The 278,520-nt window shown below is 44.2% G+C and overlaps 5 protein-coding genes and 1 long non-coding RNA gene across 7 annotated transcripts; 5 read left to right on the forward strand and 1 right to left on the reverse strand.

The window, feature by feature from the left end:
* Nucleotides 1-99,123: 99,123 nt before the first annotated feature.
* On the forward strand, nt 99,124-148,355 carry MCM3AP (minichromosome maintenance complex component 3 associated protein). Its single transcript, XM_053362492.1, has 29 exons — nt 99,124-99,422; nt 100,557-101,815; nt 102,234-102,457; nt 103,859-103,937; nt 105,854-106,001; nt 106,984-107,180; nt 109,531-109,670; nt 110,919-111,116; nt 112,644-112,912; nt 115,426-115,588; nt 116,713-116,873; nt 118,094-118,335; nt 118,792-118,970; nt 120,068-120,168; nt 122,593-122,724; nt 123,816-123,929; nt 125,068-125,220; nt 126,205-126,402; nt 127,593-127,661; nt 129,786-129,920; nt 132,311-132,464; nt 133,404-133,662; nt 133,815-133,912; nt 134,671-135,061; nt 135,857-136,114; nt 139,156-139,285; nt 142,565-142,768; nt 145,078-145,228; nt 146,371-148,355. Exons 2-29 carry the CDS (start codon nt 100,639-100,641, stop codon nt 146,515-146,517), a joined length of 5,871 nt encoding a protein of 1,956 aa, XP_053218467.1. The 5' UTR covers nt 99,124-99,422; nt 100,557-100,638; the 3' UTR covers nt 146,518-148,355.
* Nucleotides 148,356-151,645: 3,290 nt separating this feature from the next.
* On the forward strand, nt 151,646-175,937 carry LSS (lanosterol synthase). Its single transcript, XM_053362462.1, has 22 exons — nt 151,646-151,761; nt 152,434-152,605; nt 153,937-154,075; nt 154,916-155,024; nt 155,859-155,980; nt 156,522-156,618; nt 157,680-157,815; nt 158,803-158,911; nt 160,459-160,577; nt 161,337-161,434; nt 161,941-161,968; nt 165,932-165,988; nt 166,865-166,936; nt 167,628-167,678; nt 168,928-169,077; nt 169,738-169,834; nt 170,959-171,064; nt 171,298-171,363; nt 172,886-172,966; nt 173,659-173,829; nt 174,454-174,532; nt 175,276-175,937. The coding sequence occupies exons 1-22, from the start codon at nt 151,751-151,753 to the stop codon at nt 175,489-175,491; spliced, it is 2,286 nt and encodes a 761-aa protein (XP_053218437.1). The 5' UTR covers nt 151,646-151,750; the 3' UTR covers nt 175,492-175,937.
* A 4,263-nt stretch (nt 175,938-180,200) lies between these two features.
* Nucleotides 180,201-189,207, forward strand: SPATC1L (spermatogenesis and centriole associated 1 like). The gene is made up of 5 exons (XM_053362483.1): nt 180,201-180,710; nt 183,702-184,001; nt 184,927-185,259; nt 186,391-186,542; nt 188,783-189,207. Exons 1-5 carry the CDS (start codon nt 180,515-180,517, stop codon nt 189,107-189,109), a joined length of 1,308 nt encoding a protein of 435 aa, XP_053218458.1. The 5' UTR covers nt 180,201-180,514; the 3' UTR covers nt 189,110-189,207.
* A 1,946-nt stretch (nt 189,208-191,153) lies between these two features.
* FTCD (formimidoyltransferase cyclodeaminase) lies at nt 191,154-213,926 on the forward strand. Its single transcript, XM_053362473.1, has 14 exons — nt 191,154-191,343; nt 194,117-194,300; nt 197,365-197,493; nt 198,866-198,954; nt 200,213-200,392; nt 201,240-201,377; nt 202,247-202,378; nt 203,919-203,980; nt 204,696-204,825; nt 206,394-206,555; nt 208,212-208,255; nt 210,221-210,359; nt 211,454-211,549; nt 213,376-213,926. Exons 1-14 carry the CDS (start codon nt 191,266-191,268, stop codon nt 213,460-213,462), a joined length of 1,650 nt encoding a protein of 549 aa, XP_053218448.1. The 5' UTR covers nt 191,154-191,265; the 3' UTR covers nt 213,463-213,926.
* Nucleotides 213,927-218,697: 4,771 nt separating this feature from the next.
* LOC128400348 (uncharacterized) lies at nt 218,698-223,953 on the forward strand. Its single transcript, XR_008327326.1, has 3 exons — nt 218,698-218,818; nt 222,994-223,033; nt 223,904-223,953. It is a non-coding gene; the product is annotated as an uncharacterized LOC128400348 (long non-coding RNA).
* A 2,531-nt stretch (nt 223,954-226,484) lies between these two features.
* COL6A2 (collagen type VI alpha 2 chain) lies at nt 226,485-269,307 on the reverse strand. Of its 2 annotated transcripts, none has more exons than XM_053362524.1 (28): nt 269,186-269,307; nt 266,011-266,142; nt 264,544-265,163; nt 261,988-262,008; nt 261,112-261,177; nt 258,808-258,861; nt 258,314-258,358; nt 257,398-257,424; nt 256,246-256,272; nt 256,112-256,156; nt 255,181-255,234; nt 254,413-254,475; nt 252,084-252,146; nt 250,596-250,685; nt 249,267-249,329; nt 247,300-247,362; nt 246,840-246,902; nt 245,824-245,886; nt 245,371-245,421; nt 244,086-244,121; nt 242,975-243,037; nt 240,963-241,025; nt 239,868-239,903; nt 239,460-239,505; nt 238,167-238,319; nt 236,850-237,302; nt 235,863-235,901; nt 226,485-227,282 (listed from the first exon to the last, which is right to left on the reverse strand). In XM_053362524.1, exons 2-28 carry the CDS (start codon nt 266,111-266,113, stop codon nt 226,675-226,677), a joined length of 3,078 nt encoding a protein of 1,025 aa, XP_053218499.1. In that variant the 5' UTR covers nt 266,114-266,142; nt 269,186-269,307; the 3' UTR covers nt 226,485-226,674. The 2 variants fall into 2 exon arrangements, with proteins under 2 accessions (XP_053218499.1, XP_053218509.1); XM_053362534.1 differs by lacking the exon at nt 226,485-227,282 and adding an exon at nt 231,051-233,483.
* Nucleotides 269,308-278,520: the final 9,213 nt, after the last annotated feature.

Consider the following 278,520-nt stretch of genomic DNA (forward strand, 5'->3'; position numbering starts at 1 on the left):
CGATTGAAACAGAAGGCTTTTTTTCACAGGACTAGAAATCAGACCTCGACAACTTAATGGGTGGAAAAATATTTTTTTGAAAAAAATCCCTAAGCCCCGGGGTCACAATTTCAGAAAAAATGTAACTTTCGGCAATTCACTCAAAAATGGTGCCCTATGGTTCCAAATGCTCCCCTGAAAGGTTTGGCGATTGAAACAGAAGGCTTTTTTTCACAGGACTAGAAATCAGACCTCGACAACTTAACGGGTGGAAAAATATTTTTTTGAAAAAATCCCTGAGCCCCGGGGTCACAATTTCAGAAAAAAATGTGACTTTCGGCAATTCTCTCAAAAATGGTGCCCAGCGGTTACAAATGCTCCCCTGAAATGTTTGGCGGTAGAAACAGAAGGCTTTTTTTCACAAGACTAGAAATCAGACCTCGACAACTTAACCAGTGGAAAAATATTTTTTTGAAAAAATCCCTGAGCCCCGGGGTCACAATTTCAGAAAAAATGTGACTTTCGGCAATTCACTCAAAAATGGTGCCCAGCGGTTACAAATGCTCCCCTGAAAGGTTTGGCGGTCGAAAAAAAGGCTTTTTTTCACAAGACTAGAAATCAGACCTTGACAACTTAACCGGCGGAAGAAGATTTTTTTGAAAAAATCCCTAAGCCCCGGGGTCACAATTTCAGAAAAAATCTGACTTTCGGCAATTCACTCAAAAATGGTGCCCAACGGTTCCAAATGCTCCCCTGAAAGCTTTGGCGATTGAATCAGAAGGGTTTTTATCACAGGACAAGAAATCAGACCTCGAGAACTTCACCGGCAGAAATATAGTTTTTTGAAAAAATCCCTAAGCCCCGGGGTCACAATTTCAGAAAAAATCTGACTTTTGGCAATTCACTCAAAAATGGTGCCCAACGGTTGAAAATGCTCCCCTGAAAGGTTTGGCGGTCGAAACAGAAGGCTTTTTTTCACAGGACAAGAAATCAGACCTCGACAACTTAACCGGTGGAAAAATATTTTTTTCAAAATATCCCTAAGCCCCGGGGTCACAATTTCAGAAAAAATCTGACTTTCGGCAATTCACTCAAACATGGTGCCCAACGGTGGCAAATGCTCCCCTGAAAGGTTTGGCGGTCGAAACAGCAGGCTTTTTATCACAGGACAAGAAATCAGACCTCGAGAACTTAACCGGCAGAAAAATAGTTTTTTGAAAAAATCTCTAAGCCCCGGGGTCACAATTTCAGAAAAAATGTGAGTTTCAGCAATTCACTCAAAAATGGTGCCCAACGGTGGCAAATGCTCCCCTGAAAGGTTTGGCGGTCAAAACAGAAGGCTTTTTTTCACAGGACAAGAAATCAGACCTCGAGAACTTAACCGGCAGAAAAATAGTTTTTTGAAAATATCTCTAAGCCCCGGGGTCACAATTTCAGAAAAAATGTGACTTTTGGCAATTCACTCAAAAATGGTGCCCAGCGGTTACAAATGCTCCCCTGAAAGGTTTGGCGGTCAAAACAGAAGGCTTTTTTTCACAAGACTAGAAATCAGACCTCGACAACTTAACCGGTGGAAAAATATTTTTTTCAAAAAATCTCTAAGCCCCGGGGTCACAATTTCAGAAAAAATCTGACTTTCGGCAATTCACTCAAACATGGTGCCCAACGGTGGCAAATGCTCCCCTGAAAGGTTTGGCGATCGAAACAGCAGGCTTTTTATCACAGGACAAGAAATCAGACCTCGAGAACTTAACCGGCAGAAAAATAGTTTTTTGAAAAAATCTCTAAGCCCCGGGGTCACAATTTCAGAAAAAATGTGAGTTTCAGCAATTCACTCAAAAATGGTGCCCAACGGTGGCAAATGCTCCCCTGAAAGGTTTGGCGGTCAAAACAGAAGGCTTTTTTTCACAGGACAAGAAATCAGACCTCGAGAACTTAACCGGCAGAAAAATAGTTTTTTGAAAAAATCTCTAAGCCCCAGGGTCACAATTTCGGAAACAATCTGACTTTTGGCAATTCACTCAAAAATGGTGCCCAGCGGTTACAAATGCTCCCCTGAAAGGTTTGGCGGTCAAAACAGAAGGCTTTTTTTCACAAGACTAGAAATCAGACCTCGACAACTTAACCGGTGGAAAAATATTTTTTTCAAAAAATCTCTAAGCCCCGGGGTCACAATTTCAGAAAAAATCTGACTTTCGGCAATTCACTCAAACATGGTGCCCAACGGTGGCAAATGCTCCCCTGAAAGGTTTGGCGGTCGAAACAGCAGGCTTTTTATCACAGGACAAGAAATCAGACCTCGAGAACTTAACCGGCAGAAAAATAGTTTTTTGAAAAAATCTCTAAGCCCCGGGGTCACAATTTCAGAAAAAATGTGAGTTTCAGCAATTCACTCAAAAATGGTGCCCAACGGTGGCAAATGCTCCCCTGAAAGGTTTGGCGATTGAATAAGAAGGCTTTTTACCACAGGACAAGAAATCAGACCTCGACAACTTAACGGGTGGAAAAATATTTTTTTGAAAAAATCCCTAAGCCCCGGGGGCACAATTTGAGAAAAAATCCGACTTTCGGCAATTCACTCAAAAATGGTGCCCAGAGGTAGCAAATGCTCTCCTGAAAGGTTTGGTGGTCGAAACAGAAGGCTTTTTTTCACAGGACTAGAAATCAGACCTCGACAACTTAACGGGCGGAAAAATATTTTTTTGAAAAAATCTCTAAGCCCCGGGGTCACAATTTCAGAAAAAATGTGACTTTCGGCAATTCACTCAAAAATGGTGCCCTATGGTTCCAAATGCTCCCCTGAAAGGTTTGGTGGAAGAAACAGAAGGCTTTTTACCACAGGAGAAGAAATCAGACCTCGACAACTTAACCGGCGGAAGAAGACTTTTTTGAAAAAATCCCTAAGCCCCGGGGTCACAATTTCAGAAAAAATCTGACTTTCGGCAATTCACTCAAAAATGGTGCCCAGAGGTTGCAAATGCTCCCCTGAAAGGTTTGGCGGTCAAAACAGAAGGCTTTTTTTCACAAGACTAGAAATCAGACCTCGACAACTTAACCGGTGGAAAAATATTTTTTTCAAAAAATCTCTAAGCCCCGGGGTCACAATTTCAGAAAAAATGTGACTTTCGGCAATTCGCTCAAAAATGGTGCCCAACGGTTGAAAATGCTCCCCTGAAATGTTTGGCGGTCGAAACAGCAGGCTTTTTTTCGCAGGACAAGAAATCAGACCTCGACAACTTAACGGGTGGAAAAATATTTTTTTGAAAAAATCCCTAAGCCCCGGGGTCACAATTTCAGAAAAAATCTGACTTTCGGCAATTCACTCAAAAATGGTGCCCAACGGTGGCAAATGCTCCCCTGAATGGTTTGGCGATTGAATAAGAAGGCTTTTTACCACAGGACAAGAAATCAGACTTAACCAGCGGAAGAAGATTTTTTTGAAAAAATCCCTAAGCCCCGGGGTCACAATTTCAGAAAAAATCTGACTTTCGGCAATTCACTCAAAAATGGTGCCCAAAGGTTGAAAATGCTCCCCTGAAAGGTTTGGCGATTGAATCAGAAGGCTTTTTATCACAGGACAAGAAATCAGACCTCGAGAACTTAACCGGCAGAAAAATAGTTTTTTGAAAAAATCCCTTAGCCCCGGGGTCACAATTTCAGAAAAAATCTGACTTTCGGCAATTCACTCAAAAATGGTGCCCTATGGTTCCAAATGCTCCCCTGAAAGGTTTGGCGGTCGAAACAGAAGGCTTTTTACCACAGGACAAGAAATCAGACCTCGACAACTTAACCGGCGGAAGAAGATTTTTTTGAAAAAATTCCTAAGCCCCAGGGTCACAATTTCGGAAAAAATCTGACTTTCGGCAATTCACTCAAAAATGGTGCCCAACGGTGGCAAATGCTCACCTGAAAGGTTTGGCGATTGAAACAGAAGGCTTTTTATCACAGGACAAGAAATCAGACCTCGAGACCTTACAAGCAAAAAAATAGTTTTTTGAAAAAATCTCTATGCCCCGGGGTCACAATTTCAGAAAAAATGTGACTTTCGGCAATTCACTCAAAAATGGTGCCCAGCGGTTACAAATGCTCCCCTGAAAGGTTTGGCGGTCGAAACAGAAGGATTTTTTTCACAGGACAAGAAATCAGACCTCGACAACTTAACCGGTGGAAAAATATTTTTTTCAAAAAATACCTAATCCCCGGGGTCACAATTTCAGAAAAAATCTGACTTTCAGCAATTCACTCAAAAATGGTGCCCAACGGTTGAAAATGCTCCCCTGAAAGGTTTGGCGGTCGAAACAGAAGGCTTTTTATCACAGGACAAGAAATCAGACCTCGAGAACTTAACCGGTGGAAAAATATTTTTTTCAAAAAATCCCTAAGCCCCGGGGTCACAATTTCAGAAAAAATCTGACTTTCGGCAATTCACTCAAAAATGGTGCCCAACGGTGGCAAATGCTCTCCTGAAAGGTTTGGCGGTCGAAACAGAAGGCTTTTTATCACAGGACAATAAATCAGACCTCGAGAATTTAACCGGTAGAAAAATATTTTTTTGAAAAAATCCCTAAGCCCCGGGGTCACAATTTCAGAAAAAATGTGACTTTCGGCAATTCACTCAAAAATGGTGCCCAACGGTGGCAAATGCTCCCCTGAAAGGTTTGGCGATTGAAACAGAAGGCTTTTTATCACAGGACAATAAATCAGACCTCGAGAATTTAACCGGCGGAAGAAGATTTTTTTGAAAAAATCCCTAAGCCCCGGGGTCACAATTTCAGTAAACATCTGACTTTCGGCAATTCACTCAAAAATGGTGCCCTATGGTTCCAAATGCTCGACAACTTAACCGGCGGAAGAAGATTTTTTTGAAAAAATTCCTAAGACCCAGGGTCACAATTTCAGAAAAAATCTGACTTTCGGCAAATCACTCAAAAATGGTGCCCAACGGTGGCAAATGCTCCCCTGAAAGGTTTGGCGGTCGAAACAGAAGGATTTTTATCACAGGACAAGAAATCAGACCTCGACAAGTTAACCGGTGGAAAAATATTCTTTTGAAAAAATCCCTAAGCCCCGGTGTCACAATTTCAGAAAAAAATGTGACTTTCGGCAATTCACTCAAAGATGGTGCCCAGCGGTTACAAATGCTCCCCTGAAAGGTTTGGCGGTCGAAACAGAAGGCTTTTTACCACAGGACAAGAAATCAGACCTCGACAACTTAACCAGCGGAAGAAGATTTTTTTGAAAAAATCCCTAAGCCCCGGGGTCCCATTTTCAGAAAAAATCTGACTTTCGGCAATTCACTCAAAAATGGTGCCCTATCTTTCCAAATGCTCCCCTGAAAGGTTTGGCGTTCGAAACAGAAGGCTTTTTTTCACAGGACTAGAAATCAGACCTCGACAACTTAACGGGTGCAAAAATATTTTTTTGAAAAAATACCTAAGCCCCGGGGTCACAATTTCAGAAAAAATGTGACTTTCGGCAATTCGCTCAAAAATGGTGCCCAACGGTTGAAAATGCTCCCCTGAAATGTTTGGCGGTCGAAACAGCAGGCTTTTTTTCACAGGACAAGAAATCAGACCTCGACAACTTAACGGGTGGAAAAATATTTTTTTGAAAAAATCCCTAAGCCCCGGGGTCACAATTTCAGAAAAAATCTGACTTTCGGCAATTCACTCAAAAATGGTGCCCAACGGTGGCAAATGCTCCCCTGAATGGTTTGGCGATTGAATAAGAAGGCTTTTTACCACAGGACAAGAAATCAGACTTAACCAGCGGAAGAAGATTTTTTTGAAAAAATCCCTAAGCCCCGGGGTCACAATTTCAGAAAAAATCTGACTTTCGGCAATTCACTCAAAAATGGTGCCCAAAGGTTGAAAATGCTCCCCTGAAAGGTTTGGCGATTGAATCAGAAGGCTTTTTATCACAGGACAAGAAATCAGACCTCGAGAACTTAACCGGCAGAAAAATAGTTTTTTGAAAAAATCCCTAAGCCCCGGGGTCACAATTTCAGAAAAAATCTGACTTTCGGCAATTCACTCAAAAATGGTGCCCTATGGTTCCAAATGCTCCCCTGAAAGGTTTGGCGGTCGAAACAGAAGGCTTTTTACCACAGGACAAGAAATCAGACCTCGACAACTTAACCGGCGGAAGAAGATTTTTTTGAAAAAATTCCTAAGCCCCAGGGTCACAATTTCGGAAAAAATCTGACTTTCGGCAATTCACTCAAAAATGGTGCCCAACGGTGGCAAATGCTCCCCTGAAAGGTTTGGCGATTGAAACAGAAGGCTTTTTATCACAGGACAAGAAATCAGACCTCGAGACCTTACAAGCAAAAAAATAGTTTTTTGAAAAAATCTCTATGCCCCGGGGTCACAATTTCAGAAAAAATGTGACTTTCGGCAATTCACTCAAAAATGGTGCCCAGCGGTTACAAATGCTCCCCTGAAAGGTTTGGCGGTCGAAACAGAAGGATTTTTTTCACAGGACAAGAAATCAGACCTCGACAACTTAACCGGTGGAAAAATATTTTTTTCAAAAAATACCTAATCCCCGGGGTCACAATTTCAGAAAAAATCTGACTTTCAGCAATTCACTCAAAAATGGTGCCCAACGGTTGAAAATGCTCCCCTGAAAGGTTTGGCGGTCGAAACAGAAGGCTTTTTATCACAGGACAAGAAATCAGACCTCGAGAACTTAACCGGTGGAAAAATATTTTTTTCAAAAAATCCCTAAGCCCCGGGGTCACAATTTCAGAAAAAATCTGACTTTCGGCAATTCACTCAAAAATGGTGCCCAACGGTGGCAAATGCTCTCCTGAAAGGTTTGGCGGTCGAAACAGAAGGCTTTTTATCACAGGACAATAAATCAGACCTCGAGAATTTAACCGGTAGAAAAATATTTTTTTGAAAAAATCCCTAAGCCCCGGGGTCACAATTTCAGAAAAAATGTGACTTTCGGCAATTCACTCAAAAATGGTGCCCAACGGTGGCAAATGCTCCCCTGAAAGGTTTGGCGATTGAAACAGAAGGCTTTTTATCACAGGACAATAAATCAGACCTCGAGAATTTAACCGGCGGAAGAAGATTTTTTTGAAAAAATCCCTAAGCCCCGGGGTCACAATTTCAGTAAACATCTGACTTTCGGCAATTCACTCAAAAATGGTGCCCTATGGTTCCAAATGCTCGACAACTTAACCGGCGGAAGAAGATTTTTTTGAAAAAATTCCTAAGACCCAGGGTCACAATTTCAGAAAAAATCTGACTTTCGGCAATTCACTCAAAAATGGTGCCCAACGGTGGCAAATGCTCCCCTGAAAGGTTTGGCGGTCGAAACAGAAGGATTTTTATCACAGGACAAGAAATCAGACCTCGACAAGTTAACCGGTGGAAAAATATTCTTTTGAAAAAATCCCTAAGCCCCGGTGTCACAATTTCAGAAAAAAATGTGACTTTCGGCAATTCACTCAAAGATGGTGCCCAGCGGTTACAAATGCTCCCCTGAAAGGTTTGGCGGTCGAAACAGAAGGCTTTTTACCACAGGACAAGAAATCAGACCTCGACAACTTAACCAGCGGAAGAAGATTTTTTTGAAAAAATCCCTAAGCCCCGGGGTCCCATTTTCAGAAAAAATCTGACTTTCGGCAATTCACTCAAAAATGGTGCCCTATCTTTCCAAATGCTCCCCTGAAAGGTTTGGCGTTCGAAACAGAAGGCTTTTTTTCACAGGACTAGAAATCAGACCTCGACAACTTAACGGGTGCAAAAATATTTTTTTGAAAAAATACCTAAGCCCCGGGGTCACAATTTCAGAAAAAATGTTACTTTCGGCAATTCACTCAAAAATGGTGCCCAACGGTTGCAAATGCTCCCCTGAAAGGTTTGGCAGTCGAAACAGGAGGCTTTTTACCACAGGACAAGAAATCAGACCTCGACTACTTCACCGGCGGAAGAAGATTTTTTTGAAAAAATTACTGAGCCCCAGGGTCACAATTTCGGAAAAAATCTGATTTTCGGCAATTCACTCAAAAATGGTGCCCTATGGTTCCAAATGCTCTCCTGAAAGGTTTGGCGGTCGAAACAGAAGGCTTTTTATCACAGGACAATAAATCAGACCTCGAGAATTTAACCGGTAGAAAAATATTTTTTTGAAAAAATCCCTAAGCCCCGGGGTCACAATTTCAGAAAAAATGTGACTTTCGGCAATTCACTCAAAAATGGTGCCCAACGGTGGCAAATGCTCCCCTGAAAGGTTTGGCGATTGAAACAGAAGGCTTTTTATCACAGGACAATAAATCAGACCTCGAGAATTTAACCGGCGGAAGAAGATTTTTTTGAAAAAATCCCTAAGCCCCGGGGTCACAATTTCAGTAAACATCTGACTTTCGGCAATTCACTCAAAAATGGTGCCCTATGGTTCCAAATGCTCGACAACTTAACCGGCGGAAGAAGATTTTTTTGAAAAAATTCCTAAGACCCAGGGTCACAATTTCAGAAAAAATCTGACTTTCGGCAATTCACTCAAAAATGGTGCCCAACGGTGGCAAATGCTCCCCTGAAAGGTTTGGCGGTCGAAACAGAAGGATTTTTATCACAGGACAAGAAATCAGACCTCGACAAGTTAACCGGTGGAAAAATATTCTTTTGAAAAAATCCCTAAGCCCCGGTGTCACAATTTCAGAAAAAAATGTGACTTTCGGCAATTCACTCAAAGATGGTGCCCAGCGGTTACAAATGCTCCCCTGAAAGGTTTGGCGGTCGAAACAGAAGGCTTTTTACCACAGGACAAGAAATCAGACCTCGACAACTTAACCGGCGGAAGAAGATTTTTTTGAAAAAATCCCTAAGCCCCGGGGTCCCATTTTCAGAAAAAATCTGACTTTCGGCAATTCACTCAAAAATGGTGCCCTATCTTTCCAAATGCTCCCCTGAAAGGTTTGGCGGTCGAAACAGAAGGATTTTTATCACAGGACAAGAAATCAGACCTCGACAACTTAACCGGTGGAAAAATATTTTTTTGAAAAAATCCCTAAGCCCCGGTGTCACAATTTCAGAAAAAAATGTGACTTTCGGCAATTCACTCAAAAATGGTGCCCAGCGGTTACAAATGCTCCCCTGAAGGGTTTGGCGGTAGAAACAGAGGGCTTTTTTTCACAAGACTAGAAATCAGACCTCGACAACTAAACCAGTGGAAAAATATTTTTTTGAAAAAATCCCTGAGCCCCGGTGTCACAATTTCAGAAAAAATGTGATTTTCGGCAACTCACTCAAAAATGGTGCCCTATGGTTCCAAATGCTCCCCTGAAAGGTTTGGCGGTCGAAACAGAAGGCTTTTTACCACAGGACAAGAAATCAGACCTCGACAACTTAACCAGCGGAAGAAGATTTTTTTGAAAAAATCCCTAAGCCCCGGGGTCCCATTTTCAGAAAAAATCTGACTTTCGGCAATTCACTCAAAAATGGTGCCCTATCTTTCCAAATGCTCCCCTGAAAGGTTTGGCGGTCGAAACAGAAGGCTTTTTTTCACAGGACTAGAAATCAGACCTCGACAACTTAACGGGTGCAAAAATATTTTTTTGAAAAAATACCTAAGCCCCGGCGTCACAATTTCAGAAAAAATGTGACTTTCGGCAATTCACTCAAAAATGGTGCCCAACGGTTGCAAATACTCCCCTGAAAGGTTTGGCAGTCGAAACAGCAGGCTTTTTTTCACAGGACTAGAAATCAGACCTCGACAACTTAACGGGTGCAAAAATATTTTTTTGAAAAAATACCTAAGCCCCGGGGTCACAATTTCAGAAAAAATGTGACTTTCGGCAATTCGCTCAAAAATGGTGCCCAACGGTTGAAAATGCTCCCCTGAAATGTTTGGCGGTCGAAACAGCAGGCTTTTTTTCACAGGACAAGAAATCAGACCTCGACAACTTAACGGGTGGAAAAATATTTTTTTGAAAAAATCCCTAAGCCCCGGGGTCACAATTTCAGAAAAAATCTGACTTTCGGCAATTCACTCAAAAATGGTGCCCAACGGTGGCAAATGCTCCCCTGAATGGTTTGGCGATTGAATAAGAAGGCTTTTTACCACAGGACAAGAAATCAGACTTAACCAGCGGAAGAAGATTTTTTTGAAAAAATCCCTAAGCCCCGGGGTCACAATTTCAGAAAAAATCTGACTTTCGGCAATTCACTCAAAAATGGTGCCCAAAGGTTGAAAATGCTCCCCTGAAAGGTTTGGCGATTGAATCAGAAGGCTTTTTATCACAGGACAAGAAATCAGACCTCGAGAACTTAACCGGCAGAAAAATAGTTTTTTGAAAAAATCCCTAAGCCCCGGGGTCACAATTTCAGAAAAAATCTGACTTTCGGCAATTCACTCAAAAATGGTGCCCTATGGTTCCAAATGCTCCCCTGAAAGGTTTGGCGGTCGAAACAGAAGGCTTTTTACCACAGGACAAGAAATCAGACCTCGACAACTTAACCGGCGGAAGAAGATTTTTTTGAAAAAATTCCTAAGCCCCAGGGTCACAATTTCGGAAAAAATCTGACTTTCGGCAATTCACTCAAAAATGGTGCCCAACGGTGGCAAATGCTCCCCTGAAAGGTTTGGCGATTGAAACAGAAGGCTTTTTATCACAGGACAAGAAATCAGACCTCGAGACCTTACAAGCAAAAAAATAGTTTTTTGAAAAAATCTCTATGCCCCGGGGTCACAATTTCAGAAAAAATGTGACTTTCGGCAATTCACTCAAAAATGGTGCCCAGCGGTTACAAATGCTCCCCTGAAAGGTTTGGCGGTCGAAACAGAAGGATTTTTTTCACAGGACAAGAAATCAGACCTCGACAACTTAACCGGTGGAAAAATATTTTTTTCAAAAAATACCTAATCCCCGGGGTCACAATTTCAGAAAAAATCTGACTTTCAGCAATTCACTCAAAAATGGTGCCCAACGGTTGAAAATGCTCCCCTGAAAGGTTTGGCGGTCGAAACAGAAGGCTTTTTATCACAGGACAAGAAATCAGACCTCGAGAACTTAACCGGTGGAAAAATATTTTTTTCAAAAAATCCCTAAGCCCCGGGGTCACAATTTCAGAAAAAATCTGACTTTCGGCAATTCACTCAAAAATGGTGCCCAACGGTGGCAAATGCTCTCCTGAAAGGTTTGGCGGTCGAAACAGAAGGCTTTTTATCACAGGACAATAAATCAGACCTCGAGAATTTAACCGGTAGAAAAATATTTTTTTGAAAAAATCCCTAAGCCCCGGGGTCACAATTTCAGAAAAAATGTGACTTTCGGCAATTCACTCAAAAATGGTGCCCAACGGTGGCAAATGCTCCCCTGAAAGGTTTGGCGATTGAAACAGAAGGCTTTTTATCACAGGACAATAAATCAGACCTCGAGAATTTAACCGGCGGAAGAAGATTTTTTTGAAAAAATCCCTAAGCCCCGGGGTCACAATTTCAGTAAACATCTGACTTTCGGCAATTCACTCAAAAATGGTGCCCTATGGTTCCAAATGCTCGACAACTTAACCGGCGGAAGAAGATTTTTTTGAAAAAATTCCTAAGACCCAGGGTCACAATTTCAGAAAAAATCTGACTTTCGGCAATTCACTCAAAAATGGTGCCCAACGGTGGCAAATGCTCCCCTGAAAGGTTTGGCGGTCGAAACAGAAGGATTTTTATCACAGGACAAGAAATCAGACCTCGACAAGTTAACCGGTGGAAAAATATTCTTTTGAAAAAATCCCTAAGCCCCGGTGTCACAATTTCAGAAAAAAATGTGACTTTCGGCAATTCACTCAAAGATGGTGCCCAGCGGTTACAAATGCTCCCCTGAAAGGTTTGGCGGTCGAAACAGAAGGCTTTTTACCACAGGACAAGAAATCAGACCTCGACAACTTAACCAGCGGAAGAAGATTTTTTTGAAAAAATCCCTAAGCCCCGGGGTCCCATTTTCAGAAAAAATCTGACTTTCGGCAATTCACTCAAAAATGGTGCCCTATCTTTCCAAATGCTCCCCTGAAAGGTTTGGCGTTCGAAACAGAAGGCTTTTTTTCACAGGACTAGAAATCAGACCTCGACAACTTAACGGGTGCAAAAATATTTTTTTGAAAAAATACCTAAGCCCCGGGGTCACAATTTCAGAAAAAATGTTACTTTCGGCAATTCACTCAAAAATGGTGCCCAACGGTTGCAAATGCTCCCCTGAAAGGTTTGGCAGTCGAAACAGGAGGCTTTTTACCACAGGACAAGAAATCAGACCTCGACTACTTCACCGGCGGAAGAAGATTTTTTTGAAAAAATTACTAAGCCCCAGGGTCACAATTTCGGAAAAAATCTGATTTTCGGCAATTCACTCAAAAATGGTGCCCTATGGTTCCAAATGCTCTCCTGAAAGGTTTGGCGGTCGAAACAGAAGGCTTTTTATCACAGGACAATAAATCAGACCTCGAGAATTTAACCGGTAGAAAAATATTTTTTTGAAAAAATCCCTAAGCCCCGGGGTCACAATTTCAGAAAAAATGTGACTTTCGGCAATTCACTCAAAAATGGTGCCCAACGGTGGCAAATGCTCCCCTGAAAGGTTTGGCGATTGAAACAGAAGGCTTTTTATCACAGGACAATAAATCAGACCTCGAGAATTTAACCGGCGGAAGAAGATTTTTTTGAAAAAATCCCTAAGCCCCGGGGTCACAATTTCAGTAAAAATCTGACTTTCGGCAATTCACTCAAAAATGGTGCCCTATGGTTCCAAATGCTCGACAACTTAACCGGCGGAAGAAGATTTTTTTGAAAAAATTCCTAAGACCCAGGGTCACAATTTCAGAAAAAATCTGACTTTCGGCAATTCACTCAAAAATGGTGCCCAACGGTGGCAAATGCTCCCCTGAAAGGTTTGGCGGTCGAAACAGAAGGATTTTTATCACAGGACAAGAAATCAGACCTCGACAAGTTAACCGGTGGAAAAATATTCTTTTGAAAAAATCCCTAAGCCCCGGTGTCACAATTTCAGAAAAAAATGTGACTTTCGGCAATTCACTCAAAGATGGTGCCCAGCGGTTACAAATGCTCCCCTGAAAGGTTTGGCGGTCGAAACAGAAGGCTTTTTACCACAGGACAAGAAATCAGACCTCGACAACTTAACCGGCGGAAGAAGATTTTTTTGAAAAAATCCCTAAGCCCCGGGGTCCCATTTTCAGAAAAAATCTGACTTTCGGCAATTCACTCAAAAATGGTGCCCTATCTTTCCAAATGCTCCCCTGAAAGGTTTGGCGGTCGAAACAGAAGGATTTTTATCACAGGACAAGAAATCAGACCTCGACAACTTAACCGGTGGAAAAATATTTTTTTGAAAAAATCCCTAAGCCCCGGTGTCACAATTTCAGAAAAAAATGTGACTTTCGGCAATTCACTCAAAAATGGTGCCCAGCGGTTACAAATGCTCCCCTGAAGGGTTTGGCGGTAGAAACAGAGGGCTTTTTTTCACAAGACTAGAAATCAGACCTCGACAACTAAACCAGTGGAAAAATATTTTTTTGAAAAAATCCCTGAGCCCCGGTGTCACAATTTCAGAAAAAATGTGATTTTCGGCAACTCACTCAAAAATGGTGCCCTATGGTTCCAAATGCTCCCCTGAAAGGTTTGGCGGTCGAAACAGAAGGCTTTTTACCACAGGACAAGAAATCAGACCTCGACAACTTAACCAGCGGAAGAAGATTTTTTTGAAAAAATCCCTAAGCCCCGGGGTCCCATTTTCAGAAAAAATCTGACTTTCGGCAATTCACTCAAAAATGGTGCCCTATCTTTCCAAATGCTCCCCTGAAAGGTTTGGCGGTCGAAACAGAAGGCTTTTTTTCACAGGACTAGAAATCAGACCTCGACAACTTAACGGGTGCAAAAATATTTTTTTGAAAAAATACCTAAGCCCCGGCGTCACAATTTCAGAAAAAATGTGACTTTCGGCAATTCACTCAAAAATGGTGCCCAACGGTTGCAAATACTCCCCTGAAAGGTTTGGCAGTCGAAACAGAAGGCTTTTTACCACAGGACAAGAAATCAGACCTCGACAACTTAACCGGCGGAAGAAGATTTTTTTGAAAAAATTCCTAAGACCCAGGGTCACAATTTCTGAAAAAATCTGACTTTCGGCAATTCACTCAAAAATGGTGCCCAACGGTGGCAAATGCTCCCCTGAAAGGTATGGCGATCGAAACAGAAGGATTTTTATCACAGGACAAGAAATCAGACCTCGACAACTTAACCGGTGGAAAAATATTTTTTTGAAAAATCCCTAAGCCCCGGTGTCACAATTTCAGAAAAAAATGTGACTTTCGGCAATTCACTCAAAAATGGTGCCCAACGGTAGCAAATGCTCCCCTGAAAGGTTAGGCGATTGAAACAGAAGGCTTTTTATCACAGGACAAGAAATCAGACCTCGAGAACTTAACCGGTGGAAAAATAGTTTTTTGAAAAAACCTGACTTTCGGCAATTCACTCCTAAATGGTGCCCAGCGGTTACAAATGCTCCCCTGAAACGTTTGGCGGTCGAAACAGAAGGCTTTTTTTCACAAGACTAGAAATCAGACCTCGACAACTTAACCGGTGGAAAAATATTTTTTTCAAAAAATCCCTAATCCCCGGGGTCACAATTTCAGAAAAAATCTGACTTTCGGCAATTCACTCAAAAATGGTGCCCAACGGTTGAAAATGCTCCCCTGAAAGGTTTGGCGGTCGAAACAGAAGGCTTTTTTTCACAGGAGAAGAAATCAGACCTCGACAACTTAACCGGTGGAAAAATATTTTTTTCAAAAAATCCCTAAGCCCCGGGGTCACAATTTCAGAAAAAATCTGACTTTCGGCAATTCACTCAAAAATGGTGCCCAACGGTTGAAAATGCTCCCCTGAAAGGTTTGGCGGTCGAAACAGAAGGCTTTTTTTCACAGGAGAAGAAATCAGACCTCGACAACTTAACCGGTGGAAAAATATTTTTTTGAAAAAATACCTAAGCCCCGGGGTCACAATTTCAGAAAAAATGTGACTTTCGGCAATTCACTCAAAAATGGTGCCCAACGGTTGAAAATGCTCCCCTGAAAGGTTTGGCGGTCGAAACAGAAGCCTTTTTTTCACAGCACAAGAAATCAGACCTCGACAACTTAACCGGTGGAAAAATATTTTTTTGAAAAAATCCCTAAGCCCCGGTGTCACAATTTCAGAAAAAAATGTGACTTTCGGCAATTCACTCAAAAATTGTGCCCAGCTGTTACAAATGCTCCCCTGAAAGGTTTGGCGGTCGAAACAGAAGGCTTTTTATCACAGCACAAGAAATCAGACCTCGACAACTTAACCGGTGGAAAAATATTTTTTTGAAAAAATCCCTAAGCCCCGGGGTCACAATTTCAGAAAAAAATGTGACTTTCGGCGATGTAAAGAGCTGATATAATACAATCTGCAGATAAGCTATGAGTTTACTTTGCCTAAACTGAGATGGAAGGAAGTCAATTGATTGATGTTATTTTGGTTTGTTTGTTTTATGTTTATAGGCGTTGTTGTTGTTGTTGTTTGTTTGTTTGTTTGCTTTTCTTCTTTTCAGTCTTTTTCTTTTGTATTGTTTGATGTCGTTTCCAAAATATCAATAAAAAGATTAGTAAAAAAAAAAAAGAGAGAGAACTTAAACGGCAGAAAAATAGTTTTTTGAAAAAATCCCTAAGCCCCGGGGTCACAATTTCGGAAAAAATGTGACTTTCGGCAATTCACTCAAAAATGGTGCCCAACGGTGGCAAATGCTCCCCTGAAAGGTTTGGCGGTCGAAACAGAAGGCTTTTTTTCACAAGACTAGAAATCAGACCTCGACAACTTAACCAGTGGAAAAATATTTTTTTGAAAAAATCCCTGAGCCCCGGGGTCACAATTTCAGAAAAAATGTGACTTTCGGCAACTCACTCAAAAATGGTGCCCAGCGGTTACAAATGCTCCCCTGAAAGGTTTGGCAGTCGAAACAGGAGGCTTTTTACCACAGGACAAGAAATCAGACCTCGACAACTTAACCGGCGGAAGATGATTTTTTTGAAAAAATTACTAAGCCCCAGGGTCACAATTTCGGAAAAAATCTGACTTTCGGCAATTCACTCAAAAATGGTGCCCAACGGTAGCAAATGCTCCCCTGAAAGGTTAGGCGATTGAAACAGAAGGATTTTTATCACAGGACAAGAAATCAGACCTCAAGAACTTAACCGGTGGAAAAATAGTTTTTTGAAAAAACCTGACTTTCGGCAATTCACTCAAAAATGGTGCCCAGCGGTTACAAATGCTCCCCTGAAACGTTTGGCGGTCGAAACAGAAGGCTTTTTTTCACAAGACTAGAAATCAGACCTCGACAACTTAACCGGTGGAAAAAAATTATTTTGAAAAAATCCCTAAGCCCCGGGGTCACAACTTCAGAAAAAATCTGATTTTCGGCAATTCACTCAAAAATGGTGCCCTATGGTTCCAAATGCTCCCCTGAAAGGTTTGGCGGTCGAAACAGACGGCTTTTTACCACAGGACAAGAAATCAGACCTCGACAACTTAACCGGCGGAAGAAGATTTTTTTGAAAAAATCCCTAAGCCCCGGGGTCACAATTTCAGAAAAAAATGTGACTTTCGGCGATGTAAAGAGCTGATATAATACAATCTGCAGATAAGCTATGAGTTTATTTTGCCTAAACTGAGATGGAAGGAAGTCAATTGATTGATGTTATTTTGGTTTGTTTGTTTTATGTTTATAGGCGTTGTTGTTGTTGTTGTTTGTTTGTTTGTTTGCTTTTCTTCTTTTCAGTCTTTTTCTTTTGTATTGTTTGATGTCGTTTCCAAAATATCAATAAAAAGATTAGTAAAAAAAAAAAAGAGAGAGAACTTAAACGGCAGAAAAATAGTTTTTTGAAAAAATCCCTAAGCCCCGGGGTCACAATTTCAGAAAAAAATCTGACTTTCGGCAATTCACTCAAAAATGGTGCCCAACGGTAGCAAATGCTCCCCTGAAAGGTTAGGCGATTGAAACAGAAGGCTTTTTTTCACAAGACAAGAAATCAGACCTCGAGAACTTAACCAGTGGAAAAATATTTTTTTGAAAAAATCCCTGAGCCCCGGGGTCACAATTTCAGAAAAAATGTGACTTTCGGCAACTCACTCAAAAATGGTGCCCAGCGGTTACAAATGCTCCCCTGAAAGGTTTGGCAGTCGAAACAGGAGGCTTTTTACCACAGGACAAGAAATCAGACCTCGACAACTTAACGGGCGGAAGAAGATTTTTTTGAAAAAATTACTAAGCCCCAGGGTCACAATTTCGGAAAAAATCTGACTTTCGGCAATTCACTCAAAAATGGTGCCCAACGGTAGCAAATGCTCCCCTGAAACGTTTGGCGGTCGAAACAGAAGGCTTTTTTCCACAAGACTGAAAATCAGACCTCGACAACTTAACCGGTGGAAAAATATTTTTTTGAAAAAATCCCTAAGCCCCGGGGTCACAACTTCAGAAAAAATCTGATTTTCGGCAATTCACTCAAAAATGGTGCCCTATAGTTCCAAATGCTCCCCTGAAAGGTTTGGCGGTCGAAACAGACGGCTTTTTACCACAGGACAAGAAATCAGACCTCGACAACTTAACCGGCGGAAGAAGATTTTTTTGAAAAAATCCCTGAGCCCCGGGGTCACAATTTCAGAAAAAATCTGACTTTCGGCAATTCACTCAAAAATGGTGCCCAACGGTAGCAAATGCTCCCCTGAAAGGTTAGGCGATTGAAACAGAAGGCTTTTTATCACAGGACAAGAAATCAGACCTCGAGAACTTAACCGGTGGAAAAATAGTTTTTTGAAAAAACCTGACTTTCGGCAATTCACTCAAAAATGGTGCCCAGCGGTTACAAATGCTCCCCTGAAAGGTTTGGCGGTCGAAACAGAAGGCTTTTTACCACAGGACAAGAAATCAGACCTCGACAACTTAACCAGCGGAAGAAGATTTTTTTGAAAAAATCCCTAAGCCCCGGGGTCCCATTTTCAGAAAAAATCTGACTTTCGGCAATTCACTCAAAAATGGTGCCCTATCTTTCCAAATGCTCCCCTGAAAGGTTTGGCGTTCGAAACAGAAGGCTTTTTTTCACAGGACTAGAAATCAGACCTCGACAACTTAACGGGTGCAAAAATATTTTTTTGAAAAAATACCTAAGCCCCGGGGTCACAATTTCAGAAAAAATGTTACTTTCGGCAATTCACTCAAAAATGGTGCCCAACGGTTGCAAATGCTCCCCTGAAAGGTTTGGCAGTCGAAACAGGAGGCTTTTTACCACAGGACAAGAAATCAGACCTCGACTACTTCACCGGCGGAAGAAGATTTTTTTGAAAAAATTACTAAGCCCCAGGGTCACAATTTCGGAAAAAATCTGATTTTCGGCAATTCACTCAAAAATGGTGCCCTATGGTTCCAAATGCTCTCCTGAAAGGTTTGGCGGTCGAAACAGAAGGCTTTTTATCACAGGACAATAAATCAGACCTCGAGAATTTAACCGGTAGAAAAATATTTTTTTGAAAAAATCCCTAAGCCCCGGGGTCACAATTTCAGAAAAAATGTGACTTTCGGCAATTCACTCAAAAATGGTGCCCAACGGTGGCAAATGCTCCCCTGAAAGGTTTGGCGATTGAAACAGAAGGCTTTTTATCACAGGACAATAAATCAGACCTCGAGAATTTAACCGGCGGAAGAAGATTTTTTTGAAAAAATCCCTAAGCCCCGGGGTCACAATTTCAGTAAACATCTGACTTTCGGCAATTCACTCAAAAATGGTGCCCTATGGTTCCAAATGCTCGACAACTTAACCGGCGGAAGAAGATTTTTTTGAAAAAATTCCTAAGACCCAGGGTCACAATTTCAGAAAAAATCTGACTTTCGGCAATTCACTCAAAAATGGTGCCCAACGGTGGCAAATGCTCCCCTGAAAGGTTTGGCGGTCGAAACAGAAGGATTTTTATCACAGGACAAGAAATCAGACCTCGACAAGTTAACCGGTGGAAAAATATTCTTTTGAAAAAATCCCTAAGCCCCGGTGTCACAATTTCAGAAAAAAATGTGACTTTCGGCAATTCACTCAAAGATGGTGCCCAGCGGTTACAAATGCTCCCCTGAAAGGTTTGGCGGTCGAAACAGAAGGCTTTTTACCACAGGACAAGAAATCAGACCTCGACAACTTAACCGGCGGAAGAAGATTTTTTTGAAAAAATCCCTAAGCCCCGGGGTCCCATTTTCAGAAAAAATCTGACTTTCGGCAATTCACTCAAAAATGGTGCCCTATCTTTCCAAATGCTCCCCTGAAAGGTTTGGCGTTCGAAACAGAAGGCTTTTTTTCACAGGACTAGAAATCAGACCTCGACAACTTAACGGGTGCAAAAATATTTTTTTGAAAAAATACCTAAGCCCCGGGGTCACAATTTCAGAAAAAATGTTACTTTCGGCAATTCACTCAAAAATGGTGCCCAACGGTTGCAAATGCTCCCCTGAAAGGTTTGGCAGTCGAAACAGGAGGCTTTTTACCACAGGACAAGAAATCAGACCTCGACTACTTCACCGGCGGAAGAAGATTTTTTTGAAAAAATTACTAAGCCCCAGGGTCACAATTTCGGAAAAAATCTGATTTTCGGCAATTCACTCAAAAATGGTGCCCTATGGTTCCAAATGCTCTCCTGAAAGGTTTGGCGGTCGAAACAGAAGGCTTTTTATCACAGGACAATAAATCAGACCTCGAGAATTTAACCGGTAGAAAAATATTTTTTTGAAAAAATCTCTAAGCCCCGGGGTCACAATTTCAGAAAAAATGTGACTTTCGGCAATTCACTCAAAAATGGTGCCCAACGGTGGCAAATGCTCCCCTGAAAGGTTTGGCGATTGAAACAGAAGGCTTTTTATCACAGGACAATAAATCAGACCTCGAGAATTTAACCGGCGGAAGAAGATTTTTTTGAAAAAATCCCTAAGCCCCGGGGTCACAATTTCAGTAAACATCTGACTTTCGGCAATTCACTCAAAAATGGTGCCCTATGGTTCCAAATGCTCGACAACTTAACCGGCGGAAGAAGATTTTTTTAAAAAAATTCCTAAGACCCAGGGTCACAATTTCAGAAAAAATCTGACTCTCGGCAATTCACTCAAAAATGGTGCCCAACGGTGGCAAATGCTCCCCTGAAAGGTTTGGCGGTCGAAACAGAAGGATTTTTATCACAGGACAAGAAATCAGACCTCGACAACTTAACCGGTGGAAAAATATTTTTTTGAAAAAATCCCTAAGCCCCGGTGTCACAATTTCAGAAAAAAATGTGACTTTCGGCAATTCACTCAAAAATGGTGCCCAGCGGTTACAAATGCTCCCCTGAAGGGTTTGGCGGTAGAAACAGAGGGCTTTTTTTCACAAGACTAGAAATCAGACCTCGACAACTAAACCAGTGGAAAAATATTTTTTTGAAAAAATCCCTGAGCCCCGGTGTCACAATTTCAGAAAAAATGTGATTTTCGGCAACTCACTCAAAAATGGTGCCCTATGGTTCCAAATGCTCCCCTGAAAGGTTTGGCGGTCGAAACAGAAGGCTTTTTACCACAGGACAAGAAATCAGACCTCGACAACTTAACCAGCGGAAGAAGATTTTTTTGAAAAAATCCCTAAGCCCCGGGGTCCCATTTTCAGAAAAAATCTGACTTTCGGCAATTCACTCAAAAATGGTGCCCTATCTTTCCAAATGCTCCCCTGAAAGGTTTGGCGGTCGAAACAGAAGGCTTTTTTTCACAGGACTAGAAATCAGACCTCGACAACTTAACGGGTGCAAAAATATTTTTTTGAAAAAATACCTAAGCCCCGGCGTCACAATTTCAGAAAAAATGTGACTTTCGGCAATTCACTCAAAAATGGTGCCCAACGGTTGCAAATACTCCCCTGAAAGGTTTGGCAGTCGAAACAGAAGGCTTTTTACCACAGGACAAGAAATCAGACCTCGACAACTTAACCGGCGGAAGAAGATTTTTTTGAAAAAATTCCTAAGACCCAGGGTCACAATTTCTGAAAAAATCTGACTTTCGGCAATTCACTCAAAAATGGTGCCCAACGGTGGCAAATGCTCCCCTGAAAGGTATGGCGATCGAAACAGAAGGATTTTTATCACAGGACAAGAAATCAGACCTCGACAACTTAACCGGTGGAAAAATATTTTTTTGAAAAATCCCTAAGCCCCGGTGTCACAATTTCAGAAAAAAATGTGACTTTCGGCAATTCACTCAAAAATGGTGCCCAACGGTAGCAAATGCTCCCCTGAAAGGTTAGGCGATTGAAACAGAAGGCTTTTTATCACAGGACAAGAAATCAGACCTCGAGAACTTAACCGGTGGAAAAATAGTTTTTTGAAAAAACCTGACTTTCGGCAATTCACTCCTAAATGGTGCCCAGCGGTTACAAATGCTCCCCTGAAACGTTTGGCGGTCGAAACAGAAGGCTTTTTTTCACAAGACTAGAAATCAGACCTCGACAACTTAACCGGTGGAAAAATATTTTTTTCAAAAAATCCCTAATCCCCGGGGTCACAATTTCAGAAAAAATCTGACTTTCGGCAATTCACTCAAAAATGGTGCCCAACGGTTGAAAATGCTCCCCTGAAAGGTTTGGCGGTCGAAACAGAAGGCTTTTTTTCACAGGAGAAGAAATCAGACCTCGACAACTTAACCGGTGGAAAAATATTTTTTTCAAAAAATCCCTAAGCCCCGGGGTCACAATTTCAGAAAAAATCTGACTTTCGGCAATTCACTCAAAAATGGTGCCCAACGGTTGAAAATGCTCCCCTGAAAGGTTTGGCGGTCGAAACAGAAGGCTTTTTTTCACAGGAGAAGAAATCAGACCTCGACAACTTAACCGGTGGAAAAATATTTTTTTGAAAAAATACCTAAGCCCCGGGGTCACAATTTCAGAAAAAATGTGACTTTCGGCAATTCACTCAAAAATGGTGCCCAACGGTTGAAAATGCTCCCCTGAAAGGTTTGGCGGTCGAAACAGAAGCCTTTTTTTCACAGCACAAGAAATCAGACCTCGACAACTTAACCGGTGGAAAAATATTTTTTTGAAAAAATCCCTAAGCCCCGGTGTCACAATTTCAGAAAAAAATGTGACTTTCGGCAATTCACTCAAAAATTGTGCCCAGCTGTTACAAATGCTCCCCTGAAAGGTTTGGCGGTCGAAACAGAAGGCTTTTTATCACAGCACAAGAAATCAGACCTCGACAACTTAACCGGTGGAAAAATATTTTTTTGAAAAAATCCCTAAGCCCCGGTGTCACAATTTCAGAAAAAAATGTGACTTTCGGCGATGTAAAGAGCTGATATAATACAATCTGCAGATAAGCTATGAGTTTACTTTGCCTAAACTGAGATGGAAGGAAGTCAATTGATTGATGTTATTTTGGTTTGTTTGTTTTATGTTTATAGGCGTTGTTGTTGTTGTTGTTTGTTTGTTTGTTTGCTTTTCTTCTTTTCAGTCTTTTTCTTTTGTATTGTTTGATGTCGTTTCCAAAATATCAATAAAAAGATTAGTAAAAAAAAAAAAGAGAGAGAACTTAAACGGCAGAAAAATAGTTTTTTGAAAAAATCCCTAAGCCCCGGGGTCACAATTTCGGAAAAAATGTGACTTTCGGCAATTCACTCAAAAATGGTGCCCAACGGTGGCAAATGCTCCCCTGAAAGGTTTGGCGGTCGAAACAGAAGGCTTTTTTTCACAAGACTAGAAATCAGACCTCGACAACTTAACCAGTGGAAAAATATTTTTTTGAAAAAATCCCTGAGCCCCGGGGTCACAATTTCAGAAAAAATGTGACTTTCGGCAACTCACTCAAAAATGGTGCCCAGCGGTTACAAATGCTCCCCTGAAAGGTTTGGCAGTCGAAACAGGAGGCTTTTTACCACAGGACAAGAAATCAGACCTCGACAACTTAACCGGCGGAAGATGATTTTTTTGAAAAAATTACTAAGCCCCAGGGTCACAATTTCGGAAAAAATCTGACTTTCGGCAATTCACTCAAAAATGGTGCCCAACGGTAGCAAATGCTCCCCTGAAAGGTTAGGCGATTGAAACAGAAGGATTTTTATCACAGGACAAGAAATCAGACCTCAAGAACTTAACCGGTGGAAAAATAGTTTTTTGAAAAAACCTGACTTTCGGCAATTCACTCAAAAATGGTGCCCAGCGGTTACAAATGCTCCCCTGAAACGTTTGGCGGTCGAAACAGAAGGCTTTTTTTCACAAGACTAGAAATCAGACCTCGACAACTTAACCGGTGGAAAAAAATTATTTTGAAAAAATCCCTAAGCCCCGGGGTCACAACTTCAGAAAAAATCTGATTTTCGGCAATTCACTCAAAAATGGTGCCCTATGGTTCCAAATGCTCCCCTGAAAGGTTTGGCGGTCGAAACAGACGGCTTTTTACCACAGGACAAGAAATCAGACCTCGACAACTTAACCGGCGGAAGAAGATTTTTTTGAAAAAATCCCTAAGCCCCGGGGTCAAAATTTCAGAAAAAAATGTGACTTTCGGCGATGTAAAGAGCTGATATAATACAATCTGCAGATAAGCTATGAGTTTATTTTGCCTAAACTGAGATGGAAGGAAGTCAATTGATTGATGTTATTTTGGTTTGTTTGTTTTATGTTTATAGGCGTTGTTGTTGTTGTTGTTTGTTTGTTTGTTTGCTTTTCTTCTTTTCAGTCTTTTTCTTTTGTATTGTTTGATGTCGTTTCCAAAATATCAATAAAAAGATTAGTAAAAAAAAAAAAGAGAGAGAACTTAAACGGCAGAAAAATAGTTTTTTGAAAAAATCCCTAAGCCCCGGGGTCACAATTTCAGAAAAAAATCTGACTTTCGGCAATTCACTCAAAAATGGTGCCCAACGGTAGCAAATGCTCCCCTGAAAGGTTAGGCGATTGAAACAGAAGGCTTTTTTTCACAAGACAAGAAATCAGACCTCGAGAACTTAACCAGTGGAAAAATATTTTTTTGAAAAAATCCCTGAGCCCCGGGGTCACAATTTCAGAAAAAATGTGACTTTCGGCAACTCACTCAAAAATGGTGCCCAGCGGTTACAAATGCTCCCCTGAAAGGTTTGGCAGTCGAAACAGGAGGCTTTTTACCACAGGACAAGAAATCAGACCTCGACAACTTAACGGGCGGAAGAAGATTTTTTTGAAAAAATTACTAAGCCCCAGGGTCACAATTTCGGAAAAAATCTGACTTTCGGCAATTCACTCAAAAATGGTGCCCAACGGTAGCAAATGCTCCCCTGAAACGTTTGGCGGTCGAAACAGAAGGCTTTTTTCCACAAGACTGAAAATCAGACCTCGACAACTTAACCGGTGGAAAAATATTTTTTTGAAAAAATCCCTAAGCCCCGGGGTCACAACTTCAGAAAAAATCTGATTTTCGGCAATTCACTCAAAAATGGTGCCCTATAGTTCCAAATGCTCCCCTGAAAGGTTTGGCGGTCGAAACAGACGGCTTTTTACCACAGGACAAGAAATCAGACCTCGACAACTTAACCGGCGGAAGAAGATTTTTTTGAAAAAATCCCTGAGCCCCGGGGTCACAATTTCAGAAAAAATCTGACTTTCGGCAATTCACTCAAAAATGGTGCCCAACGGTAGCAAATGCTCCCCTGAAAGGTTAGGCGATTGAAACAGAAGGCTTTTTATCACAGGACAAGAAATCAGACCTCGAGAACTTAACCGGTGGAAAAATAGTTTTTTGAAAAAACCTGACTTTCGGCAATTCACTCAAAAATGGTGCCCAGCGGTTACAAATGCTCCCCTGAAACGTTTGGCGGTCGAAACAGAAGGCTTTTTTTCACAAGACTAGAAATCAGACCTCGACAACTTAACGGGTGGAAAAATATTTTTTTCAAAAAATACCTAAGGCCCGGGGTCACAATTTCAGAAAAAATGTGACTTTCGGCAATTCACTCAAAAATGGTGCCCAACGGTGGCAAATGCTCCCCTGAAAGGTTTGGCGGTCGAAACAGAAGGATTTTTATCACAGCACAAGAAATCAGACCTCGACAACTTAACCGACGGAGGAAGATTTTTTTGAAAAAATCCCTGAGCCCCGGTGTCACAATTTCAGAAAAAATTCTACTTTCGGCAATTCACTCAAAAATGGTGCCCAGCGGTTACAAATGATCCCCTGAAAGGTTTGGCGATTGAATCAGAAGGCTTTTTATCACAGGACAAGAAATCAGACCTCGAGAACTTAACCAGTGGAAAAATATTTTTTTGAAAAAATTCCTAAGCCCCAGGGTCACAATTTCGAAAAAAATGTGACTTTCGGCAATTCACTCAAAAATGGTGCCCAACGGTTGAAAATGCTCCCCTGAAAGGTTTGGCGGTCGAAACAGAAGGCTTTTTACCACAGGACAAGAAATCAGACCTCGACAACTTAACCGGTGGAAAAATATTTTTTTCAAAAAATCCCTAAGCCCCGGGGTCACAATTTCAGAAAAAATGTGACTTTCGGCAATTCACTCAAAAATGGTGCCCAACGGTGGCAAATGCTCCCCTGAAAGGTTTGGCGGTCGAAACAGAAGGCTTTTTTTCACAGGACAAGAAATCACACCTCGACAACTTAACCCTTGGAAAAATATTTTTTTCAAAAAATTCCTAAGCCCCGGGGTCACAATTTCAGAAAAAAATGTGACTTTCGGCAATTCACTCAAAAATGGTGCCCAGCGGTTACAAATGCTCCCCTGAAAGGTTTGGCGGTAGAAACAGAAGGCTTTTTTTCACAAGACTAGAAATCAGACCTCGACAACTTAACCAGTGGAAAAATAGTTTTTTGAAAAAACCTGACTTTCGGCAATTCACTCAAAAATGGTGCCCAGCGGTTACAAATGCTCCCCTGAAACGTTTGGCGGTCGAAACAGAAGGCTTTTTTTCACAAGACTAGAAATCAGACCTCGACAACTTAACGGGTGGAAAAATATTTTTTTCAAAAAATACCTAAGGCCCGGGGTCACAATTTCAGAAAAAATGTGACTTTCGGCAATTCACTCAAAAATGGTGCCCAACGGTGGCAAATGCTCCCCTGAAAGGTTTGGCGGTCGAAACAGAAGGATTTTTATCACAGCACAAGAAATCAGACCTCGACAACTTAACCGACGGAGGAAGATTTTTTTGAAAAAATCCCTGAGCCCCGGTGTCACAATTTCAGAAAAAATTCTACTTTCGGCAATTCACTCAAAAATGGTGCCCAGCGGTTACAAATGATCCCCTGAAAGGTTTGGCGATTGAATCAGAAGGCTTTTTATCACAGGACAAGAAATCAGACCTCGAGAACTTAACCAGTGGAAAAATATTTTTTTGAAAAAATTCCTAAGCCCCAGGGTCACAATTTCGAAAAAAATGTGACTTTCGGCAATTCACTCAAAAATGGTGCCCAACGGTTGAAAATGCTCCCCTGAAAGGTTTGGCGGTCGAAACAGAAGGCTTTTTACCACAGGACAAGAAATCAGACCTCGACAACTTAACCGGTGGAAAAATATTTTTTTCAAAAAATCCCTAAGCCCCGGGGTCACAATTTCAGAAAAAATGTGACTTTCGGCAATTCACTCAAAAATGGTGCCCAACGGTGGCAAATGCTCCCCTGAAAGGTTTGGCGGTCGAAACAGAAGGCTTTTTTTCACAGGACAAGAAATCACACCTCGACAACTTAACCCTTGGAAAAATATTTTTTTCAAAAAATCCCTGAGCCCCGGGGTCACAATTTCAGAAAAAATGTGACTTTCGGCAACTCACTCAAAAATAGTGCGCAGCGGTTACAAATGCTCCCCTGAAAGGTTTGGCGGTCGAAACAGAAGGCTTTTTACCACAGGACAAGAAATCAGACCTCGACAACTTAACCGGCGGAAGAAGATTTTTTTGAAAAAATCCCTAAGCCCCGGGGTCCCATTTTCAGAAAAAATCTGACTTTTGGCAATTCACTCAAAAATGGTGCCCTATCTTTCCAAATGCTCCCCTGAAAGGTTTGGCGGTCGAAACAGAAGGCTTTTTTTCACAGGACTAGAAATCAGACCTCGACAACTTAACGGGTGCAAAAATATTTTTTTGAAAAAATACCTAAGCCCCGGGGTCACAATTTCAGAAAAAATGTGACTTTCGGCAATTCACTCAAAAATGGTGCCCAACGGTTGCAAATGCTCCCCTGAAAGGTTTGGCAGTCGAAACAGAAGGCTTTTTACCACAGGACAAGAAATCAGTCCTCGACAACTTAACCGGCGGAAGAAGATTTTTTTGAAAAAATTCCTAAGACCCAGGGTCACAATTTCAGAAAAAATCTGACTTTCGGCAATTCACTCAAAAATGGTGCCCAACGGTGGCAAATGCTCCCCTGAAAGGTATGGCGATCGAAACAGAAGGATTTTTATCACAGGACAAGAAATCAGACCTCGACAACTTAACCGGTGGAAAAATATTTTTTTGAAAAAATCCCTAAGCCCCGGTGTCACAATTTCAGAAAAAAATGTGACTTTCGGCAATTCACTCAAAAATGGTGCCCAGCGGTTACAAATGCTCCCCTGAAAGGTTTGGCGGTAGAAACAGAAGGCTTTTTTTCACAAGACTAGAAATCAGACCTCGACAACTTAACAGGTGGAAAAATATTTTTTTGAAAAAATCCCTGAGCCCCGGGGTCACAATTTCAGAAAAAATGTGACTTTCGGCAACTCACTCAAAAATGGTGCCCAGTGGTTACAAATGCTCCCCTGAAAGGTTTGGCAGTTGAAACAGGAGGCTTTTTACCACAGGACAAGAAATCAGACCTCGACAACTTAACCGGCGGAAGATGATTTTTTTGAAAAAATTCCTAAGCCCCAGGGTCACAATTTCGGAAAAAATCTGACTTTCGGCAATTCACTCAAAAATGGTGCCCAACGGTAGCAAATGCTCCCCTGAAAGGTTAGGCGATTGAAACAGAAGGATTTTTATCACAGGACAAGAAATCAGACCTCAAGAACTTAACCGGTGGAAAAATAGTTTTTTGAAAAAACCTGACTTTCGGCAATTCACTCAAAAATGGTGCCCAGCGGTTACAAATGCTCCCCTGAAACGTTTGGCGGTCGAAACAGAAGGCTTTTTTTCACAAGACTAGAAATCAGACCTCGACAACTTAACCGGTGGAAAAAAATTATTTTGAAAAAATCCCTAAGCCCCGGGGTCACAACTTCAGAAAAAATCTGATTTTCGGCAATTCACTCAAAAATGGTGCCCTATGGTTCCAAATGCTCCCCTGAAAGGTTTGGCGGTCGAAACAGACGGCTTTTTACCACAGGACAAGAAATCAGACCTCGACAACTTAACCGGCGGAAGAAGATTTTTTTGAAAAAATCCCTAAGCCCCGGGGTCACAATTTCAGAAAAAAATGTGACTTTCGGCGATGTAAAGAGCTGATATAATACAATCTGCAGATAAGCTATGAGTTTATTTTGCCTAAACTGAGATGGAAGGAAGTCAATTGATTGATGTTATTTTGGTTTGTTTGTTTTATGTTTATAGGCGTTGTTGTTGTTGTTGTTTGTTTGTTTGTTTGCTTTTCTTCTTTTCAGTCTTTTTCTTTTGTATTGTTTGATGTCGTTTCCAAAATATCAATAAAAAGATTAGTAAAAAAAAAAAAGAGAGAGAACTTAAACGGCAGAAAAATAGTTTTTTGAAAAAATCCCTAAGCCCCGGGGTCACAATTTCAGAAAAAAATCTGACTTTCGGCAATTCACTCAAAAATGGTGCCCAACGGTAGCAAATGCTCCCCTGAAAGGTTAGGCGATTGAAACAGAAGGCTTTTTTTCACAAGACAAGAAATCAGACCTCGAGAACTTAACCAGTGGAAAAATATTTTTTTGAAAAAATCCCTGAGCCCCGGGGTCACAATTTCAGAAAAAATGTGACTTTCGGCAACTCACTCAAAAATGGTGCCCAGCGGTTACAAATGCTCCCCTGAAAGGTTTGGCAGTCGAAACAGGAGGCTTTTTACCACAGGACAAGAAATCAGACCTCGACAACTTAACGGGCGGAAGAAGATTTTTTTGAAAAAATTACTAAGCCCCAGGGTCACAATTTCGGAAAAAATCTGACTTTCGGCAATTCACTCAAAAATGGTGCCCAACGGTAGCAAATGCTCCCCTGAAACGTTTGGCGGTCGAAACAGAAGGCTTTTTTCCACAAGACTGAAAATCAGACCTCGACAACTTAACCGGTGGAAAAATATTTTTTTGAAAAAATCCCTAAGCCCCGGGGTCACAACTTCAGAAAAAATCTGATTTTCGGCAATTCACTCAAAAATGGTGCCCTATAGTTCCAAATGCTCCCCTGAAAGGTTTGGCGGTCGAAACAGACGGCTTTTTACCACAGGACAAGAAATCAGACCTCGACAACTTAACCGGCGGAAGAAGATTTTTTTGAAAAAATCCCTGAGCCCCGGGGTCACAATTTCAGAAAAAATCTGACTTTCGGCAATTCACTCAAAAATGGTGCCCAACGGTAGCAAATGCTCCCCTGAAAGGTTAGGCGATTGAAACAGAAGGCTTTTTATCACAGGACAAGAAATCAGACCTCGAGAACTTAACCGGTGGAAAAATAGTTTTTTGAAAAAACCTGACTTTCGGCAATTCACTCAAAAATGGTGCCCAGCGGTTACAAATGCTCCCCTGAAACGTTTGGCGGTCGAAACAGAAGGCTTTTTTTCACAAGACTAGAAATCAGACCTCGACAACTTAACGGGTGGAAAAATATTTTTTTCAAAAAATACCTAAGGCCCGGGGTCACAATTTCAGAAAAAATGTGACTTTCGGCAATTCACTCAAAAATGGTGCCCAACGGTGGCAAATGCTCCCCTGAAAGGTTTGGCGGTCGAAACAGAAGGATTTTTATCACAGCACAAGAAATCAGACCTCGACAACTTAACCGACGGAGGAAGATTTTTTTGAAAAAATCCCTGAGCCCCGGTGTCACAATTTCAGAAAAAATTCTACTTTCGGCAATTCACTCAAAAATGGTGCCCAGCGGTTACAAATGATCCCCTGAAAGGTTTGGCGATTGAATCAGAAGGCTTTTTATCACAGGACAAGAAATCAGACCTCGAGAACTTAACCAGTGGAAAAATATTTTTTTGAAAAAATTCCTAAGCCCCAGGGTCAAAATTTCGAAAAAAATGTGACTTTCGGCAATTCACTCAAAAATGGTGCCCAACGGTTGAAAATGCTCCCCTGAAAGGTTTGGCGGTCGAAACAGAAGGCTTTTTACCACAGGACAAGAAATCAGACCTCGACAACTTAACCGGTGGAAAAATATTTTTTTCAAAAAATCCCTAAGCCCCGGGGTCACAATTTCAGAAAAAATGTGACTTTCGGCAATTCACTCAAAAATGGTGCCCAACGGTTGAAAATGCTCCCCTGAAAGGTTTGGCGGTCGAAACAGAAGGCTTTTTTTCACAGGACAAGAAATCACACCTCGACAACTTAACCCTTGGAAAAATATTTTTTTCAAAAAATTCCTAAGCCCCGGGGTCACAATTTCAGAAAAAAATGTGACTTTCGGCAATTCACTCAAAAATGGTGCCCAGCGGTTACAAATGCTCCCCTGAAAGGTTTGGCGGTAGAAACAGAAGGCTTTTTTTCACAAGACTAGAAATCAGACCTCGACAACTTAACCAGTGGAAAAATATTTTTTTGAAAAAATCCCTGAGCCCCGGGGTCACAATTTCAGAAAAAATGTGACTTTCGGCAACTCACTCAAAAATAGTGCGCAGCGGTTACAAATGCTCCCCTGAAAGGTTTGGCGGTCGAAACAGAAGGCTTTTTACCACAGGACAAGAAATCAGACCTCGACAACTTAACCGGCGGAAGAAGATTTTTTTGAAAAAATCCCTAAGCCCCGGGGTCCCATTTTCAGAAAAAATCTGACTTTTGGCAATTCACTCAAAAATGGTGCCCTATCTTTCCAAATGCTCCCCTGAAAGGTTTGGCGGTCGAAACAGAAGGCTTTTTTTCACAGGACTAGAAATCAGACCTCGACAACTTAACGGGTGCAAAAATATTTTTTTGAAAAAATACCTAAGCCCCGGGGTCACAATTTCAGAAAAAATGTGACTTTCGGCAATTCACTCAAAAATGGTGCCCAACGGTTGCAAATGCTCCCCTGAAAGGTTTGGCAGTCGAAACAGAAGGCTTTTTACCACAGGACAAGAAATCAGTCCTCGACAACTTAACCGGCGGAAGAAGATTTTTTTGAAAAAATTCCTAAGACCCAGGGTCACAATTTCAGAAAAAATCTGACTTTCGGCAATTCACTCAAAAATGGTGCCCAACGGTGGCAAATGCTCCCCTGAAAGGTATGGCGATCGAAACAGAAGGATTTTTATCACAGGACAAGAAATCAGACCTCGACAACTTAACCGGTGGAAAAATATTTTTTTGAAAAAATCCCTAAGCCCCGGTGTCACAATTTCAGAAAAAAATGTGACTTTCGGCAATTCACTCAAAAATGGTGCCCAGCGGTTACAAATGCTCCCCTGAAAGGTTTGGCGGTAGAAACAGAAGGCTTTTTTTCACAAGACTAGAAATCAGACCTCGACAACTTAACAGGTGGAAAAATATTTTTTTGAAAAAATCCCTGAGCCCCGGGGTCACAATTTCAGAAAAAATGTGACTTTCGGCAACTCACTCAAAAATGGTGCCCAGTGGTTACAAATGCTCCCCTGAAAGGTTTGGCAGTTGAAACAGGAGGCTTTTTACCACAGGACAAGAAATCAGACCTCGACAACTTAACCGACGGAGGAAGATTTTTTTGAAAAAATTCCTAAGCCCCAGGGTCACAATTTCGGAAAAAATCTGACATTCGGCAATTCACTCAAAAATGGTGCCCAACGGTAGCAAATGCTCCCCTGAAAGGTTAGGCGATTGAAACAGAAGGCTTTTTATCACAGGACAAGAAATCAGACCTCGAGAACTTAACCGGTGGAAAAATAGTTTTTTGAAAAAACCTGACTTTCGGCAATTCACTCAAAAATGGTGCCCAGCGGTTACAAATGCTCCCCTGAAACGTTTGGCAGTCGAAACAGAAGGCTTTTTTTCACAAGACTAGAAATCAGACCTCGACAACTTAACCGGTGGAAAAATATTTTTTTCAAAAAATCCCTAAGCCCCGGGGTCACAATTTCAGAAAAAATCTGACTTTCGGCAATTCACTCAAAAATGGTGCCCAACGGTTGAAAATGCTCCCCTGAAAGGTTTGGCGGTCGAAACAGAAGGCTTTTTTTCACAGGACTAGAAATCAGACCTCGACAACTTAACTGGCGGAAGAAGATTTTTTTGAAAAAATTCCTAAGCCCCAGGGTCACAATTTCGAAAAAAAATCTGACTTTCGGCAATTCACTCAAAAATGGTGCCCAACGGTAGCAAATGCTCCCCTGAAAGGTTGGGCGGTCGAAACAGAAGGATTTTTATCACAGGACAAGAAATCAAACCTCGACAACTTAACCGGTGGGAAAATATTTTTTTGAAAAAATCCCTAAGCCCCGGGGTCACAATTTCATCAAAAATCTGACTTTTGGAAATTCACTCAAAAATGGTGCCAAACGGTTGCAAATGCTCCCATGAAAGCTTTGGCGGTTGAAACAGAAGGCTTTTTATCACAGGAAAAGAAATCAGACCTCGAGAACTTAACCGGCAGAAAAATAGTTTTTTGAAAAAATCCCTAAGCCCCGGGGGTCACAATTTCAGAAAAAATCTGACTATCGGCAATTCACTCAAAAATGGTGCCCAGAGGTGGCAAATGCTCTCCTGAAAGGTTTGGCGGTCGAAACAGAAGGCTTTTTACCACAGGACAAGAAATCAGACCTCGACAACTTAACCGGCAGAAGAAGATTTTTTTGAAAAAATTCCTTAGCCCCAGGGTCACAATTTCAGAAAAAATATGACTTTCGGCAATTCACTCAAAAATGGTGCCCAACGGTGGCAAATGCTCCCCTGAAAGGTTTGGCGGTCGAAACAGAAGGATTTTTATCACAGCACAAGAAATCAGACCTCGACAACTTAACCGGTGGAAAAATATTTTTTTGAAAAAATCCCTAAGCCCCGGTGTCACAGTTTCAGAAAAAAATCTGACTTTCGGCAATTCACTCAAAAATTGTGCCCAGCTGTTAGAAATGCTCCCCTGAAAGGTTTGGCGGTAGAAACAGAAGGCTTTTTCTCACAAGACTAGAAATCAGACCTCGACAACTTAACCAGTGGAAAAATATTTTTTTGAAAAAATCCCTGAGCCCCGGGGTCACAATTTCAGAAAAAATTCTACTTTCGGCAATTCACTCAAAAATGGTGCCCAGCGGTTACAAATGATCCCCTGAAATGTTTGGCGGTCGAAACAGAAGGCTTTTTACCACAGGACAAGAAATCAGACCTCGACAACTTAACCGGTGGAAAAATATTTTTTTCAAAAAATCCCTAAGCCCCGGGGTCACAATTTCAGAAAAAATGTGACTTTCGGCAATTCACTCAAAAATGGTGCCCAGCGGTGGCAAATGCCCCCCTGAAAGGTTTGGCGGTCGAAACAGAAGGCTTTTTATCACAGCACAAGAAATCACACCTCGACAACTTAACCGGTGGAAAAATATTTTTTTGAAAAAATCCCTAAGCCCCGGGTTCACAATTTCAGAAAAAATCTGACTTTCGGCAATTCACTCAAAAACGGTGCCCAGCGGTTACAAATGCTCCCCTGAAAGGTTTGGCGGTAGAAACAGAAGGCTTTCTTTCACAAGACTAGAAATCAGACCTCGACAACTTAACCAGTGGAAAAATATTTTTTTGAAAAAATCCCTGAGCCCCGGGGTCACAATTTCAGAAAAAATTCTACTTTCGGCAATTCACTCAAAAATGGTGCCCAGCGGTTACAAATGATCCCCTGAAAGGTTTGGCGATTGAATCAGAAGGCTTTTTTTCACAGGACAAGAAATCAGACCTCGAGAACTTAACCGGCGGAAGAAGATTTTTTTGAAAAAATTCCTAAGCCCCAGGGTCACAATTTCGGAAAAAATCTGACTTTCGGCAATTCACTCAAAAATGGTGCCCAACGGTTACAAATGCTCCCCTGAAAGGTTTGGCGGTCGAAACAGAAGGCTTTTTTTCACAGGACAAGAAATCACACCTTGACAACTTAACCCGTGGAAAAATATTTTTTTCAAAAAATTCCTAAGCCCCGGGGTCACAATTTCAGAAAAAATCTGACTTTCGGCAATTCACTCAAAAATGGTGCCCTATCTTTCCAAATGCTCCCCTGAAAGGTTTGGCGATCGAATCAGAAGGCTTTTTATCAGAGGACAAGAAATCAGGCCTCGAGAACTTAACAGCCAGAAAAATAGTTTTTTAAAAAAATCCCTAAGCCCCGGAGTCACAATTTCAGAAAAAATCTGACTTTCGGCAATTCACTCAAAAATGGTGCCCAACGGTTGCAAATGCTCCCCTGAAAGGTTTGGCAGTCGAAACAGAAGGCTTTTTACCACAGGAGAAGAAATCAGACCTCGACAACTTAACCGGCGGAAGAAGATTTTTTTGAAAAAATTCCTAAGACCCAGGGTCACAATTTCAGAAAAAATCTGACTTTCGGCGATTCACTCAAAAATGGTGCCCAACGGTGGCAAATGCTCCCCTGAAAGGTTTGGCGGTCGAAACAGAAGGATTTTTATCACAGGACAAGAAATCAGACCTCGACAACTTAACCGGTGGAAAAATATTTTTTTGAAAAAATCCCTAAGCCCCGGTGTCACAATTTCAGAAAAAAATGTGACTTTCGGCAATTCACTCAAAAATGGTGCCCAGCGGTTACAAATGCTCCCCTGAAAGGTTTGGCGGTAGAAACAGAAGGCTTTTTTTCACAAGACTAGAAATCAGACCTCGACAACTTAACCAGTGGAAAAATATTTTTTTGAAAAAATCCCTGAGCCCCGGGGTCACAATTTCAGAAAAAATGTGACTTTCGGCAACTCACTCAAAAATGGTGCCCAGTGGTTACAAATGCTCCCCTGAAAGGTTTGGCAGTTGAAACAGGAGGCTTTTTACCACAGGACAAGAAATCAGACCTCGACAACTTAACCGGCGGAGGAAGATTTTTTTGAAAAAATTCCTAAGCCCCAGGGTCACAATTTCGGAAAAAATCTGACTTTCGGCAATTCACTCAAAAATGGTGCCCAACGGTAGCAAATGCTCCCCTGAAAGGTTAGGCGATTGAAACAGAAGGCTTTTTATCACAGGACAAGAAATCAGACCTCGAGAACTTAACCGGTGGAAAAATAGTTTTTTGAAAAAACCTGACTTTCGGCAATTCACTCAAAAATGGTGCCCAGCGGTTACAAATGCTCCCCTGAAACGTTTGGCAGTCGAAACAGAAGGCTTTTTTTTCACAAGACTAGAAATCAGACCTCGACAACTTAACCGGTGGAAAAATATTTTTTTCAAAAAATCCCTAAGCCCCGGGGTCACAATTTCAGAAAAAATCTGACTTTCGGCAATTCACTCAAAAATGGTGCCCAACGGTTGAAAATGCTCCCCTGAAAGGTTTGGCGGTCGAAACAGAAGGCTTTTTTTCACAGGACTAGAAATCAGCCCTCGACAACTTAATGGGTGGAAAAATATTTTTTTAAAAAAAATACCTAAGCCCCGGGGTCACAATTTCATCAAAAATCTGACTTTTGGAAATTCACTCAAAAATGGTGCCAAACGGTTGCAAATGCTCCCCTGAAAGGTTTGGCAGTCGAAACAGAAGGCTTTTTACCACAGGACAAGAAATCAGACCTCGACAACTTAACTGGCGGAAGAAGTTTTTTTTGAAAAAATTCCTAAGCCCCAGGGTCACAATTTCGAAAAAAAATCTGACGTTCGGCAATTCACTCAAAAATGGTGCCCAACGGTAGCAAATGCTCCCCTGAAAGGTTGGGCGGTCGAAACAGAAGGATTTTTATCACAGGACAAGAAATCAGACCTCGACAACTTAACCGGTGGGAAAATATTTTTTTCAAAAAATCCCTAAGCCCCGGGGTCACAATTTCATCAAAAATCTGACTTTTGGAAATTCACTCAAAAATGGTGCCAAACGGTTGCAAATGCTCCCATGAAAGCTTTGGCGGTTGAAACAGAAGGCTTTTTATCACAGGAAAACAAATCAGACCTCGAGAACTTAACCGGCAGAAAAATAGTTTTTTGAAAAAATCCCAAAGCCCCGGGGTCACAATTTCAGAAAAAATCTGATTTTCGGCAATTCACTCAAAAATGGTGCCCTATGGTTCCAAATGCTCCCCTGAAAGGTTTGGCGGTCGAAACAGAAGGCTTTTTACCACAGGACAAGAAATCAGACCTCGACAACTTAACCGGCGGAAGAAGATTTTTTTGAAAAAATCGCTAAGCCCCGGGGTCACAATTTCAGAAAAAATCTGCCTTTCGGCAATTCACTCAAAAATGGTGCCCAGAGGTGGCAAATGCTCTCCTGAAAGGTTTGGCGGTCGAAACAGAAGGCTTTTTTTCACAAGACTAGAAATCAGGCCTTGACAACTTAACGGGTGGAAAAATATTTTTTTGAAAAAATACCTAAGGCCCGGGGTCACACTTTCAGAAAAAATGTGACTTTCGGCAATTCACTCAAAAATGGTGCCCAACGGTTGCAAATGCTCCCCTGAAAGGTTTGGCAGTCGAAACAGAAGGCTTTTTACCACAGGACAAGAAATCAGACCTCGACAACTTAACCGGCAGAAGAAGATTTTTTTGAAAAAATTCCTGAGCCCCAGGGTCACAATTTCGGAAAAAATCTGACTTTCGGCAATTCACTCAAAAATGGTGCCCAACGGTGGCAAATGCTCCCCTGAAAGGTTTGGCGGTCGAAACAGAAGGATTTTTATCACAGCACAAGAAATCAGACCTCGACAACTTAACCGGTGGAAAAATATTTTTTTGAAAAAATCCCTAAGCCCCGGTGTCACAATTTCAGAAAAAAATCTGACTTTCGGCAATTCACTCAAAAATTGTGCCCAGCTGTTACAAATGCTCCCCTGAAAGGTTTGGCGGTAGAAACAGAAGGCTTTTTTTCACAAGACTAGAAATCAGACCTCGACAACTTAACCGGTGGAAAAATATTTTTTTGAAAAAATCCCTGAGCCCCGGGGTCACAATTTCAGAAAAAATTCTACTTTCGGCAATTCACTCAAAAATGGTGCCCAGCGGTTACAAATGATCCCCTCAAAGGTTTGGCGATTGAATCAGAAGGCTTTTTATCACAGGACAAGAAATCAGACCTCGAGAACTTAACCGGCGGAAGAAGATTTTTTTGAAAAAATTCCTAAGCCCCAGGGTCACAATTTCGGAAAAAATCTGACTTTCGGCAATTCACTCAAAAATGGTGCCCAACGGTTACAAATGCTACCCTAAAAGGTTTGGCGGTCGAAACAGAAGGCTTTTTACCACAGGACAAGAAATCAGACCTCGAGAACTTAACCGGTGGAAAAATATTTTTTTCAAAAAATCCCTAAGCCCCGGGGTCACAATTTCAGAAAAAATGTGACTTTCGGCAATTCACTCAAAAATGGTGCCCAACGGTTGAAAATGCTCCCCTGAAAGGTTTGGCGGTCGAAACAGAAGGCTTTTTTTCACAGGACAAGAAATCACACCTCGACAACTTAACCGGTGGAAAAATATTTTTTTCAAAAAATCCCTAAGCCCCGGTGTCACAATTTCAGAAAAAAATGTGACTTTTGGCAATTCACTCAAAAATGGTGCCCAGCGGTTACAAATGCTCCCCTGAAAGGTTTGGCGGTAGAAACAGAAGGCTTTTTTTCACAAGACTAGAAATCAGACCTCGACAACTTAACCAGTGGAAAAATATTTTTTTGAAAAAATCCCTGAGCCCCGGGGTCACAATTTCAGAAAAAATGTGACTTTCGGCAACTCACTCAAAAATGGTGCCCAGTGGTTACAAATGCTCCCCTGAAAGGTTTGGCAGTCGAAACAGACGGCTTTTTACCACAGGACAAGAAATCAGACCTCGACAACTTAACCGGCGGAGGAAGATTTTTTTGAAAAAATTCCTAAGCCCCAGGGTCACAATTTCGGAAAAAATCTGACTTTCGGCAATTCACTCAAAAATGGTGCCCAACGGAAGCAAATGCTCCCCTGAAAGGTTAGGCGATTGAAACAGAAGGCTTTTTATCACAGGACAAGAAATCAGACCTCAAGAACTTAAACGGTGGAGAAATAGTTTTTTTAAAAAACCTGACTTTCGGCAATTCACTCAAAAATGGTGCCCAGCGGTTACAAATGCTCCCCTGAAACGTTTGGCAGTCGAAACAGAAGGCTTTTTTTTCACAAGACTAGAAATCAGACCTCGACAACTTAACCGGTGGAAAAATATTTTTTTCAAAAAATCCCTAAGCCCCGGGGTCACAATTTCAGAAAAAATCTGACTTTCGGCAATTCACTCAAAAATGGTGCCCAACGGTTGAAAATGCTCCCCTGAAAGGTTTGGCGGTCGAAACAGAAGGCTTTTTTTCACAGGACTAGAAATCAGACCTCGACAACTTAATGGGTGGAAAAATATTTTTTTTAAAAAAATACCTAAGCCCCGGGGTCACAATTTCATCAAAAATCTGACTTTTGGAAATTCACTCAAAAATGGTGCCAAACGGTTGCAAATGCTCCCCTGAAAGGTTTGGCAGTCGAAACAGAAGGCTTTTTACCACAGGACAAGAAATCAGACCTCGACAACTTAACTGGCGGAAGAAGTTTTTTTTGAAAAAATTCCTAAGCCCCAGGGTCACAATTTCGAAAAAAAATCTGACGTTCGGCAATTCACTCAAAAATGGTGCCCAACGGTAGCAAATGCTCCCCTGAAAGGTTGGGCGGTCGAAACAGAAGGATTTTTATCACAGGACAAGAAATCAGACCTCGACAACTTAACCGGTGGGAAAATATTTTTTTCAAAAAATCCCTAAGCCCCGGGGTCACAATTTCATCAAAAATCTGACTTTTGGAAATTCACTCAAAAATGGTGCCAAACGGTTGCAAATGCTCCCATGAAAGCTTTGGCGGTTGAAACAGAAGGCTTTTTATCACAGGAAAAGAAATCAGACCTCGAGAACTTAACCGGCAGAAAAATAGTTTTTTGAAAAAAATCCCAAAGCCCCGGGGTCACAATTTCAGAAAAAATCTGATTTTCGGCAATTCACTCAAAAATGGTGCCCTATGGTTCCAAATGCTCCCCTGAAAGGTTTGGCGGTCGAAACAGAAGGCTTTTTACCACAGGACAAGAAATCAGACCTCGACAACTTAACCGGCGGAAGAAGATTTTTTTGAAAAAATCGCTAAGCCCCGGGGTCACAATTTCAGAAAAAATCTGCCTTTCGGCAATTCACTCAAAAATGGTGCCCAGAGGTGGCAAATGCTCTCCTGAAAGGTTTGGCGGTCGAAACAGAAGGCTTTTTTTCACAAGACTAGAAATCAGGCCTTGACAACTTAACGGGTGGAAAAATATTTTTTTGAAAAAATACCTAAGGCCCGGGGTCACACTTTCAGAAAAAATGTGACTTTCGGCAATTCACTCAAAAATGGTGCCCAACGGTTGCAAATGCTCCCCTGAAAGGTTTGGCGGTCGAAACAGAAGGCTTTTTACCACAGGACAAGAAATCAGACCTCGACAACTTAACCGGCAGAAGAAGATTTTTTTGAAAAAATTCCTGAGCCCCAGGGTCACAATTTCGGAAAAAATCTGACTTTCGGCAATTCACTCAAAAATGGTGCCCAACGGTGGCAAATGCTCCCCTGAAAGGTTTGGCGGTCGAAACAGAAGGATTTTTATCACAGCACAAGAAATCAGACCTCGACAACTTAACCGGTGGAAAAATATTTTTTTGAAAAAATCCCTAAGCCCCGGTGTCACAATTTCAGAAAAAAATCTGACTTTCGGCAATTCACTCAAAAATTGTGCCCAGCTGTTACAAATGCTCCCCTGAAAGGTTTGGCGGTAGAAACAGAAGGCTTTTTTTCACAAGACTAGAAATCAGACCTCGACAACTTAACCGGTGGAAAAATATTTTTTTCAAAAAATCCCTAAGCCCCGGGGTCACAATTTCAGAAAAAATGTGACTTTCGGCAATTCACTCAAAATTGGTGCCCAACGGTTGAAAATGCTCCCCTGAAAGGTTTGGCGGTCGAAACAGAAGGCTTTTTTTCACAGGACAAGAAATCACACCTCGACAACTTAACCCGTGGAAAAATATTTTTTTCAAAAAATTCCTAAGCCCCGGGGTCACAATTTCAGAAAAAATCTGACTTTCGGCAATTCACTCAAAAATGGTGCCCAACGGTGGCAAATGCTCCCCTGAAAGGTTTGGCGATCGAATCAGAAGGCTTTTTATCACAGGACAAGAAATCAGGCCTCGAGAACTTAACAGGCAGAAAAATAGTTTTTTGAAAAAATCCCTAAGCCCCGGGGTCACAATTTCAGAAAAAATCTGACTTTCGGCAATTCACTCAAAAATGGTGCCCAGCGGTGGCAAATGCCCCCCTGAAAGGTTTGGCGGTCAAAACAGAAGGCTTTTTTTCACAAGACTAGAAATCAGACCTCGACAACTTAACCGGTGGAAAAATATTTTTTTCAAAAAATCCCTAAGCCCCGGGGTCACAATTTCAGAAAAAATATGACTTTCGGCAATTCACTCAAAAATGGTGCCCAACGGTTGAAAATGCTCCCCTGAAAGGTTTGGCGGTCGAAACAGAAGGCTTTTTTTCACAGGACAAGAAATCAGACCTCGACAACTTAACCGGTGGAAAAATATTTTTTTGAAAAAATCCCTGAGCCCCGAGGTCACAATTTCAGAAAAAATTCTACTTTCGGCAATTCACTCAAAAATGGTGCCCAGCGGTTACAAATGATCCCCTGAAAGGTTTGGCGATTGAATCAGAAGGCTTTTTATCACAGGACAAGAAATCACACCTCGACAACTTAACCCGTGGAAAAATATTTTTTTCAAAAAATTCCTAAGCCCCGGGGTCACAATTTCAGAAAAAATCTGACTTTCGGCAATTCACTCAAAAATGGTGCCCAGCGGTTACAAATGATCCCCTGAAAGGTTTGGCGATTGAATCAGAAGGCTTTTTATCACAGGACAAGAAATCAGACCTCGAGAACTTAACCGGCGGAAAAATAGTTTTTTGAAAAAACCTGACTTTCGGCAATTCACTCAAAAATGGTGCCCAGCGGTTACAAATGCTCCCCTGAAAGGTTTGGCGATCGAAACAGAAGGCTTTTTACCACAGGACAAGAAATCAGACCTCGACAACTTAACCGGCAGAAGAAGATTTTTTTGAAAAAATTCCTAAGCCCCAGGGTCACAATTTCGGAAAAAATCTGACTTTCGGCAATTCACTCAAAAATGGTGCCCAACGGTGGCAAATGCTCCCCTGAAAGGTTTGGCGATCGAATCAGAAGGCTTTTTATCACAGGACAAGAAATCAGGCCTCGAGAACTTAACAGGCAGAAAAATAGTTTTTTGAAAAAATCCCTAAGCCCCGGGGTCACAATTTCAGAAAAAATCTGACTTTCGGCAATTCACTCAAAAATGGTGCCCAGCGGTGGCAAATGCTCCCCTGAAAGGTTTGGCGGTCGAAACAGAAGGCTTTTTTTCACAAGACTAGAAATCAGACCTCGACAACTTAACCGGTGGAAAAATATTTTTTTCAAAAAATCCCTAAGCCCCGGGGTCACAATTTCAGAAAAAATATGACTTTCGGCAATTCACTCAAAAATGGTGCCCAACGGTTGAAAATGCTCCCCTGAAAGGTTTGGCGGTCGAAACAGAAGGCTTTTTTTCACAGGACAAGAAATCAGACCTCGACAACTTAACCGGTGGAAAAATATTTTTTTGAAAAAATCCCTGAGCCCCGAGGTCACAATTTCAGAAAAAATTCTACTTTCGGCAATTCACTCAAAAATGGTGCCCAGCGGTTACAAATGATCCCCTCAAAGGTTTGGCGATTGAATCAGAAGGCTTTTTATCACAGGACAAGAAATCAGACCTCGAGAACTTAACCGGCGGAAGAAGATTTTTTTGAAAAAATTCCTAAGCCCCAGGGTCACAATTTCGGAAAAAATCTGACTTTCGGCAATTCACTCAAAAATGGTGCCCAACGGTTACAAATGCTACCCTAAAAGGTTTGGCGGTCGAAACAGAAGGCTTTTTACCACAGGACAAGAAATCAGACCTCGACAACTTAACCGGTGGAAAAATATTTTTTTCAAAAAATCCCTAAGCCCCGGGGTCACAATTTCAGAAAAAATGTGACTTTCGGCAATTCACTCAAAAATGGTGCCCAACGGTTGAAAATGCTCCCCTGAAAGGTTTGGCGGTCGAAACAGAAGGCATTTTTCACAGGACAAGAAATCACACCTCGACAACTTAACCCGTGGAAAAATATTTTTTTCAAAAAATCCCTAAGCCCCGGGGTCACAATTTCAGAAAAAATCTGACTTTCGGCAATTCACTCAAAAATGGTGCCCAACGGTGGCAAATGCTCCCCTGAAAGGTTTGGCGATCGAATTAGAAGGCTTTTTATCACAGGACAAGAAATCAGACCTCGAGAACTTAACCGGCAGAAAAAGAGTTTTTTGAAAAAATCCCTAAGCCCCGGGGTCACAATTTCAGAAAAAATCTGACTTTCGGCAATTCACTCAAAAATGGTGCCCAACGGTTGAAAATGCTCCCCTGAAAGGTTTGGCGGTCGAAACAGAAGGCTTTTTTTCACCGGACAAGAAATCAGACCTCGACAACTTAACCGGTGGAAAAATATTTTTTTCAAAAAATCCCTAAGCCCCGGGGTCAGAATTTCAGAAAAAATCTGACTTTCGGCAATCCACTCAAAAATGGTGCCCAGAGGTTGCAAATGCTCTCCTGAAAGGTTTGGCGGTCGAAACAGAAGGCTTTTTTTCACAGGACTAGAAATCAGACCTCGACAACTTAATGGGTGGAAAAATATTTTTTTGAAAAAATACCTAAGCCCCGGGGTCACAATTTCAGAAAAAATCTGACTTTCGGCAATTCACTCAAAAATGGTGCCCAACGGTTGCAAATGCTCCCCTGAAAGGTTTGGCAGTCGAAACAGAAGGCTTTTTACCACAGGACAAGAAATCAGACCTCGACAACTTAACTGGCGGAAGAAGATTTTTTTGAAAAAATTCCTAAGCCCCAGGGTCACAATTTCGGAAAAAATCTGACTTTCGGCAATTCACTCAAAAATGGTGCCCAACGGTAGCAAATGCTCCCCTGAAAGGTTGGGCGGTCAAAACAGAAGGATTTTTATCACAGGACAAGAAATCAGACCTCGACAACTTAACCGGTGGGAAAATATTTTTTTGAAAAAATCCCTAAGCCCCGGTGTCACAATTACAGAAAAAAATTTGACTTTCGGCAATTCACTCAAAAATGGTGCCCAGCGGTTACAAATGCTCCCCTGAAAGGTTTGGCGAATGAAACAGAAGGCTTTTTATCACAGGACAAGAAATCAGACCTCGACAAGTTAACTGCTAGAAAAAATTTTTTTAAAAAAATCGCTAAGCCCCGGGTTCACAATTTCATCAAAAATCTGACTTTTGGCAATTCACTCAAAAATGGTGCCAAACGGTTGCAAATGCTCACATGAAAGCTTTGGCGGTTGAAACAGAAGGCTTTTTATCACAGGAAAAGAAATCAGCCCTCGACAACGCAAACGGGATAATTTTTTTTTGTTTTTGTAAAATCGCTAAGCCCCGGGGTAACAATTTCATCAAAAATCTGACTTTCGGCAATTCACTCAAAAATAGTGCCAAACGGTTGCAAATGCTCCCCTGAGAGGTTTGGCGGTCGAAACAGAAGGCTTTTTATCACAGGAAAAGAAATCAGCCCTCGACAACGCAAACGGGATAATTTTTTTTTGTTTTTGTAAAATCGCTAAGCCCCGGGGTCACAATTTCAGAAAAAATGTGACTTTCGGCAATTCACTCAAAAATGGTGCCCAACGGTTGCAAATGCTCCCCTGAAAGGTTTGGCAGTCGAAACAGAAGGCTTTTTACCACAGGACAAGAAATCAGACCTCGACAACTTAACTGGCGGAAGAAGATTTTTTTGAAAAAATTCCTAAGCCCCAGGGTCACAATTTCAGAAAAAATCTGACTTTCGGCAATTCACTCGAAAATGGTGCCCAACGGTAGCAAATGCTCCCCTGAAAGGTTGGGCGGTCGAAACAGAAGGATTTTTATCACAGGACAAGAAATCAGACCTCGACAACTTAACCGGTGGGAAAATATTTTTTTGAAAAAATCCCTAAGCCCCGGTGTCAAAATTACAGAAAAAAATTTGACTTTCGGCAATTCACTCAAAAATGGTGCCCAGCGGTTACAAATGCTCCCCTGAAAGGTTTGGCGAATGAAACAGAAGGCTTTTTATCACAGGACAAGAAATCAGACCTCGACAAGTTAACTGCTAGAAAATTTTTTTTAAAAAAAATCGCTAAGCCCCGGGGTCACAATTTCATCAAAAATCTGACTTTTGGCAATTCACTCAAAAATGGTGCCAAACGGTTGCAAATGCTCCCATGAAAGCTTTGGCGGTTGAAACAGAAGGCTTTTTATCACAGGAAAAGAAATCAGCCCTCGACAACGCAAACGGGATAATTTTTTTTTGTTTTTGTAAAATCGCTAAGCCCCGGGGTAACAATTTCATCAAAAATCTGACTTTCGGCAATTCACTCAAAAATGGTGCCCAGAGGTGGCAAATGCTCACCTGAGAGGTTTGGCGGGGAAAACAGAAGCCTTTTTTTCGCAAGACAGGAAATCAGCCCTCGACAACTTCATCCGTAGAAAAAGATTTCATCAAAAATCTGACTTTCGGCAATTCACTCAAAAATGGTGCCAAACGGTTGCAAATGGTCCTCTGAGAGGTTTGGCGGTCGAAACAGAAGGCTTTTTATCACAGGACAGGAAATCAGCCCTCAACAACTTAACCGGGAGAAAAAGATTTTTTTGAAAAAATCGCTAATGCTCCCCTGAGAGGTTGTCCACCGCCTGTGCACCGTCCCTCAGACCATGTGGTGTAAGAAAAAAATGAACAAATTCCTATGCCCCACAAGTAACCCAGAGATGCATTTTAAATAAATGCACACATAAAGTAGGAGTAAAGTAGGAGTAAAGTAGGTGTAAACTAGGAGTAAACTAGGAGTAAAGTAGGTGTAAACTAGGAGTAAAGTAGGTGTAAACTAGGAGTAAACTAGGTGTAAAGGAGTAGTAAACTAGGAGTAAACTAGGAGTAAAGTAGGTGTAAACTAGGAGTAAACTAGGAGTAAAGTAGGTGTAAACTAAGAGTAAACTAGGAGTAAACTAGGTGTAAACTAGGAGTAAACTAGGTGTACAGTAGGAGTAGACTAGATGTAAAGTAGGTGTAAACTATGAGTAAACTAGGTGTAAAGTAGGTGTAAACTAGGAGTAAGCTAGGTGTAAAGGAGGAGTAAACTAGGTGTAAACTAGGAGTAAGGCAGGAGTAAATTAGCCAATCACATGCAGCCCATTGTGTAAATAATGTATATAAAGCAGATACTTTGAGGGAACATCCATTCGTCCTCACCACTATGAGCTGAATAAAGAGCATGAAATCCACTCTCGACTCTGAGTATATTTCATTCTCAAACCCTCCAACACTTCTCTGATGAAAAAAGGGATGTCCTATTCAATAATAAATAAATAATCATAATAGTTTTATTATTTATACCCCACCCATCTGACTGGGTCGTGCCAGCCACGCTCAGCAGCTTGCAGGATAAAATAATATACAATAAAACATGAAACTTTTTTTTAACTATATGCCTACTATATGGAAGTTAACAACTGGACAACAGAAATGGATTGTACACACTCTATTTTTTTATATTAAATATTTATTGGTATTTTCAAAAAACATGTAACAAATAAAAACAAAGAAAAATAAACAAAATAAAAACAACACAAAAATACATAAAATTCAAAACTTAACAGAAAAATAGAAAAACACATAAAGTTTCAAATACTTATTTTCCTTAACCCTATTTCTCAGACCTCCTCACACCTCCCCTTCTTGTATTCCAATTTAAATTGTCAATTCAGCAAGTCCTTAACTTATTTCTTCACCTTAGCTTAAACATTTGTTCTAACATACTATTATTTTACTTTACTTCTTTTTTCCATTTCCTCAATTTATTTTTAACAGCCTTATTTTCAATTAATTTAAAAAGAAAAAACCAATTTTACCTTATTAAAATTACACATCAATACATATACCTCATTAATTATTCTTAAACCTTTTTCCTAAAGTCGACCAAAATTTCCCTTCCACGATTTACCCAATTTCCTTACCACTAACAAAATATAAAAAGCAAATTATCCTTATGTACCCTTTGGATTCCCAACCTCCACCCACCCTTTTCCCGGTTCCAGTCCCCAACCAATGTCCATCAGTCTTTATGTTATTTATTTAGCCTGGAGATCTCACGTCCGAGGCCCTTATATCTCTCTCAGTTCCTTTCTGCCGGTCTCTTTGATAGTCCTTGATGTTAAGCCCCAAGTCTCGGAGGGGCTCCGGCCCAACAGAATCCATGTTGCTTCCAGCCAGTCCTCCATACTTAAAAGCAAAGCCTATGGGGTGCTCCAACTCTTGTTTCAAATTTCTTTCAGATCCAGATGTCCCCAAAGCTCCAGCTTTCACCTTCAACAAATTTGTAATCCTCAGGTCTTCAGATCTCCTCCAAAGGGGATCTCTCCATTTTCCAGACTCCCATTCAGACCAGGCTTTCCGCATCCAATTTTTATTGTCCTTTTTTATCATCATGTCAGGCCTCATATTGTGACTCTCCTTTGACTCCTGCAAACCTCCAGCTCCTCCTTCATTTTCTTCAAAAACAACATATTGCTCCATCGTATCTACACTTTCAGTTTCATTTATTTGTTCAGTTGAATAGGCTTCCTGTTTCAAGTCCTTATCAGGCTCAAAACTGTTGTTTACTGTCCAGTGTAGTAGTGATACCTCTGTAGACAAAGCATTATATTCATCTTGCAAGTTTCCCAAGAGAACAAGTGCTCTGTCCAATTCTGCTTGGATTTTACATACTCCAGCCATTTTTGTGATGTAGTGTCCCTATTACCCCTCTAGGGGGATTTTAGTTCCTTAATGTTCCTTTCAGCTCAAAACCAAAAGTCCAGTTATCTTGTATCAGCCCTCCTTATTTTCAACGAGTTATACCGAATAAACCAGCAAAAACAGCAGAAACAATGTTCTCTTTTTCCAGCTGACAACTAGCTGACTAACAGCTCACTTGACAGCTGTCAAAATCTTCAATGCAGCAGGCTTTCTCATAGGACGTTCCCGGGTCTAGGGGGGGGGGTGAAATTTCAGCTCCCAAAATTCTTTTTATCCTCCAGTAAATCTTCTTATAATGTCAAAACCGTGAAGTCAGGGTCTTTTATTAAAAAGCAAGAAACGGATTCTCTCGACCTTAGCTACCCAGTCCTTTGCTTTAAATTGTTTACAAAGAGGGGGGGGTGGACTTCCTTTTTAGCCCCTTCCCGCTCGTTCCAAATCCAAAATTAAAAATTTTTTAAGGTTCCAATCTCCGTATTACTCACGGGTTGATGTTTTAGAGTCCGATCGATCTTGGAAGAAGTTGGCGCTCTCTGTCAATGGCTTGCGGCTTCACTCCGTAGGCGAGGGAGTACTCTCAGCACCACGCCTCACCCTGCCTCCGTTCCGAAGCCTTTAAAAAGGCTCCGTCGCGGATTGGGGGGGCGCAAATGGTGCCCGCCGAGTCTCTGTGTTCACAGGCATCCGCGCCTGTGATTTTAAGGGTCTCCGCTTCGCCGCAGCGGCCAGACCCAGACGCTACGGAGCCAATTCCCTCCGGAGCTCGGAGGGAATCCGCCATTAAACAATGGCGCCAACCCGGAAGTCCGGATTGTACACACTCTAATGGTAGCTGAGAGGCTGATATTGATAAACTGGAAGAGTAAAGAGATGATCTCCTTTAATCGGTGGATTGATAATATGGTAACACTTGCAACCTGTGAACGGACTGCTTACAAACATAGACTGCTTGGATAAATACGACAGTATTTCGAATGAATTTATACAAAATGTAGTTGACTAATTTATATTAGGGCGCGGTCACAATTTCATCAAAAATCTGACTTTTGGCAATTCACTCAAAAATGGTGCCCAGCTCTTGCAAATGTTTGCCTGAGAGGTTTTTCAGTCAAAACAGAAGGCTTTTTATCACAGGACAAGAAATCAGACCTCCACAACGTAGTCTGTAGAAAAAGTTTTTTTAAAAACAATCCCTAAGCCGCGCGGTCACAATTTCATCAGAAATGCAAATGCTCACCTGAAAGGTTTGGCGGTCGAAACAGAAGGCTTTTTATCGCAAGACAGGAAATCAGCCCTCGACAACTTCATCCGTAGAAAAAGATTTCATCAAAAATCTGACTTTTGGCAATTCACTCAAAAATGGTGCCAAACGGTTGCAAATGGTCCCCTGAGAGGTTTGGCGGTCGAAACAGAAGGCTTTTTATCAATGGACAGGAAATCAGCCCTCGACAACATCATCCGTAGAAAAAGATTTCATCAAAAATCTGACTTTTTGCAATTCACTCAAAAATGGTGCCCAACGGTTGCAAATGCTCCCCTGAAAGGTTTGGCGGTCGAAACAGAAGGCTTTTTTTCACAGGACTAGAAATCAGACCTTGACACCTAACCGGCGGAAAAAGATTTTTTTCAAGAAATCCCTAAGACCCGGGGTCACAATTTCAGAAAAAAATCTGACTTTTTGCAATTCACTCAAAAATGGTGCCCAACGGTTGCAAATGGTCCCCTGAGAGGTTTGGCGGTCGAAACAGAAGGCTTTTTATCGCAGGACAGGAAAGCAGCCCTCGACAACTTCATCCGTAGAAAGTGATTTCATCAAAAATCTGACTTTCGGCAATTCACTCAAAAATGGTGCCAAACGGTTGCAAATGGTCCCCTGACAGGTTTGGTGGTCGAAACAGAAGACTTTTTATCACAGGACAGGAAATCAGCCCTCGACAACTTAACCGGGAGAAAAAGATTTTTTTGAAAAAATCGCTAATGCTCCCCTGAGATGTTGTCCCCTGAGATGTCCCTCAGACCATGTGGTGTAAGAAAAAAATGAACAAATTCCTATGCCCCACAAGTAACCCAGAGATGCATTTTAAATAAATGCACACATAAAGTAGGAGTAAAGTAGGAGTAAAGTAGGTGTAAACTAGGAGTAAAGTAGGTGTAAAGTAGGTGTAAACTAGGAGTAAAGTAGGTGTAAAGTAGGTGTAAACTAGGAGTAAACTAGGAGTAAACTACAGAAGGGTTTTAAGTAGGTGTAAACTAGGTGTAAACTAGGTGTAAACTAGGAGTAAGGCAGGAGTAAATTAGCCAATCACATGCAGCCCATTGTGTAAATAATGTATATAAAGCAGATACTTTGAGGGAACATCCATTCCTCCTCACCACTATGAGCTGAATAAAGAGCATGAAATCCACTCTCGACTCTGAGTATATTTCATTCTCAAACCCTCCAACACTTCTCTGATGAAAAAAGGGATGTCCTATTCAATAATAAATAAATAATAATAATAGTTTTATTATTTATACCCCACCCATCTGACTTTTTTGAAAAAATCGCTAATGCTCCCCTGAGAGGTTGTCCACTGCCTGTGCCCCGTCCCTCAGACCATGTGGTGTAAGAAAAAAATGAACAAATTCCTATGCCCCAGAGTACCCCAGAGATGCATTTTAAAAAAATGCACACATAAAGTAGGAGTAAAGTAGGTGTAAACTAGGAGTAAACTAGGAGTAAACTAGGAGTAAACTAGGTATAACCTATGAGTAAACTAGGAGTAAAGTAGGTGTAAACTAGGAGTAAACTAGGAGTAAAGTAGGTGTAAAGTAGGAGTAAAGTAGGTGTAAACTAGGAGTAAACTAGGAGTAAAGTAGGTGTAAACTAGGAGTAAACTAGGTGTAAAGTAGGTATAAACTATGAGTAAACTAGGTGTAAAGTAGGTGTAAACTAGGAGAAAGCTAGGTGTAAAGGAGGAGTAAACTAGGTGTAAACTAGGAGTAAGGCAGGAGTAAATTAGCCAATCACATGCAGCCCATTGTGTAAATAATTTATATTTAACGCAGGATTTATTTCCCCAAAGGTTATGGAAGTTCTGCGTTTCCTGACAAGTGTGAGAAGGGAGAAGGCTGCCAGCGTTGAGTTGCAAACTTGTGAGTACGCTGAAGCCCTGGGGGGAGGAAGATGGCTGCTGCACAGCAGGGCCATGAGAGCTTCAATATCCCCTTCGAAAGACTGAATGGGGCCAATTGGGAGGACTGGAGTAAGCACATGTTTTATTGGCTGGAGGGAAAGCAGCTGTGGGAATGCACGCAGGCCGATCCAGTCCAGGCCCAGCCCAATGCAACACCCGCAGAGGCGGAGAGGGCCTCAGCGGCGGCAAAGAAAGACAAGAAAGCAATGTCCCATGTGGTGATGGCGATCGAAGCGTCACAACTCCCTCATATTGATGGCTTACGTACCTGTCATCAGATTTGGTCCGCTCTGACTAGAGTACATCAGAGGACCACAGCTGGGGCAAAGATCCATGTGATACGTTCTCTGTTTGAGAAGAGGCTGTCCCCAGGGGAACCGATAAGGGATCACATTGCTCAGGTGCTGACTATCTTCAGTAAGCTGCGTCAGCTCAATGTGCCCTTCCCAGACGAACTTAAGGCTTACACGCTTTTAAGCTCTTTGGACAGGAGTTATGAGAACTTGGTTCTCACGATGGAAACGATGCCACCGCAGGATCTTACGATCGAATATATTAGCAGACGCTTGATTGACGAAGAATCAAAGCGGCAGAGGGCTGTGAAAGAGGGCACAGGCTGCACCCCAAGAAGGAGTGGGGGGCAGCAGCCAGGAGTGGCGAGGACTGTGTAAGAGCCTTTGTTTCCAAGAGCTGCTATCGGTGTGGTAGCAACACACATCTGGTCCGCAATCACCCGCTAGAGGCCCAGGCTGCCAAGGACACCGGCTGGCGTGGAATGTCAACAAAGCAGGTTCCCGAGGCCAGTTCCCAGGAAAGACGTGGGAAAGCAGCAGGCCAGGAGGAAAACAAAGACAAGGCGTCTTATCACCTCACAGCTGCGATGGTGTCTCTGAGAAAAGGCAAAAGCCTCAGTCGGGGGGAGGCTGTGGCCATGGCAACCGATGGGAGTGCGAGCAACGCCATGGCATCTTTGGAAAACAGCCAGAGACACTCTTTATCTCTTATTATCGACTCAGGCGCATCTCATTGCCTCGTGAAATCTCGGGAGCTCCTGAGGAACTGCAAGACAGTTGAAACTGAACGTTATGTTACCTTAGCAGATGGGTCTCAAAGACCACTGACTGAATCTGGGTTTCTTTATTGTTCTTTTATAGATCATTGGGTGCAAGCTTATGTGGTCCCCGAGCTTGCCCACTCTCTTTTAAGTGTGCCAGCTCTCATGGCTGCTGGGTTCGATGTTCTGTTCTCTAACAATTTGTGTTCCTTCTACAGGGATGGGAAGAAGATCTACAGTGTCGAGAGAAAAGACAGGCTCTTTCTGGTGGAGATGCTCATTGAAAATGGGACTGGTGGGAAAATGGGGCTGGTGGAAAATGGGGCTAGTGGAGAGTCCATTGAAGACGCCCAAGGGCAGTGTGCTAATGTCCCACCACACCATGATTGTATACACTTATGGCACAGGATATTTGGGCATGTTGGGTGGTCATATGTGAGGAAAGCCACAGGCAACACAATTGGATGTAGGTTCAAGGCATGTGACAGTTACCTAGATTGTCAAGCCTGTAAGCAATCGAAGGTCACAACATGCACATACCCCAGGTCAGAGAGGAGAACCAGTAAACCCTTTGAACTTGTGCATGCAGATTTGTCAGGCCCCATGCCGACACCTTCTTTAGCTGGGTCTAAATGGTTCTAGTTCTGATTGACGATTTTTCGAAACATTCTTGGGTTTTCTCGCTTAGACAGAAATCAGAGGCAGCTGCACTGATCAGGGATTGGATCACAGCGGTAGAGCTACGGTTCTCTACCAGGGTGATTTCCTTTCAATCTGATGGGGGGGGGAGTTTACCGACTTAAACCCACAGAAGCAGGAGAACCACAGTATAAAGCGAGGTTAGTGGCCCGAGGATTCACACAGAGGAAGGGTGTCCACTTCACAGAGGTATATTCGCCGACCTCGAGAGCGGAGACTTTGAGAACACTTTTGGCGATAGCAGCACAGAGAGGTTGGAAGGTGAACCATTTTGATGTAGATGTCGCCTACCTGAACTCAGATCTCCAGGAGGAGTTGTACATGCTTCCTCCTCCAGGGTTTGAAGTCAGTGAGCCAGGCGTCGTGTGGCGATTGCACAAATCCATCTATGGATTACGCCAATCTGCCAGGAATTGGAATATGTGCCTACATGAAGCCTTAGAAGAGCTAGGTTTTAAGAGATCTCTTGCAGACACTTGTCTTTACATTAGAGATTCAGGCTTGCAACAGCAAGTTGTTCAGGTGTTTGTTGATGATATCTTGATCATGGCACAGACAGGTGAACAGGTGGAGAAGTTTGCTAAGGAGCTTGGAAAGCGGTTCAAGCTGAAGCAGCTTGGAGATGTCAAATCCTATTTGGGCGTGGAGGTCCCAAGAGCAAGTGATGGAAGCTTTTTGCTTCACCAAAAAGGTAAGATTTAACAGTTGCTTGAGAAGTTCAGGATGTCTGATTGTGCAGGTGCCAGATCACCCATGGAGGCTGGATACGTGAAGGAGTGTCAGCAAGTAGAACGCGTGGTGTTTGAAAATACTGAACTCTCAGTCAGCTCTGGGTAGTCTGTTGTATCTGTCACAGTGGAGCAGACCAGACATAGCGTTTGCTGTCAATCTGCTCAGTAGAGAGGCTTCAAGTCCTAGTGTGCAGGCCTGGAATGGTATTAAACGGGTGCTACGTTACCTGCAAGATACCAAAGACTTTTGCCTCAAGATGTCAGCTGAGGGCGGTGTCAAGCTGACCGCCTGGGTGGATTCGGATTGGGCTAACCTTGAGGACCGCAAATCAGTGTCAGGCCTAGTGGTGAAGTTTGGGGACTCAGTAGTTGGGTGGAGGTCCCGGAAGCAAAGTCTCATAGCGCTTTCATCTACTGAAGCTGAGTTCAGTGCGCTATCAGAGGTTTGCAGAGGGCTGGAGCTCTACGTGTGTTTGGTCGAGGAAATCTGTGGAGAGAATTGTCTGCCCGTTGTGGTGCATGAAGACAATCAACCATGCCTCAAATTGGCTGAGACGGGGCAATTCAAGGCGAGAACCAAACATTTGGACATACGTTTCCGGAATGTATGTCAGAGCGTTCGTGAGGGGCTAGTTGCTCTGAAATACTGTCCCTCAACCAAGAACCTCGCTGATGGTTTCAGAAAACCATTAACCTTCCAGAAGCACGAGGAGTTCTGTGAGGGTCTGTGTATGGGGAAAGCATTGTTGGCTATTGTCCCCAGATGCAGGACAAGAGGGGTTGTGGAGTTTGGAACTGACAGGGTTAAAACTCCGTGGTGTCCTGTATCTGGGAGGAGCTTGACGCAGAGAAGTGCGTCACAGTGTGTGTCTGCATTCAGACTTGCTTTCGCTTCTGACTGAGACACAGCTCAAGCCTCAGAGGCTGCGTGTGTGCTTTTGGAGAAAGCAGGGAGAGATGTCGGAAAGTTCTGATGGTTTTATTGCTTTGTAAATAAACGCTTCTAGAGATAAGAACCGAACTGTCTCTGGACCTCATTTATCCCTCATCTCCCACGGACGCAGGACCGCTGCTACTCTGCTCTCCTGCCAGGTCAGCTCCCAAGCAGAGCCACGCAGGGAAGCCTGACTGGACGCAGGATTTATTTCCCCAAAATTTATACAAAATGTAGTTGAGTAATTTATATTAGGGCGCAGTCACAATTTCATCAAAAATCTGACTTTTGGCAATTCACTCAAAAATGGTGCCAAACGGTTCCAAATTCCTATGCCCCACAAGTAACCCAGAGATGCATTTTAAATAAATGCACACATAAAGTAGGAGTAAAGTAGGAGTAAAGTAGGTGTAAACTAGGAGTAAACTAGGTGTAAACTAGGTGTAAACTAGGAGTAAACTACAGAAGGGTTTTAAGTAGGTGTAAACTAGGTGTAAACTAGGAGTAAGGCAGGAGTAAATTAGCCAATCACATGCAGCCCATTGTGTAAATAATGTATATAAAGCAGATACTTTGAGGGAACATCCATTCCTCCTCACCACTATGAGCTGAATAAAGAGCATGAAATCCACTCTCGACTCTGAGTATATTTCATTCTCAAACCCTCCAACCCTTCTCTGATGAAAAAAGGGATGTCCTATTCAATAATAAATAAATAATAATAATAGTTTTATTATTTATACGCCACCCATCTGACTGGGTCGTGCCAGCCACGCTCAGCAGCTTGCAGGATAAAATAATATACAATAAAACATGAAACTTTTTTTTAACTATATGCCTACTATATGGAAGTTAACAACTGGACAACAGAAATGGATTGTACACACTCTAATGGTAGCTGAGAGGCTGATATTGATAAACTGGAAGAGTAAAGAGATGATCTCCTTTAATCGGTGGATTGATAATATGGTAACACTTGCAACCTGTGAACGGACTGCTTACAAACATAGACTGCTTGGATAAATACGACAGTATTTCGAATGAATTTATACAAAATGTAGTTGACTAATTTATATTAGGGCGCAGTCACAATTTCAGCAAAAATCTGACTTTTGGCAATTCACTCAAAAATGGTGCCAAACGGTTGCAAATGCTCCCCTGAAAGGTTTGGCGGTCGAAACAGAAGGCTTTTTATCACAGGACAAGAAATCAGCCCTCGACAAGTTAACCGCTAAAAAAAAATTTTTAAAAAAAATCGCTAAGCCCCGGGGTCACAATTTCATCAAAAATCTGACTTTTGGCAATTCACTCAAAAATGGTGCCACACGGTTGCAAATGGTCCTCTGAGAGGTTTGGCGGTCGAAACAGAAGGCTTTTTATCACAGGACAGGAAATCAGCCCTCGACAACTTCATCCGTAGAAAAAGATTTCATCAAAAATCTGACTTTTTGCAATTCACTCAAAAATGGTGCCAAACGCTTGCAAATGCTCCCCTGAGAGGTTTGGCGGTCGAAACAGAAGGCTTTTTATCACAGGACAGGAAATCAGCCCTCGACAACTTCATCCGTAGAAAAAGATGTCATCAAAAATCTGACTTTTTGCCATTCACTCAAAAATGGTGCCCAACGGTTGCAAATGCTCCCCTGAAAGGTTTGGCGGTCGAAACAGAAGGCTTTTTATCACAGAACAAGAAATCAGCCCTCGAAAGCTTAATCGGCGGAAGAAGATTTTTTTCAAGAAATCCCTAAACCCCGGGGTCACAATTTCAGAAAAAATCTGACTTTCGGCAATTCACTCAAAAATGGTACCCAACGGTTGCAAATTCTCTCCCCTGAAAGCTTTGGCGGTCGAAACAGAAGGCTTTTTATCACAGGACTAGAAATCAGCCCTCGAAAGCTTAATCGGCGGAAGAAGATTTTTTTCAAGAAATCCCTAAGACCCAGGGTCACAATTTCAGAAAAAAATCTGACTTTTTGCAATTCACTCAAAAATGGTGCCCAACGGTTGCAAATGGTCCCCTGAGAGGTTTGGCGGTCGAAACAGAAGGGTTTTTATTGCAGGACAGGAAAGCAGCCCTCGACAACTTCATCCGTAGAAAAAGATTTCATCAAAAATCTGACTTTCGGCAATTCACTCAAAAATGGTGCCAAACGGTTGCAAATGGTCCCCTGAGAGGTTTGGTGGTCGAAACAGAAGACTTTTTATCAAAGGACAGGGAATCAGCCCTCGACAACTTAACCGGGAGAAAAAGATTTTTTTGAAAAAATCGCTAATGCTCCCCTGAGATGTTGTCCACCGCCTGTGCACCGTCCCTCAGACCATGTGGTGTAAGAAAAAAATGAACAAATTCCTATGCCCCACAAGTAACCCAGAGATGCATTTTAAATAAATGCACACATAAAGTAGGAGTAAAGTAGGAGTAAAGTAGGTGTAAACTAGGAGTAAAGTAGGTGTAAACTAGGAGTAAACTAGGTGTAAAGTAGGTGTAAATTAGGAGTAAACTAGGTGTAAACTAGGAGTAAAGTAGGTGTAAACTAGGAGTAAACTAGGTGTAAAGTAGGTGTAAACTAGGAGTAAACTAGGAGTAAAGTAGGTGTAAACTAGGAGTAAAGTAGGTGTAAACTAGGAGTAAACTAGGTGTAAAGTAGGTGTAAACTAGGAGTAAACTAGGTGTAAAGTAGGTGTAAACTAGGAGTAAACTAGGTGTAAACTAGGAGTAAAGTAGGTGTAAACTAGGAGTAAACTAGGTGTAAAGTAGGTGTAAACTAGGAGTAAACCAGGTGTAAACTAGGAGTAAACTAGGAGTAAAGTAGGTGTAAACTAGGAGTAAACTAGAATTAAAGTAGGTGTAAACTAGGAGTAAACTAGGTGTAAACTAGGAGTAAACTAGGAGTAAAGTAGGTGTAAACTAGGAGTAAACTAGGTGTAAAGTAGGTGTAAACTAGGAGTAAACCAGGTGTAAACTAGGAGTAAACTAGGAGTAAAGTAGGTGTAAACTAGGAGTAAACTAGGTGTAAAGGAGTAGTAAACTAGGTGTACAGTAGGAGTAGACTAGGTGTAAAGTAGGTGTAAACTATAAGTAAACTAGGTGTAAAGTTGGTGTAAACTAGGAGTAAGCTAGGTGTAAAGGAGTAGTAAACTAGGTGTAAACTAGGAGTAAGGCAGGAGTAAATTAGCCAATCACATGCAGCCCATTGTGTAAATAATGTATATAAAGCAGATACTTTGAGGGAACATCCATTCGTCCTCACCACTATGAGCTGAATAAAGAGCATGAAATCCACTCTCGACTCTGAGTATATTTCATTCTCAAACCCTCCAACACTTCTCTGATGAAAAAAGGGATGTCCTATTCAATAATAAATAAATAATAATAATAGTTTTATTATTTATACCCCACCCATCTGACTGGCTTGTGCCAGCCATGCTCAGCAGCTTGCAGGATAAAATAATATACAATAAAACATGAAACTTTTTTTTAACTATATGCCTACTATATGGAAGTTAACAACTGGACAACAGAAATGGATTGTACACACTCTAATGGTAGCTGAGAGGCTGATATTGATAAACTGGAAGAGTAAAGAGATGATCTCCTTTAATCGGTGGATTGATAATATGGTAACACTTGCAACCTGTGAACGGACTGCTTACAAACATAGACTGCTTGGATAAATACGACAGTAATTCGAATGAATTTATACAAAATGTAGTTGACTAATTTATATTAGGGCGCGGTCACAATTTCAGCAAAAATCTGACTTTTGGCAATTCAATCAAAAATTGTGCCCAGCTGTTGCAAATGTTCGCCTGAGAGGTTTTTCACTCAAAACAGAAGGCTTTTTATCACAGGACAAGAAATCAGACCTCCACAACGTAGTCTGTAGAAAAAGTTTTTTAAAAAAAAATCCCTAAGCTGAGCGGTCACAATTTCATCAGAAATGCAAATGCTCCCCTGAAAGGTTTGGCGGTCGAAACAGAAGGGTTTTTATCACAGGACAGGAAATCAGCCCTCGACAACTTCATCCGTAGAAAAAGATTTCATCAAAAATCTGACTTTTGGCAATTCACTTAAAAATGGTGCCAAACGGTTGCAAATGGTCCCCTGAGAGGTTTGGCGGTCGAAACAGAAGGCTTTTTATCACAGGACAGGAAATCAGCCCTCGACAACTTCATCCGTAGAAAAAGATTTCATCAAAAATCTGACTTTTGGCAATTCACTCAAAAATGGTACCCAACGCTTGCAAATGGTCCCCTGAGAGGTTTGGCGGTCGAAACAGAAGGGTTTTTATCGCAGGACAGGAAAGCAGCCCTCGAAAGCTTAATCGGCGGAAGAAGATTTTTTTCAAGAAATCCTTAAACCCCGGGGTCACAATTTCAGAAAAAATCTGACTTTCGGCAATTCACTCAAAAATGGTATCCAACGGTTGCAAATTCTCTCCCCTGAAAGCTTTGGCGGTCGAAACAGAAGGCTTTTTATCACAGGACTAGAAATCAGCCCTCGAAAGCTTAATCGGCGGAAGAAGATTTTTTTCAAGAAATCCCTAAGACCCAGGGTCACAATTTCAGAAAAAAATCTGACTTTTTGCAATTCACTCAAAAATGGTGCCCAACGGTTGCAAATGGTCCCCTGAGAGGTTTGGCGGTCGAAACAGAAGGGTTTTTATTGCAGGACAGGAAAGCAGCCCTCGACAACTTCATCCGTAGAAAAAGATTTCATCAAAAATCTGACTTTCGGCAATTCACTCAAAAATGGTGCCAAACGGTTGCAAATGGTCCCCTGAGAGGTTTGGTGGTCGAAACAGAAGACTTTTTATCACAGGACAGGAAATCAGCCCTCGACAACTTAACCAGGAGAAAAAGATTTTTTTGAAAAAATCGCTAATGCTCCCCTGAGATGTTGTCCACCGCCTGTGCACCGTCCCTCAGACCATGTGGTGTAAGAAAAAAATGAACAAATTCCTATGCCCCACAAGTAACCCAGAGATGCATTTTAAATAAATGCACACATAAAGTAGGAGTAAAGTAGGAGTAAAGTAGGTGTAAACTAGGAGTAAACTAGGAGTAAAGTAGGTGTAAACTAGGTGTAAAGTAGGTGTAAACTAGGAGTAAACCAGGTGTAAACTAGGAGTAAACTAGGAGTAAAGTAGGTGTAAACTAGGAGTAAACTAGGTGTAAAGTAGGTGCAAACTAGGAGTAAACTAGGAGTAAAGTAGGTGTAAACTAGGAGTAAACTAGAATTAAAGTAGGTGTAAACTAGGAGTAAACTAGGTGTAAACTAGGAGTAAACTAGGAGTAAAGTAGGTGTAAACTAGGAGTAAACTAGGTGTAAAGTAGGTGTAAACTAGGAGTAAACCAGGTGTAAAGTAGGTGTAAACTATGAGTAAACTATGAGTAAACTAGGTGTAAAGTAGGTGTAAACTAGGAGTAAACCAGGTGTAAACTAGGAGTAAACTAGGAGTAAAGTAGGTGTAAACTAGGAGTAAACTAGGTGTAAAGGAGTAGTAAACTAGGTGTACAGTAGGAGTAGACTAGGTGTAAAGTAGGTGTAAACTATAAGTAAACTAGGTGTAAAGTTGGTGTAAACTAGGAGTAAGCTAGGTGTAAAGGAGTAGTAAACTAGGTGTAAACTAGGAGTAAGGCAGGAGTAAATTAGCCAATCACATGCAGCCCATTGTGTAAATAATGTATATAAAGCAGATACTTTGAGGGAACATCCATTCCTCCTCACCACTATGAGCTGAATAAAGAGCATGAAATCCACTCTCGACTCTGAGTATATTTCATTCTCAAACCCTCCAACACTTCTCTGATGAAAAAAGGGATGTCCTATTCAATAATAAATAAATAATAATAATAGTTTTATTATTTATACCCCACCCATCTGACTGGGTCGTGCCAGCCACGCTCAGCAGCTTGCAGGATAAAATAATATACCATAAAACATGAAACTTTTTTTTAACTATATGCCTACTATATGGAAGTTAACAACTGGACAACAGAAATGGATTGTACACACTCTAATGGTAGCTGAGAGGCTGATATTGATAAACTGGAAGAGTAAAGAGATGATCTCCTTTAATCGGTGGATTGATAATAGGGTAACACTTGCAACCTGTGAACGGACTGCTTACAAACATAGACTGCTTGGATAAATACGACAGTATTTCGAATGAATTTATACAAAATGTAGTTGACTAATTTATATTAGGGCGCGGTCACAATTTCATCAAAAATCTGACTTTTGGCAATTCACTCAAAAATGGTGCCAAACGGTTGCAAATGCTCCCCTGAAAGGTTTGGCGGTCGAAACAGAAGGCTTTTTATCACAGGACAAGAAATCAGCCCTCGACAAGTTAACCGCTAGAAAATTTTTTTTTAAAAAAGTCGCTAAGCCCCGGGGTCACAATTTCATCAAAAATCTGACTTTTGGCAATTCACTCAAAAATGGTGCCAAACGGTTGCAAATGCTCACCTGAGAGGTTTGGCGGTTGAAACAGAAGGCTTTTTATCACAGAAAAAGAAATCAGCCCTCGATAACTCAACCGGGATAATTTTTTTTTGTTTTTGAAAAATCGCTAAGCCCCAGGGTCACAATTTCATCAAAAATCTGACTTTCGGCAATTCACTCAAAAATAGTGCCAAACGGTTGCAAATGCTCACCTGAGAGCTTTGGCGGGGGAAACAGAAGCCTTTTTATTGCAGGACAGGAAATCAGCCCTCGACAACTTCATCTGTAGAAAAAGATTTCATCAAAAATCTGATTTTCGGCAATTCACTCAAAAATGGTGCCAAACGGTTGCAAATGGTCCTCTGAGAGGTTTGGCGGTCGAAACAGAAGGCTTTTTATCACAGGACAGGAAATCAGCCCTTGACAACTTAACCGGGATAAAAAGATTTTTTTGAAAAAATCGCTAATGCTTCCCTGAGAGGTTGTCCACCGCCTGTGCACCGTCCCTCAGACCATGTGGTGTAAGAAAAAAATGAACAAATTCCTATGCCCCACAAGTAACCCAGAGATGCATTTTAAATAAATGCACACATAAAGTAGGAGTAAAGTAGGAGTAAAGTAGGTGTAAACTAGGAGTAAAGTAGGTGTAAAGTAGGTGTAAATTAGGAGTAAACTAGGTGTAAACTAGGAGTAAAGTAGGTGTAAAGTAGGTGTAAACTAGGAGTAAACCAGGTGTAAAGGAGTAGTAAACTAGGTGTACAGTAGGAGTAGACTAGGTGTAAAGTAGGTGTAAACTATAAGTAAACTAGGTGTAAAGTTGGTGTAAACTAGGAGTAAGCTAGGTGTAAAGGAGTAGTAAACTAGGTGTAAACTAGGAGTAAGGCAGGAGTAAATTAGCCAATCACATGCAGCCCATTGTGTAAATAATGTATATAAAGCAGATACTTTGAGGGAACATCCATTCGTCCTCACCACTATGAGCTGAATAAAGAGCATGAAATCCACTCTCGACTCTGAGTATATTTCATTCTCAAACCCTCCAACACTTCTCTGATGAAAAAAGGGATGTCCTATTCAATAATAAATAAATAATAATAATAATAGTTTTATTATTTTTACCCCACCCATCTGACTGGGTCGTGCCAGCCACGCTCAGCAGCTTGCAGGATAAAATAATATACAATAAAACATGAAACTTTTTTTAACTATATGCCTACTATATGGAAGTTAACAACTGGACAACAGAAATGGATTGTACACACTCTAATGGTAGCTGAGAGGCTGATATTGATAAACTGGAAGAGTAAAGAGATGATCTCCTTTAATCGGTGGATTGATAATAGGGTAACACTTGCAACCTGTGAACGGACTGCTTACAAACATAGACGGCTTGGATAAATGCGACAGTATTTCGAATGAATTTATACAAAATGTAGTTGACTAATTTATATTAGGGCGCGGTCACAATTTCATCAAAAATCTGACTTTTGGCAATTCACTCAAAAATGGTGCCAAACGGTTGCAAATGTTCGCCTGAGAGGTTTTTCAGTCAAAACAGAAGGCTTTTTATCACAGGACAAGAAATCAGACCTCCACAACGTAGTCTGTAGAAAAAGTTTTTTTTAAAAAAAATCCCTAAGCCGAGCGGTCACAATTTCATCAGAAATGCAAATGCTCCCCTGAAAGGTTTGGCGGTCGAAACAGAAGGCTTTTTATCACAGGACAGGAAATCAGCCCTCGACAACTTCATCCGTAGAAAAAGATGTCATCAAAAATCTGACTTTTTGCAATTCACTCAAAAATGGTGCCAAACGCTTGCAAATGGTCCCCTGAGAGGTTTGGCGGTCAAAACGGAAGGCTTTTTATCACAGGACAGGAAATCAGCCCTCGACAACTTCATCCGTAGAAAAAGATTTCATCAAAAATCTGACTTTTTGCAATTCACTCAAAAATGGTGCCAATCGCTTGCAAATGGTCCCCTGAGAGGTTTGGCGGTCGAAACAGAAGGCTTTTTATCACAGGACAGGAAATCAGCCCTCGACAACTTCATCCGTAGAAAAAGATTTCATCAAAAATCTGACTTTTTGCAATTCACTCAAAAATGGTGCCAAACGCTTGCAAATGGTCCCCTGAGAGGTTTGGCGGTCGAAACAGAAGGCTTTTTATCACAGGACAGGAAATCAGCCCTCGACAACTTCATCCGTAGAAAAAGATTTCATCAAAAATCTGACTTTTTGCAATTCACTCAAAAATGGTGCCCAACGGTTGCAAATGCTCCCCTGAAAGGTTTGGCGGTCGAAACAGAAGGCTTTTTATCACAGAACAAGAAATCAGCCCTCGAAAGCTTAATCGGCGGAAGAAGATTTTTTTCAAGAAATCCCTAAACCCCGGGGTCACAATTTCAGAAAAAATCTGACTTTCGGCAATTCACTCAAAAATGGTACCCAACGGTTGCAAATTCTCTCCCCTGAAAGCTTTGGCGGTCGAAACAGAAGGCTTTTTATCACAGGACTAGAAATCAGACCTTGACACCTAACCAGCGGAAGAAGATTTTTTTCAAGAAATCCCTAAGACCCAGGGTCACAATTTCAGAAAAAAATCTAACTTTTTGCAATTCACTCAAAAATGGTGCCCAACGGTTGCAAATGGTCCCCTGCGAGGTTTGGCGGTCGAAACAGAAGGCTTTTTATTGCAGGACAGGAAAGCAGCCCTCGACAACTTCATCCGTAGAAAAAGATTTCATCAAAAATCTGACTTTCGGCAATTCACTCAAAAATGGTGCCAAACGGTTGCAAATGGTCCCCTGAGAGGTTTGGTGGTCGAAACAGAAGACTTTTTATCACAGGACAGGAAATCAGCCCTCAACAACTTAACCAGGAGAAAAAGATTTTTTTGAAAAAATCGCTAATGCTCCCCTGAGATGTTGTCCACCGCCTGTGCACCGTCCCTCAGACCATGTGGTGTAAGAAAAAAATGAACAAATTCCTATGCCCCACAAGTAACCCAGAGATGCATTTTAAATAAATGCACACATAAAGTAGGAGTAAAGTAGGAGTAAAGTAGGTGTAAACTAGGAGTAAACTAGGAGTAAAGTAGGTGTAAACTAGGAGTAAACTAGAAGTAAAGTAGGTGTAAACTAGGAGTAAACTAAGTGTAAACTAGGAGTAAAGTAGGTGTAAACTAGGAGTAAACTAGGTGTAAAGTAGGTGTAAACTAGGAGTAAACTAGGAGTAAACTAGGAGTAAAGTAGGTGTAAACTAGGAGTAAACTAGGTGTAAAGTAGGTGCAAACTAGGAGTAAACTAGGAGTAAAGTAGGTGTAAACTAGGAGTAAACTAGAATTAAAGTAGGTGTAAACTAGGAGTAAACTAGGTGTAAACTAGGAGTAAACCAGGAGTAAAGTAGGTGTAAACTAGGAGTAAACTAGGTGTAAAGTAGGTGTAAACTAGGAGTAAACCAGGTGTAAAGTAGGTGTAAACTATGAGTAAACTAGGTGTAAAGTAGGTGTAAACTAGGAGTAAACCAGGTGTAAACTAGGAGTAAACTAGGAGTAAAGTAGGTGTAAACTAGGAGTAAACTAGGTGTAAAGGAGTAGTAAACTAGGTGTACAGTAGGAGTAGACTAGGTGTAAAGTAGGTGTAAACTATAAGTAAACTAGGTGTAAAGTTGGTGTAAACTAGGAGTAAGCTAGGTGTAAAGGAGTAGTAAACTAGGTGTAAACTAGGAGTAAGGCAGGAGTAAATTAGCCAATCACATGCAGCCCATTGTGTAAATAATGTATATAAAGCAGATACTTTGAGGGAACATCCATTCCTCCTCACCACTATGAGCTGAATAAAGAGCATGAAATCCACTCTCGACTCTGAGTATATTTCATTCTCAAACCCTCCAACACTTCTCTGATGAAAAAAGGGATGTCCTATTCAATAATAAATAAATAATAATAATAGTTTTATTATTTATACCCCACCCATCTGACTGGGTCGTGCCAGCCACGCTCAGCAGCTTGCAGGATAAAATAATATACCATAAAACATGAAACTTTTTTTTAACTATATGCCTACTATATGGAAGTTAACAACTGGACAACAGAAATGGATTGTACACACTCTAATGGTAGCTGAGAGGCTGATATTGATAAACTGGAAGAGTAAAGAGATGATCTCCTTTAATCGGTGGATTGATAATAGGGTAACACTTGCAACCTGTGAACGGACTGCTTACAAACATAGACGGCTTGGATAAATACGACAGTATTTCGAATGAATTTATACAAAATGTAGTTGACTAATTTATATTAGGGCGCGGTCACAATTTCATCAAAAATCTGACTTTTGGCAATTCACTCAAAAATGGTGCCAAACGGTTGCAAATGCTCCCCTGAAAGGTTTGGCGGTCGAAACAGAAGGCTTTTTATCACAGGACAAGAAATCAGCCCTCGACAAGTTAACCGCTAGAAATTTTTTTTTTAAAAAAATCGCTAAGCCCCGGGGTCACAATTTCATCAAAAATCTGACTTTTGGCAATTCACTCAAAAATGGTGCCAAACGGTTGCAAATGCTCACCTGAGAGGTTTGGCGGTTGAAACAGAAGGCTTTTTATCACAGAAAAAGAAATCAGCCCTCGACAACTCAACCGGGATAATTTTTTTTTGTTTTTGAAAAATCGCTAAGCCCCAGGGTCACAATTTCATCAAAAATCTGACTTTCGGCAATTCACTCAAAAATAGTGCCAAACGGTTGCAAATGCTCACCTGAGAGCTTTGGCGGGGGAAACAGAAGCCTTTTTATCGCAGGACAGGAAATCAGCCCTCGACAACTTCATCTGTAGAAAAAGATTTCATCAAAAATCTGACTTTCGGCAATTCACTCAAAAATGGTGCCAAACAGTTGCAAATGGTCCTCTGAGAGGTTTGGCGGTCGAAACAGAAGGCTTTTTATCAAAGGACAGGAAATCAGCCCTCGACAACTTAACCGGGAGAAAAAGATTTTTTTGAAAAAATCGCTAATGCTCCCCTGAGATGTTGTCCACCGCCTGTGCACCGTCCCTCAGACCATGTGGTGTAAGAAAAAAATGAACAAATTCCTATGCCCCACAAGTAACCCAGAGATGCATTTTAAATAAATGCACACATAAAGTAGGAGTAAAGTAGGAGTAAAGTAGGTGTAAACTAGGAGTAAAGTAGGTGTAAACTAGGAGTAAACTAGGTGTAAAGTAGGTGTAAACTAGGAGTAAACCAGGTGTAAACTAGGAGTAAAGTAGGTGTAAACTAGGAGTAAAGTAGGTGTAAAGTAGGTGTAAACTAGGAGTAAACTAGGTGTAAAGGAGTAGTAAACTAGGTGTACAGTAGGAGTAGACTAGGTGTAAAGTAGGTGTAAACTATAAGTAAACTAGGTGTAAAGTTGGTGTAAACTAGGAGTAAGCTAGGTGTAAAGGAGTAGTAAACTAGGTGTAAACTAGGAGTAAGGCAGGAGTAAATTAGCCAATCACATGCAGCCCATTGTGTAAATAATGTATATAAAGCAGATACTTTGAGGGAACATCCATTCGTCCTCACCACTATGAGCTGAATAAAGAGCATGAAATCCACTCTCGACTCTGAGTATATTTCATTCTCAAACCCTCCAACACTTCTCTGATGAAAAAAGGGATGTCCTATTCAATAATAAATAAATAATAATAATAATAGTTTTATTATTTTTACCCCACCCATCTGACTGGGTCGTGCCAGCCACGCTCAGCAGCTTGCAGGATAAAATAATATACAATAAAACATGAAACTTTTTTTTAACTATATGCCTACTATATGGAAGTTAACAACTGGACAACAGAAATGGATTGTACACACTCTAATGGTAGCTGAGAGGCTGATATTGATAAACTGGAAGAGTAAAGAGATGATCTCCTTTAATCGGTGGATTGATAATAGGGTAACACTTGCAACCTGTGAACGGACTGCTTACAAACATAGACGGCTTGGATAAATGCGACAGTATTTCGAATGAATTTATACAAAATGTAGTTGACTAATTTATATTAGGGCGCGGTCACAATTTCATCAAAAATCTGACTTTTGGCAATTCACTCAAAAATGGTGCCAAACGGTTGCAAATGTTCGCCTGAGAGGTTTTTCAGTCAAAACAGAAGGCTTTTTATCACAGGACAAGAAATCAGACCTCCACAACGTAGTCTGTAGAAAAAGTTTTTTTTAAAAAAATCCCTAAGCCGAGCGGTCACAATTTCATCAGAAATGCAAATGCTCCCCTGAAAGGTTTGGCGGTCGAAACAGAAGGCTTTTTATCACAGGACAGGAAATCAGCCCTCGACAACTTCATCCGTAGAAAAAGATTTCATCAAAAATCTGACTTTTGGCAATTCACTCAAAAATGGTGCCAAACGCTTGCAAATGGTCCCCTGAGAGGTTTGGCGGTCGAAACAGAAGGCTTTTTATTACAGGACAGGAAATCAGCCCTCGACAACTTCATCCGTAGAAAAAGATTTCATCAAAAATCTGACTTTTTGCAATTCACTCAAAAATGGTGCCAAACGCTTGCAAATGGTCCCCTGAGAGGTTTGGCGGTCGAAACAGAAGGCTTTTTATCACAGGACAGGAAATCAGCCCTCGACAACTTCATCCGTAGAAAAAGATTTCATCAAAAATCTGACTTTTTGCAATTCACTCAAAAATGGTGCCCAACGGTTGCAAATGCTCCCCTGAAAGGTTTGGCGGTCGAAACAGAAGGCTTTTTATCACAGAACAAGAAATCAGACCTCGACAACTTTACCGTCGGAAGAAGATTTTTTTCAAGAAATCCCTAAACCCCGGGGTCACAATTTCAGAAAAAAATCTGACTTTTGGCAATTCACTCAAAAATGGTGCCAAACGGTTGCAAATGCTCCCCTGAAAGGTTTGGCAGTCGAAACAGAAGGCTTTTTATCACAGAAAAAGAAATCAGCCCTCGACAACTGAACCGGGATAATTTTTTTTTTTTTTTGAAAAATTGCTAAGCCCCGGGGTCACAATTTCAGAAAAAATCTGACTTTCGGCAATTCACTCAAAAATAGTGCCAAACGGTTGCAAATGCTCACCTGAGAGGTTTGGCGGGGGAAACAGAAGCCTTTTTTTCGCAGGACAGGAAATCAGCCCTCGACAACTTCATCCGTAGAAAAAGATTTCATCAAAAATCTGACTTTCGGCAATTCACTCAAAAATGGTGCCAAACGGTTGCAAATGGTCATCTGAGAGGTTTGGCGGTCGAAACAGAAGGCTTTTTATCACAGGACAGGAAATCAGCCCTTGACAACTTAACCGGAAGAAAAAGATTTTTTTGAAAAAATCGCTAATGCTCCCCTGAGAGGTTGTCCCCCGCCTGTGCACCGTCCCTCAGACCATGTGGTGTAAGAAAAAAATGAACAAATTCCTATGCCCCAGAGTACCCCAGAGATGCATTTTAAATAAATGCACACATAAAGTAGGAGTAAAGTAGGAGTAAAGTAGGTGTAAACTAGGAGCAAAGTAGGAGTAAAGTAGGTGTAAACTAGGAGTAAACTAGGAGTAAACTAGGTGTAAACTAGGAGTAAACTAGGTGTAAACTAGGAGTAAAGTAGGTGTAAACTATGAGTAAACTAGGTGTAAAGTAGGTATAAACTATGAGTAAACTAGGTGTAAAGTAGGTGTAAACTAGGAGTAAGCTAGGTGTAAAGGAGGAGTAAACTAGGTGTAAACTAGGTGTAAACTAGGAGTAAGGCAGGAGTAAATTAGCCAATCACATGCAGCCCATTGTGTAAATAATGTATATTTAACGCAGGATTTATTTCCGCAAAGGTTATGGAAGTTCTGCATTTCCTGACAAGTGTGAGAAGGGAGAAGGCTGCCAGCGTTGAGTTGCTGTGATCTCCTGCCAGGAAGGGCAGTGGGAGATGCTGGAGAGCGGTGCCAAAGGCCAAGAAGGGCAGCTGCTTCAGAGGTCCAGCTTGTTGGCAAACTTGTGAGTACGCTGAAGCCCTGGGAGGAGGAAGATGGCTGCTGCACAGCAGGGCCATGAGAGCTTCAATATCCCCTTCGAAAGACTGAATGGGGCCAATTGGGAGGACTGGAGTAAGCGCATGTTTTATTGGCTGGAGGGAAAGCAGCTGTGGGAATGCACGCAGGCCGATCCAGTCCAGGCCCAGCCCAATGCAACACCCGCAGAGGCGGAGAGGGCCTCAGCGGCGGCAAAGAAAGACAAGAAAGCAATGTCCCATGTGGTGATGGCGATCGAAGCGTCACAGCTCCCTCATATTGATGGCTTACGTACCTGTCATCAGATTTGGTCTGCTCTGACTAGAGTACATCAGAGGACCACAGCTGGGGCAAAGATCCATGTGATACGTTCTCTGTTTGAGAAGAGGCTGTCCCCAGGGGAACCGATAAGGGATCACATTGCTCAGGTGCTGACTATCTTCAGTAAGCTGCGTCAGCTCAATGTGCCCTTCCCAGACGAACTTAAGGCTTACACGCTTTTAAGCTCTTTGGACAGGAGTTATGAGAACTTGGTTCTCACGATGGAAACGATGCCACCGCAGGATCTTACGATCGAATATATTAGCGGACGCTTGATTGACGAAGAATCAAAGCGGCAGAGGGCTGTGAAAGAGGGCACAGGCTGCACCCCAAGAAGGAGTGGGGGGCAGCAGCCAGGAGTGGCGAGGACTGTGTAAGAGCCTTTGTTTCCAAGAGCTGCTATCGGTGTGGTAGCAACACACATCTGGTCCGCAATCACCCGCTAGAGGCCCAGGCTGCCAAGGACACCGGCTGGCGTGGAATGTCAACAAAGCAGGTTCCCGAGGCCAGTTCCCAGGAAAGACGTGGGAAAGCAGCAGGCCAGGAGGAAAACAAAGACAAGGCGTCTTATCACCTCACAGCTGCGATGGTGTCTCTGAGAAAAGGCAAAAGCCTCAGTCGGGGGGAGGCTGTGGCCATGGCAACCGATGGGAGTGCGAGCAACGCCATGGCATCTTTGGAAAACAGCCAGAGACACTCTTTATCTCTTATTATCGACTCAGGTGCATCTCATTGCCTCGTGAAATTTCAAGACAGTTGAAACTGAACGTTATGTTACCTTAGCAGATGGGTCTCAAAGACCACTGACTGAATCTGGGTTTCTTTATTGTTCTTTTATAGATCATTGGGTGCAAGCTTATGTGGTCCCCGAGCTTGCCCACTCTCTTTTAAGTGTGCCAGCTCTCATGGCTGCTAGGTTCGATGTTCTGTTCTCTAACAATTTGTGTTCCTTCTACAGGGATGGGAAGATCTACAGTGTCGAGAGAAAAGACAGGCTCTTTCTGGTGGAGATGCTCATTGAAAATGGGACTGGTGGGAAAATGGGGCTGGTGGAAAATGGGGCTAGTGGAGAGTCCATTGAAGACGCCCAAGGGCAGTGTGCTAATGTCCCACCACACCATGATTGTATACACTTATGGCACAGGATATTTGGGCATGTTGGGTGGTCATATGTGAGGAAAGCCACAGGCAACACAATTGGATGTAGGTTCAAGGCATGTGACAGATACCTAGATTGTCAAGCCTGTAAGCAATCGAAGGTCACAACATGCACATACCCCAGGTCAGAGAGGAGAACCAGTAAACCCTTTGAACTTGTGCATGCAGATTTGTCAGGCCCCATGCCGACACCTTCTTTAGCTGGGTCTAAATGGGTTCTAGTTCTGATTGACGATTTTTCGAAACATTCTTGGGTTTTCTTGCTTAGACAGAAATCAGAGGCAGCTGCACTGATCAGGGATTGGATCACAGCGGTAGAGCTACGGTTCTCTACCAGGGTGATTTCCTTTCAATCTGATGGGGGGGGGAGTTCACAGGTTCTGTGCTGCAATCGTTTTTCAGGCAGAAGGGTATCAGTCACCGACTGACGGCCCCCCACTCTCCGCAACAGAATGGGGTTGCAGAGAGAAAATTTCTCACACTACAGGAATCAGCGAATGCTATGTTGGCAGACTCGGGTTTGCCACAGCGCTTTTGGGCTGAGAGTTATAAGACAGCATGTTTTCTGCAGAACAGGGTGTTCAATTCAAGTGTGGGAGACACACCGTACTTTCTGCTTCATGGGAAGCAACCGAAAGTGCATTTTCTGCGCACTTTTGGGTCTGAGGCTTGGGTTCTCATTCCAAAGGCCATGCGCAGAAAGGGTGAGCCAAGGTCTAGGAAGATGATCTTTGTAGGCTATGAGCCGGGTTCAAAGGCGTGGCGTTTCGTATACCCTACTGGCAACCAGTCCAAGCTGCTTATTAGCGGCAGTGCTGAGTTTTGCGAGCAGAGTGGGTGGAAGCGTCTTCACGGGAATCCGGATGTTCTGTTAGACTCAGAGGAGGAAGAGGAGGAGGACGAGGCTGAACCTGTTGCTGAGGTGCACAGTCCACAGCCACAGAGTCCAGAGCAGGGATCTCCAAGGAAGAGGCTCCGTATCTCTCCAAAAGGGAGTCCCAGGACCCCTCCACAGGTCTCTGTCAAGTCTGAGCTAAGGAGTGAACCATCCTCGCCAGCAGAACCAGCTGTTCGCCCTAAACGGCGCAGCAGGTCAGAGGGGGATGTTTCTGCCACAGGGGATAGTAGGGTTGATCCAGGTGAATCGAACCAAGTTCCAGAATTCACGCTGAGGAGGTCAGCAAGATCAACCAAAGGGAAGCCACCTGAAAGGTATGAAGCCACGAGTGTCTGGGTTGGTGTGGCTAGATGTGAACCTGAATCCTTTGAGGATGTTCAGAAGTTGCCTCGGGAAGAAGCCAGCAAATGGCATGAGGCGATGCAGAAGGAGATGAACTCAATGGAGTCTCTTGGTGTGTTCTCACTCACACAGCTGCCAGCTAACAAGCAAGCTGTTACGTACGTTTCCGGAATGTATGTCAGAGCGTTCGTGAGGGGCTAGTTGCTCTGAAATACTGTCCCTCAACCAAGAACCTCACTGATGGTTTCACAAAACCATTAACCTTCCAGAAGCACGAGGAGTTCTGTGAGGGTCTGTGTATGGGGAAAGCGTTGTTGGCTATTGTCCCCAGATGCAGGACAAGAGGGGGTGTGGAGTTTGGAACTGACAGGGTTAAAACTCCGTGGTGTCCTGTATCTGGGAGGAGCTTGACGCAGAGAAGTGCGTCACAGTGTGTGTCTGCATTCAGACTTGCTTTCGCTTCTGACTGAGACACAGCTCAAGCCTCAGAGGCTGCGTGTGTGCTTTTGGAGAAAGCAGGGAGAGATGTCGGAAAGTTCTGATGGTTTTATTGCTTTGTAAATAAACGCTTCTAGAGATAAGAACCGAACTGTCTCTGGACCTCAATTATCCCTCATCTCACACGGACGCAGGACCGCTGCTACTCTGCTCTCCTGCCAGGTCAGCTCCCAAGCAGAGCCACGCAGGGAAGCCTGATTGGACGCAGGATTTATTTCCCCAAAATTTATACAAAATGTAGTTGACTAATTTATATTAGGGCGCAGTCACAATTTCATCAAAAATCTGACTTTTGGCAATTCACTCAAAAATGGTGCCAAACGGTTGCAAATGCTCCCATGAAAGGTTTGGCGGTTGAAACAGAAGGCTTTTTATCACAGAAAAAGAAATCAGCCCTCGACAACTCAACCGGGATAATTTTTTTTTGTTTTTGAAAAATCGCTAAGCCCCGGGGTCACAATTTCATCAAAAATCTGACTTTTGGCAATTCACTCAAAAATGGTGCCAAACGGTTGCAAATGCTCCCCTGAAAGGTTTGGCGGTCGAAACAGAAGGCTTTTTATCACAGGACAAGAAATCAGCCCTCGACAAGTTAACCGCTAGAAATTTTTTTTAAAAAAAAATCGCTAAGCCCCGGGGTCACAATTTCATCAAAAATCTGACTTTTGGCAATTCACTCAAAAATGGTGCCAAACGGTTGCAAATGCTCACCTGAGAGGTTTGGCGGTTGAAACAGAAGGCTTTTTATCACAGAAAAAGAAATCAGCCCTCGACAACTCAACCGGGATAATTTTTTTTTGTTTTTGAAAAATCGCTAAGCCCCAGGGTCACAATTTCATCAAAAATCTGACTTTCGGCAATTCACTCAAAAATAGTGCCAAACGGTTGCAAATGCTCACCTGAGAGCTTTGGCGGGGGAAACAGAAGCCTTTTTATTGCAGGACAGGAAATCAGCCCTCGACAACTTCATCTGTAGAAAAAGATTTCATCAAAAATCTGACTTTCGGCAATTCACTCAAAAATGGTGCCAAACGGTTGCAAATGGTCCTCTGAGAGGTTTGGCGGTCGAAACAGAAGGCTTTTTATCAAAGGACAGGAAATCAGCCCTCGACAACTTAACCGGGAGAAAAAGATTTTTTTGAAAAAATCGCTAATGCTCCCCTGAGATGTTGTCCACCGCCTGTGCACCGTCCCTCAGACCATGTGGTGTAAGAAAAAAATGAACAAATTCCTATGCCCCACAAGTAACCCAGAGATGCATTTTAAATAAATGCACACATAAAGTAGGAGTAAAGTAGGAGTAAAGTAGGTGTAAACTAGGAGTAAAGTAGGTGTAAACTAGGAGTAAACTAGGTGTAAAGTAGGTGTAAATTAGGAGTAAACTAGGTGTAAACTAGGAGTAAACTAGGTGTAAAGTAGGTGTAAACTAGGAGTAAACCAGGTGTAAACTAGGAGTAAAGTAGGTGTAAACTAGGAGTAAAGTAGGTGTAAAGTAGGTGTAAACTAGGAGTAAACTAGGTGTAAAGGAGTAGTAAACTAGGTGTACAGTAGGAGTAGACTAGGTGTAAAGTAGGTGTAAACTATAAGTAAACTAGGTGTAAAGTTGGTGTAAACTAGGAGTAAGCTAGGTGTAAAGGAGTAGTAAACTAGGTGTAAACTAGGAGTAAGGCAGGAGTAAATTAGCCAATCACATGCAGCCCATTGTGTAAATAATGTATATAAAGCAGATACTTTGAGGGAACATCCATTCGTCCTCACCACTATGAGCTGAATAAAGAGCATGAAATCCACTCTCGACTCTGAGTATATTTCATTCTCAAACCCTCCAACACTTCTCTGATGAAAAAAGGGATGTCCTATTCAATAATAAATAAATAATAATAATAATAGTTTTATTATTTTTACCCCACCCATCTGACTGGGTCGTGCCAGCCACGCTCAGCAGCTTGCAGGATAAAATAATATACAATAAAACATGAAACTTTTTTTTAACTATATGCCTACTATATGGAAGTTAACAACTGGACAACAGAAATGGATTGTACACACTCTAATGGTAGCTGAGAGGCTGATATTGATAAACTGGAAGAGTAAAGAGATGATCTCCTTTAATCGGTGGATTGATAATAGGGTAACACTTGCAACCTGTGAACGGACTGCTTACAAACATAGACGGCTTGGATAAATGCGACAGTATTTCGAATGAATTTATACAAAATGTAGTTGACTAATTTATATTAGGGCGCGGTCACAATTTCATCAAAAATCTGACTTTTGGCAATTCACTCAAAAATGGTGCCAAACGGTTGCAAATGTTCGCCTGAGAGGTTTTTCAGTCAAAACAGAAGGCTTTTTATCACAGGACAAGAAATCAGACCTCCACAACGTAGTCTGTAGAAAAAGTTTTTTTTAAAAAAATCCCTAAGCCGAGCGGTCACAATTTCATCAGAAATGCAAATGCTCCCCTGAAAGGTTTGGCGGTCGAAACAGAAGGCTTTTTATCACAGGACAGGAAATCAGCCCTCGACAACTTCATCCGTAGAAAAAGATTTCATCAAAAATCTGACTTTTTGCAATTCACTCAAAAATGGTGCCAAACGCTTGCAAATGGTCCCCTGAGAGGTTTGGCGGTCGAAACAGAAGGCTTTTTATTACAGGACAGGAAATCAGCCCTCGACAACTTCATCCGTAGAAAAAGATTTCATCAAAAATCTGACTTTTTGCAATTCACTCAAAAATGGTGCCAAACGCTTGCAAATGGTCCCCTGAGAGGTTTGGCGGTCGAAACAGAAGGCTTTTTATCACAGGACAGGAAATCAGCCCTCGACAACTTCATCCGTAGAAAAAGATTTCATCAAAAATCTGACTTTTTGCAATTCACTCAAAAATGGTGCCCAACGGTTGCAAATGCTCCCCTGAAAGGTTTGGCGGTCGAAACAGAAGGCTTTTTATCACAGAACAAGAAATCAGACCTCGACAACTTTACCGTCGGAAGAAGATTTTTTTCAAGAAATCCCTAAACCCCGGGGTCACAATTTCAGAAAAAAATCTGACTTTTGGCAATTCACTCAAAAATGGTGCCAAACGGTTGCAAATGCTCCCCTGAAAGGTTTGGCAGTCGAAACAGAAGGCTTTTTATCACAGAAAAAGAAATCAGCCCTCGACAACTGAACCGGGATAATTTTTTTTTTTTTTTGAAAAATTGCTAAGCCCCGGGGTCACAATTTCAGAAAAAATCTGACTTTCGGCAATTCACTCAAAAATAGTGCCAAACGGTTGCAAATGCTCACCTGAGAGGTTTGGCGGGGGAAACAGAAGCCTTTTTTTCGCAGGACAGGAAATCAGCCCTCGACAACTTCATCCGTAGAAAAAGATTTCATCAAAAATCTGACTTTCGGCAATTCACTCAAAAATGGTGCCAAACGGTTGCAAATGGTCATCTGAGAGGTTTGGCGGTCGAAACAGAAGGCTTTTTATCACAGGACAGGAAATCAGCCCTTGACAACTTAACCGGAAGAAAAAGATTTTTTTGAAAAAATCGCTAATGCTCCCCTGAGAGGTTGTCCCCCGCCTGTGCACCGTCCCTCAGACCATGTGGTGTAAGAAAAAAATGAACAAATTCCTATGCCCCAGAGTACCCCAGAGATGCATTTTAAATAAATGCACACATAAAGTAGGAGTAAAGTAGGAGTAAAGTAGGTGTAAACTAGGAGCAAAGTAGGAGTAAAGTAGGTGTAAACTAGGAGTAAACTAGGAGTAAACTAGGTGTAAACTAGGAGTAAACTAGGTGTAAACTAGGAGTAAAGTAGGTGTAAACTATGAGTAAACTAGGTGTAAAGTAGGTATAAACTATGAGTAAACTAGGTGTAAAGTAGGTGTAAACTAGGAGTAAGCTAGGTGTAAAGGAGGAGTAAACTAGGTGTAAACTAGGTGTAAACTAGGAGTAAGGCAGGAGTAAATTAGCCAATCACATGCAGCCCATTGTGTAAATAATGTATATTTAACGCAGGATTTATTTCCGCAAAGGTTATGGAAGTTCTGCATTTCCTGACAAGTGTGAGAAGGGAGAAGGCTGCCAGCGTTGAGTTGCTGTGATCTCCTGCCAGGAAGGGCAGTGGGAGATGCTGGAGAGCGGTGCCAAAGGCCAAGAAGGGCAGCTGCTTCAGAGGTCCAGCTTGTTGGCAAACTTGTGAGTACGCTGAAGCCCTGGGAGGAGGAAGATGGCTGCTGCACAGCAGGGCCATGAGAGCTTCAATATCCCCTTCGAAAGACTGAATGGGGCCAATTGGGAGGACTGGAGTAAGCGCATGTTTTATTGGCTGGAGGGAAAGCAGCTGTGGGAATGCACGCAGGCCGATCCAGTCCAGGCCCAGCCCAATGCAACACCCGCAGAGGCGGAGAGGGCCTCAGCGGCGGCAAAGAAAGACAAGAAAGCAATGTCCCATGTGGTGATGGCGATCGAAGCGTCACAGCTCCCTCATATTGATGGCTTACGTACCTGTCATCAGATTTGGTCTGCTCTGACTAGAGTACATCAGAGGACCACAGCTGGGGCAAAGATCCATGTGATACGTTCTCTGTTTGAGAAGAGGCTGTCCCCAGGGGAACCGATAAGGGATCACATTGCTCAGGTGCTGACTATCTTCAGTAAGCTGCGTCAGCTCAATGTGCCCTTCCCAGACGAACTTAAGGCTTACACGCTTTTAAGCTCTTTGGACAGGAGTTATGAGAACTTGGTTCTCACGATGGAAACGATGCCACCGCAGGATCTTACGATCGAATATATTAGCGGACGCTTGATTGACGAAGAATCAAAGCGGCAGAGGGCTGTGAAAGAGGGCACAGGCTGCACCCCAAGAAGGAGTGGGGGGCAGCAGCCAGGAGTGGCGAGGACTGTGTAAGAGCCTTTGTTTCCAAGAGCTGCTATCGGTGTGGTAGCAACACACATCTGGTCCGCAATCACCCGCTAGAGGCCCAGGCTGCCAAGGACACCGGCTGGCGTGGAATGTCAACAAAGCAGGTTCCCGAGGCCAGTTCCCAGGAAAGACGTGGGAAAGCAGCAGGCCAGGAGGAAAACAAAGACAAGGCGTCTTATCACCTCACAGCTGCGATGGTGTCTCTGAGAAAAGGCAAAAGCCTCAGTCGGGGGGAGGCTGTGGCCATGGCAACCGATGGGAGTGCGAGCAACGCCATGGCATCTTTGGAAAACAGCCAGAGACACTCTTTATCTCTTATTATCGACTCAGGTGCATCTCATTGCCTCGTGAAATTTCAAGACAGTTGAAACTGAACGTTATGTTACCTTAGCAGATGGGTCTCAAAGACCACTGACTGAATCTGGGTTTCTTTATTGTTCTTTTATAGATCATTGGGTGCAAGCTTATGTGGTCCCCGAGCTTGCCCACTCTCTTTTAAGTGTGCCAGCTCTCATGGCTGCTAGGTTCGATGTTCTGTTCTCTAACAATTTGTGTTCCTTCTACAGGGATGGGAAGAAGATCTACAGTGTCGAGAGAAAAGACAGGCTCTTTCTGGTGGAGATGCTCATTGAAAATGGGACTGGTGGGAAAATGGGGCTGGTGGAAAATGGGGCTAGTGGAGAGTCCATTGAAGACGCCCAAGGGCAGTGTGCTAATGTCCCACCACACCATGATTGTATACACTTATGGCACAGGATATTTGGGCATGTTGGGTGGTCATATGTGAGGAAAGCCACAGGCAACACAATTGGATGTAGGTTCAAGGCATGTGACAGATACCTAGATTGTCAAGCCTGTAAGCAATCGAAGGTCACAACATGCACATACCCCAGGTCAGAGAGGAGAACCAGTAAACCCTTTGAACTTGTGCATGCAGATTTGTCAGGCCCCATGCCGACACCTTCTTTAGCTGGGTCTAAATGGGTTCTAGTTCTGATTGACGATTTTTCGAAACATTCTTGGGTTTTCTTGCTTAGACAGAAATCAGAGGCAGCTGCACTGATCAGGGATTGGATCACAGCGGTAGAGCTACGGTTCTCTACCAGGGTGATTTCCTTTCAATCTGATGGGGGGGGGAGTTCACAGGTTCTGTGCTGCAATCGTTTTTCAGGCAGAAGGGTATCAGTCACCGACTGACGGCCCCCCACTCTCCGCAACAGAATGGGGTTGCAGAGAGAAAATTTCTCACACTACAGGAATCAGCGAATGCTATGTTGGCAGACTCGGGTTTGCCACAGCGCTTTTGGGCTGAGAGTTATAAGACAGCATGTTTTCTGCAGAACAGGGTGTTCAATTCAAGTGTGGGAGACACACCGTACTTTCTGCTTCATGGGAAGCAACCGAAAGTGCATTTTCTGCGCACTTTTGGGTCTGAGGCTTGGGTTCTCATTCCAAAGGCCATGCGCAGAAAGGGTGAGCCAAGGTCTAGGAAGATGATCTTTGTAGGCTATGAGCCGGGTTCAAAGGCGTGGCGTTTCGTATACCCTACTGGCAACCAGTCCAAGCTGCTTATTAGCGGCAGTGCTGAGTTTTGCGAGCAGAGTGGGTGGAAGCGTCTTCACGGGAATCCGGATGTTCTGTTAGACTCAGAGGAGGAAGAGGAGGAGGACGAGGCTGAACCTGTTGCTGAGGTGCACAGTCCACAGCCACAGAGTCCAGAGCAGGGATCTCCAAGGAAGAGGCTCCGTATCTCTCCAAAAGGGAGTCCCAGGACCCCTCCACAGGTCTCTGTCAAGTCTGAGCTAAGGAGTGAACCATCCTCGCCAGCAGAACCAGCTGTTCGCCCTAAACGGCGCAGCAGGTCAGAGGGGGATGTTTCTGCCACAGGGGATAGTAGGGTTGATCCAGGTGAATCGAACCAAGTTCCAGAATTCACGCTGAGGAGGTCAGCAAGATCAACCAAAGGGAAGCCACCTGAAAGGTATGAAGCCACGAGTGTCTGGGTTGGTGTGGCTAGATGTGAACCTGAATCCTTTGAGGATGTTCAGAAGTTGCCTCGGGAAGAAGCCAGCAAATGGCATGAGGCGATGCAGAAGGAGATGAACTCAATGGAGTCTCTTGGTGTGTTCTCACTCACACAGCTGCCAGCTAACAAGCAAGCTGTTACGTACGTTTCCGGAATGTATGTCAGAGCGTTCGTGAGGGGCTAGTTGCTCTGAAATACTGTCCCTCAACCAAGAACCTCACTGATGGTTTCACAAAACCATTAACCTTCCAGAAGCACGAGGAGTTCTGTGAGGGTCTGTGTATGGGGAAAGCGTTGTTGGCTATTGTCCCCAGATGCAGGACAAGAGGGGGTGTGGAGTTTGGAACTGACAGGGTTAAAACTCCGTGGTGTCCTGTATCTGGGAGGAGCTTGACGCAGAGAAGTGCGTCACAGTGTGTGTCTGCATTCAGACTTGCTTTCGCTTCTGACTGAGACACAGCTCAAGCCTCAGAGGCTGCGTGTGTGCTTTTGGAGAAAGCACGGAGAGATGTCGGAAAGTTCTGATGGTTTTATTGCTTTGTAAATAAACGCTTCTAGAGATAAGAACCGAACTGTCTCTGGACCTCAATTATCCCTCATCTCACACGGACGCAGGACCGCTGCTACTCTGCTCTCCTGCCAGGTCAGCTCCCAAGCAGAGCCACGCAGGGAAGCCTGATTGGACGCAGGATTTATTTCCCCAAAATTTATACAAAATGTAGTTGACTAATTTATATTAGGGCGCAGTCACAATTTCATCAAAAATCTGACTTTTGGCAATTCACTCAAAAATGGTGCCAAACGGTTGCAAATGCTCCCATGAAAGGTTTGGCGGTTGAAACAGAAGGCTTTTTATCACAGAAAAAGAAATCAGCCCTCGACAACTCAACCGGGATAATTTTTTTTTGTTTTTGAAAAATCGCTAAGCCCCGGGGTCACAATTTCATCAAAAATCTGACTTTCGGCAATTCACTCAAAAATAGTGCCAAACGGTTGCAAATGCTCCCCTGAAAGGTTTGGCGGTCGAAACAGAAGGCTTTTTATCGCAGGACAAGAAATCAGACCTCGACAACTTAACTGGCGGAAGAAGATTTTTTTGAAAAAATCCCTAAGCCCCGGGGTCACAATTTCAGAAAAAATGTGACTTTCGGCAATTCACTCAAAAATGGTGCCCAGGGGTTACAAATGCTCCCCTGAGCCATGCTGTTTTATACCTGCTGCTGGGATTGACAAAGCTGCCTGCGATTGGTTGCAAGGCTGCTGGGATTGACAAAGATGCCTGGGATTGGTTGCAAGGCTGCTGGGATTGACAAAGATGCCTGGGATTGGTTGACAAGGCATTCATTGATTGACAAGGCACCTGACCCTCCCCTTCATCTCATAGCTCACCAATTAACCAATTAACCAACGCATAGCCAAACCAATCAACCCACTTGAAGGATTACTGTTAATCTCTTTTCCTTAGGGTGTCCCTATTTTCAATGGAGAAATGTTGAGGGGTATGGAGTTCTCCGACTCCCGAATCGTCTGAAGGCAATCCTGTACAGTGAAGGTTTTTTTTAAAACGTCGAGTGTTTTATTATGTTGTTATACATGTTGGATGCCGCCCAGAGTGGCTGGGGCAACCCAGTCAGTTGTGTGGGGTAGAAAGAATAAAATTACCATTATCGAATGGGGCGTCCCTCTTTTCATCAGAGAAATGTTGGGGGGCATGCTTGGTATATTTCAAAAAGGAAAGGGTATGAAAAGCTCTGGATTGGGAGAAGGTAAATGCTTCTATATGGTAAATGCTTCAAAGTAGGGACTTCATCTGTGGTATGTCACAAATGGGACCTGCAACCAAATGTTGCAGTGCGTTCTGCTGCTTCTGTTTAGAGTTCCAGCCAGCTCTTCCCTCCAAGTGCATTACACACAAACAAAGTGCATTACACACACAAAGACACACACACACAAAACACAAGTTCTCCCAAGCATAGTAATACTTCTCAGTACCCTCCTTGCTATGTGGATAGGGAAAAACGGAAAAAGGCGGATCTACACGGATCCTCGTGAATTCATATGATTTTTTCATTCAAATTAAATAAAACCACCATGATACTGTAGACCATGTCTTACTCTGTAGAAAGCATCAAAAAAATCACGCATCCACTGTTTCGGGGGGGGCGCAGGGGCGCAAAAACATGGTTAAAAAACACGGATCCTCATGGATCTGTTAGGAGAGGCTCAGAACTTACAGGGTTAAGAGTTCTGAGTGATGACGCCTCACATTCTGAGGGCGGGCTTAGAACACTGAAGGGAGTGGTTTACTGTCTTCTTTCAGTGTGCGTGTTAGCTCCGTGGAGAAAGGAGCAACATGGGCGAACTATCGCCAGGAGATTTATAGCTGTTGTGTTTTGCTAAGGAATAAAGACTTTAAAACAAGGAGACTGCTGCGTTTCAGCCTGAGTTATTACCACACGACAGAACGTTCCTGCTTCTGCTTCCGCTGTGTTTTACGCTCTGCTGAGTCAAAGGTCCCAGGGGGGAAGACCAGAGCTGCGCAAGAGAAGTGTGCCGGACCCCTGGACGAGATTGACCCCCAACAGGTTATGGTGGTCAGCAATAAAGATAAGCAACGTTCGTGCGTGTGAGAGGACTGCAGCCAGAGGCCAGCCGATGAGACGCTGGGAAGTGAAACTGCAGGCAAAGAGGCTGAGGAGCAGACAAAGGCCAGCTAAGGAGTAGCTGGTGCCAGCCAGGAGTTCGCTGGGAAGGATCTGCCGGACCGGGAGGTGCTACTGTATCGTGAGTAGGCCGGGCCCCGGGGGAGAGATGGCAGACAGCCAGAAGTCGTCAATCCCTGTTGATAAGGTGGACGGGAGCAAGCCCTGGGCCGGGAGAAGGCAGGCACTGAAGAAAGCAGTGGGAGCCAGGCCAGAGGGGGCTGAGAATTGCTCTGAGGAGGCCCCAAGGAGCCCAGAGGGGGCTGGAGGCCCAGAGGGGGCTGGGACTGTGTTGGAGGGCTGCCGGAATGCCCCTACACGTGAGCTGCATGCCAGAGAACAGCTGAGAGAAGAGAAGAGCTTTGCACCAGAGAGTGGGGTCGCAGGCCATTCCAAGAGTCTTGAGAATGCCCAGGCTGTTTGGCAGGAGCTGGAGGGGGTTTGCAGAGAAACCACAGCAGAAGCCAAAAGCCATTTTCCCAACGGCAGAAAAGCCTCGAGGAGGAGTGCTGCTGGAAAGGTTGGGGGGGCAGAGAAGACCAAAGGCAAGTTTGCAAAGTTTTCCACTAGGCGATGCTTTGTTTGTAACTCCCCGGACCACTTGTGTCGCAGCTGCCCACAGAGAGCAAGGGAGCCAGGGCAGGACGTTTCCAAGGTCGCTTCCCATGGGAACCAGCCGGGTTTCCATGGCAACAGAGGGAGCAGGCGTGGGAAGGCTTATCAGCTGACTGCGTCGATGGCTATTTTGGAGAACACCACCTGCAGCGAGAGCCCCAAGGTCGGGGGCAGCAGGAAGTCAGTTGCTAAGGCAACAAAGAAGGACAACTCCGGAGGGAGGAGAGTCCTACGTTGGGTTGTGGACTCGGCTGCGAATGCCCATTTGGTAACAGCGCCACCTGATGGACAAATGTGGAACTGCAAGGCTGTTTCAACTGAGAAAACAGTCAAATTTGCTACAGGTTCACAGGGACGTGTAACCCATGTTTCTAACATGTTTGTCTCTTTCTTACAGGCTGAATTGAAGGTTTATGTTCTCCCTGAGATAAAACATTGCCTGCTATCTGTACCGTGCCTTTTACAGGAGGGATATTCTGTGAGTTTTGAAAAAGATGTTTGTACAATTTCCAGAGATGGGAAGGAGCTCGTAAGTGTTGGAAAGGATCAAAACAACCTCTTTGTTTTGGAAACACCACTGGAGGGTGAGGGGAATATTGGGAAAGCCACTGATCACACTCATGTGTCGTGTGCTTGCGTGTGGCACAAGAGGATGTCACATGGGTCCTGTGAGGACGTCCAGATGTTATCAGAGTGCACCAAAGGTTGCAAGGTAAAAGAATGTGGTCAACCTTTGAATTGCAAGGCTTGCAGGAAAGCCAGAAACAAGGGATTTAATAATCCCAGGGTGGAGAGAGTAACCACAAAGCCTTTTGAGCTTGTGCATGCAGACCTTTTTGGTATGCCACAGCCAAGTCTGGGCAAGGCCAAGTGGCTGATGGTGCTGACAGATGATTATACGCAGAACGCATGGGCGTTCACGCTGAAAACAAAGGAGGAGGCAACACAACTGATCAAAGATTGGGTTGCAGAGGTGGAACAGAGGTTCTCCACCAAGGTGCAAGGTTTCCAGTTTGACCGTGGTTCAGAGGTCACTGGGTCTGCTCTAAAGGGTTTCTTTCGCCAGAGGGGGATATGTCACAAGGTGACTTCTCCTCAGGAGAATGGCGTGGCAGAGCTTAGGAGTAAAGCTCTGGTTCGAGCATCCGAGATTCTACTGGATGACTCTGGTTTGCCTCAAAGTTTTTGGGGGGAGGCGGTAAAAACGGCCAATTTCACGATGAACAGGTGCTACAATGCAGTGGTGGGTGACACCCCGTATTTCCTGCTTCATCAGCAGAAGCCGCTTGTGCATTTCTTTCGCACTTTTGGTAGCAGAGCCATGGTGCCTGTACCAAAGTTTCTGCAGCAGGAGGGTGGCCCAAGGTACCAGGAAATTATCTTCTGTGGATATGAGCCTGCGACAAAAGGGTGGAGATTCGCATACCCAGAAGGTGATCAGACCAAGCTTCTGGTCAGTAAACAGGCTGAGTTCTTTGAGCAGGATGGTTGGGCAAGGCGCAAAGCGCGCTCTAATGTTCACTCAGATTGTCTGTCTGACTCTGAGGAGGAAGGAGAGCCAGAGCCTGAACCTGCTGGTGGAGACCAGGTCCCTGGACAGAGTAGGGCGTCTCCACAGGTTGTTAAGGGAGTGTCCAAGAGTGAGCCCTCATCTCCTGTGCGCATAATGGAGAAAGCTCACAGACGTGTCAAGTCAGAGGGGGAGTCCTCTGATGAGGAAGACGCACATGCTGGCCCCAGTGGGTCAAAAGGAGCACCCCAGTTTGTGCCCAGGCGGTCATCGCGGGCTACAAAGGGAATTCCACCTGAGAGGTTTCAGGTCACAAATGCGTGGGTTGGTTTCGCACAGTGCGAACCTAAGGTTTGTGAGGTTCAACAGGTGCCTAACAACGATGCCAGGAAAGGGCGGAAGGCAATGGGGAAGGTGTTGAACACTCAGAGGTCCTCTCAGAACGTGATTCGAGAGGGGGTGTTAGGAGAGGCTCAGAACTTACAGGGTTAAGAGTTCTGAGTGATGACGCCTCACATTCTGAGGGCGGGCTTAGAACACTGAAGGGAGTGGTTTACTGTCTTCTTTCAGTGTGCGTGTTAGCTCCGTGGAGAAAGGAGCAACATGGGCGAACTATCGCCAGGAGATTTATAGCTGTTGTGTTTTGCTAAGGAATAAAGACTTTAAAACAAGGAGACTGCTGCGTTTCAGCCTGAGTTATTACCACACGACAGAACGTTCCTGCTTCTGCTTCCGCTGTGTTTTACGCTCTGCTGAGTCAAAGGTCCCAGGGGGGAAGACCAGAGCTGCGCAAGAGAAGTGTGCCGGACCCCTGGACGAGATTGACCCCCAACAGGATCCTCATGATTTTTCCACTAGATCAGCCCAAACTCACCATCAGATCAAAGATCATGGCCATGGGTACAGCATCCACCACAAAAATCACGGATCCACGGCTTCCTGGCCACTCCATGGCCCAAAAACGTGGTTTTCAAGCACGGATCCTCATGGATCCACACGCTTTTTGCATTGGGACAACCCAAACTGACTGTCAAATCACACATCATGGCCAGGGGCACAGCTTACACCACAAAAAACTCAGATCCACGGCTTCCTGGACACTCCATGGCCCAAAAACGTGGTTTTCAAGCACGGATCCTCATGGATCCTCACGCTTTTTGCATTGGGACAACCCAAACTCACTGTCAAATCACACATCATGGCCAGGGGCACAGCATCCACCACAAAAAACTCAGATCCACGGCTTCCTGGCCACTCCATGGCCCAAAAACGTGGTTTTCAAGCACGGATCCTCATGGATCCTCACACTTTTTGCATTGGGACAACCCAAACTCACTGTCAAATCACATATCATGGCCAGGGGCACAGCCTGCACCACAAAAATCACGGATCCACGGCTTCCTGGCCACTCCATGGCCAAAAACGTGGTTTTCAAGCACGGATCCTCATGGATCCTCACGCTTTTTACACTAGATCAGCCCAAAGTCACCGTCAAATCACACATGATTTGCAGGGGCACAGCATCCACCACAAAAATCACGGATCCACGGCTTCCTGGCCACTCCATGGCCCAAAAACGTGGTTTTCAAGCACGGATCCTCATGGATCCTCACGCTTTTTGCACTATATCAGCCCAAAGTCACCGTCAAATCACACATGATTTGCAGGGGCACAGCTTGCACCACAAAAATCACGGATCCACGGCTTCCTGGCCACTCCATGGCCCAAAAACGTGGTTTTCAAGCACGGATCCTCATGAATCCTCACGCTTTTTGCACTATATCAGCCCAAAGTCACCGTCAAATCACACATGATTAGCAGGGGCACAGCATCCACCACAAAAATCACGGATCCACGGCTTCCTGGCCACTCCATGGCTCAAAAACATGGTTTTGAAGCACGGATCCTCATGGATCCTCACGCTTTTTGCATTGGGCCACCCCAAATTCACTGTCAAATAACACATCATGTCCAGGGGCACAGCATCCACCACAAAAAACTGAGATCCACGGTTATCTGGCAGTGGCATGGCCCAAAAACGTGGTTTTGAAGGACGGATCCTCATGGATCCTCACGCTTTTTGCACTAGATCAGCCCAAATTCACCGTCAAATCACACATCATGGCCAGGGGCACAGCCCGGACCACAACAACTGAGATCCACGGCTTCCTGGCCACTCCGTGGCCCAAAAACATGGTTTTCAAGCACGGATCCTCATGGATCCTCACACTTTTTGCATTGGGCCAACCAAAACTCACTGTCAAATCACACATCATGTCCAGGGGCACAGCCTGCACCACAAAAAACTCGGATCCACGGCTTCCTGGCAACTCCATAGCCCAAAAACATGGTTTTGAAGCACGCATCCTCATGGATCCTCATGCTTTTGGAGCATCTCCATGCCCATTGTTCTGCCCAGACACTGATGTCCAGCACCAAGGGCCTTTTGGTGGTTCCCTCACTGTGAGAAGCAAAGCGACAAGGAACCAGGCAGATGGCCTTCTTGGTAGTGGCGCCTGCCCTGTGGAATGTCCTCCCATTAGATGTCAAAGAGATAAACAACTACCTGACATTTAGAAGACATTTGACGGCAGCCCTGTTTAGGGACGTTTTTAATGTGTGACTTTTTAATGTATTTTTATTTCATTTTTGGGGGGGAAGCCACCCAGAGTGGCTGGGGAAACCCAGCCAGATGGGCAGGGTACAAATATATTAGTAGTAGTAGTACTTTGTAGGATTTGATAATCTTTATAGGTCTTTTAAATTTCTAATCTATCTATATATCTATCCCCTCCCCCTTTTCCCTTTCTGTACTTCCCTATCCTTATAAAATTGAATATATATATATATTTTTAAAATTTACGGCTCCACAGTTTTCTTGGTCGCCCCATATTCATTACCCGACCACCTATGCTGCTCATGGCCAGATCGCTTTGGGGCACTGCCATGCTGTAAAAAGATTCTCATGAAGCACAGATCCCCATGGATCCTTAGGTTTTTTATGTTTGGTCACCCTGAAATCACTATCAAATCACACATGATGTATATGACCACAGAATGAACCACAAAAACCACAGAGCACAGCCAAGGAACAAACACTATATTAAATACTTTAATCCTCATGGATTGGCATGATTGTTAAATGGACTCCACCAAATTATATTGTAAGATCACACCAATGTCCATGGAATGACCGAAATACAAACACTATCTGAAATGGTTCTGCATTAGCAAGAACATTGAATTAAAATGACATTCATATTCATAGCTTCCACTGTGAAGAACAGCACCTGGAAATTTTTGACGCTGCTAAACCTCAAGAATATCCAAGGCAGAGATTGTGATGATCTTACCTGTGAATGTAAATTATCAAACCAACTAGATGGAGACCACCAAAGTAACCATGAAAAACAATCACCTGTCTTGCGTCAATTCAGCTACAAATGGTTCTGGGACAAAAGTTGGTTGCTTTGCGGGGGTGGTAATTATAAATGGAGGTTTAACTGCAAGTTTTCTTGCCAACAGATTTTGTCAGTGCAAACTTTGAAATAGGGGGTTTCCAACGTGGTGCCCATGGGCATCATGGTGCCTGCTGACAGCTTTCCTGGAGTCCACCACGAGTTTTTAGAAAAAGAACAGGATTAGTGGTGAATTGTGCCCAGCATGACTTCAGATTGTTCATAGTACATTTGATTGACTGCAGGGACTTATGAAGGGGCAGCGGGGTGATGGTGCCCCGGGGTGCCATGCTGGGGGGAGAGTGACAGTACAGTCGCTGTACCGGCTGCCACTTGTGCGGCGTCCATGTGGGCTGCCGCTCTTGCGGCAACTGTACAGGCAGCCCCTCTCGCAGCGACCGTATGGGCCATATGGGCAGCTGCTCTCGCGGTGACTGTACAGGCTGCTGCTCGCGTAGCGTCCATACAGGCAGCCCCTCTCACGGCGGTCGTACAGGCTGTATGGGCAGCCGCTCTCCTGGCGACCATACGGGCTGCCACACGCACAGCGGCCATACGGGCTGCCATGCATGCACAGTCCGTACAGGACATTGTGTGCGCACCCATCAGCCAGGACTTGTTACCATATTATAGCTGCCACAAAATCTATCAGCATGCCACCAGAACCAGGGAAGCCTTGCCAGTTGCAGCTCACACAGTTGAAGTGAAATAAAAGACAGAAGAGTAGATCGGGAAGAAAGTTCCCCAGGCTGCAGGGAAAGATAACAGTAGCTCCAGCAGCTGACTCAGTGCAGGCTGCTGAGGGGTTTGACTCCTTAAGATCACCAACTGACTATGAGACACCTGGAAAGCACTCATCCTCAGATGACCTCCACTCCAAAAAGTGGGAAAGAGGATTTAACAGTGACCAATATTGATTCTTTTGATAGCAGCCCCATATTCTCAACACAAAGTGAGAAGTGTTTGGACAAATCACTGATTTGTACATCAGTTCCCCCATGGCACAACTGTACCTTCCCCACACTCAGTCTACAAACCATGGGACTTGTGGGTTCAGTTGGCAACATCTGTGTGTATGACTATGACATAAACACACTGAAAGGATCAAACTGGATAAATGATCGCATAATAGATGCCTTTCTTGCCTCCAGGGTGATCATGGCCAAAGAGCTAGGTCATGATGGAACAATTTTCCCACTTACCATACTTGCCACTTCATGCAGATATGTCAAAGATTGCCAGTGTAAGCTCTGAAGAACTGTTTGAGATTTGGAGTGCTAAAGAAAGATGTTTTGATTATTCCAGTAAATGACAGAGAAGTCCACTGGATACTGATAGTAATCATTTTTAAAAGGAAGACCATGTTCTATCTAGATTCCAAACATGGATTGAACCACTCTGTGATTGATGCAATAACATCCAATTACAGTTCATACAAAAGGATATGGCTGCCATTAGACCCTGGATTGCAAAAGAAATAATACAGTACTGTGGGGAAACCTTTTTTTTAAAAAAGTAATATTTATTAATAATTTCAAAATTACAAAAAAAAAAAAGAAAATAGAGAACAACTACAGTACATGAAAAGAGAAAAAAAAAAGAGAGAAAAATGCAAAAACATAAAAACCAATACAACAATACGGCAAAAAAGGAAATAAAACAAAAAACACAAATCCCGGGTTACATATCTCCAACTTCCATTTGCTTGTTTCATTGACCTCCTCACACCTCCCTTTTTGTATTCTAGTTTAGTTAATTATTTCAGCAAATTCTTTCCATCTTTCTCAATTTTTGTTAAATAATTTATCTTATCAATTTAACCTATTATTTAACTCAACAGATCCTTTCCATCTTTCCCCATATTCTGTTATTCAAATTACCTTAATTTATTTAACCTTGTCTTACCATAAAACGCCTTAAGGCTTAAAACTTAATGCTCAGTTATCCATAACTCCTGATATATTCTGCTAGAGTCATATAGTTTCCTTCTAACATTTTCCCTAATATTCATTCATTTTAGGCTAATTCCCCCAATAAAAAGTTTTCTTTATAAATTTTCTTCCAATCTTCATCCAGCGTCTCTTCTTCCTGGTCCCGGGTCGTGTCAGTCCTTACTGTCCATTCCATCTAGTCCATCAACCTGGAAGTCTTATGTCCGAGGCTCTTAAGTCTCTTCTATGCCCCTTCTGCAAATCTTCTTCTTTTTGTTTATACTTGCCCTTTTCCTTGTCGATTGTTGGTCTCTTTCTTAATTTCTTCCCTTTCTCATTGGGGAGCAGATCTCTGGGGGATTCAAATCCAAAATTGTCTCCATCTCCCTTCATCAAAGCCGCCCATTCCCCACAGTTCCACTCTCCACAGTCATCAGTGTACTCCAAAAGATATTTAAAAGCATATTTCAAAGTCTCTCCAAAGTTAAGAACCTCCTCAGCTCCAGACTCCCCCTGGCCCACTCCAACTTCAGTCTTCAATGACAGCGGTTTATGCTCCTGTAGGGCCTCGGGTCTCTCCATTTGTAATGTTTGAGATGCGGCCACATCCTCCTCCATTATCTTCTGCACTTGCCCAGTCAATACAGGTTCATAGGTTGGTCCTTGAATGGTTTCTGTCTCAATATTCCCTGCTTGTCCACAGTTATTAACCACAACAGTCACCAAGTCCATTTTCTCATTCATCAAATCCATCTTTTCATGCATCTGTTCCAGCAAGGCATTTGTCTTGCATAAAGCAAGCACCCAAACTTCCTTCCTGCTCATACTTTATCAAGGTCAAACAAGTCTGGTCCCACGATCTTAATCTGACAGTTGTTGAGTCCTCAAGTAGACTGTAGCAACAATTTAACAGGCTCCCTCTAGAGGAAGCAATTTCTATTTGTATCCATTTCTTTAAGGCAAGTCCAGCAAAGGAAAATTACTTTCATTTTTCAGATATTTTGTTTCATTAGAATGCAAAAGGCAACATTGGAATCAGTTTATTTCTCTTCTTTAGTTATCTGTCAAAATATTCCATTCACAGTCAATGAACCTCTCCCATTATTTCTGTCTCTGACACCCCGTTCCTGTGGGAAAACCTATTTCGAAAGACAAGACAAATATTTTCAAGTGGAAATTGATGCTGTTCCTCCCAAAGAGACAAATCTTGAACGAGAGTTACATTACTGTGTCTCGATCATGCCCAGAGGGATGGAAGGATACACTAACCTATTGCTCAGATATTTTACCTTCCTTGTTCGAAGGCTGCTGGTCACTATGTTTCTTGAAGGAAGGGTGCAGGAGGCCCAGTGGTGACCTAACTATGGTTTACTGTGAAGGAAACTGCAAGGACTGGTACCACTGCTTTCGCATAGCCATTGATTCAAAAGATCTTCCAGAGGTTTTCGTGTGTCCAGACTGTCAATCCACTGTGGCCAAATAGATTTTGAAACTGCGAACTGTCATATTCCACAGGTTGGTATAATACAGCAAAATCCAAGCATATAGTTTTCATCATCATGGCAGGGATGGTCCTTTTCCATAGAATTCTTATTTATGGAGTTAGTTTTTATATCCTGCTTTTCTCTACTTGAAGAAGTCTCAAAGTGGCTAAAAATCTCCTTTCCCTTCCACCCGCACAACAGACACCTTGTGAGGTAGGTGGGGCTGAGAGAGTTCAGAGAGAAGTGTGACTGGCCCAAGGTCACCCAGCAGCTGTATGTGGAGGAGCAGGGAAGCGAACCCAGCTCACCAGATTAGAGTCCACCCCTCTTAACCACTACACCACAGAAACGTATCTCTTAAAACTCTGGAGCAAGCTGTTCAGTTCAGCCTCGTAGTGATACTGATTTGTGGAGGGAAGGTTGGTGATGAGCAAGATCTGTTCCCATTTCCCAACACAGAGACCATAGAGCAGTTTCTTTTGGGGGCTGATCCTGCAGAGTGTTTCTGTTCAGAATTTCTGTGGCAGAAATTGGCTAAGTGCCTTTATAAACATTCAGCTTCTCAAATCGAACCCCATCATGAATCTTTCAGGTGTAGCTGTTGGAGGTGGAGGGCAGAGAAGGTGCTAGTCCTTACCTCCCTCCTCCCAGCCCCATGATCCGTTGCCCAATGGGCTGAATTTCAGGGCTTTTGCATGTAAAGGGCAAGCTTGTTCTTTACTTGTTTAGATCTTTAAACTTGGGAACAGATATTTGGCTCCATGACCACAATGACCAAAAGGGTCAGTTTCTAGAGGACTGTAAAGATCATGATTGTACTTCCCCTACCCTCAGCCCTAACTCCGTTGAGTATTTTTTGTTATGAGACTGAGTGTTTGGGGCTGATGCCGTAGCATTCTTGTCTGGGGGCTTGATGGAAAAACAGAAAAGTGACCCTCACCTAACTCTCCAATGCCCTTCAACAAGAATGCTGTAGGAAATATTGCTAAGCCCAAAGGGAGGCAATAATTTGCTTCAACTCACCTTGTTAATGGCAGAGCAAAAGCTATGAGTGTGTCATTCTCAATCAGTCTACTTTCAGGACTGATTTTAGAACCCTCTTATATCAGGCCACATGGTCACTGGAGGTGGCCCCATCATGCAAACATGACTATCCACACAGGGACCATCTATTTTTGTTTTTTTCTGATACTGGATTTTAAGTTACAGATACATCTTTTAAAACAGCTGTCAGTATATCACACTGTATTCCACTTGCCTTCCAAAGGAACATGTGGCTCTCCCCACATAGCGGGTTAGGTTGAGACTGCTGATCCAAAGTGATCAGTAATTTTTACGGTAATTACAATCCTGCTTTCCCTTGTACCAGCTTACCTTGACTTTGGTAAGGCCTTTGAAAAGGTCCCCCATGATATTATTGCAAAACAACCAGTAAAATGTGGGCCAGACAAAGCTACTGTTAGGTGGATTTGTAATTGGTTGACGGGCTGAACCCAAAGATTGCTCATCAGTGGCTCACCTTCATCCTAGAAAAAAATGACTATTGGGGTTCCACAAGGTTCTGTCCTGGGCCTGGTGCTATTCAATATTTTTATAAATGATTTGGATGATGGAATAGAGGGCGTGCTAATCAAATTTGCAAATGACTGCAAACTGGGAGGAGTTGCTAATACACCAGAGGACAGGGTCAGAATTCAAAATGACCTGAATAGCCTAGAGAGCTGGGCCAAAACCAACAATATGGAGTTCAATAGGGAGAAATGTAAGGTACTACACCTGGATAGAAAAAATGAAATGCACAGGTGGGGGACACTTGGCTTGACAACAGTACCAGTGAAAGGGATCTGGGAGTCTTAGTCCACCACAAGCTGAATATGAGTCAACAGTGTGATGTGGCAGCTAAGAACGCCAATGCAATTCTGGGCTGCATCAATAGGAGTATAGTGTCTAGATCAAGTGAAGGAATGCTACCACACTATTCTGGTTGGTCAGACCACACCTGAAATACTGTGTCCAGTTGAAGAAGGATATTGTCAAGCTGGAACATGTCCAGAGGAGGGTGACCAAAATGTAAAAGGTCTGGAATCCAAGCCCTATGAGGAGAGAATTAGGGAGCTGGATTTGTTTAATCTAGAGAAGAGAAGATTAAGGAGTGACATGATAGCCATGTTTAAATATTTGAAGGGATGTCATGGTGAAGAGGGAGCAAGATTGTTTTCTGCTGTTCTAGAGACTAGGATGCAGAATAATGGATTCAAACTATGGGAAAAGAGATTCCACCTGGGCGCGGTAATCCAGTCAGGGAAAAAGGGAGGCACACTATGTTTAGGGCACTGTTTCCAGCTCCTTCCCATTTTCGGGGTGAGCATAGTGGATCCTAAAAGGGGCTGCTCAGTCATGGATACAGCTGCTGAGCTGCTCAACTGCCTCATTCCTTGAGTCAGAACGACTGAACGCCCATGTGTCGGTTCATGACTAGGGGCTTCACATTCCTGCCCCCGTAGCCATTTAGTGATCGCCATGGGGGGAGGGTTTGGGGGGGTTGGGTTGGGTTTTTGGAAGATGCCTGTGCATGAATTTGTTTTATGTGTGTAGATCAGTGCACACTGACCAACGCACAGTCTTCGCAGTAGGGCTCTGTTCTGATGGCATGAGTAGTCACGACGAACTGGTGGATCCTATCTGCTGCAGCCTTCATCTGCCTTCACAGCCGTTGTAACACACTGCTTGTTATCACCCGTCTGTTCTGCCGTTGAGGACTTCTTGGATCATTCTTTGTCTAGCTCCTTCCCTGTTATGTACTAAGCTTGGATCCTAGAACAATAGGCAAGTAGGATCCTAGAATGCAAGAACTGACTGGCTTGCAGGAAAAGACCAATCAGGCTCCAGGAGGGAAGCAGAATCAGCCAGTCAGACGGGACTCATTGTGTAAATAATGTATATAAAAGCCTGAGGTTTGGGGGAAAATTCAGTCACTGTTTTACAAGCTGCAATAAAGAGCATGAAATCACTACAGGACTCTGAGCATATTTAATTTTCTTTGACCTTACCACCTTGGGTGACCCTGCTGGGAGTACGAGATTCCCAACGGCTTCGCTCACAAGGGTCATAGGAATGTGCAAGCCCACTCACCATGACAAGTGAGAGAACTGAGATAGATTGCACTGAGCCCTGGTCTCATTAGACAAAGTGTTCCACCAAAAAGGCTCTGGCTCTGGTTGAGGACAGCTGGATATGTTTTGGGCCAGGGACCACCAGTAGGTTGTTGTTAGATGAGCATCACACTCATGGGGGTGTATTGGAAGATAATTCCCACAGATAAGAAAGGTCACAGACTGTTTAGGGCTTTAAAGATTAGCACCAAAACATTGAACCTGATTTGATACTCCACCTGGAGCCAATCCAGCTGATGAACAACCAACTGAATGTGGGCTCTCCACAAAGTCCAAGTAAGAACTCATGCATCTGCATTTTAGACCATTTGGAGTTTCTGGAGCAGTCTCAAGGGTAGCCCTGCATCTCTCTCTCTCTCTCTCTCTCTCTATCACATTTATACCCTGCACTCCCCGGCTCAGGTGTACAGCAAGTTAAAGTAGTCTAGTAGAGTGGTGCCTCGCAAGATGAAATTAATTTGTTCCGCGAGTTTTGTCGTCTTGCGATTTTTTTCGTCTTGCGAAGCACGGTGTCGGAAAAGTTTTGGAAAAGCTTCAAAAATCACCAAAGTCTTCAAAAACCTCAAAAAAGGCTACCACACCGCGTGCTACGAGTTGCTCCTCGAAGTCAAGTCGCAACTGTATTAACGGTGTTAAGAAAAAGGAAACAAACTTGCAAGACGTTTCCGTCTTGCGAAGCAAGCCCATAGGGAAAATTGTCTTGCGAAGCAGCTCAAAAAACCAAAAACCCTTTCGTCTTCCGAGTTTTCCGTCTTGCGAGGCATTCGTCTTGCAAGGTACCACTGTATGCAGGTGACTACTGCATGGATCACCATGGCTAGGTTGGAAAGGGACAGGTACGGTACCGATTGCCTAACCTGACATAGATTCGAAAATTCCAGTTTGGCTACATTTGTGACCAATGCCTCCATAGAGACAGAAGCATCCAGGATCACACAGGGACTCCTGATGGCAGCTACAGGTGACTATTGCGCCCCATGAAGAGCTGGGAGCTGGCAAACCAAACTGAAATTATTCTGGCCCAGCCATTGGACGCCCATCTTTAAAGGATAGAGATTCAGCCGACTCCGTTTCCTCCATCCCAGCACACCCACCTAAAAATTGGCCAATATATCCAGGGTAGCATCTGGCCAGGGCCATGAAGCAGTAGATCCATGATGTTTGTGGTCACATCTGTGGTTATGTACAAGATATGTGAATAAAGGGTGAATTTGGGGTTCCCCAATGCAAAAAGTGCGATGATCCATGAGGATCCGTGCTTCAAAACCATGTTTTTGAGCCATGGAGTGGCCAGGAAGCCATGGATCCATGATTTTTGTGGTGCAGGCTGTGCCCCTGGCCATGATGTGTGATTTGACAGTGAGTTTGGGTTGTCCCAATGCAAAAAGCGTGAGGATCCATGAGGATCCGTGCTTGAAAACCACGTTTTTGGGCCATGGAGTGGCCAGGAAGCCGTGGATCTGAGTTTTTTGTGGTGTAAGCTGTGCCCCTGGCCATGATGTGTGATTTGACAGTGAGTTTGGGTTGTCCCAATGCAAAAAGCGTGAGGATCCATGAGGATCCGTGCTTGAAAACCACGTTTTTGGGCCATGGAGTGGCCAGGAAGCCGTGGATCTGAGTTTTTTGTGGTGGATGCTGTGCCCCTGGCCATGGTGTGTGATTTGACAGTGAGTTTGGGTTGTCCCAATGCAAAAAGCGTGAGGATCCATGAGGATCCGTGCTTGAAAACCACGTTTTTGGGCCATGCCACTCTCAGATAACCGTGGATCTCAGTTTTTTGTGGTGGATGCTGTGCCCCTGGACATGATGTGTGATTTGACGGTGAGTTTGGGTTGGCCCAATGCAAAAAGCGTGAGGATCCATGAGGATCCGTGCTTGAAAACCACGTTTTTGAGCCATGGAGTGGCCAGGAAGCCGTGGATCCGTGATTTTTGTGGTGCAAGCTGTGCCCCTGCAAATCATGTGTGATTTGACGGTGACTTTGGGCTGATCTAGTGCAAAAAGCGTGAGGATCCATGAGGATCCGTGCTTGAAAACCACGTTTTTGGCCATGGAGTGGCCAGGAAGCCATGGATCCGTGATTTTTGTGGTGCAGGCTGTGCCCCTGGGAATGATGTGTGATTTGACGGTGAGTTTGGGTTGGCCCAATGCAAAAAGCGTGAGGATCCATGGGGATCCGTGCTTGAAAACCACGTTTTTGGGCCATGGAGTGGCCAGGAAGCCGTGGATCCGTGATTTTTGTGGTGGATGCTGTGCCCCTGCAAATCATGTGTGATTTGACGGTGACTTTGGGCTGATATAGTGCAAAAAGCGTGAGGATCCATGAGGATCCGTGCTTGAAAACCACGTTTTTGGGCCATGGAGTGGCCAGGAAGCCATGGATCCGTGATTTTTGTGGTGCAGGCTGTGCCCCTGGAAATCATGTGTGATTTGACGGTGAGTTTGGGGTAGCCCAATGCAAAAAGCGTGAGGATCCATGAGGATCCATGCTTGAAAACCACGTTTTTGGGCCATGGAGTGGCCAGGAAGCCGTGGATCCGTGATTTTTGTGGTGCAGGCTGTGCCCCTGGCCATGATATGTGATTTGACAGTGAGTTTGGGTTGTCCCAATGCAAAAAGTGTGAGGATCCATGAGGATCCGTGCTTGAAAACCACGTTTTTGGGCCATGGAGTGTCCAGGAAGCCGTGGCTCCGAGTTTTTTGTGGTGGATGCTGTGCCCCTGGCCATGATGTGTGATTTGACAGTGAGTTTGGGTTGTCCCAATGCAAAAAGCGTGAGGATCCATGAGGATCCGTGCTTGAAAACCACGTTTTTGGGCCATGGAGTGTCCAGGAAGCCGTGGATCTGAGTTTTTTGTGGTGTAAGCTGTGCCCCTGGCCATGATGTGTGATTTGACAGTGAGTTTGGGTTGTCCCAATGCAAAAAGCGTGAGGATCCATGAGGATCCGTGCTTGAAAACCACGTTTTTGGGCCATGGAGTGTCCAGGAAGCCGTGGATCTGAGTTTTTTGTGGTGTAAGCTGTGCCCCTGGCCATGATGTGTGATTTGACAGTGAGTTTGGGTTGTCCCAATGCAAAAAGCGTGAGGATCCATGAGGATCCGTGCTTGAAAACCACGTTTTTGAGCCATGGAGTGGCCAGGAAGCCGTGGATCCGTGATTTTTGTGGTGCAGGCTGTGCCCCTGGACATGATGTGTGATTTGACAGTGAGTTTGGGTTGTCCCAATGCAAAAAGTGTGAGGATCCATGAGGATCCGTGCTTGAAAACCACGTTTTTGGGCCATGGAGTGGCCAGGAAGCCGTGGATCCGAGTTTTTTTGTGGTGTAAGCTGTGCCCCTGGAAATCATGTGTGATTTGACAGTGACTTTGCGCTGATCTAGTGCAAAAAGCGTGAGGATCCATGAGGATCCATGCTTGAAAACCACGTTTTTGGGCCATGGAGTGGCCAGGAAGCCGTGGATCCGAGTTTTTTGTGTTGCATGCTGTGCTCCTGGCCATGATGTTTGATCTGATGGTGACTTTGGGCTGATATAGTGCAAAAATCATGAGGATCCATTAGGATCTGTGCTTCGGAACCACGTTTTTGGGCCACAGTATGGCCAGGCAGGAGTGGATCCGAGTTTTCTGTGGTGTAGGCTGTGCCCCTGGCTATGATGTGTGATTTGACAGTGACTTTGGGTTGTCCCAATGCAAAAAGTGTGAGGATCCATGAGGATCTGTTCTTGAAAACCACGTTTTTGGGCCACGGTATGGCCAGGAAGCCATGGACCTGTGATTTCTGTGGTGGATGCTGTGCCCCTGGCCATGATGTGTAATTTGACAGTGAGTTTGGGCTGATCTAGTACAAAAATCATTAGGATTCATGAGGATCCGTGTTTTTTAACCATGTTTTTGCGCCATTGCGGCACCACGAAACAGTGGATGCGTGATTTCTTTGGTTCCTCCTACAGATTAAGATGTGGTCTACAGTAGCATGGTGTTTTCATTTTGTTTCAATATAAAAATCATATGAATTCATGAGGATTCGTGCCTCGGATCCATGTTTTTGTGGTGCTGCAGCGCGGCAAAGTGTTGGATCCACGTTTTTTATAGTCCAGTTTGTAGGCGTGCCTTCTAGGTGTGATTTGACACTGCATTTGTTGGAATTATTTTTTAAAAAGTGGAGGATCCATGAGGATCCGTGTAGATCCGCCTTTTATGGAGACCCTAATAATAATAATAATAATAATAATAATAATAATAATAATAATAATTTATTATTTATACGCCGCCCATCTGGCTGAGTTTCCCCAGCCACTCTGGGCGACTTCCAATCAAGTGTTAAAAACAATACAGCTTAAAAATATGGAACGCTTCATCATGCCTGAACAAGGAGGTCTTCGGCAGGCGCCCAAAGGACACAGCGATGGGGTTGCCAGCCAGGCGGGGCTGGGGGAGAGCGGGGCGCTCGGGCAAGCGGCCCAGGCGCACCGGAGGGAGCTCTGCCCCGAGGAGACTGCTCCCACGCCGCCCGGCAATCCGTAGGCAGGGAGTTCCAGCGGGTCTCCAGGAGCAGCGCCACGTGGGCCGGTCTCGGTGCAGGACCCTGGTGCCCAGGGCTCCTTCAGGGGTCTTCGAGGGCGGCAGCACCCTCCTCGCGCCCCCGGGGGAAGGAGCAGCCCAGCGGCTTCCCGCCTACCGGAGGTCGAGGGGCATCGCGGGCGCTGTGGAACTCCCTGCCTCTGGAGATGCCTTTGCGGTGCTCTTTTCGACAAACTCTGAATCCAGGTGAACGTCGCCCAGGCTCACTATTTTAACTCTAAAAAATTTTTTCCTTCCAGTAGCACCTTAAAGACCAACTAAGTTAGTTCTTGGTATGAGCTTTCGTGTGCATGCACACTTCTTCAGATACACTGAAACAGAAGTTGCCAGATCCTTCTATCTGAAGAAGTGTGCATGCACACGAAAGCTCATACCAAGAACTAACTTAGTTGGTCTTTAAGGTGCTACTGGAAGGAAAAATTTTTTTTGTTTTGACTATGGCAGACCAACACGGCTACCTATCTGTATTTTATCTCTGCCATATTTTACCAGGAGGGTCGTGATTCTTTTCGTCGATCTTCCTGTTTCATCTTTTTGCAAACCGCCCCGATGTCTCCTTGCAATTAAGCGCCGCCTAATTTGTTACGAAATAAACAGGCAAGCCAATAATATGCTCGGCCTGCGAATCCCAGCAGCTGGACGGGCTTCCACGGCCCCTGAGACGCTGCAGAGGTATTGCACGTTTTGCATTGCTGTATGAAATTCGTACACCGCTCAGTTGTATCCATGATGATAATAAAAACACCGCCTCGAAAGCGTTCCCTACTGCGCATGCGCCTCGGGCGGGGGAGGCTTCGCGAACCCGTCTAGACGAGGAGGCGGGGCCCGGTTGCCGGGAGCGAAACGTCACTTCCGTCTCCTGCCCTGAAGAGGCGGAAGCTGATGCCTGAGGGAGCCCGTCGTGTTGGGAGCGTCGCCGGAGCCTCTCTCGTGACGCGACGCTCGTGGGCGCCCAGCGGGGCAGAGGCGCTCCCGGGGCCCCGAGGCGGCTCTCCGCGGCGGCGGCGGCGGGTGAGGAGAAGTGGCTCTGCCCCCGGCGCCCTTCCTGCCCGCTTCCCGCGACAGTTCGAGGCCGGGGCGGGGGGTGGGGCTGTGATGGCGGGCGGCCTAATCCGGATGTGCTCGTTTGCAGCCCGCCTTTCCTCTTGACAGGGACCCAAGGCGGCTTACGGATAGGAAAAAGGGCAGCTTAAAAACATGGGGGGGGGGGACAAAAACAACACGATCATTGGGTGGGGGGGGGGAGGACAGAGTTGGAACTGCATAAAAAACGTGCCCAAAAGTTCCTAAGTGTATTGTACTGACCAAAGGCCATGACAGACTTGTAGCAATAGCATTCATAAGATAAAGCAGAGGATATGAGCCAACATCCATGATGAAAGAGAAGGAAGATAACAGACACAAGCAAGATTAAACCTAGCTTGATTTCAAATTAAACCCCCAAATCACCAAAGTAATGTACAAGCTATTTTATCTAACAGCTTTTTCCTGATTCGTTTTGCAGCCAATGCATTGGGGTCTGCTGTCTGTGTTACAAAGGTATTTACTGTTACATACGCAAATAAAGGGTCAGAAAGCAATCTCCTTCGTCTCTATGTAAGGGGTAGGCTAACCGATAAGGAGTGATGCCTGAGGTTGACCACAAATGCAAAGTCTACCTGCCTATGGGATCTTTTTCTAGCTGCCATCCAAGACTGCAGTGGGCTAAAAACGTGGATAATTACAACAAAAACAGCATGGTATCAGCCCTTCCATTTTTTATTTATTTGACTCAATATTTCTATTCCACTTTTCCAGCAACAACTGGAGGCTCAAAGCAGCTCACAGTAATTACAGTATTATTGGAGCTGGTGGGAGAAACCATTGTAAACACTATTAGCAGCGTATAAATAAAGCAAACAACAAGTTTCCTGGTGTGCACTGTAATCCAAAATGTTTGGAGGGCACCAGATTGGGGAAGGCTGGCTTGCACCCTTGTCGCTTCAGACAGCAGTGTCGCATATGACTACCGTAGATTCCGGCGTATTAGGCGACTGGGCGTATTAGATGACACCCCCAAACTGGCAGCTGCAATTTGGGGGTTCGTCTTATAAGCCCAGTCGCCTAATACGCTGGGCAGCTCCGCGCCGGGAGGAAGCCGCCCGGCGCTGAGCTGAGCCTGCCACTTGCTGCTGCTGCTGCTTCTGAAGCAGCGGGGGGGGTGGCAGGCTCCAGACTGGGCAGCTTTCTCCTGGCGGAGCCCGCAGCAGCAGCGGCCGGCTGCGCTTCATGCAGGGAGAAAGCTTTCGCTGTTAGTAATAAAACAGGACCTTCAGTAAATCTACAAATTATTTAGGCTAAGGTGTTTAAATATGTGTAATTTATTATTTATAATTGATGTCATGCTCAAACTGGTCTTGATGATGAGAGAGCTGGTACTGACATTTTCAATGGGATCTCTTGATCAAGAGCTTATGAAGAAAAGCTGTTTTAATGAAAAGGCTATTAATAGAATAGGTTCTCATATTGTGATTAAATGTATTTATGATAGGTCCTTAATAATATGATTCAGCACTAGATGTAGCTAATGTGTTGCTAGAGCATATGTGAAATGTTTACATTTTCCTGAAACAATTTCTTAATTAAAAGAATTGTATTGATATTACAATATGTCCTACTTATTTTGTTTTGCAGATTATGAGAAGAATGGGTTAGGAGTTGAAAGCTACCACATTCTAGGAGGGAGAATCTATTGCGCAGATGGCTGGTTGTGAAGATGAATCCCAATACACCATTTAGTGGACAGCCACCTGGAGTTTTCCAGACTCCACCTGGCACTTCAGCAGGAATATTTCCAGTTCAGCCACCATTCCAGTTCAGTCAGCTTCCTGTCTTTGGGCAGAACACTGGTGGACTATTAAAGAATCCAGGGTTTGCACCCCACTCTGACTTCACCATAACTTCAGGACTGCAACCTTCAGGGCAAGGTTTAGGATTTGGGCAACCCCCAGGATTTACCCAGCCTTTTTCCCTTGGACAAACGACTTCCTTTGTGACTTCTCTGCCAACTAGCTCTTCCATTGCTGGCAAGCAAGGATTCAATTTTAATCCACCTACGAATCTTGGGGGTTCTCAGAATACTTCTAGCTTTGGAGCTACGTCTGGAGAAACTTCTGGCAGTAGTTTTGGGAGGCCACATTTCAGCTTCAAACCCCCCGAGAATGCTTTGTTTCAGCCTATCTTTGGCACTGGTTCAGAACAAGAGAAACTGCCAAATCAGATAATGCCAACTCCATTCACATTTTCCTTACCAGGTAGTAGTGGATCTGGAAGCGTAGCCCCCTTTGGTATTTCTCAAGAGAGCAGCAGTTCAAGTGTAAATACAAGCATCAGCTTTTCAAAACCAGCAAGCAGCAATACTTTAGTGCCTTCATTCAGTAGTCCTTTACCAAGCAAGATCGCAGAGGATGATAAAAAAAGGCCAATAAGTCACTTTGGAAACCCTGGTAGTTTTACCTCTTTTTCTAACTCATCTGTTGGCTCTTTGGGTCAAATTAATAAAATAAGCAAACCAGAACATGAAGAATTGCTACCTTCAGGTGAGTCACTTCCGATCCTTAGGAAGGGAAAAAAGAGGAAAGAAGAGCAGGAGCCTTCTCCAAGAAGACATGATTATGATGCTGTGGATGAGCCAGAGCTGCTGGCAAGGAGCGAACATTCTTCCGTTAAGCCGCCAGTCAAGCTGAATCGGCCCCGTGGAGGTGGCCTCTTTAACAGAACATTGCAAGATATGCTGAAAAGCAATAAGAAGGAGTCCAAAATGGAAAGAGTTTCTCTAGAATCTGGAGAAATTGAGCAGACGAGTATGGCAGGGGGAACTCAGTCTGGTTTTGCAATGGTTAGGTCATCAGCAACAAAGAAAAAGGAAGAAAATAAGGCAGCACTGAAGGAAGGTAAGCATCAACCCCACCCCCAGCAAGACTTAGTATAATGAGAACATGGCAGTCACTTTTGATTTAAAACACATGCCACATGCTTTTGCCCAGCTGGGATGTGTCTTTGGACTAAGTTGATGTCTTTTGCTTTCCTCCATGGAAGACAGAGAGGTTGTGTGCGTACATATGTCCTCCCTCCCTCCCTCCGACTTTCACATGGTTGGACAGTAGCCTGGTTTACCATGGTCTGTCTTTTCCTCTTTCTCTGGCTCTGCTCCTCACTGGCAAGTGGGCAGACCCTGGAAGGTTGCCCATTTTTTCTCTGTTTTGTTCGTTGTTTTACATTCATTATTCTGTGGTGTCTACTTAATAATAAATGCTTTTTAAAAAATTACGTTAATGTTTGATATAATGAAAGGCTGTTTCTCCCCTTAAGAGTCTACCATCTCCAACCCTTTGAGGCGAAATCAGAACAGGGGGAGCACAGATAGCCTTGGAGGCTTGTCATCAAGTGACCTTACAGTCATCCAGTACAAAAATATTCCGGACCATCTAAATAACAGAAACGTTCTTGAGAATCACTTGAAGAAATTTATTCGATTCCAACGGATCCGTACCAATGTAAACAAAAAGCTGGCTATTGTACACTGTTTTGATCATGTGAGTTCTTAAATATTAATAGAAAATCAGAAGTGTTAAGCTTTTACATGCATAGTTTTTGTACAGATATGTGCTAATGTGGTGAAGCATGGGAAACAAATATAATAAATGATGATGATGATGATGATAATAATTTAGAATTATTCCCACTACAGCCTCTCGTTCTGTAAATTCATGGGTTGACAGATAGACCTTTATAATATGGGAAATGTTGGTAGTAGGGTAATGTTAGCTGCACTCTAACTTAGGGCACAAGTCTTGTTGAAAGCAGTAGGATTTCAGGGTCTGTGACGAGGAGATGCAAATATTGTGGGAATGACCAGCTCAAATGTTTCCTGCAGTTGTTTACTGGCAAGTATTGCCTGTTGCTCTATATTATATATTCATAGTAAAAATTGCAGCCTTCTCAATAAAAAAGTCCTGGGGAACAGTAACAGTAATTTTCAACAAATTAAGACAGGAAAGCCTTGACAATACTAGTGTTTCAGAATGAATGTAGTTATTTCTGCAGATGCAGCACCTTAGAGACAAGAAATTGCACACCTTGCATAGAATGCAGAGGATTTATATTGGATGCATTCCTGAGTTTTGGCACTTGACTATCCCATCAGTTAAGGGTGGCAAGTAGGTTCACAATGGGACACTGGATTCAGGGATGCATTGGGATCACTTACCAGATGCAGTGGGAACTGGTTCAAAAAGGTAACACTGCACACTTAATGAGGGGGAAGCATGCTTTCCTAATGCCTTCCTAAAGAATATTTGGTAAATTGGCAACGTGAACCTCGGTTTATACAAGGTGGACACATTTTGTGTCATTGAAGTGGCATTTGGACAGATGGTTCTTATAGAATTGTAGAGTTGGAAGGGACCCTGAGGAATAGCCCGGACACATAATATTGTTCTAAAAGGCCCATTGCAATACGCAGCTTTTTAACATTCTTCTTCAAAATGTTCTCTGAAGGTTCCTTTTGTGAATGTTCCTCCTGTTCATTGTGAGGACATTTGTTCCACGCAGTCGTGTTTGGGTCTACTGCTTCTAACAGGAGGTGGTTTCTTGCATATTTGCAGTTCACCTTTACAGATTTTTGGCTATGTTTTATTCCTTGTGCGCTATTCTAATTGCTTTTCTGCTTAGTTGGCCCCTCCACTGGGTGCAGTGCTTTCTCTTAAGTGGGCATGTCAGCTATAGTTTATCTCACACTGAGAGTGGGTGTGAAGCTCTGTATAAGCCCTGCCTCCAAAGCCTATATGGGGGAATGGTCTTCACAAAGTTGTTATCCTGTCTCCAAAGAGAAGGGACACACACGGTCGGTGCAGTGTTTTGTTGACAAAAGTTATCAGGTATGTGATATACCATTCTAACCCCAACTGGCCCTTCTACTGAATACTGTTTTTCAGGCATCTGCAGTTTTGGCTAAGAAGAAGGCAAAGGAGTTACATAAAGAAATAGTGGCCTTTTGGCACAAGAAGAAAGCAAGTAGGTTACCTAATTGTATACTTGTAAAATGCCTGCTAGTGGGTTGGGTTTATGTTTCAGAGGAAGGGTCCTCTGCAGTCATCCATTGTACTGCTCTGAAGCGCAGCAGAGGCCACCATGGAGAGGGGCTGCTCCGGGGTGGCACCCTCCTTTTGGGGTGCTCTCTGCCTCTTGCTTCAAGTGCCTTTTTGTTTCCCCAAACTTTCTGTCCTTTTTCACTTTGGTTGATGAGTTTTGCTTGGATCCTGCTTTCTCAGGGTCCCCCCCCCCGTATTAGACGAAAATCCAAGCCTTCCCTCTGGCCACAGCAGTACTTTATGGAGCCACAGGGCCAGGCCACATCCATGGCTAGGGTACCAAGTGTGTCATGGGGATGGGGGTGGCCACAGCAAGATCACTCCAGCTGCTTGGTTGAAATGAACCTTCCACTGATAATTTATTCCATGGAAAGTCATTTTTAAAACTGTAAGTTTCATAAAAAGGGACAAAGGGGGAATCCAGAAATAAAGTGAAAATCTGATAGAAGGAGTGCCCCATATTTGGCTTAGATATGACTGGGTAGATGCCAGTAAAGTGATCAGTAAAATGCTTCAGAAGCAAAGTGGTACAATGCACTTCAGTGCCATTAAAATCAATAGGGCTGTGTTAGCGGCTTTTGATACCATCTACCATAACATCCTTCTGGACCGTCTAGAGGAGTTGGGACCTGGAGGCACTGTCATACAGTGGTTCCGCTCCTTCCTCCTGGTCCGTGTTCAGAAAGTGGTGTTGGGGGATGAGTGTTCAGACCCCTGGGCTCTCACTTGTGGGGTGCCTCAGGGTTCCGTCCTCTCCCCCATGATTTTCAACATCTACATGAAGCCACTGAGAGGGATCATCGGGGTTTGGGCTGGGTGTCCATCAGTATGTGGATGATACCCAGCTCTACCTCTCTTTCAAATCAGAACCAGTGAAGGTGATGAAGGTCCTGGGTGAGTGTCTGTCTGGAGGTGGTTGGAGGATGGATGGCGGCTAACAGATTGAGGCTGAATCCTGACAAGACAGAATTACTGTTTTGTGGGGACAGGAGGTGGGCAGGTGTAGAGGACTCCCTGGTCCTGAATGGGGTAACTGTGCTCTTGAATGACCAGGTGCGCAGCCTGGGAGTCATTTTGGACTCACAGCTGTCCATGAAGGTGCAGGTTAATTCTGTGTCCAGGGCAGCTGTTTACCAGCTCCATCTGGTAGGCAGGCTGAGACCCTATCTGCTCACAGACTGTCTTGCCAGAGTGGTGCATGCTCTAGTTATCTCCTGCTTGAACTACTGCAATGTGCTGTACGTGGGGCTACCTTTGAAGGTGACCCGGAAACTACAACTAATCCAGAATGCGGCAGCTAGACTAGTGACTGGGAGCGGCCGCCGAGACCACATAACACCGGTCTTGAAAGATCTACATTGGCTTCCAGTACATTTCCGAGCACAATTCAAAGTGTTGGTGCTGACCTTTAAAGCCCTAAACGGCCTTGGCCCAGTATACCTGAAGGAGCTTCTCCACCCCCCGAGGGCCTTCTGGCGGTTCCTTCACTGCGAGAAGCAAAGTTACAGGGAACCAGGCAGAGGGCCTTCTCAGTAGTGGCGCCCACCCTGTGGAATGCCTCCCACCAGATGTCAAAGGATAAAACAACTACCATACTTTTAGAAGACATCTGAAGGCAGCCCTGTTTAGGGAAGCTTTTAATATCTGAAGGACTATTGTATTTTAATATTTTGTTGGAAGCCGCCCAGAGTGGCTGGGGAAACCCAGCCAGAGGGGCGGGGTATTAGTATTAGTAGTATTTCTAGTAAGAGTTGGTTCATTGGTTGCGTATGAATAAAAGGTCCCATGTTTGATCACTTGGTTTAATCTCTAGTCTTCTATGTCATTCAATTTGCAAAGGTCCTAATAAGAAAGACTATTCCTCTAAGGAGCAGAAGGCAGACGAAAGTGAAGGGAGGCAAGCCAGTGAACAACTGAGTCATCAGCATTCTCCACATAGCAAGTCCTTAATCCGTTCCACTGGTAGTGGAAACTTGTCAAACAAAAGGTATGTGCCCATCAGTAGAGTCTTGGTATAAAAATTAATGTACTGTAATGTATCTGTCGTAAGTGCTGTTATTGTTAGATCAGAAATAGGGAATCTGTGGCCCTTCAGAGGTTGTTGGAGTACAACTCCCATCAGCCCCAGCCGAAATGACCAGTGTTCTGGGATAATGGGAGTTGGGAGTCCCGCAGCATTGGGAGGGCCACAGGTTCTTCATCTCTGTTTTAGAGAGAGAGAGAGAGGTTTCAAACAGGAAAATCTAGTTCTGTTATGTAGCGGCAGTTTGAATATAAGGGCAATTCATGTAGAGTAGATTTTAGAATGGTGTCATTGAAGTCATGGCACTTGATGTGTTCCACTGCAGGCAGAAGGATCAGCAAAGGACATAAGAAAACAAAGGATGTGACAGTCAACACGGGTTCCAGGTTGACCCATGAGGCCGTTCCCCACAAACCACGTCCACCTGCCACACACCTGACCTGTTCCTTTGCAAGTGGAGTCCCCTGTCAGCACTGAGCTTGCCTGTTCCATTTGGGAAAGGCTTGCATTCAAATCACCTCATTTTCAGAGTTGTTGGAAACAGCAAGCCTCTTGGAAGACATGGTCCAGGCACCAGTCAACTGACTGGTGCTGGGAGCACACCTTCAAAGGAGGTTGCTGTAACTGTTGCTTACAGCAAATCCCCTTTGAACTTTGGCAGTTGTCAAGTGCCTGATGTCATCATAATGTCAAGCGACGGGTGGGTGGTGTTGCCCCCCCATCAAAGGTGGCCTGTGAAAGGATTAGGATCTGAAGATCTGGTCTGCCAGCCAGATCCAGTTCCATGCCCCATACCCTTGTGTTCCGTGCAATTTACATGCTCAACATGTCAGGCTGTTATGGGGAACTGGAGACTTCTGTGCGTCCTGAGTCCTGCCTAGCTCCTTCCTTTCCACTCAGTTGAGGAATGTGAACTTGTTTTAAAATGTCCGTCTCTTGGTTATAGTTCTCCAGCTAAGAAGCAAGGCCTTAAAAAGTCTCTGCAGTTTGAAGCCTATGCCTTTGACTCGGGTTCTGAAGGCCATGGTCCAGAGATTTTTGAAGCCTCAGCATCCTCTCTTAGCAGCCTTGTGGGCCTGGTGGCTGAGACCTCTGAGGACAAATATCGTGTTCTAGACCAGAGAGATAAAATCATGCGACAAGGTAAGAGTTTATGAATTTGGATTGCAAAAATGTCTGGGATACATACAGGGCTGTCCAGGTGATTCACATCCACAATGTGAGTGGGTGTGAATGCATCACACAGCTGTGTAAATATCAGCACAAAGCAGTCATGGGGGAGTACGGGAAAACATTGAATTGATTCCTCCTGCACATAATCTAAATCTCCTGGGATCATATTTAGCATTTAATTGACAAATCAGTTAGTTGACTAATATAATTTAACTGACTAATTAGTTAACAAAACTAAAGAAGTACAGTGGTACCTCGGGTTAAGTACTTAATTCGTTCTGGAGGTCCGTACTTAACCTGAAACTGTTCTTAACCTGAAGCACCACTTTAGCTAATGGGGCCTCCTGCTGCAGCCGCGCCGCCGGAGCACGATTTCTGTTCTCATCCTGAAGCAAAGTTCTTAACCTGAAGCACTATTTCTGGGTTAGCGGAGTCTGTAACCTGAAACGTATGTAACCTGAAGCATATGTAACCCGAGGTACCACTGTACTCCATGTTAGTCTTACATGCTGCATAAATATCAATTTTTCCGGAAGACCGAAGGTATGGAACTAAAATATTTCCTTTGGGGTGGGGTGGGGAGCAAAAAAAAAAAAGGTACAGTGGTGCCTCGCAAGACGAAATTAATTCGTTCCGCAAGTTTTTTCTTCTTGCGAGTTTTTCGTCTTGCGAAGCACGGTTTCCAATAGGAATGCATTGAAAATCAATCAATGCGTTCCTATGGAAACCACCTTCAGACCAGGTCCGGGGACAGTCTGTCCCCCGACCTCTTCTGAAGGCTGGGGGGGGGGGGGACAAGGGCTTTTCTTCCCACCGCCAGCCTTCAGAAGGCTGTTCTGAAGGCTGGCGGTGGGAAGAAAAGCCCTTCTCCCCACCTCCCACCCCGCAAGCTCCGGGGACAGGAGGGCTTTCCTCCCGACTGCCAGCATTTTAAAAGCCCCCAGGACAGCGGAGACTTCTCCGCTGTCCCGGGGAGATTTTAAAATGCTGGCGGGCGGCAGCGAAGCCGCCCGCCAGCATTTTCAGATCGCCCCGGGACAGCGGAGAAGTCTCCACTGTCCCGGGAAGGCAGGCGGGGGGAGCAAAGACTTTTGCCCCCCGCCGGCCTTCAGAAGAGGTCCAGGACCTCTTCTGAAGGCCGGCGGAGATTTCCCTATGGGCTTTCTTCTTGCGAAGCAAGCCCATAGGGAAATTCGTCTTGCGGAACGACTCAAAAACGGAAAACTCTTTCGTCTTGCGAGTTTTTCGTTTTGTGAGGCGTTCGTCTTGCGAGGCACCACTGTACTGAAAACTGTTAACATAGTAACAACACAATCCTAACCATGCGTACTCCGAAACATGCCCTATTGAATATAATGGGACTTGCTCCCATGTAAATGGGGTTAGGATTGCAGCCTAAATTAGAATGCCCAAAGATACTTAGCAGCTTCCTATAAACCCCTGGCCCATGTTCTCTCCATACATTCCTTCAGCATGTGGAAGGGGTGTATGTGTGTGTCCCTGTTCCCATTCTCCGCATGTTCAACAAGGTGAGAAGGCTCTCTGTGCTTACAGCTAAATGTCTATAAGGAGTTTCTCCCAATCAGGGGATTCGGCCTCCTTGGTCTGTGGTGACCTGGAAATCTTATGCCTGGAAGTCTTATGCCTGGTAGGTGGGGATGCAGTCACTAGCGACAAATCTTCTCCACCTCAGGCGAATTGAACACTGGAAGAAGGCTACAGTCTCAGCTCAAGCAGCCGTGACAGATCCAACCTCTGCTTAAGAGCCTCCAAGGAAGGAGAGTCCACAACCTACTCAGGGAGTCTGTTCCATGTTGAACAGCTCTTTCTGTCAGAAAGTTTTTCCTGATTTTGAGTTGGAATCTCCTTTCTTGTAACTTGAAGCCATTGGTTCGAGTCCTACCCACCAGAGCAGGAGAAAACAAGCTTGCTCCACACAGTATTGAAGCTGTGCAGATTACCTGTATTCTGCTCAAGTATATTATTAATTCCTTTGGTAAAAGAATGTGTTTTTTTGAAATGGAAAATTTTCCATGGGAAAACTTTTGGTGGCAGAAAGTTTTCCATCCCACAACATTATCATAGAGAAGGATCTCCCAGAGGGTTCCCTGTGTATGTAAATGGAGTGTCACTTTAAAAGAGGAAAACATAGCTAGATCCTGGCCATTATAAAGGCTGGTTCATTCTTAGAAATTCTATAAAAGGGAATTCCCCCCTCCCCAGTTAGATGATTATTTGTACCAAGTTAACATTTTTTCATGATAAATGCAGAAGATCCCCCGGGGCAGACTATTGAAACTTTGATTTCTTTCTTTTTAAGCTCGAGTAAAACAAATAGATCTTGGCAAAGCTAAAACATTCGTTGGCACATGCCCAGACATGTGTCCAGAAAAAGAGCGTTATATGAGAGAGACGAGGAACCAGCTTAGTATCTTTGAAGTGGTCCCAGGAACTGACAAGGTAGTATTGAACAAACGCTTTTTGTATTTAGGTACTGCTACCAAGGCCCATACCAAGAACAACTTGGCCACTTATTTATTATAGTTCCATACTTAGGGAAATAAACTTTGTAAATTACACCCCCCCACACACACACAAAATCAGCCTAACTTGGATCAAGGCCTAGAAGAGCATGGAAGCTGAGGACTGTTGATTGGAGGTGAAAAATGAGGGAGGGGAAATTGGCCTGATTAGTCCCATAGCGGCTTGTATCCTGTGCTTTCTGCATGTATTCCCCGATGGATATAAGTAAAGTGGTGCAAACCAGCCATAGTTAAGTTTAACAAACCTTTTGTTGTTGTTGTTGTTGTTTAGTCGTTTAGTCGTGTCCGACTCTTCGTGACCCCATGGACCAGAGCACGCCAGGCACCTCTGTCCTCCACTACCTCCCGCAGTTTGGTCAGACTCATGTTTGTGGCTTTGAGAACACTATCCAACCATCTCATCCTCTGTCGCCCCCTTCTCCTTGTGCCCTCCATCTTTCCCAGCATCAGTGTCTTCTCCAGGGAGTCTTCTCTTCTCATGAGGTGGCCAAAGTACTGGAGCCTCAGCTTCACGATCTGTCCTTCCAGTGAGCACTCAGGGCTGATTTCCTTAAGAATGGATGCGTTTGATCTTCTTGCAGTCCATGGGACTCTCAAGAGTCTTCTCCAGCACCATAATTCAAAAGCATCAATTCTTCGGCGATCAGCCTTCTTTATGGTCCAGCTCTCACTTCCATACATCACTACTGGGAAAACCATGGCTTTAACTATACGGACCTTTGTTGGCAAGGTGACGTCTCTACTTCTCAAGATGCTGTCTAGGCCTGTCATTGCCCTTCTCCCAAGAAGCAGGCGTCTTTTAATTTCGTGGCTGCTGTCACCATCTGCAGTGATCATGGAGCCCAAGAAAGTAAAATCTCTCACTGCCTCCATTTCTTCCCCTTCTATTTGCCAGGAGGTGATGGGACCAGTGGCCATGATCTTCGTTTTTTTGATGTTGTAACAAACCTTTGGTTTCATGTTAATCTGAAAATATTGACAGAAGTCCTTTAACTTCCTTAGTGAAGATTGAGAGTGATTGGTTCAAAAGATTTAAACAATGGCAAAAATATTTTTCAGCTCTCATCTTGCCTGGCACATGGACCATGCCTGCAGAGATGTTGCTGCTGCTGCTGCTGCTGCTGTTATTGTCATCCTTAATAATTTATTTTGTTTTCTCTCTGAGGTTGACCATGCAGCAGCAATAAAGGAGTACAGCAGGTCTTCAGCAGACCAGGAGGAACCTTTACCACATGAACTGAGGCCTTCAGAGGTGTTGAGTATGACCATGGACTACTTAGTGACGCAAATTATGGACAAAGGAGAAGGAAACTACCGGGAGTGGTACGATTTTGTATGGGATAGAACTCGTGGAATAAGGAAGGTAACCACTTTGAGATGAAGCCCTTCGATTTGACAGGATGCAAGCTAGACTCATCCAAATTATTGATTAGGCATCTGTGAATGAAAAAGGAATCCTGAAGATGCCAATGGGGTGCTGTTTCATATTTCACTTTGGGTGGAGGATGAAAGACTTGGGTGGCTAGGAGGGTACAGGGTTTAAAGGGCTGCTCTTTCATATGCATAGAATTGATGCAGGCAGAGGATCTTCAGATCATTTGTTGTGCTTCTTTTTTATCTCATGATGGTAGCAGTGTGGTTAGCACATCCCATGCAAGCAGCTTTGTTTATTTAAAGAATATATTTGTATCTTTGGCATGTTTCCAACAGTTAGTTACTAAATTTGTAGCACTTAAGTTCGTTAGAGTTTTAGATGCTTCTGTGGCCATGTCATAAATGGTATGGTATGGTATGGAATGAAACAAATACCTGTAGGAGCAAAATGAAGGCACAAAAGTATGTAAATTCTTAGAGGACTTACAATAATAGCCTCCTGCCATTTCCCTCTTGACTTGGTGAGGCTGAAATACAAAGTTCCCTCCTCTCAATCTAGAGAAGCTTGCCTTGTGCCTCCGGTAATGAGATTTCAGCACCAGGCCTCTTAATAACTCTATCCATTAACATTATTGATATTTTATTTTCGCCTCTGCAAAATAATGGTAACTTGGCCCGTTTTAGCCTGAATTTTCTTGGATTGATTGTTGGGGTTTTGATTTGAGCCTGTCTGTGTTAGATTTTGTGGCTGAATTTTGTTGTGCTGCTGGTGGATTGGGTTTATTGAGTCAATAAAACCATGTGCATTTTTATTTTGTCTTACTTTATGTTGCCTAGAGAGAATTCGTAGTAGGTGACCCATAAATGGAATACAAACAAATATAGTATCTTTCATATGCTTAACTCTGCTATCTTGCATGCTGTGTATTCCCATTATAGAGTTTCCCCTCCACCTTTCCAGCATATGTCTCCCAGTGGGACTCACTTTGCCTGCCTTGCAGAGAATATTGAGGTCTCATTTTCTTGTATTTTATTCATTACATCTTTTATTTTGTTCATCACATCCATGCTGCTTCCACTTGTTTCCTTTATGCTTCTTCTCCCTGCCCCCCCGTCATGTATGACCTGATGCTTCTAAACTTCTGTCACCAGATTAAAATAAGGTGAGCTCTCTAGGGCAGCCTTTCTCAGTCTTGGGTCCCCAGATGTTCTTGAACCACAACTCCCATCTTCTCTTACCACTGGCCATGCTGGCTAGGAATGATGGGAGCTATAGTTCAATAGCTTCTGGGGACCCAAGGTTGAGAAACACTGCTCTAGGGTATGTCACCTAGCCTCATAAACCCTCAAGAGTTTTGGTCTAGGATCGTAGCAGTTGTGCCAGGATGTCTACACATAGCTGTATATGACAAAGCATTGTCTTGGCTTTGAGACTTGTGCAGTCTTTAAAAGGTGCAACATGAAGCATATAAGTAGAATTGAACATCTGAGTTCTTGTGCTCTTACATTTTGCCAGGATATAACCCAACAACATCTCTGCTGCCCTGTAACTGTTTCCTTGATGGAGAAATGTACCCGTTTTCATATCCACTGTTCCCACCATTTATGCGAAGAGCCGATGTCTTCTTTTGATGCCAAAATCAACAATGAGAACATGACTAAATGCCTCCAGAGCCTGAAGGAAATGTATCAGGACCTTGCAATCAAGGGTATTTACTGCAAGAGCGAAGCAGAATTCAGAGGATATAATGTCCTCCTGAATCTCAACAAGGGGGATATTCTCAGGTAAGTCTTAAAATAGTTATAGGATTGATTTCACCTCTTCCCTTGCCATTATTTGTAGAATTGATATATAAATGCAAAAGAACGTGAAATACTCACTGTTAAGGTGTAAGACTATCATTCTGTGATAATTGCTGTAGAATTGAAGTTGGAAAATAGCTAAGCCCACCCAATCTAATATTTGTCCAGAGCCAACTGTCCACCTATGCAAGTATATTGTTTCTAGTCAAGTGTTAACAATGAATTATGGTCTGCCTCTGACAGGAATGGGGAACCTTTTTCCTCTAAAGGGCCACTGACCAACAATAAAAGCCAATCAGAGCAGAGCCACGGGTGGATTGAGACGCTGCCTGTTCTCTCTTTCTGTTTTTTTTTATTATAAAATATTTATTGAGGTTTTACAAAACATACATCACATATAACAAAACGAAAACATCAATAACGAACAGAAATACACACTTAACAACAAAAAAAGAAAATAAAAAAGAAAGAAGAAAAATTCCACTTTTTAAGTTTCAAAAATCCATATCCCTCTTTCCTGACCTCCTCACATCCCCCTTTTTTGTATTCCTCTTTATTCCGTCCAATTCAGCAAATTCTAACCCTTTTTCCAAACTCATTTAAAATTATATATTTCCAATTATTATGTCTCTAATTTCCCATATCTTGAACCTTTACACCACCTTATATACTTAGACATAATATTATTCTAGTCATACCCCCTCCTTGTTAAAATTCCTCTTTTCAGAACTCTTTTAACCATATCCCAAATGCCGTGTTGCCTTCACCTCCCACATCATTTTAACACTCAAACATTTTACAATATTTTTGTAGATAGTTCTTAAACTTTTTCCAATCCTCTTCCATCAGTTCTTCCCCCTGGTCACGGATTCTGCCAGTCATTTCTGCCATCTCCATGTAGTCAATCACTTGCATCTGCCACTCTTCCACGGTGGGTAGATCTTGTGTCTTCCAATACTTGGCGAGAAGTATTCTTGCTGCTATTGTTGCGTACATAAAAAATGTTCTATCTTTCTTTGACACTAATTGGCCGACTATGCCCAAAAGGAAGGCCTCTGGTTTCTTAGGAAAGGTAACTTTAAATACCTTCTTCAGTTCATTATATATCATTTCCCAGTAAGCCTTAACCCTTGGGCACGTCCACCAAAGGTGAAAGAATGTTCCCTCAGCTTCTTTACATTTCCAGCACTTGTTATCAGGCAGGTGATAAATTTTTGCCAGCTTAACTGGGGTCATGTACCACCTGTAAATCATTTTCATAATGTTCTCCTTTAAGGCATTACATGCCGTAAACTTCATACCGGTGGCTCTCTTTCTGTAACGCCCTTCCAAAGCAGCCGCCTCCTCTTCCATCTCCTGATTGTCTAGCTGTGTGTGCTGCATGTGCCATTGAAGTTTTCAGGAATTGAGCATTTGCTTGCATATTTACAAGTGGCTGAAAGCTTTTCATTTGCCATGTTTCCTGAGGTACAGCTGTCTGGAGTGCCTCATGCCCTTGGGAGTGCTCATGTTAGGCTCCCCACCCCCAAAAGGAAGAACCTTTGCCTAGGCAAGCACCCCATCCCTGAAAACTGCAGTGGAAGTAATACTGCAGCACATGGGGCAAAAAAAGAGAGCTTTATAAGTGATCAGGTCAGGTTCATGATGCATTTGAAGAAAAATCTCTGTCAGCATTATTTCTTTCAATGCTTAAAAAGACAAGGACAACCTGCCCCCCTCCAGCTTACCTGTTTTTGTGCTTGGCTTCCCCTCCCTAAATAGCTGTTCTTGATCCTCATATCTTGAGCCTCTTGTTCAGTGTGCTCTAAACACAGTGGCACTGATAGTCTTCCTTCTTGGAAGAATCAAGGATTTTGCTTTCAGTTCATTTGAACAAATCAGATTTAGAAGTAAAGTCAGATCCATGTTCACAAACCTGCAGCTAGACTTTGTCAAGGATATGCTCTGCAAAGACGTGCAAAAAGCAGAATAAAACATAATGTATTTTGACTCCTGAACTTCCTTAAAGACTGACAGATTCATTAAAGTATATGCCTTCATCAATTTCAGGCCACTTTCTTAGATGGATATAGTATAAAAAGAGAATGCTAAACCATGTGACCAAAAGGCTGAAAGAAGCCCTTGCACCTCAATCTCTCTTGGCCACGAGATTAACAATTATTCTCTTGATTCCTATGTGTGCTCCTGTCCCAACCAAGGATAGCTCTTCATGCATCTGATTAAATGGACACTGCATTGGTTTGGCTACTCCTTCTAGTATTAGTTAAAATTAATAATATAACTAAGTAGTTTTTTCAGATACATAGATGTTGAAATAAATGTTTGAATACTTCATCTGCAGCAAGGGGGTCTTCAATTTAAATGCATGATACTGTGCATGGATTTTAAGCCTAAGGGCCTTTGTGTTTTTTCTTTCTGCATTTTTGTGTTCAACAGAGGTAGCTTCCATCATTAGCAGTAAAGTAAGAAATTCGTGTCCCTCTTTGTCTCAACAGAGAAGTGCAACAGTTTCGTCCAGATGTCCGAAACTCCACTGAAGTTAGATTTGCAGTTCAAGCCTTTGCTGCTTTGAACAGCAATAACTTTGTAAGGTTTTTCAAACTTGTGCAAACAGCTTCTTACCTGAATGCATGCTTGTTACACTGCTATTTCAGCCAGGTAAGAAATGGCATTTAACTAAGAAAATACTGAGGAAGGGAAAACCCATATTTTGCATTTCTTATCATCCTAAAATATGTTGTCAGTGGGTGTTTGGTGGTTTTTTGTTTTTGTTTTAACATTGCCAATACGCAAGATAATATGGTGTTAGGCTGGTAAGTCACAGAATGTATCACTTTGGGGTACAATTCCAAGACCCAGGCTTCCCCAGGTGTGTGAGAGGGGGCCACTTCCATGACTTTGAGCACTTGAGGACACCTTGGCTGCCCCTTTGCTGTAAAACTGACAATCTTGCATTGTTGAGGCTTTTGGCCGGAAGATTTTGCAACAGGTGATAGCAGTGAATTTGTTCCCTTACCCCTGCTGGCCAAGAATGGAAATTTGATTTACTGAGAGGGTTTTTTCTGCCAGGACAGCAGGCAAACCCTCTTCAGGCCTGTATTCATTATCTGAGGTGCAGTGTATTCTCTTTGTTTCCACAGGAATTTGCTCTGGTGTTGATAGGGACTCCACTGTCCTATTTTCTATTTAGTTTTTCATTAAATGTAGCTTATTCCCATTGGAATAAGCCGCCTACTGGAAGGTGAATCTACCTTTTTTCCCTTTTGGCTTGACTGCTAACCAGAAATAAATTACATTGTAAGCCTAATTTTCCATTTACGTTTGTTGAAGTACAGTATTTATATTTACAAACCATTGTGCACGATTCAACTAATGAGTCACAGCTTGCGCAGTGAGGTTCTCCCCCATCTCTGCCCCCAAATTGGTTCGGGGGTCAAGAGAACCCTTGCAACCATACCTGAAGACAGGGAGAGGGAGATTGTTCCTTTTGGGGAGCCGAAATGCTTTGTTTGATGGAATGATTGCTTTAGTGCAATGCTGAATTCCTCCCATGGTGTTCCAAGGTTTAGTACTCCTGGGGGTTCAAAACATGTTGAAAGAATCGCCTGCTGCAATTTGGGGAAAGTTGGTATGTTGGAGCCTCAAACAACATTGGTTAAGGTATACAAAGTGAAAAGAAAAGCACCTATAAACGTAACCTTCTCTTCCTTGTCATTGCGAAACATTTTATGTATCTTAATTATTTTTTTAATTATTAATGGGAGCTTTTAAAATATTTTCAGATTCGTAGAGATGCTTTAAGGTCTCTCAATATTGCTTATACTGTGAGCACTCAGAGGTCCACCATCTTTCCTCTCGATAATGTGGTCCGCATGCTGCTGTTTAAAGACTTTGAAGAGGCTACTGATTTTATAAGTTACTATGGCCTGAGTGTTTCTGATGGGTAAGTGTTAGATAGAGTTCAGGGAGCCTTGGTTTATCCCAGAGCTTTTATGAAAACTGTAGTGCAAAGGCTTTAATAGGGAAAGATGGATTTTAGTGACTGAAGCCAGCATCTCCTTCAGAAGGGTCAATTCCCTGCATTTACCTCCTGTGTCCCACACACATCACAAAGTGGAAAGAATAAAATCTTTACATTAAAAGTGTGGTCCTAACTTTACTTAGAGCTTCATCCTTTTCCATTGTTAAACACCTCTCTAATAACCTATAAGTGTAACTGCTTTTATGGGTTGTATTAGAGGGTTCTTCGGCCTTTGACTCTAATCTTGACCAAAGTTGAACCAGAAAACAGTGGTAAGGAATGGCTGGAATGAGGGCATCACAATGGCATTCTCCTTTAATGGAGTTAAGATCCAGAACCGTCTGGTGTCATCTCTTTGCTCAAAAATAAGGAAGCTTGTGTCAAGCCCATGGACCATCTAGTTCAGGGGTAAGGAAACTTTTTAGCTCTGCGGACCAGACCCCTGTCCAAATCCCTTGCGCTTACAAAGACCACCTGCTGCTGATCTGTTCAGGCTCCAATTTGGAGGTTGAAAGGATCAGTGCTGGCTGGGGTGGGGAGCTTTGCAATGTACAGGACGGCTTGGGAATCCAGTGGAGCTTCAAAAGAGGGGCACGGGGAAGCTCCTGGACCAAGAATTCTGCGTCTTCCCATGTTCCTGCTGCCCCTGCTGCTAGGCTCAGCAACAGAAGAAAGCCTGGGTTTCTTGCTTACACTTGTAGCAGTGGCAGTAGTGGGAGGGGGGCAAGAAATAGAAATAATTATTTCTCCTCTTTGTTCTTCCCTGCTGCTACGGTGGTAAGCATGCTGGTAGAGAGAAGCTGTCCCCTCCTTGAGCAAGGGGCGCTCCGACTGCCCATCCTGCAGCCCATCAGCTGACGGGCGTTGGGGAGCAAGCCTTGTTCCAGCATAAAAGAGCAATCAGAAGCCCCCTTGTTCCTTTGAAGCCCCACCCTCACCTGCGGCACAGCTGATGTCATGCATTATGCCATGTGCGGGGGGGGGGCTTGGCTTTCCCAAAGTAGCCTCCCAAAGTTTGTTCTGCAGGGCAGAGGTTCCCCACCCCTGATCTAGTTGTGCATGCTAGATATATTTGCAATCCTCCATGTAGAAATCTTTGGCCTCGGGATCATCTGGCATGTGTTTTGTATTTCATTTTACAGTTTTGTGGAGTTGAATCGGTCTGCTTTTCTGGAACCGGAAAGCTTGCCCAAGCCCAAGAAATCCCTGTTTGTTGGGCAGAAGCTAACTGCTTCCGTTGGGGAAATTGTCAGCGGGGGAGTTTTACCACCTGTGATTCGCCACATACCTTTGTGTAGCTTTAACGCACAGAACAAATACACAGGGGAGAGTGCTGCAGTGGACTCGGCCAGCAGTAGTCAGAAAGCCAGTGTTGAGGCAACAGGTAAGCCAGAATTCACACACCCAGGATAGGGTGCGAAACTGTGGTCTTGAGTTGAAGGAGAATTATGTCATGGAAAAAAAGCTTATATGTCTGTTTTAAATTTGGTTTATTTTTCAACTTTTCAGCTTTTGTATTTGGCAGAAGAGTTTAAAGTAGTATTGAGTGATTAATAATAGAATTTGAAAATAGGACCTGAGCATTAAAATAGTTTATTTGTATCCTTGACTTAATTTGTTAAGTATTTGATGCCTGTAAAAATCCTATAGACACCAGAGCTTGAACAGGAAGGTTTCTGCATGCAGAGCATGTCCCCATTGAGTTCTGGGTCCTTCCATTCAGAATTGGCTCTTTTGAAGGAAAAAGTGGTTATCAGTGTTATTAAGAATGCGGTTTACCTTTCTAAGCAGCTCTTCCCTTTTAGCAGCTGGATATTTTATCTCTTGGTTTCACCCGCAGAAACAAGAGCAGAAGACAGTAGTGTAGACCTGGAAGTCCTTCGAGCTCAGCCTCCGTTGTTGCTTTTACCACTTGTACCAGCACCTTTGCCTTCTGCTACAGGGTCCACTTTTCGGCCAATTTCACAACCTTCTCTTCCTCCGCCTCCTCCCAAGCTTCAGCCTGTTTACAGTGATATGGTGAGGAGCTTCAGAAAATACATTCTGCTTCTGTCTTGCTGTCACACAGTTCTTAAAAATTAGGAATGATACTGTATAAAGTCTTCTATTTTAATGTAAGTGTGTGTGGTGTAATTTCTAGAAGAGGAATGTGATGCAGGTACCACATAGGATGCTATAATTAACAATTTGGCAAGATAGATACAGATGGTGTTTGGTATAGTAGGATTACAACAAAGGGCTGCGCTGGCCAACAATGAAATTTATGGGAAGATCATCAAGGATAATTTATGGTAATTTAAAAGGATGATGTTCAGTAGTATAAAAGTGTGTATGGCCATTTCAATTTAATTTAAACTAGCAAGAAATAAACATGGGGGCTGACAGCCCCTAGTATAATGCACCTACAATAGAGGCAAATGCAGCCCTTGAATGTCTTAGGCAAGACCTTTCCTGTCAGAATAGGGAGTCCTAATAAACTCACAATGCAGATTTGGAAATTTTGTGTGGCAACAATCCTTCAGATCCAGCAGCAACAAATTTAAGCTTGAAGAAGCCTAGCTTGCATCATTGCAGGGATTAAGAACGTCCTCTGTGAGTGGAGGTTGAAAGTGCAATTACCAGTTTTGGTTGAAAGTTTGCAATTACCAGACTGAAGGCTGTGCAGCAGAATTTGGGGTAAATTACTTTGTTAAAGGACTTTGTCTAATAGACACAACTGCTGTAATCTGAAGCTACTGTATTTTTCTGTCTATAAGATGCCTCCATGTATAAGATGCCCTCTATTTTGGGGGACTCCAAATTAAGAAATTGGGGAGGATGTATATAAAGAAATACATAATAATAACTTTTTAAAAAAGATTTTAGTTGTTGCACAGAAGGTCAAATTTAAGGCAATAGTTGAACTAAGTTACTCTGACACACCTCCTAGTTCTGATCATGAGCCTAAAGTGTGATTAATACAACCTTTCCCTGTAGAGTGCATATTATTTGCTTTTCTGTTCACATTTCTGAATTTTAAGAATGACCCATCATGCAGTAATACCATTTGGTTTTGCTTTTCAGAATGGAATGTTTTGAGTGTCGGGTGCTAATTGCCAGTTCTTTCTTGTTCCCAGGACATTGCCGAAGTGGTTGAAGACCTTGTTCATGATGTGCTAGAAGGCGAATGCAGAGAAATTGGCTCCATAGGAGCAGCCTATGTACAGACAGCAATATGGTAAATGCACTAATGCTGCACTCAGTATTATTTGAAGACATTCCGAGGAAGCCATTGCTATATCCAATCCATCTCAGCATACAATAACATAAGAAGAGTCCTGCTAGATCAGGCCAGAGGCCTAGCTGGTCCACTGGTCTTCAGCTTGTGGGCTGCAGCCTGCTCCAGAGTTGGGCACAACAGGAGCGCAACCACCATGCAAATATATGGTAAAAGATTCAGAAATGGGATCCCAAATCCATATTTGGGTTAAAAGTGGGTCCTGGGTCTGAAAAGGTTGAAGAGACCTCTTTTAGTCTAACATCTTATTCTCACAGTGGCCAACAGCTTGCAGAAATAGTTTGGATACTGTTTAGTTAGTGAAGGCCAACTGTCAAACTGGGCAGCTTTATTAATTTCACAAAAACTGATGATTGACAGCGGTGGCATGTTCTCCCCTCTCTCTCTTTTACGTGTAAACGCTTACATTACTTGCCAAAGCAGGTTGGAATACTTGCTGTTGCAAACAACTGTGAAGTATTACCTGGAGGTTGTCCAGAACCCAACTTGCGACACCCAGAAATATATGAACTGCCACGTGGGGAAAATCACCGGTAGCCATATTGCATTAGTCTCTGCTTTCTTGAAAACAGGGCAGGAGAGCAGGCAGGGAAAAGTTAATCCATCCCTGACTGAGGGCAGGGCCTGCAAGTTTGATATACCTCCTGAAAAGGAAGCTCCTCTCAAATTAAGCCCATGACTTCAACCATATGAGGACACAACTCATGGCATGCAACAGTAAAGTTAATTCTGGAAGAGCACTAATGAACAAACCATCTAAATGGTGTGGGAGGAGCACATCCTGGAGAAGGGCCCTAGAGCACCTGTACTGCATGCAGAAGGTCCTGTCTTCAGTGTCCAGCATCTGCAGGTGGTGCTGGGAATGTCCCCTGTCTGAAGTTCTGTTGTTGAACAACTGTCAGCTTCAGCTCTCATGGCCAACAGCCAGGGGCAATGCGGCTTGTAGTTCATCAACAGCTGTTGGGCCACAAGGTGCCCATCCCTGGTTTAGGCAATACTGATAAAGTTCCAAGAATCACAAGACAGAGAAACCACTTCAATCTCCCAGGACATTCTATACAAGATCTCAAAGTAGCTGTTTTACTACAAAGGAATTTCAGAAATAGACTGGAAAGAGAAGCTGCTGAATTGCAACTCATTACCAAACTTAAAACCATGGAGAGACCTGGTCTGAACAAAGACATTGGATTCTTATCTCATTATACATGACAAAGCCATTTTTCACCTTCTCACCCCTTGCTTTTTCCTGTAAGACCTATTGCAGCCGTTAAGAGTCGTCAACAGGCTCATCACAGCTATCTGCCAATCACCCATTCCCACCACCCTTCTGAGGAATACCCCTCCCCACCTTCTCACTATATAGAAGGATCTGGCAACTTCTGTTTCAGTGTATCTGAAGAAGTGTGCATGCACACGAAAGCTCATACCAAGAACTAACTTAGTTGGTCTTTAAGGTGCTACTGGAAGGAAAAAAATTTTTTGTTTTGACTATGGCAGACCAACACGGCTACCTTTCTGTAACTGATAAAGTTCCTGTGTTCCTAATTTCCACTTTGGGTTATGGTGCAGGAGAGGAGCAGGAAAGGAATATTCAAAAGCAGTGTCATCCCAGAAAGGGTCAGGAGAATGGCATATTTCAATAACCGGATGAAGGATCCCCTTGACTAATATAGTTTTGTAACATAGCGTAACATTAAGTGGTGGAACAGGTGGCTGTGCCAAATGTGTCTTCTGGTGGAGCAGCAGATGTGGGCACTCAGTCATCTTGTGGAGATGAGAATGAGCCCTTGAGGACACATTTGTGCTGTTGGAACTTCTGTGCCTTCTAACCTACAAATAGAAACATGAAGAACCTCATGTTAAGGCTCTTTGTTGCGGTGAACTGGATTCAGGCAGTTTGGTAGGGCTCTCTTCCAACTCCTGTGAAAGACCAAATTATTTTTTGCCCTGAAGGATGGATTGGTACAGAACACAATTCTTTCTCCTTGAAAAGAAATAAAGATCTTGTTATCTCCCACCACTATGATGGAAATAAACATGACCCAAAACATTGACAAATTTTCATCCCATTAACATTTTTGGTCCCATTAGCGCCCAAACTCAGATATGGCCTTTTATCAGCGTGAAAGTAGGTCATAATAGGGGGTCTCTTTAGATATCAAATCATGCCAGCGTTACTATTTCTGCATCCCAAATGCATGTTTACAGAAATAAACAATAGAAAAAAAATTCACATTATCACACAACATTACATGTGAATAACAAACAGGCTTTTGTGGGGAGATTGGAAAAGTTCTGCTGCTGCAAATTTAGGTCTAGTTCTTTCTACTAACTCTTCACAATTGTTTCCTTTATTTTATGCAGGATCTCCAATGTTACTACAGATGAAATCATGACAGATGTGATGCTGGGAATCTTAAGGCAAATTGCGTCAGATGTAATCAGTGCAGAAAAACTGAGACTTGAAGAGGAAAGACGCCGTGCTGAAGAAGAGAGGCAAACATTCTTTATACTTGTAGTAGAAACTCTGAGACAAGGAGATGTAGATTGGAATACATTGTGGTACTTGTGTGGATAAGCCAGCCATAACACCCCAGCACCACAGCGGGAGCGGAGTCCTGGAGAGGCAAGGGTCAGCAACACCCAGTGGCCAGGCTTCCCCACCCATGTGCTCAGCCTGGGTGGGAATGGGCTCTACATGTGTACCAACATGTGTAGAACTCTACACACAATGCTCCCCTTCCTCATTGGATGAAGGTGTTCTGCGATGCACATCCCTTTCATCTATTGGCCAAATGCATGGACTGTGGGGAGGTATGACCCCCTCCCCAAACATGCTGGCAGCAGGAGACGGATAACTTACACAGCCCCACCATCTTCATGCGCATTGTTTGAATGTGAATCTCTCAGGTCAGGTGGGCTTGGTTGGGGAGGGGTTGTAGCTCAGTGATCAAGCATCTGCTTCAGTCTCTGGCATTTTCAGCCCCAGACAGGACTGGGAAAGATTCCTGTCTGGAATCTTGGCTAGTCAGTTTAGGCAAAATTGAGCTACGTAGACTGAAGGTCTGCTGGTACTAGGCAGCTCTGTTCCTCTGTTACCAGCTCTCAGAGGTATCTGTTTCCTTCCATATCGTTAAGATTCTCTCTTCTAAATATTTGTACTTTGGTTGATTATTCCCTAAACATTGTATTTGCATTCCTCTTGAAAATGAATGAATCTGGGAGGGAGGGTTCGAGGGGTGGGGAAAAAGGGGGAAAATAATGAATATTATATGTTTTGATAATTTGTTATGTTGAAATTGTTAATAAAAATATTTTTTTTAAGAAAAAGAAAATGAATGGATTAGGATGACAATAAATTGTCAGGACCCAGGCTTTACTGCTGTTTAATGCAATGTGCTAGGAATTTCAGCAATGAATGTAATCCGAATATGGTTAATGTTACCTGTATCCCTGTAATATTTTCATGCATTGCACTTAATGCACTAGTTTTGACACTGCAGTTTTTAAAATATGGAGATACTTGGTTGCTTAAGATTTTACTGGTCATCTGCCAAAATGTGCACGTGTTTTCCTCCTCTCCTTAGGCAGAGGCAGGAAATGGAGCAGTTAATGGAAATGTTGAGCGACTCGCTGCGTATGGCATTGACAGAAGAAGTGGTGAAGGAAATGGTGCAAGAGATTTCAGCAAAGGAGTTAAAGTAAGCAGTAAAACACGGGGATTTGCCTGTGAAATGGATGACAGGACCAGCTGTATGCAGAATATGGGCAGCGTCAACACGAAGGAGCTTTGAGACCTAGATGTTAAAAAGCTCAAAATTTCAAATGTAGGCTTCCTAACCCTCTGTGCCCTGCGTTCTCACAGTCATCTAGAGGAGGGGTACAGCCCCTTCTCACTTTCTGTGATAAAGTCTACTCTTCTTCGGATCACACAATGTTTTATCTTGAAGTAAAACTACATAAAGTAATGCCAATCAAATCAGTTTTGTTTTTTCTTCCCACCACAGCAATAACTGGTACAGTAATCTAGTTGAAAGGGACGTGGGTGGCGCTGTGGGTTAAACCACAGAGCCTAGGACTTGCCGATCAGAAGGTCCGCAGTTCAAATCCCCGCAACGGGGTGAGCTCCTGTTCCTCTGTCCCTGCTCCTGCCAACCTAGCAGTTCGAAAGCACGTCAAGTGCAAGTAGATAAGTAGGTACTGCTCTGGCAGGAAGGTAAACAGCGTTTCCGTGCGCTGCTCTGGTTCGCCCTGCTGGCCACATGACCCAGAAGCTGTACTCCGGCTACCTTGGCCAACAAAGCGAGATGAGCACCGCAACCCCAGAGTCGGCCACGACTGGACCTAACAGTCAGGGGTCCCCTTTACCTTTACCTAATCTAGTTGAAGAGAAAGAGGAGAGTCGACTAGACACAGAATATCTAGGTGGTGATGTAAAAAAATGGATCAGTTCATGTCATATTACAAATTGGCACATTTTTTTCAATTTCTTTGTTGAAAAAGTCTTGATGCATCTCTGTGTGCAGAAGACAAGAGTTCCTATTTAAGCTGTTCCTGCCATTCTTATCACCATAACAATCAGGAAGTTTTTAATGTTTGATGTTTTACTGTGTTTTGTATTTACTGTAAGCTGCCCAGAGTGGCTGGGGAAAGCCAGCCAGATGAGTGGGGTATTAATAATAATAATAATAATAATAATAATAATAATAATAATAATAATAATAAAATTCAGTTTAGTCTTTGAAAATTTTTAAGTGGCTTCGTTCATTGACGGAAATCCTGTATTTTTCATTTTCGTTTTGCTTTGTTACTGTGCTCTAATGCTTAATTTTGACCTAGATGTGCCCTGGAGAAAGACCAAAGAGCACGCGTTGCCCGCTGCTCCAAGGAAGTCTGTGCTGAAATAATGGGTGTATTTTTGGAAGATGAGATTTTCCAGAGTGCTAAGGAGACCCTACAAGAACTCCAGTGTTTCTGCAAATACTTACAACGGTGGGTTAAATGAAGCTTTTCTGCAGCCAATTGACATAAAATGGACCCTTGGCTAGGATGTCAAGTTTATCACAATTATATTCTACTCTTTCACAAAATAGCTAAGAGCAGCACATGTTACGTCTCATTTTTATCTTTATCTTGTTACAGGTTTAATCTACTGTAGGAAGATAGGTTAGGTTGAGAAATGATTAAGAGCGTTAGGTTGAGAAATGATTAAGAGCTATAAGTAAAATGATTTCTGAATGATGAATGGCTATCCCAACAGTGCTTTTCTTGCAAGCTCCTCTAGGAAATTTCCGTGGTGCCAGTAGTGGCCCAAGAAGGAAAGTTGCATTCCTTCTGGCCTCCATTGATTTGAACTGCTTTGGCAGGCTTATCAGGGATGCCTTTTTTAAAATGGGTTTTGTAGATTGTAAATCAAATTTCAAAGAGAAACTGATGTTGAGTTGAACTGCTCATGGCAGGGCTCAGGGTCAGGGCTTTTATGTGATGACTCCTGACTGCAAAATAATTGAGTGGCTTTTCATTTTTTAAAAAAATATACACTGCTTGATTGGTTTTCTTTAAAGCCCTCAAAGTGGTTTATTTTGAGTGTATTTTGAAGACCTTTATTTTGCCTGAAATGTGCAAGCCTACAGGAAAATTACATGAGCATCTTAAGAATGAATTGTAACTTTTTTGGTGACAAACCAAACCCCATGGTCATATTTGACTTAGCCAGCTTTCTGGTTGCAGTTTTGTCTGTGAATGAGAGCAGTTAAATGAGTAGGACCCTACTTTTGTAGCAAGTGTTAATTGTTTATAGTTTTTATTATTATTGTAAAAGATACTGGATTCCACAGTGGAATAGATACTGTTGGATGGCTTTCGGCATTGTCCGCTTTTTATTTTACTGCTGTATGATGTGGTGATGGCCCTTGGCTAAGCAATAACTTTGATTTGAATAATTTTAATGAAATGCATTGATACTTTATCTTGCAGATGGAGGGAAGCTGTTGCAGCCCGGAAGAAATTGAAGCGTCAGATGAGATCTTTCCCAGCGGCTCCCTGTTGTGTAGATCCAAAACATAAATTGAAGGCTCTGTCTCCCAGCGCAGAATGTCCTATTGCCAGAGAGCACCTTGCTAAAACGATTGTGAACTTGGGACATGCAGGGAACCTTGGCATCTCCTGTCTTAGGTAAGTGCATCCTGGCCTGGTTTGCACAATAGACTAAGACAAACCTTGGCTTAAGCAAGAGCAGGAATGCAGATCTCTGGAGAGGAGTCTTTCCGGTGCTCTTTGCTGCTGCGCTCTGCTGAGCTAAGCCAAGGCTCGGCTAGACTTGCCGCTCAATTGGGGGCTCCTGGCTTAACCACAAGCTCGGTTTGGCTCAGCGCAGTAGTCCCCAAACTTTTCCAATAGAGAGCGCTTGAAAGCTGCTGAGGGCCTTGATGGACCACTTAACAGTTTTTCTGCCTGTCATAGCTATTGTAATGGGTTGTGCTAGGTACTGTATAATTTTTTACAGACATGCCCTGAATGAACGGACCACATTTTGGAAACTGCTAGCTTAGTGCATTGTGCAGACCGGGCCACTTTTCAATTGACCACTCTGTAGGTTATAGAAATCAGTGGATATACAGTTTCTGCTAGTCATGTCCCCATGTGAAAAGAAAGAAAATGTGCTCCTTTTCATCATCCTCTGACTCCCGCTCCCCGTGCTTGTATTCTTTGTGTCTATTGCAGAGCCAGTCATGGTTTGCTGTGGTCCACATACACAGTTTACGTGGTTAAAAAAAGATGCATTTTGTTTTTTCAATGTTGAAATCCAATGTGTCCCATCATGTTTATTATGTCACATTTTGGTCACGTTTATTATTTTTTCGGTGTTGTGTGGAGAAGCCCCAAGAGAATAAATACAATAAGCCTACAACTTAAGCGCATTTTACTTGTGTACTCATTTAAACATTGAAAATGTTAAAAAAATTAAAAAGGGCAGAAAGGAGGTTCTAGGGAAAAATACTTTCTCAATATAATGTTGAGGCTATCAGTCCCTGAATTCTTTTACTCTTCAATAATTCCCCATTAGACTTCTTTCTTTTCTCTGTAGACTTCTTTCTTCCCTATCTATTAACAATTGTAGGCAAGGCACCTCTTAAAATTAATGTGCAACAGGCATCTCAATTGCAGCGATGTAGGTGTATCACATCTGCAGCTAGCTAGCTAGCTGTTCCTTGAGGTAGCTTTGAAATCTCAGACAGACATAAATTCTTGTTAGTAACATTGGAATTCATGTCTTTGTACATGCCGGTCATATAAGAGGTTGTCATATACTTGCAAGATGGAAGGGGGAATGTGGACCAAATAAACACTTTGCTTATTTCTAGGCTCAGATGTTTACAGAACAAGGCAATTCATCAAATGAAAGTGCAACATTTTTACCACCAGTTATTAAGGTATGTTAAAATTATTGAAGCTAAAGCACACATATGGCAAACTCCAGGATTGCCACCTGCAATAACCCTAGAACAATTGTGATGTGGTAGATTCCAAAATGGATTTTGACTTGAATAAGTGCCTTTAAAAAAAATATGTGTTCATGACCATCTATCAAACACTGAGTTAAAGACTGATTTTCTTTATAAAGGAGAACTAAGGGGGGCAATACCTGACTTCCTAGGTTAAACCTTATCATGTTAGTTGTAAAAAAAAAGGAATTAAAAAAAATCCTTCCAGTAGCACCTTAGAGACCAACTAAGTTTGTTATTGGTAGGAGCTTTTGTGTGCATGCACACTTCTTCTTGTCTGTGAACTTCCCACGAGGCTCGGTGACTTGCAAGCTCCCACAGGCAGGGCCAGGGCTCTATGGAGGCAGCAGGGCCAGAGTGGAGAATTGCTGCCACTGGGTGCCCTGCTGTTCCTGCCACTGCTGGCCACTTACCCACCCACAGGGTCCTTTGCCACCCCCTTTGTCTTCTGCCTGCCTTGTTCAAAGGGAACCCTTTCTCAGAGCACAGGGTTCTGCACCAGGCGTCCAGGAAAGTACCTTCACTGCCAAGCCTAACAGCTAAAAATGCTATTTAAGCTTACTCCAAAGTAGCTAAACTTTTTCAAATATTAAACTTTTCACTTTAATCAGCATTTGCAGCCACTGTGGCAGCAGAAGCAATCTGTCAGACACTGCTCCCAGACTACATCACTCTGTGGAAGGAGGGAGCCCCTTGGACTTTCCTCAGAGTGTGGCAAGATGGGGGCAGAGAACTTGCCAGCAGTGCTAGCACTAATGCAGTAGCAAAAGAGCAACAGAGGAAAATAAATCTGGAAATGGGCTGTGGGGAGAGGAAGAGGAAGCGGAAGCGGAGTAACTTGAGCTAGCCCTGATCCCAGATGCTAGGGTGATACTGCATAGATAAGCATGTATCTCCGTTTTGTGTGCCTTGGCTATCTGAGCTCTGCTGTGCATTCCGTTCTGACTATTTCCTGGTTTAAGAACTCTACCAGCCAACCAGCACAGACACTTACTTTCCATCTTGGAGAGAAGCACAACCAGCCCTTGCTCCTGAAGATTCTGTACACTTGTAACAATCTGTTCTTACGCAGTCTTAGCCTTCTGTGTATGAAGAGAGACAAATAGAAATTTGCCTTTTGTCTGAAGCAGATGTAACTGTGCAGTGAAAGAGTATGTGAGTTGCACGCAGAGAGGGCTTGAATTGTGCTCCTAGATCAAATCAAGGCTCTGTTAGATTAACAGATCAATACAGCATTTATAATCTACAAAACAATATATAAAGCAGTATTTAATCTATAAAACAATATTAACAACACAGGGAAAATAGCAACTGCAAAAAATAAACTAAGCATACACACACTCTCTCGTAATCTTTCGCTCTGTTCAGTTCAGTTCATTAAAATACACATAAAATGCACACAATTCCTGCTGCTAAGGCAGCTTAGCCAGATGTTGCGCCTGCTGGACTCCTTGGGCCGTGGGGGAGACACTGGGGCTCTTGGGCCTACCACCAGTGGTTAGGTGGACTCTGGGTAGCTTGCCCAGGTGCTGTTGAGGAGAAGCTCGCCCACCCTGCTCTTGATAATCTGGAGGCCCATTCTCACTCGAGGAAGCCCAAGGCAGGTGGTGAGTTGCGGCTGCACTTGGTGTTGAGGCTGGCCAGGAAGTCCAGCTGTGCCTCCATACCCAGGACACTGTCGCTGCACCATGGCGCATCCACCACCAGCTGCTCCCTGTCTGATCACAGAGATCATGGGGGAGTCTCTGTTAGTGGTCCCCCACGACTCAGAGGCACAGCTGTAACTCATAGGAGCCATGTATTCAGCCTTGTGGGCCCGATCCTGTGGAACTCCCTACCAACTGAGATTAGACAGGCCCCCTGCCTTCTGAACTTTAGGCCCTTGACACTCCTATTTCAGATGGCATTGCATGGTAGCTTTCTGTTTCTCTGTCAAATTTTAATTGTTCTTTGTGTTTTTAAACATACTCTGTGCACTGCCTAGAAATTCTGCATAATAATAAGTTTTATATAAAATAATAAGAAATAATTTTGTGTGTGTGTGTTCCTAAGGGATGCAGTGTGGACTCCACTGGATCTGCCATCACTGGTAGCTGAAAACATTCCAGTAAAAGAAAAAGAGGTTTTTTGGAAAGTACTTCTCGTGTTGCCAGGCTATGAGGAATGTCCAGTTGGGGATCCCAGAAGGTATTTTTTGCATTCAAACTATGCCAAGAAAGCCAGTAGCTGGTGGTGTTGCCTGTGTGGCCCTCAGGTCTGATTTGTTATCAGCAGTTCTGCAGCCTAGTAGATGCTAGCCATTCAGAAGACAGAAAATAATTTGGTTTGCTACTTGCTTATGCTGGTATTCATAACTAGAGACTTGCATGAAAATGTTTGGTTTTGTTGTTTTTTACTCCCTGGCCCAGCCCCATGTTGCTGACTGAAACAGTCTTCTAGTCCCTGGAGCTCCTTTTCATTAAAAGAGACATTAAAAGTTACTCCAGCATTGCTGAGGCCCAGGGAATCTTGGTGTCAGTGCCTATTGAACTTTGAATCTGGGCTAACTTCAGCCTGTTTTTCCTGTGTGGAAGAACGCAAGCTAGCCATTGTGTTCTCCATGCCTGTGCTATGCCTGCTATGTCCCTTGTGCCATTGTTCTTCCCTTTGCATAGAAGACGGGGAAAGTGGGGGCATAGGGTACTTGGAGTCCTGCCCTTAGAAGCTCCATTCCCTTGGCTCCTCCCATAATAGTAGTGGCTTTTCAAAACAGGATTAATGGTAGTAAGCAGTTAAGCAGAGAAAATAGGTATAGCCCAGGTGTGGAGAACCTGTAGCACTCCAGGTGTTGCTGAAGCACTATTTCTTTCAGCCCCAGCAAGCATGGTCAGTGCTCGGGGATGATGGGAGTTGTAGTTCAGTAACATGCTCTGCACATCTGGTGTAACCAAACCAGAGCAAGCCACTCATGGTGAATCACTCGCTGACTGGTAAGTATGAATGAGATGTTGTGGGCCTAGAATTGATGGAACAGGACTGGAAAAAGTTTAAAGATTATTTACAAAAATATTGCAAAATGTTCGAGTGTTAACATGATGTGGGAAGTGAAGGTAACAGGGCATGTGGGATTTGGTTAAATGTGAATGAAAAGAAGATTTTCAAAAAGGAGAAGGGAGTTATGAACAGAATAAAATTATGTCTTAGTATATAAGATGAGGAATGGGCTAAGATAACAAAAACTTGGGACATAATAATTAGAAAAACATAAATTGTAAGCATGGTTTGAAGAAGGGTTTGAATTTGCTGAATCAGATTGGAATAAAGAGGAACACAAAAAAGGGAGATGTGAGGAGGTCAGGACAGAGGGATAAGGAATTTTGTAACTTTTTAAAGTGGATTTTTCTTTTTTCTATTTTTCTTTTTTTGCTATATATTTTTGTTTTTTCATTTTTCTGTGGGTTTTAATTAATGGAATGATCTATGTGAAATGATGAACTTTTTGTTTTGTAAAACTTTAATAAACATTTATTTTTTTTAAAAAAAGAGATGTTGTGGGCCTAATGCCAAATAGGTTTCATGTCACTTCAGAATATGCCAGATATGTTTGTTTCAGTGGAGCCAGTTCACAGATTCAGCTGTGAGCAATCAAGTGATGTACCTGCACCGTAAACTTGCCCTTTCTTGCACTGTTGTTCCTATGCATATTTGTAGGATCAGGGTGTCAGGAAATCTCTTTATTAACAGGTTTATTCATTTATTATCAATCTTCAAGCCAAGAATTTAGGAATATAGGTTTTCGGTATTTCAGTTAAGTTTCTAATGCTAACAGTCTGTGCACACTCACCTGGGAGAATTGCCCATTGAACAGAATGGGACTTGCTTCTGGGTAAACATGTATAGGATTGAGTCATATCCTTATCAACCTGTGTGACACTATTTAAGATTTCTGAAAGGAATCTTAAACATTACAGTTCAGTAAAGGCATTGGCAAATAGGAAAATTACCATATTGTGGCTGGCTGTGCAAATTATCATATATATTAATAGTGATCTCATTTCTCTGAGTGTTGATCCTTATATAGCCAAAGCACCACAAGAGGGAGGAATAAGGAAGTTCAGGGAACCCTCAAGATTTGCCTAATTACAAAATATATTTAGAACCCCATGGCCTGGTGGCCCAACCTGAATATGTTGAATGCTGACTCTCTTGCTGGGGTGGAGTGTTTGTACATAGAACCAGGTGAATGAGAGATGTAATGGAATATGCTTAAGGAGGTCATGGTTGGCTGTCTGAAAGAGGGATAAGGGTCGCTCTCCATTGCAACATTTTTGTGGCAGTCCTGCTTGTTTGCTTGTATAAAATGTTGACTATAGATAGTAAGTAAATTCAAATATGATTCTTGTAGATACTATATTAACATGCAGATAGTTTGTGAATATTTTAATGAAGATGTCTGTTTCTTTCAACAAAGTAGCACACTCTGATAACAACACTATTATTTACAGGATCTAAATATTTGTCACTTTTTAAAGTGGTGGCAGAGTTTACAATTAATTTGTGATGCTATACTGAAAGCATATCTGGTCTTCTGTTCACAGAATTATAGCAGACTGGTTGAAAGCTAAGCTTATGATTGGTAAAAATTTGAAGGAAGATATGTCTGTGGTGAAAGGTGGAATCCAGACACTTGCATTGCATACTTCTCTTCATATGAAAAATGACTGGGCTGCTTGTATCAGTGTGTGCGTCAAGGTCAGTTCAGACATTGCTTGCTACATGTCACTGTCATGAGAGGTACCGCAAAAGCTCTGCCTTTTGAAAGTTCAGAATTCAGTAGCCTGGTTAAGGCAGACTCACTGTATCAAACACATTCCTGTGCTTAAAGTTCTTTATTGGCTTTCATTTTGTCTGCTGGTGTTGCTTTATAAAGCCCTGCACAGTCTAGATAGGGAAGATTTTTCAGGCCCCCAGGGCCCTGATGGAAGCCTCATTCCAGTAGTGAGGGAGGCCAAACCCCAACACAATCACAGATATTTAACACACCCACCCACAAAACTATTTGCCATGGAGGCAGAGGCATATACTTAATTATTATTAAATTATGCAATTGTATTTCATCTGTATTCTTCATAGACATTTTTCTAAATGCATTTTTTTGTTATTTTGATTTTTTTAAAAGAAATGTTCAGTACCGTTTAACTATGATTTGTGGTTTCTTCCAATTGTGGTTTGCTTGGAGCAAAACAGACCGCAGTCCCACATTCAGACATAATGCTAAGTCAGGAAATTATTGGTTTGTTTTCTCTTCACCCGAGGTGGGAAAGGCAAAACTATTATACATCTGCACATTAACAGTAAGCCATTAATTTGTTTAACTTTTACTGCCCAGTGTTGTTATACAGATTGGACTGTTTGGTCAGTATATTTATTCATGGAGAGTAGGTCAATTAGCGGCTGTTGGCCAGGACAGCGGACTGGCGTCTTCACATCCAGGGGTGTCTGCCACCGAATGCCCGTTGCTTTGGAGCAAGCAGCAGGGAAGGGCTTCTGCCTTCTGTGGTGCTTGTGGCCAGCTTGTGGCTGTCTGCTGCTAAAACAAGATGCTGTGCTAGATGGACCCGTCGGTCTGATCCGGCAGGGATGCTTTTAGTTGTTGACATTTCCCCCTATTGGTTTGCCTTCCCTGTGTAGGTGACGGAGGGGACGCTCAGTCCCTCGGAGCTGAATGACCCAGAGACCCAGAAGCAGCTGCTTGGCACGAGGGGGCTGGTTCTCCTTCTGTCTCCTCGAGTGAGCAGTGAGGATGTTGTAGAGGAAGAGGTTTATTGGCTTTCAGCCTTGCTGCAGCTCAAACGGATCCTTCAGGCGAAACCTTTCCAACCAATCGTCCCTCTGGTGGTTCTTGTCCCAAGTCAGGGGGATGAAGCCATAGAAAAAGATGTAGAAGGAGGTATGAGAAGTTTCTGCACTTGGGGGTAATTGCTTTTTAAGTCAGTTTTTTCATTTGGAAAATAGCTGTGTGGTTGTCTCTTCTTAATTCTGTGCCTTTTCAGGGGGATAATGGAGTAGTATCACTAAAGTGGAATGTGGTTTCTTTTAAAGGACTGATGCTGCCAGATTTGATTTCGGCTAACCTTATTTCAGGTTACAACATAGTTGTCATTCCAGATTCTGTGAATGGATTGCAAGGTACCAGCAAGGTAAGAACAGAGAGGTTGTAATTTATACTCCTACCGGGTTTAATGATTTTTCGACACAGGGAGAGTATTATTATCAGTTGCATTTTAAAGCTGTAGGTTGGCAACTCAAAAACAAAGCAGAAACCATTGTGCTGATTAGTGTGTCAAGACTACAACCTGGGAGACCAGGGTTCAAATCCCCACTCAGCCATGAGGCTCACTGGATGACCTTGGGTCACTTGCTCTCAGTCTGACCCACCTCACAGGGCTGTTGACATGCCACACTCAATGCAGGGAGGCTTTTCATCTGGCTACCTGATAACCAGATTCCCCATTGAAAGCCCCTGTAGATGCCTTCCAGCTCCCAGTCCTATCTCAGGCTTTTTCCATCACTGCAGAGATTTTGGGCAGTCCTCACAGGAGCAGTTGGTTGTGAAGGATGGAGTACCATCTCTTAATACGATTGCATGAGCCTTTTCTATTATTCCATACTCAGTTGATCTTGTCTACTAGAACCTTGTCTAATAGGGAAGGTTGTCTAATACGGAAAGGCATCGTCAGCATAGGGTTTTCACCTTGGTTTAGTAGATCATGGGAGTGGAAGCCTGTTTTTAGTAAGTTTTTTTCAGCTTCATGTTCCGTTGTGTTGGGGGAAGGACAGGGTTTGAGAGCAGGACTGAAAGCGTTTATGTATCAACAGAACTGACTCCCTTAATGTGGTGACAGATTTTCACTTTATTGTCAACTAGTGAATTTGTCGTGTGTAATTCTGTCTACAGCTCTCTGAAGCTGTGCAGTGGCTGGTTGCTCAGTGCCCGAGCTCAGACAAGGTTCACTGCCAGACACTCATGCAGTATGTTGAAGACGGTGTGGACCGTGAGTTCAGTAAGCACTTCTACCAAGACATGAAGGAGAGATCCCTTGCTGGCTTGCCCTCTCAGGATCCAAGTGCCATAATAGAGCTGTACAATAGTGTGATACAGTTCCTGGCTGAAGTCGCCTCTTCAGAAGATCTCTGTGAACTCTCCTGGCCTGTACCTGAATTTGCAGAGCCCGGGGGCAGCAAAGTGCTTCCGCATCTCCAGTGGAACACCCCCAGCCATCTGGGCTGGCTGAAGAAAGCCCTGCTCTCCTTCCAGATCCCTCACATGGATCTCCCTCCTTTGGGTGGTAAGAACTCCTAACCAGTACTGTTGCCTAGTAGCAATTGAGAGACTGCTGTGTAACACACAAATAACATGCTCTGAATTATAATTGTCTTGCTTTTTACAAAAGAAAATGTATTAGAAAGAATTTTTTTCTCATCATGAGAGTCTTTAAGTTATTCCTTGCTTCCGTCATGTTTTGTGTATTTTGTTGCATGTCTGTTTATTGTTCTGGAATTAAATTTTGAATTGGGAAGTAGCCATTTCCCAGATGTGTTCACACGTGTGTTTGTGTGCATAAGGACAGAGCTATCTTTCTGTTATGCCCACTTACCTGAAAGATTTCCTTATTCTTACTGTACCAGATCTTGATGCAAGAAGCTTTGGAACTCCCCCTATATTTTCTTGCTCTGCTTTGCAAAAATGGACCTAACATTTCAACAGCTATTTCAACAAATGTTGACAGGACTCATTGGTTGAATCCTGGTTGTTATTTTTGTTGTTTCTGCTGTTGTTGTAATTATTATTAATTGTGCTGTGCCCTGACACTTTGGGGCCAGAATGTTTCTGAATAGTTACCGGAAACCACAAGAGGGGGGGGGGGCTCTTGCGCTCAGGTCCTGCTTGTTTCCCACAGTTGGCCACTGGGAGGACAGGACGCTAGACTAGATGGGCTATTGGCCCGATTTGGGAGGCTTCTCTTGCCTGCTTTGGCTCAGCTAATACCGAAGCAAAACTGAGCTGTAACATTGGCCATAGTTCTTTTCTGTTATTGTTAGGCATAAACTTTAATGTATCTTCTCTTCCCTCTGCCCACCAGCTCCCTGGCACCCTGTTTGTGCCATGATTTTCCAGTATTTGTCCCAGACTACCAGTTCTCTTCAGACCCAGGAGATACTTCAGTCTCAGGTAGAGAATTTGCTGAGCAGAACTTACTTCAAGTGGAAAAGTAGGAAATATGCCAGCTCAGAAGACAATGGCCCATCTGTGGAAGAGATCCCTTGGGACAGCATCTTGGCACTATGCATTAACCATAAATTGAGAGACTGGAAACCTCCACAAAAGCCAATAACACCAGGTAGTAAATGTCTCTGGACAATCTCTTCTCTACATTTTTAATTTTTTTCTATGCTCTGTGTTAAGTTGTGTTTAGCATATATTAACTTTGCCTCTAGCCCCAAGAGTCTTGCCTGCATCCCTTGCTAACAAACTTATTATGGCATAAGCTTTCATGGGTTACACTTCCTCGGATGTGCGAAGTGTTATCGTAACTTCTGGTCTATATACACATGGAATGGGGGGGGTGTAGAAAGGTCAGGGGTGAATGAAATCTGGAAAAGTACAGTGCTAATTGCATACTTAGCTGTGATAATTCACAGAACAGTTCTTAATGACTCGGCCATTCTGGCATTGGTAAACCAATTGACACATATAAAGGTAAAGGGAACCCCTGACTGTTAAGGCCAGTTGCGGACGACTCTGGAGTTGCGGCGCTCATCTTGCTTTACTGGCCGAGGGAGCCGGCGTTTGTCCGCAGACAGTTTCCGGGTCATGTAGCCAGCATGACTAAGCCACTTCTGGTGAACCAGAGCAGTGCACAAAAACTGCATTTACCTTCCCACCAGAGCTGTACCTATTTATCTACTTGCACTTTGATGTGCTTTTGAACTGCTAAGTTGGCAGGAGCTGGGGCCGAGCAATGGGAGCTCACCCCGTCACGGGGATTCGAACCGCCAACCTTCTGATCGGCAAGCCCTAGGCTCTGTGGTTTTGACCACAGCACCACCTGCGTCCCATATTAACACATATAATGTTCAAAAAAATCCATTGTCTCCATTCAGTCCACAAGTTACACCTTTGTATTTAAAGCCAGTGATTTCATGTTGTAGTCTCACCGTGAAGTTCCTTTGCTTCAAGTTGGCTACTTTAAGATCATTCACAGAGTGTCCTTGGAAGGTTGTAATGTCCCCCCCACTGGCACTTATTGCCATTTCTAAGGCCAGGCCCTGTTTGCCCTGTACGTTTAAAGCAGTATTGTACAGGTATGAAGTTTACGGCATGTAATGCCTTAAGAGAGAATATTATGAAAATGATTTACAGGTGGTACATGACCCCAGTCAAGCTTGCAAAAATCTATCACTTGCCCGATAATAAATGTTGGAAATGTAAGGAAAATGAAGGTACATTCTTTCACCTTTGGTGGACGTGCCCAAAGATTAAGGCTTTCTGGGAGATGATCTATAATGAAATGAAAAAGGTATTTAAATATACCTTCCTGAAGAAACCAGAGGCCTTTCCCCTCGGCTTGGTCGGCCAATTGGTGCCAAAGAAGGATAGAACTTTCTTCATGTATGCCACAACAGCAGCAAGAATACTTATTGCAAAGTATTGGAAGACACAAGATTTACCCACTCTGGAAGAATGGCAGATGAAAGTGATGGACTACATGGGATTGGCAGAAATGACTGGCAGAATCCGAGACCAGGGAGAAGAGTCAGCGGAAGAAGACTGGAAGAAATTTAAAGACTATTTACAGAAATATTGTAAAATTAATGAATGTTAGAATGATGTCGGATAGAAATTAAGTGGTTTCCTGCTGTAATGCTTTAAGAGAATATGGAAAAAAAAGGTTTAGAAATAGGTTAAAATTTATTGATAAGGATTTGCTGAACTAACAATTTGAATTGGAATACAAAAAAGGGAGGTATGAGGAGGTCTGGGAAATAAGTTAATGAAAAATAAGTAACGGAAACTTTATGTGTTTTTAATTATTTTTATTTTTGTATTTTTGTTATTTTTTCTTTTTTTTCTTTTTGATTTTTATTGTATTATTATTGAAAATTTTAATAAATATTCTTTAAAAAAAATAAAGCAGTATTGTACCATTCTAAACAGTCATGGTTTTCACCAAAGAATCCTGGGAACTGTAGTATATTGAAGGTGCTGAGCATTGTTACTAGGCCTCTACCCCCCTCAGAGAGCTACAATTCCTAGAGTTCCCTGGGAAGATGGATTGGTAGTTGAACTATTATGCGAATTGTAGCTCCAATATACTACAGTTCCCAGGATTCTTTGGTGAAAACCATGACTGTTTAGAATGGTATGATGCTGCTTTGAATACATAGTGCATATGGGGCTCAGTTTTATGTCCATTTACCCTTTTGCATAGGGACGCGGGTGGCGCTGTGGGTAAAACCTCAGCGCCTAGGACTTGCCAATCGCATGGTCGGCGGTTCGAATCCCCACGGCGGGGTGAACTCCCGTCATTCGGTCCCAGCTCCTGCCCACCTAGCAGTTCAAAAGCACCCCCAAGTGCAAGTAGATAAATAGGTACCGCTTTATAGCAGGAAGGTAACGCCGTTTCCGTGCGCTGCGCTGGTGCTGGCTCGCCAGAGCAGCTTCCTCACGCTGGCCACGTGACCCGGAAGTGTCTTCGGACAGCGCTGGCTCCCGGCCTCTTAAGCGAGATGAGCACACAACCCCAGAGTCAGACACGACTGGCCCGTACGGGCAGGGGTACCTTTACCTTTACCTTTTACCCTTTTGCATAGAGACTGGACTGTTTGCCCTATGTAGCTGTATGTGTTGTTGGTAGATGGTACCATGTATCACATTGGAAGATGAGCAGGTGAACGAAGACATAGTGCTGCCAGAGTCAATATGTGGTCAGAATTAAAATCTGGGATTGCCACAACGACTGATCTTTGTATGTCTCTGTTATGTGGCCTGTTGCTGCTAGCTTGAGGGGCTCTCTGTAAGCAAGTACAGCCTTCACACCCAACAAAGTGTCATTGTGCAGAAGGAACTATAGATCATCTAAGCTGCATTTGAGTACTTACAGCTGCAATGTGTGGCAACAAGTGGCCTTCTGTCATTTCCCCTTCCAAATCTTTTAGATTATTCCTTGGTACCAGTAATTTAATTGCTGAATGAGTGTACTTATACTGAACGCATGGGCAGAAGGAAAAGGTAGCAGTTTTGTTCAAACAAACATTTAGTGTTTGCATTCTAGAGCGACTGAGGCAGAGTTCCTCATTTCACGATAACTTCTGTTGAATCTGGAAAATCTATGTTACTTTTGATTTTATGTGGGGGTTCTGTGTGTCTTGCATCTAACAGAAGCAGTGAGCAAAGATGGACAGACATATGTATATTTTTCTGAGGAGCAATTGAGAAAATTCACTCGTCCTGTTTTATGGGAAGAAGCCAGATTAAAAACTCAGAAAGAAGTCCAGCAAAGTGAAGGATGGTGAGATTGTCTAACTTTTCTTTGACTTTTAGCAGCCCTGCCCTCTTCCCTTTCCTTTTTGACACTTTCGCCTCTCACAGCCTACCTCTGTTATTCTACCCCCTTAACTAACTAATTGGCCCAGTTTTGGAAATCAGTACTTGTGGCAATTATTTGAAGTTACTGCTTTTTGTTACCACTATCTTCCTCTCTCCCTGCAAGCTTCCTCTGTAGAGCTTAGGATATTTCATTTCTGTAAATCATCAGGAATGTGTTTGAAACTTAGTGCTGCAAGAAACTGAGGTTCTGAGGTGCAGAAAAATTTTCAGAAGGCGATTGGAAAGTATTTGCAATACCTTTATATCATCAGATTGAGCCATTTGATTAGATCTTGAGAAGGTTGTGAGAATAGCTGTATTTGGATATAACACTGGCCATAGAGCTGTGTTTGTTTATTGCAGGAGTTGCCAACCCTTTTGGAGTTGTGGGCACATTTCAAATTTTGAGAGTGTTCTGGAGGTGCCAGGGACAAGATGTCTGCCATGGAGGAGCACGGCATAGCACAGAATGAGAGAACCCCACCCCTGGCAATCTTATGCTTGCCATGGGAAGTCAGCTACATCCTGCTGGCCCCCATTTTGGAGATGCTGATGCTGTTGTTGTCTAATAACAACAGGATGCATTCCTCAGTGTCAGGAAAAGGCCAGAAGGCAGCCACAGCACTCTCATGTCACAGAAGTCACTAAGAAGTTACCTGCACATTTTGCCCCATAACTTTCTAGGAGGGCTAGAAACTTCCTTTTTTCCAAAAATGAAAGCTCACAGTCTGAGCACTTTCCCAGGGCACCGCTGGAAGCCTTACCAGCCGGCTCCCTGGTGCCTGCAGGTGCCAAGTTGGCAACATCTGATTTATTAGATAGGATCTCAGGTGAGATTACAGCCTGAACAAACTGCAACAAACACTGACTGCTTAATGAGTGTTTGTTGCCTCAGAGGAATAGATGAGCAGAGCAGGGAGTGTTCAAGCCATAGGCACCCACATACAGTCCAGTTTGTTTAGTAATGTTTTGTGACCAGTGTTGCATCTGAATGTGGCTGTGCTGAATAATGCATTGAATAATTATTGTTTGTCTTTCAAACAATAATTGAAAGGTTGTGTGAGAGAGGTGCCCTTGGGGTGGGATGACACCTTCATTTGAAAACTTCAACTTCTTAAACATGTCTATTCCCCTTTTAAACACACTGAAACTTTGATTTGAAAATGGATCCTAAAAGATTATGCAGCTGAGATCGAAAAGCCCCCCCCCCTCCGCCCAGTCGCATTTGCAATCATATTTTGAGCCAAGAGGCATGGTGGTAACCTCAGAGCCGTCAGATTGCAAGAGAAGCTAAGTAGGCAAAATTAACAAAGAAACGCAGAATTGTAGAGTTGGAACAGATCCTGAGCATCATCTAGTCCAGCCCCCTGCAATGCAGGAATCTCAGCTAAAGCACCCATGACAGGTGGCCATCAAACCTCTGCTTAAAAACCTCCAAGGAAGGAGAGTCCGCCACCCTCTAAGGGAGGCTAAGTTTTTAAGCAGAGGTTGGATGGCCATCTCATGGATGCTTTCCTGCAGGGGGCTGGACTCTGTCACCCTCCGGGCAACTTCCAACTCTGCCATTCTATGCCTCTAAGAATGATCTGACAGCATACTTGAAAGCAGCACTGAAGCCATCAGAGGATGGGATAGACAAATAGGAAAAGTGGATATGGTGCAAACTGCCCGTGCAGACAAGAACCTCAGCATTGAGCAGACAGGAAAATGAAAGAGTCTTTAGAAGCACATTGTGGATTTGCAGCTCTGGCTAGAATCTGAAAAAGACATTGTAGAATCAGGAAGGTATGGGGAAGCTGCAGCCCATGGGCTAAACCTGGCCTGCCAGGATCCTAAGTTGACCTGCAAGACTGTTTTCCCCAAACCCACAGCCACTCAAGTTGCATTTGATGTAGAGACAAGACATCAGGTGTGGGGAAGGCAGAGATGGGGCTTCAAAGGAACAATTGGGAGCTTATAGTGAGCAAGGTTTGCTTCTACCATTCATCAGCTGATGGGAGGTGGGAAGGTATTCTGCTCCTGCAGCATTTTGCCAGCATCTGCTACATGAAGGAGAACTTCTCTGTGCAGTAGATGGCTGCAAAATGAGGGCTTCTTTCTCTCTCCCCTGCTCCCCCATCAGCTGGTGGGAAGGAGAAAAAATGCTTTGCCAACCCTATGCTCAGTGCTTCCCAAAAGTAGGGCTGAAAACTCCCTTTGCGCTGCAGTTCCCAAGCAGCTAATAGGAAACAGTCATTCAGGTGCTTGGGAACCCCATGTGAGGGATTTTGCAGGACAACTCACCTGTCAGTCATGCTGGCATAAGGATGTTATGAGTTGGCCAACAAGGATGGGGCAGATAAAGATCTGTCCTCCAGAGCCAAAGAGGACTCTCACCCCAACCTAAACAAATGAAGAATTGGACTATCTTCGCTGCAATGAAAGCTAAAATATTTAGAGCTTTTTAGTTTTACAGACAACCAAGTGGCAGAGAGGATAGTGTTTTATATAACTATGTACAATGAGGAAAAACAGGTTTTTGTCTGCTGTCATTATACTAGATCTTGGCCATCTAGGGAAACTGGTTGACAGTAGATTCAGGAAAGTACTTCGTTACAGAAGTAAAAGGTAAAGGACCCCAGAACGGTTAAGTCCAGTCAAAGGCGACTATGGGATGCGGTGTTCCTCTTGCTTCGGGCCGAAGGAGCCGGTGTTTGTCTGCAGACAGCTTTCTGGGTCATGTGGCCAGCATGACTAAACTGCTTCTGCTGCAATGGGACACCGTGACAGAAGCCAGAGTGCACCGAAACACCGTTTACCTTCCAGCTGCAGCAGTACCTATTTATCTACTTGCACTGGTGTGCTTTTGAACTGCTAGGTTGGCAGAAGCTGGGATAGAGCAAAGAGAGCTCACCCCCATAGTGCGGATTCAAACTTCTGACCTTCCAATCAGCAAGCCCAAGAGGCTCAGTAGTTTAGACCACAGCGCCACCTGTGCCCCACTTTACATAAGATGTGCTATTGGATATATGATTCATGTATTCATCTAAGATACAGCTAAATGGAACTTGTTAACACTGTTTTGATCACTTGTGCAAATAGCGTGCTGGGCTAGATGGAAACTTTGGTCTAGTTCCAGTAGAGGTGCTGTTATACTTACTGATATTTCATAATTCTGGTAAAAGCAAATAATTCCCTTTGCTTGATATTTTTCATTGCCTAGGTCCAAAATAAAAACTCAGTCTTTTGCTAAGCCATATTCTCATTCATTGTCTCCAATGGAATATTGTGCCAGCCAGCAAACTGTGAACAACAAAGAACTAAGTATTTCCAGTGGAGGAGATCTAACACAGGCCATTTCAGAAGCGGATCATCTCCCTGAGTACCTGTCTGCCAAGTTGCAACAGGAGAAAACAGAGAGCAGGAGGTAAAAGTTTTTCTCCTTTTTGTAAGTTGTGGGACCCCACAAGTTAACATGATGGTGCTGAGTAATAGTTCACAATTCTTAATCTCTGTAAGTGGCCCCAGAGCTTTGCGAAAACCATTGTCATTCAGCCTCTTCCCCACTCCCAACACACACAGCCGCTCTGGGAGGATACCATGGTCTGTGGCTTGAGGTTTTTTAAGCCAGTTAGATGTACACGGTACGTAGCACAGCTTGTGAATACAGGCAATATCATAATTGGGTGTTTTTCATTCTTGGGAGTGTTTCATTTTGGCGCTGAGACATAAGTTTAGGTATCCTGTCCTGCAGTGCTTTATTTTTTCAAGAAAAATAGGTGCTGGAACTCACCATGAAGGTCGTCAGGTGACTCGGGGCAGCCCTGAACAGATACTGGTTTGTCAACAGCCATGCTCACCTCCTACAAAGATGCTAAAAACTATGGCAAGCTGTCTCCGTAGTTGGTTTGTTCCAGTGCAGGTCAAACAAATGCTCCCTGCCTCCCTTGTTCTCTTAGACTCAGGAGGGTGCCTGGGGCAGCTCGGAAGGGCCCTTGGGCAAATGTGCACATGTGCAACTGTAGAAGGCTAGCTGGAAAGCTTAAAGGCTGCTGCCACTACACAGGAGAGATAGATTGAAGAAAAGGAAATACAAATTGGCTCCATAGCTTGACCAATCATGGCTAGGAGCTAGATGGAGTCTTAAATCTAAAAAAAATGGCCAGCTTCCATTTTGACTTGAAATGTTGGTTTAGGGCTTCTCAGAAGTATGTAACGGTCAGAAGCAGGTTGGGGTGAGCATTGACCTGTTTTGGGGTAATGGGCCCACTTGAGAGGTGCCAGAACTGCGTTCTTGTGCGCCCCAGCTGAAAAAAGCACTGCTGTCCTGTGAGTTGAAGGGTGAGCTGCCTCCAGGATCTTATTGGAACCACTATTGCAAGCGTCATGTACCTCTGGAGAGTACAGATAGGAAACTTAACTGGAAAATACAAAACAAAAAAATTTTTTCCCTTCCAGTAGCACCTTAAAGACCAACTAAGTTAGTTCTTGGTATGAGCTTTTGTGTGCATGCACACTTCTTCAGATACACTGTACTTCAGATACAGATATACAGTAGTGTATCTGAAGAAGTGTGCATGCACACGAAAGCTCATACCAAGAACTAACTTAGTTGGTCTTTAAGGTGCTACTGGAAGAAAAAAAAATTTTGTTTTGACTATGGCAGACCAACACGGCTACCTATCTGTAACTGGAAAATACAAGTATTTGTTTCCCCTGAAAATTTAAAACGTACCATTACACAAAGAAGAAAACGTTTGTTTATTTGAAGTTTCCTACCAACTCTTTGTTACTAAAAGTCATGACTGTACCACAATACGTTATATCAGAGTTTTAAAACAGGAAACATTTAAAACCAGCAAATAAATAGTCAGAGTCTGGCTAGACAAGGAGGAGTGGTGGGAGTCTACAGCTGGGGAACCCCTAAGGAAACATCCGAGTGGCTCCAAGGCTCTGAACCAGGAGAGGTTGGTGGGATGCAGAAGATAAGCTACAGGAAGAAGGTGGGGACAGATGGGTTGGAGGCTGAGCGAGCAAGAGGTTCAAGTAGAGTGAGGCAGCTGAGGAGGAAGACCAGGCTGCAGCTGGAACATTCCCAGCCCCCCTGCCAGTTCCACTGTTTCCCCTCTCCTCCATCCCCAAGAACAGGAGGGTGTTACATGTAGCAGAATAAAAGGCACAGAGAGCCCCTCCTGGAAGGAACTTGCGACTGTTGGGAAGGCGGCGGCTCAGATCCTCAGTTCTAGCAGCTGTTTCATTGGGTTAGTTCTGCCCATGGGAGTTCCTGCTGGGTTTTGTCTCTCTGAAGAAAGAATCAACCTTACTGCTCATCTCTATGAGTTTCTGTGCTGAATCACAGTGGAACTAGCTCTGACATAAAGACACAGAACAATAGGCAATGAATATGTATAGCAGGCGGTCAAACTCGGCCAAAGTCCTGACTAGAAGCTGCTGCCAAAACCTAATAAGGGTGAGTGCCAGCCATTTTGAGGGGCGAGGGAATTCCACAATTAGAATGCCTCTGCTGAGAATACCTTCTCCCCTCTTGTGGTGGCAGGAGAGCGTTCCTCATCAGTCTTCTCATGTATCTAAATTCTGAGCGGTTAGTGGCTTTCTGCGTCTGTTCAAACACCTTGAACTTGTCTCAATAGCATATAAGCAGCCAGAGCAGCTCCTTCAATGGATAGAGTATGATCATTTACCCATTCTTTTTCTCCTTTGCCTTTGTTGGCCTAGATTTGAGGAGCAGCTGCAGCAGTTGTTAGTGAAAGACTCTGAGACATTCCAGGATTTCCCCTCTCTTCCTCTGTACCTTCCTGAAACTCTGGTGGCTGTGCCTCAGATTATCCATCCCCAAGCCAAAACACCAGTGTTGAGAAGCCCAGAGGTAAACTCTAGAAAAATAGAATGGAATAAATTATATTTACATGAAGCATCTGTAACTGATTGAATTTATAATTTTGGGGGTGGGGGTGGTTGGAGAGGAGGGGCTGGTATGTATGGGTGTCAAATATGCCTGATTCTGGGCTTTGTGGTGATGGCGCTTTCAGCTTCTATGGTGATTTAATTTTCTCTGAGTTAGTACATTTAAGCTATAAAACTTGATTACTATAATCAGTTTTCCTGGAAAGCCCACATGTTTTGGGGTTGGATCTAAACATAGTTGAACTTCAGTCACTTTGGAATCAATGGAACTTTTGTCATCACCAGTTTATCCCATAGATTCTGGTGAGATTTAGGTTCCACTAACTTGGGTTGCATCCAGTGAAGTTGCCCCATGTATTGCGCAGGAGAGCTTCTCCTTCCTCTCTTTTCCCCATGTGCCACTGATAAAATCTGCTCCGGTGGGGGGGGGGGTGAGGAAAAGAGAGGGGAGGGTCGTTTCATTTCACAAGGGGAAGTCTTTGCATGAATGGGATGGTCATTGTAGATCAGGGTGGGGAATCTGTGCCCCTCAGTTGTTCCTGGAGTGGAGCTGCCATCCCATTGATTATGCTGACTGGGGCTGCTGGGAGTCCAGCAACGGTGAAGAGCCACAAGCTTCCCATCCCCACTGTAGAAAGTGTAAGCCACGGGTGCCACACAGTTGTGCCACTTCTGGAGAGAGGCAAGGGGGCAACCAGCCTCGACTTTGAGATGGGATCAAACCTACAATTCTTCCTGCCTCTTGGACACTGTTTCCCAGCCCAGGAGAACTAGAGGCAGAACCACTCCTTGGAGGGGGCCCTTGAATGGCCCTGATGCCTCCCTTGAACTTGAATTGCAACACCCCCTCCCCCAAAAAGTAGGCACTGCTCTATGAAGGAACATCTAAGCAGGGTTTAAATTTATAATGGTTTTCTATAGCCTTTTAGTGTCCTCAGCAATTTGGCGTGTCCTACAGCAACATGTGTGTGAATGAATGTGGTTATTCTGGTCTGTTAGATTAAGTGCTTCTGGTTAGGGGGCAGGTTGGGTGTGCTGCTAAACTGTTGGCTTTCTCAAAAAATATTTTATACTCTATTAACAATTTTCTCTTTTGCTCTTCAGGCTGCAAGTTGGACAGAATTGAGAGGCACAGATACCTCTGTGTCACAAAGATTTGCCTATTTGAAACAACTAATCAGGGCTAACAAAGAAGAAGAAATGACTTGTGAGCTCCACCTGTCAACATTGCTGGACATGATAGATGCTTGATCAGAGTTGACCCGAACGTGTGAGGCCAGAGAGCTCATAATGGATGATGAATACACGATTAGCCTACAATTTCTGCGTAGAAAACAATGGATGCTTTTGTGGATGAATAGTTCTTTCCCTTTTGTGGATGAATAGTTCTTTCCCTATCATACAGTACTTGTATACGTTTGCTCGATTATGTTACATTTTCCTGAAGATGAATTTTACATTTTATGGTTTTACATTTTAATTTTAATTTTGCTCTTTCCCTGTACCCACTTCCTTGGAGTGAGCCTCCTTAAATGTGGTGTAAGCCTCATTGAGCTCCTCCATTCTCTTGATGAAGCCAGCTCCTGGAGCCCACATAGACAAGAGTTGATTCTATGCATGGTGGGGAGCGAAAGAGGAGATTGCCTCTGATTCCATAATCAAATCTCAAATATTTGTTTGGGAACTGGCCTGATGCGTTTCTCGTTGCATACATAAGGCCCCATTCAAATAATGTGCTCCCACATGAATGGTTGCTGCTGTTGGAGACAGGGCAAATGTGTGATTGGATGCGAAGATCAGGTCACTGTTGCTCATGCTCTCCACCATGTGTAGGAGAGACACTATTGACTCGCCTGGTCACTTCATCGACTTGGCTGCTGCTCTGAGAAAGTATGACAACCCTTTATCTGTGTTATTTGCTCTGCATGGACAAAATGAATTATGAATCCCTGGTGATGCTGGCACTGCTGTGCATACCTGTGTGGAATTGACATCGATGGAGGAATTTCCATATGTAGAGTTGCCTTAGTAAGATTACTGCCTTGTCACAAAGGAGGCTCAGATTGGAGGCTTACACAATAAGATGCTTTAGGGACTTATGTTTTGGTACATGCGTTCAGAGGTGTGTTATCCGTGCTATTACAGATTTCTTGTCTTCAGCAGAGGCAAATTAGGAGGAGCCAGAGATCTCTCTTGATAAAAACTGAAAAAAGTACTTGGTGTTGCAAAGGGCAGATACCTGTATATAGAGATCAATTTCAGCAGAAGCTCTCACCCAGAGGTTGCAGCTCATGTTGCAGATTTACATGATTACCATAAATATGATGAAACCAGTGTGTGCTCTAAAACAGAATGACCAAAGATGATTGGATGCCGTGTTGTTTCCATTTTACATCATGTAGTCCAAGGGCAGCTTGCTTTCACATGGCATTTAGGCACCAGAGTGCTCTGATAAGAATTCTCACCCTGGATGGTTTCAAATCCACCTGTTTGCAGTGCCAGCACAGGGTGCCGAAGCCTCTCATGCATTTTTGGGATACTTACACTGCCATTTTCATTAAGGAAGGGAAACAAGTAAATTGTAAGGTGGAAAGCGGGCGTAAAAAATACTGTAGAACCCTGGAAAATTTTGAAGCACCTTGAGAACACTAGAGTGCTTTTGTTAAATTACCATGGACAATCTGGTTTGTGTATGTGTTTTAGAAATGTTCTGTCCTGCATTTTGCTTAGATTTTCACATTAGGAAATAATTTATTGTCTTAAGTCTGTATCTTTATCAAGAGGAAAGCCTGGGAAAAAAAATTCTGATATGCAGAGCTTATAAAGTTGGCAAGAGCTTCCTTTCCCAAGAATCAGTAACTTCATATTCTTCATATTTATTTTAAATTTTGTGTTGCTTTCTGTTTTAAGTTGTGCTATTTTACAGCGTCCTTTCTAGTTAAGTATAATGTGCAATTTTCATAAGTACATTTATACTGCGTTAGGCTAACCTCCAGTGCCCTGATGCTTTCTTCCCAATATTTCAGATATTATATTTAGGTTTAGGGTCTACTGTAGCTATTGTCTAATAAATAAAAACTATTCTGACACTTTTGAAGTGTTGCTTAAAATTATTGCTTGGTGTCATCTATGTACATGGTGCTTTTCCAGGATGCCTGTTTGGCAGGTCCGGACCACAAGAGGCTTGCAATTAAAATATATGTAGACAGAAGGAAAATCACAAAGGAAGTGGAGGAGATTGAGGCAGAGGTAAACAGAAATTATATGTGATTCTTTCAAATACAGGGAAATATGGTACTGAGACTAAGAGGGAGGGTTCCAAAAGCTTCCTGGGGAAAGTAGTTTTCAGGAGGGCTTTGAAAGACTTTGAAGGGACAGGATACCCAAATCCTGTCTGTGAAATCACCCCAGGCTTCAATAATCACACCAGGCCTCAAAACTGTCCAAAACTCCTTTTGTCTTCTAAAAATCCAAAACAGCTTTTCTCTGCTCTCCTCTGCTCTATCACAAGATGCTGTGCAAAGGGCAAAATGTTACTTTTAAAGGCTAATGAATAGGTTCTGTTCATAGCAGGCCTGAGACTGAATCTTACCTCATTCTAGTTGCAACTTCTTGGACATGCTTGGACATGCTGAACTACTCTCATTCCCCTTTCCTGGGAAGAGTCCAAAATAGTCCCAAGACAGCTTTCTGTTCATGCTCAGAGGAACTCATGGGGCAGGACTCTGGAGAAAGGGGGAGGGAACTGGAAAGGGGTATATATGCTTGTGCACATGACTGTGAACTTCGTGCATGCTTTTTTGTGAGTTATCGCACTTGCTTCTTCTACCAGTTCATGGATGGTAGAAATAAAAGCCTTTTCTCCGAAACTATTCCTTGAGTGTCTTTTGACTCCCACTTCCCTTTCCCAGGTGCAATATTTTTCCCACCCGAGGGCAAAGCCTCATAAGGCTACAACTTGAGAGCACTCAAGGACTCTCTTCCCCTGTTACTCACTGGTAGATTAACAATGGCAAAGCACTGGAAGACATCCCATTTGAATCGAGTGGGCATAACAGCATCCAGAAATCTGGAAATTGAGAGCAATGAAGAAAGTAGACAGATGTGTAGAAACATCGTGCTGCTGTCTTGAACGCACTGTTTAAAAAGAACTCGCCGCCTCAATCATATGGGGAAATGATTTTGGTCGCTGGTAGGCGCAACAGACTTGATGGCAGAAAGTGAGGAGGAATTAAAGAACCTTTTAATGAGGGTGAAAGAGGAGAGCGCAAAATATGGTCTGAAGCTCAACATCAAAAAAACGAAGATCATGGCCACTGGTCCCATCACCTCCTGGCAAATAGAAGGGGAAGAAATGGTGGCAGTGAGAGATTTTACTTTCTTGGGCTCCATGATCACTGCAGATGGTGACAGCAGCCACGAAATTAAAAGACGCCTGCTTCTTGGGAGAAAAGCAATGACAAACCTAGACAGCATCTTAAAAAGCAGAGACATCACCTTGCCAACAACGGTTCATATAGAGTTAAAGCTATGGTTTTCCCAGTAGTGATGTATGGAAGTGAAAGCTGGACCATAAAGAAGGCTGATCGCCGAAGAATTGATGTTTTTGAATTATGGTGCTGGAGGAGACTCTTGAGAGTCCCATGGACTGCAAGAAGATCAAACCTCTCCATTCTGAAGGAAATCAGCCCTGAGTGCTCACTGGAAGGACAGATCGTGAAGCTGAGGCTCCAGTACTTTGGCCACCTCATGAGAAGAGAAGATGTAGCACCCTGCTTGTGGTTAACGCTTAGCTGGAATGAAATATTCAACGCAGCAATAGAGAAATTAAAATAATAATTTATTTGTCAGACAAATAAATAAGAGGCACAGTGGTATATGGTTACCAAGCTCTGGCCTGCCTTCCTGCCATTATGGCCAGCACTTATATTTCCTCAATCCAGCCCCCTTTCTCCTCCCTTTGGCTGCCTTTGTCCAATCAGCCTGGTTGAAATTCCTATTGGCTGTTTGCTAGAACCAATCATAAAAGATACACCCATTTCCTATTACCTTTTATGGGAGACAGAGAGCTATATTTTCTTCTATTTATAAATGGCAAACAAGTAGCCATTAACCTCTACAAGGCACCTTAATTACCAGATAACCTTTGGCCCCTCTTGCCCTATTCCCTGCAAAACAGATGGCTAATGGTTCTAATTTTATCTGAACAGATCTTTTTGTTCACCTTCTCACACACCATCTATGAAAGAGCTCCTTCTTTGGAGGTCATATGTCAGGAGTGCTCTGATGGTGTTTCCTGCTTGGCAGGGGTTTGGACTCAATGGCCCTTGTGGTCTATTCCAACTCTTCTATGATTCTATGATTCTATGAAATAAGAATCTAACATTTATTACTTTCTAGATGCTTATTGCATTCAGGCAACAGAATATCATATTATACATAACATAAATAACCTTTTAAAAGGAAAAGAAATCTTTGCAGAGTAAAAGGATCTCAATTTAAAAGGAACAAGGAACAGCTTAAAAAACGGCTCTTTACTCCCCCTCCTGCCAGCCAGATGCTTTGACCTTTTTGACCTTTAGGCAAATGACCCTTTGTATGATGAGAGGCCAAATGGCAAAACCTTTTACTATTTACTAATTCTTAATTTAGCCGCTTTTATTACAGCTTAATTATATTCTGTAATATGTAGGGTCAGAATGTGACCTTTTGCTCTTCAGCCTTTTTATGACCGCAATAAACCAAAGGGGCCTCTGACAAAGACCTTGCCTGCTGGTTTCCTGCCTCGAAAGAAACATTTGTGAATTTAAGCTCATTTTTAGAATACAGGAATCTGATCAAAATATAAGCCTTGATTAAAATGCAGGCTATGATCAGATGCCTCAAAGACTCCCTGGAGAAGACACTGATGTTGGGAAAGATGGAGGGCACAAGGAGAAGGGGGCGACAGAGGACGAGATGGTGGGACAGTGTTCTCGAAGCTACCAGCATGAGTTTGACCAAACTGCGGGAGGCAGTGGAGGACAGAGGTGCCTGGCGTGCTCTGGTCCAGGGGGTCACGAAGAGTCGGACACGACTAAACAACAAGGCGCAACAGAACATAAGCAACTCGGGGCGCGCCGGCTCTCCTGCTTTGCCCAATGCAAGCGGTGCAGCTGCGCCAAGTTCTCCGCCTGCCTTTTCTCCAGCCGCCTCGCCTCTCCTGGCCCCGCCCACCCGCGCGAGCCGGGCTCCGCCGTCCCCCGCCCTCCGCCTGCCGTTGAGGCCTCCCGATTGGCTGGGCCCGGCATGGGCTCATGTCAGTCCAGATCGGATGTTGCGCCGCGCACTTCGGGACTTGTAGTTCCCTCCGCCGAAGCGCCGCGGCCGCCGCCGCCCGCCTGGACTTCCTTTCCCGGCATGCCGCGGGGCGAGGCTCCTCGGCTCCAGCGCTCCGCCGAAAGATGCGGCGCCGGAGTGTGGGCTCGGACGGCGTAGTGGCAAGATGGAAGGGGCGTGAGTATGGCGCGGAGGAGCCGGGGCTGCCCCGGGAGTGCTGCAAGGCTGCGGGGGGCCAATTGGGCTTTATTTTTCGGGGCGCGCTTTGCTGCTTTTTCGCACCCGCGTCGTTTCTGGCGCTGCGCTCGCGGTCGCCCAGGGGTTGCAAAAGTAGCATCACCTTGTGCTCAGTTTGAGAAAAGGGAGCCACAAAAAGGAGCAGGGTTGAAACCCTTCCCACAGGAGAACCTTTAACTCCCTGAAGCTCAGAAAAGTTCTTACACTGCCTCAAATTTGCCTGAGCTCAGTCCTGATGCTGACCTGCAACCCTTTACAGTGGTACCTCGGGTTACAGACGCTTCAGGTTACAGACTCTGCTAACCCAGAAATAGTACCTCGGGTTAAGAACTTTGCTTCAGGATGAGAACAGAAATTGGACAGCGGCAGCGGGAGGCCCCATTAGCTAAAGTGGGGTTAAGAACCGTTTCAGGTTAAGAACAGACCTCCAGAACGAATTAAGTTCTTAACCTGAGGTACCACTGCACTGTAGTTTTAAGATGGAAGTCCTTTGGGGACACTTTTTTTCCTGAACCAAAAAAGCATCCTAGTGCTCCGTTATTTTTAATCTGAACTATCCTAAGATTCGACTCTCCTCTGGAATTCACCTGTTCCCTGTATCTCCCCTGCTAGATGTCTGCGGAGAAGAAGAGGCGGTCCCTATAAGACAGAGCCGGCCACGGACTTGACCCGCTGGCGCTTGAGCAACGAAGAAGGGCGGCAGCAGTGGCGATTCCTGGCGGATGGCGAGGATGGTGGTCGGGAGCAAACGGCGCTGGAAGCTCACTCGCTAGGGCTCAGCACGGTAGGTAGGAGGCTGAGGCGACCCCTCGCTTGCTACCAGGTTCTGAGGAGTTGCATTAGGACCGCTTGGTTTTTTTGGGATAGTTCCGTTGGAAGTGATTTTCAAACTTCATTTTGTCTGAATGCACATTGACTTGCCTGCTGAAAAAATTCTGTAATTGCAGAAGATTTGAAGGCTTATTCTTTGACGATCCCTCACAGCCGAGTAAGAGTGTCTTCCATGAACACGGTCTTAACAGTGAGTCCGTAAGTGACTGTGGAGGCCAATTCTGGATCCCCACATCCTTCCACAGTGGGGACATAGGTTTCCAGGAGGGAGTTGATCCCAGTGAGGGTTTGCTAAACGTGCCTTCCTCTTGGCACATTTCTCCCTTTCGTCCTGAGTTTGAGTGTTTGAAGGCATATCCTAGGGCACAGGCAATGTTCATGTGGGGCTTCCCTAGTGCCCCATGTGCCCAGAAAATGGGTCCTAAAGCTTTGGCAGTGCTTCCTGGCATCAGCGTGTTGAAGGGAAAGAGCAGGAGTGGCAGAAGAGGGTGCCTTTCAGGAGAGGTTATGAGTTTCTCGTTGAGGAATTCCTGATGAGATTCCAGGGAATCCCAACTCGTCTGAGGCTGCAGTTTATTTTCCTAAATGTTACAAAGTGATCCTAGAAGTCTGTGTTTTTCCAGTGCCAACTGGGATGTGAGAACTGCCCATATCTCTGCTCCAGAGAAAGTAAGCAGGACTGGCTTGTTGCTTTTAGTCTTCATGTATTGGGAAAGTTCTTTACTAGCTTGTTTATTCTTGCTGGAAAAAATACTTCGCAAAAAAGCTGAATTGATCTGGCGGCAGCTTCTATGCTGCATTTATGGCCCCTTTCTCTCTTGCCCACACCTTCTGGCTGTTCATTCAGCCTCTCTTGTGATACCCTCCTGAAAACTGGTTGGTCCTCATAAAATTGACTTGCTTTTTTGGCTCCAGAGGCAAATATTCAGCCCTCAGATTCCCGGTGTGTGGAGGGGTATGCCACCCTAAGGAAGCTTGGGAACATACTGAGAGGAGGCCCTGTGGTCCTTCCTTCCCAATAGTCTTTGATTCCCCTTCTGTTTGCCTGTTTTGCCAGCCCAGTCTCCTGCTTTTCCTTGCCTTGTTCCTCCCTTGCCTTCTCCCTTTTCCTAGGAAGAAGAGAGGAGCTGAGTGCCCCACAACTTGTGGAATTGGTCTCCTGCCCTACAAGGTGCTCGCTGGAGACATTCATTCATTCTATTTCCCTGTCTGTTGTGAACCTAAGCTTCTGCTATAGAATTCACTTGTGTCTCTTTCCTCTTTCTTCTTCACTGTAATTGGCAGAGCAAATTTTTCCCGGACTTGCCAAAGGCCTGTACAGCACAGGAAGCAGCAGTGAATGGGATGAAGTTTTACTCAGGCCTGCAAGCAGAAGATGGCCACTGGGCTGGGGACTACGGAGGGCCTCTCTTTCTGATGCCAGGTAGAGTTTTCATGACAGCAGACTTTTTCTCCAACCAGACAAGCAGTGTTCCAGCAAGGGGTGATGTGTAACAAGTCCGAAAGCGAACGCTTTGGGTGTGACCGAATCCCCCGACATCCCCGAGAGGGAGAGGGAATGGCTGGGCCTTGCTTCTCCTGCTTGAAGGTACCAGTGGAGTTGACACAGCTGAGAGAAGTGTCAGCTGGAGAAGTACTGTATGTGTGCAGGAGAAGGAATCATAGTGTCATAGAATTGGAAGGGACCCAAGGGTCACCTAGTTGCAATCTGTCAGCAACCAACTTAGATAAGAAAGTTAATTTTTAAGTAAAGTGAGTTTAAAATAACATGTGCCTCACCTTGTGGAATCCTGTCACTGGAACATTTAAGGAGGCTTGTTTCACAACAGAGCTGTGTAAATTCATGATCAGGATGATCATCTACGTTGACTGGCAGCCACTCTCCGGGTTGTCAGGGAGGTGCTTTCCTCAGCCCTGCCTGGAGATGCCAGGGACTGAATGAGGGAGCTTCTGTGTGCAAGCCAGGCCCTTCCCCACTGGGCGCACCCATCCCTACAGTCTTGGATCTCACGCAGGTGTATCCGCCTGGGTCATCCTCAGTGGGTGTGAGGCTGGTGGCTGCCCCTTCTCTGCAGCCTGTGGCTGGACCAGGCGGCTTCCTGCCTATGTCAAGACATTGCTCTCAGCACCTTTGATTGTAGCATAAGTGATCCTGACTATCTCTCCTCCTAAACATTAATGTACTTTTTTGCTGACTAAGAGAATCAGCATCTTTGTTGCTTCAGAGGACTGATTTTGTAACACACTGATCTCCCTAAAACAGGGCTCTTAATCACATGCTACGTTGCCAAGATCCCACTGCCAGAAGAGAGCAAGAAGGAAATGGTGAGGTACTTGCGTTCAGTTCAGCTCCCAGATGGAGGATGGGGCCTGTGAGTAAACTTTAAAATTTGGTGCTTTAGAAACTGCCGGGGTCGGGATAGGAGGAATTTGACCCAGCCGCTGGATCCAGTTCCCCAGCCCTTGTTGAACAATATGTTATGTTCCAGGTTGTGGAGACTAAAACGTGAGTTTGCCTTCTCCACTGCTCAGTGCTAGAAACTGGAAACTGGTGGTCTAGAAAGGAAAATGGAGAAAATGACTCCCCCACAGCCAAAGGTTAAAGTAAATGTTGGGTGATAAAGTTGACTGTCCCCAGTGAGAGTGATGATAGATACAACGCGCCAAAAACATTAGCACATAGATAATTGAGTAACAAAAATGCTCATAACAAAAGGGCTCTGAAAAAACAGACAGAAGTTGTGGGAGAGTTACAGATTAGCTGGTGTGTCATGTGCAGAGCCCATGTGCAGCAGTAGTGGAAAAAACCCCTTTGTGCATTTGGCCCTTAGATTAGCCAGTTTGCATGAAGAGCATGGAAACAGTGGAAGAGGCAAGGCTCATTCTTGTAATATTAAACTATGGATTATGTATTACATCCAAACTGGCCTAGTGTGTAAACAAAACCCTGTCCAGCAGAACCAGACCTGCTGGGAATTGAAACACCACATGACATTTCTATAGTCTACATTTAAAATAGATGACATAATGTTCCCATTTGTTTCTGGTGGCTGTTCTCTGCATGGAAATGGATCGAGCTCTTTCTGTTGCTCAAATTGCCTTAGCCAGCTTGCAGTAATCTTGATTTATCTGAAGTCAATCAGGACAGGCTGAGTAACAGGTGCAAGGCACATATTCCTAACAGTTCTGATGTTTTTGTCCGGCAGGCATGTTGAGGACGTATCCAAGGTATTTTGCACTGCTCTCAACTACACAGCCATGCGAATCCTTGGGGTCAGTCCTGATGACCCAGATCTGTTGCGGGCTCGGAACAACCTCCACAGTAAAGGTGACTAACCAGGAGGCCACCTCACATGAAGGTGGCTTTGTTTTTCAGTCTTGCTATCCTGTGGAAAGGGAACTCTCCTTATTCTAGAGTGTGCGTCTGGTTCTTCTAACATCCTATCACATCCACGGACCGTCTCCTTTCAGGAGTCTCTTTTGAATTTAATATACAATACACGGTTTAATATTGGCTGCCTTGAGTGCATCTGCTTAAAGCACTAGGCATGAGGATGCTGTGATAGAGCTCCATGCTGTTGTCCACAGGAGGCCAGAGTTCCCTGTTTGGGTCTTCTCTCACCACCGATGCAGCATGATTGGCGGCACAGTAAGGAGGACTCTTTGGAGAAGGCTGAGAGGAGGAGGGATGAGGAAATAATCAGGGGTCATCCTTTGGCTCCAGTGGGAGTGTTTTGTTTATACTATCCCTTTTGCAGACAAAAAAGTCAAACAGTAAGCATTTGTTTCTTACAGAAGAGTCCATTTTACTGCAGCGATCTCTGGTTTTATAGATATCTGTATGAGTTCTTGTATATTTGGCTCTTCAGGTGGTGCTACAGGAGTCGCTTCCTGGGGTAAATTTTGGCTGGCTGTTTTGAATGTCTACAGCTGGGAAGGACTGAATACACTTTTCCCTGAGATGTGGTACGTGCAGTTTTAGAGTATTACAGTGCAAGCCTAACCATGTCTTCTCTGAAGAAAGTGCTGTTGAATTCAATGAGACCTGCAGGTATATGGCAATAAAAAAATTAATACATAATAATGTGGCTTGCTCCCTGGTAAGCGGGAATAGGATGGCAGCTTTAGCTAACATAATTTATATCTATACCTCCTCATAGAAAAAACTGGAAGTTACGATCAGTTTGGCAATAGGTTGGCATGTTTGCTAAGTCCGTAGTTCAACTTCTGTCACATCAATTCGAGGAGCCAAAAAAGACCTAAGTTTCAGGAGGCTCCAGAGACTGGCCACAGGAAATCTAAATGTCAATTAACATTTTAGCTCATACTGGTGAAAATTTGGCCTTCAGAAACCTTTTTGGGTAGGAAACCCTAGCTTTACGCAGGCTATGGTACAAAGGTGAGACTCACAGCCATTGCTCTGCCCACTTTTGTCTCTGGCCACGCCTATTTTTATGCCTGCTCATGCTCATTATGGGCATGCAGTCTCTGAAAGGTTGCCCATGAGTGAACACAGACCTCAGCCAAAAACTGGCTTCCCAAGCCCCAGTTTAGTATGTTGTCTGAACCCTTAATTCTGGTTAGTGTTAACTATGGTTTGTTTAAACAAACCAGCTTGATGAACTTTGGCTTGCAGTTAGCCTGTTTCAGTAATTAAAATTTATTAGAGTTTGTCAGGTTCAGGCAGCAGAGCAAGCTGTGTTTGATGGAAATCAGAAGTGAAAGCTTGTCACACCTCCTTGGGGCTCAGCCAACCAGGACGGCGTGTGAGCTCCTTCTGGTCCCATTCAGGTGGGCCATGGGCTCAGGGCTCATGGAAAAGGAAGGCTCGGTTGTTCATGTATGCTCAGCCAGTTTAGTCCTGAGTCTGCTCTGGAGTCCCTGCTGCTATCCGGGTAGCTTGCCGTGGGATGGATGCTCTGTGGGAATCTCCTTAGGGCCACAGATACATGACTACTGGCTACCGGCTGCCATTTCTAGATTTCTGCCCATCCTTTACCGTAGGCTTCCCTTTTGATTTCTGATAGGCTGTTTCCTCGGTGGATGCCAGCCCATCCCTCTACTCTTTGGTGTCACTGCCGTCAAGTTTACCTGCCTATGGCCTACTGCTATGCTACGCGACTCACTGCGGAAGAAGATGAGCTGGTTCTGAGCCTCCGGGAGGTAGTTCAGAAGGGCCTTTTTTCCTTCCTCCGTCTGTCTGTTTCACTCTCTCATAGAACCATAAAATTGTAGAGTTGGAAGGGACCCAAGGGTCATCTAATCCAGCCCCCTGCAATGCAGGAATCTCAGCTCAAGCATCCATGACAGATGGCCTTCCAACTTCTGCTTAAAAACCTCCAAAGAAGGAGAATCCACCTGAGGGAGACCGTTCACTGTCAGACAGCTCTTACTGTCAGAAAGTTTTTCCTGCTGTTTAGTTAGAATCTCCTTTCTTGTAACTTGAAGCCATTGGTTTGAGTTCTACCCTCCAGAGCAGGAGAAACAAGCTTGCTCCATCTTCCATGTGACAGCCCTTAAGATATGTGAAGATGACTATCCTATCTCCTCTCAGTCTCCTCTTTTCCAGGCTAAACATACCCAGCTCCTTCAGCTGTTCCTCATAAGGCTTAGTTTCCAGCCCCTTGATCATCTTGGTTGCCCTCCTCTGCACTCGCTCCAGCTTGTCAACATCCTCCTTAAATTGTGACACCCAGAACTGCACACAGTACTCCAGGTGTGGTCTGACCAAGGCAGAATAGAATGGTACTATTACTTCCTTGATCTGGACACTGTGAAATGCTTTAGAAAAGTGTTTTTGCTGTGATTCCTCTGGAGGCACCACAGATGTTCTCCTGGAACCCCAGTGAAAGCGTGGCTTACAAATTATATGGACTTCTTTAAGACTTTATATCTCTTTAAGGTCATACAGAAGTCAAGGTACTTGGTCCAAAAGTGTGTGATGGATTGGGAGGCGGAACATACAGCAGATACATAATTGAAGCATTTGCTTAGATGGCATAAACAGAATGAAATTCTGTGGTCAAAGAAGACGCTCCGCCTGGCCTTATAGCAGGTCCGAGGCTGAGAAGGAGCCTAGGCAGCCTGTTTCCAGCTTTCTCTTCTCTTGCCAATTCTGCTTGGTGTTGTGTGACCCTTCTTTGCACCCAGGAGCTCTACACCCAGGACTATTCCCTCATTGACTGGCCGGCGCAGAGGAACAACGTCGCTGCGGGTGATGTGTACACACCACACAGTCGGCTGCTCTCCATCATCTACGGTGAGCAGAGTGTGACCTCTGGGCTTGGAATGTAGTCATGCTTGTTTGCAGACCTGTTTGCCGTCGCCAGGCCTCTTGTGCTGTCCACTAGCCGAGATGGTACTGCTGGTCAGAAGAAGGAAAAGCGGATGGTTCACAGAGAGGCATCGCTGTATTGCCCCAAGTGGAGAATTGGGCGGTAGCGCATACACCGTTAGAGGATAGTGTAATGTGCGGATCAGGGCCGCCTGTGTGTACTTGGAAGTAAATCCCACCATGTTAGTGGGTCTTCCTTCACTGGGGAAATGTAAGGTTGCCTGTGTGCTCTCCTTGATACTTTTTTGCTTTTGCTTTCTGGCACATAGTGGATAAATGCAATGGCAGACTCTGTAGAGGAAGGTTCTGCCCCTGTGAAGAGGCCTCACCTGTATGCATGCACTGTGTGTAGTTGGCCTAAATGCCTCTCTGGCAGCGGCACATCTCCTGGCATCCGATGCATTTCCTTCAGATATAAAAGCTGCACAGGGCTGGCACGGGGTGGGCTTGGCCTGGTCAGGGCAATGCTTGTGTGAGTCTTCTGCAGAGAGTCCTCTGCCTCTCTTGGTCAAGGGAGCCCTCAAAGCTTTTCTTCAGCCTTTCTTTTCCTTTTTAATCTTGCTGGCCGTGGCTGGCTTCATTGCTCAGTGCTGCAGGGATAATCAGAACTTGGATTAGCAGCCTACTCGACATTATTCTCCTTTTGTACAACTCCACGTACTGGTGTATCGCCTGCTGATTTCACAAGCCATTGCTTTGTTGTGATTCAGAGATTTCATCCAACAGTAGACAGAAGTGGTTTGCTTTGTTTACCTGACAGGCCCACTCACTTTACCTGACAGGCCCACTCACTTTGCAGGGTTGCTGCAAGCGCTCCGCACATAGAAGAAGAAGAGTTTGGATTTGATATCCCGCCTTTCACTCCCTTTAAGGAGTCTCAAAGCGGCTAACATTCTCCTTTCCCTTCCTTCCCCACAACAAACACTCTGTGAGGTGAGTGGGGCTGATAGACTTCACAGAAGTGTGACTGGCCCAAGGTCACCCAGCAGCTGCAGGTGGAGCAGCGGGGAATCGAACCCGGTTCACCAGATTATGAGACTATGGCTCTTAACCACTACACCACACTATAGCATACAGCATATATCTTTCAGCCCCCTAGTCTCTGTGTTCTCATCCCTCAACCCTTGCTTGGCTATCAGCTGAATCCGGACTCCAGAGACACAGTAATGCCACAGCAGCTGATTCTGGGTGATTCCACTACTTCAGCGCAGTTTGTGCTGGTACAGGGACACGAAGGAAAAGAGTGAACATGCTTTTCATGTGCACAGGGATTGTTTGCAAATGTGGCTTTGCCATTTTCCAGTGACAGGATTGATAATTCACAAATGAAGTTTGATTAGCTCTGAACTGCCATGGAAACCTAAGTTAGGGATTTGCTAAGTGTATGTGGCTCAGTTCCTGCCTGCATTACTCTTCAGTGCTCATATTCAGCAGATAAATATGAAATCTCTTTCTCTCTGCTTCCATTCCAGCAATTATCAACACTTACGAGAGATTCCACAGCACAGCTCTGAGACAACGAGCAATTGAGCAGCTGTACGACCACATTAAAGCTGATGACCGATTCACCAAATCCATCAGCATTGGCCCTGTAGGTCACTTTGAGTGGCACTTACAGCTGAATAGCTCTGGAATGGAACTTGATTTGCAGATTCCGAAATGTTTGTTCAGTGCATCTGTTCTTGGTAGCACAGTACCTAATGAGCACAGGCAGATGGCTGCAAAATTTGTCACCCCATTGATCACCAGGGTTGATTTGGCTGCCCTGACTGGCTGGTCAGGCACCCCCAACCTCCCCCCCCCTCCATGTGCATCCCTCCTGATGCTACCCACTTGGTGGAGCACAACCATCCCGGATGGAAGATGTGTGCCTCCTGCTCTTCAGTGGAAAGCAAATGGTCGTTGATGAGCCCAGGCTCAAAGCTGTACACACCTGGAAGGTTCCTTCCATAGAGCTGAGTGGAAATCTCAGCGGCAGGGCACATGTTCTGCAAGCAGAAGGTCCTGGATTCCACCTTTGGCATCTCCCAGTTGAAAAGAAGCCATGAAAGAGCTCAGAAATAGCCCCGGTCTCCCCTGACCCCCTTCACCTATTCTGCAGTGGGGAGAATTGTTTTGGATCCACCCCCACCTCTGTTCCAGGCAGGGGAGGGCGGTTGGGGCAGAGCTCAGCATACTTGTCCCAGCTGCAGTTAATGCTGGAGGCAGCTACTGTTGATGAGTCTTCTTTTTGACCGCATCCTTATGAGGATTGATATAGGTGCTGAGTTTATAAAGAGGCACAAATATTAGGGGCTGTTTGCTCCATCTTTCTTAGGAGAAATGACTTTGCCTTTCTCTGCCCATTTAGATATCTAAAACAATTAACATGCTTGTGCGCTGGTATGTGGAGGGAGACAAGTCTGCTGCCTTCCAAGAACACGTTTCCAGAATCCCCGACTACCTCTGGTAAGGCTTTGTTGAAACTCAGACTTGTACATCCTTACAGCTGCTTGTGCATAATGCTTTTAAGGACTCCTGAGTACTCACGGTTCATCAGGAGAGACTGCAGGACACTTGGAAAGTAGCTGCTGAACTCCCCTGTGTTGGTGTTGCCTCGTGTTGGTGTTGCAGTTCACCATTTGGATGGCATATTAAGCTCCCAAGCAGAGGACCATCCTCTTCCAAGAAGACCAGTAGTTTGAAGAATAAGGGTGAGAATCGGCAACTTGCCCAAGGCCTCCCTGTTGGTTTAAGAGCTGAACAGGGATTTGAACCTGAGTTCTCTTCAGCCCCTGTCAAGTGGGGACTCCCTTAGGGCAAAGTTTATGAGGAGCTCATTAGTGCTGGTGTGAAGATAATTCAGCTTGCACCCCCTTTGCCCATTTGTTCACCCAGGGTACAGGAAACATAGTTGAGGTGCTGGACTCTGTTTAGCCAGTCTACAACACTGAGTGTTTTCTGTCTCCTTGCAGGCTGGGACTGGATGGCTTGAAGATGCAGGTAATAATCCCTGGCATGGATGAAAGGGATTTATTTTTTCTCTGTCTCGTTGAGGGTCAGACTTGTGCTTCACAAGATGGTGTGACATTGCATCAACCACCCTGTTCAAACTGGAAAAGCTGCTTCCAGAGTGGCTTCAGGATCAGAGAAGCCGCAGGGTTAGCTGACATATTCCTGCGCCAAATTGCCCTTTCTCCTGCACCCCACAGCCACCCTTTGGTTTCAGAAATGTGAGGGGAAATGCATTATAAACTTGGAGCAACAAAGCAGTTTGGGAGATGTCTAGAACACAGGTGGCAGAAAGCTTGCCATGAATCCCCCCAAATACAGAGATACAGATCCCCCAAAAGGTGGAGGAATGGAATTAAATCAAAATTTCCCTGGATTTTACAGTTCTTTATATTATTATGAAAACAGAGAAAAAGCAGAATGAGTTGTTAATATTGTATTAGTGAGATAAGAAACGAAGAGAAAAGAAAAAGGAGGGGGGGAGGGGAGAAGAGAGAGGATGGAAAAGGTAGAACAATCAAACGCCTGGGTTTATATACCAAAATCCAAAAAAAAGGGTTGGGATGATAATACAGAAATCCGGAAATTGTGAAGGGAAAGTAAAACAAAAAAAATTGGAAAGAGGGCTAGGAAGAAAAAAATTATAGAGGGTTCTGGATGTCCTTCAAAGTTCTTAATGTAGCCTCCTTTCTTAAGCCTTCTATCCAAACCGTTCCAGAATAAGGGAAAAAAAGAGTTCCAGAGTAAAGGAAAAAAGTTCTTTTCAATCTTTTCTTTTCATCCCTTTAGAGCCGCTTTCCAAACTTTCTTTTTGCCTCTTTCCCCCCCTGCTCTTTCAAGCTGTTCTTTTAAACGGCTCTACGTTGTTGCATTTCTACTCATTACTTTCCCAAAAAAGGTATAACAAAGTTTCCAGGCAGTCTGTTATTTGTTACTTTGTATTTGGTATTTGATGAGTCTGGTAGCCTCAACAATAAGTGCCGAGGGCTTTCGTTTTGTACTCACTCAGTCAGGCAGAATATTACTTCCTTCCTCATCCCTGCGACTTTGTGTCCTGCGCCATTTTAATCCTCTGCCAAGCCGAATTCCTTACTTAAATCCTTTAACATCCAACGTTCACTTAGTGTGTTCTTCAATTTTTTGTGATAAAAATGTTCTACTCACACTAAGGGTTCCATTCTTGTAGTTATGGAGATTCGTCGCTTTCTCTCTTCTTTTTTTTTATAAAATTTTTATTGGCTTTTCAACATATATTATAAGACATTACACACAACAAACACAAACAAACAAACATATAAACATGTATAATTTCATGATTTTTTTTTCTTGTACCCAATTTCAACGACTTCCCCATGCCTCCCTTTTCTGCATCCCTATTTTAAACTTTTTCAGCAACCCCTGATCTGAATTGCTTATAAATTCCTTTCTTTAACCCTTTTCTTTCCTCTTGTCCAATCATTTATCTCTGCAAATCTGCTATGCTTTACCCATGACATTTTAACACTCACTAATTTTACAGCAATTTTTAAGATAAAATTTGAATTTCTTCCAATCTTCTTCCACCGTCTCTTTCCCTTGGTCACGGATTCTGCCCGTCATCTCTGCCAGTCCCATGTAGTCGATCACCTTCGTCTGCCACTCTTCCAGTGTGGGTAGTTCTTGTGTCTTCCAGTACTTTGCTAGTAGAACTCTTGCTGCTGTTGTAGCATACATAAAAAACATCCTTTCTTTCTTTAACACTAATTGGCCTACCATGCCCAGGAGAAAAGCCTCTGGTTTCGATTCGTCGCTTTCTCCAGTGAGAGCCAGAGGCATCGTATCACAGGGTCGATACTTTCCCTTTGCGCTCGCAGTCTCGCCGTCCTTGAGTTCTTCCAGAGGAAAAAACCCGAAAAAACCGCAAAACCGCTGCCACGCTGCTGGATAGTCTGTCCTTCAAGGGTGTCCCCCTTGCGATTTTTTTGGGGGGCGCAGTGCCTTTGCGGCTCCCCCAAGCCCCTGTATTACTTGGAAAAACCCCGACGATGTTTTCTGCGCTCCCTTTCTGTCCGCGACCGGAACCAGAAGTCACCATGAATCCAACTTAACCCAAGTTGAGAGCCACTTGGTGTCAGTGGTTGAGGAGTGAAATCAGAGCTTCTCCTCCACAGTTGCATCCTCAGAAGGTCGTCTCATGAAGCATTTTGAGACCTCCATTCTGGCCCAAATGATTTAGTATAATAATAATAATAATAATTATTATTATTATTATTATTATTATTATTATTATTATTATTATTTATTATTTATACCCCGCCCATCTGGCTGAGTTTCCCCAGCCACTCTGGGCGGCTCCCAATCAGTGTTAAAAACAGTACAGCGTTACATACTAAAAACTTCCCTGAACAGGGCTGCCTTAAGATGTCTTCTGAATGTCAGGTAATTATTTATCTCTTTGACATCTGATGGGAGGGCGTTCCACAGGGTGGGCGCCACTACCGAGAAGGCCCTCTGTCTGGTTCCCTGTAGCCTCACTTCTCGCAATGAGGGAACCGCCAGAAGGCCCTCGGCGCTGGATCTCAGTGTCCGGGCTGAACGATGGGGGTGGAGACGCTCCTTCAGGTATACAGGACCGAGGCCGTTTAGGGCTTTAAAGGTCAGCACCAACACTTTGAATCGTGCTCGGAAACGTACTGGGAGCCAATGCAGATCTCTCAGAACCGGTGTTATGTGGTCCCGGCGGCCACTCCCAGTCACCAGTCTAGCTGCCGCGTTCTGGATTAATTGCAGTTTCCGGGTCACCTTCAAAGGTAGCCCCACGTAGAGCGCATTGCAGTAGCCTAAGCGTGAGATAACTAGAGCATGCACCACTCTGGTATAAGAGACCCAGAGGACTCCTGCGACATGTTTACTTAATACTTTAGGGATAAAGCCCCCAAATCCACCACATTCACATATCACAGTTGCAACAGTTTAGCCCGTGGATGGATCCAGAGCACCATTTAGTTTTGGGTTTTGGGGGGTGATTTCCAGCTGTTGCAGCCAAAGGAGACAAACACAGTTTTTGGAGGGGTGCAGTTGACCACCTGCGCTTCTTGGCTCGAGGCATCTAGCAAGAGGGTATTATTGAATGACTCAGCCCAGTAGGTGATTTATGTCCCCTCGCAAGAGGAGTTTTTGAGCACTGCAATAACTATTGTCCGGTTGCTTTTAGTTTATTTTTATATTTTAAAAAAATCTGTCCTGCTCTTCTGATGCTCATGTGCCACTCAGGATGGCTTACAACGAATTAAAACCACAATACAATTCAATGTAGTAAAATTGAAATGAAAATAAAAACACACATTAGGTGAACTACACAACATTAAAATCCATTTTGAAGCGACAGTGAAAACCCCACTAGCCAACTTCACTTTGCCAGTACCAGAGGGAGTCCTGGGTGGCACTTGCCCATGAAACATTAGTTCTTTGGGCATATTGCCGCAGGTGGATTTTTAAAATGCATAGGTTGAAAGAAAACATTTATCCAAGTTATGGATAAATTATTGAGTTTGTAAAACAGTTACATTGGTTACATCCTCTAAAATACAATAAAAAGAAAGCATATAAACTACTTGCTGTATACTTCTTAATTATTTTTGCAGGGATGATCAGACCAGTTAACAAATAGTTTAATGTTAATGAGAATTCAAATAATATTAACTGAAACACAAAATATGACGTAAAGTGGATTACAAATGTTTCGTTGGTCACTACGGAGTTCCCCCCTCTCAGCTATTTTGATGGCTAGCACTTGGTATACGAGTGGGGAAGGCTGTAATAAGGACTGGTGACAATAGGCTTTTCCTTTTTAACCCATTGCCAATTGTAGGGGAAATTGCTTTTGGGGAACAGCTGAGCACCTTCTGCTGGCCGCAAGGGAGACAAGTCAGGTGGGAGGTGAGTGTTTCTTACTGCACTTTCCTTCTCTTTCAGGGCACTAATGGGTCACAGCTTTGGGACACGGCATTTGCTATCCAAGCTTTCCTGGAGGTAATTATTTTTCTTTGTTTTGACCTAGGACTTAATAGGGGGAAACATGGCTGTTCCTCTGTAATTTTGGGGAGAATTAGCCTGTAGGTCCAACACACATGAATCAAATGACTGAAGAAACAGTCTGGGATATAGAGAGAGCATATCTAGTTCACACAACACAGAAAGGCATTACAAATGGTGACATGTCACTAGTAGAGATGCAGTCAGGCAGACAGCCAGTAAATTTCTGTTAAGAATGTCTTTTGGTTGCTATTGCAAAGGAATGCAAAGCAGCAAAGTTTTAAATAGCCTAGGATGTTTAATTAATGTTACTCAAAGGGTATTCCTCAGCACATAATAGCATGAAGGCAGTTTTGTTTCGTACATAGGAACCACAAGGAAATCTGAGCAGCCTTAGGACTTTGGGCATAAGCCGGAGAGTTCAACTCTTTCCCTGCCCCAGTTCTGATATAGTGGTTTATCGGAAGCTTCCATTTACATTTCAAGGAAAGCGTATTCCTTGTGCCTATGGGAGTTTCCTTCAAATGCAGATGACAGTCCTGAGAGGCCATTTTTGCCAAGCCTGTGGTAGGGAAAGAGTTATAGTCCCTTCCGGTCCCATCCCTGCAGTCCCTAAAGTCACTGCTTACCTTAATCTCACGTTAACTACACTCACGCAATTATCACCACACAATTACTGCTTGGCCCTGAATTCTAGTGAGATTTGTGGGCCTGGCCCCCCAGGTAAGTATAGGATAAGATTGTAGCCTTAATTCATCAAATTTTAATGAAATTAATCTTAACAAAATATTATTAAGATTGATTACTGCTCCTGGATTCAGTTTTTAAAAATCACATTATGTCAAATGAAACACCTTTTTCCTTCTTTTTAAGGCGGGTGCCCATAAAAGGCCTGAATTTAACTCCTGCCTGCTACGTGCGCATGAGTTTTTAAGAATCAGCCAGGTAAGAACCAGGCATATACATATTCATGATCCAGTTCTGCTGTAATACTGCCCACATTCTAAAAATATGTAGGCTTTGATTTTGCAGTGTGCCTCATAGTTATGTCCAACAACCAGGTGCACAGCCATACCCACCTCTCCCAGGAACGCCTCCCTTTGTTGTAAGCCAAAAATAGCTTTTCTTCTGAGTTTATGCCAATGAAAACTCCGAAACGTGAGGAGTTAGGAGTCCAACGTTTATGCAAGAATGTGAATTTCAGCCTCTCCAAACTCACGTCTTGGGGGGAAGTGTTCCACCAGGTGAACCAAATTTAACTACTACATCTGGAGGATTTTTCTCTATGCAGAAAATTTCTTGATTTCTTCTCTGTAGTTCTCAAGGCGCTGCAACATCAAGAAAGATTCCTTGTTGAGGTCAAAATTTGCTGGCGCTGAATTGCTGAAGTGTGTGTGTGTTTGTTTATAGTTGCAAATATCTATACCTGTACAAAAATGTTTTTATGTCTATAACCCCTTCAGGCCCAAACTGGAAATTACAAAGACAGCTGTGGCTTGTGCTTGTATTTCAGACTTTTTATATCACTTTCTCCCTTGCGTCTAGCATTTTTAATAGCATAGTTCTTAAAACAGTGTTCCTTTTATGTCAATTGCACTTGCCTTCGTTGTCTGAGTGTAGTTTGTATCTCCTCCAGATTCCAGATAATCCACCGGATTATGAGAAGTATTACCGTCAGATGAACAAGGTATAATCACAAAAAGAGCTCCCTCTCTGAAAGGAGCAATGCCAGATGCTAAGTTAACTTGGGAAGATACCTGTCCAAAAATCTTTCTTTGATTTTTTTTCCAGGAGAAAGGTTTTCCTCAGATAGCTTGTTCCACTGCTAAGTTGCTCATGAAGTTAGGATTGTATTCCTCACTCTTTAACCTAAATCTTCTTTCTTGTCCTTGAAAACTGACCTGCAGTTTCTGGAGAGACAGGCCCCCAACCCAGTGAATGATTCTGCATCCATTTTAGGTTTTGTTTATGGTGTTTAACTGAACTATTTGTTTTTTAAAAAAAAATATATTTATTGAGATTTTCAAAAAAATAAAATAAAAAAGAAAGACAAAAAAGAGATAAAAGAGAAAAAAGAAAAAGGAACAATTAAAAAAGTTTACATTGCTTACTTTCCATAACCAATTTCCTTGACTTCCCCACACCTTCCCTTCTTGTATTCCAATTCCAATTTTTAGCTCAGCAAATTCTTATCCCCACACTTTACCTTATTTTCTCTAATTCATTTTAATTAACCAATTTTAACTTATGAACCTCAGTCTTTATATATCAATACTTATTCTTAAAAAACTTTTCCTAAATTCACCCAATCAATTTAACTAACCCATTTTAACTGAAAAGCCTCATTCTTTGTACGTCAACACTTATTCTTAACAATCTTTTTCTAAGGTCGGCCCCAATTCCCTTCCCCGAAATCCCCATTTTTATGTTAGTGGCAAAACCAACTTAATTAAACAAAATATATTTTACACCGTTTGGATTCCCAAAGCCCCACCACCCCCTTTCCCGGATTCGAACCCCAACCAAAGTCCATCAGTCCATCTGCAATCAGCCTGGCGACCTCACGTCTGAGGCACTCGACTCTCTCTCAGTTTCTCTCTGCCGGGTTTTTTGATAGTCCTTTATTTTAAATTCCAAATCTCGAAGAAGCTCTGTTCCAATAAGGTCCATATTTCTTCCAGCCAGACCTCCATATTTAACAATGGAGCCAAGATCTTGTTTCTTACTTCTCATATTAACTGAACTATTTGAAATCAAAGGCTTTTCTAATAATAGTAAAGTAAATGGATTATCTAAAAGAGTAAGTTTTTCTGTACTCAAATGCTGGAAGACTAGAAAGGTCAGCTGGGCAGCAGAGTTATTGGCAATATATGTGGTCCTGCAAGAATCCTCTGCTCTGCATTGCCTAATGCTCTCAATTGTCTAATGCTCTCCAGGGTGGATTTCCTTTCAGCACGCGGGACTGTGGCTGGATTGTAGCTGACTGCACTGCGGAGGGGCTGAAGTCAGTGATCCTTCTGCAGGACAATTGCTCTTTTATAAAGGAGCAAATCCCACCGAACCGTCTCTTTGATGCTGTGAATGTGGTGAGTGGCTTGGAAGGAGAAGCAGCCCCTGGGTGTCAGGGAAGAGTTAGAGTTAGAAGATTCCAGTTTCCCAGAGGGAGAAAGCATTCCCCAAGGGGGGGAGGAGAGCAGTGAATTGAAGAGAAGAGAGCAACAGGAACAACAGGGAGGGACCGGCTGTTCCCAGGAAAGGCAAGGGTTCAGTTCTAGCTCAGATTGGGAGGAGGGGAGATACAAGCCAGCTCTAGCCAGGAGGTTAGAAAAAAGAGCGCGAAAGCGAAGGGAAGGGCGCCTTCGCCATTTTGAGAGTGGCTGTTCATGGAGAAGCAGAGCTCAGAAGGTATCTGAAAGAAGTGACTCTGAGGAAGAATATTTAAGAACCGTTTATAAGAATGTTTTGTTAATACGCAACAAAAAGTTTTATAAAAGAACAAGAAGCATTTGTGTGGTGATCTGAAGAGGACAACGACCAGTCCAATCTGCCTCCCAGACGATGTTGCCTTTGGCTAGTTGGTGGTCATAAGCTGGAGGTGGGGATTTCTGGGTGAAGCATGGAGCTTGTGGGAGTATTTCTGATTTCCGCTGGGCCACTGCTTAAGGCTGTGGGGCCACTCCACTGAGCTCCATCTTTGCCATGCCCTTGTCCAGACACACTCTCTCTTCCTCTGTGTCTGACTTCAGTTGCTGAATATGCAAAATGTGGACGGTGGCTTTTCCACGTATGAAACGAAGCGTGGCGGCTGGCTGCTGGAGCTCCTGAACCCTTCCGAGGTGTTTGGTAAGAGAAGGGACTTGCTTTGCATCCGTACTAGCATAGCACTCTAAGTGGGGCTACCTTTGAAGGTGACCCGGAAACTGCAATTAATCCAGAATGCAGCAGCTAGACTGGTGACTGGGAGTGGCCGCCGGAACCACATAATACCAGTTCTGAGAGATCTGCATTGGCTCCCTCCCAGTACGTTTCCGAGCACAATTCAAAGTGTTGGTGCTGACTTTTAAAGCCCTAAACGGCCTCAAAGGCCCAGTATACCTGAAGGAGCGTCTCCACCCCCACCAGGAAATAAGTAGCTATCCTTTCTTTAAAAGGTATCTGAAGGCAGCCCTGTTCAGGGAAGTTTTTAATATTTAACGCTGTATTGTTTTTAATACTTGATTGGGAGCTGCCCAGAGTGGCTGGGGAAACTCAGCCAGATGGGTGGGGTATAAATAATAAATTATTATTATTATTATTATTATTATTATTATTATTATTATTATTATTTTATTATTATTATTAGGGGTGGGTGGGTGTCAGTGGAAGTCCTCTTGGGCAAGCATGGGGAATGGGGCATCATTGTCTCAGTAGAAGAACTGAAGCCATTCCACACCCACCCACCCTGCCTGCCCCAGCAATGTGATTTGGCTCCTGCTGGCCCCTCTTAATCTTCAATCAAACTCTGATATTAAAAAGTTGACAACAACTGTACCCGAAAGGAAAAGAGAAATTATTTTAAGTTTCAAGAAACAGAGGCATGCCACACAGGAATCTCACATCTCTCTCTAGAATCTGTCTTACTGATTTTCAATATATAGCCTTTATTGATATTTCTGCTGCATTTCAATCTATTAATCAAAATAGACTCTGGGAGAAATTTGAAATTGCCAACCTTGACTGCATTCTTTGACTTTCATCCAAGAACATTGCAGCCACACAGGAATGAAGGTCAGAGGAGGTTTAAATGGTGATATGACTAAGGCTTTTAAAAGTCACAAGGAATGAAGGAAGGTTGCATTCTGGCTCCCACGCTGGAAGCTGGCTCCTATTACAGATCTATGATCTGTGTTGTTTTATTGGTTCTGGTGCTGTGGGTTTGTCATGGCCTTTGGCTGTATCAGCAAACTTGTATTTTTGGTGGTTTGCAGGGGATATCATGGTGGACTACACTTACGTAGAATGCACCTCGGCAGTCATGCAGGGGCTGAGGCATTTCCAAGAGCGCTTCCCTGAACACAGGGCAGAGGAGATCAGGTAAAAGGAGGGAAGGAAAGGAGCGGAGCAATGGAATAACAGGATGTGAAACCTTCGTTTCAGAGTTGACATGGGAAAATAAATTCCCTCCTGTCATTGGGCACCTGACCCTTCTGTGGGGTAGGAGTGAATAGCATTTTTATTCCTTCCAGTCTGGGCTAGAGAGAGTGGTGCTGGGAATGGTGGGTATTCACAGGGTTGAAAGGGTTTCCCACTCTTTCCTTTTTGCTCAGAGAGACGCTGCGAAGGGGCCTCCGCTACTGTCAGAAACTTCAGAGAGCTGATGGTTCCTGGGAAGGGTGAGTGTCCTCATAAAGCCAAGGGCCGCTTCAATAATTGGTTGGGCTTTCCAGCTGCTTGCCAGGGTATTTAAAAAGAAAAAGGAAGGTGCCTGCTTTGGGGCAATTTTAAGAATCGGAGGTAAAAAATCCCACTTTTCAGCACCAGTTTGAGACCTTTGGGTGGTTCTAGTAGGAGAAGCCAATAGCACCTTTTTATTAGCAGTTTAATTTGTCTGAGAGACCAGTGTGGCATCTGACCCTACAAGTCCCGGGTTCAAATCCTGTTTCAGTCGTGCTCCCACTGGATAGCCTTCGGCAACCCCCCCTCCTGCTTTGTCACAGTCACTCAGAGTTAATACTCATATCTTGTCCATATGAAACACCTTGAAACTGCCCAGTGCTATATAAATGCTCAGCATTATCATTTATCTTTTACTAAGTCTTAAACCATCAAAGTTAGAAAAGAAAATGTTCATGCCTTTATTTAAAAAGCAATTGTACAAATGTAATACATAAGCTTGACGTATTACAAGAATTTAAAATTTGTTATAGAGTATTGTATGGAACATGGCTGGGGAATCTGTAACACTCCAGCTGCTGTTGAACCACAACTTCCATAATTCCTGGCCATTTGCCACTCTGACTGGAGCTGATCTCCTCCCCTCCATCCCAGTCAAGAAAGAGCATGCCAACGTCCTCAGGGGCAATGGGTTGGGGGGCTGGTAGTGATAGAACTAAGTCACCAGGTGTAGGGAGAGAGGGGCTGGGGGAATATCTAGGGTCAGCCAATATTCTGAAGTTGCAGTTCTTCCATACTCACCTAGGAGTAAGCGCCACTGAAATTAGCTCTCTTTAGACAAATTGTTGGTGCAATAAGCGAAGGGAAGCTGCAGAGTTTTTAGAATAAACATTTAAAGTAGATGAATTGTATAAATGCTACGAAGACATTTTTTTAGAGAGAGGAGGTGGAATTTATAGCAGCTTGCCAGATGGAACGATCTCTCCCACATCCCCGGTGTCCCACCCTAGCCTATTCTGGGAGGGGTGTGAGGGGTTAAGGGGGAGGAAAGCTTTTTTATGTGCGGGTGGAAGCCCTTGCAGAGGAGCTGGTGGCGTTTATCAGAGGAATCATGGCCAACAGCTTCGGCAGCATTTGTTTTTATTCAATATCAGAAGTAATGGCTGAAATACTAGACTGATACCTGATGCCAGAAACATGAAATGAAGCAGAAATTAGTTACGTCAAAGAAACCAGCTTTAATTTCCTCCAATATATCTCACGTGTTAAAAATGATTACAACATTTGTGTTGCTATGGCAGCAGCCAAGCTGAATGTATATGTTCCAGACATATACACTGAATCATGTTGGCTTAATAGATATTTGAAAGATAAGGAAAATAATTTATACTGTTGGTTTTGCTTCTGCAAGTAAACTTCAGGCTCATTCCCTTGATTTGGGATTGTTTGGCACAGCAAGGAGGAAGGAACTGGCTCTGCTCCCGGCTCGGTTCTGTTTGCTGACTGACTTCTCCCTCCTAGGTGCTGGGGGGTGTGCATCACCTACGGCACGTGGTTTGCTCTGGAAGCCTTTGCTTGTATGCAACACACCTACCAGGATGGGTGAGTGAAGACCTTCACCAGTTTTATAATGGAAGCTCCTCTGATCAGAAGAACTTGCTGGCAGTGAGTGGCTTTTCATTCAGCATGAAGAATCGTGCTGTCTTATTGCCCTCTATGGGATGGGGAGAAGGAGGGCACCGTCTCCCTACACTGAGCCTAGAGGCAAACTGCTCTGGGATTCAGCTGGGAGCCAGCCTCACCTGAAGAGCCGAGTCAGCAAAGGTGTCCCCTCTCTCAGGCTCACCTGTGCAGGGGAGGGACTGGAGAGACCGGCACTACTGGGCCAGGCAGACTCATTGTTCTCACCCACAACTTACAGCGGTTTCAGCAGCTGAGGACAGGCCTCCTGGTCAGCACTGGTTTGCAGTGGTGACATCCGCTCTTCTCTCCATAAGTTTCTTCCCCTGTATATATTATCCTGGCCCTATTATCCTGCAGATGCTTCTCCCTTGACATTTCCAGATTCATCTTGTAGCTCTCAGCCAGCTGATGGGAGCTGTGTCTGTATGTTTGCACATGCACTCTGGGGAGCATTGAGCCTGTGCTTTTCCTTGATATCCTGTCTCCTTTTCATTTTTCTCTGCCTGGCGTGATAAAATTCCTTGCCTTGTCCTTGCTAACCACCTGTGTTCCTCCGCTGAGGACATGGAGCCACTCTGTGAGTTCCTGTTCTCCTGCCCTTTCTCTTCCAGAGTGGCCTGTGGGCAGGTGACCCGCGCTTGTGAGTTCTTGGTCTCCAAGCAGATGGAGGACGGTGGATGGGGAGAAGACTTTGAATCTTGTGAGCAGCGCAGATACGTCCAGAGCACCACATCCCAAATACACAACACTTGCTGGGCTCTTCTGGGGCTCATGGCTGTTAGGTAAAAGTTTGTGCTTGGAAGTGACCCTTGGCCTCTGCACGGGGATGAGGGCAGATAGAAACAGCCACCAGTCTTGAATTGCATCTTTGGGGGACCCTTACTCAGCTGTCCCGCACTGACTAGTAGAGGCTACCACCAAGCATGCCCAAACAGCAGCTTCCTGGGTCTGTGCTGCAGCCTGCACACAAGAAGTCCCTTGGGAAAATGCAGACCTCCCTTTCTCCTGGAACGCCTTTGTGCAGAAATTCAACTTTTGGCAGCTGCAATGAAAAGATCACAGCTGCCTTGTCTGGCAAATATTTCTGCCTGTGCATAGCCTGCTGTCACTGCGCATCTCTCCTTGTTAGCCATGCACCCTGGCATCATGCTGGGAACAGAACAGAACAGTTGCTGCATCCAGTCCTTGAGGCCGTCCCTTTAGCTGCTCGCTTTGTTTGTGGGAACAGTTAACAAGTCTCTGACTGAGGCCATGCTAACCTGGTGGCATTTGATCTTCCTGCCTAGGATATTACATCACTTGCAAGAATCTCTCCGATATTTGTGAATTACCTGAGCCTTAGCTTTTCCTCTCTAAACCTACTTGAGCAGAGAACTTGGGTCAGAACAACTCTTCTTGCTTTGCAGGTATCCAGACGTTAGAGTCCTGGAAAGAGGGATCAAAGTTTTGATTGACAAACAGCTGCCTAATGGAGACTGGCCTCAGGTGAAGTGTGCCTCGAGTGCATTCCATATAACGGAAGGGCCATTTGCATACATTCTCTCTCACACTAATACACCTACAAGCACACCTTTCTTCTTAGCTTCTCAGAATTCCTCTTCCACCCTTGCTGCAGATTTTCCTTCATGCACCGGAGTCTCTTTTGTGTTCCTTGTTTCAGTATGACTCCCACCACCCACGTTTTAGCTCCTGTTTGTACCAATCCCAGTCAAACACAGCCTTTCCTTGGCCGGGAGGGAATTCCCTCTTGACTATTCAGCAGCTCATGAAAAAAGCAGCCCTGGCTATTGCTACTTCTTGGAAGGGCTGGTTCTCAAAGTGCCCATTAAGCCGCCTGAAGTTTTAAATATTTAAGCATGGATCAGGAACAGTGGAAGTAGGAAAGCTGGCGCACAAGATCACTGTGCATTGTCTGGTTTATCCTGGAATGCCTGCATATTGGAATCGGAGCCTTTGGTCCAGCTCATGCTCAGGGCAGTGAAGGTGTCATTTATTTAATTTTAAAATGTAAACATTTCAAAAAGTACCAGCTGCCTTTTCACCATGGATAGGCAAAGCAGGTCACACCTGTCATATGGTACCTCCATGTATGAGGAGGTTTGTGCAGATCAAGGCCGCTTTGCAGGTGCTGATGCCCTTATAGGTCGCTCATCTTTCCGTGCTTCTTACTGTGTTGGAAAGATGAGAGGATGGGTGAGATGGAATTTCTGTGTTTCTTTGCCTTGCAGGAGAACATTTCCGGAGTATTCAACAAGACCTGTGCGATCAGCTATACCTCCTACCGAAATGTCTTCCCCATCTGGACCCTGGGGCGCTTTTCTCGCCTGCATCCTGCCCACCCACTGGCTGGCAAGCGCTTGATGGAGGCATTAAGAAATGGAGAGAAGGGCCTGGCTGGCAGGATGGCAAACGGACATGGAGAAGCACCACTCCCTTCTTCCTGAGTTTGGGTCTGGTACCAGCATTGCAGGCGTGGACTACCAATCTCTCTGCTTATTTTTCTAAACTCTCGGGAAGCTGGTGAGGAGGGAAAATTGAAGGGGAAACACAGAAGGCTTCTCTGGGTGGTTTGCCGCCCTCTTGCTTCTCGTACTTCTACATGCCAGGCAGAAAGGAGTTGGCCCAGGAGAAGTGATGAGTGGCAGACTCCGGGTCTGTCCTGTGGTTCACTCGCATTTGCTGCTCAGAACGGACACTTTAGACACAAAAACCCATGATTCTGTGCCCTTTACTGGGCATTAACATTTATTTAACTTTCTGTACATGCATACCAAACATTATGGTGGCTGCGTGTATCCCTCCTGTTTCACTGTTATACTTGCGGTATTTGCAGTGGAAGCAGAAGAGTGTAACTTTTAGAGTAACTGAGGTAAAGTAACACATAACGTAATCAGTGTTGATGCCTTATTTTTCGCTTACCTTAAAGATAAGCTTAAATTGTTTTTTAGGGTATGGGTAGCACAACAATTGAATAGTGTGCGCTAGTTGCATAGACTCCACATGCATATCCCAGGAAACAGACATTCTGGGATTGGGTCCTCCCAACTGCCACTGAGAGCCAGCCCACATCCAAGGTAGCGGGGAGGCTACAGCTGACCACATTGCCTAAGTAACTCGTGGTCCTTGACGTCTGCCAGCATTGGCCAGCATTTTGGAGCTTACGTAGCCTGGAGTGCAAGTCCCTTCTTATCATTTGATCTACTTACCCCAAGCTGAACATAATTCTCTTACCAGAGAAGACTCAATACATGTTTTGTGTAGATAGACACAGTGACACACACGAAAGCCTTGGCCTGTGCGCATCTGGCCCTGATCCTGCTGTGTTGCGGGGGAAAGGTTTGTACAAGGCCTTACCTTGTGGTTGCTGGAAGGCAAGTAAAACCCTCCACGCAATCTGAAGGCTCTACTGAAATTTGGTACTTTTCTCCTGAAAGTCAGGCATACCTCATGCAGGAGGGCATTCTGCAAAGAGGGAGCCACCACTGAGAAGACCCTGTCATGGTAAACACTAAGCAGCCAGAAGTGGCATCTCCAACAGGACCCGGGTTGCTCCTTTAGGCTCTGGGATCCCAAGCCATGTAGGGCTTTGCATGCTGGTACGCACACCTTGATTTGGGCTTGGTAGCTCACTGACAGGCAGTGCAGAGCTTTCTGGACTCGTGACCCTTGGTTCTACCAGGCTGTCCTATTTACCAATCTAGCAGCTACATTCTGTGTGAGCTGCAGCCTCCAGACTGTTCAAGTGTAGCCCCGTGTGGAGTGCATTGTAGTAATCTATATGGGAGGTCAGTAGAACATGGGCAACTGAGGCCAGGATATCCTGGCCCTGGAATGACTGCGACTGGAATATTAGCCTTCCTGGCTTGGCACTCAAATGACGATTTGGAATCTAGGACTCTTTCTTCCAGGAGAAGTGCAACCCTTCCCAGAACAGGTCATGCATCTCATTCCTGGATATGGGAACCACCAACCACAGTCCTTTTTTCCTTATCAGGATTCAGCCTCAGTTCTCCAAGGACCCCACAGCCCCAAAGCCAGGGAGCCAAGCAACCATCTCCTAGATCTACCTCCTGCTGATGACCCTGTAGGTAGGAAGAGAACGGCAATGCTGTCTCCAACTCCTTTTCCAGAAGTTCCCAGAGCTGCTGAGAAATCAAGAAGATGCCACAGGGTTACAGTCCCTCCGCTTCCTTTTTTTTTATAAGATATTTATTAAAGTTTAAAAGATTTATCTAAAATAGAAAAAACAAAAGAACAAACAGAAACAACAAAAATACATACAAAACACATACAACCAGTATAATTTCAATCCCCTATATTCATAAAACTTACTTTCCCGACCTCCTCATACCTCCCCTTTCTGTATTCCAATCTCTAATTAGTTCAATTCAGCAAATCCTTCCCCTAATTTCTATATAATTTTTGACCTTTCTTTTCTTAATTACATAATCATTACAGCTAAAAACCACTTAATTTCAAAATCAACATCGTTCTAACATTCAATAATTTTACAATGTTTCTTAAGATAGTCCTTAAATTTCTTCCAATCTTCTTCCGCCATCTCTTTTCCCTGGTCTCGGATTCTGCTGGTCATTTCTGCCAGTCCCATATAATCTATTACCTTCATCTGCCATTCTTCCACGGTGGGCAGATCTTCTGTCTTCCAATACTTTGCGATGAGTATTCTTGCTGCTGTTGTGGCATACATAAAAAATGTTCTGTCCTTCTTTGACACCAATTGGCCGACCATACCCAGGAGAAAGGCCTCTGGTTTCTTCAAAAAGGTATATTTAAATACCTTTTTCATTTCATTATAAATCACTTCCCAGAAAGCCTTAATCCTTGGGCATGTCCACCAAAGGTGAAAGAATGTACCTTCAGTCTCTTTACATTTCCAACACTTATTATCAGGCAAGTGGTAAATTTTTGCGAGCTTGACTGGGGTCATGTACCACCTATAAATCATTTTCATAATATTTTCTTTTAAGGCATTACATGCCGTAAATTTTATACCAGTGGTCCACAACCGTTCCCAGTCCTCAAACATAATGTTATGACCAATATCTTGTGCCCACTTGATCATAGCTGATTTAACTATTTCATCCTGTGTATTCCATTCCAACAGCAAGTTATACATTTTTGACAAGTTCTTAGTTTTGGATTCTAACAATTCTGTCTCCAATTTTGATTTTTCCACCTGGAAACCGATTTTCCTGTCTAACTTAAAAACCTCCATTATTTGATAATAATGAAGCCAGTCTCGCACTTTATCTTTCAATTTCTCATAACTCTGCCAGTCCCTCCGCTTCCATCCCAATAAAGGGCACCCATCAGTGCTAAAACGGGGCCTGGAGCCAGATTGAAATGGCTCCAGATAATCTGCTTCCTCCAAGAACACTCTGCAGCAGCTGCTGCCCCCATCACCTTGCCCAAGAAGTAAATGATAAGAGGCGGGTCTAAACTTCTGGATCCAGGGCCAGTCTCTTCAAGAGAGGTTTATCGCCACCCCTTTGAAGGCAGAGAACATAATTCACTCTCGCAACAAGGCACCAGCTGCTCCTGGACCCATCCAGTCAGTCTTGCTAGTGTTTGTCAGCCTTGATGGGCAAGAAGCAAGAGCATAGGTATGCAATTGGCCTCAGCACCACCAGGGTGCTGTCTGTTACCAGGCTGCAACAACAGAAACTGGCCCCACAGGTTGGAATCTTAACAGTTCTCCCAGGACTCCTAACGAGCCTGGACTGTGATGTTGGGTTTGGCGTGGATCCAATGAATTTTGCCCTCAAAGTGCTTTTGCAGCAGGCGAATAATGGAGAGGCACTGGTTGGCACCAGCCCATTTGCCAGCTCTGCTGCTGGAGACGGTCAGAAATTATTTATAGAGGATGGGTCTGCCTTCTGAATGTGCTTAAACTTCTATTGAAAAAGAGCTAGCATGTTCAGAACAATTGGGCTTACTGGGGAAATGGGGAGGCTAAACGGGGAGTGAATTGTGCATTAGACCTGTGGCATCTTTCTGCTCAGGAATTCCCAGAGTCTAGATTCTAATATAGGGGTTTGTGACATTGAAGGCTCCCCATCATTGAAACGTGGCCTTCTCCATGTCCCAGAAGTTATTGCAGTGGGGCTGCTGCATGTAGGAACCAGACCCACGTGCTGAATAGATGCACAAGAAGTTTGTCATCTGGCCGAGGGTTCATGTGAAAACCATTTCCTACCCAGGCAGCTTGTATCTGTAGCTACATTTACCATTAACCGCCACCTCCCCTCTGCCAAGCTATTGAAAAACTGGCTGGAGCATTCAAAGGCACGATGGTAAGTGGAAACTGAGTTGTGAGATGGGTGCATGACAGAGCAATGATGTGCCTGCATGGCTCAAGTGTGTCCCCTTGCCTTTTGTGACCAGAAGTGAGCCATGCAGCCGTCAGGGCTGGGAGCAGCTACTGCTTCACCCCCTCTGACCTTGCGCAGCTCTTGGCTCATCCCGACACATGGGGCTGGCGATGGAAGCAGCGGGGAGGCGAAAAGCACCTTAAGATGCAACCGGGGAGAGAGAAAAGCAAAGCATTCAAAAGGCGGCCTCAAATGAGTGCTGGAATTTAATAAAGTTGTAGAACACCCAACACATATATAAGTGAAAATCTTCAGAGGTTTCCCAGTACCATTTTACTGATAAGTTTCCTTTTTAAAAAAATAATAATACTGCTTAATATAGCAACAACAACTTAATAAAAACCATTAAGTGGCTTACATAAAAACAATAACAATTCACCAACAGCATCCAATAGCATTTGAAAAAACAAAACTACACAAATAAAAATTAGGAGACAGAATCCAGGAAAACTTGGGTAAGCCTGCATATTTTAAGGAAACATTTAAAGCTAATTGCCACCTCCACATCACAAATTACCTGAGGGAGGTCACTCCAGGGGGTAGCCTGCTGTCCCTGAAGAGGCTCCCTTATGTGTTGTTGTCAAGGGACAATGGCCGTGTTCTCAGTAAACCCATCTTCTGACCTGGTGGTCATAAGCAGCCAGAGGTGGATGCTTGGGATGGCTGGGTTCCATCCAGTGGGTAAGCCGTGCCATTTTGGTCACATCTGTCCTATAAATTTAAAATGCATGGCTTCCCCCAAAGAATCCTGGGAACTGTAGTTTTTAAGGATGCTGGGAGTTGTTAGCTCTGTGCAGGGCAAACTACAGTTCCCAGGATTCTTTGTGAGAAGCCATGTGCTTCAAATGTGGTATGGCTGTGATCTAATTCGGCTGCCCACAGGCCTAGCCAAAATAAATGATTTCAGTGGCGCAACAGGGCGTACTGTTAAGAGGTGGCGACATCATAATGCCGTAGAAACATTCTAAACCTGTTGAGCTTCCTGTGAGCCTTTCAAAGCACTGGGACAAGTGACCTGTCCAGCCAAGGCTGTTCCTTACCAATTAATCCTTCCTCACCAAGGAGGAAGAAGAGGATGACCGAGGAGAGAGAGTGGATGAAAAGGATTCAAGACGAAAATGCGCACCTGAAAAATCAGATTAGGCTGCTCAGGGAAAACTATGAACTCCGTGCTATGTTGGGTCAACAGTGTGACAACAGCAGCCAAGTCCAGTTCTTAACGTCTCCAATTTCTCCTGCGTATACTGATGCTGGTTTATTGGTAAAAGGAGGTAAGGAGCAGCTTTACAAATTTACTTAGAAAACATTTTAGAAATAAACAAGTGATAAGCATATTCCTGCCTATGTGTGCATTTGAATTTATATGTGCAGCTCAGCCAGACGTGGCCTAGTCAGCCCATCTGCGTAAAATGCTCATTAGAGGAAGAGACATTTGTAATAGAAACCTGCATTGGCCTCAGCACCTTCCTGTTTCAGCTTTTGAGCAGAACTGGATGAAACTACGTAGGCTTAGCAAGCACATTAATTTCATTTGTATGAAATTTCATTTCATTTTACTTTTAATTTGTATACCACCTTTCTATGTAGAGCCAGTGTGGTGTAGTGGTTAAGAGCGGTGGACTCGTAATCTGGGGAACCGGGTTCGCATCTCCGCTCCTCCACATGCAGCTGCTGGGTGACCTTGGGCCAGTCACACTTCTCTGAAGTCTCTCAGCCCCACTCACCTCACAGAGTGTTTGTTGTGGGGGAGGAAGGGAAGGGAGAATGTTAGCCGCTTTGAGACTCCTTAAAGGGAGTGAAAGGCGGGATATCAAATCCAAACTCTTCTTCAAATCCACACTCTTATGTTACTATACACAAGCTGAAGAAACAACAAAATAGACAACAAAGAGTACACACAAAATAGCAATCTGATCCAATGCAAAACGTCATAATAAAAACATAAGTTTAAAATAAACAATTTATATCAAATAAAGCAATATTAAATAATCCATTAGAAATAAAGCATATACATTCATCAACACCATTCGTAGCTTTAGTTACAAAGGCAAAAGTAGACAGGTCTCTGTCTTGGGGAGCTGACAATGTCCTTTCCAGAAATCCTGAAAGTGGAGCAAATTCCAGTCTTTGTATGCAACAGTTCCTGACCAGATGATGGCCACTGTCATCTGGTTTAGGTACTTAAATATTCAACTACACCTCTACCCGTGTTTAAGGTGGCTAACAGCAAAGAGTTTTGCACATAAAATGCAATGATAACAATAAAACTAGGTAATATTTTTTTGGAAAATTAAAAGTTTCCAGGTTTGTGTCTTAACATGCTATTCACTCAGTATAAAATTGGGTTTTGTTTTTTAAAAACATGAGCTTGGAGGCTGATGTGGCTGAAATTTGAGATCTATTCTGAGGAAGGACTTAAACACGTGAAGTTGGAGTGGGGGAAGAGTGGGCTGGTTGCAAGTCAGAGGAATCGACACTTACCCTGAAGGAACTGGTGCAGGACAGGATGTTATGTCTGCTACGCCTCTGGGGTCTCCCCCTGCACCTCTCATCATTCTCTCCTGCTGCTACTGCTGCTGCTGCTATAACAAAGAAGGTGCAACTTACTTTTTGCAAAAAAAGGTGCAACTTAGTTCAAGAGATGGGGAAGAAAGATGGCCCCAGAAAAGACACAATCAGTGCTGAGAATTGCTTATGCTGAGTCAGTACTATTTAAAGGTAAGGGTAGGTATGGTGTAGAGGGACGCGGGTGGCGCTGTGGGTAAAAGCCTCAGCGCCTAGGGCTTGCCGATCGAAAGGTCGGCGGTTCGAATCCCCGCGGCGGGGTGCGCTCCCGTTGCTCAGTCCCAGCGCCTGCCAACCTAGCAGTTCGAAAGCACCCCCGGGTGCAAGTAGATAAATAGGGACCGCTTACTGGCGGGAAGGTAAACGGTGTTTCCGTGTGCTGCGCTGGCTCGCCAGAGCAGCGATGTCACGCTGGCCACGTGACCCGGAAGTGTCTCCGGACAGCGCTGGCCCCCGGCCTCTTGAGTGAGATGAGCGCACAACCCCAGAGTCTGTCAAGACTGGCCCGTACGGGCAGGGGTACCTTTACCTTTACCTTTTAGGTATGGTGTCTGTGTATTTGAGGGGGTAGAGAGAGGAGAGTCCAAGACATTTTGCTGCATGTGGTGCTGTAGCAAATCCCCCTCTACAGCCACCCCCCCCACACCATCAAGGTGCGTCACAGCCAAGGTTGGTCAAGTTGTTTTGATGCCTGAGGCAGAAAAATCCCTCAATTGCCTCTTCTGGGGAAGTAAAAGTCCAGCAATAATAAAGGCTGCTTTATAATAATAATAATAATAATAATAATAATAATAATAATAATAATAATAATTTATTTATACCTTGCCCTCCCCAGCCAAGGCTGGGCTCAGGGCGGCTAACAAGCAATAATAAAAACAAGTTGAATGATTACAACTTAAAACAAAAGTAAAATACAACATTAAAATATTGAAACTAAAATATTAAAATGCCTCATCGCAGGAGGAGAAGGAAAAGAAAAAAGAAAGTGAGGGAGGGAATCAAATTGGCTCCAAGCCAAAGGCCAGGTGGAACAACTCTGTCTTCCAGGCCCTGCGGAAAGAAATCAGATCCTGCAGGGCTCTGGTCTCATGAGACAGAGCGTTCCACCAGGCTGGAGCCAGTGCTGAAAAGGCCCTGGCTCTGATTGAGGCCAATCTAACTTCCTTAGGGCCACTAGGGTGTTGCTATTTATGGATCTTGAGGCTCTCCGTGGGGCATACCGGGAGAGGCGGTCCCATAGGTACGAGGGTCCTAGGCCGTGAAGGGCTTTAAAGATCAAAAGGTCAAAATGAAATTCTCTCCCTCCCCGCCCCCCAGATAAGATCCTCCTTGGTGCAGAGGAGCCGATCTATCTCCCTGTCTTTACAATAAGCCTGCATATTGGGCTGTTGCCATATATTTGGCGGCAATTGTGATTTTCCTCTTCCATATTCTCTCAAGAGGAGTGGTTTGCCTGTTCTATAAAATAACATCTCATCCTCAGACACATAGGGCAAATATTTGGGTACCTTCCAAGCTGCATTTTTAAATTGCATAGCCTGTCTCTTTAAGGGTGTACGGCACCTCTGGAACTTTAATCTCAAGTTAATTTTCTTCTCTGGAACAGAGACTCTGACACAGATGTCAGTCAACTACAAATACACAAACTGCATTCCTTGCTGTAGTTAACAAAACTGTATGTGTTGTTGTTGTTGTAGCTCAGTATATTGGAAGAGAAGATTTTGGTTACTGCTCACATGTCATCTCTAAGGAGCCCACTGTTCTGCCCAACCCCAGTGCCCAGTCACCGCTGAAGCAGCTCCAAAATGAGCCTCCCCCTTTTCAGCCTAGAAGTGGAGAAAAGAAACCCGGACATTTGTCAAGCATGTCGTGCTCCACCATTGGAGGAAAACAGCTGGAGGAACCCACAGAACTGATGGGACTCAAGAAAGCGTGGCTGATGGACGGCCCTTTCCCTGGCGGCGATAAGGCTCAGACGCCCTTAGCACTAAGCGTGGGTGAGAAACGGTCACTAGATATCCACTCTGGGGAAGGGAAGAGGGTGTGGCAGTTTATTTTATGGATAATTTAAACAGGTTCCAATTTCAGCCCATGAGATCAGACATAGCATTGATTAGTAGCAGCTATTGCATGTGATGGGACACGGGTGGCGCTGTGGGTTAAACCACAGAGCCTAGGACTTGCCGATCGGAAGGTTGGCGGTTCGAATCCCCGTGGCGGGGCGAGCTCCCGTTGCTCGGTCCCTACTCCTGCCCACCTAGCAGTTCGAAAGCACATCAAAGTGCAAGCAGATAAATAGGTACCGCTCCGGTGGGAAGGTAAACAGCGTTTCCGTGCGCTGCTCTGGTTCACCAAAGCGGCTTAGTCATGCTGGCTACATGACCCGGAAGCTGTACGCTGGCTCCCTTGGCCAATAAAGCGAGATGAGCGCCGCAACCCCAGAGTCGGCCACGACTGGACCTAATGGTCAGGGCTCCCTTTACCTTTACCTATTGCAAGTGATAAAATCCTATCTCTGGGCCTATTTAAATGATAGCCAGCTTCACATGAGATGCTAGCTGCAGAAGTGGACATTTCTGAATGACACAGCTATTGGCATGGTTTGTAGTGGTGTACAAAGCTACATAAATTGTGTTGCCTTCCTGGTTAGGTTGTTAACAGAAATCCATTGACAGTTGGTCTGAAGAAGAAGGGAGGGGAAGGGGCACATGACGCAGCTCATAGTGCTGTCAGTTGGTGAAGGCAAGGGAGACGAAGCGGGAGGGAAGCCGCATTGTACTGGGGTTGGAAGGGGCCATCAAAGTGTGTAGTATTGGACCTATTGGACAGGGAAGAGCATGGGAGACTCTCACGCATCAGCATTTTGTCTTGATGTTTCTTTGAATTTGGAATAAACCCTTTGCTAAATGTGCTTTGTTGTAGCTCACTACAAGGCTGCAAGACTACTCGGTTCAAAAGACACGGCGAGTCATTCACCATCATGGACAGAAGAATTAGCTTCCTCCAACCCCACACGCTTGGCGAGCAAGGAGGAAGCTCAGACCACATTTTCAGATGACCTCAAAATACGCAAAGGAAGTTCTTCCTTGGGGATTTCTGAAAGGCAGTCCTATCACCTTTGGGGCAGTGCCCAGGACCCAAGCGCAGGCAAAGCACAGCTTGAATCTCAAGAGATGCCCAGGAAGAAGAGAGTCTGGTTTTCTGATGCACCAGACACAGACAAGTTAAGGAAGTCCCATACGTTCTACTTGAATGGTAATACTGAGACATGGCATGGGGCTGGTGTAAAAGACTGGTGTACCCCCTAGTGTGCCCCTTTCCCCTTCCTACTTCAGATGTCTTCTAAAAGTCTGGTAGTTGTTTTTTCCTTTGACATCTGGTGGCAGGGTGTTCCACAGGGCGGGTGCCACTACCGAGAAGGCCCTCTGCATGGTTCCCTGTAATTTCGCTTCTCGTAGTGAGGGAACTGCCAGAAGGCCCTCGGCGCTGGACCTCAGAGTCCAGGCTGAATGATGGGGGTGGAGACGCTCCTTCAGATATACTGGGCTGAGGCTGTTTAGGGCTTCAAAGGTCAACACCAACACTTTGAATTGTGCTCGGAAACGTACTGGGAGCCAATGTAGGTCTTTCAAGACCAGTGTTATGTGGTCTCGGCAAACACTCCCAATCACCAGTCTAGCTGCCGCATTCTGGATTAATTGCAGTTTCTGAGTCACCTTCAAAGGTAGCCCCATGGAGAACACATTGCAGTAGTCCAAGCGGGAGATAACTAGAACATGCACCACTCTGGTGAGACAGGCTGTGGGCAGGTAGGGTCTCAGCCTACATACCAGATGGAGCTGGTAGACAGTGCCCTGGACACAGAATTGACCTGTACCTCCATGGACAGCTTTGAGTCCAAAATGACTCCCAGACTGCACACCTGGACCTTCAGGGGCACAGTTACCCCATTCAGGACCAGCAAGTCCTCCACACCTGCCCGCCTCCTGTCCCCCCCAAAATAGTACTTCTGTCTTGTCAGGATTCAACCTCAATCTGTTAGCCGCCATCCATCCTCCAACCGCCTTTGTTCCGATTCAGCAGCAAACAGCGGGTTTCCCCAGGGAAAGTGGCAGGTCCAAAAACAAAACAAAAAACCCTGCTCAGACCTTGACGTGGAAAACATGAACCCTTTTCTAGAAAGCCTGGTGCAAAAGGAAGTCTGGATGAACCCTCAGATAACAAGTTCACCAACAGAATATAGATGGATGAAAGTGTGATTGGCATCTCAACTACCAAGGAGATGTATACATTTCAGACATGCCTGTTTTTAATATAAACTCTGGCCTCTTATAGCTAAGGCCCAGTAGATCTACGAAGTAGCCTCTTTCTTCCACTTCCTTGTAGATATAGAGATTACTCAGAACAGCAAGAGGAACGGGCGCATCGTGGGAGAGATTGCCTTCCAGTTAGACAGGCGCATTCTTGCACATGTGTTTCCTGGCATCACAAGGCTCTACGGGTTCACAGTGTCCAATATTCCTGAGAAAATCAAACAGGTGAGTCCCAGCACTTTAAGGTAAAGTTGTCTTTTTGTCAAAACATTAGTCACTTAGGTCTCAGAGACCTGCTTGGCCATAAAACAACTTCCTAAAGACATCTACCTATTGGTATCACTCATTATCACTCCATACCCAGTTGTTAACAATGCCATAGTATCACATCCTGTTGAAGAAGCAATCATATTACCAGGGTACCTTAGTACTTTCAGTTAACTCTAATGCAGCTGAAAATTACAGAGCAGATTTGTTCATAGGTCTGGAAAAGATTTACATTTCTGCTAAATTCAGCTAAGTTCCTCCTTAGTTTCTACTAAATGCAGATAAGAGCTGTATTTAAATTGTTTTAACTGGAATGCCTATGAGAATGAGAGGGAAATTATTGGTCCATAAGGTGCCTGCCTCCAAATTTATTAATATCTCTAGATATCCCACCATCCTTATGGGCAGGGCTGGCCCAAAACATTTTGGCACCTGAGGCAAACCACAAAATGGTGTCCCAAAGCGAAGATCTGCCTTGTTAGGAACAAGGTGGGCAGGAGACCACCAGCCCCCTATTAGCCAAGAGGCTACTGTTAGAGCCACTGGCAAGAGGCTGCCCAGGCAATGGCCTCCAAGGAATGTGCCACAACGTTTGCTTGTCCACACTTCCACTTGTCCTGCTGCTTTCCCCCAAGGAAAACCTGCTCTTTACCACTGAATTGGGGCAAACGTCAGTTGGGTTTTCCGTACATTGATGCTTGCAAAGAGCTGGTTTTCCTGGGGAAAGTGGAGGGGCAAACAGAAAGGGTGGACGAGCCTTTTGTAATGGAGGCTTTGCTCTGACACAGTGATAGGGGGATTCCAGATGGGGGCTTAATCCTGCAAATGGGTCACTGATGTGTTGCAAATGGGCCATAGAATTTATTTTGAACCTTATCAGATTTTTTTTCTGGGAACAGCAAATCCTAATTAAGGGGGGGGGGAATACAGGTGAGTATTTTGACGTCAATGGCATTATGTGAATCCTGCAAAAAAACTTGCACGCACCGAAGCAACCATTCCATAATAAACACCAGTCTGGAAGCAGCCATAATATCAGTAAACCCTTCCTTGTTTAGTTTTTGCATAGCAAAATTCTGCCCAGCAATTATCACTTCATTATATTGTTTATCTTTGATTTGCTCTCTTGTCTCCTAAAAGCTGGCAGTAATTAAGTCCATGTTGCCCTGCATATCTCTGTATCTTTTTTAAAAGCTATTTCAAGAGTCTCAGAGGGAATTCTGGTCTGTTTCTACTTAACCATAAATATACTGAAATCATACATAGGCAATTGATATTCCCACAGTGACTTTTTACTTACTTAGTGTGTTTATGTTGTCTTTGCAGCAGTTATCGCTTGGGATGTGTCTGCTATGGTTGCTAGAAGCCATCAGATTTCAGTAGAATTATTGCTCCTAACTCAAAATGCGATGCATTATCTGAAATTTGGATAGCAGAACATTGTCTGAGGTGTAAACAACACCAATGAAATATTTTAAATAAATTGTTTTTCTTTCAGCTGCTTTGGTGGACACTTTCAGTTTAAATTTCCTCAGCTAATTTACTATTCCCAGAAAATTTTTGAATATCTTGTGTGGATTTGGGGTATCATTCAATGGGCAGAGCTCACGTCTTGTCAGATTCTGGAGACAATTTCTCACCGAGAGAACTCTGTTTCCCAAAATACACACTTGCTGTTAATATGCCCGCAAATCCATGCCCACTTTGGTCTTCTTTGGTCAGACCCAAGATAATGATATAATCCATTAATGTGTTTGCACTGGTAAAATGCTTGTGTATCATGGCCACAATCCAACATCAAATTAAGCACTCGTAGGTTTCTTGATTTTAGCAACTGAACTTTCGAAGCACAGACCTTTTTGCTTCCTGTTTTGTTAATAAATTTCATTTCTGCATCCATTACTTTACTCTTCCCCCCTTCCTCCCCCCTTCAAATATTCACACCTTGCCCAAATTGCACTGAGCTTCATAGTTAGCCCTATGGCAGGCAGAAACTTGTTACAAACATCTAAAATTTATTCCCTTACAAAACAATGCAACAAAACTTTTGATTTAACTTGACCCTATTTCTCCTCTGCTCCTATTGATGCTAAATTAAAATTAGGATCTTTAGCCCTTCCATAACGTGCTAGCAGTAGCTTTTAAAAATGTATATATGTATGTGTATATGTGTGTGTATATCTAATGAAAATACCTAGGTCTCCATGAAATCCCTAGATGGCTCTGTGGACGAGAAGAAGTACCGAGCCATGACCCAGCGCTACCTGGACCTGACTGCTCGCCTGGAGAAGATGGGCTACCACGTGGACGTCCACCCGGTGTTCAGTGAATTCCTCATCAACACGTACGGCATCCTGAAGCAAAGGCCAGACCTCAGTTCCAACCCCTTGCACAACAGCCCCGCGGACCTCAGGAAGATGGTGATTGACATTGTCCCATCCAAGTTCCTTGGAGATACCTTGCTACTCTTGAACTGTTTGTGTGAACTTTCTAAAGAAGACAACAAGGCCCTGTTTGCCTGGTAGTAGTGCACCTGCTGAAGCTCTTGCCCTCAAATCTCTACGGAAAGAACACACAAACAAACATAGCATATATGTAATAAAAGGATATCTGCTGAAAGTGGGCATGGAGTCGTGTGGATGCTTTTTGTATCAGGCTCCTGCTGACTGAGTTGCTGCTTGTGGAAGGGTTTGTTCATTTGCTTTCGGTTAACTGTTACTCTCTTGTTTTTTTATCAACTCTGTACTTTATATCTGACTTGTTCATAGCTGCTATGAGAGCCATATTTGGGCTAGATGGCGGATAAGAAAGTTTAGTAAAAATAAACTATATAAGAAAATAAATGTAGTTGTTAGCACTCAGTTCACAAATGCCAAATTAAAGCGCTGCACTGTTTGTTAAATAAGGAAAGACATGACTGCCAGCTCTATTTTCCCCTCACATTCTGCTTGAGATGCAGCCCTTGTGACAGCCTGAATGAGCTTCTGAAAGGCATCTGTTTTCTGTAGCTCATACTCTAGGATGTTGCTTATGGCTATTTATCTCCTATATCTGCCTAAGAGCCTTCCCTTGTCTGAATTCTAGCTCCATGTGGTCATTGCAAGGGGATCAGGAGTAAAAATTGTACATGTTGTTCTAAAGGGCATCTCCCCCATTGTCAGTTACATGCTGTCTGGGTATGTAGACATCAGCCACGATCCTAATGAATGATTCTATTAAAAAATGGTGAAGATCTGTCATAGTTCTTGTTAAGCCGGAAAATCACAAAGAAGCATTAAGGTTGCTGCTTGAACAAAGTCTGCCCTAAAATTTGGAGCTGATCCATAGGTCCCTGGAGCAAGTTGCATGTATTTGTCTCCTGGTAGAGAGTTGCCAGTCCTGCTCTAGCCTCCTTTGGTCTGCTGTTCCATCTGCCATGGACGCTTTTGCTGAGATTCCTGCATTGCAGGACCTTGAGGTCCCTTCCAACTCATCAGTTCTATGATTCTATGATAATTGCAGTTTCAGCTGCTTATAGTTACAATGAAGAGTTCTTTGGCTTTGTATGCTCCTTGCAATTTTGCTTGTTCCTTTAAACCACTTCCTGCCAAAACATTCTGTGGTGATGGCATTCCCAAGGTAAGCAAAGTCTACTTTCCTACAGAAATTCTAGAACTCGCTGTGAGAAAGAGCATATTCTCTAACAGTCTTCCAATCGCTTCTGGATGGAACAGCAAAACCACAAACAATTATAATGAAAAATATTTTGGATGCTATAAATAAACTTAGACAACTTCATCTCAGCGAATGTTGTTTCTTATGAACATATATATCCCACAATATTCCACAACCACACACCAGTTTTTCCATCTCTGCTTGCTTCATGGGCAACAAAATGTGAAACAACTTTCCTTTGATCCATAGATCTTAAGATGTTCAGCAACACTAGTTGTTTCAATAGCTGTGTAGTTGTGTAGATCTATTTGTCTCCAAACTAGATTTATAGATTCTACATGTGATATTAAATGTGTGATCATACTTGCACATGTGGTTTGTTAAAAACCAAGAACTGCCATTTTACAACACCTGCACCTGAACCCCAATCTGGATCAGGGTGGTTGGGGTGTTAAACTTTTTATTCGCCTCCCCCACTTTCATTCAGATTCACTTTGAGGGGATGCACACACACAAAAACTCCATTGTTAAAATAAGCTTGTTGCCCAATTGTGATTATCTAGATAACCTCCCTCTGGAAGACCCCTTAGCCTGTAAAAGAAAAACAACAACAACATAATACAATTATTGTGGCCCCTTGCAGGCAAGGAGACTCATTCAGGTATGAGGTTTCAGAGAATAGTGCCCACCTTGTTAGATGCATGAAAGCAAAATTAGCAGCAACTTTCATGCAGTTTTTATAACTGTGGGGTGAATTCTTGTGAGAATAGTTTGACTGTTTTCGAGGTAGCATTTTACTTTAAGGGACAATGTGCTGCTGTGGGATGATGACCAATGATGAAGACAGGCTTCAGAAGCAGAGAGGACAGTCCAAAGTGCCATGGAGGCTGTTTGGAATAGTTAATGAGAAATCCCAGAGATAGAGGAAGGTCGTTGGCTTTAAGCCAGAGAGTTTCCTGATCCCATAGTTCCATTTTGTCACCCAGAGCAGAAGAGGGGGAAATCATCCAGGACTCCCCACAACTCTATGAAAGGAAACATAAACAGAGCAATGTCAAAATTAGTGGAGTGTGTCCCCAATTTTTCTGAAGGCAACAACAAAGAGGTAAGTTCAGAATTAGTTTTTGTATAAAGACAGTTCCTTTTGTGGCAATATGGTGGCAATATAATACTGCACAAAATCTATTTTCCCCCTGCCTAAATTAGTTTTGCAAGTTACTGGCTGAGTGTAAGCATATTTGAATCACCTGTCCATGAGAAATTAATTTTGAAAACAGTTTTAGAGGTGTACTGAAATTCTAACCCTATACATATCAGCTTAAATATACAGAACAAACCTAAGTTTAATATAACCAACAGCAAAAATAAAATTTAAAGGGAGAGGAGGGGAAAATACTTCTAAGTGTAAATGTTGTAAAAATTGAAAATACAATGTTTGGGGTAAACTTTAATGATTTGACATGCAAATGCAATGCTTTTGGAGGGAGCTTTCTTCTCAGGGTTTACCTGCATTTTTAAAAAATGAAGTGAATGCATATTACTTTTGCATGCTACTTTACTAGATTATAAACCCATCTGCTCTTGGCTGGGTGTGTGGTGGAGAAGCTTCTTAGTAGCTTTGTCTCACTGAAACTCTCTTGCTTTATTCAGAAAAAACACATGATCACACAGAGAAGGAAGGGGGGGAAAGGAAATGTCTTCCCCTCTCACTGTGTCCTTCCAACCTCCTGCATAACATCACCACCATTAACCTCTTGTTTTCTCTTGCTGCCCAGCGTAGATAGCAAACCAAACCCGTCCTGCCTCTATTATGTAGGGTAGAAAGGGTTGGATTGGATACAATCAGACACCATATTGAATGCCAGACAGTGGAATGAACCTTTCAAAACTGCATGGATTTTTTTTTTTTTTTTGGTTTCTTAGAATTCCCATGCAATACCAAGTACAAGGCTGCTGGTCAGTTATAAAATAGTACAAAAATATACAATTTTATAACATGCAGAGAATAACATGTGCTGAGAAACCAGAGAGAGGAGCTGAGGGAAGTCTGGGTTGGTGGTGGGAGGGGGGTAGGTTTTTTTCTTTTTTAGGGGGTGAGGGGAAAAATGGGGGGGAAATGTGGATGATGTATTTTTGATAAACTGTTATGTTGAAATCCCTAATAAAAATATTTTAAATAATAAAATAAAATAGTACAAAAATAGTAGAAAGGTGATACAAAATTAACTAACACACCCAATAAACCCACTAAATATACCGGTACCTTCATATCAGGCAGATTCACTTGAATTTACAGGGCTTTTTTGTTTCAGCAGCACCATCCCTTGACAGTGCCAGCCCCCCAGTAAGGTTGCCCACTAGCAATAGGTACCCAGCCTGGTTTACTTTTCTCAGCCTGCTCCCACCGATGTGTCTGTCAACTAGGATAAGGGATATGGGATTCCCACTGCCTCATGGTGGTCTACTTGGAAACAGGGAAACATCTGGATTCCAAGTGCCTTCAGCCCCTCCCTTGCTCTCCCAAGCAGGTATGCATGTGCCACATGAAAATAATCCCACACAAAGCAAAACTAGCATAACCAAACAGGAAAGAGATCTTTGGATTGTAATGGATATCTCATTTGATGTTGATGTGAACAGTAAGGTAAAGGTAAAGGTACCCCTGCCCGTACGGGCCAGTCTTGACAGACTCTAGGGTTGTGCGCCCATCTCACTCAAGAGGCCGGGGGCCAGCGCTGTCCGCAGACACTTCCGGGTCACGTGGCCAGCGTGACAAAGCTGCATCTGGCGAGCCAGAGCCGCACACAGAAACGCCGTTTACCTTCCCGCTAGTAAGCGGTCCCTATTTATCTACTTGCACCCGGGGGTGCTTTCAAACTGCTAGGTTGGCAGGGCGCTGGGACCGAGCAACGGGAGCTCACCCCGCCGCGGGGATTCGAACCACCGACCTTTCGATCGGCAAGCCCTAGGCGCTGAGGCTTTTACCCACAGTGCCACCCGCGTCCCTGATGTGAACAATACATCAATTTAATATGCAGCAGGAAAAGGCAAAATCCATGTTAGGGATCACTAGGAATGGGTTTCCTCTTTTTATTTTTTTAAATGTGACATGAGCATTTATTCACTTAAAGAGTTGTCACTTTAAAAGCAAAATCCATTCTGAAAGACCTGCAAAGCTGCTTTAAGTTGCTTGTGATCCCACAACCAGCAGCCAGCCCAAAGAGCAGAAATGGCAGAGCTACTTTTCCCTGAGCTCACTGGCAGGTGTGTGTACGCTTCAGCCATTATGTCTTTTGTGGTTCTTATATTATAATTCTATGTTGTGAAGCACACTGAAGTCCATGGATAAAGGGGGTATAAAGGTAAAGGGACCCCTGACCATTAGGTCCAGTTGTGGACGACTCTGGGTTTGCGGCGCTCATCTCGCTTTATTGGCCGAGGGAGCCGGCGTACAGCTTCCGGGTCATGTGGCCAGCGTGACTAAGCCACTTCTGGCGAACCAGAGCAGTGCACGGAAACGCCGTTTACCTTCCCACCAGAGCGGTACCTATTTATCTCCTTGCACTTTGATGTGCTTTCGAACTGCTAGGTTGGCAGGAGCAGGGACTGAGAAACAGGAGCTCACCCCGTTGCGGGGATTCGAACCACCAACCTACTGATCAGCAAGTCCTAGGCTCTGTGGTTTAACCCACAGCGCCACCCGCGTCCCTAAAGGGGGTATACTAATGTTCTAAATAATAACAACCCTGACATGACCACTTGCACAATATGCACACGCATGGACTGCACTCTTTGATCAGTGGATTTGCTTGCTCCCTGAATAGTCTGAAGCCATGAGCATGAGGTCCATGCGCTCTAACAGGCTCTGCTCTGCACAGGTGATCGATGAGATTGCCAAGGCCATCTCTCAGACCGAGGGCTGCATGCTCCTGGATGTGGATGCAGGCCCTTCCACCAATCGGACCGTTTACACCTTCGTAGGAAGTCCTGAAGATATAATTGAAGGTGCACTGAATGCGGCCAGAACAGCTTTTCAACATATCGACATGGCAAAACATAAAGGTAATGAGAGTGAGATAAGTGTTAATCATAGAGAGTAAGACAGACAAACAAGTTTTTATTGATGGCGCCTTGTTCAACTACTTTGCAACCTTCCTCATACTCTGAGCAGCTTGTTTTGTCCTAGATCCGGAAGAAACCAGAAATAACCTGTGAGAGGCAATGTGTACCTATAAAGGAATGGGATTTGGGATCCCACAGCACTGGGCATTTCTACATGCGAACTCTCTGGATTCTGATAGTTAAGGTGGGGCCTATGGAACCAGGTTGAAAGATCAGCCAGGAAAACCAGGTGGCCTTAGACAAGTTCCTCCTTTTCTCCTTTCAGCATAACCTACCTTGTGAAGTTGCTGTAAGGATACAATTGTCAGAAGCCAGAGTCAATAGTAAGGTAAAGGTAAAGGTACCCCTGCCCGTACGGGCCAGTCTTGACAGACTCTGGGGTTGTGCGCCCATCTCACTCAAGAGGCCGGGGGCCAGCGCTGTCCAGAGACACTTCCGGGTCACGTGGCCAGCGTGACAAAGCTGCATCTGGCTAGCCAGCGCAGCACACGGAAACGCCGTTTACCTTCCCGCTGGTAAGCGGTCCCTATTTATCTACTTGCACCCAGGGGTGCTTTCGAACTGCTAGGTTGGCAGGCGCTGGGACCGAGCAGCGGGAGCGCATCCCGCCGCGGGGATTCGAACCGCCGACCTTTCGATCGGCAAGCCCTAGGCGCTGAGGCTTTTACCCACAGCACCACCCGCGTCCCTAGAGTCAATAGTAGGTCAGCATAAAAACACCAGTGTCAGGGAAGTTAACTCTGTGCAATGAAACCAGAACAGCTCAAACCACGTGAGCCCAATAATTCTCCCCAGTAGATCTTGCTCCAATGAGTCGGTTGCAAGGACTGAAGGTCCCTGTCTTCCCACAGCTCCCTAAGACTCCACCTCCACCACATCCTTCCCAAACAGCCTGAGACTTCTCTGCCTTGTCTGTCTTCATTCTTCCCTCTTCATACTGGGAGACCAGGGGGGAGGGAAACTAGTTGTTCTTCTCCAGCCTCCTCTTCTGCCTCTGAATCTAGACTTATCTCTGCCACAGCCTCTTCCTGCTCACTAAACCCTGTTGCCTCTTCAGCTTCCAGCACCACCTCCTCCCAGTCTGCTCCCTCTTCTCCCTCCCTCCCACTCCCTGGCTCTGAGCCTTCTTCCCTTGGGGGTTCCTTTGGGGGTTCCCCGGCTGGTGCCTCCCACCAATCCTCTGCACCCAGCCAGTCCATGACAACAATGCAGTTACTCTCCTGTGTGTTAGCCTGAGCTCTTTGAGTAAGTAACAAATAAACCAATGTAGTAAACAAATGCAATCAATAAATAAGTATTCACCTCTGAGCCTCATGAGAATCGTTTCCAATTTATTCCAAGTTACACAACCTTACAACAGTCTTCCTTACCCAACTGTGGATTCAAGTCATGTGTCCCTGAAAGGCTGTCACTGAAACCCATAAATAGGAATCTTTAGGAGGAAAATGTAACACAAGTCCACAACAGGCCTCAATACAAATAACTCATCATTAGGTTGCTTTTGATACATCATTAGGTTGCTTTACAATTTACCATACACCTCCTGAATCATAGAATTGTAGAATTGGAAGGGACCCCAATGGTCATCTAGTCCAACCCCCTGTAATGCAAAAATCTCAGCTAAAGCATCCATGATAGATGACTATCCAACCTCCCTTGCCTCAGTATCATGAAACCAAAGAGGACACAATCACTTATTCCCAAGTTTCTGAGTACTTCCACTTCATTGATCAGTTCTTCCCTGTTGGTGAGGACCAGGTCCAAGATAGATGACCCCCTTTTGCTTCTTCTACCTTCTGGGAAATGAAATTGTCAGTGAGGCAATGGAGGAATTTGTTGGACCTTACATTATAGGCTGAGTTTGAGTTTCAACAGATATTTGGGTAGTTTTAGTCTCCCATGACTACCATATCTCTCCATTTTGAATGTTTGGCAATCTGCTCTAGGAAGGCATCACCCAAGTCTTCAGTCTGGCTTGGAGGTCTATAGCAGACACCCACAGGAAGGTCACTGTTGTTTCTCTCTCCTACAATTTTTACCCATATACTGCTTTCGATGCTCCAGGTCATGAATTTCTTCACAAGTGTACACATCCCTTACATATAATGTTCCTCCTCCTCCGTTCCTGTTTAGTCTATTCCTTTTGAGCAAGTTATACCCCTCAATTCCTACATTCCAGTCATGAGTCTCATCCATCAGGTTTCAGTAACAGCTATTAGTTCATATTTGCCATCCTGTATTAAGAGTTCCAATTCATCTTGCTTGTTTCCCATACTCTGTGAATTAGTATACAGATGAAACTATGAGCCATTCCCTCCATCTGCTTCCTTCTAGTAGTTTCCTGTCCTTTAGCAGGTTTCTGTAGCACCACCTCAGTTTCCTGTGCACCAGTGAAGCTATTATCCCCAGTACCAGGTGTTCTTCTGTCTTCTGTAATGTTGTCTCCCTCAGGATTTAGTTTAAAGCTCTCCCGATCAGGTTCTTGCCAACCACTGCGAGAAGTCCTTCCTCCAGGAAGTGGAGACCATGGTCCAAGAAGCAAACCCTTTTCAGATAACACCACCTGCTGAAGGGTCTTGGGGCACCGCCTGTTTTTCCTGTTGAAGGTTGGGGCTTGTATATGTGAAAATGGCAAGCATGGGAACAATGTAGCTGACCCCAAGTCACACCTGTGTACTTACTAAACTTTTGTCCTCTTTAGTAACAAGATGATGTTACTAAAATACTGTACCAAACACTAGTATATAGGACAGATATCTGTGATGTATTTCTAATGGATTGTTTTGAGGCATAGACTTGAATTTGTGGTGAGTAACTTTTTATCCTAAAATATATTCCACTTAATCAGTTACTCTTTCCATGAGGTTCAATGACTCTTTGTATTCAAATGCAGCTTCTTGTAAAGTCCAGTTTTCTCTGTATTTTATATTCTCTTTCCCAAAATTGCTGTTTTCCTTCCTTCTGATTTCCTGCATGTTTCTGAAGGACTGCCTTCCTCTCCTAGGTGAACATCCGCGGATGGGAGCCCTGGATGTTTGCCCCTTCATCCCAGTGAGGAATGTTACTATGGAAGAATGTGTCCAGTGCGCCAATCTGTTTGGAAAGCGTTTAGCAGGGGAACTGCATGTGCCAGGTGAGTTGGGTTTGCAAGACAGCACCTGGTCACTCCAGGCCACCAAGTCAAATTCCTTCAAAAATCTCTGTTGGCCACTGTAATGTATGCCTTATCAACTAAATATCTGGCATGTGGCACCTTTAAGGTAAACAGCTGTGACCCATGGGGTCAGCTCCTGGAGAGCTGATTAAGAAGGGTGGTCTGGCTGAAGCAGGTAGTTTCAACTCTGGAGGCCCCCAGTCCTTGTCAAGAATAATGTTTGATTTGCCATTAACTCAGCTTGTGGTGTGTTCCTATATGAACATCAGAAGACAAAATAGCCACCTCTCTCCTCATTTAGTTCTCCCTTCCTCTTGTGGGCAGGTTTGCACCCTACATTGCCTTGATGTATTGGCACATACGATGTGCACAGACATTCCAGATAAAGTGTGCTGGGGACATCTGCCCAGGGAGCCTATGCACACAGACTCTATATGTGCCATTGGTAGGGAATGTGTGTTATGAACCTATGCATGCTGGGTCGTCTAACATCACGGCACAATGAAAATATCAGATTCTATCTGTCTGGTGTTAACCCGGAAGTAACTGCAAGGGTGGCTGAGTTTTTATCAATAGTATCTCTTAGAGTGGTGAATGGCACTATTTAGCGGGAAGAAACTCCAATGAAAATCCTTGTTATTACATATTTTTACATGGCTGCTTGTTTGTTTATATTTTAAAATTTTATATATGACTGTTTATGATGGCCTATATTTGTAATGCCTAATAAAGGTTCCCTGTGCAGTTAGGGACTCTGTTCCCCGGAGGCCAGGGGCAGGGAGGGGGCAGGAGATGTGATCCAAGCTGCCGCCACCACACAATGACTTTTGGCATTTGCTGAGCGGTGTGAGGTGCTCTGCAAAGCAGTGAGTCCCATGCACCGTTGTGTGGCTGAAAGCTTCTTGAATTAACTCTGTTGCAAGCCAGCTCCTAGCCTGTGGCCATCTGGCTGTGAGTAGCTTGTGTGGATGCAGCGTGTTTTGAATGACACCACAAGCCAGCATTCTCAGTAGGCATGTCTGGCTTATTTGTGTACCCCCAACGGCAATCACACAAAGACCCAGCTAACCCCTGGGATGGAGTACACAACTCACAAGTTTCCCAGCACTCCCTGATTGGTCCCAGCACCATGGAGCAGCAAGCACAGAGTTCAAGAGGTGGGGCTGTCCATGGAAGGGAGCCCCCTGCAGTCTCCTTTTCCCAGGGCCTCCCCAAACCTGGAACCAGGCCTGCTGCTCCCTCCTTTCCTCTGACTCTTGAGTCCTGCAAAACCAGCTTCTTTAGGTTGCAGCCTGGCAACTCCCTGACTGGAGCCATGTGCTTTCTCAGTAAATCTGCCTCTCTTTTGCAGTGTATCTCTATGGCAAAGCAGCTCTGAAGGAGAGCAGAATATCCTTGCCAGCCATCCGAGCAGGAGAATATGAAGCCCTCCCTGAGAAAGTAAGACTACGTGTTGCTTGCAACAACAGCTGTACTGCCAACCCTTAGATCAACGGTCAGTGCCCTAGTCTGGGTAGCAATGGAGGCATTTTAAGAAGGGATGCTCAGATTTTATTGGATGGAGCTGGTTTATGGTTACAGCACAGCTGGCATAATGGAACTACCACAGCTGCCGCTTCAAGCTCCTGCTTACTGTTGTACTAGTTGCTAAAGTGTGAGCAAGTCTCTCCCAGTACTTGTGTGTGCACAGAGTGGAGACGCCCTCTCATTCCTGCTCGTGAATCATTCCTGCAATGTCCATGTGGATTCTGCAATCTAGCTTTATTGTTAGGTGTATATATCCATGGCATTTGCATCAAATTTGACTTACAGATTCCTTTTAATAGAAATGAGAAGAACATTCAAAATACACATGGCCACTTGGGCAAATTTCTTTGAGCACATTAGCTCAGAATATAAGTTTCTACAGTCGTACCTCGGGTTACAGACTCTTCAGGTTGCAGACGCTTCAGTTTACAGACTCTGCTAACCCAGAAATAGTACCTTGGGTTAAGAACTTTGCTTCAGGATGAGAACAGAAATTGCACGGCGGCAGCAGGAAGCCCCATTAGCTAAAGTGGTACCTCAGGTTAAGAACAGTTTCAGGTTAAGAACGGACCTCCAGAACGATTTAAGTTCTTCACCCGAGGTACCACTGTATTTTAAAGAGCTACTGAAAATACCAAATTGTGTTGATTTAATCTCAAGAAAAAAGTTGCATGAATAAATTCGAATGCAGGAATCCCCAGGTGAAAGTGTTCCAAATGATTTTTCTGACTAGACTGAGGACGGTTCTGCTTTCCCTGTCTTCTGAAATTCTCCTGTGCATGCTTAGTCTGTGATAGGGCCCACTGACAAACCAAGGTAAAGGTAAAGGTACCCCTGCCCGTACGGGCCAGTCTTGCCAGACTCTAGGGTTGTGCGCTCATCTCACTCTAGAGGCTGGGAGCCAGCGCTGTCCGCAGACACTTCCGGGTCACGTGGCCAGCGTGACAAGCTGCATCTGGCGAGCCAGCGCAGCACACAAGAGCAGACAGTAAATACGATTATCATTTGCATTCATCATCACACATCACAGTTCTCAAGGTAACAAATATCTCTGGAGTGTGACACTGCCCAGCAAGCCGGCTGTCTGGCTCTGGGTCTATCTAACAGTGAAATTGTTATTATTACTGGAATATTACAACCCCCTCCTTTTCTTTGTTTTGTTTTTTTTAAGCTAAAAAACCCAGAATGGACTCCTGATTTTGGCTCTGCAACCTTTGTTCCAAGATGGGGAGCCACAGTAACAGGCGCACGGACATTCCTCATAGCCTACAACATCAATTTGCTGTGTACAAAGGAGCTGGCGCACCGGATAGCGCTGAACATTCGGGAGCAAGGCCGTGGAAAGGAGCAGGTATTCCTGTGTCCAGGGAAGAATTGGCTTGCAGTTTCCCCCCTCCCATTGGAATCCTCCCACAATTCAGAAAAGGGCAAGGAAAGGAGAGATCTCCCCAATTTCCTCCCGTAATCGCTAACCCTGTATTTCTCTTCATTTTTATCACACTACATGCATAGAGTAGGCTATGCAGGCCACAGATGATGGCAGGGGGGAAATGTGAGTTCACTCATTGCTCACTGAAACTGGCAGCCTGCACCAGAGCTGCTAGGAATCAAGGTCTGACTAGAAGCCTGAGGGTTTTGAATCTTCTTTTCAGGGTCTCCTGGGAAAAGACAAAAGTCCTAGGCTGGGAAGATGGAACCAAAGGAGCGAACTAGAATCATAGAATCATAGAATCATAGAGTTGGAAGAGACCACAAGGGCCATCGAGTCTTGTTTGTTTTGGCCCAGTTCTCTAATCTGTCAAGGTCGTTTTGAAGTGTGATCCTGTCCTCTGGGCTGTCCTATATTCTCCTAAGACTGGTTAGACTTTTGCTGTGGTCTTTTGGCCCCTCTGCTTCCTTAAGGGTAGCTGATGAAGCAGACTCCAGTCCATCAGCCCTCATGCTATAATAATCTTTAAAGTGCCACAGGATTCCTTGTTGTCATTTGGATATGTGATGAAGCAAATGTATGAAGAGTTGTGAAAACAGAAATATTTTGGGAATGGGGTAGGAACTTTAAAATCTGATAGGAATATGATAGGAATGTTAGCTTTTGGCTGCTGGGGTTAAGAAGACAGGAAGTGCTTGGCTCCTGTTTGCCAGCTTCCCACCTTATTCTGTAGATGGTTGAAATTCTTGCTCCTGTTTGTGCTTTGTAGCCTGGGCGATTGAAGCAGGTGCAAGGCATGGGCTGGTACTTGGACGAGGAGAATATTGCTCAGGTTTCTGCAAATTTGCTAGACTTTGAGACCACTCCCCTTCACACCGTCTATGAGGAGGTCTGCAAGGATGCCCAGGTGAGCTGGACAAGGAGGTTGCGCCAGAGCATCCCAGAGATGTCCTGAGCTAAGACCTTTGGGGTGAAATGTGTCGGGAGCAAGGAGTTGCAGCCCAAAGCTCTTGCGGCTGTGCCTTTGGCTCACTTTTATGGAGCTGCTCTCTGGTTATAGAAGAACTGATTGCAGCACAGCACACAAAGAGAGAGAGAGAGAGAGCTACCAGTTTGTGTATGCATTGGCAGCTGGGCTAAGAGCAGGAGATCTGGGGGCTGCCCGGCCCTTTAGCTCACTTCCTGCCCTCTGCTGCAAACGCTGCAGAACAGCAGGGGAAGAGAGGGAAGGGATTGCTGCTCAATTGCAAATGTAAGCCAAATATCCCCCAGTATGGCACCAGAAGAAAGGGACACCTCCCCTTTTCGCCTATGTAGCATGGGAGTTACCCTCCCTTCCCTGTGCCCCAAACACAATGGGCGAGCTTTGCCTGTCTTCAAAGAGCTCTCACGCAGCAATGAGCACCTGTGAGTCCGCAAGGGTTAGGGCTGGGGTTTCTGCTTGGCGCTAAAGATATCAGACAAATGATCCCACTGCCAGCCATGCAAACCTTTCAAAACATGCGCGGCTTCTCATGAACTGGAACAGCATCGCTTGCAGGCTGAGATTGCATTAGTTATACCTTCTTCTCTGAGTGTTATTTGAGAACATTTCTGTATTGAGAGTCTTGGGTTATTTGGATTATTTTCTAGTTTATGCAGTAGTGTGAACTTGTGGTGGTAGAAACTTGAGCGTCATTCATGTTGCATCTCTGCCAGAGACTTGATGCCTTGAGCGTGTGTCTGGATCCCTGGGGTTGTGCTGGACTGCTCTCAAATTCCTGTTCTTGTTTCTAGGATCTGAATCTGCCAGTGGTGGGATCTCAGCTGGTGGGTCTGGTCCCCAAAAAGGCCATGCTGGATGCAGCAGAATATTATATTAACAAAGAAAATCTATTCATCCTTGAGGAGGAGCATAAAATCAGACTGGTAACCTGCTTCTTCAAAAGAGAAAGGAGTGAAATACTTGAGTATCCTATGAAATGTATTACTGTACAGTGGTACCTCGGGTTACATACGCTTCAGGTTACAGATTCCGCTAACCCAGAAATAGTATCTCGGGTTAAGAACTTTGCTTCAGGATGAGAACAGAAATTGCGTGGCGGTGGCGTGGTGGCAGCAGGAGGCCCCATTAGCTAAAGTGCTGCTTCAGGTTAAGAACAGTTTCAGGTTTAGAACAGACCTCCGGAATGAATTAAGTTCTTAACCCAAGGTACCACTGTAATAGGATTCTCCTTTTCCACACATACTTTCACTCTGTTTCCCAACTGGCTTACTGTGTTTTTGCCTTACTATATAGTGAGAATGGTTGACATGTGGGAGGGATGTAGAGAATTCTGATGGCAACGGGAGCAGAAATTCCCTGGTTTTGCTTATTCACCATGAGTGAAGAACAGAAATCCATTCAGAAAATAGGATTAGTAGTAGCTGTTGCTGTTGTTGACAGTCTGCAGATTATACATAATTGATTACTACTTCTCCATTTGCATTAAATTTCCTTTGCATTGAAATAAATGTGGTGGATTGATGTAATAGTAATATAGTAAATTATGTAAAATTCTGTCATAGTGGATATTAAGACGCATTACAAGCTGCAGTAGAATGGAAGCAGTACTGCATGTGATAAACCATGAGTTGGCACCAGTCTTTTCCATCCCTAAACTGTGACCAGCGCTGCTCCGAGACATTTTGGCACTTGAGGCAAAACACACACCCCCGCTGCCCCCCCCGCTGCTCTTTTTCTGTGCCTTTGATTCTGCATGTGGCTCCAGCTGCCTCCTTCCTTCCTTCCTTCCTTCCTTCCTTCCTTCCTTCCTTCCTTCCTTCCTTCCTTCCCCTTAATGGTCCATCACCCAGACTATCATCTCACCAGGAAACTAGCCTGGCACTTCCAAGAATTAGAAGGGGGCATTCAGCCTGCCCCGGGCAAAAAACCCCATAACTATATGTATGGTATATTTTAATGTAGTTGTTATTTTTATATTGAAGTGTGGTGTGAACCTAGAAGCCTTTGAGTTGAAGGGCAGACTCAAACAAACAAATAAATAGTTTTTGAAGTTAAAGAAAGAATGGGGGATTCTGAACAAATCTGAGAATTATTTCATCTGTTCTGCAGGAAGCACATTTTGCACACTCAGACTCTTGGGAATGGAAAAGGTGGACATATAAATAAATTTAAAAAGGGGGTGGGGCAAGGATATGCCTGAGAAGTGGAACAGTTTGAAAGTTCTGTTTAGGTTCATGGTGCAGAATGTTGTTATACTTTTTTAAAGGAGGTACAAACACATGTACAAAATAAATAGATCACACACCCTCTCAAAACGGAGAGACAGTTTGTGGGATGTGGGGTGAACTGCCCTGTTTTATCAAGTAATTTTCTTGAAGATCTGAACCCCCCCAATTTTGTATTCCCCAAATTATTTCAGTTTCTGTTTAGTGCAGTGAATCTCTATTCATTTTCCATTCTCAGGTAATCAACCGACTGGGGCTGGACTCCTTGTCTCCTTTCAATCCCAAGGAGCGCATCATTGAGTACGGATGTTTTCATTGTCCTCCTTCCATTTTTTGTTTGTTTGCTGGGCACCGTACATTTGGCAAGTTTGGCTGGGTTGGGTGCAGGTCCACACCACAGCATGCTCCTGGAAGTCCACTACATCAGTTTCCATTGCAAACAGGACCATGGGAAGTGCTGGGCAAGCGAGTCTGGGGTTGGGGTGACCCATGTGCTAGCTTGAAAGGGAGGAAGCAATGGGCCACTGGCTTCCCTACATTTCCTTATTTGTGTCAGGTAAAATTCTGGCACCCGTGTGTTGCTCTTTGCTTCCAGAGATGCTCACTGGCAGTTTGAGTGTCACACGCATGCCCAGCCCTAATCTGGGGAAGGTTTGTGAGGTTTTGAGATTTGACAGTTGTTTGCCCCACCTGCTTGAGATGTAATTAAATGGTCTCATGTGCCATCACATTTTCAAGGGAGTGAGTTTTGCTTAGAGAATGCAAGACCAATTCCTAGAAAGAGACAAAGCAATCCTCCCTGCTCTTGGTTCACCAGGGACAATGCTAGCGAAAAGCATCTGGTCATTGGGCTGTATTCTGCTAACATTGTAAGTCCTACTTTGAATCTTTGCAGAAGAGTTACCATCATCCTACACATGGCAGAGAGATGCCTTCTCCTTCCTTGACTTTAGTTCATTCTGTCCTCTTGACGTACGTGAATGTGCTTTTCCTATGTCCTTCTTGTCTTCCGAAGGGATATGGTGCAGGATGGCAAAGAGAGCGGCTGCCTGATATCCTTGCCTCTTCACACTTTTGTGCAGAAAGTTGGTGCCAGGTCAGCTGCTCCTGGAGGAGGATCCGTAGCAGCAGCGATGTCTTCTTTGGTACAGGAGCCACTTGTTTTTATTATGTTATATAGATTGCGTGTGCACCTTGCACATAAATCAGACAGGGCTGGCCTCCAAGTCCAGATGGGAGACTTGAATTCAGTCAAAAGTAGAGTGTAATCTGCATTGAGAGTATTGATATCACCTAAATCAGGGCGTCATCGGACAGTGCCATTTCTGCTTGCCCTACTCCCATTAAAGCAATATTTCTCTTAGCCTCTGGGTTGGGAGGAGAGGAAAAATCATTGTGTTTATTAATATTGCACATATGGAAACAGTACGATGAATAAAAACGGACTCTTATTGAAATAAAAATTGTGCAGTCCAAAAATATGGTTCCAAAGCTTAACTTACAGAATTTGTTCCAAAACAGACGCTCCAAACAATAATGTTCCCCAGAGTGGCAGGGGAAACCCAGCCAGATGGGCGGGGTATAAATAATAAAAAAAAAGATGATGATGATGATGATGATTACATCCAAATAGTTGCATAGAATCATGTGCTTGTCTAAGCACAGGTACAGCCTCTTAGAAATATGAAATTACTTCAAACAGAGCAGAACACAAAGCTCTGACTCTCCCACAGCTTTCATTACAGCCTGAGAGAGAGAGACCATTAGCATGTCCTTTCTTCTCTGGTGCTTGAGAACAAAGATCCAACTCCCACAAAATGGAGATTTGCAGCTGAATACTTATCATGTGATCTAAAGTTAAACACCTCGTCACAGAGTTGCAGAGATACATTCTAAGTTAATTATCAACCTGTTAGGCTCTCTGCAACTCCTTTGTTTAACTACAGTGGAAGTTTGCATGATATGCATTTCGCAGTACACATACAGAGTTATTTTCCAATTCAATGTACCATTAAACAATTATACTTTACAAAAATCCCATGAAGCTGAAGTTGGTTACTGTTTCCAGTTCCTTATTTACACAAAAGCACAGCTCGGTCAGAAAACTTTAATGATGAATCAAAGCTTACTGTGGGAAGCACCTCTCTCCTGCCAGTTTCTCGTTTGCCCTGCATCAAGCACAATATGCGAGAGGTGAACAGGAGATGTGGAAGAAGGGAGCACTTGTTGTATTTGATTGTTTCCATATCAGGACCCTTTAATACTGTTAAACCATTGCTTTTCAGGAATCAGCTAGATGCAGAGTTTAAAATGGTGTTTTTTATTCTCCCCATACCACACTCGGATGCTGATCTCCAAGATCCAGTGGGTTGGAGTGGTTATAGTGCGGGACTAGGATCTGGGAGACCAGGCTTCAAATCCCCCACCCAACCATGGAGCTCAGTGGGGGACGCTGGGCCAGTCACTGCCTCTCAGCTTAACTACACGTGATCTTAGCCTAAAGGCTGAGGAGCCATCTCAGAGGGTTATTGTGAGGATGAAATGGGGAAGGGGAGAGCCACATAAATGCAATAATAAGCATTCAATATATGTTTACTGAGAAGAATGCTGCATTTGGCAAAGGTCCCACTTCTCCTGGCTTATACAAACCCGTTCATTGTACTGATTAAGGGTGTAAATCTGTTCTTAATTGTTTCATTTATTTTACTTCTAGGGGGCAGCACTGGGCTGCATGGTGGGGCTGATGACCTATGGGAAGCGTCAGTTTGAGGATCTGGACCCAGTCATGAGGCGGTTGATCCCTCCATTCCATCAGGCCATGAAGGAGCTGCTAGTCCTGGTGGACACAGACTCTCTGGCTTTCAGCAGCTACATGGTGAGTGAGAGCCAGTGTGGTGTAGTGGTGAAGAGTGGTGGACTTGTAATCTGGTGAATCGGGTTCGCTTCCCCGCTCCTCCACATTTAGCTGCTGGGTGACCTTGGGCTAGTCACACTTCTCTGAAGTCTCTCAGCCCCACTCACCTCACAGAGTGTTTGTTGTGGGGCAGGAAGGGAAAAGGAGATTGTTAGCCGCTTTGAGACTCCTTAGGGCAGTGATAAAGCGGGATATCAAATCCAAATCCAAACTCCTCTTTTTGACAGCGGAATTCCTCCTGCATTCTTTACCCCCTTGTTATCTTCCGCAACACGTCTCTCTCTCTCTGCATTGAACAGGAAAGGTAATAATTTGAGGATTGGGAACAATTTTTAATTATTATCGGTGATGTGATTTCATTTCAGTCACCTGGAATGCTGATTGGAATGACAAATGTAGAAAGGTAAGTCCCGGGACAGGGAGGGATGGAAATGTGCTGCCGCAAAGAGCAGCCTTGTCTTTACCAGAAGAAAATAAGAAATGCAGACAACGGCTGGAGATGTGGGAGTAAACATGAGAACTTGGTACATATGATGATTAACTGCCCGATGATAAGATCATTTTGGTGTGAGGTGAAAAGATATATAGCAAGAGTAATAAAAAGAAATTGTTATTTAGGGGAATTGAATTTAATTCTAAATTATATACCGGAAACGTGGGAGATTACAAGGGGTCAAAAAAAATGGATGTACTGTGCCATATTAGAAGCAAAATTTACCCACTCTGGAAGAATGGCAGATGAAGATGATCGACTGTATGGGATTGGCAGAAATGACTGGCAGAATCCGTGACCAGGGAGAAGAGTCGGCGGAAGAAGATTGGAAGAAATTTAAGGACTATTTACAGAAATATTGTAAAATTAAAGAATGTTGAATGATGTTGGATTGAAATTAAGGGGTTTCCAGCTGCAATGTTTTGAAATAAGGATTTGCTGAGTAAATAATTTGAATTGGAATACAAGAAGGGGAGGTATGAGGAGGTCAGGGAAATATGTCATTGAAAATTAAGTACTGTGAACGGTATGTGTTTTTAAACTTTTTTGCTTTTTTCTTTTTGTTTGTATAAAATTGGAAATTTAATAAATATCTTTTTTAAAAAAATAGAAGCAAAAAAACTTGTTTTGATGAATTGGAAGAGCCGCAAAAAGATTCCATTTAGCACATGGGTCGATAATAATGGACAAGACTAGCTACATACGAACGAATTGCATGTCGACGCAAATTAAGAATGGATAAATATGACGAAATCTGGAAGGAATATTTAAGCGATAAGGCGGACGGTGGCGGGAAGTAGGGGGAGGAGAGGTGGGGAAATATTGTTAAAAAGGTGTAGTTATAGGTATATCAGTACTCAAATCTGAAATGTTAAATTGTGTTATGAGTGTTATTGTGGTTTTTGTTGTATGTGTTTTTTGTGGTTGTTGTTTGTATTGAAAAAATGATTAAATGTTGTTTTTTTTAAAAGAGCAGCCTTGTCTGTCTGGGTGCAGCTTGGGCCTTGTTCTGTAAACTGGTGGTTCTACGATGGGCAAAGTGGAAGATACTGGGAAGCAGTTCTTATAGCCTGAATAACTACTGGACACAGTTAACTTAATATGTTTTTCTCCCTTCCCCTTAGGCTGCTATGAAGCTCCCTAAGAACACACCTGAGGAGAAAGAAAGGTATGTATCAATATCTCACTTTCCATCTGTTTAACAATCATGGCTACTAAATAATCTTTTGTATGTACCTGGTTGCTGAATTTCCCTTAGCTCCTCTCATACATCTACAGATACTTGGAATAAGCAATGGCTTCTACACCTGTTCAGAGTGATATAGCCACTGTTAGTCATGCTCAGAAATCAATGGACAATCAATAAAGTCTATATATCAAAGCATGTGATTAAGAGAGTCTGTGTACTGGTCCAGTAAACGCTTCCGCTGCGCCACCAGCAACAGTTCTCTTTGCAGAGCATTAATTAAGTCCAGTGCAGAGATTCTTGTTGCAGTACAAGCTTCAAAGTCTCAGCAGCAAAGAAATAACGACACAGGGAAGCCTGTCTTTCCAAAGACAGGTTTATTGCAGAAAGATAACAGAAACACCTCCGGAGCTTTCAGACATTTTTGCTTCACGCCCCACAGGCAGAGAAAACAAACACTCTTTATATACTGAGCAACTTAACAACTTAACGAGCTTGACTACTTAAAGTCACATGACATTGCTAACTTGCCAGCATCTTAGGTTTCACACCCTAACAGTGATATGTGGACATGTTGGCCTAAATGCTATGAAGAGATTCCTGCAAGGTCTTGCAGTTATTGAAAGAGAGGGTGGAATGTGGATGCAGCTAAATGAACTCATGGTAGCTCATTTTTGATTAAATATTACTTGAATGAGATCAGACAGTTTTCACTGATTCTCCGTTCCCTGTGCACACAGCCTGCACCCCTCTCTCTCCAGAGGATTTGGGGGGACCTCTGGAACAGTTTGTGAGGTGACACACAACGGTGGCTGCAGGAAAAAGGAGAAAGCCACACAGATGGTGGGGTACAAATGACAAAATCATTATTGTTATTGAAATGTTAACCTCCTCTCTCCCCTCCTTTCTGCTCATGGATCAAAGAGCCTTCCATGCTAACCTTGTGGGGCCTTAATTTAGGGTGGTATTAGCTTAGGGGGCCCAGAGTCCATTGCCTTCTGAGCAACTGTCACCAAAAGGCTTGTCCAAATGTGTCTCTTAATTTTTAAGGTGTTGGAAGACTCTTTGCAGACTCTTTGTTCCCCTCTGCAATGTGTCTTTTAGGTATCATTTCCTTGTTTGTGATTTCCAGTTGAATTTACTAGAAATATATTTGGTATATACCGTATTTTTCGCTCTATAACTCGCACCCGACCATAACACGCACATAGTTTTTAGAGGAGGAAAACAAGAAAAAAAATATTCTAAACGAAACAGTGGATGTATGATTTTTGTGGTTCATGCTGTGGCCACAGACATGTGATCTGACGGTGAGTTTGGGGTAGCCCAAACCACGTTTTAAGTGGGGAGGGAAGGAAAAGCACTCAAGGGACAAGGAACACGCGTGGGGTGGGTGGAGAAGGATGCTGTTAATAATGCAGAAGAGGGGTATAAGAGGAGAAGGCTCCTGTCCTCTCCCGCTTTGCTCCTTTAGAGGCTCTGCTTCTCTCCTTCCTCCCCGGCTCGCTGAAAAACTTTGCTGCTATTAAGCCAGCTGAGTGGGGAGGAGAGAGGGACAGAGAGCCTGCTTGCAAAAAACTTTGCTGCTATTTAGCGAGCTGTTCTCTCCCTCCTCCCCAGCTTGCTGAAAAAAACAGCTCCGGACTTGTGTAAGCGGCTCCTCTCCTCTCCCGCTTTGCTCCTTTAAAGCAAGCAGGCTCTCTGTCCCTCTCTCCTCCCCACTCAGTGGCTTTTCTCCGGCTTTGCTGCTTCAAAGCGAGCCACGGAGGAGGGAAGGAAGGGGAACCATGGATCCTCTGCTCACGACTGCAGCAGATCCCCCCGCCATCCGTAGGCATTCGCTCCATAACACGCACAGACATTTCCCCTTACTTTCTAGGAGGAAAAAAGTGAGTGTTATGGTGCAAAAAATACGGTACCTACTTTTGTATATTTACTCTCTTGCAGGCGGACAGCAGCCATGCAGCTGGGCCTGAAAAGTGCGGTTGGTGTTCCCTTTTCACTGGCAGAAAAAGTTCATTCTTTGTGGCCCCTTTTAAAAGAAATGGCCCAGCAAGGAAATATAGCCTGCAAATCAGATATACAGGTATAATACGCATTTGGTGGATGAGAAGCATTCATTTAAAAGGGCTGTGTACCTGTTTTATCTTTTTAATAGATCTCTTAGATATATGTGAGTAGTTTTCATTCTATTGCTGCTTAATTGTTTTTTTAAACCCCCCCATTTTAAAACTGTTCTTATTTTATCTGTAAACCACCTTGAGTCCCTGTGAAAAAGTGGGGAATGAATGAAAGAATGAATAAAATAATCAAATAATGTCTCTGTTCTGTTTTTTAAAAAATCATTTAAATTATATTTAGTCTAAAATTTATTTTTAGTCAGGTTTTAATTTTATTTGCTAAAACCAGCCTGGGATTCTGTCAATGAAGGGCAGATTAAGCTTTTAAATAAATAAATATGATACGCTGATTACAAATTTTCTAAAGAAATAATTGTAGATCATATAAGAATTGCAAAGCACTTTGTATGCTAACAGGTGCCTTAGACATGGCAGATAATTACATTTTATCACTGCTGTTTTGAAATTAGTGGTTTAAAACTGCAGTTTTGAAAGGTTCAGTCCACCATCTTGATTCAAAATGGCATCCCATTTTGTCCAAACATAGATGAAAATCTGCTCCTTGATTTAAGAAACCATCATGCAAAATTTGGTTACAATATCTTTAAGAGGTGTCCAAACGTAAAGAGAACAAACAAATTTCAAATATATATATATATTACATTGTCAGTTATACTGTGTGTGTAGATTTTTTGTAGACCTAAAAAGGAGTCCTTGGGCTGAAATGTGCTACAAGAAGATAGTATCTTCAGGCTACAGATGAAAGTAGTAATGTCTCAGCAAACCATAAAATAGATAAATTACTATTTTTATCTTGTGAACCACCCTGAGATCTTATGATGAAGGGTTGTATATAAATGTTAATACATAAATACCTACAAACATGGACTTGGGTAGTGCAGAGCATAATAGAAGCCTAACCTTTTAAGTGCTTCCGCATGAGCTCCAGAATGCTCTTACCAGTTGCTGGTTTGGGTGGTTTTCAGGGGTTCATAGTGACATGAATCTTTTACTGATGGTGTTTGAAGTCACAGGCCTCCTCTGTGTGCTTTGTCTACAGGTGGCAGCTAAAGCTTTAGAAGCTGGTGTGTTTGGTGCCTATTTCAATGTTGTCACCAACCTGAAAGATATAACAGATGAAGGCTTTAAGCAAGAGGTAAGAAATGCTCAGGCTTTCTGCTCCAGGGATTATGTTAACCTCTAGTTAAGTGCTGTGTCTGGCATTGTTCATACAGGCAAATCAAATATGTTGATTTCAGTTCTCCTGATTTCTATTTTTTTCCAGTCTTAAATTTGCTTTTCCATATTTCCACCAATAGCTTACAATTTATTTCTCCCCCTCCCCCCAAAAAATCCTCATGGAAATTCTTTAGCATTTTAGGACAATTTTATCTGAATATACACATTTTTCAACAGCAATTTTCCCTAATGTATAATAGGTTTGTGTACGTTTTTTTTACTAATACACACATACTTTACCCTAATATATGCATTTTGTGCATGCTACTTGGCTGGAAAGATGCACTGCAAAATTCAGAGAGCTGCAAACGTCAGAGGATAACTGGGGTTGGCCGGATGTACTCCCTCCCTTGTAATCTGCTGCAAACAGGCGCTAAGGCAGGCATGGCCAAACTTGGCCCTCCAGCTGTTTGGGGACTACAACTCCCATTTTTTGTTGTTGTTTAGTCGTTTAGTCGTGTCCGACTCTTCGTGACCCCATGGACCAGAGCACGCCAGGCACTTCTGTCCTCCACTGCCTCCCGCAGTTTGATCAAACTCATGCTGGTAGCTTCAAGAACACCATCCAACCATCTCATCCTCTGTCGTCCCCTTCTCCTTGTGCCCTCCACCTTCCCCAACATCAGGGTCTTTTCCAGGGAGTCTTCTCTTCTCATGAGGTGGCCAAAGTATTGGAGCCTCAGCTTCACGATCTGTCCTTCCAGTGAGCACTCAGGGCTGATTTCCTTAAGAATGGATACGTTTGATCTTCTTGCAGTCCATGGGACTCTCAAGAGTCTCCTCCAGCACCATAACAGGACCAGTCGTCAGGGATGGTAGGAATTGTAGTCCCGAAACATCTGGAGGGCCAAGTTTGGCCATGCCTGCGCTAAGGGAATTGTCACAAAAGGTCCATCTGACCCTCCATATTCTTCAAGCCCTGAACATGGGTGGAAGTGGCGAGGCAACCTAACTAGCTACACATGTCCTTAAATGTGTTTCTTGTGTGTCGTGTGGGGCTGTTAAATGTAATATTAAGCTGGAACGGGGTGGGAGCAGGCATTTTGAATTGGGACCACAGCTTGTGGGGAGAGGAGGTTTAACTCTTCCTTCCCTTCCCCCAATCCTGATGAAAATTCTGAGGTCTCTTCCAACTCTATGACGGTGGTCAGGGCCTGCCTGCCAGTGGGGCAGGGTGAAGCAACTGCCTCAGGCAGTAGGATCCACAGGGGCAGAAGATCAGGCCCCAAGGACCCGCTGCCTCCTCTGCAGCACACAAGGTGCCACCACATACGGGCACACCAATGGCCAGAGTCCCATGTCCCTTCCTGGCAGCAAGTCTCTGCCAGGGTTTTTCCTTGAGAAGAAGTCCTTGTGGCGTGTCACCCCCCCCCTTGTGGCAGGGGGCCCTTATGGAGTCCCCTCTCCTCGCCCAGTTCCAAGGAGAAGCCACAGCAGTGGCACTTCAGAGGCCGGATCTGTGGAGTGACAGAGGGGGATGTTTGGCCTCAGGTGCCCAAGGATCTTGGGCTGGCTCTGTCTGTGCCACGAATGAGGTCAGGGACCAGAGTCCCTCGAGTCACATGGCCCACCCCTTGTTTGTACAGGCTTGGGTAACCCAAAGCTGAGCATGGGGATTGTAGTCCTTAAATGGGAAGGTTGGGTTATGGCTAGAAGACTCTGCCCCCCTGCACACATACTTCTCCCCAGGGCTGCTTCGTGCATTTGTGCTTCACACAATTTTAACTCTCCTGTTCTGTGTAGGTGCAAGGGAAACTTTCCCACTTTTTAGAGGAAGCCAAGAAAAGTACTGCGTTTGTGCTACATCATCTGGAGAAGCGGACAATGTGAATGATTCTTCATATCAGGAACTGCTTATCTATGGACGTATAAGAACCAATTGTAGTATTGCCAGGTTGTATGTAGATAGACATGCAGATATTTTGCCGAGTGAAATACCAGAGCAACAGCGCTTGTGATTTCTGTTCTACAGCTGCAAATGCAGAGTTCCATGTGCCCCAATTCTTGTCTTGCACATTGCTTCCTTGGTGGCAGCATGGGGCTTGTTGTTCTTGGTCACCCCCTTGAGCCAAGGTAGCCCCACCCACACCACCAGGATAACAGGAGAATGCATTTCAAATTGCTCTGTGTTCTAGTAAATGCTTGTTATACAAAAAATGTCCAATGTATCAATCAGAGTCCAACTTCATTGCATTGTGCTTGTATCTGTGTGTTGTATTGATCAGTCTAACGATTGGTTTTGCCTGGATTTACTCACAATAATTTCCTTTCACAATAAAGCTATAAAGAACTGTATGCCGTGAACTATATGGCGTGCCTAAAGTGAGTCATTAATAGATCCAGCTAGCACACTGATTTCTGAGCTCTGAAAGGTTGCAAGCAGGACTTTCTTCTTCCTCTCAGGTGGGCCCCATTGCCATTCTGAAAGAACGAGGGAGGCGTCCAGGATGAGTTCCAGCACCCCTCTTTCCAGAAAAATAGCACTAGTTGGAAGCAAAGATGTTTCCTCGTCCTGTTATTTGCAGCAAGGCAGCTGCTCTTCTGCTTCACGTATTTATCACACCCAATATCTGCTTTTATTTATTACCCCTCTAATTACAACAATTAATCTACATTGCATTTATCAAGTGGCATGTGAAAGGACCCTGCTCAGTCCAACATTCAATAACCTCCACGTCACCTGTTTTTGAAATTTTCAGCCCACTCCCTGCTGGGGTGCGTTACAGTGTCAGAAGGCTTGCTCTCTCCCTGTCTGTGAGGGCTCAGCAATTATGGCCTTTGGCCTGACTTGCGTCACTGTGGAAACAGGGTGGAAACAAAGATAAGCTCCTTTATCGAGACAATTTGACTCCAGCTCTTGCTTCCGCTCCAAACTCTGGATAATTCTGCATATTGAGCTCGCCAACCTAGAATAAGTTGCTCCTCCTGTTTTTCATGTATGAGTCCTGTATCATGTGCTTACAGGGAACCTTTAATTCACTCTGCAGTCATCTGCAATATATCTCTTACTGGGCTGAATTCAAAGTGCTGCTTTTGGTGTCTAAAGCCCTGTACAGGTTGGGTCCAGACCAAAGATCACCCCTTATATGCTCACCTCATCACTGTGCTCTGCAGGGGAGAACCTCCTGCAGAGACCATGTGATCAGGCCTTTAGTGTTGTGGCACCTGCCTTTGGGGACGCACCTGCTTCTTTCTGCAGAGTCCTTAAATTTAGCTTTTCCCAGTCTGCACCTGTACTGGAATTGTTTTAAAGAAGTTTCATGACTTCTTGTTTGATGCTCTTTAGAAAGGTGGGATATAAATTTAATAAATAAACAGACCTTTGTGCAGCCAGATCAGACAAAAACAAAGTAAATGGCATTTTAGTGCTATGCTCTCATCCAGTGTAACCCCTTGCAATGCAGGAATCTCAATTAGATCATCCATGACAGAGGGTCACCCAACCTCTGCACAAAAGTTTCCAATGAAGTAAAGTCCACCACCTTCCGAGGGAGTCTATACCACTGTCAAACACCTCTTGCTGTCAGAAAGTTCTTCCTAGTGTTGAGTCCAAATTTCCTTTCTTGTAACTTGGTTCGAGTCCTACCCTCTAGAGCACTAGAAAACAAGATTGTTTCATTTTCCATGTGACAGCCCTTGAGATATTTGAAGATTGCTATCCTATCTTCTCTCTGTCTATTCTTTACCAGGCTAAACATACCCAGATCCTTCAAGCGCTCCTCATAAGGCTTCATTTCCAGACCCTTGATTCTCTTGGTTGCCTTCTGCACACATTCCAGCTTCTAAAGAGCCTTCTTAAATTGTGGCACCCAGAACTGGACACAGTATTCTAGGTGTCGTCTGACCAGAGCGGTACTATTATTTCCCTTGAGTGGTCATTACACTTCTGTTGATGAAGTCTAGAATAGTATTTGCTTTTCTTTCTTGTTTAAGTGCTGCCCGCCACCCCAGTCTCCGAGTGGTGAGAGAGTCCAGTGGTTCCTGGTGCGTACCAAGGATTTGTGTCTCCTTTGGGAATGAGTCACAGTGGAAACTGCATTGTCTTGAGGATATTTGGTTTATTTACACATATATACAACCTGAGCCTGCGATGGAGGGGTCCACAGCATCAACACCCCAAGAGGGTCTTGTTTCTCCCATGGCCACAGCCATGGAGTCAAACAGAAATCAAACTTTGCTGTTTGGTTTCTGGCGTACATCACTGCAACTCAACTCTAAACTCTGGCTTTGTCCTTCTAACTAATCATAAACTGGTGGGGGGGCACCCATTTGCTGTCTCATTCAGAGCCCCTTTCCTTTGTCTCCCTTAATGGCCCATCACCCAGGTGATCACCTTGACACAGGAAGCGAGCCTGTCTTAGATGTTAACACTTGCTGGATCACAGTGTTTCTCAACCTTGGGTCCCCAGATGTTGTTGGACTACAACTCCCATCATCCCTGAGCTCTGGCTTTGCCAGAAAGGCTGGAGGATCTCACATACAGCCTACTTACATCTCCACAAATTCCTAGTATTACCTGCTCAAGAACAAGACACCTGTCCCTAGATCTACAAAGAAACAGCAAGAAGCAGTTTCCCTGTAGGAAAAAAACAGGCAAGTTAGCAAAGGAATTGGGGGGTAAAATTTGCTTTACCTTGTGCAGAAATGACTTCAAAGCAATCCATTACAATGGCACACATGGCTTACAGTGCTTTATTCAATGAAAAAACAACAACAAAAGCACTATGATTTACAACTGTAAGAAAACTATTGCATATTACATGCATAGCTGGGCTTTGTAATGCTAACTGGTTTGACACAAACCAGCATGAAACATAACAAACATCTTTGTTTCTGTGGAAAGGGCCAGTCAGCAAGGCCCTCTGTTTTGAGACAGTGGTCTCTCTCTCTCTCTCTCTCTCTCTCTCTCTCTCTCTCTCTCTCTCTCTCTCCTTCACCTTCCATGACAACTTTCTGTCACTCCTTGCTGCATTAAGCAGCTATTTGCCTTCAAATGGAATGTGGAATGGGGTTGGGATTTTGCCACAAGGCAGGGGTAAAATACATATAAGCTAAACAAGCTATAGCTTAGGGCCCACTCTCTTGCCCCCCCCCCAAATTTAAAGGATGTACATTTCCAAAATATAAGATAAAAAACAAAATAAAACCTGCATACAGCAACAGTGTTTTGTGTTGTGTAGGCTCCTATTTGTTGTGTGTGCAAATGGCTTTAGATACCTATTAGGTCCATAAATTACCATATACCATATAAAAAAGGTAAAGGGACCCCTGACCGTTAGGTCCAGTCGTGGAGACGACTCTGGGGTTGCATTGCTCATCTCACTTTACTGGCTGAGGGAGCCAGCATATATATTTAACACAAAAAACAGTGACAATTTGTTGTTGACAAAGGACAGCTGGACGTATAAAGGGCCCCATGACCTTCAGTAGCTGAGGGCCTCATCAAACCTAAATCCGGCCCTGGTCACATTGCACATTACATGTCTAGGCATAGCATAGATGGGCTTTGTAAACCTATTTGCAAGGAATTTCACAGCTATACCTGCAAGCCTTCTCAAAACATTAACGTAATAATGCAAAATTAACATTTTCCCACCCGTCTGCTTGAGAAGCTGGGCTTTTCACATACCTTTTCAATGTCTCTGAAAGTGATCTTGCCATCTTAGAGGGAGAGGGGCTGCAGGAAGTAAAGCCAGTTGCTGTTGGAAAAACCAAACCATTTTTCAATGTACCTAATGGCAGTGCCAATGAATGCAATGAACTATCCCATTTTTCCAGGGATGGGTGGCAAACCGACTCCCAACATCTCTTGAGCACTTCATGGGCCAAACAAAGGCAGATAACCCTCCCAGTGGCTCTTACTCCTGAAACTCATGGGGCCCTTGCTGCTGGGGTCTTTTTAAGGGCTTCACACATAAGGATTGGCCCCCACTCCGCAAGGCCATCTTGGGGTGTTGTAAACAAATAATCACTCTTTTTCCCTTATGGGGTATCCAAGACCCTATATAGAGTCCTTACGTAGGTTCCCTATTGGTAGGAGAAAATAACAGAGGCCAAGCTGAGAATATTGAGAAGCAAAGCAGCTACTAAGCCTGATCTTTATTCATCTGTTGCAACCGGGTGCTCCCCTCACTCGCAGGAAAAGAGGAGGAGCCCAGAACAAGGTGTGCCTGCCCTTATATAGACATTTTAAATTCCCTGCCCTGGAGCTCAAGACCACCCCTCCATACATCATACATACATCACAGAAGGGGTGTAACCTAAGACCACCTCCCAGATACATCATACTTACATCACAGAAAAGGCGGTCTACAGCAGAAATCTGAGTGCGTTGTTTATCTGACAGGTTACCTGTTAATGCTCACTTGATTGGATACCCTGGAGAGCCTGGCCAGACTTTTGTAATGATAAATACTTAGTTCCTGAGCCAAGTCACAGGCTCACCCTATTCAAACACAAGCATACCCTTAAGACAGGAGTTGTGAAGGAAAATACAATGGGGAGGCTTTTCCATTTTCCTTGACCTTGCAGAGAAATCATTTGGTCAGTTTGGGGGTCAAAAATGGTTTCCGGGCTGTTTTCCTGTGCTGCTTCAGACATGTGGTTTATATATTTATGTACATGTTTGCTTGGTACATTTGTGAACATTTAATATATATCTAAGACCTCAAAATTCTTATCACAGGGGCACCCAGGGGGCAAAATCACTGGAGTTTTTTTTTTAAAATCTCACTCAGTTCTGCAGGCCTCGGCTGCTCCTCCGGCACATTCACACGCACCTCCAATTCCTGCTGTTCATGCATGCAAAATGTATTTCCCTCTTATCGTTGGGCCAGAATAAATATAGCTCACTGAATCAAGGTATTCCCTTTCCATACCACACCTCAGGCAGGTTTGCATTGTCATTGTGTACCTAGTCTCCAACACAAGCATGTGACCTTAGTGCTGGGTGGGTGGAGTTTGCATTTAAAAGAATGTGTGCAAACTGGAAATAATGGAAGGGGAAGTTGAAAAGTGAATAAAATGACCTTTTACTAAGCTTGCTCTCCGACGGTGACACTGGTTCACCGTGCTCTCTGATTGGTAGGAAAGTCTTTAATTGCTGAAGGTGTGGTGATATAAGTGAAGGACGCTTATTGTATGATCCCCTAGGAAAGACTCCGCCAGGACTGCAGGCGTCACTTTGGTACTGTATGCAGTTTCAGTATTGAGCTGGGGGAGAAGGTGGTGGAAGACCTCCCTCTTCTCCCAGGCATTTGAGGGAATATTATTGCACTTGTAGCTACTTTTGTGTTGTAGTCCGGGGGGAGGTATTCTTGTTTTATTGTTAAAACTTTGTGCTTTGAGTTCGTATGCCAGTCCTCTAGAAATGCTTTGTAATAGGTGAAAAATAAATCAAATAAATTTTCAGTTGCATGCCTTCTGTTTAGGAGAACCAGATATATAAAACAAAAAATTTTTTTCCTTCCAGTAGCACCTTAAAGACCAACTAAGTTAGTTCTTGGTATGAGCTTTCGTGTGCATGCACACTTCTTCAGATACACAGTGTATTCTTCAGTGTATCTGAAGAAGTGTGCATGCACACGAAAGCTCATACCAAGAACTAACTTAGTTGGTCTTTAAGGTGCTACTGGAAGGAAAATTTTGTTTTGTTTTGACTATGGCAGACCAACACGGCTACCTATCTGTAACCAGATATATAAAGATATATAAACCTTTATTTTTTATTCAGCTTAAGTTTGTTGGTGTTACACATATAATTCAAAATCCAGCATACCCCTAAAGACCTAGTTAAGCTAGCACCAACTTTTATATTTGGCTCTCCTGACTGGGGAAGATATAGCAGCTACTTTGATTGTCAAAGCAACAATACCTATTTTAACAAAAGGTGAAAAGGTGGACCCCACTCACTGGGTAGTTTTCATACGGTGCTGTTGCTCTTGAGTAGGACTTGGAATGGATGATTCAAAGTTACGAGGTTTTTCAGAGTTTTGCCCCATAAAAAGCATTGCCAATCTCAACTCTTGTCTAGAGCTGATTCTTAGGGCTGTTTCATGTGACATTTTCTGTTTCTTTCTCACTGCCTTCCCAGCCACCCTCGTCCATTTTCTGCGTCACTCCTCATAGCTGTGACCCGTGTAGGTTGTGACTCAGAAAGTCGAGGGAGTTACATTGCGTAAAGGAAGCCCTGAAACACTTGCTGAGAAAATGCAGTACAGTGGTGCATCGCAAGACGAAATTAATTTGTTCCGCGAGTCTTTTCGTCTTGCGCGGTTTTTCGTCTTGCGAAGCTCGGTCAGTCGCAACTGCACCTCTTCAAGCGGTTGTAAGAAAAAAGGAAACAAACTCACAAGACGTTTTCGTCTTGCGAAGCAAGCCCATAGGGAAAATCGTCTTGTGAAGCAACTCAAAAAATGAAAAACTCTTTCGTCTTGCGAGTTTTTCGTCTTCCGAGGCATTCGTCTTGCAAGGTACCACTGTAACTTCCTTTCCCTCTTTATCGTCAATTTTGTTGCTTGCTAAACCTTCACAGCCAAGCAACAAAGTCCACTTTAAAAAACAAAAACAGATGCCCTGTCACATTTTATTGTCAAATTAATAAAGACGGTGGTTCGCCACAGATGTAAAAGCAGGGATTGCTGGGTAATGGCAGTTTTATGAGAGGTGGGTTGGGGAACAAGGGCTCTCCTGCAGTAAATTGTCAGCAACTGCAGTTCCTTCCCATTGAATATGTAAATGTTGCCAACTAAATTAACTGTGATAGGAGGTATAGGGATCTGATTATTGAAGTTCATCCCACAGATCACTGTGGTTGCAAGATCCACTTGAAAATTGCTTAGGGACTTCAGTAGACAGCCTGGGGATTTTTCTGCCTGTTGTAGCAATCATAATGAGCTAGGTGCTGTACAATTTTTAATTGTATTTCTATTGCCTCTTTTGTTTCTTATATATCGTATTTTATTGTATTAATTATCCTAATACAATTAAATATAAAAGAAGGAATAAAAGAAACAATAAAATATAATTAAAAATCAATATACTTCATGTGATGGACGTGCTGTATGCAAGCACAAACACATTGTCAGCAACCTGAATGAAGCTTGTGGGTGGACCATTTTGGGCCCCCCTGTGACAGATGTGGTACAGAATTCAGTTTGCCTGGGAGATGTCAAAGCACACTTGCCATTTCCCTTTGTGTCAACTTGTTCTTAGGGATGCTTGCTGACTGTGTTTCCTTAAGCTGATCTTTTGACAGAAATGATAGGGTAGCCCAAGATTTAACAAAAGAATGACTCTCCACCCCTCGGAAGGCAGCTGTGAGAGGTTCCTTCCTGGGCTTCCCTGCTTGCTTAGGTTTTGTTCTCTTTGGAATGAGATCACTGGAGTCTGACTGGTGTTCGTAATATTTGATCTGAGGTGGAGCAAAAGTGAAGGCATGGCATAAGAACAGTACCCCTCAGACACCATGAGCTTTTCAGAACCTAAAACTTCAGGCATCCCACCTGTCTCAAAACTCTGGTTTTTCTTGTTGGCTTCTTACTCATAGCCCTAGGTTGTCTCCCCTGACCAAAAAGTGGGGGAGGGGTGTGTGTAGGGTTGCCATATTTCAAAAAGCAAAAACTAGGACACCCCGAAAGTTGTTCAGCTTTTCTTTAGGAAGATCCCAAATTGTTGCACTTTTTTAAAGGGAAACCCCAAAGCGTTGCTTCCTCCTTCCATCAGTTCCACCTTTGAAATCTGGAAATATCCGGACGTCTTGCAGCCCGAGTGGGGATGGGAGAGAAATAAGGATGAGTCATCTCTGGCCGTCACCTTTGCCCTCTTGGGCCATTTTAGCTCCCATGGCAACGTATCACCAGCCAATTTACCTCACCAGATAATATACGGGACCAGCCCTGGCCGTCTAGTTTGACCACTTTAGCAGCCCTGGCCTTGTTCAGACCACAGAGTTGGAAGGAAAGTTAGAAGTCATGCAGTCGAGGCACCCCGCTCCCTTTCCTAAGAGGAACCTAAAGCTAACAGTTAGTGGAAGGGCACAGAGAAACAGTTCTGAGCTATATTGGCAGTTTTGGAGACAATTTTCTAGCTGGAGTTAGCTGGATCTGGGGGGCAGCCTTGTAGATTTCTTACATTTGATCTCTGGGAATCTGATGCAGAGTTAGCTGTGCTGTCTGTTGGTGGGGGTGTTGAGGTACCCACTCTTCACTGCTTGTGTAGCATAGGTAAAGGTAAAGGGACCCCTGACCATTAGGTCCAGTCGTGACCGACTCTGGGGTTGCGGCGCTCATCTCGCTTTATTGGTACAGCTTCCGGGTCATGTGGCCACCATGACTAAGCCACTTCTGGTGAACCAGAGCAGCGCACGGAAATGCCGTTTACCTTCCCGCCGGAGCGGGATTTATCTACTTATCTACTTATCTATTTATCTACTTGCACTTTGATGTGCTTTCAACTGCTAGGTGGGCAGGAGCTGGGACCAAGCAACGGGAGCTCACCCCGTCACGGGGATTTGAACCGCCGACCTTCAGATCGGCAAGTCCTAGGCTCAGTGGTTTAACCCACAGCACCACCCTGTGTACAACACCTTTTTAAAAAGAACTGCAAGTCCAGAAGCCTCTTGTTCAAATGCCACTTCTGCTAGGAACTGACAGAGGGGCTTCAGGTAATCCACTCTCGGCTTCATCCCCACATCCACAACAAGGGAATGCATGTTCTAACTTACCTTACCAAAGCACCGTAAGGATGACCAGTTAATGCATGTGAACCACTTTGAAAATTTGAAAGCAATATACAAATGCTAAGTGCTCTTATTAAATAAAATAAACAGTATAAAAACTGTGTAAGCTTCCATCTCATCGAATGAAAATGAGCCTGCAACATCCTATAAAAATCCTCTGGGAACAAATGCCATTGAACTGACTGGGCTCATGTCTGAATGGACTTCCCATATGATGGCAACCATTGATAGCCTGAGCAACTCCCATCACTGTGGAAAATAGAGAACCCTTCATGATCTGAAGCCTGTTGAACTTCACTCATTATAAATGTGCAGCCTAAAATGATGCAAAGTCAGTGATATGTAAGTCATAAAATCATAGGATTGTAGAGTTGGAACAAAAGCCTTTAATAAAAGTAATGCAAGTACCATTTGAATAAATGATAAATGGACACTGCAAGGGCAAGCAGCTTGGATTCACTGAATACATTCTCCTTTTGGAGCTATTGAAGGCATAGCCCTGCTAGAACAGGGTTGGATGCCTTGGGAGAGAGAGAGAGAGAGAGAGAGAGAGAGAGAAGAGAAGGCCAGGTGGGGACAGGACAGGACTTTTCGAACAACTAAACAGTATGACTTCATTGCAGGTCGAGACTTTCTCTTCTGACATGTGGAACCCCAATTCAGGTAAACTTTGCCTTGTCAACATATCTGGTGGAAGCAGTTATTGGGCTCTGGCTTCAGTGGCAAGTTGATTCACCACGTTGTAGCATATTTAAATGATCTAGACCAGTGCAGACAAACAGCCCACACATGAGATTGTGGCCTACACACACACACACACACACACACACACACACAGGGATGGGGGAGCTCTTTAATTTGAAAATAAATCTGGTATATTATTTATAACACTATAGACCCTGAAGAAAGTTTACTTTTTGTTCACAAATAAGCACTGACCTTTGCAGTTACCCAGCTGGGAACCAGCTGCAACTAGGCCATCTGCAGGGTCTGATACTGACTTACCTGGCAGGTCTGCTGTGAGGAGAAATGGCACACCGGGCATGAAAAATGACCAGAAAAAACCCCCAGGGAGGCAGAGAGTGGGTCATGGTTTCCTGAGAGAAGACCTTCCCAATTTCTGGCTCCAATGCATCAGCTTGATCAAACCTGTTAGAGTCATAGAATCATAGAATCATAGAGTTGGAAGAGACCACAAGGGCCATCGAGTCCAACCCCCTGCCAAGCAGGAAACACCATCAGAGCACTCCTGACATATGGTTGTCAAGCCTCTGCTTAAAGACCTCCAAAGAAGGAGACTCCACCACACTCCTTGGCAGCAAATTCCACTGTCGAACAGCTCTTACTGTCAGGAAGTTCTTCCTAATGTTTAGGTGGAATCTTCTTTCTTGTAGTTTGGATCCATTGCTCCGTGTCCGCTTCTCTGGAGCAGCAGAAAACAACCTTTCTCCCTCCTCTATGTGACATCCTTTTAGACGAAGGCAGTAACTATACATGGCCCCAGTCCTATGATTTTGTTTTACTCTCTGGCAGGAACGCCTGGTGGGATGCCGCCGCAGCAGCCTTACCCTCCTGCTCCTGGACCATACCATGGGCCATACTCTGGACCAGGCATGCAGCCCTGCCCACCCCCAGGGTACCCTGGCCAGCCGCCTCCCCCCTCTGGATTCCCTGGGCCCTGTGCACCCCCTCCTCATGGACCACCCCACCATGGACACCATCTTCCACCTGGAATGGTCCCTGGAGGATGCCCTCCCCCACCGCCTGGTTGCCACCCTCCCGGAAGCCACCATGGGCATCACAAAAAGCCAAAGCACCACAAACACGGGCATGGGCACCATGGACACCACGGCAAAAAGGTAAGGAGGAGTGACTTGAAGGTGTCTCCCCGAGTCAAGCTGCAGAAGAAAGGCAGCTTCAGTAGCCATGGGCCTACAGGGCTCCAGTGCAAGGAAGACCAGGGAGTCAGTTAAGGAGTGGGAAATGTGAAGTGAAGTCTAAGGAGAAAGCGGATGCCAGAGTTTATCTTTCCATGTAAGGTAAAGGGACCCCTGACCATTAGGTCCAGTCGTGGCTGACTCTGGGGTTGCGGCGCTCATCTCGCTTTAATGGCCGAGGGAGCCGGTGTACAGCTTCCGGGTCATGTGGCCAGCAGAACTAAGCCGCTTCTGGCGAACCAGGGCAGCGCACGGAAACGCCGTTTACCTTCCCGCCGGAGCGGTACCTATTTATCTACTTGCACTTTGACGTGCTTTCAAACTGCTAAGGTGGGCAGCAGCAGGGACTGAACAACGGGAGCTCACCCCGTCGTGGGGATTTGAACTGCCGACCTTCATATCAGCAAGTCCTAGGCTCTGTGCAGCGCCACCCACATCCCTATTAATGCCCCATTAATTACTCAAAATCTTCATCATAACAGGCAGGCAGAAATAAAACTAAAGAGGTGAACTTAGAGTGGGTTGAAAATGCAGGAGGAGAAGAAAACAGAAATCAATAAATATGAGCTGAAATAGCAGCAGTGATGGCAGGCTGGCATCTGTTTCTCTTTCAGCACCATGGCAGTTCCAGTAGCAGCTCCGATTCAGATTGAGGAAGGTGTCCGCTCCCAGCTGCACGCCTGCAATCAAGACCTGTTCTGACATTCCTCCATTGCCTTTCACATGGTCCAGTAATCATGTAATACTTTGTTCAGTTTGTAGCAATTCCAAAAGAAATGTTTAAAAAACCATGTGATATCAAGTTCCCATATCCATTCCTATATATCCATTCCTATCCGTTTCCATCTTACCCCTGAAATAAAGGCATAATTTAGATACCCACCTTGACAAAGACTGAAATCCTTGCATTTTGCAGGAGTAAAACTCCTAGTCGCATATGGAACATGCTTCACATGAATGTTTACATCAAATGCATGTTTGTCCACTGACTCTTCTAGCAGTTTGCTGAATCTTGGGACTGGCTTGTGAAGGGTGTTCTATGCTGGCTAACATGAAAGTGTGTTCTAATGCAATGATGAACGACAATATTTTTAAGCTAGTGTGAAAATGAGTTTATTTACCAAGAGTGCAATTTTGGCTCAAGTAAGGATGTTATTGCAGAAACAGCAATCCCAAGAATACACTGAAGTTGCAATTTCATTGCACATCCATCAACATGTTTTGCATGATGTCTGACTTGATGATTCACACTGTGTCTCCAAGGAGGAGGTGCTTTGTGATTAATGCGGGAGAAAGGGTGGTAACAGCAGTTAGAAGGAGGAGAGACAGACTTTCCACAGGAAGGTTGGGTATGTAAGAAAGGCACTCAGAAAGACAAAGTCTGATGCCATCTCATGCCAGCAGTGCTACTCATTGTGATTGGGGAAAGGGAAAGGGAAACCTGAGGCAAGGCAAGGCAAGGCAGGTGGCTTTTGGCTTCTCCTTAAGTAGGGCATGGTGTGAAAACTCATGCTGCAGCAGGGGGAGCCAGAGACAATCCGAAGTGATCCCCATAAAAGGTCTCAATGGCTGTCACCTGGACTGGAACAGGACGGTGTCAGCACAGGATGAGGGCCTTCCAAGGCTCTTCACCCTTTCCCTGGCTCTTGGTGTTACAAAGCGGACATAGTTAAGCTTGCAAAGTACATTTAATGCATGCAAAGTACATTTAAGTACCAGAAAATTCTTTTGCTGCAACCATTAAGCAACCGCATGAAAAGCAAGGAAGAAAGGCCAGGCATTCACTAATGGAGTGGAGAGGACTCAGTGCTGATAATTTCCTGCAGCTGCTTTCACCTGTGAAAAAGGGTGAGATGCGACACAGCTGCATAGGAAAGACTGGCAGGGTTTCCTTGGAAAGAGAATAAGGAGGTTTTAGCACCAGGATCAGGACAAAATTCAAATTATCCCCACCTCCCAGTAAAGGAACCAGTTTCTAGAAACAGATGATTGGGACGTGAGGTGCTGATGTGTGGTGTGGGGATGGAAGGACAGTTTACTGGAGACCCTTGCTGGAGATGATTATTCTTTGTGCTGAATGTGAACACTTTGCTGTTCTGCTGTTTAGCACCTACATGATTACAGCACAAAAAAATTCTGTTTAAACAAAGTTGTAAGATATGACAGATTACACTGTGTAGTTTGGGATCCTTCCTCCGCCTTGGTTTTAATTAGCACCATAAAATTGAGTTGAGTTTCATCATGAAATTTAAAATGAGCCTACAGGTTTTGGCTATAAAAATAAATCCACCATTTGCTAAAAACCATATAACAATTTTAGGACATTAATAACTTTGGTGTGTGATGAGAGACTGCACTTCCCTGCAGCTAACAGATCCACCTAATGAATCTATCAAAGAAGCCAGGCTGGGAGAGGCTGGCATAGTCCTTCTCCCGGAAAATGGCTGCCTGGTCCCCCAGACCAATCTTCAGCAGAACATCCATGTCCACATCGCTCCCTAAGGCCACCACGGTGGGCATCACATTCTGCTTCTTCATGGAGTCAACAGCCTCAACCAGGTTTTTGCTGCCTGTAATGCCATCTGTGATGAAGACAAATGACAGCTCGGCGTTGCGCCTGGCTGCTCTCTGCCTGTCTCTTGGGTTGATGACAATGTTGTTGACGGCATGGATGATGCCAGACCCAATGTTGGAAGAAGAGTCCAAGTATTTGATCTGATCTAAGGCATCCGAGATGATAGTGAGATTGTGTGTCAATTCAAAAGCCACCCTATGCTCGTTCTCACTTCCGTACTGCACAAGGGCAATGCGCGCATTCATATTGTCATTGTTACTTCTGGCCAGGGTTAGACGTTGGGCCACATCTTCAACAAAACGGTAGGCCCTCTGGAAGTTCAGTTCACCAATTCTTTCAGAGCCATCCAGGAGGAAGACAATGTCCACAGGGCGCTGTGTGCACTGGGCAACAGCAAGCTCTGTAGGGGGAAAAGAAAACAGACCGTCATCCCTCTGGGGCTACTGATGAGGGCATGGCTTTCATAGACTCATAGAACTGAAGAGTTGGAAGGGACCCCAAGGGTCACCCAAGCCCTGCAATGTAGGGGGTGCAGCTGTTTTTCTAGACTGTAAGGTCTGAAAACCTGTTGACCTATCAGGCTGAGGGAATGTTTCCTCTGCTATAGCCCAAGAAACAGACGAGAGCCTGGGGTTGAAACCCATATTCAGCCATAAAGCCCATTGGGGGTTGTTAAGCAAATGACTCAACCTAAAAGGTAAAGGGTAAAGGGACCCCTGACCATTAGGTCCAGTCATGGCCGACTCTGGGGTTGCGGCGCTCATCTCGCTTTATTGGCCGAGGGAGCCGGCGTACAGCTTCCGGGTCATGTGGCCACCATGACTAAGCCGCTTCTGGCGAACCAGAGCAGCACATGGAAACACCGTTTACCTTCCCTCCGGAGTGGTACCTATTTATCTACTTGCACTTTGACGTGCTTTCAAACTGCTAGGTTGGCAGGAGCTGGGACTGAGCAACGGGAGCTCACCCCGTCACGGGGATTCGAACTGCAGACCTTCTGATCGGCAAGTCCTAGGCTCTGTGGTTTAACCCACAGCGCCACCCGCATCCCACCTCAAAGGGCTGTTGTGAGGATAAAAGGGTGTGAGAGGGAGAACCATGTATGCTGCCTTGAGCTACTTGGAGAAAAGGTGGGATAGAAATGGGATGCAAAATTAAAAAATACCCAGCATACTTCAAAGGAATATTGACAGTGGCAGATCAGACAAGCAGCTAGTGCTGTGAATCAGTAAATAATCTAAATCAAATAAACCTCTTTTTCTGAACCCACATCTCTCTATTAACAAGCGAGTTCTTTCCCCACCAAAGAAAGAGTGAACAATACAAAACCTTTCAATGTTTCACATTCACATAACTGATTTATTTCCTCCCCTTGAATCTGGTGCAAATATTTTCTACCTGAATGTTTGTAGAAAGTAAGGTCGTCATCTGAGATTGTTAAACACTGGACATGATATTTTGAGCAAAGAAGAGTAATTTATACAATGCTCCAAACTTGAAAGAAAACCTGCCATGCATTCAGGAGGCAACTCAAAGTCAAACACAAAATGCTTAAAGCAGCTCACAAAAACTCCAGACAATAATGACTCAAGAGCCAACAATAAAGAAATCTCTTATAATATTTGTTGCTCCCAAATTATACAATGAAGGAAAAGAGGGTTGCATACAAAGCTGAACCCCTGTCCATTTCTGCCCCAGGTGTGGCATTGCTTAGTACTTCAGACATCTTAGTTAGTTAAAGGAAGAAAACATATGTTTCAAAAAGCAAACAGCAAACATTTCTATAACTTCATGTCAGATATTTGTGGACTACAGTTCTTCAACATTCTGAGGAGGCTCTTCTCTTACATCTAAAAAATGATAACACCCCACCTCTGACTCCCACAATTGAGGGGTATTTCATGCAGCAATTGGAAAAGAGTACTGATAAAATATTTTTGGTGTGAAAGGGAGGGATGGTGTATCCAGTGGCGTAGCGTGGGTTGTCAGCACCCGGGGCAAGGCAAGTAATTTGCGCCCCCTAACCCGTGGATTTGCGCCCCCTAACCCGTGGATTTGCGCCCCTAACCCTAACCCCCAGCTGTTGCGCCCGGTGCGGCCGGCCCCCCCTGCACCCCCCACGCTACGCCACTGGGTGTATCTGATGGTCTCGGTGGCCATCTGCTTCACAACCTCTGTGCCTGGGGAAGAACTTGCCCCACAGCAAGGCAAGACCTGGGCACAGAAATCTGTGGTTTTCTACACATATTCCCCCCACCCCACCCCAGTGACTTATTCAAAATTTAACCAAGCCAACCTGGGGCAACAGCACTTTGGGCTTGTCCACACTTCCAGCTGCCCCATTCTTTCTAGCCCTGGCCCTGAGAGGCTCTTCTTTTATCTGTGGGAAAATCTGCTGTTTACTGCTGAATCAGAACAAACATCGATGGGGGTTTCTGTGGATTGGCATTTGTCAGGTTAAGGTAAAGGGACCCCTGACCATTAGGTCCAGTCATGGCCGACTCTGGGGTTGCGGCGCTCATCTCGCTTTATTGGCCGAGGGAGCCGGCATAGAGCTTCCGGATCATGTGGCCAGCATGACTAAGCCGCTTCTGGCGAACCAGAGCAGCGCACGGAAACGCCGTTTACCTTCCTGCAGGAGATCTACTTGCACTTTGACATGCTTTCGAACTGCTAGGTTGGCAGGAGCAGGGACCAAGCAACTGGAGCTCACCCCGTCACGGGGATTTGAACCGCCGACCTTCTGATCAGCAAGTCCTAGGCTCTGTGGTTTAACCCACAGTGCCACCCGTGTCCCGGCATTTGTCAGAGCAATCCACAATTCAGCGGTAAAAAGCGTGGAGCGAACAGAAGAAAAGCTGGACCAAATGGAGAAGTCCTGGCAGTTTGTAAACTAACCCGACTATACCCCCCCACTTTTGAGTTATGAATACTCTACTTTAAAGGATACCTGTAGATGTTATTGCTAGCTCCTTTCTAGTTGTATAGCTTGAGCTGTTAAAAAAACCAAAATGGACCTAGCAGTTCTTGCCCTACGAAAAGAGGCTGCAAATGCGTAAAAACTCTTCAAATTAAGAGTAAAAAGCTCCAGTCTTGCCTGGTGCCTGCTATGAACTGAGAGCTTACTTACCTGTATTATTTATGTCCTATAAAGGTTCACATTCTCAGAACTTCTGAAAACTTCCTTGCCAGTGAGGGATATTGGAACAACAACTTTGTATATGCCTAAGCGCAGATCGCCAGGAGGACCCTGGAAAGGGCCTTCCTTCCTTCCTTCCTTCCTTCCTTCCTTCCTTCCTTCCTTCCTTCCTTCCTTCCTTCCTTGCAATAGCCACTTTGCTCCCAGAAGCTTTATGACTGTCCCGCCACGGCCACAAATGCAGCCGCAACCCTCACCTGTTGACCATGCTCCTAAGGGATGCCCTCTGGGCTGCAGGACCAGCCCTGTTACCTGAAAGAACACGCAGTCAGCTGCCCCTGAGGACCAGCCCAGATTCTTTCATTTATTTGGTAAATTTCTATAACACCCTTCGTCCAAGGATCACAGGGTAGATTACAGTAAATCTAGCAACACTAGGCATTACAGTGGTACCTCTGGATGCGAACGGGATCCGTTCCGGAGCCCCGTTCGCATCCTGAATAGAACGTAAGACGCGACTGCGCGGGTCGCGTTTTGCCGCTTCCGCGCATGCACATGACGTCATTTTGAGCGTCTGCGCATGCGCGAGCGGCGAAACCCAGAAGTAACGTGCTCCGTTACTTCCGGGTCGCCTCGGAGCGTAACTTGAAAATGCTCAACCTGAAGCACATTTAACCCGAGGTATGACTGTATATAAAAAAACCCCTCTGCCTTCAGAGCTAACTTTTGAACCTGGAGCACCTCGTCTCACTCACGAGAACCTTGCCTGGTGATGTTTCTGCTTCTTTTAATGATTGGCTCTGCCCCCCCCCCCGATTACATTTTCTGTCACTTTAAATTGGATTACTGTTTTCTCAGAAGGTGTGGGGTTCACAGTCTGCCCTGTCCTTGACAAGCCCACAGCTTTTCATATAATTTATATGATCTACAACAGATCTGCTCAAAGCATAGCCGATTGCATCCTGCAAGCCATGGAGCCACAGCATGGAGCCACAGAAGCAGTTACAACCATTTTTTAAAAGAAAATGCAGTCGACGGCCATGTGGGTCTTAGGGGCAGTTCCACAGGTGTGCAAAGGTGGAGGCAATATCAGATGAGCAAATTTCATGTATTAGGACAAAATCTGGATTGGCCTGTGATCACATGTCAGACTACAGTCACAAGACGTACACAGTTCGTTTGGGTCAACCTTGTATCAACTGCGAAATTAAAATTAAAATTAAGGGGGTATGTAAAATGTGTGTGAATTCTGTCTTTATGATAAACCCCTGTTTGCCTCATGAAGTTGGAATAGTGGAAGGGGACTTGCACAAAGGTTGAACTGCATTCAGAATTCAGTTCTGCTTGGACAGGTGTATGCTATCAATAATTACTTGGGATTTAGCCAGTCATTACTGAAGTTTGCAGTGGTGGGAGTCAGGAGAAATTAGATTGCTTAAAAGAGTCCAGCAAGCAAGCAAGCAATCCCTCCCTCACTGAACCCCTTCAGACAGTCTAGTTCCACCTGCTTTCTAATGCTTGGTGAAGAAAATAACGTTTGCTAGCAAAAATACCATTGGAAGCTATATGGGATTTCACCCCCCCACTTGGTCACAACTAATAATGATAAAACACAAATACTGAATTGAATAATTGTTCAGAGTCTTTTAAAAACAGGCCACTATATTTGTAGTTTTCCCAAATGTGTATTATAAATGCATTATTTCTTCATGCAGAGGCTGTTTTTGCTACAGTGTTGGAAATACAACAATAGCTTAAACACATTACTTCTGTGTTGGATGCCTTATCCAATTCTCTTATTGACTATCTATGGCATTTTGGGCTCAATTATGGGCCCTCGTGTATCATAGACATTCGCCCACGCAAAAGGTGACAGGACAGTCATCTCAGAGTCTCAAGATGTAGAATCTTCATACCCACAAACCTAAATTTTCATTTTGCATTACTTTTTACAGTAATAGAACATCCTTCTTAATTTCCATCAGTAATTTTGATGACAGTAGCTCACTAAGGAGGGCAAAAGATGTGCAAAATGGAGAAACACATATATACAAAACCAAACAAATAGATCAGGAATGAAACAAAGCCCACAGAGACCAAGTTCTACCAAGGACAAACCTCAGGTTTCCCTGGCAAGGACCTCTGCTGTTTGCTCCATACCAGTTTTGACCAGTGGATACTGAGCTGGGCAACTGATCTGGCAGACTAAATTATTTCTAGGTGGGAGCACCCAAGGTTTTAGGGTGAAGACAGAGACAAGGGCTGCGGTTTGAATACACATTCCAAGCTGTGAAAACAAATGCTCTGGAACGCCGTGAATGTGTGTTCAAAACATTTCGGCCACAGTTCCAAATATCTGGCTGCACCCTGAGAATTCAAGAGGGAAAATATATGGGATCAATGTTTCCTTCCGTTACCTAGAAAAGTCCTTTCAGTAAAAAGACAGACAGCAATTTATAGACAGACAATAGGGAGAGGAACACATATAACTTTACAACACAGGATCAAAATTCCGGCTCATAAGTTTCTGCCATACTGATAGGCTGGCAAACAGACAATTTCCAACCACTTAGGAATGATCCATGTTTGTAATGGTGTGAAGATGCAGTCATCTGTAAGTGTGTTGGTAAACTGAGGATTCCTAAGCTCCAAAAATCACTTCATAATTAAGGGAAGTGGGGACTTGGAAAGGTAGGGATGCAAGTGTGTAGTTCATATTTTGCAGCTTTTAGCATGCTCAGAGGCTGCCATCATGTGGTTGGCAAGAGGGCTGTTCTTAGGCTCCCCACCCAACAAGTCCACGTTGGAATGTTTCAAGAATATGTGAGTTTATCAGCACAGTGTGATTTTTCAAGTGAGAAACTCAGGAAAGTCTGCTTTGGGGCCATCCTGCCTTGTTTGCTTTGTTCTCTACATGATAGCTCCATTTCTCCTCTGGCAAGGGCCAAATGAGCTGGTCTGGCAGCGAAGCTGCGTATAAGCCTTAAAAGCAGCTGAGACTGACTTTTTCAGAAGTTCCTATTTCTAGAAGCTTCTCTTGTTGCAATCGCCTAGCACTAATGAGAGCTCCAGCAAGATTTCTACAGATAAAGTGACATTTCTGACTAGCTTTGTGTTTCATAGGCAGAATAAAGTCCTATTCTTTTGACAGAGGCAGAGCACAGTCTCAGCAAAGGCCTATTACAGTATCTGGATCCCCCACAATCTCGCTGTGCACCATTTTAAAGGTGTCAATGAACAGGTCCATCCACTCCTGCCGCTCATGTCCAGTGGAAAACTTGGCTTTTTCGGCGGTATAGGCCAAGGTGGCCACGAGTTGGGTGTACATGCTGGGGTCCTGGATCTCCCTCGTGGAGTTCAGGAACTGGGCGATCATAGGTTTGGTGCTGGGGAAAGGTATCTTGTCTCCCTTTTCCATAGGGCGGAAAATAACTGGGTTTTCGATCCCAGGGTTCCTCCCATCTGCAAGTGAGTGTCAAAAGAATATTTTCAGGGCTTTCTGGTATGGCATGAACCTCTGGTTTCTATTCTATTCTGGTGTTGGGTTCTTAAAAGGGTTTCGCCTGGGTGGAGTTAGGGTGGAGCCTGGTGCCTTACGGATCTAGCTTGGCATAACCTGGGGGTTACTGCCTTTCCAGACCTCAGTTACCTGACCAAAATGGTTCTCCTAGTTTTAAACTGAGGTGGTAACAACTACAGTTCTACGTTCCCTCTCATCCTCAAACAGAATTTTAGGTTCAGAAAGGATTTCTCTTCTACTGCATCATAGGAATGTCAACAGTCTATCAAGTGAAAGACCAGCACCAGTGCCAGATGCACAAGAAGCAACGGAAAAGGATCCTACTGCATCACACAAGTTCATTGACAGAGTTACAACAGGAAAATAAGAAGGATGAAAATGCAATTCACTTTAATTAATTAAAGTCAATGTTAAAGCTAATCAAGAGTGAACCCACATTTGACAAGTGAAGAGGGTGTTATTCCTTAGCCCTCTCCTTCTTGAACCAGAACCACTCCAAAATCCGTATCAGAGCCTGGCAAACTAAAATATTAGAAAACAGTGTGGGAGCCATTCGGTCTGCGTCTGACAAGAGTCTTAAGATGGGATGTGGCAGGAGGTATAAAACTCTTGTTGGTTCTGTGCAGGTTTCAGGTTGTCATAAGGCATTTCAGGGAAAAGAAACATACAATGGCTGGTCCATCTTCCCTGATAATACAAAAACCAGCTTTCACATAGCCTAAAACCTGCACAACATCCATCGCAGTCTCCTTTGGAGGCCTGCTGCCTTCTCCCATGTTCCATCTTCAGACCATTACCAGATATAGACTGGATGGTTTCAACACCAGCCAAGTCCTCACTCTCATTTGTTTGCCATCTGAACCAATTATTTGGAACAATATGGTTGGCCTAACAAAGGCATTCCCCTACTATGGATTTTGGAAAGATTAAATAAGTCATTATTTTTATATAGGATACTTTTTATTGTGTATTTCTATGGATAATGGGTGGTATACAAATTTAATAAATAGAAAAAATGAAAAAAACAAAACAAAACCTCTTCTACATGCTTCAACCTCAGAGACTCCTCAACAATTTGTCCATGAAGTTTGGTTCCAATGAATTCACGCAGCTGAGAAACTCAAAGCAAACCTGCTCTGAAGCTGATGGCCTGATCAGAAGAGGCTGCACAATCATATCACTGCGGTGAACACTACCTGTTCTATGTTCTATGAGTTTAACTTTCTTCCACACTCCTTCCTTCTTTCCTTTCCACTCAATTTATAAAGCTACTAAGAACAAAAAAATACAACATGCATTACGGGAGAAGGTCCTTCCATCAAACCACACAGAGGAAGCATAAGCTATACCATTAAAAAGCTCTATTTTTATCAATATACAGGCGGCAACCATTTTAGGCCTGCCCCGTTGATGCACAATTGCCAACGTCTGCAGAAAAGGACAGAATGGGGGGGGGGGTAAGGAGGGCACTTATGCACGCTCCACTGACACAAGCAGGGACAGGAACAGAAACCCCACACTAATGAAAACTGCAACCAAATCTAAACTCAAATAGTAGTAGGACTTATACGCATTGATCAACTCCCTTTATCTCTTTTAACTTAAGCAGGCTTTTGCCCTGATCTGGTTCCTCTATTCTCTGCCAGTTATAGAAAGGGTCTTGCCTGTTCATTTGTGGGTTAGGATCAGCTTCTAACAAGCCTTGACTGCGCAGTGCTGAACATATCCCTCTGATCCAGATTTAAAGGGTTGTGCTCTTTGGACTTCAGAAGCAAAGCTCAAAGAGCATTTGATTTTGTCCTAAACCTGCAGGCCAGCAGTGCCTACTTAGCGTCCACCACACTATGAGGTTTTATCCCGAGCTCATTACACATATGGCCTCGCGGACTAAAACTGGCCTTCCTCAGGACTCTGCAAATGTGGAGCATTTCACATTCTTCCTGTCATAAACCTGTCTACTTGTTGTCTGGCTGGAGGACTGGAGCAGAAATCCCCACAAATGGGGTGTTTCTATCCTCTGACAGACTGTTTCACAGAAGGCTCCGGAATGGCCGCAATATTGGCACACATTCTCAGGGCATAAATGGCAAAATCCCAGGATGTAAACTAGCTGCAATGCAAAAATACATTTACTTGAAGCTATAGATGATTAAGTATAATGGAATAATGTTGAAAAGGAGACGTATTGACATTCTGGCCAACATAAGCTCTCCCTCCCCCACCTTCTGTTTCCTGGACTAGAACTTTCCATTATTTCTCCAAATCAGGTGGTACAGTGAACAGGGAGGGGGTGGCAGGGACACAATGACAAATGCTTTTACCTGTTTGGCAGGGCAGTTCAGGGCAGACAATCTGAGGATCTGAAATAAGAATGAAGATGTTCGATTGAAACCATGCAGAACACCATTGGTCTAATAATGGTTAGGCACACAGAAGTCAGAGGTTTCTGCACCCCAGCCTCCCACGCCCCTCTCCATCCAGGCAAGCAAGAGCTCAAGGACACAAATGCGCTTGAGGAGGAAACAGAGCCAGAGAGAGACAGTCCCAAGGGCTGCATCCAGAAGGTTCCCAAGAGCACAGGGTTCAGCACCACCTCTGGGGCAGTTTCCCCAACCACTGGAGGTAAAAAGAGGGCCTTACACTTGGAAGTAAATCCTATAGATATAGGATTTCAGTCTCAACCAAGAGGCTACAGGGCATGTTAGTGGCCTCCAGTTGAATACCTGGGGACTGGCAAACATGCCGACAGACTCTCCACGTTTGACTCCTATGATGTGCCCTCGAACAGTCCGACTTTGAAATTTATTCAGAGGTTTCTAGTTGGCTCAAAATATGGTAACTGTATAAGATCAGCAGGACTGGCTTGCATCAGGGCTGCACTATTATTTTCAGGAGGAGTCTTAGTTGGCACTGGGAAGTGATGTGGAATTAGTCTGGGATATACAGTATTAATAATACTGGGGTTGTGTGGATTTCTCTCAATACAGTTGTACACAATTTATTTATTTTTTTACTTTTCAGTTTTAGTCCTTTTTGAAACATGTTGTGACCAGTCTGACACCCCTTGGGAAAGGATGGGCCCTAGATCCCATCAGGAGGATGTAATGGAGCCTGCTATTGGCTTTGATGTAGCCCTTCATGGCCCATTTTGAACATATGGCGCCAGAACAGAGAGAGAGAGAGACAGTGGGAGAAACCGCTTTAAATTGGAGAGGCTGTCACCATAAACCTCAAAGCAAAAGCTGAGGGAGTTAGGATCACATTCCCACTACTTCGTTCCATCCTCAGCGTGGGCAGGACTGACAGACCTGGACAAAGTTCATGCTCCATGCTGTCGATAAACTCATCAGCCACCAGCTCCGAAAACAACTTCATTCTCTGAACTCTCTTGTCGTCATCACAGGCAATCGAGCTCAGGGTCTCGTCTTCCTCCTTCTTGTTGAACATGTCACCAATCCCAATGGCATGGACAGTGACCCCCTTGCTGCAGAGAGCCGGTAAGTTGGACTCACTATCCCGGGGATCGTGGCGCCCGTCAGTAATCACCACAGCAAACACCCGGGCTTTGTCTCTCCGGCTCTCCTTGATGAGGGTGTTGTAGGCGAACTGAAGCGCAGAGGGGGTCCACGTGCCCCCGGCAATCCACTCCAGCTTCTTCACTGCCTCTTTGAAACTGGAGAGGGAGTCAATGCGGTCATCGTTCAGCTGGATGGCTTCAAATGTCCCTTCGTGGCTGTACTGCACCACCCCAACACGGGCCCCTGGCAGAGAAAGAAACCATCAGTTCCACCTCCCTGAACCAAGAGAGACCTCATTTCCCCTTAAGGCAGACATCACATTGCCCTGCAGCCAGAGAGCCTTCTGAAAACCAAAGGCTCTGTATATTGGGTTAGTGGTTTAAAATCCTTTTCATTTAGGGGAACGGTTAGGAAAAAGCTGCCCAGATGTAGTACAGACTTATGTAAGGAATACAGGTGTCTGTTCTCTTCTGCCATGTCTCAAACACTTATAGAGAGTGTGGCAATCAAAGCAGTTCTAATCAAAGGCATTTCTACGCACACACAAGCTTTCCTGAGACAAATGCAGAACTTGCAGGACACAAAGTCAAAGCTGGATGTCCACAAGTCCTTTCGCTAGGGTCCTCCAAGGGTCAGGTGGCCCAGTAAGGATGGCTGCCCATGCTATTGTTTGCACTGCAATTTGGAACAGGTAAGAAACAAGAAGAGCCTCTCCTGTGTGTCTGATCTTCTCCACAAAAGAGTTAAGTCCCAGCTTAGACCTTCTGACGCACCTAGAACCATGGATTTCTCTCATTTGTGCTGCTGTTTGGAGAAGGAAAGAAACAGCAGAGAGATTCCTGCCACGATGCTCTTCTCCACTCTTTGCACATGCCTCTTTCCCCAGGCTTCTGCACTGGCCACATGGCCCAGTGAGGGAAGGAAGGGAGCCAGGAGTTGGTGGCAAGCACAGTTAGATGGCACACACAACACATGCTCAACATGATCAAGGCAAATGGAACACTTCTAGAGACCAAGAGACATTTTACTTCCCAATATTGGGTTAGGCATATCATCATCACATCTAATGTTCAGCAATAAAATCAGATTCTCAGCCATACCACTAACCTGTCTCAGATTTTGGATCCTTGGCTATGGAACCAAGTCTGCTCACCACGTTTATGACAAAGTTCTTCTCCAGGGTGAAATTGGTGTAGCCAATACTTTCTGAGCTGTCTATAACAAAGACTAAGTCCAAGGGGCCACACCGCTTCTCACAGTCTATGGAAAGCAGAGACAGAGCAGTCAGAAGCTTTGCATCCAAACACCATAAAACCACCCGACCACAGCACCAACCTAGAGGACCCTGGAACAGATGGCATGCTGTGTTATAAAGCCACGTATCTGAGGGACAACAAGCAGGCTATTAACAGTCCTTCCTTGTGTTTCCCAGTGACTGCAGTGTTCTTTCCTAGAGACAGGCAGGGCAAGGTACGGCTATTTCCAGCTCTTGCCTCCAGGATCAGCAGTGAATACAGAGGAACAGTACCAAAGGGGTTGCTCCCAGCCTGGTTTCTGTATCTGGGCAGCACTGGAAGCCAGGAGTCTTGGCCTGGGAAAATGCAGTGGTGCCATCGCAGCTGAAAGGTCTACATACGAAGCACCTGTTCTTCAAGCCTTCTTGTAAGTGCAACCCCATGTAACCCAAATTTATACTTTGATTAACACTGTGGTTTAGAAGTTTAAATTAATTAATTAATTAAAAAATTAAAAAAATAATTAATTAATTTTATAATGAATGATTTTAGAGTGTTGTTTGTGTTGTACTTTTGTATTGTTTTATTGTTGTTAGCCGCCCTGAGCCCAGCTTCAGCTGGGGAGGGCGGGATATAAATAAAATTTATTATTATTATTATTATTATTATTATTATTATTATTAAATGAGGAATGGGCATTTTTACATATTCACAAGATGGTGGGCCTGAGTCCGAAGGATGTATGTTCTACCATACCACATCTAAGATTCTATGATAAAGCACCACTTTTAAATCATGGAGTGTACAAGGCATGCTTGAGGCATCACATCCCAAACCCAAAGCATGGTGCAACACTAACTCTCTCGCTCTGTACAAATTCCCCTCTTTCTCAACTTCTGGAGACAGTATTTCCTTTTCTTATATGTGATTAAACATTTCTTGGGAGTACCAAAGGCACAGTAAGATGTCTCTGTCAAACTCATGAAACCTATTTAGTCTCTGACCAAGCAAGGCTCCCACAGAAGGGCAGAGGGAAATCACTGCATGACTATGATCTTTGTTTGGGAATTAAATGCATCCTCCTGGGAGAGGCATCCTACTCTAAAGCAAGATTATGCAAACTAATTATTCTTATAAGTCCACAAGGAGAAGACTCTGAACCAACCACAACAGCCACAGGTCTCTCTGATGTATGCCATCACATCACAGTCCTATCAAGAAAAAGAAAGAAAGAAAATAAGTAAAGAGGTGCTCTGAATGCAAGGTCCTAAATTGTTTGACGGCATGGCAAGATTTGGTAGGAAATCAGTCAGTGCAGTTTGAGTGATGATTCTGCTAGTTTTCATTCACAGCTTGTCATTGTGAAAACTTGACTGAATAATACACAAGCTTTCCTCCCTTTACTGTGCACAAGAGGACATCACTGCAGATTTCATCGGGAATATCTTCCACATAGTGGGAAGCAACCATTTGAATGTTCTTGCTATATTCCACGGCAAACTGGAACTGACACTAGATAGGTATCCCGCTTCCAGGTGGAAGAATAAATATAGGTTTTTCTCTCTCCACTTACAGTCAGGCCAGGATCTCCAGCAGGGCCAGGGCCACCCTATAAAAAACGGAGAAGAAGACTTCAGGGGTGTTTCATCTTATGCACATTCAGCTATGCTCCATCCGTGCTACTGGGCTTGACTTGGCCACAGGAGCAGGGAAAGGATAATTTACAGGGCACACCAATTCCTGCAGCTGGAGACCAAGTTCCTTCTTCCCTCACAGAGGCCTCAGAACCAATTGCCTGGTGAGGAAGACGAGCAGCAGCCACAGGGGTGAAATAATGTCATCATCATCACTACTGTTTTAAATAGGCTACCTACAGACCATTTTTACCATTTTAATCATTTGTTGGCTGTCCATGACTTCTAGTGTTATGAGAGAGGGATTGGCCCCCTCTTCCCTTTCTCTATGGCATGCTGGATTTTATAAACTTCGGTCATGCCTCCTCTTGCTTGCATTTTCTCTCAAACTAAAGAGGCCCCAAAGCTGCCACCTTTCTTCCTAGGGGAGTTGCTTCACCCCCTGGATCACTTTGCTTTCCCTTTTCTGAAACTTTTCCAACTCCACAATATCCCTTTTGAGGTGAGCTGACCACTGAATTCAGATTCAGAATGCTCATCAAGGATAAAGGTAAAGGGACCCCTGACCATCAGGTCCAGTCGTGACCGACTCTGGGGTTGTGGCGCTCATCTCGCTTTACTGGCTGAGGGAGCCGGCGTACAGCTTCCGGGTCATGTGGCCAGCATGACTAAGCCGCTTCTGGCGAACCAGAGCAGCGCACGGAAATGCCGTTTACCTTCCCGTCGGAGTGGTACCTATTTATCTACTTGCACTTTTGACGTGCTTTCGAACTGCTAGGTTGGCAGTACTCATCAAGGATAATACATTTTTTAAAAAAATCAAAATTCTGAATTCAAGACATATCTGTTTTCTCTTCCTTATAACAGAAAGCTGTATTCAGCAGGCTCAGGTTGTTCATTTCATTTTTTGTGTGTCTGGTGGCTGCTAATGTTGTGCAATATACAACTGCCCAGGGTCCTGTGACCCAGCTCCAGAATATCAAAGGAAGGAGCTGGCAAGATCTAGGACCCAAGGCAACACTCAGGTGCAGTACCTCAGGGCCTCCTTCGCCTGTAGGTCCTCTGGGTCCAGGCTCCCCGGGTGGGCCAGGATCAGCCTAGAAAAGAGAGGGAAAGAAATGCATGCAAGTTTAGCAACATGAATGGGAAAAAAGTATTTCAATTAACATGAATTCAGTGTCCTAGAGACCAGGAGAACCTCTACTTGCTTACCCATCCTATCTACCCATTAAAAGGTAAAGGTAAAGGTACCCCTGCCCATACGGGCCAGTCTTGACAGACTCTAGGGTTGTGCGCCCATCTCACTTAAGAGGCCGGGGGCCAGCGCTGTCCGGAGACACTTCTGGGTCACGTGGCCAGCGTGACAAAGCTGCATCTGGCGAGCCAGAGCCGCACACGGAAACGCCGTTTACCTTCCCGCTAGTAAGCGGTCCCTATTTATCTACTTGCACCCGGGGGTGCTTTTGAACTGCTAGGTTGGCAGGCGCTGGGACCGAGCAACGGGAGCACACCCCGCCGCGGGGATTCGAACCGCCGACCTTTTGATCGGCAAGCCCTAGGCGCTGAGGCTTTTACCCACAGCGCCACCCCGCGTCCCTCCGCCACCCGCGTCCCTCATCTACCCATTATAATGTCTCAAATATTTCTTTTTTACCAATAATTTCTACAGCACACAAAGTGTTTACTTATTCTTAGTACTTTTATACTTATTGACAGTTGTGAAAAATATATATTTCCTTCCTCTCTGCTATGAGAAGCAAAACTTCTCTCAAACCAGTTTCAACCCAGCTTGAGTATTGCCTGTCTCCAGCCTATCACATGATATTTTTTAATAAACACCAGCAACCTGAAAAGCAGGTGAAAATTACCAGATACACAGACTGAGAAACCTAAAACCCTTCTTCCTCTCCATAGAGGACAAACCCAGGGGCTAGCTAGATATGGCAGGGGCCTCCACATTTGTTTAGCCATGTGATTGAGAGAATTTATGCAGCACCAGGGATCACCAGTATGGGATTGCACACATTCATCTACAGACATCAGTGTAAACAGATCTGGGAAACATAGCACTATCCGCATTCCCAGACACATGAACGTTCAGAAGAACATGTGAGGCTCAAACTGTGTAGAGATGGATGTGCCTTTTGTGCACTGAGCAGAAAGGTCTGTGGGGGGGTTCATGCTGTATGCAGCAGAACATGGCGAGAATTTTCCGGGCCACTAGTAATCAGGTTCTGGATCAAAGGGAGAATTTAAACTGCATTCAGCTCAGCACGATTAGAATCTCCAAGGAGACTTTTGTGGGCAGGGGCTGATCATGCGCCCCTATGCAGTTTGTGCATTCTTCTGAACAACTGAAGGGGGCTATGTTCACTGGCATTTAAAGATGTCTACACAGAAAATTTAAGGACTACCTACAGAAATATTGTAAAATTAAGGAATGCTGAATGGTGTTGGATTGAAATTGAGTGGTTTCTAGCTGTAATGATATAAAGGAACATGGATGGGGAAAAAGGGGTTTGGATAGAAAATATATTATAAGCTGTAATGCTTTAAGTTAAGGATTTGCTGAACAAATAATCTTAAATGGAATACAAGAAGGGGAGGTATGAGGAGGTCAGAGAAATTTGTTATAGAAAAGTATGCTTTATGAACTATATGTGTTTTTTTCTTTTAATCTCTTTGTTTGTTTTTTTGTTTGTATAAAAAATTGGAAAATTTAATAAATATCTTTTAAAAAATAAAATAAATAAAGATGTCTACACAGGACCAGCTGTTTAGAAGTGTGGCGTCCTACATTCAGCTGGTGGTTTTAGAGAATAATTTAAAATTTATCAGGGAGCTCAAAGTTTACGAAGGACAGATATTATCCCATTGTCTCCTAGACTTATCACCCCAAACCCTGACAAGTGAAAGGCAACACAAATTGAAATTTAGCTCCAATATCTTTTGTGTCCAGCAAATCCACATTGTGAATCAAACTAACTAACAGTTTATGTTCCACACATTTGTTAGTAATAGGAGTGTAGAAGAGTAGTGTACTTACAGGTTCACCTCGTTCTCCTTTGCTTCCTGGGGGGCCTTTTAGTCCAAAGTCACCTCTTGCACCCTGTTCCAAAAAAATGTTAGAAGAATAAAGATTTTTCTTTTCTCTACTGCCCCCCTTTTCAACCCCCCCATTTATCTTTTATTATTCATTTATTTTTTTATATAATTTTTATTAATTTTCCAATAAAAACAAATTTATAACATCATTAAACATCAAAAACTCATCACACATCTTTTTTTCCCTTTTAGACTTCCATCAACATGTCTGATAATTTTCCGTAATTATCACAAATCTTCACATTTCTTAATTTATATTGCACTATATATATCTTATCTTACCATGTTGTTTAAACAATATTTCTACCAAATCTTCTTACAGCGCTTATTGAAAACTTACAAACGTTATATCATTATCACAAATATTTTTAATATATTCTGTAAATTTATTCCAGTCCTCAGTGAATCTTTTATTATTCATTTAAGGGCACGTCTATTATTCCTTTAAAGCAGTTCTCTGTGCTGATGCCTGAAGGCTTAGAGCTAAGCTGGAAGTATAGAGGAAAAGTACCTGAGCGCAGAATGCATTTTTTCACAGACAAAATAGCAGTAAGCCTGGCTGTATAGAAAAAATAATCTACGTCAACACTAGTTAAGCCTTGTACTGTATACAGTCGTACTTTGGTTGTCGAACGCCCTGGAACTCGTACGTTTTGACTCCCAAACGCCGCAAACCCGGAAGTGACTGTTCCGGTTTGCGAATGTTCTTTTGGATCCCAAACGTCCGACAGGGCTTCCACAGTTTCTGATTGGCTGCAGTAGCTTCCTGCAACTAAGCAGAAGCCGTGATTTGGTTTTCTAAAGTTTTGGAAGTCGAACAGACTTCTGGAACAGAATCCATTCTTCTTCCAAGGTACAACTGTACTTCATAATGGCACCAGGAGTCACAGCACTGAGCCACTTGAGAATGATTTAATTGGACAGAGCACGATTGTGTGGTTTTCTGGCTCACTTGTGCTTTGGTGTTCCACCGATATGAAAAGCAAGCCACACAACAGCAGGATCACTAGCTTTGTTGGCAGAATAAGGTGGCAAATGTGATCATACTATACCTCTGGTCCTGGAAGCCCCTTCTCACCTTTCTCACCCTGGAAACAGAGAAGAACCAGTCAGCTTTCAGTTTCATGGGCTTATCCAGACATAGCAAGGATGGACAAATTCTAAAGTAAATGAAAGTTGTGGCCAACTAGGCATCTAGAGTTGCTGAGCACAGGAATTTCCCAGTGGGTCCAACAGAAAACAGGGGCTCTTAGAACATCTGATTAGCAGCCTCTTGAAGTGACCTCAGTTGATTCTGGACTGGGCAGAAATGGAAGACTTGTTCCTCCACACGGTCTATCCTTCTCCTGAGAGAGTGAGGTGTGGAGCGCCCTCACTAAGGGCAAGGCATATTTTCTTAACTTATTTTATTTCACAAAATTTATGTACTGCTTACTCTACAGCAGGGTTTCCCAAATTTGGGTCTCCAGCTCTTTTTGGACTACAACTCCCATCATCCCTAGCTAGCAGGACCAGTGGTCAGGGATGATGGGATTTGTAGTCCAAAAAGAGCTGGAGACCCAAGTTTGGGAAACCCTGCTCTACAGAAAACCTCTAGGTGGTTTACATGTCATAATCTAGAATATGCATTAAAAAGCACCAATAAAAGGAAATCAGGACTGATTTGCTCCCAGATTTCTTAGACGTGTCAAGGGGTTCAAAATGAAAAATGAAACTGTAGTGATCTCTTGCAAAGATGTCTTTTTCAATATTTTGCTGTACATTGGCATAATCTAATGGACTCAGAAAAATACCCTCTTCCTATTGTATGCTTTAAATAATGTGTAATATAACTAGAGCAGAACTAGGTTTCAATTCAGATTTCACCATTTTCCTTTCTTTCTTTCTTTTTTATTTTTAATAGATTCCTATTTCTAGAGGACACTTAAAACAGCAAACTGATTCTGGAGTAGCTTTCACCATAATGATGATGTACATCAAACACATAAGGAAAATAATATTTACTTTTAATAATTTAATTATTAGTTATTTGCTCATTTGTCCATATCAAACACCTTATTTTCCCCAATCCTAAAAGCTTAAAAACAGTTTAAAATAACAACATCAAGCCCCATTCATATCTCTGGAATGATATTAAAAATGAAATCCTATTTAATAGCATTCAGTAAGTCTAGAAAATGACAGCATTAAACTCACGGCTCCAAATGGCTTGTTGCCAGAGCCGAGTGGCCTACTCCGAAGGAGGCTGGAGACGAAGAATTTCTATAGCAATTTGTGAAGCCTCCTTTCCAACTGAGGCATTTCAATGTGTGAATACTTTACATGAACAAAACATACCGCAGCTCCTCTTGGACCGGGATAGTTAAAGCCAGGTCTTCCTCTGTCACCCTAGAACATTGTTTTTAAAAGAGAGAATGATTCTTCAAAGATTCTATATTTGCAGAAATGGCCACATCTCCCTTCCTTTGGAGTACAGTATGTTAGGTCTTGGGGTTAAAAGGTCCGGCAAGCAGATGCGCATTGAGATGCACACTGAGCCACAGCAGAACTCAAGTTCCTAATTTAGTCAGCAAGAATTCCCCAACAATAATGGCAACAAGTCTTTTAATACATTGAATTACAGATAAAAAAAATCTGGAGCTTGGACTGCTTAAGGAGAAAGAGACTTTCTGCAACTAGAAAATTACCAGCATTAAAAGAGGCCAGTGATGAGGCCTGTGGGATCAGACCAACATTACAATATCAAATGTAAACACAATCCTGTTGATCAAGGTTACACCTATGGCTTACCTTTGGACCTGGCACCCCGGGGTCGCCCCTGACACCAGAATCACCAGGATCCCCTCGTGAGCCCTGCAAAAGAGTGTTGCATAAAGCACGGTGTTATGTACTGAAGTTCTCACCCTGGGCCAGCAGGGGGATACTGTAGATAGTTATGGAAATAAGGGATCGAAAGTGTCATTCAGTGATTGGATAGTTTTAGAAAGTTGCTACAGTTACGTTGTACTGGAGCTCTATATAAGCAGGCTGACTGAACCCTTCAGTTCAGTTCTGTCCTGGCCTGTGAATAAACAAGAGCTGTTTGAAGAATCGCTGTGTCATCTAATATGTTCACCCACAACTTAACACATATGGTGATTTGGGGAGGGGTGCTGCTGTTGATCTGTACGAGGGGCAGAGATGCTACTACAGTTGTGATTTTCAACACAATGACAGGAGGGAAGTCTCAGAGGAAACCCTTTTTGCTCACACACAAATGGGGGACAATGTTTCTGATATTAAATCCTGATTGACATGGAATTAATCTGTGACCTCAGAAAAGCTGAGACAAAATATTCCTAAAGCCTCCGCAGACTGGATTTTTTTGCAGGTATGTCATTGATGCTATAATAGTCCATCAATGGAAGATTTATACTAGATTGTCTGCACTCCATTCCACTTTATCAGTTGTTCTGTGAAGCTTCCCAGTGATTTTGCTTTATTGTCATTTGGCAGGGAACTCCTGCACTATGGAGCACAAGGAAAGCAGGACAAAAAATAAGGTAGAACATTTGTGATACAAGGAGTTACGGGATCTCGGCGGGAGGTTATGGGACATGCACTGATCGGAAATGATGAAGGCTCAAACAGTACTGAAAGTAAGATTGTGTATCACCTCCCCAATACTGCCATGAGCACAAATCGTCATGAATGCACAACGAAAAGGATGTCTGCTGGGGGCGGATGGCAGACGGGGCTTCTCTTGCCAGCTGCATGGAGAGCAAGCCAATGCCCACAGGTGGAAGAGGCGTGTGAATGAAACTTACAGGCTTTCCTGGTTCTCCCGCACCACCTTGACTACCTCGTTGGCCAGGCAATCCTCGCTCTCCCTGTGAAACAGAAATGAGAGGGAGAGTCAGACCTTGCATGAAGTAAACATTTCAGACTGTTCAAGGGAAGAAATATCTAATTAGTTAGCAGTTGGCAGCTGAGATGTGGCAACTCTTTCCCTCCCCCACTGTTTTCTTGCTTCTGTCCTCAGGAGTGGAGCAGAGGGTGTGTCGTCCCCCCCCCTAAGATGTGCTCAACACTCAACATCATTTTGAGCCCCATTTTGCCGGATTCAAACTTGGCACTCCAATCTCATCAGTGTGAACATACACTGGTGGTGAAATCCTTGATGGACAAGTATCTTCAAATCTGCTTTCAAATAAACTGCTTGGGGAGCCCCTGCTGCCTCCTGTGAATGGAGGGGAAATGTTCTGCCATTTTGTCATTCTTTCATACCTTGCCTCCCTTGTTTCCAACTTCTCCTGGTAGCCCTCTCTGGCCCTCAGAACCAGGGTCTCCCTGTGAAAGAAGAAACAAGGCGTTAGAGAGCCAATCTGTTCAGTCCAAGTTCAGCAAGTTCCTAAACCTTCTCTGGTGACAAGAAGTCTCACAGAAGCTGCAGCCATAGCTATAGCTATGACCACCAGCTCCTTGCTGCTTGAGGTCATGGTGCTTTTAGGCCGAATCTGTTACGGAAGGAGTGCTACTTATGCGTACAAGTTTGTTTGCATCATCCACACCACCAATGATTTCCTCAGAATGCCAGCCTGGAGTTTTTCTTCATTTAATCTGGATTTACCCACAGAAAATCAGATAGCCTGCCATGGACCTGCAAGCCAATGCTCATTAGCATTTTTTCTTTGGATGGGTGGTTTGTCACCTGCGTGCTGTTTCAGTGAGTGGCCATGTGCTCCTCCTAGGAGGGCGACCAGTGGAGTGTCTCTCCATGCAGCCGCTGGGAGAGATCATCAGGAGGTTTGGGCTGGGTGTTCATCAGTATGCGGATGATACCCAGCTCTACCTCTCTTTTAAATCAGAACCAGTGAGGGCGGTGAAGGTCCTGTGTGAGTGTCTGGAGGCGGTTGGAGGATGGATGGCGGCTAACAGATTGAGGTTGAATCCTGACAAGACAGAAGTACTGTTCTTGGGGGACAGGAGGCGGGCAGGTGTGGAGGATGCCCTGGTCCTGAATGGGGTAACTGTGCCCCTGAAGGACCAGGTGCGCAGCCTGGGAGTCATTTTGGACTCACAGCTGTCCATGGAGGCACAGGTCAAATCTGTGTCCAGGGCAGCTGTTTACCAGCTCCATCTGGTACGTAGGCTGAGACCCTATCTGCCTGCGGACTGTCTCGCCAGAGTGGTGCATGCTCTGGTTATCTCCCGCTTGGACTACTGCAATGCACTCTACGTGGGGCTACCTTTGAAGGTGACTCGGAAACTACAACTAATCCAGAATGCGGCAGCTAGACTGGTGACTGGGGGCGGCCGCCGAGACCATATAACACCGGTCTTGAAAGACCTACATTGGCTCCCAGTACGTTTCCGAGCACAATTCAAAGTGTTGGTGCTGACCTTTAAAGCCCTAAACGGCCTCGGTCCAGTATACCTGAAGGAGCGTCTCCACCCCCATCATTCTGCCCGGACGCTGAGGTCCAGCGCCGAGGGCCTTCTGGTGGTTCCCTCATTGCGAGAAGCAAAGCTGCAGGGAACCAGGCAGAGGGCCTTCTCGGTAGTGGCGCCTGCCCTGTGGAACGCCCTTCCAGCAGATGTCAAAGCGATAAACAACTACCTGACATTCAGAAGACATCTTAAGGCAGCCCTGTTCAGGGAAGTTTTTAACGTGTGATATTTTACTGTATTTTTGGTTTTTATGGAAGCCGCCCAGAGTGGCTGGGGAGGCCCAGCCAGATGGGCGGGGTATAAATAATAAATTATTATTATTATTATTATTATTATTATTATTATTATTATCTCTCTCCATCTTAAGAAAGCAGATCTGAACTTCAGTAATCCATTTCAGAGGAGCTGCTCTCTCAAGACCTTGCAAGAGAGTGCATGTGGGGGATAACTTCTTGGAGGCTAATCGCATAGCAAATACAGTAGGGTTTAGTCAGTCTTGTGCAAGAGCTTGGTTTTAAAAATTAAGCAACAACAACCTTAAATTGCAGGGGGTTGGACTAGATGGCCCTTGGGGTCCCTTACAACTCCACAATTCTATGATTCTATGAAAAACAACAAATGTGCTTTTGTCGTTTTGCAGGCTTATTTTACAATCATTATGACTAGAATCAAAATTGATAAAGAATCTCTCTCTCTCTCTCTCTCTCTCTCTCTCTCTCTCTCTCTCTCTCTCTCTCCACTCCCACCCCCAGTTAATTAGGGGTGGATTTCCTTCCATTACTTTGGAAACCTGATGAACTTACTCTCCCGCCTGGGGGTCCAGCAGCTCCAGGTCCCCCCTTGGTTCCAGGATCACCACGACGACCCTGGGGGGAAAAAAGAAACATTGAAAGCAAACAAAACAAAATGATCTTGAGCAAATGCTCTTCAAGCACACCCCTTGTGCCTTATTTGAGCTGAAAGAACCAGGCGTGTCTGAAAGATGGCTCCAACCTCTGTCGAAAGAGGGGCCCACTTCTCCCATTGCTATGACACCCCCTTTCATGCAATGCTCTTGCCAGAGACGGGGCAGCGTCCGTAGCATTCAGACCCCACCTTGCACCCTTGATGTCATTAGGGATGCAAAAAGGCTCCTGAAATGGGCCCAGAGAAATTGAACTATTTTTCGAGTCACCTGGCAAAATAGTTCACTTCTTCAAGCTAATTGCAAATCAAGTCCGGGGGGCTACTCCTAGCGTGATCAGGTGGGGAAATGCTGTGTAACTTCTCCTCTGTTACTTTTCTAGCTTAAAATAGTCCTTTCATCCACAGGGTGTGCTATGGGGACTCAGTATCTTTCTTCCCATACATAGGTGGAAAATAGGCTTAGAGAGGAGGACTTTGAGCTGTAAAAGGACCAAGTAGGAGAGTAACCTTTATTGGCTTCCCCTCTCTCCTTCTGCTTCCACATATCTAGGTTAAAAGAGTAGAGCAAACTTGAAGGTCATAATTCTGTGCAACATGTGGATTGACACTTATTGCAAGAAAGATAAAGAGTGGGAGAAAGTAAAAGCAAAAAACAATGCTTTCAATATTGTGAATGTAATCCCATTAAGTGGGGTGTGGGTTTGTGGGAAAGGGAGACATAAATTCCTATACTAGCTTTGTGTCTGGTCCAGCCAAAGTTAAGCTCTTTCTAAAGCACAATCATTTCAATGAGAGAAATTTCAGGTTAAATTTAACTCTCCAACTGAAACCAAAGCATCTTAAAAGTGCTTTATGTGGGCTGGATCATGTCCTCTGTTAAAAGCACAATCAAATTAAATGTCAGCGCATATCCAACTTCCTATTGGATGGCATTTGGTTGCTTGCATACTGGAATGCACAGATCTGGCATGAATCTCAATCGCTGATTGTCAACAAATCCAGTTTTAATATTGCTCTGGAAGAAGGAGTAAGAACCAATGTCACTGAAATCTGTGTCTTGGTGATGCATTTAGGAGTGTAGTCAAGCAGTAGTAGCCTAGAATACTTGACTGTATGGAAATCTTGCTATTGCGATAGATGATAAATAGATAGATGATAGACAGACAGACAGACAGACAGACAGACAGACAGACAGACAGATGAAGTAAGTGGGGTTAGAATCTTACAGGTTCTCCTTTGGGTCCAATAGTTCCAGGGCCACCTTTGGCTCCCTTTGTCCCAGGAGTGCCAGGAGATCCATTGGTGCCTTGTGGTCCCTTTGAAAAATAAAAGGAAACAGCATTAGAACACCTTTGGGGAGAAGGGAAGGGCAAGGAAGGGCACAGCCTATGTATAATGGGGCACAGACAGTACAAAGAGTCACATATTATGCTGGATGGTGAGATCCATCTTAATCTTAGGCCCAGTTTTGGCACAGAAACTGCTCTGGTCGCACTGTACGATGATGACCTCTGTCAGCAGTGGATGTGCTGGGCCGCTTCTTGCATTGCTGTTACCACTCTGAAAGAGTGGGTGCACAGCTTGGGGGACCTCCTGGATCCTTTGTTGTCACTTGAGGCTCAGGTGGCCTCAGTGGCCCGGAGTGCCTTCCATCAGCTTCAGCTGGTGGTCTAGCTACCCTCTAGCTGGACAAGGATAGCCTGACTACTGCTGCCTAGGCTCTGATAACCTCAAGGTTAGATTACTGCAATGCGTTATACGTAGGGCTGCCTATGAAGATGCTTTGGAAACCTCAACTGGTGCAGAATTTGGACATGAGTCTGCTCACTAGGACAAGACAGTTTGAGCATCTTACACTGATCCTGGCCAAACTGCATTGACTGCCAACTAGTTTCCAGGCCCAATTCAAAGTGCTCTCTCCTCTCCCCATATAATCTGACCTGGACTCTGTGATCATCCTCTGAGGACCTTCCTCGTGTGCCACAAGAGACCCGGAGGGTGGCAACATGAGGATGGGCCTTTTTCTGCCATGGCTCCCCATCTGTGGAATGCTCTCCCCAGGAAACTTAGTCTGATGCCTTCATTATACATTTTAGGTGCCAAGCAAAAGCGTTCCTCTTCTTCCAGGCCTTGTGCTGATTAACATTTGATGCCCTTTTAAATGTGTTCATGTGTGTGTGTATGGGGGAGAACTAGCCAAGTTCAGCTTATTCAACGCCTAGCATATTGCAGTAGCTATAAATGGAACAGAATCAGATCACTGCATGGAGGGTTTAATGCAATGCTGCCAATTTTCTCATTTCTTGTTCTGACAATTATGATAACAACAGGGTAACTTCTGACTGTGGTCCAGAACTTCAAAGGGATCTAGCAGTATTATAACATGCAGTGGTGGACCTACGTTTTGGTCCCTTCACAACCAGCAATGAGGTCTGGGTAACCCCTGTTATCTTCTTCAACGGGATCACCACTGGTGGGTTTTTCCACAACAGATCACAACACCTTTACAAGATCTGTGCTACTGACTCTCAAACTTTGGGATTTTTGAAATACATACAACAAAAAAGCAACCATTTTAAGTCATGTGACTCAAACTGAGTCTACTAGCAATGTGGACTAAAATTGCTTCTGGGGAACCTCCAGGAGTTTAAGCTTCAGTAGTTTCATAGTAGATCTGCCCTTGAGAGCATATCTAAAATTTGAGGGGTACATACCGGATTTCCTTTCTCTCCAACCAACCCAGGCGGTCCACTGCGACCAGGACGGCCAGGATCACCCTGATACAGAAGGAGTAAGCAGAAACAGAAGTAGTAAGAAATGGTCACACCAGCTCTACATCCATGTAGATCAAAACTGAATTGTATGTGCAGCAGTATAAGCAGTCTGAAATTTCCCCCAAACCATTTTTTGGGGAATTCTGGTGTGAAATAGATGGCAACTACTTTATATTCAGTGTTTGGTATTTGACAATTGACATTAAATAGCGGATATTTTACACAGCTCCATTCTTATGGGTTCAAGAATTATGCATATATGTTAGAAACACACCAAACAGCCACAATAAATATCTGGGCAATTTTTAATAAAGCCTTCCAATCCATTTGTAGAACTTTAAATGCTGTTATGCTGATCTGCCCACAACACCATCTACTTCTGAGTCATTTTCTTCTGAGGGCCAAACCACACCTTTATGCTGTGTGTGTGGTTTTTGTTTCATTTTGACATTTTAGATGGGGGGGGGTAGGAGTTGAATCAGGAACACCATGGTGCTGTTTTCAGGGGCGTAGGAAGACTAACCAGCACCCGGTGTGGGGTGTCGAGGGGCAGGGCAAACCACCTGGTGCCACCACACATGCGCCACCAGGAGGTTTGCCGATGGCGCCACTCTAGCACCGTATGGACAGTGTCGAGATCCTCCACTTGCGGCTGCAGCAGAGGGATCCTCCACACGTGGCTGCAGTGGCACAATGGAGGCAGCTCGCGTTGTTGCACCCGGGAGTGGCGGGGCGAGCCCCCCGCGGGGTACCTTCTTGTCACCCTCCCTCAGAGATGGCACCCAATGCGGGCCGCCCCCCCTTCCTCTGTCACTGGCTGTTTTGAACTATACTTTCACCCAGCAGCATTTTCTTAATGACTCCTCTGCTTTTTTTGTTTTGCCTTGAGGGAGAAAACATAGGTACTTTTGTACCTGTATGTTTCCCCCTACAGAGTTTCTGTTTTTGTATGTAAAACATTGTGTGTGTTTGTGCGTGCACACGCACACACACACACAAAAACACTGCCTGAATGCCCCGGTGCCTGCTCTAGTCCTCAGTGACACCTAGAGACTGGCAGTAATGATAGAATTTTGTAACAGAACAGGCTTTTCAATTCAAAATCAGAATTGGAAGTCAAATGCATGAATTTCAACCAGTTATTAGAACATTTGCATTCTGCACAGAAATGCCAAAACGCTTTGTAATAGCACTATTATTATTTTTTTACAAAAGGTGTGTCCGTTCCAAAAAGCCAGGATTCAATAAAAAAAGACGAGGTCCATCGGATTAGGCCGAAGCTCATCTGCCTAGTCCAGCTCTTGGCTAAAGAGCTGTTGCAGGGAAGACCTCCTCTGCTATGTGCTTGCCGTGACTGGCGCCCCTGAATACAGAAGCTTTACACGACTATAATGGCTGGTAGCCACTGACAAACCTCTTTCCCAGAGGGGTGGGGTTTTTCAAATCCCCCTTTAGAGCCACCTAAGACCGTGGTCGTCACCACATCTTGTGGGAGCAAGATCCACGGGTTATGTGAAATAGTGCCTTTTTCAAACTGGCTGACCCAGAGTTGTACTGTTTAAAGAGGGAGGGGGGAAAACCTGCTTTACCTATCACCAATGTCTAAGTCTTTATCATGTCTCCCCAACCACAGCCTCAAGGTCACCTTCCCCCAAAACTAAAGAAACCCAGACACAAGCTTTTCCTTGCAGGAAGGCGCTCCTAACCAACCCTTCCGCCCAACATTATGACTGCCCCTTTCTGCCCCCTTCCCATGTCCTTTTGTGATGGGGTGGCCAAATATTCATAGCACAGCACGATTGCCCTGGCTGCATATTGGGTGCACTTTTGGACCCTGCGGCACAAGGGGCTGCCTGTCTTCCAACATCTTCAGCTTATTCTCAGTGAGTATGTGTCACTGCTGCCTTCAGTGACTTTGAGGAAGGGTACTGTTATGTACTGAGTTGAATAGGATCCAAAAGGCAGCAGTCTGATTGGTCCTAGAACTATAGGATTCAGAATGCAGCAGTCTGATTGGTCCTAGAACAATAGGATTCAGAATGCAGCAGTCTGATTGGTCCACGGAACCACCCAATCCACCTCCAGGTGGAAGTGAATCTGCAACCTGATTGGCCTACAGGAGAATCCCGGAATTAGCCAATCACGTGGGGCCCATTGTGTAAATAATGTATATAAAGCAGACATTCTGGGGGAACTTGGATTCCTCCTCACCACTATGAGCTGAATAAAGAGCATGAAACCCACTCTTGAGTATATTTCAGGTACAGACCTTGATCCCTTGGTCCCCAGGCAACCCTTGTTCTCCAGCACCTCCAGGATAACCATCAGGGCCCTAGGAAGAAAGGCAAAGGTGAGCTGTTTCTTTTCTGAAAGCTCTGGCTTGTGGTGACATCTGCACATGGAAAGCAATGGGCCACCTTTTGACAGAGAGGCATACACCACTTGATTGTAAAAAAACCAAAAACCCCTCAAAGCGGTTTACAAAAAACAACAGATTCAAGAAAAATTCACAAACCCTGTTTTTCGGTTAAAAAACAGATTAAAATTCACCTCAGCGTTTCTAAGCATCTGGGTTGACCTGTCTAAACAAGAATGTTTTTAGCAAGGGCCAAAACCAAAATGCAGGTGTTGCCACACTAAACGATCAATTGCTTACATCTGCAAAATGAGTATTATGTGGCACGTGCCAATTCTGCCGATCAAAGTGGTCATACAGAATCACAGAATCTTAAGAGTTGGAGGGGACCCCAAGGGTCATCTAGTCCAACCCTTTGCAATGCAGGAATCTCAGTTAAATCATCCATGCCAGATGGCCACCCAACCTCTGCTTAGAAACCTGCAAGGAAGGAAAGTCTGCCAAGTGGGGCACATGTGGGGTAAGGCGATAAAAAAACGCCCCTTTTTAACCATTATTTATTTTATATTTGTTACTTGTGTGTTAGGTGTCGTGTTACTTTACGCAGCATGCTGAAAGAAACACTGCGCCCCCCACCCCACTGCTGGAATGCACAAAGCCAAGATGAGAAAACATTCTTACCCTGTTGCCTGGGTCTCCCTTACAGCCAGGAGGTCCAATGCGCCCCAGTTTGCCCTGGAAAGATCACATGCAAAAACAAAGAAGTGAGAGACTGTGAGCAGTAGAGAAAACTCTATAGACGTTTCATTCTCCTTGGGAAAGATGCAGCCTCTTGACATCCACTGGCTTGGGCAAGACGTAGCCCTGGGGTTGGGGAGGGGCTTTCCATTTCTCTCTCTCCCCCTTTGTCTGAAACAGGAGGGAATTAGCTACTATGGGATGTGTCTGGCTTTGTTTTGAGGGAACTTAGGATCTTGCAGGTCTTGGGTTCCTTTCACATGCCCCCCCCCCCGAATCCCAGAATGCCATGTCTTAAACCACAGAGCCTAGGACTTGCCGGTCAGAAGGTCGGCGGTGTGAGCTCCCATTGCTCAGTCCCAGCTCCTGTAAACCTAGCAGTTCGAAAGCACGTCAAAGTGCAAGTAGATAAATAGGTACTGCTCCAGCAGGAAGGTAAATGGCGTTTCCGTGCGCTGCTCTGGTTCGCCAGAAGTGGCTTAGTCATGCTGGCCACATGACCTGGAAGCTGTACACCGGCTCCCTCGGCCAATAAAGCGAGATGAGCGCTGCAACCCCAGAGTCGGTCACGACTGGACCTAATGGTCAGGGGTCCCTTTACCTTTAGGATCTTGCAGGTCTTGGGTTCCTATCACATGCCCCCTTCAGAATCCCAGAATGCCATGTCTTGGGCCACATGGGGAAGGATGCCAGCAGTCCACCAGAGCTTGTGGCAGGTGAACCAAGGGGTCTCTTGGTGGGACAAGCCTGTTGGCAGGTTTTACTCTCCGTTGGCAGAGCAGCTCTTGTGAGCTGTGGGGTGGCAGCCATAGCGGTTTCCTTTTAAAGGACATAAGCAAGCCGTTGACTGTGTCTGATCCTTGAGTAGCCTTACCTTTTGCCCACTTGTGCCGTTCCGTCCAAACAAGCCAAAAGCCCCCTGAAAGAAAAGAAGCAGAGCGTGAGAATCTGCTTTCATCAGGAAAGTGGAGCTGGAATAATTGGTAGCAATCCAGGATTTGCCTTTACCTTTCGTCCATCTCCTCCAAATTCTCCCTGCAAACACAAGAAAGGGGGCGGGGAGCAAACAATGTTGAGTCAAGCCTATTAAAATCAGCCACGCTGGCAGGACAGAATGGAATATATATATATATATATATATATATATATATATATATAGATAGATAGATAGATAGAATTTTTTTGTTACTGATTATGATCCAAAAGCAAGTAAACAAGATTAGATGCAAAGACCTCCCTAGATATTTAAGCAATCTGAACAAGCAGTTTCCCCTCACAGAATGCATTTTGTATACTGTTTACATGAATATATTATACACTAATAATTATGCACACTTTCCCCCAGGAAAGCATTGTTTTGTTGGAAAACGGTATCACAGAATTCAGATAAGTGTGAATTTTAAAGGATAGCTGTGTTCCAGTTCCCATATAGTTTCAGAAAGTGCAAATCTGACAGATTCACATTTAAATTTCTCCACCGTCCTTTGCGGAGATTTAATCTGTCTACATACCCCCTAAGATCACTCATGGTTGCCAGATTCTTGATCAGCGTCCTATCCCTAAAGAAGAGAAACGGACTCCTGTGCGGCTCGGATAATCCCTTTAAACTATGATCTATGTTTTAGGATGTAATTAGGTGATATCACCATTGATGTCTTCTACTAATTTATGAGTAGAGGGCGATGTTTATGTTACAAATTTCTTGTAATGTATGATGTTGGTCTTTTGTTTTTGTTTTGCTTTGGTTCTTGTCTGTTTTTGTAAGTTTTGGCGGTTTTAAATTTGGAGGTTTAAGTACATTATGTTGGTATGGGAAACTGTCGTGTGATGGGCCAATGGCCGTAATAAAGATCAATACAATACAATACAATACAATACAATACAATACAATACAATACAATACAATACTATCTGTCTACAATTTCCATCTTGGAACTGAGGCTGCAGCTGGGCCTCCTGGCTATTGGCTCCAGCTGGAAAGTCCAATCTCTGTGCTTTTCTTATTTTCCCCCTCCTCTCCTCTTTGTAAAACATCTCACTGGATGAAGAGTTCTGGAGCACTCGAAAGCTTGCCACCATCTTGTGACATTTTGGCTGGTTTGAATAAAATCACAATATGCTTCCCATAATTTTCTGAATGTAGTATATAAAATAGCTTACCTTTTCGCCTTTTAGACCATGAATACCCTATAGAAGGAACAAAAATGTACATTGTGTTAATGTTTGTTGATACGTGTGACATCGATTTAGAGTTCTGGCTTTGATATAGTATCATATATTTCATGTATATATGATCATATATTTCCTGAAAAAGTTCTAAGTGGTTTCTAGAAAAAACAAACAAACAAACAAACAAATAAATAAATAAATAAATAAGACATATTTGTTTGCAATGAAGCAGAGCTTTTATTACCCAGAAGCACCATCAAAAGCCTCTAGTCATGCAGGCCCATGTCCCTTTTGCCCAACAGAATTTACAGAAAGAATTTATTTTAGGGACTCTCTGCAAAGTGTAAGGGCATTAAGCCATCATCAATTACTTGGAAAACTATGCATCCAAAACATTTTAGACAAGGGCTGGTAGTGACTGGGCAGAATAGTGAAACACTATTTCACATTAAAACAGGCACTAAATGCCCATGCTGACAGCCTCAATATTCATAATTTAAATAATAACACACAACCTATTGGCCTTACTAAATTATATTGGATTATATATAGCTATATACTAGCTATATATATAATCCATCAGACAAACAGCCCCAACAGGTGAAGCTATGGCCAGCCCTGCTTTCCCCAGCCAAGCCAGGCGAGTTGCTTTTGCTTCCGGCACTCGTCCGCTGCAGTCAGTCTCATGGTCTGGATGCTTCATCAATGCTGCAGGTGTGCAGTTATCACCACATGGCATTTTCTACCACTAGTCCTTCGCACTGGTAGCTGGTTGCCTTTCCCTATCCTCTGAGTGCCTCTGGGTCAAACATTGTGGCCCCAGATGAAGGGTTAATCCGGCAACTGGTGAGCCGCTAAAATGGAAAAAAAAATATGGCAGAAGGATAAACAGACGCAAATCTTTTACCTTGGGACCTGGATATCCAATTGGACCTTCAATTCCTGGGTCACCCTATATTTAAAAAGACAAACAGCATTATTAGTACCAATAATTTAAGCAGTATATTAAGACTGCCATCCTATACACATTTATCAGGGAGTTAAGTCCCACTGAGCTTTGGAAAGGACATGTGCAGGATTGCCCTGTTAGAGATTTTCAAATCATTATGTCCTTCATTATTGCAAGAGGCAGACACTGAAGTTTCACTGCTTCTGTTTTTATAATGGTGAAATGAAACCGCTAAGATACTTGGAAATTGTTTTAAAGAGAGGTTTCAATATGCTGTTTTAGCAGTTTCAAGGATCACAGTCTGATTTGGTTAAATATCAACCCCTAAACAGGTGTTCAAATTGGAATATTACTCCATATGATCCTGAACATTTGAATATTCAATGTCAAAACTAACCCCGGTGGCTAATGGAGTGGGAAGTGAGTCCTCCTATTTTTTTCCAACTACTCACCTGTCGTCCTTTTAGACCAGGAACACCTGGCACCCCCATGTTGCCCTTTGCACCCTAAAAGCAAATAAAAAATAAAACAAATTAGAGCACTATGTCTTGCATTTCCCCCACTGCAATAGAAGGGCAATTTCAGCAGTTTTCAGGGACAAAAATGTTTGTGCTGGACAACCCCCCATGGAAATTTGGAAGGAAATAACAATGTCTCTTTAACTTTTTCCATCCCAAAGGGTACGACCTTATATCAGGGTTTTTTTTTGTTCTTCCCCAACTTACAGTGTGTGTGTGCGTGTGTGTGTGCGTGTGTGTGTGTGTGCATGCGCAGCGGGGGGGGGGGGATAAAGATCAGGACTGCACTGAGAGTGGAGAGTATATTTAATCCTTCAATCCCCACAAAAATAAATAAAGCTGTATTCTGTTTAATTGGGTTGATTAATTGGGTTGTTGATCACTGGATAAACTGGGAAAATGAATAACTATATTTGTAATTATAAATGAAGTGTATATTTCATACCTTTTTGAGCTGATTAATTGGGCTGATCAGTGGGTATATTGGGGAAATGAATGAATGAATATTTAATACTTTTGGAATTAACAATTTACACAGGGGAAATAAATGAATTTTTGCAGCCTTCTTTGATTTTGGCACATTTGCAGATTCATTTAAAAGCATTGCTGGGTTCATAAACATTCCCCCCCCCCGCATCATGTATTTTCTTAATTAACAGAGACTTAAATTATAACAATTAGCATGTAGGAATCTTCAGAAATATTTGAGGTTAAAAGGAGGTTCCTCACACTTGTAAAGGCACACAATTCTGTCAGTATATGCACATTTCCTACAGGCTGTTGGAGATTATGCATACTAGCTGGGAAATGTGCAAAATTCCCTGTTCATGGAAGGATTATGGGCACATTCTCCATAAGGCCTAGTGAATGTGCACAATGGCTAGTTATTACAGACCTCCCCAAGGGTCCCTATTTTCCAGGGACGTCTTTGATTTAGAGAAGCCATCTTGGTATCTGATTTGATCCCAATTTGTCCTGTTTTTCCTTAGGATGTCCCTATTTTCATCAGAGAAATGTTGGAGAGTATGTGATTATGCACATTGACCAGTCAAAGAACAACTGGTCTAATCATTTAACACTCTGCAGCCCAGTAGTAGTCAACGGCACTTTGTCCAAAAGTGGAGTTTTGTCAAGGGACATTTTCTTTGTGGGAGGAGCCCCTGCCTACCTGCTACAAGGAGGGAGGGAGCCTGCGTCAAAGGAAGCTTTTGCTAAGTGCTGGAAGACAGTTTCTGCACTCCTGTCAGGAGTGGGGAGGGGAGGGGAGAGACTGTTTCTGCCAAGACCCCTTAGGACTGTGGTGGCAACCTTTTAGAGACCGAGTGCCCAAACTGCAACCCAAAACCCACTGATTTATCGCAAAGTGCCAATCTGGGGGATATTGCGGGGAGAGTTGTTGAGCTTTTTTGGGGAGGAGTACCCCAGCGTTAGGGACGCGGGTGGCGCTGTGGGTTAAACCACAGGTGCTAGAGCTTGCCGATAAGAGGGTCGGCAGTTCGAATCCCCACAATGGGGGATGATGATGATGACGTGTTTCCGTGTCTTGCGCAGTGCAACCGTGCACAACTTTGTGCGGAAACGTCCCCAGCGAAACGAGTGAAAGCACCGCCAGGCACTTCAAAGGTGCCTTTTCCACCCTCCCAGCCCTGTTTGCTGCTTCGTTTCTGTTAAGTTGTGGGTGAACATATCAGACGACACAGCGATTCTTCAAACAGCTCTTGTTTATTCACAGGCCAGGACAGAACTGAACTGAAGGGTTCATTCAGCCTGCTTATATAGAGCTCCAGTACAACGTAACTGTACCAACTTTCTAAAACTATCCAATCACTGAACGTCACTTTCGATCCCTTATTTGCATAACTATCTACAGTATCCCCCTGCTGGCCCAGGGTGAGAACTTCAGTACATAACAGTTTCCCCTGGGAACAAGAGAGAGCCGTTTTCGGCTCACATCGGCATAGGGCTGTGTGTGTGTACTCAACTCCCCCCCCCCGGATGCCACTGTGGCTGGCGCGCACTATACGGAGCGTTTCCCGCCCACTGTGGTGGTGGGGAGAGCGGCTGTCACCTTTGCAAACCACAAAAAACGGACCTGATAGGGCGATGGCGCAAGTGTCCACAGAGACGGCTCTGCATGCCATAGGTTCACCACCACTGCCTTAGGATAACTCTGTACCAGTGGTTTGTGGCCCCTAGGTTAGGAATCACTACCAGATTGAACTATGTCATTCAACTTACCTTTTGTCCCCGAAACCCCTTTGGGCCAGGTGGGCCTGCAATTTCTAGGCAGCTCATTTTGTAGCACTGAAATAAATCCAAACACAAAGTAAATGAACTTTCATAGCTGAGAAGTTGACTAAATTTCTACACTGTGATAAAGAGACCCCACCCCAAATCTAATGAATCCCAGCGGTCTACTGAATGACTCTGGGGACTCTGCCCCAATTCCCAGAGGGAAGGCTAAGATCTGCTACCAGAACTTTGTGGTCTCTTGCTTGGTAGGCAAAATGTGTTTCATTCCCCTAGGATTTTGCAATATGAACTGGGCGCCTGCTGAATTTGGCTTTGTGTAATCCTCTCTTTCTCATTCACAGAATAATTTGTTAAGAAGTCTGTAGCAGCAGTTAAAGCAAACAATATGTGTCGGGTATTATTGTGCTCAAAGAGAACACAGCTAACCCTCCCTCCAGGCCCCTCACGTGGTAACAGGGAACATCTGTAGCAGGAGCTTTTCGTATCCTCAGAGGCTTCCCATACAACTCAAGCCTGGGAGCCTCCATGGGCACAAAAAACCCACACCTCCCACGGCAGTTCAGGTGAGGGGCTGGGAGAATTCACACCACCTTAAGGTAATCTAGGCAGCCTGCTCTCCCCATCTTCCCCTTGTGCATCATAAATGCCTGAAGAGGCCTATGGAATTAGGCAAATTTGCGGCCCACTCCTGTAGATGTTTTATTTAAAATAACTCCCACTAAGTTAAATAGAATTTGCTCCAGTCCTAAGTAAATATGCCTGAGTATTGCTGCCCTTCTATGGAGCTCCAGTTGCTCTTTTGAGCACTCTATTTTTGTCAACAATTGAAACGCTGTTATTCGGGAAAGAACCTGTACTTACCTCTCCATAGGCTTCGTGTTTCTGTTGGGAGGAAAAAGATTTTTAAAAATTAACTGAGTTAAATCTAGGAAGAAGAAAACCGAGACAGCGCTTTCCTCTGCGTATTCTCTCTGCGTCCTCTGGGCAAACATGGATTTTGGCACCTCACCTGGGCATCATTCATGAGGCACCTCAGCCCCGCCCTTGTTAAAAGCAACTCTCCAGTTTTTATCATGGCAAATAAATGCTTGTGCACCTGTTCTCTGACAAAGGGCCAGAAATCAGGGAGGGACATTTCAGTCATTACGGATGGCTCTCCTTTACCTCCTTGCTTCTGCCCTCTCTTGTTTGTCCCTAGAGGTTGTCTTCGAGTCTTTTCCTCACTTTGCCTGTGGACATTGTGTTTTGAAACATAGCTGTCAACCTGCTTCCCACTGCTATCCCGGATTGTTAGATATCCCATAGACTGTCTCCGGGACAGGTGAGGCTTCTGATCCCTTATTTTCAAATCTGAAAGTTGACAGCTATGTTTTGAAAGCAAATCCCAGACACTCAAAATGTGAATTCTGAAGGCAGAATAAGCTATACAAAGTAGAAGGAAAGACTTGGCGGTGGGGTCACAGCTCACATTTGCCTGTAGAAGCCCCAGTTCAGTCCCAGGAAAAAGTAATCAGGGCACAGGGCCAGAGACCTTGGGGAGCCACTGCCAACAGCCTCAGAATAAAACAGGATACATGCAAATCTATTCAGTTTGCACGGCCTGTGCAGAATTTGATTTTTTGGAGATCGGCTCCAAACCCGTGAGTGGGTGGGGCTGGGTTGCAGACAGGTCGCCTAGCCTCCTGCCTCAGCGTGGGGGTGGGACAGTGTCCCTCATCACACTAGGGGAGACCCCAGCCATGTCAGGTTGCCAGGCAGCCAATCAGGTTGCTTGGGGGTGTGGCCGGGGCTAATTTAAGCCGTGGTGCGACTCTGAGGCTTCTTTTTCAGCCTGGCGCTGAGGATCTCCCACCCTTTTCCAAGTTGCGTCATTGGCCTTGCTATGGACTTCAGTTGGTTGCCGTTGAGGGGCCTGGTAGGACTTTTTCCACTTGGCAAATTGGCACCAGTCACTTGGTTTTTGCCTACCTCATAGCAATTGTCACAACTTCGTAAGGTTTGGCGGGTGGGCATTGGAATAGTGATGTGTGGGGGACATAGAGCTGCAATGTCATATGGGCAAAATGGAGAAACATGCCACAATTAGAGACTTTGGGAGAGGGTTCTCACCCACAAATTATCTGGCTGATTTACAAATACCTAAGTACAGACACTCCTTTACCCTGGCCAGATTTAACGTTTTGCCCTCTGCCCTGCTGCTAGGCAGATATGAGGGCAAACCATATGAGTCACGTGTTTGCCCATGTGGCTCATCGGAAGTGGAAACAAGTCTGCATGTATTGCTGCACTGTAGTTACTATGAGGATCTACGCCTGACCCTTATTGCCCCAGTTCTACAAAAGCTTAAAAATGAACCAGAACTCCAATGTATGAGAGCCTTGGTAGAAGATAAGGTTCCTGAAATTACGATCAATGTTGCCAAATTCTGTGTAGCCGCTATTAGGCGCAGGAAACAAGAGCTTTCCAATGCCAATATGCAGGCGAAGGCAAATACTTAATTTTATTTATGCTGTCTAATTTTAAATTGCTGTTATGGCCTAATCTGTATTGAAATTGTCCTTTGTTTTTTCCGATGTTATGCTTTGCTGACTAGCTGTACGAGTTAATTGGTCTGTGACCGTTTAATAAAATTTGATTTGATTTGATGTGTGGGGGAGGAGAGGTGTGGCCATCACCTGCCCCTCCATGAATAAGAGTATTCCATTAAAGGAATCTGGGGGTGTGGATCTCCTCCGAAGCCCTTTGAGAACCCAGGGGTGCTCGAGTTGATCTGCATCGATGGGGCTCCCCCTACTGGTAGTTTACCTTTACCAGACTTCCCCAGAATAATATGAGCTGGGGGGGAAAGGTGGGCTCCTCCTCATTTCAGCAGCACCACTCTAACCCAGAGGCAGGAGGCTTGGCTCATTCCCCAGCCACTGCAACCAAGGGCGACACCAGGCTGGTAGGGCCAGGGACACCCCAAAGGATGTACAGATCGTGCAACCCCCAAGTGAGGACGGCAGCCTAGAACTCTGGCCAAATGTGGGGCTGTGGAAATCCAGATATAGTTTTTGCTCCAATTGTGGTTGGCATGGCTTTCAGTTAAAGGACTGAGCTGAATAATTTTATCACACTACAGGTTTTAAGAATGCTGCATGCTTGGTATTATGCCTAAATTATGCAGCAAGCCCATAAATCTAGGAAGCCTCAATGACCACTGGCTCTTAGTTGGTTACTGGGAGCTTGGAAGGGCATTCCTTGTACTTTGGAGAAGCTAGGCTCCTTTGGGTAGGAGGGCAGGATAGAAATTTAATAAAATCTATAAAGCTTCTGCTTTGATATCCAGCCCGGACAATGCAAACTGCCTGAAGCTAAATAGTATTCAAGAAATTGCATTATTCCCCCCATCCCCACCCGAGAGAGATCCATTCTTACCATAACTTGGATGATCCTGTCAATGGTATTGGTATCTATCTCGGTGGTTGACTCTTTTCTGATAGGGTCCATCTTTGTGATGGCGTAATTGCTACGGTAAAGCTCCAGCGGGGGGTTGGCAATCTCTCGCAGCCCTTGCTCAAAGATGTTGTGGCTGGGGGCCACTGCAAAGAGCCTGATCCCTGCGTCGCGGGCTCTTTCAGCTTGCAACTTCATCCCTCCACAGGGACTCCCTGTCACATGGCCATCAGTGATCACAATGGCGTAATTGACAGCGCCAGGGGATGGATTGGCCAGGATCTGTGCTGTCATGTTGGAGATAGCACAATCTGTGAAGGTGCCCCGGCCAATGTATTGAACACTCTCCAACCGATCACGGTAGATCGTCTTGCTGTTAGTGAACTCGCTGTATATTTTCACCACATCTGAAAAATGAAGTCCTGCAAATTGCCAGTTGATGGACACTTGGCTCTGGTAGAGCTCATTCTCCAGCTTTGTGATGAATTCAGGGATGAAGCTCTTCATATGGGTCACTATGCTCCCCAAAGGTGCAGTCTGCAGCGCAATACTCTCAGATGTGTCAATCACAAAATATACCCTGATGGGACAGTCAGTTTGATCTGTATAGAAACAGCAAAGAAAAGTGTGCTGATGCAACCACATCAGTCATACCAAGGTTTCTCAGAGGTCCCTATGAGGCCTGAACACTTTGGACTTGTGCCCTTAAAAACAATCACATCCTCAGAGCGTAGGATGGGAAATATCTGGCATGGAGCTCAACCTTGAATTCAACTTGGGACCAGGGCTTTTTTTTTCAGTCAGAACTTGCTGGAACACAGTCCCAGCCCCTCTCAGGTGGGTGCCATTGCCATCAGAAGAGGAGGTGTTATTGGAGCGCTCCGACACCTCTTTTTTGAGAAAAATAGCTCTGCTTGGGATTATAGTCAGTCACAAACTGAATGTGAGTTAGCAGTGTGCTGTGGCTACAAAAGAGGGCCTGCATTGATTAATTAATAGTTTACAAGTCACAGGAAGTGGCTTCATTCTGCCACCAGAAGGAGACTCCCTGGACTCAGCTATACAGCTGCGAATAAACATTTTAAATGTGTTGCAAAGTGCAATATACAAATGTGGCACTAGATGGCGACAGTGAGCTATGCAAAATTCAACGTATTTTTCAAAACCTTTTTTAAAAAAAGCATTTTCACAGTGTTTTTTATATGTGTGTAAAGTCCACCACTATCTCTCAGTGGAGCTCCAAATCGAATAAATGGGTGACAAAGTGGAAAATGAGGTTCCAAGTAAGTAATAGTGGTGGTCAGTGAGGTGAGATGGAAAGGAATAAGTTAGCCACTGTGAGCCAAGCAAAGAAGAAAAGTCAGCAAGTAATTTTCCACAGGGATAGGAAAGAGGAGGCCAAAAGAAAAGACAAGGGAGAAGGCGGAGTTTTAAAGGTTGTGCTTTTACCTGCACAGGACGAAGCTGCAGCAACATCATCATCATCATTTTGAGCATGGAGAGGAGCCAGCATTGTACACAGCAGAACAGCTATAAAGGCTTCTGAGAACATCTTGGCCACTTTATCACACACCTTGAGTCCTGTCAGGACAGAGCCAACATAACAGTCTTAGATTATGAGCTGATTAAGGCACTAGACATGAGCAGTGTGGCGTTTCAAAAATTCTTTTTTCTATCTCCAAAGCAATTGTATTCAGTGCCATGGAGGGGCAACCATAACATGAGGTGACTGAGATTTAGCTTGGCTGGAGCGGGTGAGCCCTTTTATTTAATTTAAGTCTGGCAGTGCAACTTTTGCCAGGAAGAAACTACTCAAGCAGCTTGTCCTGGGTGGTGTTTGTTCCATTAGCTGACTGGAGTCCTTCCTGGGGAAAGGTCAGCAAGCTTAAAACATCCAGGTAAGTGGGTGAATATGGTGGCAGAGAATGGCACTGCCCAGTATTGGGGGAAGAAACCAAACAGGAGGAGGAGTTTGGGAGTTCAGCAGCCTCTGGGATAACCTGAAGTACCCTCTAGCACCCAAGTGGAATTGAATTCACTATCTGTAGCCTGCCCTGTAATTTGAACTCTGCTGTTATTGTTTCTTCCTTAATTATTTAATCACCCTACCAAAGTGTTCCTACAGAACACTGGTCCTTGAGTGCCTGCCTTACTAGTTTCAAAGAAACTACTCCAGATTCCATTCTGTTTATTAAAAACTAGTACAATCATACCTTGGAAGTCAAATCGAATCTTTTCTGGAAGTCCATTCAACTTCCAAAACACTTGGAAACCAAAGCATGGCTTCTGATTGGCTGCAGGAAGCTCCTGCAGCCAATGGGAAGCCACAGGAGTCCTGTTGGATGTTCGGCTTACAAAAATAGTTCGCAAACCGTAACACTCACTTCCGGGTTTGCGGCATTCGGGAGCCAAAACATTCGAGAACTAAGCTGGTCGAAAACCACAGTATGACTGTATACAGGATATTCCCTTTACAATGGACTTTAGTGATGTGAATATATTTTGCTGGCTATAAGAGAGAAATATTGGAGGAATTACACTGCAAGCCCAGGGAGAAAATGGCTATGCATGTGCAGGATTGCACCACTAGTGAAAACTACCAGATATTCAGCCTCGATCCTAAGCATGTTTCTGCTCACAATAAACATAGATAAATCTTAAGGATTTTAGTGACCTGATCAAGATGCATTTTAACCCTCCAGGTTTAAATCAGGTCCCTGATTCAGCCTGTCTCCTCCTTCCTGGGGCTGGATAGCTCTGGCCATCTTTGCTGACAGCCTTGGGGTTCCTGGCATTGGAGAATTTGCAGGCCTGAATCCTGAAGGCCCACAGTTCTTTGCTTTAGCTCCCTAAAATCACAGTAGCCTTCTCACACCAGGTTCCTGAAGTGCACTGTTTCTGTGTTCTAGGTTTTATTTAAGTTACACCATCTTAACAGTGTGACAGAGCAGATTTCAAAGAAATGTGGGTCTTAAAAGACGCACTCTCTCTCACACACACAAACACACACACCTGGCAGGCAAACCTAACTAATGCTAATGTAGAATGCATACATTTCTCTGGTCGATGAAATGTGCATAAAGGCCAACCTTAAACAACTTAGCAAAATTATTATAAGTGACGGGAAGGGGGGAAAGGCTTTGTTTAATGATGTAGTTAGAAACACAAGAGAGTTTTCTCACACACCTATTCCATACCCTCCAACGTTTCTCTGTTGAAAATAGGGGCATCCCAGATCCGCTCTGGGGGAGACAGGTACCAGTGGGAGATGCTCAGACTACAAGGTGGCCAGTTCAGACACAGAAAGATGCAAAAAGTGAGTTACGGTGGTTGCCTAAAATGGAGACTCTTCACCTGACTTTTCCAGCGAAGATTTCTTTTTCCTTATTACAGAACTGGGCTCTCGAATGTTTTCTCCAGCATTGTACATTAATGGATATTGGACATGAAGATTCAAGTTCTCTTATAGCTTCCCTCCAATTTTGCTTTCTGTGTGAATGCTGCCTCAGAAAACGCTGCATTCTGATTTAACTGAAAGTTCTGGTGCATTTTTTCCTCTGGCTCCCAGTTTACTTGGTTGTGTGCTCCCAGTACAGGGCAAAGCATCATCTGTTGCAGCACTGGAAGAGTCCAGGCCACAAATCCAGGTAAGGAAGAGAAAACCAAAAGCAGCCAGTGCCTCCCTTTCCCCAGACTTGGCTCATGGTCTGTGCATGGAAGAGAAGAGTCACGACTTCATAGCCTCATCTAAGAGTGAAATTCCCAGACACACAACCAACACAAACTCCTGCCCCTCCTCCCCACAACTTTGGGGTGCTGCTCATGTCTCCAAATTACACACCCTACTGAGGAACACAACAGTTCACAGTTAGGCTGCAATCCGAGTAAGTCCTAGTTGACCAAAAAAGGACTTACTGTTGAGTAGACATCTATAGGATAGCACTGTAAGTTAGAGAGAGATGTCAAGAGTCTCTTGCAGCAACGAAGGAGAAAAGCCATTCTTTTCATTAGCAAAGAGTCTTAACTGCCTCCAATCTAGACATGCCATAGACAACAGAAGGAATGTTGTTGCTAGTTTCTGCTAAATCTGCCCAATATCTCTGGAGAACAAAATATGCCTGTTAGCGAGTTACTGCCGTGCTCAAGTTCTGGAAAAACACACGCCCTGCAATCTGCTGGCCAAAGGCACCAGATCTCAAGCAAAACCAGGGAAGCCACGAAAGCCAATTTGTGAATTCCGCCTTAGGGGTGCAAAACTATCGAAGCGGATAACTTTGCCGTGCCAATGTTGGAAGGAGAAAAGTGTCTGCGCTTTGAAGAGCAAGGGCTGTTTTCTAGCCACGTAGAAATCAAAGACCAGCACAAGCATTTCATGACATTCAACGCCTGTTGTCACTTGAGGTGACAGCACCTCATCCTTCACAGGTGCCTTTGGTCCTGCGCTTGCTGGGCTGGGGCTGCTTCGATCAGTGCAACCCCCCTAGACCTGCCCGCTATTCCTGGCGCGGCTGCCTCCTCCTTTCCGGAGCGCGCTTTGCCTCGCCGCCCCAGCCCCGCCGAGCTTCGCCCGCTCTCCCCCGCGCTTCCCCAGCAAGAGCCGCGGGCGAAGCTGCCGTCCGCTTACCTGGGGAACCGACTGGCGGCAGCTCCTGGGCGCGGACGAAGGGCTTGCGCGCGTTTCACGAGGGGCGCTGCATCTTGGGCGACAGGGGCTCCTTCCCTTCGCTAGATTTGGGAGTGGAGAGAGGGAGCGCCTGGCTCCGTCCTGCCTCTTTCTCCTCCCCCCGGAGCGGGCCAGCCAGCGCCACCCGAGGCAGCGGCCACCCGGCGGCGCTGTGGCTCCACCATCCGCGCTCGGGGGCGCGGACCGTTCCCTGGTCGGTCTCCCGCCCGGGCGAGCTCCTGCTCCGGCTGCCACTTGCGCAAGCGAAGCTTCCGCGGGAGCCCCTTCTCGCGCCTCTCCGGGGCGCCCTTCGCCAACGTGGTGCCCGCCAGGGGCTTGGGACCCCCCCCCCCAAGCAGCATTTAGAAAACTCACGGAAAGGGGGAAGACCAAAGGTTTTCAAACACGTCACTTGTTCAAAGTACAATCTGTGCCACTGTAAACTAGCAGCCCCCCGCCCCCTCCCCAAGGCCAGCTGGCAGCACTGGCATCGCTGACGGAAGGAGGCGATGCGGGCTTTGGTGAACCTGCTGAGGAACTTGGTACCCAGGTCACCAGTTATTCGAAATTTCTCAGGACAACACTTTTCATGGTGTCTGGAATTGATACTGATTGTATTTTTGAATCAGCTATATAGATTTTCCTCTAGTCCAGATTCTCTTTACAAGGATGTTTGGTGACTCTGGAAAAGGGTGAAATCGGAATATTTTGATAGGTTTTGCTTTCTCCCTCCCTGCTGCTTGCTTTTCAAATAAGGACGGTTGGCTGAACCATTTCTGAGATTTCCCCTTTTCTCACCCAAAGAGGAGGAGGCCGCTTTGCATAAATTTCTCCAAATATTCTCCATCATTTGTTTGTAGTGACTGCTATTTCTCTCTCTCCCCACCCCCATGTTCTGACCTGGTTGCAAACACAAAATTTTTATAGTGATTGAATAAATATTGTTTTCCAGTATTCTGGGACTGTGCTAATCTCAAACCGGCTGAATTCTTAAGAACCCCTGGCAGCATTCTTTGCTCCGTCCAGCTGCCACATTTACGGGAAGGGCTTGAAAGAAAGCATGTGGGAAATCATTCCTCAGAACTGAAACTTCTATCATCCTGTGGCCAAGTGCAAATGCTTGCGAGTATTTTAGTGCATATCAGTGGCGTAGCGTGGGTTGTCAGCACCCGGGGCAAGGCAAGTAATTTGCGCCCCTAACCCTAACCCCCAGATGTTGCGCCCGGTTCGACTGGCCCCCCCTGCAACCCCCACACTACACCACTGGTGCATATCAATTGTTAGTTCAGAAACATGAGTTAGGAAAAATAGGAAGCTAATTTATACTTAGATATAATTTATAATTATGGTGCTGGAGGAGACTCTTGAGAGTCCCATGGACTGCAAGATCAAACCTATCCATTCTGAAGCCTTGTGTCTAGAGGGAGGTCAACACAAGGTAGAGACCGTTGCCTGGGCGAGATTTCTTCTATGTTGGTTATACATCTACCTCACATTAGACAAAAATCCTCTCCTTAGCAAAGTCTTGTCAGACCCCTTTCTTTCCCCAGGGCTACAACAGTTTAACATAAAGGTACAGTGGTACCTCAGGTTAAGTACTTAATTCATTCCGGAGGTCCGTTCTTAACCTGAAACTGTTCTTAACCTGAAGCACCACTTTAGCTAATGGAGCTTCCTGCTGCCGCCGCATCCCCAAAGCACGATTTCTGTTCTCATCCTGAAGCAAAGTTCTTAACCTGAAGCACTATTTCTGGGTTAGTGGAGTCTGTAACCTGAAGCGTATGTAACCTGAAGCATATGTAACCTGAGGTACCACCGTACAGCAACTTGGACTGTCAATGGAACTTTTGTGATCGATGCCCCCACCATCTGCCAAGGCTATTATAAAAATTAGGTTGAACGCCAGGAACTAACAGCAACAGCAGAGAAAACATGTTACCCTCTTTACTTTCAACTTTCTTGAGCATATTAAACTAATCACAATTATCTTGAATTTCTGCTTATCCCTCAAGAAAGAAGGGCATTTTCGTTGCCCACATTTAATTCAAATGCATCAAACCTGCTTTGGGGAAGGTTCTCGGGAATGGTGGAAGGAGAAAGAATTTGTCCATTTGAAGACCACTTGCTGGAATCTCTTACTCATATGGTTCTTAAATGTAAACTATATGCTGATCTCCGCCAGCAGTTTCTAGATCAACTCTGCATCCCCAAATGGAAATCATAGTTGGAGGTCATACATTTTCTATTACTGGGGAATGATCAGGAGCTCACCAAGTTAGTGGCTAAATATCTTTATTTGGTTTTTTGTCGCAGCAACATATTACAGACGTCTGATCTCCCTGGAGACCTAGAGCTGTAACGTTAGACTGTTTTGCCTCTTTTCATTTGACAAATGTTTTGTGACATTGGGGAGGTGGTAATTCTGTATTGATTTACTATGGATGTTTGTATGTGATGCCGATAAAAGGTTTGATGATGATGATGAAGAAGTAAATCAGCCCTGAGTGCCCCCTGGAAGGACAGATCCTGAAACTGAGGCTCCAATACTTTGGCCACCTCATGAGAAGAGAAGACTCCCTGGAAATTGGGAAAGATGGAGGGCACAAGGAGAAGGGAACGACAGAGGACAAGATGGTTGGACAGTGTTCTCAAAGCGACTAACATGAGTTTGACCAAACTGTGGGAGGCAGTGGAAGACAGGAGTGCCTGGAGTTCTCTGGTCCATGGGGTCACGAAGAGTCGGACACGACTAAACAACTAAACAACAACAACAAATTTATACTGAATCAAACCATCAATCCACGTGGCTTGTCTGCACTCCCCACAATGGGGTGATAGAAGAAAATGTCCCTGAAAATGGAGGGGCAGGGGAAAATATTCTGTGAAGTTCCAGTGACTGGGTGGGTTTGGCTCTGGCGTAGCAACTCTCGGGTGCTGAGGTGTCTTTGGCCCCCTCAATACTTGTTTAAAGGGCCCCCAGTGCACATCATGCATGTGTGACACATCACAGCTTTGCCAGAAATGAAAAGGACATTGCTAACACCTGGCCGAACCTGTTAATTTGGAAACCCAGAATCTGAAGAGGGGTCTGGGATCCTAATGGATATTTTCCAAGGGCTTCTTACTGAAGCTACAGGTTGCTCACTCAGCCTGCACTATTTCTTGTGCTGTTGCTTGACAATGGCTCTTCCTGTGTAATTGATTCCAATGTTTCCCTTTCGTTTTGTTTTTTTTAAAATAAAGTACCAGCAGGAGGCAATAAATATTAATATGTAGACAGCTTTTCAGACATTGGTTGCATCCAGATTGTCTAGTCTATTGACCTGTGAACCACCCTGAGACCTGTGGGTATAGGGCACTATATAAATTTAATAAATGATGATATTTTCTTAAACTGGAAGCATGGGGCAGGCTTGTATTCCCCCTGCCCAACCCCACCTGGAGTGCTTTTTTCCTGGTTTGCCTTGAGCCGGAGTAATCCATTATGTCTGAACTCTGGCGAAGATGAAGTCTCAAAGCCAATGGGCAAGGGAGGGACTGAAGGGGCAGGCAGGGAGCGCAAGAGCCTGGTATTCATTCTTCCAGTATATAAAACTTGGCTTATCATAGAATCACAGAGTTGGAAGGGACCCAGGAATCTCAACTAGATCATACATGGCAGATGGTCAGCCAGCTTCTGTTTAAAAACCTCCAAGGAAGCAGAGTCCACAAGCTCCCAAGGGAGACTGTTCCATTGTTGAACAGCTATTACCACCAGAAAGTTATTCCTGAAATTTAGTTGGCATCTCCTTTCTTGTAGCTTGAAGCCATGGGTTCAAGTCCTACCCTCCAGAGCAGGAGAAAACAAGCATGTTCTCTCTTCCCTGTGACAGCCGTGAAGATATTTGAAGATGGCTGTCATATCTCTTCCTTCCAGTAGCACCTTAAAGACCAACTAAGTTAGTTCTTGGTATGAGCTTTCGTGTGCATGCACACTTCTTCAGATACACTGAAACAGAAGTTGCCAGATCCTTCTATATAGTGAGAAGGTGGGGAGGGGTATTACTCAGAAGGGTGGTGGGAATGGGTGATTGGCAGATAGCTGTGATGAGCCTGTTGACGCTGCAATAGGTCTTACAGGAAAAAGCAAGGGGTCAGAAGGTGAAAAATGGCTTTGTCATGTATAATGAGATAAGAATCCAATGTCTTTGTTCAGACCAGGTCTCTCCATGGTTTTAAGTTTGGTAATGAGTTGCAATTCAGCAGCTTCTCTTTCCAGTCTATTTCTGAAATTCCTTTGTAGTAAAACAGCTACTTTGAGATCTTGTATAGAATGTCCTGGGAGAATTGTATAGAATCTGTAACTGTCATATCTCCTGTCAGTCTCTTCTTCTCCTCTTACCCAACTCCTTCAACTGTTCCTCATAAGGCTTAGTTTCCAGTTCCTTGATGATCTTGGTTACCCTCCTCTGCATGTTCCAGCTTGTCAACATCCTTCTTAAATTGTGGTGCCCAGGTGTGGTGTGGTGCCCAGAATTGGACACAGGACTCCAGGTGTGGTCTGACCAAGGCAGAATAGAGTGGGACTATTACGTGCCTTGATCTGGACATATACTTCCGTTGATGCAGCCATTGCTGCTGCATCACATTGTTGACTTGTGTTACTCTTGTTGTCCGCCAAGACCCCTCGATCCTCTTCACATATGCTACTGGCCAGCCAAGTGTTCCCCATCTAATATTTGTGCAGCTGTTTATCCCTGCCTAGCATGTTTATAACTTTGGATGAGGAAACTAACTGATCATTTTGAACTATTGAGCAAATCTCCCTTGACTTCCAGGTGCAACACTCTGAGTCAGTCATTTGGTGACAATTTCTTAGCTTTTGGGGAGGGCAAGGGATTTAAAGTCTGTCCAGTCTCGAGAACAGGGTTGGGCCTGATCCTCCTTCCTCTTTGGCATGTCCACCAATGCTCAGCAAGGTAACGTTAGCTGTGTGTTTGGCCTGTTCTTGTGCCTTTCCGCATGGCACCAGCCTTGCCTGGTTGGCTGTGCTCATCACGACTGGAACGCTCTGCTGTGTTTGCTTTATTTTCTAGTCACCAGAGAAACCAGAAGGGGAATCTTGAAATCACTTTCCCAAGAAATCCAACTGGACAGATACCACAGGATGGATTTCCTCCTGTTCGCTTTGGCAACGATGCCTTGAAAGTGGAACATTTTTCTTAACTCCCTTTTCCTCCAGGCACCTCCCAACATCGTACCCACACCCACCCAGCCACCCACGGGTAATATTTGTGCACTTTCCCCCTTTACACTAAGCTTTTGACTTTGCTCTGCATGACTCAGATGCCACATGCTAGAGAAACCTTCTTTTGGCAATGGCTTCAGAGAAAAGACAATATTTCTGCTGTTGGTTTTTGTTGGTTGAATGAGTAATGCTACCTCTGTTCACAGTGGTGTGTGTGTGTGTGTGTGTGTGTGTGTGTTTGTGTGTGTGTGTACCAGAGACCAACTCTTTTGCAACAAGTAAGTGGGCAGTGGGGGTGGTGTTAATTATTGCATTAGCCAGAATTCAATAGTCTGGGAAAAGAGGGGGCTGCTGTCTACAAAAATAGGTAGCAGGGCACTGTTCTGAATACAGTGCAGATATGTGGGTTTCTGAGTGCTGTGGCTGGAAGGAAACCATATGGACTGGAAAGACTGTGAACTTTCCATTGTCCTTTCCATTGTTCCCCGAGGAACAATGTGGTTGTTGTTCCTGAGGTTGTCAATGCAGCTGCAATGAGGAGTATAAAATTTAAAAATGCACATTTGAATCATTTTTGCTATCCTGTTTTGCCATGTTCTTAATACAGGGTGAATTCAGACACCAAGAGGTGACTTTCAGTAAATCACACCATGCCATAGATATGTGGAACCTGTGTAAGCAATGCTAAAATTTAGCCCTTTCAGCCAGTTGATGGGTACTCAGTGAAGAATGGATCTTGAACTTCATTCTTCCATGAAGTGTCTGCTTAAAAAGCTATGAATGTGAATGAATGAACCCCTGCATGTGGATCTGAATTGCCCTACGCCCTTTATTTTGGCACTCGTTGGAATTAAAGGAGCGACAGGAATGAGCAGCATGTTGCTAAGTATTTGTGCTGCCTTGACATCCCATAGCAGAAACAGGACAGGATGATCACAATGTCTGACTGTCAGTTTGAAATGGGGTTGGATGGGGTCATCCATAAATAAGGGAGTAGTTTCTATATATGCATATACTGGGCAAAGGAGATGCGGGTGGCGCTATGGTCTAAACCACTGAGCTTTTTGGGCTTGCTGATTGGAAGGTCAGCGGTTGAAATCTGTGTGATAGTGGTGAGCTCCTGTTGCTCTGTCCTAGCTTCTGCCAACCTAGCAGTTCGAAGTAGATAAATAGGTACCGCTGCAGCGGGAAGGGAAACAGCATTTCCATGTGCTCTGGTTTCCGTCACGATATCCCATTGAGCCAGAAGCAGTTTATATTTTTTTTAAATAAATTTTTTATTGATTTTCCAACATGAATTAAAACACATTACAACTCACAATACATAGACAAACAAACATATAAACACGTATAATTTCATAACCTCTTTTTCTTAAGCCTAATTTCAACGACTTCCCCATGCCTCCCTTTTCTGCATCCCTGTTTTAAACTTTTTCAGCAACCCCTAATTTCAATTACTTATAATTCACTTTCTTTAATCCTTTTTCTCTTACCCAATGAGCCAGAAGCGGTTTAGTCATGCTGGCCACATGACCCAGAAAGCTGAATGTGGACAAATACCTGCTCCCTCAGCCTGAAAGCGAGATGAGCGCTGCTCATCCAGGGGTCCTTTACCTTTATACTGGGAAAAGTGTGAATAAAAATGTATAAGTGAAAATAATATACAAAACTGTGTTTTTAAGGGGAAATTTAAAAAACATATATTTAGCAAAATTGCTGTAATGGTTATAAGGGGTTGCTCGTGCGTAAGTTGCCGCCACTCCTGGCTAGGTTGCCTGGTTAAACCTTTTCCTGGCTGGACAGCCCTTCACTTCGTGGCTGTTCAGTCGCTAGCAGAATCCATCAGTGGGCGTTTCTTGAACTTCTTCCAGCAAAGAAGTTCTTTGATGCCAAGTCTACGCCTACTTTCCCTGCGCGGAAGTCTTCTGCGCAGGGTGGGTGTGGGTAGTGGAGGACCTGTGCTCTCCCTGCTGGTCTCCGGCGAAGAGTTCTCCGATTCCTCCATCCGCCCCCCCTTTATCCCTGGTGTTACGCTGATTTCCTTCCCCAGCCGATGATTCCCCTCTCTCCCTGCTGGGCCCTTCTCCGGCATCGCTTGGGAGCCTTGCCTCCACTACTGGCTCCGATGTCAGTTCCCTGACAATTGCATACAAAGATATGTACATGAAGCGTAAGTAGCACTCAAAGGATGGTGAATTTTCATTGACGCACCTGCTAAAATGAACAGGGGAGCTCCATTTTAGCATGAGTGCCAATGCAAACCCCTTTGTCATCCTGGAGCAAACCTTGTTGAAGGTGTGCCTCAAAGAAGTTCATCCCCTTATGCCATGGTGAGTGCCATCAAATTCAACCTGCAAAGGATACGGAAGATTCAGACCTGGGGTCTGGGGAGGGGGAGTGTTTCCCACTCCTGCACAAAGGTCTGAAGAACAGCCGGCACATCTGGAGTCATTGGGTTTGCATTCACATCCCTGTCCCCCTCCCCCAGTCTCCTGTAACATCTCACCCATTCAAGCAAACACTTCAACACAGCTCTTATGTTTGAGACCCCACTGGACGGACTCCTTAACGACGAGGAAGATTCCATATAAACATTCCATTAACTTATTTCTCTAATTTGTGGCTCATGCTGTGGACCACCCCTTTTCAACCTTGGGTTCACAGATGTTGTTGGACTACAACTCCCATCATCCCTAGTTAGAAGGACCAGTGGTCAGGGGTGGTGGCAGTTACAGTCCAGCCACATCTGAGGACCAAAGGCTGAGAAAGGCTGCAGTCTAGTGGGGTCAAGTAGGCCTCACCACAAAGCCTTGGGCTCTTCAGCTGGTGGGTTTTTTTTTTGCTGTATTCAGGAGATTACAAACAATTGTGTCCTGTGCATCTCTTCTAATTGGCCATGTTTCTTTAATCTTGAAAGGAGGGAAACAAATTTTTTATTATCATCCTGGTTACAAATTTCTACATTCCAGAGCTTTTTGTTGTTCAGCCAAAGAAATAATGATTTCAGCAGAGCTGCAATGATTTAGTAAACCAAAGGAGGAGTTGTCACATGGCTACACAGACCTAGGGTAACACATTGCGGTTCAAATGCTCTCTAGAATTATGCAATTCCTTCAGAATATCAGGGAAATCTTAACAGCCATTTCCAATATTATATTGTACTCACATTTTGAAAATGTTCAGAGAATATTGATCCAAAAATGGCCCTGGGCACAAAGTCTTCTTAATGTGAGGGTGTTCAAATCTTGCATGTGAAATGTGAGAGGTACAAATTGTCCTGCAAACTCAGACACATGCCTAAAGTCTGTGCATGAAACTTCCTTTAAAAAAAAGTAAGAATTCAAAACATGGGTAATGGAATGTGAAAATTTGCCTTGGACTTTCCTTTTATTGCAAATAAGGTATGACTCCTAATTTCTTCTTTGTTGGCATCTGGTGAAAAGACAGCCTGTAATTATTTCAGAAAGCTCAACATTAGGAAGGATTAAACTGCTTTTTCCTGTTAATGGCATATGAGATCCATTAACAAACCACTACGTTAGTTGTATTTGAATCCTACCAACTGGTTTGGTGGTCTGACTCATCAGATGACAGAGACAGAGACATGAGGTGGTCAAAGTCTATGGTTTCCTTGGTTTTTATTTTATTATCAGTCTTAGGATGTTGTTGCCAGATGCCTTTAAAATAGTTTTGGCTGCCAGTGTGCGTTTGGGGTGCTTGCGGACAATGTGATCTGGGGCGCTGAGTGTGTTTTGTTTACATGGCCATGCTGTGTTGTGGGATTCATGTGAGAGAATACTAAGAATTTGGGCAGACAAATTTCTTTCCCCTGTAGAGGCAGTTCAGAAGGTAGAGCACTTCTGTAACATTTGACCCAGCCCTCAGCAGGAGGCAAGATGTGGCACTCTGCATCAAATCAGATGAAACTGCACACATTGCAGTAATCTAGCTCTGACGCTACGGAGGAATGAGTCACAGCTTGGCGACATATAGAGAGCTGTTAACCAAAGTAGAACATATCAGGTGAAACTGAAAGATTTTGAAGAGATAAGGGATTTATTAAGGGATT

This window comes from Podarcis raffonei, chromosome 1 (assembly GCF_027172205.1).
Source record: "Podarcis raffonei isolate rPodRaf1 chromosome 1, rPodRaf1.pri, whole genome shotgun sequence".
In the NCBI taxonomy this organism is placed as follows: Eukaryota; Metazoa; Chordata; class Lepidosauria; order Squamata; family Lacertidae; genus Podarcis; species Podarcis raffonei.

Coding starts and splice junctions, on each gene's coding strand:
- FTCD (XM_053362473.1), top strand. CDS start 191,266: ATGAAAGGAAACATAAACAGAGCAATGTCAAAATTAGTGGAGTGTGTC. Junction 197,494..198,865: donor AGGGGAACTGCATGTGCCAG/GTGAGTTGGGTT, acceptor TCTCTTTTGCAG/TGTATCTCTATGGCAAAGCA. Junction 210,360..211,453: donor CCTGCAAATCAGATATACAG/GTATAATACGCA, acceptor CTTTGTCTACAG/GTGGCAGCTAAAGCTTTAGA.
- SPATC1L (XM_053362483.1), top strand. CDS start 180,515: ATGACCGAGGAGAGAGAGTGGATGAAAAGGATTCAAGACGAAAATGCG. Junction 180,711..183,701: donor TGGTTTATTGGTAAAAGGAG/GTAAGGAGCAGC, acceptor TTGTTGTTGTAG/CTCAGTATATTGGAAGAGAA. Junction 185,260..186,390: donor CCATACGTTCTACTTGAATG/GTAATACTGAGA, acceptor ACTTCCTTGTAG/ATATAGAGATTACTCAGAAC.
- COL6A2 (XM_053362524.1), bottom strand. CDS start 266,113: ATGTTCTCAGAAGCCTTTATAGCTGTTCTGCTGTGTACAATGCTGGCT. Junction 257,425..258,313: donor TTGGATATCCAGGTCCCAAG/GTAAAAGATTTG, acceptor TTCCTTCTATAG/GGTATTCATGGTCTAAAAGG. Junction 245,422..245,823: donor CCGGGGTGCCAGGTCCAAAG/GTAAGCCATAGG, acceptor ACAATGTTCTAG/GGTGACAGAGGAAGACCTGG.
- LSS (XM_053362462.1), top strand. Junction 152,606..153,936: donor ACTCGCTAGGGCTCAGCACG/GTAGGTAGGAGG, acceptor TGTAATTGGCAG/AGCAAATTTTTCCCGGACTT. Junction 171,364..172,885: donor GCTGATGGTTCCTGGGAAGG/GTGAGTGTCCTC, acceptor TCTCCCTCCTAG/GTGCTGGGGGGTGTGCATCA.
- MCM3AP (XM_053362492.1), top strand. CDS start 100,639: ATGAATCCCAATACACCATTTAGTGGACAGCCACCTGGAGTTTTCCAG. Junction 127,662..129,785: donor TTTTACCACCAGTTATTAAG/GTATGTTAAAAT, acceptor TGTGTTCCTAAG/GGATGCAGTGTGGACTCCAC. Junction 132,465..133,403: donor GTATCAGTGTGTGCGTCAAG/GTCAGTTCAGAC, acceptor TTCCCTGTGTAG/GTGACGGAGGGGACGCTCAG.